Genomic DNA, 288,358 nt, shown 5'->3' with positions numbered 1-288,358 from the left:
AGGTACAGAAGCCTCTACAGTTTTCAATCTGGCAGCCTTAGTTTGTACAGAATTAACAATTCCAGCCAGTACCTATTTAAGTGTAATACTTAGAGAAGTAACAATCATGAATATGAAATATTTACCTAGATTTACCGTATATACTCGACTATAAGTCAAGAAATTTATGCCCCAAAATGGACTCCAAAATCAAGGATCGACTTATGGAAGGGTCAATAGGTTACTACTGCTGATAAGGTTAATAATAAAAAGTGCCCACCTTTCTCTGTGGCCAAGTAAACAGCTCCCCATTTGAGTCCCGGCGCTGGCAGCCTCTTCTCTCTCCAAGAGAGAGAGAGAGAGAGCTCCTTCAGCCTTCCCTCGCAGCTGGAGCTAAAAGGAGCTACTGAGGGAAGGGAGAGGGATGCAGAGAGAGGGAGCATGCCCAGGCTTGGACCCCATTTTTGCAAGCCATGGGTCTGGTAATGCTGGGCTTAAAAGCAGGGAGAAAGCAAGACTGGTTGCTGTCCTCCTTTTTTATTTTGCTAGCCAAGGTCTGGAAATGCTGGCGTTAAAAGCAAGGCTGGTTGATGTCCTCCTTTTTTATTATTTTGCTAGCCAAGGTCTGGAAATGCTGGGGTTAAAGGCAGAGAGAAAGCAAGGCTGGTGCCCCCCTTTTTTTTGCAAGCCATGAGCCTGGAAATGCTGATGCAAAGAGGTGTGTGTGTATGTATGCACCCAGACTTGTTTCCCCATGCTGATACTGTGACCCTTGAGAGAGGTTCAGAGAGGGAGATGTAGAGCGCGACGTGGACCGTGGTGCTTTGTTTCCCCCTTTAGATCTTTTGTAACATGCTCTCGACTTATCCACGGGTCATATCAAAATCCATGATTTTGGCCTCAAAAACTGCCCTCGACTTATACATGAGGTTGACTTATACATGAGTATATACAGTACTCATTTCTAACTGTTCTATATTCATAATTGCACATTAGTCACGATTGTGACACTATTACCACAATCATCATTCCTCCTTGACCACACTTTTCCTACCATCAACTGCATGAAGAGAAATATGTCCAATTTGCTAGTAACTGGAATACAAGGGATCCTCTTCTGGAAAAGAGAACCTCTCACTGGGGGCATTTAGGGGGAAATTGAAGCAATAAGAAATTGTTGACCACAGATAGCTCTGTTCACCTTATTTGCATTATCACCCACCTTCCTTCCTTCCTTCCTTCCTTCCTTCCTTCCTTCTATCCATCTTTAGAACAAGTGAGAACTTTAATCATGTCTGAATCACATTTGTATTAGTGCCCCTTATATAGCTATTGGGTTCATATCAGACATATATAACACTATTACTGAGAAATAGTTTGGGGAACAGAGCTAGTCTGCAAATCAAATTTGGAAAAGATCTTTTCGGGGGGAAAACAGAGTATGCTATGGATCACCCCCTGCTTCACAGTTTTTTTCTGTGACAGCAAAGGAAAAGATATTTAAAAACAGCCCATAAGTCTATTCTTATTTTAAAGTAAAAACAAACAGTATATAATATCATTAACTGCTATCTAAAAGCATAAATAAAGGAATGCTTACTCTTAAAGGTTTAGCAATGAACAATATGTTGAACTAAATTTTGTGAGATACATGCTCTTTTGAGTTATATAGCTAATTTATTATTATTATTATTATTATTATTATTGGATAGAAACAACTATAAGAGAATAGCTGATGTATTAAAATGTAGCTATAACGGAAAACATTTGAAAAATTATTATTTCACACTGGTCTGTCTCTGTAATATTTCACTGCCAACAGCACAATTAAAGAATAAGCACTTAGTTTTCAAGAATTTTTCAAAATAGTTGTACTTTCTTTCTTTTCAACAAATGTTCTTGCCTCCTTTGTGAGATTCTGGCGAAACAGTGAGTGGATCTTTGAGCCTGCGACTGGGGATGGTTATTTCTAGTACTTCCTTCGAATGGGAGGCAGGGCACAGCTGTACACAAGCCTTAACTGTACAAAAGCCACCAGAGAAACCTGGGCTTCCAGGCTCACTGTTGAATTCTGGAACACACTCAGATGTGAACCTGTGTCTCCAAGGAGAATGCAACTCCATCCGGCACAGGCTGAATTCCTATTCCCTTTCAACAGACCAGAAGCACCTCCGTCATCTTTAGATTAAATTTCAAATTATTTGCCCTCTTCCAGTGCATTACTGATGATAGGGATTGCTTTAGGATCAAAACAGCTTCTTGGCTTGTGGTGCACAGGAGTGATAGAGTTGGGAGTCATCCTCATACTGATGGCACCAAACCTCCAAACTGCAGAAACCTCTCCCAGTGGTTTCATAGATATGGTAAATAGCACGGGGGCAGAACAGGCCAATCGCCAAGGGGTTGAGCAGGAGTCTCCCAGCACCACCGTCTCGGTTTGCCCCTCCAGGAAGGAATGAAACCTCTGTAAAACGGTGCCCCCAAGCCCCATCTCAGCAAGGTGACCCAGAAGGATATCATAGTCAATGGTATGATGAGCTCCAGGAGTGTCTGTATGAACAGATTATCTACATCCATTTCAATCTAGTTTTATACCTGTCTAGAGCCATTATCATACGTAAGATATGTGCCCCCATCCCAAAGGAAATGCCAAGTAGGGCCAATTCAAAAATAAGCCAAGTTACATGATTAATTATCACATGTGAAGACCAAAATTGTGGTCATTCCCAAGGCAAAGCAGAGTGAGTGCAAAATAAATTATCGCAACAGCACATATCATGCAGATTTTCCGATTCGAATTGGGATCCTTGCACATGCCCAGTGGGGCTCTGAATGCATCTTGAACTTTAATGCTTCCGGGGTGAAGAAGGGAGCCACTTCCTGTTTCCTGTGTCCTGTTTCACAGGAATGCAGGCTCCATGTGAAATATAGATGTGGATATATATATATATATATATATATATATATGTGTGTGTGTGTGTGTGTGTGCGCGTGTGTGTGTGTGTGTGTGTATATGTGTGTGTGTGTGTGTGTGTGTGTGTTTATTAATGCTTAAGCCAAAGGCCATTCGCATAAAATATATTTAAAACCAATCACAAAATTTCAGTATTGCAAAATACTACATCAGTTAATTAAATAATTAACATCCGAATCTTATGCTTTAGATTTAAAAAACAATTCCAAACAATTGACTAAAACATCATTAAAAACAGCTTGATGGATTAGATAAGATCGTCCCCATGGCAATCAACTGCAATGTCTGCTATGACTCTGGCCCGAATTTTGATTGCTGCTAAGGTAAATAATGACACCTTATAGTGAGAGGAACACAATAATAATAATGCTTTCTTGCTTCTGTACTTTGCTTTGCAAAAGAATCAATAGTTACAGAAGGCCCATAGATTGAGCCTACAGAGTAAAGTGCAAATGGGCTATGCTGGCCCCCACTCTTTCTTTCTACGTGTGGCAGTAGTATACACACTCACATAATCACCCCCTCCTTCCTCTGGAGGACTCTGAACACAATGGCCTGTGTTTAACCAGCGGCCTTGAAGAGCCTAGCTTAGCCGAGTATGTATCTTACAGTTATCTCTCTGTACATTCCAAGCAAGCAAGCAAATGTAATGCCAAGCAAATGTAATGCCAAAAAGAAAATGTAGGACACAATGCTGCTTCGCTTTTGTGATTGGCTTACGCTAGGAAAAGTAGAGTTAGAAGGGCATAAAAGAAGATGGCAAGAGGCCCTTGGGGCTGCAGTTTTGATAACGCCCACCTTGCTGTGTGTGTGCGTGCTGCTGCCCTGCGCAGAGAATAAAGCGTTTTTTTTTATCCTAGCCAATTCGGTCTCTTTGACTCTGCTTGTCCACCGGCAGGCCACGGGCCTTCGGGTTTGTGGATTTGGGGTTCACCCGCTACATTTTCTGGGGGTGATCGTCCGGGATTCCCCCCTGCCATTTTGGAGGACAGAGTCAGGGAAGAGGGTGTTAGCCCCGCCATGCTGACACCACCCCGGCGGACGACGGGACTTCTGTGCGACGAGAGGGGCCCCTACTAATAACCGTTGGCAGTCTTCGCGCCGTCCGACGTGGCTGTCCCAGTGTTAGGTGCCGAACCAGGTGGCTAGGATAACCGCTTCAGGACGACCGGTGCACCGGAGGAGGAGGAGGCAAGTATGAACACAAGGGGAATGTCTTAATCAAATGTGGGAGGCTTTTGTGTGCAGAGTGCATGACCTATGAGGCTGGTACGGTTTCTGTCGCTTGCCATGATCATCTGGGGGCACAGGCTACCAGTCTGAGTGTTCAAGTGGTTACTCCCCCATTTCCTTAAGTAACCACGAACTCCCTGTCAACCCTTGTGTGAATGGTGATTTATGTACCGCGGTTGGGAATAAAGAAAAGAAAAGGAAAGTCTAGGCTATAAAAGTCGGTCTAGGTGAGGGTGATCCGAGACCCTAGTTACCGCAATGGATATAAAGATAGGTTGTAACCTAAGGGAAACTGCAGTTAAAGTCGGTCTAGGTGAGGGTGATCCGAGACCCTAGTTACCGCAATGGGATCAGGAAAGTCAAAGGGACTGACCCCCTTGGATTGTATGTTAAAAGAAAAAGGAAAAAAAAAAAAAAAAAGTTTAAAAGGCAACAGCTGTTAAGACGGGCTAGTGAGGGTGGGTGTCCCCACCCAAGACCTAGTCTGCAATAAGACAGACTAAATCTAGTCTGCAATGGGAGGAAAAAGTTCAAAAGGCAAGGTGCCATTGGGCTAATAAAAACAGCTGTTCAAAAGACTAGGGAGGGTGCCCCAACACCTGGTCTGCAAGGGTTAATGGAAAATCAAAAACTGGAGGCAAGACGTCTTTGGATTGTATGCTAGCAAACTTTGGAAAAAAAACACATTTCGGCAGGCACCGAAAAGCAGGGAAGTTGAAACAAACAAGCAAACCTTTTGTTTGTTAGAGTGGCCACTTTTCCCTTTAGATTCCCCCTGGCCAGCTATTGTGTCCTTGGACCTAAAACTTATAAAGAAAGTGTTAGCCTTTACAGCAAAGTACCATCCAGATCAATACTACATTAATGCATGGTACAATGTTGTAAAAGAAAATCTGCCATGGTTAAGAACAATGTTGCATGGTAGTTAAAATACAAACTACATGAGAAAAATCTACAATTCTGTGATTCTTCATGTGCTAAAGACATGGAGACCAATTGTGAAGGAGACTGGCAACAGTAATGCAAGTTTGCCTAAGGCAAGAAGAAGATTCAAAAACAAAACAACAGAGAGGGTTCTCGAGTTTTGTGATCTATGGCCCAGTGAATGAGAACCTGAAGGAAAAAACAGAGACTGAGTAATAAAATGCTAAGAGTTTTAATTGTAAAATAAGACCCCTTTTGTCAACCTATTGGAAGAGATTAAAGTTTATGCAATACACTGAATAGCCCATAAGTTCTAAAATGCTCCTAGATGCCCAGTACCTTTGAAACAGACTTTGCCTGAAAACTAGAAATTTGTGATGAAATTTGAAAAAGTCTATGTCCGTTTGCTCTGAGGACTGTGTCTAAAATTTAAAAAGGAGCAAACAGAAGATAAACCCAGGAGCATGGGCAGAAGAAAGATTAAAAGCCTGGAGTGTTGAAAAATGAAAAATGAAAGATGGGTGTTAGAGTGATTTAAAAGCACCCAAATGGACTGTATATCATATAAGAAGAAAAATCACATTAATGAAATACCAGTTTGTGTGGAAAACACTCCTGTTAAAGAAAAATATAATCCCAATCTGTGTGAGTTTAAAGGAACTATTATTATTATTAACCTTTATTTATAAAGCACTGTAAATTTACACAGTGCTATACATTATAATACATACAATGTACAAACAACAAACTTCCACAGATTGAGTGAGAAAACAGATGAGTTTTGCTGTCCTAAAGTAACAGAGAACCTGGAGTAGCAAAGCAAGACAAGCTTGAAATTTGGTTGTGAGAGCAGTAGAACAACCACATTTAAAGAGTAAAGACGGGTTTGCAAAGTTATGCAGAACACATGAAAGAACCAAGCATGTTTGTAAAAGGAAAGAGACTCACAAGAAGCCTTTGGATTGTGGAAATCCAGGCTGAGGAAGGGTGTATGCATGGAGGCCTGAGAGAGGAATCCTGAGAGAGAAATCCTGAAATATAATACAGAGCACACAGCCAACCACCCAGAGAAAAGCAGGAGACAATGAGGAAATAAATGGGACAGGATTGCTAACAGCTTTTTGGGAAAACTTTCATTGAGCAATTTAAAAAGGAAAAGTTTCCTTCTAGAGAGCGAAGGCTTTCTTTTTTTTTTCCTGCCCCCTTTATTCTTGCCATGGAGGATGAAAAAAAAATACTTTCAGTTCCTCAAGGCAAGGCCAGAGATAAGACACTGTGTGCACTACAGAGAGAACAAAGAGTTTGCTTTAAGAAAGCATGAGAGAGAAAAAGAGAGAGTTCTTGCAATACTCTGAAAGTGAACACTGGAGGCACTAGAGTGTCAACAAGGGTTCCAGAGCATAACAAGAGTGCTATCTTAATGAAAAAGGAGATGAAGTTACCATTGCAGAATAAGTTTTAGCTGCACTTGATAACAGCAGCAACAACAACAACAATAAAATTACAGAGAGACATCTTGCTAAGTTGAAAGAGTCTGAGAAGGATTTCTAACAAAGAAAAGCATTTCCAGACTTTAAACAGTTTTTCAGTTTTTGCTTTTTAAACTTTTGATGTTTATGAAATTCAACCACTTTTGAGAGTGTTTGGGACTGTTTGGATTTTGATTTTTGGGAAAAGGACACTGTTTTATCAATTTAGTGTTTTTGAGTTTTTGGAGGTTGTAATCCTGAGTGAGTTTTAAATGGTTTGTAACCATACCTGGAAGAAGTTGTAGAAGGACTGAGGAATGTCCCAGCCTTGGCAGACAGAAGTTTAAGGAAATGTGAGAAGCAGATGCAGGAAAAAGCAAGTTTGCTGGCCCAGCAGCACTGAAGGAGGATGATGTGTCCCATTGGACTGGAGAGGCCAGATGAGAGTATGTGGAATGATGATGCATGAGGATGAGGAAGAAGGTGTGGATGCGGAAAGGGTGCCATGAATTCAATGCTAGAGCTCCCCTTCTATTCCGCTTCCTAGGATGTTCCTGCCATGGTAATGAGAGATGTGGAGGAAGAAGAAGACTAAAGTAGAAAACAGAATACAAGAGTCTTAGCAGACAGCTGATGGCAAGATACTGTCAAATATGGATTTTAAACCTTGCTTCTCTGGTGAAGCCACTGTATGATATGTTAAAAGAAAAACTACTAGAGTCTGCACTTTTTTTGTGGACAGGCAAACACCAAGAAGACAACTGTAGCCCACCTGTTTTAGGATTACCAGACATCAGCAGACCTAGCATCTTGGTTCCTGGAATAAGCCTGTAGCCTGTTTCAATAAAAATAGGGACCCTGTGAGCCAAAGATAGCCAGGCTGTCTCAGAAACATTGTGGCTATCTCTCTTTTGTTGGAAGAAGCTGTTAAACTTATTTATGGGCAAACTGTTAAAGTTATTAGCTCACATTAAATTCAAATCCTGTTGGAAATTTAAAGGCCTAAGTAGAAGACAAGTTTGAGATTGGAGAAATAATAATAACATTATTACAGCCATTTGGTCAGCATAGTTAAAGACTGAGCTATGCTTAACTCAGCCACACTGTTTCACATCCCAGAAGGCTAGGCCATCCCAACTTGGTCTAGAAGTTGTCATTTACATGTACAGCCTGTGTCACTTAGGAGAAGAGACACTGAGATATTTGACTGAACAAACTATATATATATATTGACTGGCTCTCAAGTATGTGCAGAGATGCCTCCAAAGGTTGTGTGACCAGAGCTAAGTCAAAACCCCTACAAGAGACCTGTGTTACAGCCCGAAGTTGTACTTGAAGAAAATGTGCTAGGAAACTAAACTAAATTGGGTTAAGGTTTTACCAATGGCGTTGTTAAAAGTCAGGTGTACACCCACCAGGTTTTTGGGATTGTCACCTTATGAATTAGTGTTTGGCAGACCACTGTTAGCAATTCCCCAATTGCATGCAGATCCAGGAATCTTGGGTCCCAACAGGTTAGCTAAAGAAGTCCAAGCATTAGGGATTATTTTGCAACAGTTGTACAAATAAGTGGGTGAAATCAGATATCTGTTCCCCTTTACTGCTTTACATTCTTTCTCTCCAGGGGACACTGTGTGGTTAGAAGATTGGAAAACGTCTACCCTGGGACCCAAGTGGAAGGGACCATTTGTGATTTTGCCGACAACTCCAACTGCAGTTAAACTGGAAGGAGTTAAACCTTGGGTCCATTACACTCGCATCAAGAAGGACCACACCCAACAGAGACCTGTGTGGACCATACAGACCAATAAAGACAACCCTTTGCAGGTAAAGATCACCAAACATCCTACAGATGGAGATGGAGGAAGGGGCAGCATCGCAACGTGAGCCCCCCTTCCGAGGTCATGATGCTAAGATCAGCCTCGAAGTAACAGGAGGAATGGCTTCCGAGAGCCATTCTGAAAGACAGAAGGGACTTATGGGAAACGGGATGTGTTGCACAATTGATGTAGAAAAACAAACACAAACACAAACATTTTCATCACCCCCACCTATATGCCCACCTTCATCCAGAGTAAGCTGCCTCACACTTAACCATATGATAATCATTTGGTTAGTTGGTTTCATAGCAATGATGTTCATATTCCCACTGAGATGTCATGGATTTTCAGAAAGTAATTCCCTTTTGGTATACTCACAGAAAATTGGGAACGCTTTAAATGTATCTGACTGCTGGGTGTGTCACCAAATGCCCCTTGACTCACACACTGGGATGCCCTTTGAGGTAGTACCATTGAACTCTGCTGAATTGGCCAAACCATATAGACCAGACAACAGCACGGGCTGGAGTTGGATAAAGTCTGAACCCTCCACCCAAGGGTACTATAGAATTGGTCAAAAGGCAGGACAATGGTGCTGGCAATGCAATGAGACCACAGGACCAAGAGTGGGCATCAGTAAGTGTGAAGTCAACCTAAAAATAAAAGGAGCATATATCAATGGTAGCTGGGTGGCAGGATACACCTTGCAAAATCAGAATGTAAGTGGTTATTATGTATCATGGACAGTGTCTGCATCATGTAGAAGGTCGTTCCCTGCTTTGAAAGGACATTATTTCATCTGTGGGATACGTGCATATGCCATTTTGCCTGAGAATTGGAGTGGGAATTGTTATGTAGCCACCATACTTCCAGCTATGACAATTAGAAATGAACTACCTGAGGGAATAATTAGAAATTACTGAGATTTGGAAGAAAGCAGGCAGCTTGTAAAAGATTATGCCCCAATGAGACACTGGAGAGGCCATAGAGGCCTATTGAATGCAGTATATAGACTGCAGGCGGTGGTAGAAATCATGGCAAATAAGACAGGTGAAGCCCTCATTGGTCTAGCCAAAGAACAGAAAGAAATCAGAAAAATGGTGTTGCAGAACAGGCTAGCACTGGACACCATGTTAGCCAGTCAGGGAGGAGTGTGTACACTAATAAAACAGGAGTGTTGTGTATACATCCCAGACAATGAAGAAGATGTAAGACAACATGCTGACAGAATAGCAAAAATAGCAGAGGTTCCTCACATGGGAAAAGGATGGAATCTATGGGACTGGCTGACATCCTGGTTGCCAAACTTTGGATGGTTAAAAGGTCTGTTTGGAACAGGAATAATTGTCCTCACAATAGGGCTATTGTTATGTATGTTAGTGCCATGCTTATTGCAATGTATAAAGAGAAGTATTACTAAGGCCACTGCAAGCTTGGTAGCAAAAGAAATGATGATAATGAGGGCATATGATGAACATTCATAGTGAAACTTGTTTTCACAACTTTCAAAGAGAAAAAGGGGGGAATGAGAGGAACACAATAATAATAATGCTTTCTTGCTTCTGTACTTTGCTTTGCAAAAGAATCAATAGTTACAGAAGGCCCATAGATTGAGCCTACAGAGTAAAGTGCAAATGGGCTATGCTGGCCCCCACCCTTTCTTTCTGTATGTGTGGCAGTAGTATACACACTCACATAATCACCCCCTCCTTCCTCTGGAGGACTCTGAACACAATGGCCTGTGTTTAACCAGCGGCCTTGAAGAGCCTAGCTTAGCCGAGTATGTATCTTACAGTTATCTCTCTGTACATTCCAAGCAAGCAAGCAAATGTAATGCCAAGCAAATGTAATGCCAAAAAGAAAATGTAGGACACAATGCTGCTTCGCTTTTGTGATTGGCTTACGCTAGGAAAAGTAGAGTTAGAAGGGCATAAAAGAAGATGGCAAGAGGCCCTCAGCGCTGCAGTTTTGATAACGCCCACCTTGCTGTGTGTGTGCGTGCTGCTGCCCTTGGCCAAGAAAATAAAGCGTTTTTTTTATCCTAGCCAGTTCGGTCTCTTTGACTCTGCTTGTCCTCTGGCAGGCCACGGGCCTTCGGGTTTGTGGATTTGGGGTTCACCCGCTACAATAGGTTACCTTGGTATCAATATCCGACAAAAGATAAAAAATCTTTTCAGTAATAGTATTAAACCGTAAATTAGACAAGATAGATCCCAAAAATTTAGTCCTTGGGTCAATATAAAGAGAGCAGAAAACAGATAATGGGGCAGGTCCTCGATTTCTGGTGCCCCGCAAATACATAAACGAGAGGCCTTAGGTGTGTGTGAGTATCTGCCATCAATCATGGCTGATGGCATTGTTTGGAAACGGAGAGCTGTAAAAGCCTGCCTAAACTTTGGAAATGTAAGCTTTCCTAGATAGATGGTCATCTGATGGTCCAGTTTATATAATCTAAACCATTTAGAGAATTTTGAATTATTGATAGCCTGTCTATCCAGATACACACACATATATATCAGTGGTGCAGGCACTTAGTCTATGCACATTGTTAGTGCACTTTATACATGTATATCTGCAATTATAGATGGACGCACCTATGCATATATGTGTGTGTGTGCATGTGTGTGTATATGTGTGTGCATCCATCTATATGCACAGGTGTGCCACCAGAAAAAGTGTCAGCAGGTATGCCACTATTTGCTCCAAGCACATGTAATTGTAAGATGTGTGTGCTTAAGCTCATAAAGGTGCATATATGTGTGTATATAGATAGATAGATAGATATAGATATATACACACACATATACATACAAACGGAAGTACTAGCGATAGGCTCTCCCGGTCTGGGTGGTGAAATTTGTCCACCTGTCCTGAATGGGGTCACGCTCCCCCTGAAGGACTCCGTTCGCAGTCTGGGGGTGCTTTTGGACTCGTCACTCCAGCTGACTTCTCAGGTGGATGTGACGGTCAGAAGCACCTGTTACCAGCTTCGGCTGATACGCCAGCTGCGACCCTACCTAGGCCGGAAGGACCTTGAAACAGTGGTACATGCTCTGGTAACCTCTTGGTTGGATTCCTGCAATGCGCTCTACATGGGGCAACCCTTGTACCAAACCCGGAAGCTTCAGCTAGTGCAGAATATGGCAGCTAGATTGGTCACTGGACGTCTCAGGGCCGACCATGCTGATTCTGCATGATCTCCATTGGCTGCCTGTTCACTTCCGGGCACAATACAAGGTGTTGGTTATAACCTATAAAGCCCTAAATGGCTTGGGCCCAGGGTACTTGGAGGACCTCCTCTCCCCATATAATCCCCCCCCCCCCCGCACACTCAGGTCATCTGGGAAGAATTTGTTGAGGATCCCGACAACAAGATATGTGTCAACCTCACAAAGGACTTTTTCCATCTCGGCCCCTGGGATCTGGAACACCCTTCCCGAGGAACTACGCTCCGCCACTTCCCTGGATCACTTTAAAAAGAGACTTAAGGCCTTCCTGTTTCGGCAAGCCTTCCCTGATGTTCCTTGATGTTATGTGACTCCCCCCTATATGTACAGCATTATCTAGCGCTTTTAGCTGGCTTGGATTTGATGTATGGTTTTAATTTGTAGCTTTGAAATGTTTTTATTGAAGTTTTATTTATGTATTGCAATTTTTATCCTGTATTTTGTATTTGTTATTGCAATTTTTACCTGTACACTGCTATGATCAACGCGGAATAGCGGTTTATAAACAAAACTTATTATCATTATTATTATTATTATTATTATTATTATTATATACAACAATATATATGTACACACACACACACACACACATTACTTCCCCCATCGGTGTGCCATGGGGTTGGGCATGCATATGTATATATACACATACATATATATGTATAAGCTGGCCAGAATTGGTTTTAATGTCATTTTTTAATGTAATTCTTTTATTGTATTTGTAAGTTATGTATTGTATAATGTTGTGCACCGCCCTGATTGTAAGAAGGGCGGTATAGAAATAAAACTTTTATTATTATTATTATATATGTACATGTATATATACATATTTATATCTGCATGTATATGCATGTATATGTACGAGTAGGTATATGCATATATATGTACACACGTGTGTGTGTGTGGATGTGTGAGTGCATCCATCGCGCATCTATCTATCTATCTATCTATCTATCTATCTATCTATCTATCTATCTAATCTTGGAAACATGTGTTGGTAAAATAAGACACCTCCCTCCCCATCAAATTGGCTGGGCAACGCACCTGGGGAGATCAGAATATGACTACCCAAAGGAAATCACCATTTGCAGATCTTGGGGGGTGGGAGATACAAAGCATTCACTGCTCTGTTCATGTTAAAACAAGTACATATGCATTTTCCACTAGCTCTCCGCCCATGCCATCAGAAACATCTGCTTTTCCCCCTCGCCAACTCTAGAAGTGGAAAGAGTACCAGAAACAAAATAGAAGCAAGATTACAGCGAAGCTTCATGAGAATTGTAGTAGCTTTCTAGGTTATGGGGGAATACCAGGACCAAAGCAAACATGCATTCCACACCAACACAACTTTGAACTGAATGCGAATCAGCCTCTGGGAGAAGAATTTGTGAATTCGGTAGTTCACCTAATTTAGCTATTCCAGGGTTGACTTTGGATCGGCCTTGGAATGACTCTGCAATGACAGCGACTGCATGTGATAATCTCTCGCGCATTAATGTGAATACCCATGATTGACTCCAGGATCACTTTGGAATAGACTGGAAGTTTTCATCATGTGATAACGGCCTATGAGACAGAGATGGCTTTGGTCAGCTTGGTGGATGACCTAAGCCAGGAGCTAGACAGAGGGATTGTGACCCTATTGGTTCTGATGAACCTCTCAGTGGCTTTTGATACATCGAAAAGAACAACACCATCATGTTGGCCTCAAGCCTCATTGCAGTAAGGCATAGTATTACCTCCAGGAAGGCAACTCTGTTGAGTGGAAGCTGCCAGTGGAAGGAGGGATCTGGTCTTGGTTCCTTCCCTCTGCCCAGGGAACAAAAACCAGGCTCGTGGGGTTTCTCCCCCGGCCCTGCAGAAAGGAGGGGGGGCGCATCACCACTGCAGCAGCTCCACTGGCCTGATGCCCTGCAGGCATTGTCAAGGGAGGAGAGAGTAGTGGGGAAGAGGTGGTGGAAGGAGAAGTGGCAGCAGGAAGGGAGTGTTGCTCCTCATCCCCTATCCCCCTTTTGACTGCTTTGCCATCTTCCCTGCACCAGCCAAACTGCCTGGCAACAACCAGAGGGAATCCTTCCAGGAGAAAAAGAGTCTGTATCAGTCACAACTACCATCACCACCTTTTCACCACCCTCAGCCAGCAACTGTGCCAGAGCTGGAAGGGGCTGCCTTGTGGCTGCAGACACTCACTCTCACTATTGGCTGTAATGGACTGCCTTGCTCTCCATTCCTACCCATTGCCCTGCCTTGTGCTCCCTGAGCTAGAAGGAAGGGTAGGGCAGGGTAGCAGGGTATCAAGCATCTGGGAAAGATACTGCAGATGAAGAGGATAGCTTAAAACTGAAATTTTTATTATGCTCAAGAGCAGAGAATTATAGTGCTGAAATATTGAAAGCAAGGGTAGCCTGGACGACAAACATCAGGTCAGGTCAAATCCCCTGCTCTGGAATATAAAAACCCCTGAAAAGACTCCTGATTCAAGACGTTGCCCCAAATAAGAGGATATGATGCAGAGACAGTAAAAGGAAAACATGGAGACAACAGTTTGATTGATGGGTATCCAAGAGGGATGGAGAAACATATTCTTGGCATCCAATGACTGTAAAAGGGGTGTATAAGTTTAACATGTATATCCAATGAATGTAATTTGTAGTTTTCTTTGTTCAAAGTACTATAAAAGACACTTGTAAATCAGGGTCTCCAGAATTTGTAAGTTTTCCCCTGGAGATGGCTGCAGCTAAATAAACTATGTTTTCTTTTCAATTGGGCTCCTGGATCTCCCTGTTTTTAAAAGAAACCTGCTACACTGACACCTGGCAGCCCCTTCCAGGTCTGGCAGTGCTGCTAGCTGAGCAGAGAAGGGTGGTGATGGTGGCAGTGGTTGACATCAACTCCCTTGCTTCTGGGAAAGAAGGCATCCATAGCCACCACTGCTAATACCACCAGGTGTATCTCAATTTCCTGACACATCCAGCAGCTCTGCCACAACCCACCTCTATCTGCAGATGTCCCTTGGCTAGTGGAGGAGTCAGCCAGAGGGGGTCTTCGAAAGGACTGTGAGAGACTACCCCACTGGATGTTCACCCCCTCTAAGGTGCCTCCTGGCGCAGTTTGTTTTCCCCACACACCCCTAACTGTGCCCCTGTGTCAAACCCACCTGCAATCCATTTTGTAAAAATTCTAAAATGTGTGTAATCTGAACGTTGTCCATATATAGTCTCTGTTGTTTCCCTTCTTAGAAGTGGCAATAGTTGTTATAACCTCTGTAGAGTAACCCTATTGTTTTAAACATCTTGTGTATGCCACTAGATTCAGCCAACCTGGATTTGGATGGTCCCTGACTCAGCTTTGGTCACCAGTTTGGTAATTTCCATGATGGACCTACTGCTGGATGCAGTACCATGGAAAACAATGACCATCTGGGCCAATATCGTGTTATTAATACTATATGAGCTCTCTCCTTCTCTGTATTTAGGAGTTTATCAGTCAAGGGAAATTGGAAGTATAATCCAATGGCAATCTGAACGTAATAATGGGGTTTAACGTTATTGCATGATAACCCACTACACGCTCTTCTGTTGTGTCTCCCCAGACTAGAAGGAGGCTTGGCAAATTGGATCAAGGAGGAGAAGGTAGCGGGCTTCATTATTGGGGAGAGAAGCTTTGGGGAAGAGAGAAGGCTCGATCCCCCCCCCCCCGATCCCTGGACGTCTAGGCTCTCCTTTCCCCAAAATCGCTTTGCCTCCCCCATTGCTCACTGGGCTGTCTGGGGGGCGATCAAGCAGGGATGTCCTGCAAAACCCATCTGCTGCTCAGGCACTCCGGCAGAGGCGAGAAAAGAAAAAAGAATAGTTTAAAATGGTGTTCAATGGCTCTCCTCACACATTGGTCTATGAATGAGGAGCAGAGGGGAGGTTGCAATCCACCGGGGGAAAGTCTATGCGAATTGAAGAAAATGGCACTGGCGATGCAGAAAGAGACCAAAGAGGGTGACACCCCCAGGCCAGCCCCTTGAGTGCTGCTCCTCCCATCTCCAGGTTCCCGCATCAGACACCCTTGTCATTCCCATTCGGATACAGCGAATTGTACCCCGCTTTCAAAATAACCTGCTTTATAACCTACTATTTTTTTAAGCCGGTTTATAGGCATCTAATTCGAATTATATGATATAATTCGATTTTGAATCGAATCGCAGTGGAAACGATTTCGGGGCATTGAGGAACTAATTCGGGCATCAGTGGGAACGACACCTCTTAATTCACTTCATGATCCACTTTATAGGCAAGTGGGAACACCCTCAAAAGGGAAAACTGGAGAGGGTTCCTCTGCTTTTAACTGTTAGATAAAATAGGGAATTTCAGCAGGGTTTACTTCTTACCTGGTTGTGTGACAAGCAACATCCGCTCAAATTTGCTCTTCTACATTAAATGTACAGGAACTTTGCTGACCAACCAGTGAATAAAGAGACCACACACAAGAAATGGTTTTCAAAAGGGCCACTTTATTAAGTTACCTATTGAATATTTCTTGGAAGAACTGCAACTAAAGGGAGACTAGCCTGGTGTGGGAGCAGCTGCAGCAGGTGGTCCTTTCCCTAGACCTCCTCTGCAGCTTCCCCAGGGCGATAACACCTCAGCCCCATTTCCAGCTTCATTTCAAATTTAACCTGGAACATCATTCCAATAGACAAGTGTATCTGCTTCCAGTATCTTTTACATTTCCAGCAAGTACTGTCATTTGTTTAAGTAGGTCCTATGTCAGAGTCTGTGTGCATATACAAAGAAGGGAGAGCCTGTGGGACCTGAGGGATGCTGAGATGTAGGGATGCTCCAGCTTGTCCCTCTCTTGGCTGCTTTCCTAGCTAAGGAGGAAAGGGGTTAAAGCCAGCGAGCTGGCCTTTCTAGACAAGCCCAGGCTGGATGGATGGAGGAGAGGGAAGGGGAGGGAAGAGGGGACTCCGCCTTCTCCTTTCAGGAAAACTTCTCCATCTCAGCTTCCCTTTCCCTGTTTCCCAACCGTGTCCCCTTCTCTGCCCTCCTGGCCTCCTCTGCAAACCATCCAGGGAAAGGTTCCCTGCCCAGATCCCAAGGGAACACCTCCCAAAGGGTCCCCAGGTGGATCAGGTGAGTGGGTCCAGAATGGCTGCAAAGGATACAGGAGATCCAAGGATGTACGCCACTGGAAGGTCCATTTCATTTCATTTTATTCTATTCTATGTACAACGCCGTGTAAACCTACAGCGCTTTATAAATAAAGTTTAATAATAAGGGGAGATGAAGGAAGAGGGAGCCAAGGCTGAGTGAGAAATCTAGCCCTTTGTGGTTGTTGTTGACTGCCTTGGAATAGACCTGATTTCATGGGGACTCTGTGGGTGAAACATCCCCAAGACCCCCTTGTCCTCTCTCTCTCTCTCTCTCTCTCTCTCTCTCTCTCTCTCTGTGTGTGTGTGTGTGTGTGTGTGTATTGTGTGCCTTCAAGATATTTCCATCTTACAGCAACCATAATGTGAACCTATCATGGTGTTTTCTTGGCACAATTTGTTCAGAGGAGCTTGGCCATTGTCTTCCCCTGGGCTGGCAGAGGATGACTTAGCCAAGGTCACCCAGTGGGTTTCCAGGCCACTTTACATCTTTCTCAACATCTTTATCAATGACTTGGAGGACAGAATTGGTGGTATACTTATCAAATTTGCAGATGACACCAAATTAGGAGGAATAGCTAATACCCCAGAGGACAGGATCAAAATTCAAAATGACCTGAATAGACTAGAAAACTGGGCCAAAGCTAACAAAATGAAATTCAACACGGAGGAATGTAAGGTACTGCACTTAGGGTGGAAAAATACAGATACAGGATACACCTGGCTGAATGAAACTACGTGTGAAAGGGATCTAGGAGTCCAAGTAGACCACAAGTTGAACATGAGTCAACAGTAGGACGCAGCAGCTAACAAGACCAATGCAATTTTAGGCTGCATCAATAGAAGTATAGTGTCTAGATCAAGGGAAGTAATAGTGCCACTATATTCTGCTTTGGTCAGGCCCCACCTGGAATATTGTGTCCAGTTCTGGGCACCACAATTTAAAAAGGATGTTGAGAAACTGGAGCGTGACCAAAGGAGGGCAACTAAAATGGTGAAGGGTCAGGACACCATACCCTATTAGGAACAACTTAGGGAGCTGCAGATGTTTAGCCTGGAGAAGAGAAAGCTAAGAGGTGGTATGATATACCTGTATAAATATTTGACGGGATGTCATATTGAGGAGGGAGCAAACTTCTTTTCTGCTGCTCCAGAGACAATAGGACATGGAGCAATGGATGTAAGCTACAGGAAAAGAGATTCCAGCCTAACATCCTGACAGAAAAGATGTTCAACAGTGGAAGAAACTCCCTAGGAGTGTAGTGGAGTCTCCTTCCTTAGAAGTCTTCAAACAGAGGCTGGATGGCCATCTGTCAGGGATGCTTTGATTGGGAGTTCCTGCATGGCAGAATGGGGTTGGACTGGATGGCCCTTGTGGTCTATTCCACCTCTATAATTCTATGATTCTAAGGCCAAGCTGGGGATTGAATCCTGGTCTCCTGAGTCCTAGTCCAATGCTCAAATCACAATGCCACACTGGTTCTACCAGGGTTTTTAAAATATAGTTTGAAATACTTACAGTAAATACATTAGTAAAATGTGTGTCTGTAAAACATTTTGAAAACCCATTTAAAGATAGAAGAGAAAAAATCAAGAACACAGCATGCCATTGGCAAGCCGATTGCAGTAAATTCCTAAAAAGTGATCAGAATAGAAAAAGATGTACTTGCTGATGGAAGAAGAGTAAGGAGATAAACATCCTAGCCTCACTGGGGACTGAGTTCGGGTGCCTGGGAGCAGCCACTAAGAAGCCCTTGTTCCCATCAAAATTAGCCTGAGAAGGTGATGGAATTGAAAGAAGCCCTTCCCCTAAAGATCTTAGTGGCTGGACATATAGCAAGATTTGATCCTTCAGATAAGTTCATGGCATCACTGAAAACAAAATCCACCTAAAACAGATCAGCTATAATATTAAATATCTCTGTTGTACAGTATGGTTCTTGCAGGGGTTGCTGTTGTCATCCCACAAAGTGTGGTGGAGTCTTCTTCTTTGAAGGTTTTTAAACAGGGGCTGGATGACCATCTTTCAGGAGTGCTTTGATTGAAAGTTCCTGCATGGCAGTACGTTAGACTGGATGGCCCTTGATGTCTCTTCAAACTATGAGTCTATGGCAGGTTACACACCGCCATTTAGTATGCGCTCTGCGCATCCTAGAGTTAGGAAGGGGCGTGCTAGGGTTAGGAAGGTTCTCACCTTCCTAACTGCCCCTCTCCCTAGGACACTCGGAGCGCGTACTAAATGGCAGCGCCCGTCCACATGGGTGCTGCCATATTTACGTCTTGGACGCACAGCGTCCAGATGTGGCACAGTAGAAGTGACACCATGAGTGCGCGCTTCGCAGCGTCGCTTCCAGGGGCCAAAAAGGATTGCCATTTCGGCGCTCCTTTTTAGCTGCGCCAGGAAGCCTTGCGGTCTGGCTGCTGGGGCTTCTCGGCGAAGCTAATGGAGCCGGCTCCAGACCGCCCACTTTTGGGCCGTCTGTAATGTGCCTATGATTTGCTGCACAATCTATTTTGACTGATGGCAACCACATGAATGAGAGACTTCCAAGTAACCCTGTTATCAGCTGCTTTCTTCAGTTCGTGCAAACACAGGACTGTGGCTTCTTTGATAAAGTCCATCCACCTGTATTACAGTCTCCCTCTTTCCCTACTGCCTTTTTCTTTTCTTGGTGGGAAGGGGAGTTAGATCCAGTGTTAGTCTTTACTAAAGTAGACCTAATGAGAAGAACAGAACTTATTAGTCTCCACTTCCATAGGTCTATTTGATTTCAGTGGGTGTATTTCAGGTTGGAGAGCCAGTGTGGTGTACAGGTCTGTGTGCTGGACTAGCGCTCCAGGAGATGAGGGTTCAAATTCCCAGTCTCTGGGTGATCTTGAGCAAGTCACATATGTGTAGCGTAAGAGGAAGACAGTGGCAAGCCTCCTGAATAAATCTTACCAAGAAAAAAAAAATAGAGCTGCATCCACACTGGAGAAATAACCTGGTCTGGCACCACTTTAACTTGTCTGGCTCAAGGCTATGGAATTCTGGGAGTTGGCGTTTGTTGTGAGCCCAGAGTGCACAATTCAGCACCCTGGATAGCTCCTGTAAATTTTCATCAAAGTATGCATTGCTACTGCTGTTTCAGACTAAATTGACCTGTGTGTTTGTTTACGATTGTTTGTTTGTTCTATATTTCTGGTTCGCTAGATATATGTTTAGAATATACAAGGGGTGCAGCAATTTCAGTCAGCCAAATATGTTCAGAGTTGTTTTTGGCCCATCCCCAGTCTAGTCCCAGTTAAAGGGAATGATAGGATATTCAGGATGCAAGCAAAACCAAGTACTTCTTCACATAGTTCATAGTTATACTAGGGAATTTGCTACTGCCAGACATACAGTCAGCCCTCAGTGTCCACAGAATTTGCATCCACAGTTTCCACTATCCAAGGCTTGAAAATATTCCCCCCCCCCCCCAATTTTGCCACTTTATATAATGGACACCATTTTACAATGCTATTGTAAATAATGGGACTTAAGCATCCATGGATTTTGATATCCATGGATGGTCCTGGAACCAACCCCCAGTGGATGCCAAATGCCTACTGTTGTGGTGGAAGTCACCAATTTGGACCTCCACTTAGTTGAATCCATGGAGGCGAATGCTACTATTCACACTGTTGTCTCCCAGATTAGCAGCAGTAGCTTTCAAAACTGGTTGCTGGGAAGCAGCAGTTAGAAAGAACTACCCCCCCCCCTTCTTTTTGTGCATTGGTCATTGTAGGGAATTGCATTTTTGCAAAATGAGAACCAAACTTGATTGTGCTTCCTCCTCCTTGATTGCCCGGGAGTGTCAGAAACTGAACCTGATTATCTTTCAGTCACCCAATGGGCTCATGTAGGCATGATTTAAAACAATTCAACACCCAAACTAAGCCAGTGTGGCCTAATGGTTTGAGCATTGGACTAGGACTCTGGAGACAAGGGTTTGAACACCCGTTCAGCCAAGTAAACCCACAGAGTAACTTTGGGCAAGTCACAGCCAGCCTCAAAGGATGGCAGTGGCAAACCCCTTTTGAAGAAACTTGCCAAGAAAACCCCATGATAAGTTCACCTTAGGGTCACCATAAGTCGGAAATAACTTGAAGGCACACAACACCAACTACAATAACAAGCAGTAAAACCAATACACCATGCTGACTCTCTACTCCAATAATTACGGGACATGTATACCTCTTGCTTAGGTGTGCCTTGTGGCGCAGTCTGGGAGCTTATAGCACAGAATAGGGTTTTGTTTCATTTTGGTTTTTACTTAGCAAAAATAGCAAACTACACGTTGAGTCTCTCTTGTCTGGAATTCTGAAATCCAATATACCCCCAAAATCCAAAACTGTCCACATGGGTGGCTAAGATAGTGATACCTTTGCTTTCTGCTGGTTCAGTGTACACAAACTCTGTTTCATGCCCAAAATTATTTAAGATATTGTGTATAAAATCACCTTCAGGCTATGTGTATGAGGTGTATATGCAACATAAATAAATTTCATGTTTAGACCTGGATCCCATCTCCAAGATATCTCTTTATATTCAGTATATGCAAATATTCCAAAATTCGGGGGGGGGGGGGATCCAAACCCAAAACACATGCGATCCCAAACATTTCAGATAAGGGAGACTCAACCTGTCATCAGTTCTTTAAAGTAATTATGGCGGGATACAGACGGGCAAAAAGGGGTGTATTCATGACGTCATGAAGGTAGAGCCTTCAGACGGCCCTTACCTGAATGCCGCCATGAACACGCCCCCCGCACGCCCCAAGCGGGAAGAAGTGGCATTAAAAAGGTGCTGCTTTTCTCCGCTTCTTTTCCGTTTGATGCGCAGCTGAGCAGCTCCGTCTGTAAGCTGCTGCACCGGTACGCCAGAATTGCTACGCCGCTAATTTAAGTTGCCCATTTAAAAGCTCCGTGTCTGCTGCGTCGCATAATGAGTCGGGGTCCTGGAACATGCGCAGTTTGCAGTCAGGCTTTAATTGCAGTGTCAGCTGCCATGCAGGTGTGGAAGCTGCAGCACAACTGCAGCGCATTTTAAGACTCGTAACCCTAACCCTAACCCTAACCCTAACCCTAACCCTAGAGCAACATGTACGCATGCACTGCTAGAATTGGGGAAAGTTTGGACTTTAAAGTGAACCCCTAGACACATTCCTGTGCCATTTTCACCTAACAATAAAAAACGCTAAAACTGTAAATATTTACATATATACAAGGGAGGTGATGGGGGATGGCAGGGGGACAGCGGTGGCAGCGGAGACAGCTGTAGCTGTGCATTGCAGATTCAGCAAGAGCGCGGGGACCAAAGGAGAGGAGGCATCTATGATGCTGGTGACACTGGCAAAGTGCAAGCGGACAAGGATGCCAACACCAGCTGATCACCAGCTGGCAGGAGACCACCATTGTTCTTGGGCAGAGCAGGGGAAAAAGTTTTAAAGGGGCTTGGGCACTTTAAATGTGCCCATAGGCTTTCTGCCGCCGCTGCTTAGCGCTGCAGCTGCGCAGCTGCGCACCCGCCAGCCGGCAAAAGAAAAAAAAAGCCCCGTTTTTGGCCGCCCGTGAGGAAGCTGCCTCTCTCTTTGCAGCGTCCTCCGAGGCGGCAGTTTGGAAACCACGGGTCTGAAACGGCCCCAGGTGAGGCGTCTTCACTGCCCCCCATGTGGAAGCCCCATCTCCTGAGCCATGCCCCCGGGGCGGGCGGTCTGGAGGCTCCATATTCAGCAGAATACACCTCCAAGACGTCTTCCCCTGCCCGTCTGTATCCCGCCAATCTAAGCTCTGATTTGTGTTCTCCCTCCGCTTGCAGCCCAAGGAATGAAAATGGAAGAGCACAACTCAGCAAAATCTGGGGAGAAGTTGGAAGGAGCTGAGCCTTTCTGTTTTGTTACCCCAGTAGCTACCATCCAAGACCTTCATCTGGGTCCAACTCCAAAAGTGATGTGGGCTCCAGGTAATGGACTGAAACAACACTGGGTGGGCCCATGGCAAACATTCTTGAAGACAATGCAGTATCCTCAGTTTGGACACAGGAACCCACCACTGATGGGTCCCAACCTGTGGAATCGGGCAGAAGATTTTCAGTCTTCATTCAAGAGTGAATGTTGGCCTAGAAGACACTGGATGGCCCCAAACTTACCAGGCCTCAGCAGAGAAATGCTGCTTGAGGCCAAGGAGAATGCCAACTCCTCAAGTAAGGTGAAGGAAGAGGTCCCCGAGGATGACACTGACACCGATGGTTTAGAGATGCTGTGTCAGTGCTTTCACGACTTTCATTATGCAGAAGATGAAGGCCCCCAAGAAAACGGCTGGCAACTCTGGCAACTTGGCCATCAGTGGCTGAGGCCCGAGAAGCGCACCAAAGAGCAAGTCGTGGAATTGGTAATCCTGGAGCGGTTCCTGGCCATCCTGCCTGTAGAAATGCAGAGCTGGGTGAGGGAACAGTGCCCACGGAGTATGGCCCAAGCTGTGGCCCTGGCAGAAGACTTTCCCCTCCGGTTGCAAGATCCAGAAAGATGGGAAGAAAAGGTGAGGAGAGATTTGGCCTAGCGACTGCATGATTGCAATCTTATAGCCTCAATAGGTGTCAAGCCCTTGAATCCACATTTAAATCTGGTTTTGCCAGCTATGCCTAAACCAGGGGTGGAAACACTATGGCCTACTATGTCCCTCAATGTGGTTCCCCCACAAAAAAAAAAAAAAAAAAAAAGAGTCCCAAAATTAACACCTCCAGAAGCTTCCTGTGACAAGGTTGTCTCTTTTAACAATGCAGTGGGCCCTCGGTATGCACTGGAGTTAGGTTTCAGGACACCTTATGGGTATCAAAATCTGTGTATGAGGTGGTCATAGCCCCACGACTCTCTACAATGGCCCACCCTGGCTCTAAACATTGAACAGGTCAGAAAACTTCCTTAGTCACTGTTAAGAACTATTGCATCCTGAAATGAGGGGGTTAGAATTTGGCACAACAGTCCTTTCAGTATTAACCCCTACCAGCTGATGGTTTTCATGCTAGCAGGGTGATGGATCCACTCTGGTTTTAGTCTCAAGCCATTGTGAGTCACAGACTGAGAGAAAAGTGCAGTGTAAATTAAATACAGTCTGTATTGATTCCTATCCACCAATAAGACTCAGTACCTTAGTGGTAGTTGTGGGCCTTCAAATCATTTCCAACTTATAGTGACCCTAAGGTGAACTTATTGTGGGGTTTTCTTGACAAGATTTGTTCAGAGAAGGTTTGCCATTGCCTTCCCCTGAGGCTGAGAGTGGGTTACATGGCTGAGCTATGAATCGAACACTGATCTCCAGAGTTATACTGTACTCCATTGCTCAAACCACTACGCCATGCTGGCTTTCTCAGCACCTTGGATGACTCCCTTAAAGACTTAAAGTCCAAAGTAGGTGGACCACCATAGCCTCACTGATAAGGAAGCCACAATCTGTCACTCTGCAATCATGGTTTCTCTCACTGTGTACCCAAAGGCACCAAACTCCAGCTGATCTCAGAAGGTAAGTAGAGTCAACCATGATTTGCATAAATAAATACATAAAATCCATGTATGTGGCAGGATAGTGTAATAGTCTGAGCATTTGCCAACAACTCTGGAGATCAGGGCTCAATTCTCCACTCAGCCATGAAAATCCACTGGGTGACCTTGAGTGAATCATACACTCTCAGCCCCACAAAACCCTGTGATAGGTTCACATTAGGATTGTCATAAGTCAGAAACAACTTGAAGTCACACAGCAACAATGTGTACCAGTTGGGTCTAAATACCCTAAATACTGCGGTCTAGTCTTGGAAGCTAAGTATTTCCACCCTCTGAGAGTGTGTGACTTGCCCAGGGTCACCCAGTGGGTTTGATGGTCAAGCAGGGATACATACCAACAGGCCTAAATACCATAAAGGCCCCAGATCCTGTCTGATCATGGAAACTAAGTAGGTTCACCCCTGGTTAGTCTTTGAACAGGAGACCACCAATGAATACCAGATGCTGTATGCGATATTTCAGAGGAACAAACTAGCAAAACCACCTCTGAGGTATTCCTTGCTTAATAATAATAATAATAATAATAATAATAATAAGACATAGACATTTCCCTGCCCTCAGGCTTACAATCTAAAAGGAGAAGGGAATGGCATTGAGGAAGGGGAAAAGTCCATCAGATCTTCTCTCTTGCTGAGGCCTGGACCATGGCAGATGGACTGGAGGAAGGGCCCTTCTTCTTACTCTGATTAAGCCCAATGGAGTTGGCTTGCGCTTTCCCAGCAGAGAGGGTCCTGTCCTCCTGTAATCTGGGTTTAGCTCCTCCTATTTGCTCCTGTAGGCAGGGACAATAAACAAAAGACCGGCCCCTATATAGGGAGGAGCTAGCCCCCCTGAGCCTCAGTCTTGTTCCTGCCTAAGCTCCTAGCAGGATGTTCTCTTCGAGCCAGCAAAGTTTTTCCTTTCTACGAAAGCGGTTTGAGAGTTTTCTTGGCCTTTCTTTCTTCTCCTCTCTCCGGCCTTTCCCCCCTTCCTTGGTGGTGGCTATGGCAGAGAACCCTGAGAGCATGGGTGAAGGGCCATCCTTAACCCAGGCTTCCCTAGCTCAGGGTCTGCCAGCTCAACAGAGGGAGCTGGCTTCAGAGGGAGACCCATTGGGATGTGTTTGCTGTTGCTCTGCAGCTTCTTTACTACAGCCTTGGAAGCATGAAGAAGACTTAAAATGTCAAGGGCTCCCAGGATTGGAGAAAGGTCTTGGCTTTGCCAGTGACTCTCCCTCTCCTCCAAAGCTGCCCCCTTTCATGGTGGGAGCACAGGAGATTTCTGCAAACAGCATTGCAGCACATGGGAGCCGTGGGAAGAGATGGTGAGGGGTATCCCCTCCATGTCTCTATTTCTCCACATCACCTCTGCCCAGCCTGTTTAAGGCCAGGGATCAGTGAGGAAACTGGCCAGAAGTCATGGAAACTTCCCTGCTCAGCCCATTTGGGGCCAGAGTTCAGAGGACAGGCCAGCCAAAAGCCATGGCAAAGGATTTCTCTGCATCACCTCTGCCCAGCCTGAAATGGCCAAGGTCAGAGAGGCAAGCCAGCCAGAAGTCACAGGAGAACGGTGAGTACCAGGGGCCCTCTCTCTCTAGCCACCAAAGAACCTTTGCCAGATCTAATGCCCTCGCTCAGGGCAGGCATTGCCATGAGGACTCTGCCATGGCCATTGCAGGCACTATGCCTAGCATAAGGTTTGGGACTCTGCCAGGAAGGCAGATGGGGGCATTAACCCTTGGTCTCCCCCTTCCTTCCCATCTCTGGCCCCAATGGCATCCAGGACCCTAACAGGTGTGGGGGATCCTTTTGCAGACTGGGAAACACATGGTGGTGTTGCCAGGGCTCCTGCACATTCCTTTTGAATTCTTATAATGAGATGGTGTGTAAGGAGGCAGAGGACTCCCCCTTTGTGTTGCATAGACACATGGCTCTAAAGGAAGCTGGACTTGGCCCAGCAGGAGCTGAAGCTTCCAACTCTAAAATGGTCTTTTTTGGCTGCCACAGAGCATCCCACACAAAAACACAAAATGGCTTCATGTCCACCCCAGAGAGAGCATGGCCTCTGCCACCCACTTCTAAACAGAGGCTGGAGGGCCATCTATCGGGAATGCTTTGATTGAGAGTTCCTGCATGGCAGAATGGGGTTGGACTGGATGGCCCTTGGGATCTCTTCCAACCCAAGGATTCTTTGAGAGACCACATGGATACAAATCCTCCTGTGTTCCCTCCCCAAAAATTACAACAACAAAAAGGGGTAAACCATTTGTGGATATCATGGGTGGAGAGTTCCCTTCACCCCCAGTTGTGTTTGGCTGCCCCAAACCGTGCCACTCTTGAGAGAAAAGCTTGAGCGCTTGGCCTCTCCTTTCCATCAGAGATTATCCTTTCTCAGGACACACACTTACCTCAGGTAAATGTAGAGCCATGTCCCACAGCAGTCCCTCTGCCCTTCCCAGCTACCTATGCAAGTGGGAGGGAGTTGAGGACCAAGCTAGCTTCTATCATGCAGCCAGGTTACTATAAAGCCTCCCTGAGATTAAAAGGGCTAAGCTGTAAACCCCAGCTTGAAGTTGGGGCTGTTTTAAATATAAATAAAACAAAATGCCCTGTGAGTATCAGGGCTACACTACAGGCCATATGCAGCTATCTACCCATGATTAGCAATGATCTTCAGTCACTGCTAACTTAAGAGCAGTTTTCTCAGTGCTTGGAATAAGCCACTGCCCAGGCAGCCTCCCTTGATGGGGCAAATAAAGGAGGGGAAAGCCCCCACATCTACAGGTCTGGGGGCTCAGATTTACAAGAGATACTGGTTAACCTTTCTGGTGTTCATTTTATTACTGTTAGCACATGAGGTTTGAGTTGTGCTGTTTCTGCTCACCCCCCTCTCCTTTTTCCAGGCCAGAGAAGATGCCTAGAAACTAATTCTTCAAGGGAGGGGCTAGCCATAAAAGCCACATGAAAGCCATAAAAGCCACTTTTCTTGCCCCCTCATGGGCCTCCATCACTGTCTCCATTAGGTCCAGAGCCTTTTTTGCCTTAGGTGGAACAGCCAAAGACATAGGATGAGCACATGGTTCTACCTCCTTTGTGCAAACTGTTATCAGCCATATCACTTCTCATTAAGAGCATAAGCTTTAACAATACAGATTCATTTAAATGCTAATAAACAGGGTGACTCAAGCAAGGAGAAGGTCTCTGGTCACTCAGCAGACCTCTAATGCTTACATGCATTGAGGATCTTTGGTAAAAACATCTCATATGAGGTGATAGACATATTGGATTAAGGTGACCAACCAAACTCCATTTTAGTGGCAAAAGGATTATGTTCCTGTTATAAAACACAGTTAACCTCAGTCAGCTAGCCTCAAAGATGTGGCTCCCCTTGCCTTCCCTTCTTTCTTGGAGAGATGTCTGTTAAAGGGAAGAAACAACAAAATACAGTTTCTTCCATGAGATGGTTCTCACTAATACAGGGGGTTAAGAACAATTCTTATCAAAAACAAACAGACAGACTCCTCTCCATGGGGGGAAAAACTCCCCTTCCTCCATGAGTGTTTTAAAACAATATAATCAGGTTTCTCTACTAAGGGGTTGCTTCAAATCCCATTCAGACATCCTACAGAGCCCTGAGGGGTCTGCCACAAAAATCACAATTACCTCTTACCTTGTCTAGATTGTTAAATTTTAAGTAAGAATGCCTGCTGATGGGCTTGCCATTCAACTGCTGCGTGGCTTGGAAAGCCTATTGTAACAGGATCTATCATGCATATGATGAATTGGGCTCAAGGCCATGAAGGTTCATGCTGCTAATCTCTTTTCTTTAGTGGTCTCAGGGTGCTACAAGATTCCTTTGCATATTGTTGGCCATGCTTTGATTGTGATTTCCTGCATGGCAGGGGGTTGGACTTGATGGCCCTTGTGGTCTCATCCAACTCCATATGATTTTATGGTTATAAGGTTAGCTGCTGGGTGGGTGAGTGTCTTATCCCTGATTGGGTTTTCATGGCATGGTCTGGTCCAAACAACACCATTGTTTACTACCTTTTGGGGCTGGAAAAACGGACTTCCTAGTGCCTATGCCTTGTTTTCTGCTAGCAAAAATGCTCAGATTTAATATACCATACAGCTCCATATAGAGACTTACACCAGCCACCTATATGCCCACAGCTTATATATATATATATATATATATATATATATATATATATATATTCCAAAAAACAAACAAAACAAAAATACAACACAACAAACTATGATTTTACTATTTTATATAGGAGACTCCATTTTACTATGCGATTATATTTTATGTGCCTTGAGCTTCCATGGATTTGGTATCCATGCAAAGTCCTAAAGTCCTCTAAACAAGTTCATCCTCAAAAGAAATCAGACTTAATTCTGACCACATGCCCTGTTAACACAGAGTGCATCTATGCTTCTGCATGGACTCACCAATGTCTGTGAGATAAAGGTTAATCCAGTGTCTTCTTTGCCTAACCATGGGATTAGTTTTATTTTACACAGGTTCACAGACGTTCCAGTAAAGAACTGCACATTGTTTTGAAATTTTAATTGGAGGTCAGACATTAACATTCCTCTTTCAGAGTGGGAAGTCTTAATTACTACAAATGAAATCACCTTAATATCACCTTCATTGCTATAACCAGTTGACAAGGTGATCAGTGATAGGCTGGAAGCTGCCATAGGTCCAGATTAGATCAGGTTCTATTCTGATTGATCACATAATCCACTGCTTAGGCAAGTTCTCATCAACAGCTTCAGGTTTTCAGTGGCTGACCTGCTATAGTCCATCCAAGATGACATTAAGAAGGGACTTGACCCAACATGGTTATAAGGCAGGTGTCTGCCATCACGTCGTTTCTGCTCCATATGAGAGCAGCTAGAATGGCAGCCATCCTCACATTAAGAGGCTGTTGAGGGGAGTTTTCCAACAGGGCCTGCCCACCAGACATCGTTTTCCATCTTGGGATGTGAACACGGTCTTAAAGGCTCTGACGGCTGGGCCGATCAAGTCCCTTTGGGAGGCCTTCCTCAAACACCTCTCCCTCAAGGTCATCTTCCTCACGGCCATTCCCTCCACCAGATGGGTGTCAGAGCTGGGGCCCTGTCGGTACATAAAGACTTGTATATTTTTAGGCCTGTCTCAGTGTGCCTTCGTCCAGACCCTACCTTCGTGCCTAGGGTCAACTCAGCCTTTCAGGTGTCACAGGACATTCTCCTGCCTTCATTCTGCCCCGATCCTAATAAGGACTTGGAAAAGGACCTGGCACACATTGGATGTGTGCAGAGCCTTCAAAATCTACATCAAGAGGACTTCAACCTTAAGGTCATCTGAGATGTTCTTTTCCTTTCGCCTGGGCTCTTTGGGGTTCAAGGTACCAGTCTCGACTCTGAGTAGGTGAATCAGGTCTTGTATTCAAAAGAGCTACTGAACTCTTGATCTCACTCCACCTGAGGGGTTGATGGTGCACTCAACCAGGAGTGCATCTACCTCTGCGGCCTTGACCACTAGCGCCTCCCTGTCAGATATTTGCAGGGTGGCCGCATGGAAGTCACCTTCGACCTTCATAAGACATTACAAACTGGACGTGTCTCAGTCCGCAGAGGCGTCATTTGAAAGGAGGTTCCTCCAACAGATTGTGTCGGGGGCCACAGTCTCCTAGCAGCACCTCCCTCCCAGTTCGAGAGGGCTTTTGTAAATCCCAGATTACAGGAGGACAGGAGCCTCTCTGCTGGGAAAAGGAACGTTGGGTACTTACCGTGACACGTTCATTTCCTGCAGAGAAGGGTCCTGGCATCCTGCCCACCCGGGTGCTGCCTGCAGCCTCCGACCCTGCCTGCCTGTTGGTGGACCTGCCTTGTTCTTCTTCTGGTTGCTGGACTGGTTTTTCTGAGTTCTTGTTTGTTCTTGGACTAGTTTTTTCTAAGGTGTTCTAGTTAACCCTTAGCTGATGTTACTAAAGTTCAGTCCCTTGATTACCTTACTAGTCGCTTGGCTTGTTATTGACTGAGGCTCAGGGGGGCTAGCTCCTCCCTATATAGGGGCCGGTCTTTTGTTTATTGTCCCTGCCTACAGGAGCAAATAGGAGGAGCTAAACCCAGATTACAGGATGCCAGGACCCTTCTCTGCAGGAAATGAACGTGTCACGGTAAGTACCCAACGTTCCTTTCTATCCCTATGGATGATGGTGGAGGCTTAAGAAAACCCTGTGAAATTCATGGAGTCACCATATGTCAGTATGGCATAGTGGCTTGAGTATCGGACTACAACTCTGAAGACCAGGGTTCAATACATAACTCGGCCATGAAACCCACTGAGGGACCTTGGCCAAAGTCACATATTCTTAGCCTCATGGGAAGACAATGGCAAACCTCCTCTGAACAACTCTTGCTAAGAAAACACCATGACAAGATGTTCATGTTCAACCGGTTCATCAAGCCTGCAGTCTTGGATTCATTTTTGACTCTTCTCTGTCATTTATTTCCCAGATCCAGGCCACCGCCAAGGCCTGTAGATTCTTTCTCCACAACATTGCCAAGATCCGTCCATTTCTCTCAGCCTCTACTGCCAAGACTCTAGTCCATGCCCTAGTGGTTTCACGACTAGATTATTGTAACCTCCTTCTGACAGGGCTTCCTCTTTCACACCTCCATCCTTTAATCTCTGTCCAGTATTCAGCTGCCCGTATTGTCACATCCGCTCGCCGCTTTGACCATGTTTCTCCTCTTTTATCCTCCCTTCATTGGCTCCCCTTCCCCTTCCGCATCCAATACAAGCTTTTATTATTGACTTTCAAAGCCCTCCATGGATTGGCCCCTCCTTACTTATCTGACCTTCTTTCTCCTTACATTGCTACTCGCACCCTCCGCTCTTGTAGTCAAGGCCTCCTGTCACAGTGTAGGACTACCACTGCCCCCTCCCAAATTTGTCCCTTCTCGCTTGTTGCCCCTTACTCCTGGAACCTTCTTCCCCCACATGCACACCTCATCACTTCTCTACCCAGTTTCAAAACTGAATTAAAGACTATATTGTTTAGAGAAGCATTCCCAGAGGTGAGCCCCTCTCTGACCCAGGAAGCCTCCTTTTAACCATCCATTAAGAAGCCAAGCCCTTCCTCCAGTCCATCTGCCTTGGTCCAGGCCTCGGAGGTGGAGAAGATCTGCTGGACCTGATCCCATTCCCCACCACCACTCCCTTCTCCTTTGTGTCGTGTCTTCTTAGATTGTAAGCCTGAGGGCAGGGAACCGTCTAACTAAAAGATTGTATGTACAGTGCTGTGTAAATTTACAGCGCTTTATAAATAAACGTTAATAATAATAATAATAATAATCTTAAGGTGGCCATAAATTGGAAACAACTTGAAGGCCACAACAATAACAACATCATAAGTCAACAGGCAACTTGGAAGAGTTGTGTATAAACACATATAAATGTCTAAGCTCAGGACTAACTCTGCTATTAGGGGGAACTGTGTGAGGCAGAAGGTGGCAGTAAGTAGGTGGTAGCAATGGCAATAGCAAGTACATTTTTAACACCGCTTATCAGTAAACTAGCACTTCCCAAGCAGTTTACAAGGTGTAAGCCAATGGCCTCCAGCAAGTTGGGTACTCATTTTACCAACCTACAAAAGGATGGAAAGCTGAGTGGACTTTGGAGCCCTCCTCTAGGATCAAACGTACAATGTTGTGGCTGCAATACCAGCATTTAACCACTGCCCCCCCCCCCCCCCCCAGGGCTCCTTATTGTTTCTACCAGGTCTGGCCAGATTGTCCTGCACAGTTTTTCAGACATGGTGAAGGATAATATCCCATAGTGGAGGATAATATCACAGTACTGAAGTGAGATTCAGCTATGGGACTGGGATATCATCCTCCACCATCTCTGAATGGTGGGATAGAGGAAGACATAATTGTGTTCTTCACCTCAGGCAGCAAAAATTATTTGTCACACTTCTCTTGTTCTGTGCACTTCTCTTTCAGGTGCCAGGACTCTTAGAGGAGGTAGCTGTTGTCTTTCCTTCATCAGGACAGAATCCACCCAGCCCTCAGGAGCTGCAGGCCCACCTAGAGACCAAGCAAGAGAGCAACCAAGAGGCCTGTGTGCTTGGTGAGAATTCCTGCGCAAGAACTCTTCAGATGGAAAATGGTCCCTAATTCCACAGAGGGGTTTTTTAATTTCTCTCTGTGACAGCAGTGGGAATAACGTAGCCCTCCAGATGTCATTGGACTGCAAGCCCCAGCATCTCTGTGTGGGATGCTAGTAACTGCAGCCTGTTAATACCTGGCAGTTCTCATAATTCCCACATCTGCTCTACTTCATCTTAACTCTGATCAACATCTGAACATTGTCTAGGTGTGACATTTGTCATGTAAGCTTTGCTCTTGTGGCTGGTGTGCTTATTTGTTAAAATAATAATGGGTCAGATGGATCGGGACCATGGTGTGGGGGGAAGGGGGCATTTATGTTTTGTACCAGCTACGATGAGGAGCCAGTGTGGTGTTAGTGAGTTTGAGTATTGGACTATGACTCTGGAGGCCAGGGTTCGAATCCCCGCTTAGCCATAAAACTCACTGGGTGACTTTGAGCAAGTCACACACTCTCAGCCTCAAGATGGCAATGGCAACCCTCTGAAGAAACTTACCAAGAAAATACAGTGAAAGATTTGCCTTAGGGTCACCGTAAGTCAGAAACCTGAAGGCACATAACAGCAGCAACAATAACAAAGGCCTCATGTAAATGCTTAGAGAACCCCTTCCCAATTTTTAAAAATGCATTGGGACTGGGGAAAGGTTTAGCCAAAAATGTCTCCTCACAACTCTTAGAGACAATGTGAGGACATTATGCCACATTTTCTCTCTTTCTCTAACACATGCGAGGAGAGAGAGAAAGAGAGATGTTTTAGGCCCAGAAGAGACCTTTAAAAAAAAAGATTAAATGAACCAGAAGTTCACTACTGGATGACTTCCTGTGTTAAATAAATGGACCTAAAATGGCACACAAGGGGTCAAAAATATGGCAAAACTGCCCTGTAACCAGGGTTTGACATGCAGCTTGGCCATGAAACCCACTGGGTGGCCTTGGGCGAGTCATGTACTCTCAGCCAAAGGGTAAGGCAATGCCAAACCTCCTCTGAATAAATCTTGCCAAGAAAACTCCATGATTAGTTCGCCTTAGGGTCACCATGAGTTGGCAACATCTTGAAGGAACACAACAACAACTACAATATATTAGATATTTCTTTAAGTTATGGGGCATAGAGTACAGACCTCCAACAGCCTTTACAGGGCAATTCCCCAGCACTTGGTAGTTGCTCAACCCTGACCTACAGAGACTTGTTTCAGGATAGTGTGCAGCTACAGTCCTCCCTCCATTCTCATGGTCTTTGCACTTGCGTCCCTTGCTTATATGCAAGGGACGAACGAAGGAGGAATGAAGCATGCACCCGTGCACCTCCACGTGCCCATGCCTATAATCAAGCCAATGGGGCTTGAATATAAGCAAAACTCCATTTTCATGAGGGGATCTGGAACAGATCCCCAGCGAAAAAGGAGGAGTGACTTTATTACTCAACATTTTAATATCTGAAGAAAATTATTTTTTATTTTTATTTGTAGCATTAATTTACCTCTGTGTTTTTCCTTTTTTATTCTTTCCTCTTTGGAGTCAGCCCTCCATATTTATGGATTCTTTATCCATGGATTCAAGCATCCACAGATTGAAAATATTCAAAAGAATATAAATTACAGAAAGCAAACCTTGATTTTGCCATTTTATAAAAGGGTCACCATTTTACTATATGTTATATTTAAGGGTACTTGAGCATCCATATTTTTTGGTATCCACAGGTGGCTCCTAGAACCAAACCCCAGCAAATACCAGGGGTTCACTGTAATATTTATGGATGTTATATGTAGAGAGATTTTATAGCACCTTTGAGACTAACTAAAGAAAGAAGTTGGCAGCATGAGTTTTTGTAGACTTACATCTACTTCCTCCGATGCATTTATGGATGCTGTACACCCCCCCCCTCTCTCTCTGTCTCTCTCTCTTTCTCTCTCTCTCATATTCTATCAGTGGAATATATTTTTGACTTCCTAATTTAAGTTACAACATTAAATAATGTTTCTTTTAAGATTAACCAAAATCCCAATTTTCTTTCTTCCAACAGGTGCCTGGCAAGTGACCAAAAACGAGCAAGCGCACCTTCAGCTAGATGGACGACCAGAGCAAACAGAACTCAGCGGGATGTCTCAGGATGGTGGAGCAAAAGAAATTAATTTGCAGAAAACAGTCACAGGAGAAACATTTCAAAATCAGCAGGGACAAGAAAGTCCAGTGGAGTTGCATCCTGTGCTAGCAGACTCGGCTGGTTATGACCACAGTTTTGTTGGAGCAGCCTCCTGTGCAAGAGAAACAGAAGGTTCGGACTGTGGGGGAAAGTTTGTACTTCCAAAGAGAAGACCACCTCGAAAAAGAAAGAAAACACATGTGTGCACTGTGTGTGGGAAAGCCTTTGAGCGGCTTTCAGTTCTTACTAACCACCTGACCATACATACAGGAGAGAAGCCATATCGGTGTTCAGATTGTGGAAAAGGTTTCGGTTATAAAGCGCTCCTTGTGAGGCATGAGCAAAGCCACACAGGGCAGAAGCCATATAAATGCTTAAGGTGTGGGAAAACCTTCAGCACCAGCACCATCCTTTCTGATCATGAAAGAATTCATACAGGGGAGAGACCGTTCACTTGTGGTGACTGTGGAAAGTCTTTTATCAAGCGAGGCCACCTGATGAGGCATCGCCTGACCCACACGGGAGAGAAACTCTACAAGTGCTCTGACTGTGAGAAAAGCTTTGCCGATAAATCTCTCCTTACCACCCATAAAAGAAGCCACACAGGGGAAAAACCATATAAATGTCCTGAGTGTGGGAAATGCTTCAGTCAAGGTTCACATCTTATCACTCACAAGAGAATCCATACTGGAGAGAAGCCCCACAAATGTTCCCATTGTGGCAACAGTTTTAGTCGCCGATACGATCTTCTCATCCATGAGAGGACACACACAGGAGAGAAGCCCTATCGGTGCCCAGAATGTGGGAAAAGCTTTTGTCAAAGCTCCCAGCTTTTTGTCCATGGAAGGATCCACATGGGAGGAAAACCCTACAAATGTTCGGAATGTGGGAAAAGTTTCCGTTGGGAGAGCAGTATCAAAATGCATATGAAAAACCATGCAGGAGATCGACCGTACGCTTGCTCGGAATGTGGCAAAACCTATGGCAAGTCTTCGCACCTTATTAGGCACAAAGAAACCCACTCAGGAGAAAAGCCATTCAAATGTCCTCAGTGTGGGAAAAGCTTTGCCCAGAGCTCTATGCTTTATCTACATGAAAGAACCCACACAGGAGAGAAACCATTCCAGTGCTCAGAGTGTGGCAAATGCTTCCGTTGGGAAACCAGCTATCAAACACACATTAAAAACCATGCAAGGAAGAAACCATATGGGTGCCCAGAGTGCGACAAGAGCTACGATAAGGAGTCTGAGCTCATTCGGCACCAAAGAACTCACACAGGAGAGAAACCATTTAAGTGCAGGGAGTGTGGCCTAGGCTTCGAATGCATTTCTGCAGTTACAGTACACAGAAGAACCCACAGAAATGAGAGGCCATTTAAATGCACAGACTGTGGGAGAAGCTACGGTAAGGAGCCTGAACTTCTGAAGCATAGGACAGCCCACACGGCAGAGAAACCACACAAGTGCTCAGTTTGTGAGAAAAGCTTTGATTCTAGCTCTGCATTGAAAGTGCATAACAGGATGCACACAGGAGAGAAACCTTTCAAATGCACCAGTTGTGGGAAACACTTCAGCCAAAGTTCAAACCTTAAAACACATATGAAAATCCATACAGGAGAGAATATATGAAAGAAAGCTTCAACCAGAGTTCAAACTTCAAGACACATGAAAATCAATATGAGAATGAATGTGTGAAAGAATATTTTCTAGATGGGAAAATAGATATACCACATGAATACTTTTGAAGGTTCACAGTTCCAAATGACATCATTAGCCATTTAATAGTGCAGCATATGATACTGCTGTGGTGCTCACCTTTCTAGTTCTCAGTAGTATCTCTTCTTTCATCTCTTAAAGAAAGCGAGTCTTTGATTTTGCCTTTCCAGGCTGTTGTGGGGGCTTCTGTAAAAAGGTTCCTCCACACCAAAATTTCAGATCCAGTCACATAATGTTAGCAGCATGAGAAACATGGCAGTCAAGTTTGCATCTGTAAATGTTTTTGATGGAGAGGGGAGAAGTTGTCATATAACTGCTGCAACAAAAGCAAAGATCTACGGGGTTTAATGTGGTTTATTAAAGGGGTAAAGTTAGTTAAGTATAGCAAGTATTTGTACCAGACTGGACAATGCAGGGCTAGAAGTGGTGTGCTGGAACAGAGGGGGTGGTTTTTAGAGATGCTGAACAACTTTCCTCTTTTGTGGATAAAGAAATAAATGTTTTAATTCAGAGTACACATAGCAGTCATCTTTTTTGGCTTTCTCCCCACTTAATCATTTGATGGTAAGTACTTGTTCAGATGAGGGCATGGTTTTCATGTGCTGTGTAAAAGGGGTTGGATTCAAATCCTGAAAATACTGTTGTGCTAAATCAGGAGGAGGCAGAGAATCTGGTTGGAAGTTTGGTTGTACAAGAGAGCTAAGACAATAATGTTTTTTTCCTGAGCAGTTAGAAAAACTGGAATTTTCAGAAGCAGCAAGCTTCAACTCTAGTTCTAAAGATTACATTGTTCCAGTAAAGTGACTTGAATGGAAAACCTACTATTGTCATTCCAGTCCAAAATATGTGCCTACACAATCATTCAGGGATAATACATGTGTAAACCTACAGCGCTATATAAATAAAGTATAATAGTATAATAATAATAATAATAATAATGAAAAGGCCTAGTTTTAGTGTCTGGGTCATAGCATTCCAAGAGGCAGGTGAAGCATCACTGATAGGGTTGCCATAATTCTGGACCTCCAAACTGGGACAAATGTAGGACAAAAGTAGGACAAAATTTTCAAATGTAGGACACATTTTAAAAATGGAGGACACGCAAAAAATTGATGATTTTTAAAAAAATGTTAATATAAATGCATGTTTCTTAGGCATGATCAAAATGGAGGACATTTTGGCATTGTTCCTAGACAGATGGCAGAAATGTACTTCCCTTTCTGGCTAACCTCCCCCCCCCCGCATTCCAAACAGCATATTTGGGCATTGAAGAGGAGGAAGAGTGGAAAAGGCAGAGGAGGAGGAAGAGGAGAAGAAGAAGAGGAGGAGGAAGAAGAAGGGGAGGAAGAGGAGGAGGAGAAGAAGAGATGGAGAAGAAGAGGAGGAGGAAGAAGATGAAGAAGAGGAGGAAGAAGGAAGAGGAAGAAGGGGAGGAAGAAGGGGAGGAGGAGAAGAAGAGATGGAGAAGAAGAGGAGGAGAAAGAAGATGAAGAAGAGGAGGAAAGGGAGGAAGAAGGAAGAGGAAGAAGGGGAGGAAGAGGAGGAGGAGAAGAAGAGATGGAGAAGAAGAGGAGGAGGAAGAAGATGAAGAAGAGGAGGAAAAGAAGGAAGAGGAAGAAGGGGAGGAAGAAGAGGAGGAGGAGAGGAGGAAGAAGAAGAGGAGGAAAAAGATGAAGAAGAAGGGGAGGAAGAGGAGGAGAAAGAAGAAGAAGAGGAGGAGGAAGAAGGGGAGGAAGAAAAGGAGGCAGAAGAGGAGGAGGAGAAAGAGGAAAGGCTCTTTCCCCTGCTTGGCTGCCTCGGTCGCCAACGGAGGAAGCCAGGCAAGGGAATGGGGCCTCGCTGAAGCCAAGCCCCAAACCCCTGCCTGGCTGCCTCCGTCGCCGTTTTGCCCCCACCCCCGGGATTCCCCCCCCCAGAGACGGAGGCAGCCAGGCAGAGGTTTGGGGCTTGGCTTCAGCCGTCCTCCAAGCCCCAGCCAAGCCTGGAGGACTCCGCGATCGCAGAGGAGCCCCCTGGGCATGGCTGGGGCTTGGAAGACAGACGTCCTCCAAGCCCCAGCCAAGCCTGCAGGACTCGCTGGGGGGGGGATTCCCAGGGGCGGGGCCAAACCGGGGTGGGACCGTGCGGACCCGCCCCAAATCGGGAAAGTCCCACCCCCAGGCGGGATATGGGAAGCCTAATCACTGATATGTCTCCTTACCGATAAAACAGGAATCCACGTAGAATAAGAACAGTTGGATTAAGTTTAGAGTTTAGGAAGCATGATGACAGATCTCTTAAGATGTGAGAGTTTATACAGGGAAATGTGATAAAACTTTAGCATGGCCCCCTAAGATTTAACTGTTCAGAAAACAAAAAGCAAACTACTTTAATTTGTTCCTCATCTGGAATACCATGTCCTGTAGCTGAAACTTATCATATTTATCTCCCTGCCTTGAAACTCCATTAGCATCCCAGATGGTCTCAGGATTTCCTCAATTTCAACAAATGTCTGCACCACAAGACTATTTGGGGCAATTGCTATGGGATCTCATTCTTGTTGTTGTGTGCCTTCAAGTCGTTTCTGACTTATGGCGACTCTAACAGGACCCCTACCATGAAGGTTTTCTTGGCAAGATTTGTTCAGAGGAAGTTTGCCATTGCCTTCTCCTGAGGCTGAGAGCATGTGACATGCCCTGTGGGTTTTGTTGTTTTTGTTTGTTTGTTTTGGTTGAGCCGAGAATGTAACCCTGATCTCCAAAGTAGCAGTCCAACCACTACTCTATTCTGGCTCCCATGGGATCTCATACTGCCCCTACAATATCAGTCACGGGGCAGCATGGACCCAGTGTTTTTATTTTATTTGTTTTAATAAAATAAAGAATAAATGGATGCAAGGAAGTCCAGGATTCGGACAGCTCTCTCTGACATCTCTTGCTGATATCAAAGTAGCATGCAGGACATAATCTAAGCCTAAGGAGATCCCTTATAAGAGCTCTTGGGAATATGACCTGCTTTTCAGAGTTAAAGTTCCTTCTTGAGAAACAAGAAAGAATGCAGCTGAAATGCCTTGGGCCTACAAGAACAATCCTTCTTCAGAATCAAGACTTGTGTCTGTTTCTTTTCCTATTGTCCTTTTCCTCTTTTTGGACTTTAAAATGCCCTGACCTTTCTCAGATTTATTTTGGGGTTTGTTGTTATGTGCCTTCACGTTTTTGCCTACTTACAACAACCCTAAAGAGAATCTATCATGGGGTTTTCTTGGCAAGTTTCTTCAGAGGCGGTTGCCATTGTCATCCTGAGACCTAAATATAAAGGAACCAAATCCTGTCTGATCTTGGAAGCTAAGCAGGGTTACCCCTAGTTACTACTTGGATGGGAAACTCCCAAGGAATACCAGGTGCTATAGACTTATATTTCAGAGGAAAAAACTGGCAAAACCACCTCTTAAGTATTCCTTGCCTAAGAAAACACCATAAAATTCAGGGGGTTACCATAAATTGACAGACAACTTAAAAACCTCATGAAATTCATGGGGTCACCCTAAGTCAACAGACAACTTGGAGGCACGCATACATGCACACAATATTTTTAACTTTATAAATTGTCCCTTTTTGACCTCCCTTTGAGTCTGCATCTACACTGCAGAATTAATGCAGTTTGACGCCATTTTAACTGCCATTGTCCCATGCTGTGGAATTCTGGAATTTGTAGTTCTGTGAGTGATTTACACTTCTCTGTCGGAGAGCTCTGGTGCCACGACAAGCCACAAATCCCAGGATTCCATAGGATGGAGCTTTGACAGTTTAAGTGTTGTCAAACTGCATTAATGCTGCAGTGTGGCAGCAGCCTGGGAGTCCCATTGGCATTTGTTTGGTGTCAACTTGTGGCTTCCACTTCTGTAGAGCAGAGAATCTTTCCCAGCAGAGAGGGTCCTGTCCTCCTGTAATCTGGGTTTAGCTCCTCCTATTTGCTCCTGTAGGCAGGGACAATAAACAAAAGACCGGCCCCTATATAGGGAGGAGCTAGCCCCCCTGAGCCTCAGTCTTGTTCCTGCCTAAGCTCCTAGCAGGATGTTCTCTTCGAGCCAGCAAAGTTTTTCCTTTCTACGAAAGCGGTTTGAGAGTTTTCTTGGCCTTCCCTTCTTCTCCTCTCTCCTGCCTTTCCCCCTTTCCTTGGTGGTGGCTATGGCAGAGGACCCTGAGAGCATGGGTGAAGGGCCATCCTTAACCCAGGCTTCCCTAGCTCAGGGTCTGCCAGCTCAACAGAGGGAGCTGGCTTCAGAGGGAGACCCATTGGGATGTGTTTGCTGTTGCTCTGCAGCTTCTTTACTACAGCCTTGGAAGCATGAAGAAGACTTAAAATGGCAAGGGCTCCCAGGATTGGAGAAAGGTCTTGGCTTTGCCAATGACTCTCCCTCTCCTCCAAAGCTGCCCCCTTTCATGGTGGGAGCACAGGAGATTTCTGCAAACAGCATTGCAGCACATGGGAGCCGTGGGAAGAGATGGTGAGGGGTTTCCCCTCCATGTCTCTGTTTCTCCACATCACCTCTGCCCAGTCAGTTTAAGGCCAGGGATCAGTGAGGAAACTGGCCAGAAGTCATGGAAACTTCCCTGCTCAGCCCATTTGGGGCCAGAGTTCAGAGGACAGGCCAGCCAAAAGCCATGGCAAAGGATTTCTCTGCATCACCTCTGCCCAGCCTGAAATGGCCAAGGTCAGAGAGGCAAGCCAGCCAGAAGTCACAGGAGAACGGTGAGTACCAGGGGCCCTCTCTCTCTAGCCACCAAAGAACCTTTGCCAGATCTAATGCCCTCGCTCAGGGCAGGCATTGCCATGAGGACTCTGCCATGGCCATTGCAGGCACTATGCCTAGCATAAGGTTTGGGACTCTGCCAGGAAGGCAGATGGGGGCATTAACCCTTGGTCTCCCCCTTCCTTCCCATCTCTGGCCCCAATGGCATCCAGGACCCTAACAGGTGTGGGGGATCCTTTTGCAGACTGGGAAACACATGGTGGTGTTGCCAGGGCTCCTGCACATTCCTTTTGAATTCTTATAATGAGATGGTGTGTAAGGAGGCAGAGGACTCCCCCTTTGTGTTGCACAGACACATGGCTCTAAAGGAAGCTGGACTTGGCCCAGCAGGAGCTGAAGCTTCCAACTCTAAAATGGTCTTTTTTGGCTGCCACAGAGCATCCCACAAAAAAGCACAAAATGGCTTCATGTCCACCCCAGAGAGAGCATGGCCTCTGCCACCCACTTCTAAACAGAGGCTGGAGGGCCATCTATCGGGAATGCTTTGATTGAGAGTTCCTGCATGGCAGAATGGGGTTGGACTGGATGGCCCTTGGGATCTCTTCCAACCCAAGGATTCTTTGAGAGACCACATGGATACAAATCCTCCTGTGTTCCCTCCCCAAAAATTACAACAACCAAAAGGGATAAACCATTTGTGGATATCATGGGTGGAGAGTTCCCTTCACCCCCAGTTGTGTTTGGCTGCCCCAAACCGTGCCACTCTTGAGAGAAAAGCTTGAGCGCTTGGCCTCTCCTTTCCATCAGAGATTATCCTTTCTCAGGACACAGACTTACCTCAGGTAAATGTAGAGCCATGTCCCACAGCAGTCCCTCTGCCCTTCCCAGCTACCTATGCAAGTGGGAGGGAGTTGAGGACCAAGCTAGCTTCTATCATGCAGCCAGGTTACTATAAAGCCTGCCTGAGATTAAAAGGGCTAAGCTGTAAACCCCAGCCTGAAGTTGGGGCTGTTTTAAACATAAATAAAACAAAATGCCCTGTGAGTATCAGGGCTACACTACAGGCCATATGCAGCTATCTACCCATGATTAGCAATGGTCTTCAGTCACTGCTAACTTAAGAGCAGTTTCCTCAGTGCTTCGAATAAGCCACTGCCCAGGCAGCCTCCCTTGATGGGGCAAATAAAGGAGGGGAGAGCCCCCACATCAACAGGGCTGTGGGCTCAGATTTACAAGAGATACTGGTTAATCTTTCTGGTGTTCATTTTATTAATGTTAGCACATGAGGTTTGAGTTGTGCTGTTTCTGCTCACCCCCTCTCCTTTTTCCAGGCCAGAGAAGATGCCTGGAAACTAATTCTTCAAGGGAGGGGCTAGCCATAAAAGCCACATGATGACTTTTCTTGCCTCCTCATGGGCCTCCATCACTGTCTCCATTAGGTCCAGAGCCTTTTTGCCTTAGGTGGAACAGCCAAAGACATAGGATGAGCACATGGTTCTACCTCCTTTGTGCAAACTGTTATCAGCCATAGCACTTCTCATTAAGAGCATAAGCTTTAACAATACAGATTCATTTAAATGCTAATAAACAGGGTGACTCAAGCAAGGAGAAGGTCTCTGGTCACTCAGCAGACCTCTAATGCTTACATGCATTGAGGATCTTTGGTAAAAACATCTCATATGAGGTGATAGATATATTGGATTAAGGTGACCAACCAAACTCCATTTTAGTGGCAAAAGGATTATGTTCCTGTTATAAAACACAGTTAACCTCAGTCAGCTAGCCTCAAAGATGTGGCTCCCCTTGCCTTCCCTTCTTTCTTGGAGAGATGTCTGTTAAAGGGAAGAAACAACAAAATACAGTTTCTTCCATGAGATGGTTCTCACTAATACAGGGGGTTAAGAAAAATTCTTATCAAAAACAAACAGACAGACTCCTCTACATGGGGGGAAAAACTCCCCTTCCTCCATGAGTGTTTCAAAACAATATAATCAGGTTTCTCTACTAAGGGGTTGCTTCAAATCCCATTCAGACATCCTACAGAGCCCTGAGGGGTCTGCCACAAAAATCACAATTACCTCTTACCTTGTCTAGATTGTTAAATTTTAAGTAAGAATGCCTGCTGATGGGCTTGCCATTCAACTGCTGCCTGGTTTGGAAAGCCTATTGTAACAGGATCTATCATGCATATGATGAATTGGGCTCAAGGCCATGAAGGTTCATGCTGCTAATCTTTTTTCTTTAGTGGTCTCAGGGTGCTACAAGATTCCTTTGCATATTGTTGGCCATGCTTTGATTGTGATTTCCTGCATGGCTGGGGGTTGGACTTGATGGCCCTTGTGGTCTCATCCAACTCCATGATTCTATGATTTTATGGTTATAAGGTTAGCTGCTGTGTGGGTGAGTGTCTTATCCCTGATTGGGTTTTCATGGCATGGTCTGGTCCAAACAACACCATTGTTTACTACCTTTTGGGACTGGAAAAACGGACTTCCTAGTGCCTATGCCTTGTTTTCTGCTAGCAAAAATGCTCAGATTTAATATACCATACAGCTCCATATAGAGACTTACACCAGCCACCTATATGCCCACAGCTTCTATATATATATATATATATATATATATATATATTCCAAAAAACAAACAAAACAAAAATACAACACAGCAAACTATGATTTTACTATTTTATATAGGAGACTCCATTTTACTATGCGATTATATTTTATGTGCCTTGAGCTTCCATGGATTTGGTATCCATACAAAGTCCTAAATCCAACTCCATATCGAGGGCCCACTATACTATTTTAAATTTAGGTTTGTGTTCCTTTGACAGATCCTTTTTGTGGAGAAAATTCTCTCCACGAAATTAGATACCAGAGGGCTATCCTTGCCAAGCCCCCTGTTCCCATTTCATGACTCCTTAATCAGCAGTTCATTTAGCCGGGAGAGCCCTCAGCCTTCATACAGGTTGATGATAGTCTGCTACATGGAGTTGGGGTGATTTTTGAAGTCTCTAGACAAGTTCATCCTCAAAAGAAATCAGACTTAATTCTGACCACATACCCTGTTAACACAGAGTGCATCTATGCTTCTGCATGGACTCACCAATGTCTGCGAGATAAAGGTTAATCCAGTGTCTTCTTTGCCTAACCATGGATTAGTCTTATTTTACACAGGTTCACAGATGTTCCAGTAAAGGCTGGAAGCTGCCATAGGTCCAGATTAGATCAGGTTCTATTCTGATTGATCATATAATCCACTGTTTAGGCAAATTCTCATCAACTGCTTCAGGTTTTCAGTGGCTGACCTGCTATAGTCCATCCAAGATGACATTAAAAAGGGACTTGACCCAACATGGTTATAAGGCAGGTGTCTGCCATCACATCGTTTCTGCTCCATTCGAGAGCAGCTAGAATGGCAGCCACCCTCCCATTAAGAGGCTGTTGAGGGGAGTTTCCATCAGGGCCTGCCCACCAGACATCGTTTTCCATCTTGGGATGTGAACACGGTCTTAAAGGCTCTGACGGTTGGACCGATCAAGTCCCTTTGGGAGGCCTTCCTCAAACACCTCTCCCTCAAGGTCATCTTCCTCATGGCCATTCCCTCCGCCAGATGGGTGTCAGAGCTGGGGCCCTGTCGGTACGTAAAGACTTGTGTATTTTTAGGCCTGTCTCAGTGTGCCTTCGTCCAGACCCTACCTTCGTGCCTAGGGTCAACTCAGCCTTTCAGGTGTCACAGGACATTCTCCTGCCTTCATTCTGCCCCGATCCTAAGAAGGACTTGGAAAAGACCTGGCACACATTGGATGTGTGCAGAGCCTTCAAAATCTACATCAAGAGGACTTCAACCTTAAGGTCATCTGAGATGTTCTTTTCCTTTCACCTGGGCTCTTTGGGGTGCAAGGTACCAGTCTCGACTCTGAGTAGGTGAATCAGGTCTTGTATTCAAAAGAGCTACTGAACTCTTGATCTCACTCCACCTGAGGGGTTGATGGTGCACTCAACCAGGAGTGCATCTACCTCTGCGGCCTTGACCACTAGCGCCTCCCTGTCAGATATTTGCAGGGTGGCCACATGGAAGTCGCCTTCGACCTTCATAAGACATTACAAACTGGACGTGTGTCAGTCCGCAGAGGCGTCATTTGAAAGGAGGTTCCTCCAACAGATTGTGTCGGGGGCCACAGTCTCCTAGCAGCACCTCCCTCCCATTTCGCGAGGGCTTTTGTAAATCCCAGATTACAGGAGGACAGGAGCCTCTCTGCTGGGAAAAGGAACGTTGGGTACTTACCGTGACACGTTCATTTCCTGCAGAGAAGGGTCCTGGCATCCTGCCCACCCGGGTGCTGCCTGCAGCCTCCGACCCTGCCTGCCTGTTGGTGGACCTGCCTTGTTCTTCTTCTGGTTGCTGGACTGGTTTTTCTGAGTTCTTGTTTGTTCTTGGACTAGTTTTTTCTAAGGTGTTCTAGTTAACCCTTAGCTGATGTTACTAAAGTTCAGTTCCTTGATTACCTTACTAGTCGCTTGGCTTGTTATTGACTGAGGCTCAGGGGGGCTAGCTCCTCCCTATATAGGGGCCGGTCTTTTGTTTATTGTCCCTGCCTACAGGAGCAAATAGGAGGAGCTAAACCCAGATTACAGGATGCCAGGACCCTTCTCTGCAGGAAATGAACGTGTCACGGTAAGTACCCAACGTTCCTTTCTCCAGAATCTTCTTTTTGTATGGACTTTAGAGGAACCATGCAAGGTACTGATGCCTGTCTCTAAGTAAGATGAGTGCTTTAAGCACCTTCTTTATAGTTCAGAATAAAATCCGGAACAGATTAATCACCCCAACAACTACCATTGTTGTCCTCTATGTGAATATAATACCAGGCAAGATAGGCCTTTGACCTGAGCCAATAAAGCACTTGTTACATTCTTATAACAATCCTTGCATTGCCCATCTACCCTCTTCAAAAGACAGACAACGCACAGCGTACAACACTGAGAAATGTAGAGTTCAATGAAGAAGGCAGCAGCTGTAACATCAAACCTACGCTATATACAGCAGACTAAATTTCAAGTTCAAGTTCGATTTTAAATTCACTTTCATTGTGCTGGGAGAAATGATGGAAAACCAATGATTTTTATAGAAAACTCAAGTGTATTTAAAAGATGCTAATGTTTCAACTATGCCACTCCATCCTAATGTAGCATCCACCCTTCAATATATGCACTGACCAAAAGACTAAAATATATATATATTTCTTTATTTGTTAGCAATGCTTTCTTTATTTTTTTAATTTATAGTTTTTAAGTTGCACAACTTATTATGTGTAAAAGCAGTATAAACAATTCAAATTCTTCCCATGATGATATTCTTCTGCAGGGTCACATGCCACAGATGGCCGGATGCTTCCAGAATGATCGTAAAACAGCCCCATATGTTTTAGGTGTCAAACTACAACTCCCATCATCCCCAGCTGGCATAGCTGAGGGTGAATTTTGTAGTCTAGCATAACTGTAGGGCATTTAGCTGAGGAAGGCAATTTTAAACAGTGCAAGTGAGCAAAGTGAATGCATTTCCAAGGACAGGAGAGGTGTTACCTTAAATAAGAATAACTGTGATACATCAAGTTTTCACCTCTCTTCTCTGTAACCTGCATTGGAACGTATTCCTTGTGTGGTGACATCACAAATACCAGTCCCTCAATATATAAACACAGAAATGTGTATAAATAGTACTTGTATCCTATCAATACATACAGTTTTTAAAACGTATAGCTATTTGAAGTTTAACATTTATGCCAATCAAACATGTTCTTAGTATCAATCCAAATGGGCCATTTCTCCATATCTTACTTTATAGATGAGTTGTATACAGGGTGAGTCTCCCTTATCTGGCATTCCAAAATCTGAAATATTCCAAAAACCAAAACTTTTCTCATCAGTGGCTGAGATAGTGACACCTTTGCTTTCTGATGGTTTAACGCAGGGCTAGGAATTGCATGGTCAACCACAAACTTGTTTCAAGTACAAAATTATTTAAAATATTTCATAAAATGACCTCAGGCTATGTGTATAAGGTATATATGAAACATAAATGAATTTCACATTTAGACTTGGGCCCTATTTCCAAGATACCTTGTTTCATATATATGCAAACATTGCAAAATCCAAAAAATTCCAAAATCCAAAACACTTCTGGTCCCAAACATTTCAGATAAAAGAGACTCAACCTGTACTAGATTTTTACATTACAGTCAAACTTCCCAAGCAGTTTGAATGAGAAATCTTAATTGGCACCATATTTGTAATGTGTTTAATGTAATGTCTTCCCATTTGGACCCTGATAGGTTTTCCTGCTTTTTTAAAAAAATGTATGTAAAGAATAATATGTGTTTTTTTTAAAGGAGAAGGTGACGGCTGTAACAGCTGGAATACAGCTGGAGAAGTTTCAGGTGAGTTCATTCTTCTTCTGGAACCGTTTCACACTACATAGTTGTAGCACTTTGGGCTCACTTTAATGGCAATGACATCTTCCTAGAAAATCCTGGCATTTTCAGATTAGAATGCTCAGCCAGAGAGCTCTAGTGCTTCCCTGAGGTCCAGGGTTTCATAGCATGTTGCCATGGCAGTTAAAGTGGAATCATACTGTTACGATTGTGCAGGATAAGCTCTGGTTAATACTTAGATGGGAGACTGCCAGTGAATACCAGGTGCTGTAAATTACATTTCAAAGAAAGAAACTGGCAAACCACCTCTGAGTATTCCTTGCTTAAGGAAACCCTAGGGGATCACTGTAAGTTAACAGGTAACTTGAAAGCACATATACACTATGCGGAGATCCTCATTGTGCAAGGTGGCATCACAATTATCCAAAGTTAATACCCCAAAGAACAGGATCAGAATTCAAATGACCTTAAAAGACTTGGTTTCTAGTCCCTACACCGTCCCAGTCTCTTCCTTTGAACATTTTGTCAATATTCTTCCACAGAACTCAATAGAGATGATACCTCAGTGGTTTCCTAAGCCAGGCAGGTCAGATACTGACTGCACTGTCTCTGGAAACAGACCATACAAATTTGTCTTAAATGCACTGGCTCTCAAACATATCGCTGTCATATTTAAATACTATTTCCTTATATCAACATTCAGTAATATCACCATGTTGAAAAAATGCTGGGACAGGGGAAGAGCCAATGAATCATGTCTCTTCCTACCATGCATATGGTCTGATCCAAAGAGAGGCACTGCCCAATCTGTCAGGAACGACCTGCTCCTTGTCATTGGCAGCCCTCATTGTGATCCTAGAAAAGGAGAAAACATCACGACATTGCAATGAATGCAAGTTTGCTAGAAATTACCAAGCCATTGGTGATATTAGCATAGTTTCAATTGATAATTCCAACCAGAATAGATAGTGTCATTAAATCAATGGAATTTATGTAGGATCCTCTTGTAAGGAATGGCTTACACTCATTATTGAGTTAATGGATTTGCCTGAACTGGGATTTGCAACTAGATTTCAGTCATTGTTTCTGCTTTTGGTGGCATCTATTGAGTAAGCCCCCATTTGGCCCCTGGTACTGCACTGGGACAAATTCATTAACCATAATCTACCATGGAGCTCTAAACATGTCTTTCAGTTTTCTCTAGGAGCTGAGTTTTTGTTTTCTTCTAGTACAAATCTTCTGTTGTTCACATTACAAGTAATGTCTGCATTACTTATAAAGCCCAAATTCCCCATGAGCTCACTGCATGCTGTTTACATTATGCAGACCCAAAATGCTGAATCAGGTCCAGGCTGTTTTCACAATGCTCACCAAAAACTTGCAGCAGATCAGAGAAGGACATGGGGGAAATTCAGGACCAGAATAATCCAGGAGCAGCCCAAATGTAGACAAACCCAAGGATAGTGCTGCTATGAAATATTTCCCCACAGCCGAAAGATCCTCTTGTATATATGGAGTACTCTGCTAGCTAAGCCCTGAAGTTTTATACCTGAAGTTTTGTCCCCCCTCTGAACATTCATAAGGTTTTTCTTCTGCATGGATCCTCTTGTGTTTAATAAGAGACTTTTTATCAATGAAGCTTTTGTCACAGTCACAACACCGGTATGGCTTCTCCCCTTTGTGAATTCTCATATGCGAGACAAGGTTTCCTTTTTGACGAAAGCTTTTCCCACAGACTGAGCATTTATATGGCTTCTCTCCTGTGTGGACCCTTCTGTGATTTACTAGCAGAGAGCTAGTGTTGAAGCTCTTCCTGCACTCTGAACATCCATAAGGCTTCTCCCCTGTGTGGATTCTTATGTGTTTAGTAAGGGATGATTTAACCCGGAAGCCCTTCCCACATACTGTGCACTGATATGGTTTCTCCCCTGTGTGGGTTCTTTTATGGGTAATAAGGTTTGATTTTGAATTGAAGCTTTGGCTGCAGTCAGAACACGTATATGGTTTCTCCCCAGTATGTAGACTCTTATGTTCTATGAACTGAAAGCTTGTGCTGAAGCTTTTCCCACATTCTGTGCATTCATACGGTTTCTCCCCTGTGTGGATTCTCACATGTGAGACAAGGTTTCCCTTATTAACAAAGCATTTCTCACAGAATGAGCATTTGTATGGTTTTTCCCCTGTATGCATTCTCACATGCATCATCAGGGATGTGCAATGTGAGAAGCATTTGCCACACTGGGAACACTTGTAGGGCTTCTCTCCTGTGTGAATCCTCATGTGAGAAACAAGGTTTCCTTTCTGGCTAAAGTGCTTCCCACAGTCTGAGCACTGATATGGTTTCTCTCCAGTGTGGGTCCTCTCTTGCGTAACAAGATGGGATTTCTTACCAAAGCTTTGCCCACATTCAGAGCACTCATAAGGGTTCTCCACTGTGTGGGCTCTTTTGTGTACAGTAAGATTTGATTTAAAATGGAAGCTCTGACTACAGTCTGAACAAGAGTATGGCTTCTCCCCTGTGTGTGTTCTTATATGATTGATAAACTCGTAGCTATTGCTAAAACCCTCCCCACAATCTGTGCATCCGTATGGTTTGTCTCCTGTGTGGATTCTCTCATGTGTAAGCAAGCGAGTTCTCTTGTGAAATGTTTCCCAACAACAGGAGCACTTGTACACATTTTCTCCTTTCTGTGCACTCTGAGCCTCAAAAAGCTCAAAGCTCTGGTGCAGGTTTTTCCCACTGTCTGTGCCCATGTTCTTTCCCTGACTCCTGAGGATTCCTTCTTGGATTGCACTTTCATTTATAGTGCTTTTTCCCTCTTGATGGAGAAAAGAGTCTTCTATTGGCTTCTCAGCATGTTCTCCTCGTCCCTGCTGACTTCCAGGCATTTCTTCTCCCTTTCAAATTTGGAAAACTGTGCTCCCTTAGACGCTATGCACCGAGGTTCACAAGATCATGTCTTCTGAGATGAAAAAATTCCTCCTTGGTGTTCTGCAATCAGTCGTCATTCTCTGCAGTCGGTCATCATTTTCAGGCGATGGAGAGGAAGAAAGAGAGAGAATAAAAGATAGGTCAGATCCATATTTCTTCACTAGTATCTAGTCATCACTACATTTTAGGAGTCTGGCAAGAAGAAGTATATATCTATATCAAACAGATGTGGGCTAATGCCAGGGATTTGGAGACCTCAGAGGGATACCCTCCTCCTTCGGGATTTGTTCTGAGTTTAAAATAACATTTTAATTATTTTTAAAAATATTTTAAACCCATTCCCACTCCATCTTCTAGGAAATGTGGGGATCTACTCCCTGGGCTATATCAGGCCTAGGGGCAGCCTTTAAAAAAAAATCAGGATGTAAACTAGGATACTAAACTAGAAGGAAACTAAAAGCTACCTGTTTTTCCAGGCACAATTCAAAGTGCTGGTCATGACCTATAAAGCACTACGTGGCTTAGTCCAGACTAACTGAAAGACCATATCTCCCCATACAAACCTGCAAGAACCCTAAGAGCATCAAGGGAAGACTTTCTCTTAGTCCTGCCACCATCCCAGGCTCACTTGGTGTTCTCCTTTTGACAGCAGTCAAAGACTTATTGGTTCAGGCAGTCTTTTAATTTGTGACTGTGTCAGGGAGGCTTTTTTACTGGAGTGTCTGTTTCATTTTTTTTAACTTTTGTATGTTTTTAAATAGTTTTTTTTTTCTTAATTGTGATCATTTCAATTTTTTTTAATGCACTGGTAGATTTTAACAAAAATAAAATGCACAGGTATGGGATAAGGGCATACATGGCTCAGAAGTAATACATACAAAAAACTCTTGTGGGATTAATGTTGATCATAAATTCAGCATTACCCAACAACATGATGCTAGAATAAAGAAGACAAAAAAGTTTTTTAGCCTGCATCAACAGAAGCCTAGTTTCCAAGTCAAAGCAAGTAATCCTTTGCCCTAGTATCTGGCGTATTGCATTCAGTTCTGGCATATTAATTTAGGAAGGATTGACTGGGGGTACACCCCCAGCCAATCCTTCTAGAAATAATGCAGCTTGATACCACTTTAATGTAGAAATAATGCAGCTTGATACCATTTTAGGTGCTGTAGCTCCAGCCTGTGGAATCCTGGAATTTGTAATTTTATGAAGTCTTTTGCCAGTTCCATCAAAGAGTGCTGGTGCCTCACAAAACTACAGATCCCAAAATTCTGTAAAACAGATTCCTGACACTTAAAGTGATATCAAATCGTATTATTGCTGCAGAGTAGGTGCACCTTGGAAAACCATCAGACAGTGATGCCATGCGGAATAGAGATGTTGGACATTAAGCTTTGGACTCCAATGCCTATGATGGGGTAGGCAACTAAATGAAGATGGGGCCAGTTTTCCATCTTTTGACCTCTCCAACCCCACAAGTTTCAGGCCCCCAGCATGCCAAAAGATCACTTTTCCCCTCCTTTTCTCCTCCAAAATAGTAACCAGACATGACACTGCATCATTTCCTGCCACCATTTTGGGAAGGAAAGTGAGGGGAAATGGTGGTATTGGGGGAGATTCCGGATTCATTTGCATGTATTTCAGGGGAGAAGGGGTGCTTTGGAGTGAAAATAACCTGAAAATCATGCCAAACTTTTAATAATATTTGTGAGTTGGGAGGACCTGGGGGATGTGTGAGGGCCACAAAAGCAGGGTCCAATGTCATGTGCAGCTACTTTCCCCATCCCTGACCAAAGTTTCACCCATATCTACAGAGACAGAGATTCCCCTTCTCTTTTTTAGGTATCATATGTCATGCAGATGCAACCACTGTATCCACAAATTCAGCATCTCCAGGTTAATGTATCCATGTCTGAAAAATTATGTTCTCTCTAGTCTAGGCATTTCTAGGTACTTTAGTGGAATTGTATCGGCCACTTCCAACCCAAGCAGGTAATAAAATCACAATGGATCACCTAGAAATGCCTAGTGTCCTCTCTATACATTTCTAGGTCTTCAGTGCAATTCTATGTCGGATCCAGGATGCCACAGAATCACACTAAAGGACCTACAGATCCCTAGAACAGTGTTTTCTCTAAGCATTTATAGGCCTTCCAGAATCACACTGGAGGACCTAGAAATGCCTAGAAAAGTGGGTTCCCTAGGCATTTCTAGGTCCTGTAGTGTAATTTTACAGTGTTCTTGGGCTGAAAATCATTCATTTCATTTACAGGTCCTCCAGTGGAATTCTGTGGTTTAAGTACAACCCCAGCATGATACAGAATCACACTGGAGGACCTAGAAATGCTTGGAAAAGTGTGCTCCCTGGGGATTTCTAGGTTCACTAGTGTAATGCTATGATATGCCTAGGCTGGAAGTCATTTGTCTCATTGAAAATAATAGGGTTCCATATTATCCACAAGAGCCAGCATGATGTAGTGGTTCAAGTGTTGGACTATGGCCCTGGAGACCAGGGTTCAGTTCCCAGCTTGGCCATAAAACCCACTGGGTGACCTTGGGCAAATCACATGCTCTCAGATTCAGGGGAAGGGAACGGCAAACCACCTCTGAACTAATCTGGCCAAGAAAACCCCATGATAGATTCACCCTAGGATCCCCATAAGTCAGAAACAACTTGGAGATGCACAACAACAAATTATTCACAGTTCAGGTATCCACAGGTCTTGGAACGTAACCCGAGTGGTTACAGGAGTCACACTGTACCCAAATTGCAGCACTGAAATGGAATAATTTCTAACCATGGAGGTTGGTGACTCCAGTAGCAGTAGCATGATGTTTCCACTCCAAGTCTCAATCTGAACTTTAAAAGTGCCATCCAAACTGCTGGCTCTTATTTTGGAGGCAGGTTCAGTACCTTGGACAGTTCCACAGATTTCTAACAGGACAGCTGCTGGAAACAAAGACTGCAAGAGTGTTCCTTTATTCTGGAGCAGCTAGTCTTTCAAAATTCAGGTGTAAAATTGTGTCACACAGGACTCTTTTCTCAAAGTAAATAGGTAGGTATGATTTTTTTTTAAAAAAGAAACAACAATATCTATTGTTACAGTTTAAAAGAACCTACACCTACACCTATCACACTTTTTCCTACAGTAGCTCCCATTCACATGCGACAAAGTCCCATTAAATGTACACATGATCAGGGTGAAAGATTTCACACTGTGTTGCTCATCGCAGCTCCACATTACGCATTGCAATTGTACATTGCACAACTGCACCCAGTCATTGATGTGTCTTGTGCAAAGTTGCTATTCTGCTTAAAGATTGCATAGTTCCGGAATAGCATAGCTCCACGTGTGGATATTTTACACTATGCTGAATTTGGATTGCAGCCTATTCTTGTTATCTTATGCATATTTCCTTGGGAGTATGTCTCAGTATAGAGCAGCATGATTTGGTGGATTCAAGATTGAACTAAGACTGCTGGTATGATCAATTAACTCAATACAGTGGTGCCTCGGGTTACGAAATTAATTCGTTCCGCTGTCAATTTCGTAACCCGAAAGGCTTTCGCAAGCCGAATTCCCATAGGCGCTAATGGGGAAAAGCCGCGATTTGGTGTGAAATCGCGCCGAAAAGCACCAAAAGTTTTTTCGTAACCCGAAAAAACTTTCGCAACCCGGAACAATGTTTTCCAATGGGATTTTTTCGTATCCCGAAAATTTCGTAACCTGGGTATTTCGTATCCCGAGGTACCACTGTAATTGAATCAATAATTGAATCAATAATTGATCAATAATTGAACTCAGGAGGAAGTCCCACTAAGCAGAGTTTGCCTTACTCCCAAGTAAATATGTGCATTCTTAGTGAGGACTTTTTGTATATTTATGTAGGAGTTAAAAAGTGTTAAATGGGGCTTATTCTCTGCTCAGTGTGTTTCATACAGCAGTTTTAGCCTAACATCCTTAGTTCAGTATCTGCTGGGCTTTCGTTCCAGCCAGCCCCCCCCCCCCCCCATGGATCCCAAAATAAGTGGATGCTCAAGACCTATTAAATATGATGGCATAGTAAAATAATGTCTCTTATATAAAATGGCAAAATCAAGGTTTGCTTTTGGGAATTTATATATATTTTTGAATATTTTTCAAACTGTGGATGCTTGAATCCATGGATAAAGAATCCATGGATATAGAGGACCGACTGTCATTGTTCAACCGTAGTTAACATTAATATCTCTTCAAGGTGATATAATGTAGTTCTCCTCTGGCTTCTCCCAATATATTAACAACAACCCTGAGAGGTACATCAGGCAGAGAGGGATTGAGAGAGAGAATGTGTGAGTTTTCATGACACAAATCAGGATCCTTCCCAAATTATCACCCAGTGCTCTGACCATGGCTTGCCTTATCCCTAACAAAACTGCCCTGGAATTAAGTCCTGAAGTCATTTGTCTCATATGCTGCAATAAACAAATAATAACAATATCAATATGGAGTAATAACAATCATTATTAAGTGCACACTTTTTGGAACGATAACAATTACACCTTTTTTTTCTTTTGGAAAAGACATTCAAAAATTCAATATTATTACATGACATAAAAGATATTAAGGTATCATTAAAGATATTAAGGCATATGCCAGGAAATATGCTCTGTTTTGTAGTACTCCATATTGACATTGTTATCAGTTGTTTATTACAGTATAGGGATACATCTTTTCTTATTTAGATTTCATTCCTGGGCAGTTTGGTTACTGTTTTCAGAAGATGGCAATGGCAAACCACCTCCAAAGAAACTTTCCAAGGAAACTCCTTAGGGTTACCTTAAGTCGAAAATGACTTGGAGGCACACAACAACAACATCAACGACCACTCTGAAAGCAAATGTTTAAAAGTCACCACCTTGACTGGAGGCCTGCAAAATCTTTCACACCACCATGACTGGTTGGATGCTCCCTTTTTAGGCTCTCATAAACTCTTTTGTCCGGAAGATGTTGTTGTGCAGATTAGCAAGTTTTTCTCTCCCTTCATTCTTGAATCCTTTCTTTCTCCCCCTCTTTCCCCATCCTCAGTTTAACTCACCTCTTGCACACAGTATTTTTGGTGGAACTGTATCTTCCTGGGTATCACAGCTGGAGCAAGAACTCCTCCTGAGAAATGCAAAGAAAACCATTCCTCATCATGATCCCCTTTTAATAGGAATGTAGGGGGGAAAGGATTTTAATGCGGAAACAGGAAATCCAGATGCATGCTCTGTGCATTGTTTTTTCACAGGCTCTCTAGCAGACACAGCTCGGTTGTGTTAACTCCTAGTTGGAAGCCTTGTGAAGCATTCCAAGAAGTAATGTTTTGATTGCAAGCTCCAGGATGTGGTCACACTGTAGAATTAATGCAGTTTGACACCACTTTAACTGCCATGGCTCCATGCTATGGGACCTTGTAGTTCGTTTGTGGCACCAGAGCCCTCTGACAGAGAAGGCTAAACGCCTCACAAAGCTACCAGTTCCAGAATTCCATAGGATTGAGCCACGGCAATTAAAATGGTGTTAAAATTGATTATTTCAGTGGTGTGGGTGCAGCCAAAGAAAATCCCAGCATTCCTCACTGGAGAAATAATCCGGGTTGACCCAACTTTAACTGCCATGGCTCCATACTGTGGAATTTGGGGGATTTATCAACGGCTGCATCCGCACAGCAAAAATAATGCAGTTTGGCACCATGTTAACTGCCATGGCTCCGTGCTATGAAATACAGAGATTTGATGTGAAGCTTTCTGAGAAGAAAGGTGGGTTTTTTGTTTTATTTTGTTTTTGTTTGTTTTAAAAATAATTTTTATTACTCAAACTAGCAGATATGATGAAAATGGACAGATTAATACATTGGCTTAAGGACAAGTCTACAGAGAAGACAGATAAAGAATGGAAACCAGTTTTACCATTGTGGAAGGTAAAATGGACACACACACACAAACACACACACATATGAATAGATTGTGAAAATGAGAGAAAGAACAGGAAAAAACTTAGAAAAAGAAATCAATTAAAAATAAGTAAACAAACAACAAAGAGGGTTAAAACAAAATGGAAAGTAATTTAAATAGAAAGAACAGAAGGAGGAGGTTTGCCACTGCCTTCCCCTGGAGGCTGAGAGAGTGTGACTTGCCCAACGTCACCCAGTGGGTTTCACGGCTGAGCTGGGAATCGAACCCAAGTCTCCAGAGGCGTGCTTTGATGGTGTGTTCCTGTATGGCAGAAGGCGATTGGACCAGTTGGACTTGAGGGTCTCTTTCAACACTATGATTCTACGATTCTATGACTTCTGCCATCCTGGAGCCTAAAAACACTGTGAATATGCCTGCCACAGTCCCTAAAGAGCACTAAGGAACATTTGAGAGCAAAAATTGGGGTTTTCTTATTTTTTGTTGGGAGGTTAAAGCACCCCAATGTCTTCTAGAAGGCTAATCATAGAATCCTAGAATTGGAAGAGACCACAAGGGCCATCCAGTCGAACCCCATTCTGCCATGCAGGAAATCTAAATCAAAACATCCCTGACAGATGGCCATCCAGCCTCTGTTTAAACACCTCCAAGGAAGGTGACTTTGCCACTCTCCTAGGGAGTTTGTTCCACTGTTGAACAGCCCTTACTCTCACGAAGTCCCTCCTAATGTTGAGGCAGAATCTCTTCTCCTGGAGCTTGCATCCATTGTTCCGGGTCCTATTCTCTGGAGCAACAGAAACCAAGCTTGTTCCCTCCTCAATATGACATCTCTTCAAATATTTCAACAGGGCTATTATATCACCTCTTAACCTTCTCTTCTCCAGGCTAAACATCCCCAGCTCCCTCAGTCGTTCCTCATAGGACATGGTTCCAGATCCTTACACCATTTTAGTCGCCCTCCTTTGGACACACTCCAGTTTCTCCACATCCTTTTTGGAGAATGTGGCCACCTAGCCTCAAATGGCTACCCATCCCAATCTACATCAAACTAAGATGAGTAGATAACCATATGAATAGTAGAGGAAGTTTGGGGCTGGTGTAATGATATTGACTCAGGACCAGAAAAGGGGTGTAATAAAGTCGGCACAAGAAGCTGGCTGTGGCTGGATTTTCAGCTAGTCTCATATGTTTCATGTGCAAGAAAAGCATTGTCTCTGTTCAAACCGTTGTCAAGGCACACACTGTGTTGTGTGACAGAGCTGCCAGCAGCACTCTGTGCCAACATAGTTGTGTGGCTCAGTTAGAGATTTGCCAAGCATTTAGCTTGCAGAGGTCTCTGCCTAATTGTTCTCTCTGGTGGTCTAGTGGTCAGGATCCGGCACTCTCGATTCGCAGCCAGGGAAAAGTTTTGCTTCTTCCTTACCTTCCACAAGATGGTGCTTTTGTTCAAGTATCATCTTCACATTTTGCTTGGGACTACATGTGCATAAGAAGGGCACACAACAGTCTGCTTTCCCCTGCAGCTTTCTTACCATAGGAGTCTGGGGGCAGGGCTGCTACTACACCCTGCATACCCTTCATTATTTGTAAAATAACAAATATTTTGTTATATTATAATACAGTAGCTGTTACAGAAAGGCCAAAGAGCATGAACAGGCCATGAACTTCCCATAAGTGGTCACACAGACCTGGGTAAAGGACTCATGTAACTAAATGGTTGTGAATATTGCTGTTTCCATCCCATTCCCTGCTGTGTGCATTTCCTCTTGAAAGTGGCAAAGGTTTCTTAGCCTAAAGCATTGAGCCAATTTTTCTGCTAGCACCCATGGTATATTCCCACACCTCATCCTATTCCAAACTCCCTGAGAGTTGGCCTATTCTTATCACTCCTTCATTAAATCAGTGTATCTCAGGAAGTAGACTGAAGTCTACGAAAGCTCCTGCTGCCAACTTCTTTCTTTCAGTTAGTCTCAAAGGTACTACAAGATCTCTCTATTTCAGGCAGCTATGTTGAGCCACAAGAGGAGCTGGGTCATTCACACCTGCCCAATTGCAAGTGTGTGAGAAAGGAAAGGTCTATGTATAAGGTTTAGAATTTAGGATCATAGTTCTTGGTTCCCATATGAGAGAACCCTGCTTCAAGTACACAAAAAATCTATGTAGACAGACATTGGTCCTTTGAACCCATTCCACTCAGATATATCAAATTAAGGATGGAGCGAGCTTGTTTTCTGCTGCTCCAGATACTAGAACATGGGACAACGGATGCAAGCTGCAAGAAAAGAGATTCCACCTCAACATTAGGAGGAACTTCCTGACAGTATGGGCTGTTCGACAGTGGAACACACTCCTTCCTTGGAGAGTAGTGGAGTCTTCTCTTCTGGAGGTCTTTAAGCAGAGGCTGGATGACCATCTGTCAGGGATGATTTGATTGTGATTTCCTGCATGGCAGAATGGGGTTGGACTAGATGACCTTTGTGGTCTCTTCCTACTCTATGATTCTATGACAATATTACACAGTTATAGCGGTATGATTACACTTTAACTGCCATGGCTGCAAAGCACTTTGGCACTGAATTCTTTTTTTTTAAACTCCCTAAACTATAAATCCCATCGGATAGGACCATGGCAGTTAAACTGGAATTATAGTGCTATAATGAGGTAGTGTGAAAAGGCCCAAGACCTATGAAAAGGGGTTATTGAGAATGCTCTTTCTCCATCACTTTGATAAAGGACAAGACTGGAATCATGATGGCCTGAGGTTTAAATGCCAGCCACACAACATATTTTATTTGTTCTTACTTTCTTGATATTGAAGTGCTGGGAGAGAATAAGAGGCTTAGTGCCTGTGGTCCCAGGGGGAAGATGTTCAGATCCTCCCACTTCAACTCTTGGTGTAGTCAGAGCTGGAGCTATTTCATTTTCTCACATTAGTGAGGCTGCAAAGGTTGGGATACACTTTGGGGTTCCTGGAATCCTTTTGTCAGATCATAGTAAAGGTGACTGCACTTGTAACTTCTGCTTCAGTTTTACAACCTCATATTTTCCCATTCTCATTGAGAAATCTACCAAGAATCCAGGCCACAGTCATTTCCAACTCACCCTCTTCTTTTGCTAAAAAAAAAAGAAGAAGAAGAGGAAGAGGAAGATAACAATACAGCATTAGATAGATTACAAACATTAGAATGGAGTAGACATCATGATCATGATTAACACTGATAAATCATATCCAGAGGAAGCTGTGTTGGCCATGGAGCAAAGTGCAATAATATTCAAAATCCTCAAAACAGTGATACCTTTACTGGGCCAACCAAAATGCATAAAATACATGTTGCAAGCTTTCAAAGCTCCCATGGCTTCTCCATCAGGCAAAGGTGTCAAAAAGTTATTTTGCTGGGTGCTTGTAGTCCACTCCCTCTCAATTAGGAGCTAATTAAAAATCCCCCTAATTAGAACCTTGGCTACAAGTGGCACCAATGCTTGGGATGCCACTGCTGCTACCTGAGCTACTTTAGCTGCCTGGGATGGGCCAGTACACCCCATTTGTTCCCAAAAATAAGTATCAGAAAAGGCAAGAAAGGATACCAAGTCCTCCTCCGCACAAGAAATGGGCAATGCTTCTCCCTCGTTTCAAACCAGGGACCTTTGACAAGTGAGGAGGCAGGAAGGGCTCTGTCTGACAAAAGGTACCTCCCTTTGGACATTTCCTGTCAAAGTCAAACCCTTGACCCTTCAGCTGGTCAGGAGAAGGACTCTGGGATGTGTTTTAAGGCATCCTTTAGCTCTGGAACCTCTGGCTCCCAGGAGAGCTTCCCTTTTGCCACAGCTTCAAGAAGCAAGAATCCTAGAAGGCAAAGGGTGCTTTCTTTGAGGCAGACTTAGCAAAAGGAATATAACAGACAAACTTGCCAAAGCCCAGGATAGAACCAGGGACCTTTAGATCTTCAGTCTAACGCTTTCCCATCTGAGCTACTTTGGCTGCCTGGGATGAACAAGCATGCCCACATATCCCTAAAATAAACCTGAGAAAAATATAAAGAATGAATGCCATAACCTTCACCTTAACACTGACTTTGGATGATGGCAAGCCTGAGGGATTATCTTTATCCCACCACTACCACCAATTACTACTTATGTGGAGGTTTATATCTTGTCAGCCTCCACCTTGAACATGAAAGATTTTAAAATGCAGGTAGCATTGCTGTCCCTGAAGTCAACATAAGCCAAGTGATGTTTGAAACAAAGAACAAAAGCTTATTGGATATCAAAATGGAATAAATAAAATGGTTTCAAAACAAAATTGTTATCTTGCTTGGTTACCATATATACATATAACTAGTGCTGTCAATTGTGTTTTGTGGGATTTTCGGGCTATGTGGCCATGTTCTAGAAGAGTTCCTTCTAGAACATGGCCACATAGCCTGAAAAACCCACAAAAAACTATGGATGCCGGCCATGAAAGCCTTCGACTTCACAGTGTTGTCAATTTCCCCTTTCAGTGCTCAAGCCATGCAGACTATCAACAACAATCAAGGTACACAACCCAGCACTCTCTACTCTAGAGTATGTTTGTGACCCAAGTCATTTCCTCTGGACTCCAAAACCCCAATTCTCAGTCCCCTCAGGAACTCTATTAACCCAAAGCCCTCTCACTGGCTTGGATAGAACCGCTCCTCAAGAGTCTACTGACAACTGACTCCCAACTGTCAACCAGTTCGGAATCTTTTAAACTCCCCAGCTCACACGCCATTGGCTGAGCTCCAGCTGCCTTCTCATTGGTCAGCTCCATATTCCATTCAGCACAGTCCCCTTGGCACATCTGCTGGCCAGGCTCTCTGTGGGAAGAGAACTATGGAGTGTATCAGTCAAGGGAAATTGGAAGTATAATCCAATGGCAATCTGAACGCTATCATGGGGTTTCACGTTATTGCGTGATAGACTACCACACGCAATTTCAGGCAATGGCAAGCTATTTTCGGGCAATGGGAAGTCAGTTCAAACACAATTCGAACTAGCAAATTCACGTGAATGCGTTCTGGCCCCACGTTCTGGCCCCACTTTCTTTTCATTCAAAATTAAGTTAAATTCCTCCCTTGTGATAAACTCCTATGTTGTTTTGGGAAATGGTCATCAAAGAGAACAGATACAGCAAAAAAAAAAAAAAAAAAAAAGACAAGGTCTGCCAAAGCCGGGGGTTGAACCGGGGACCTTTAGATCTCCCAGCTGAGCTACAGTACTTTGGCTGTTGTGAGTGGGTTAGTACTCCTCATCCATCCTCCAAAATGTGTCTCAAAAAAGGCAAGACAGGATGCCATGTCTTCCCACTGTATGAAAAGGACAATATTTCTTCTTGCTTTTGAACAGGGGATCTTGAATGTGTAAGGTGAATGTGATAGCCACTACACTGCAGAAACAAGACAACAGGCAAGAGTTTCCATGTCCACCCACAGCCAAGAACGCTCCCCTCACTGTGAATGAGGGCTGTAATAAACCCAACTCAAGTTCAAATTTGCATTAACATGGCTGAATCCTTACCCCAGGACCATTGAGAGGAAAGCTGAGTTGGCATCCTGACTCTTAAGCCAGTCCCTCAACTTTGCTAAACATCAGCACAGATGATCCTATAGAACAGGTTCAGAACTTACAGGCAGCTTTTAAAGCAAAATTTCCATGTGTAAATGTGCCACACCATTCACACTATGCTGGGTGGAGGGGCAAGGATGAACTCAAAATATGCTTTGGAATAGATGTGTTTAGTGCACTTACAGTAGCTTTGATGCGCAAATACACTCCTGCTTGCTGCCAAATCCTGATCACCCAAGTTCAGGTGAGATTTGGCTGAAATAAAGGTAGAGTAGAGTTGCTGTATGTCTCTTATTATAAGAAAAATCCCATATTTGAGGTTCAGAAGACTTGGTCCTTATCAGGCTGACCACTGTCCCTTAAGCTAAGGAATATCCCCTTTTAAAGGATTGGAAAGTATTTATTTTTGTAGTGGTTGAACAAGATACCAAAATACTCCATATTTGCATGCTATTTTTGTTTGCTTTTAATGGTACTTTTAAAATAATAATAATAATAATAATAATAATAATAATAATAATAATAATAATAATAATGAGTGTAGGGCCTTTCTAAAAACAGAAATGTTTGTATCATGTTCTTCATGAATGCGGGCAATATGTTCTCAAAGCCTTTTCAGTGGCTGCCCCAACCCTTTGGACTCCCTTCCATGGGAGGCTTGCTTTCATTTCTCTGTCAGGCAAAGACCTTTTTGTTTAATCAGGCTTTTTAATATGTAATCACTCCAAAAAATGGGGGGGGGGATCTAGGGGACTTTCCTTATTTTTTAGCTTTTGTATGCTTTTAAAATAATTTTATACTGTTTCAAATGCAATGATTTTAATAGTTTTTTGAACTTTTTATTGTTAAGTTTTAACCAGGAGAAAGGTGGCATATAAATAAAATGATTAAATGTTAAATTTTTACAGAGAAATACATAGCTCAGTTCACTGGAATCATGTAGTGTTTAAGGAGAACCCAGACATCTTAATAGCCACTTTCTGGTGGTCAGTCCTGAAGGTTATGAATTTCAACTGTCCCCTAGATCCAAAATACACTGCAGAAATAATCCAATTTGGGACTGCTTTAACTGGTTCAATGGTGCCACAATAAGCTACAATTCCCAGGATTCCCTAGCACTGAACTGGCGCAATTAAAGTGGTCTCAAACTGCATTATTTCTGCAGTGTGTTTTGGACCTTAGTTACAAGCTACAGGTTGAGTCTCTCGTATGCAAAACTCCAAAATCTGAAATATTCCAAAACCCAAAACTTTTTCCATGGATAGCTGAGAGAGTGACACCTTTGTTTTCGGAAGGATTTAATGTAGTCAAACTTTGTTTCATGCACAAAATTATTTAAAACAGGGCCTTTAAAAAAAATGATGTAAGCTGCCCAGAGTCCCAATCTTGGGAGATATTATATAAATAAATATAATAAAAATAAAAAAAAATAAATAAGATATTGTGTTTAAAATTACTTTCAGGTAATGTGTATAAGGTGTATAGGAAATATAAATAAATGTTTCAGAGTTATTTGCCTAATAAAGGGGTTTGTGGCCTCACAAAGGACTGAGCCATCCTGGATCTCATAGGAAGTACCCCTTTGTTTTGCTAATAGGATTTAAATTTCCTGAACTTTAAAATGTTGTGTCTCCCAGGACCACATGGCCAGAAGGAAGAGTGGCCAACTTGCATAGATATCTCTCTGAACTTAGAACAACACCAACAACATCTTGACAAATTGCAGACCTGTGACTAACATTGTCTGTTTTTTCTCTCTTATAGTGATTTGAGTGTTGGCCTATAACTCTGGAGAACAGGGTTCAAATCTATGAAACCTACCTTGGGCTAGTCACACTCTCTCAGCCTCAGAGGAAGGCAATGGCAAATCTCCTCTGAAGAAAACTTGCCAAGAAAACCCCATGATAGGTTTGCCTTAGGGTCACCATAAGTTGGAAATGACTAGAAGGCACACAACAACATTATTTTTATCCTTTGCCTGATGAAGCTAGTGGAGCATCGAAAACATGAAACATACATTTTATGCATTTTGATAGGCCCAATAAAGATATCAATATCACTGCTTTGTGGATGGTGCTGTATTTATTTTTAATTTTTATTTACTTTATTTATATGCCGCCTTTCTCTCAAGCTGGCGGCACCCAAGGCATCTTTGATAACAACATATTAAAAACATTTACAAAAAGTTTAAAGCCAGTGTAAAAACCACACATTAAAACAGTATCAAACTGATTAAATTATAAATGAATTTCGTGTTTAGATTTGAGCCCAAGGTGACCAGATGTCATAAGCACAAAAGGAGGACAAGGCACCATAAAATATAGGACATTCAGGGGAAATGGAGAACACGACAAAATAAAAGCTAGAAACACACATAGAAAAGTGAATTCATTGTTCTTAGTGATGCTCAAAATGGGGGACATTTTGGAATTTGGAAAAGGAGGACATTAGTCACCCTTCTTGGCTTTTAATGTGTGATCACAAGATGGCTTTTTATATGGGATGTTTGTTATATGGGGTATGTATCGTGTTTTTATTGTAGTTTTAATGTTTGTAATATTATATTGTCTTTGTATGAAGTTTTAATTGTGTAATTGTAGCATGTTTTTAATGTGTTTTGGTTTGTGAGCCCCTTGGGTCCCTTCTGAGAGAAAGGCAGCATAGAAATTAAACAAACAAATAAATAAATTCTTGGGTCCCATCTCCAAGATATCTCATTATATATAGGCAAATATTCCAAAATTACTTTTCTTAAAATAACAGTATTGCAAAACACCTCTGGTCCCAAGCATTTCGAATAAAACAACAAGTTTTTAGAGAACGGGCTGGCGGTTATATTGCTTTAAAGTTTATTGTTTAAGACACATCTATCTTTTTTATCTGTATTTTATTCTTTTGACGAGTGCTTTGTTTTAATATTGTAATAATGTAATTCTATTTTAACACATCACTTTTGTATGTTTTCAGTTGTACCCTTCTTTCGAATTGCAAGCCGCTCTGAGTCTCAGTTTCTTTGTGGGGAAAGCGGCATACAAATACATTTTTATTTTATTTTATTTCTATGCCTCCTTTCTCCCAGAAAGGGACCCAAGGCAGCTCACAATAAAAAAAAAACTCTTTAAAAACATATTGCAACAAAATGATTACAATAATAATAATAATAATAATGAGGAGGAGGAGGAGGGAGCTCAATCTCTACTTTGTAAAAATGGTAATGATTTCTATGAGGGAGGGGAGGGGAGCTCTCTTTGGCTGTGAGTCCTCCAAGTGATGAGTGAGTACGTTCTAGTTCCTAGAGCGGCAGGATTAGAAGCATTCGAGAGGAGGAGAAGGAGCGGCCACTTCCTCTTTCCGGAAGTGGAACCCTACTTCCGGAATGATGTTTATGATGCCTTGGTAAGGCGGGAAAGGCGGAAGCAGAGCTGGAAAGCAACCCAGGGAGAGGTGAGGCTGCAGATACTGGGGAGCCCCAGCGCTGTTACTGGGAGGGAGCCCTACTTCCAGTCCCTGGCCCTCCTTTCACATCTTCAGGTTGCTGGGGGACCTCCAGATTGGGGCCATGGGAACCCACTGGGGTGGAATAAAGTATTATTTGTATCCCTCTTCCCCCCCCCCAGAAAAACCCTTATTATTATTATTGTAATTCTTGTATTGCAATGGGCTTTTAAAGAGGTTTTGTTGTTGTTGTTGTTGTGAGCCACTCTTGAGTCCCAGTTTTGGGAAAAGAGCAGGACACAAATAAAGTGTTTCACTCTCTAATTGTAAGGTGCCGCGTACACAGATGACGCTCTATGAATAAAAGAAGAGGAGGATGGTTTCTCAAGGGCGGATGCAGCCTGAGGAAGAGAGCTGTTGTTGCCCATGAAAGCCAGTACCATAAGGAAAAGCGTCATTTCAGCTCAACGTTAGGAAGAACTTCCTGAGGGTAAGAATTGTCAGCGCAACTGCTGGGGTCCAACAACCACTGTCAGCAACTCAAAGGAGTCCTGGGGTTAAATCAGGCCCTTGTAGCAGAGCTGGCAATTTCCAGAAGCTGAAGCGTGGCTCCAAAGTCCAATTGGGATGACAGCAACTTGATGTCTTCCAGGAACTGCAGCAATGCAGGAACCTCCGGGGACACACAGCAAACCGATGCTGTGGCTTCTTCTGATAAACCATCAGAGAAACAAAGGCGGGGTACAGACCGCCGCTTTGCGGCGGTCTGCCGCCGCCTCCAGTAGGTCCGCGGGGGAGCCGGAGCCTTCAGACGGCCCGACTCCTGCGCGGACCGAAAAAGAAGCTCCAAAATGGAGCTTCTTTTACCGTCGCGTTTGCGACGTAGCGAGGCGCCAGGGGCGCGCTCGCTACGTCACAAGCGGCGCGACGCGTACGGACGCTCAGCGTCCGATACGCAAAGATGGCGGCGCCCATGTGGAAGGGGCGCCGCCATCTTGTACGTATAGGATACGTACTAGGGTTAGGGGGGTGCGGAAGCACCGCCCCTTCCTAACCCTAGTACGTATTCTATATGTACTAAATGGCGGTATGTATCCCGCCAAAGTCCCCAAAGTGCTCTTTATTAACAGTGCTATTATACAAAACTAGATCTCTCAAACTCCAGACCATACCAATCCAACTCCTACTTCAAACCCACAAGCTATCCCTTGCAACCCCTGGGTTTATATAGTCTCCAGACCATGTGGTCTCCCAAACCCAGTGAGTTCAGGTGTGTAACCATGTCATGTGTCTCCTGTACAATCCAGACACGTTTCATCATCCATGGCTACGTGCACTTGGACACTGAAGTGTCCTTGAGACAATGAGCTTCAGCTGTGCTGATCAGCCTTGCCACTCTGCTGAATGCTCATGGCCAAACACACACACATCAAGCATTTCCCTGTGCTGTGTTTTAACCCTTCAAATCCCTGACAAGAATGGTTTGAGAGGGGAAAGTGCTGCCTAGGAGAGTGTTGGAGTCTCCTTCTCGCCTTTTTTTTTATACTATAACATAAGGAAGGTTAAGAAATGATAGCCCTTTTTAAATATTTGAAGGGATGTCATACTGAGGAGGGAGCAAGCTTGTTTTCTGCTGCTCCAGAGAAAAGGACTTGGAGCAATAGATGCAAGCTCCAGGAAAAGAGATTCTGCCTCAACATTAGGAGGAACTTCGTGAGAGTAAGGGCTGTTCGACAGTGGAACACACTCCTTCCTCGGAGTGTAATGGAGTCTCCTCCTTTGGAGGTCTTTAAACAGAGGCTGGATGGCCATCTGTCAGCAGTGCTTTGATTTTGTCTTCCTGCATGGCAGAATGGGGTTGGACTGGGGACCAGGGCTCAACAATGAAACCCACTGGGTGACCTTGGGTAAGTCATGCTCTCTCCCCCTCAGGAGAAGGCAATGGAAAACTTTGACTGACCAAATCTTGCCAAGAAAATCCCACGATAGAGTCACTTCAGGGTCACCATTAGTGGGAAACTACTTGAAGACCCACAGAACAGCAGCAGTGACATCCCTTTTTCACCCTGGAGCAGTAAAAAAGGAAAATTGTCCCTGTCAAAAAAATCCCTCTTTATTCAGATGCTGAAAGAACAGCTTCGCTGTAGGAGGCTGTGCTTTTTTGAGGGGGGGGATTTCACTCACTTTGAAAACATAGGTCATAAATCTCAGAGTTGGAAGAGACCGCCAAGGGCCATCCAGTCCAACCCCATTCTGCCATGCAGGAACTCCCAATCAAAGCATCCCTATTGACAGATGGCCATCCAGCCTCTGTTTAAAGACCTCCAAGGAGGGAGGCTCCACTACACTCCGAGGGAGTTTGTTCCACTGTCGAACAGCCCTTACTGTCAGGAAGTTCCTCCTAATGTTGAGCTGGAATCTCTTTTCCTGTAATTTGATGATTTGGAAAAGGGAGTATATATAATTATCTGGCCATATTAATGAGCTGGGTTATTTTCTGGCCACATATTTCTGTGTGGATATTTTGAAGGGATTCTCAAAAAGTCAGTAACTTCAAGTACTGACAAGCCCCTTTAATCGTCAAATACCCCAGTCTAGAGAACTGTTAACTCACATTTCTCAGGTGCTTGGTAGTGAATCCTTCAGGCTACACTTATTCACAAACTTAGCAAATAATTTAATCAGTCTTGTTGATGTGGTCACATGGACTGATCCTTTATTTTGTGTTTCCTTTTTAATTACAGCTGGCCTGCCATATCCATGATATATATTTTTATCCATGGATTCAACTATCCATAGACTGAAAATATTTTTTAAAATTATAAATTCCAAAAAGCAAACTTTGATTTTGCCATTTTATATCAGGTACACCATTTTACTGCACCATTTTATATAATGGGACTTAGCCATCCATGGATTTTAGTATCCACAGGAGGTCCTGGAACCAAACTCCAGCAAATACCAAGGTGGCATTCTACTCATTTTAAAGGCATTGTGGTCACTATCCAGTTTGGTCTATATTAGTAACAAAGAATAATGAGTTACCAAAAAAGAGCACATACAAAAGTCTACTGGTGTTCCTGGACAGAGACAATTTATCAACAGTAGTTCATCTCCTGGTATCTTCCTGGTAAGGCATAGGGCTGCCCTTGAAGATAACTTGGAAACAGTAGCTAGTCCAAAATGGAACTCTGTTCAGAAACCACTGGCTGCTGATATGCTTCCAGTCTGAATTTGAGGTACTGCAGATAATATTTAAAGCCCTTAATGTCTTGGGATTTCAACCTTGAGGGAGGCCTCTCAATGTTTGCCTGTACAAGATTAAGGTCTGTTAGAGAGGCCTCCCTCTGTCTCCCAGAGGGAAAGTACATAATAATAATAATTTGTTTTGTTTATATACCGCTATTCCAAAGATCATAGCGGTGAACAGCAAGTAAGTTAATTAGCAAGTGAGCTAATTTGCCCCCAACAGTCTGGGTACTCATTTTAGCGACCTCGGAAGGATGCAAGCCTGAGTCGAACATGGTAGAGAACATGGGACAGTACCCCAATTACCAATTATGGCATGCTCTCCCCTTGTAGGCCTAGTTGGCACCAACACTAGTATTAGTTTGGCACCAAGTCAAAACTTGGCTTCTTATTAAAGCCTTTGGACAATGACTCCTCTTCATCCTGGAGATAAGTGACCAGTTGGGTGCCATAGGGTTCTGTCCTGGGCCCAGTGCTATTCAACATCTTTATCAATGACTTGGATGACAGAATTTGCAGATGACACCAAATTAGAAGGAATTGCTAAAACCCCAGAGGATTGGATCAAAATTCAAATTAACAATAGATTAGAAAGCTAGGCCAAAGCTAACAAAATAAATTTCAACGTGGAGAAATGTAAGGTACTGCACTTGGGGGGGAGGGGGGATGAAATGCACAGATACAGGATAGGTGACATCTGGCTGAATGAGACTATATGTGACTAGGAGTCCAAGTAGACCACAGGTTGATCATGAATCAACAATGTGATGAAGCAGCTAAAAACGCCAATGCAATTTTAGGCTGCATCAATAGAAGTATAGTGTCTAGATCAAAGGAAGTAATAGTGCCACTCTATTCTGCTTTGGTCAGGCCTCACTTGGAATACTGTGTGTAGTTCTGGACTCCATAATTCAAAAAGGATGTTGAGAAGCTGGAGTGTGTCCAGAGAAGGGCAAGTAAAATGGTGAAGGGTCTGGAAACCATGCCCTATGAGAAGAGACTTAGGGAGCTGGGTATGTTTAGCCTTTTGAACAGACGGTTAAGAGGTGATATGATAGCCTTGTTTAAATATTTGAAGGGATGTCATATTGAGGATGGAGTAAGGTTGTTTTCTGCTGCTCCAGAGAACAGAACTCTGAACAATGGATGCAAGCTGCAGGAAAAGAGATTCCACCTCAACCTTAGAAGGAACTTCGTGACAGTGAGAGCTGTTCAACAGTGGACCACACTCCCTTGGACTGTGACTCTGATGTCCAGTATCCAAATCTCCCTCAAACATGTAAGCCATTGCCAAGTCACACCCTTCAACCTCAGAGGAAGGCCAATGATAAAGCCCCTCTGAACAAATCTTCCCAAGAAAACCCCATGATAGGGTTACCTTAGGGTTGCAATAAGTTGGAAATATCTTGAAAGCATACAATGACAACAAACTTGGTTAAAGTGACTGAACCTTCTGACTCCCATTCATATTGATTTTATGGCAGTTTTATAATACATTTCTTTAAGTTTCTTATACAGTTTGGAAGTCATACCTTTGCACGTGCACATCCACATTGTGCATGTGCAAAGCTAGTCAAAATAAGTTAACGATGGCAGTCCTTGGGGAGGTAGTTGTAGATCTCCTGGATCTGGACCAAAGAGTTCCATAAACTCACATTAGAGTAGTATTGAAATGGGAAGAGCAATCCAACTCTCAGGAGCATCTCACCTTCTCCGCTGGGAAATTATGGTATTTCTTACACTGTAGCAATGCTAATATATAATGGATGGCCAGTCTATGTACCCTGACTGTTACTTTTACTCCACACAGAGCATGACTGAGGTAATTTGAAAAGTGTTTTTAAAAATTTATTTCCTTTAGGTGATGCCTCATGGTTCTGTATCACAGTTCTCTCAAATGGCTCCCCTCATAAGATAAATTGGGGTTTAATTTCCCACACTTTCAGACTACCATATTTAAAAATTCACAACACATAGGGTCTTAGAGGCAAGGAGGAAATGGATGCTAAGTGAAATTGCTCTCCTCCAACTAGCCTAGTTTTCATCCAGTTTTAGTCTGTTTATATTTTGTTGTTCTTGAGAAGATTCCAAAAGGTTAGGTTATGGAAAAATAGATACAGGAAAAAAATTCTCCCTAAGGCATGACTTTAGAGCATTGATCGTGCAGTACAGCTAAACAGTGTAGGATTGAGACTGGGTAGCAGGAAGAATTATCCACATACATCCTCAAAAACATTCCATTCTTTTTCTTTTCAGGTCCACCTTCAGGCTTTTTTTTCACCCCGTACTCACAAAACAGAACTTGTTTAATAATAGGATTTTCTTTTCTTTTTTTCATCCTAAACAGATGATGAGAAAAACAGCAAGAACTTTTAAGTAGCCATCTGTGAATCTGTTGGAAGCAAGCAGGGAAGAAACGAGTAAAAGGTTTGGGAAATGAAAGTGGATCAGGTGGACATGAGAAAACCAGGCAAATCGTAGGATCATGGAATCATAGAGTTGGAAGAGATCACAAGGACCATCCAGTCCAACCCCCTGCTATGCAGGAACTCACAATCAAATTAGGGTGAGAAGGCCCACCATTTCTCTGTGCTGATGTCCATGAACCTCTGATCCAACAAAGTGAGAAAACAAAAAGTGTTCACTTTTTGAGAAAACTCCCAACAATTATTCAATCAATAGTAAACAAACAGAGGAGAAGCAACAGCCATATAAATTCATGGAGTCTCAAAAGTGTTTCAGTGAAATGCATAGTCTTCCTTCACATCAAAGGACCCACACAGGCAAGAAACTATATAAATGCATGGAGTGTGGAAAGAGTTTCAAAGATAGAGGAAGTCTTACTAAACATCAAAGGATGCATACAGGAGAGAAACCATACCAATGCACAGAATGTGGAAAGACATTTGGTAATAGTGGAGGTCTTACTATCCATCAAAGAATCCACACAGGTCAGAAGCCATATAAATGCACAGAATGTGGAAGGAGTTTCAGTATAAACAGCAAACTTACTATCCATCAAAGAACCCACACTGGAGAAAAACCGTATAAGTGCCTGGAGTGTGGAAAGAGGTTCAGTGATTCTGGCAGTCTGACTAAGCATCAACAACTGCATACTGGTGAAAAACCATATAAATGTATGGAGTGTGGAAAGACCTTCCGTTTAAGCAATAGCCTTGTTTCACATCAAAGAACCCATACAGGGGAGAAACCATACCAGTGCAAGGAGTGTGGAAAGAGCTTCAACAATAGTGGAAGTTTTATAGCACATCGAAGAATTCATACAGGAGAAAAGCCACATAAGTGCATAGAGTGTGGAAGTAGCTTCCGTTTAAGTACTAGCCTTTCTTCACATCAAAGAATCCACACAGGAGAGAAACCATATAAATGTATGGAATGCGGAAAGAGCTTCAGTCAAAGTCAAGCACTTTCTACACATCAAAGAATCCACACAGGAGAGAAACCATATAAATGCACAGAGTGTGGAAGGTGCTTCCGTGAAAGAGGGAAACTTACTGTGCATCAAAGAACTCACACAGAGGAGAAACCATTTAAATGCATGAAGTGTGGAAAGGGCTTCCGACAAAGGGCACACCTTTCTACACATTTAAATATCCACACAGGGGAGAAACCATACAAATGCATGGAGTGTGGAAAGAGCTTCAGTAACAGCGGAAGTTTTAGAGCACATCAAAGAATTCATACAGGAGAAAAACCACATAAGTGTGTTGAGTGTGGAAGTAGCTTCCGTTTAAGTACTAGCCTTTCTTCACATCTAAGAATCCACACAGGTGAGAAACAATATAAATGCACTGTGTGTGGGAAAAGCTTCAGACAAAGTCAGCATCTTTCGTCACACCTAAAAAGACATACAGGAGAGAAACCATATAAATGCATGGAATGTGGAAAGAGCTTCGGTCATAGTCATAGTCTTTCCGTACATCAAAGGATCCACACAGGGGAGAAACCATATAAATGCATGGAGTGCGGAAAGAGTTTCAGTACTAAAAGAAGTCTTACTGTCCATCAAAGAATCCACACGGGAGAGAAACCATATCAATGCAAAGAATGTGGAAAGAGCTTCACTAATAGTGGAGGTCGTACTATCCATGAAAAAATCCACACAGGCGAGAAGCCTTATAACTGTACAGAGTGTGAAAGGAGCTTCAGACACAGTGCAAGCCTTACTGTGCATCAAAGAATCCACACAGGGGAGAAACCATTTAATTGCATTGAGTGTGGAAAGAACTTCAGTGCCAGTTCTAGCCTTTCTTTACATCAAAGAAGCCACACAGGAGAGAACCTATATAAATGCATTGAGTGTGGAAAGAGTTTCAGTGGTAGAGGAAATCTCAATAGACATCAAAGGGTGCATATGAGGGGAAACCATATAAATGCATAGCAGGCAAAGAGCTTCAGTGAAAAAGGGAAACTTGTTCATCAAAAAACCCACATGGGAGAAACTGTATAAACTCATAATCTGTGGAAAGAGCTTCATTCACAGTCAAAGTCTCTATCTCCACATACAAAGAAGAGAAACCACACAAATACATGGAGTGTGGGATGTGCTTCCCTTTAAATATTACCCTTTTCTTTCATCTAAGAATCTACACGGGAGAAACCATATAAATACATTGAATATGGGAAAGCCCAAAGTCTACACCTAAGAATATCACACAAGGAACCCACACAGGGGAAGACTATACAAAGGCAGTGAGATATAACAAGGAACACACAGAGAATTTTTATTAAAAAACAAATGTTCTCGGGAAAGTTCTTCCAGCATTCAGGAGAACAGATAACAGTATGACATTGCTAAATTTTCATTAATCTAAGGATCTGTGAAATTTTGAGTTCTAGGAGTGAAACCATATATGCATCTGAACTGGATCAAATCCTTAGAGCCATCAGTGCTACCTAAGTTTCTCAAGACAAAGCCTAAATCCAGGCATCCTCCCAAGGCATGCACTGCATCTTTGAGTCTCATTGCCCTACTGGAAGAGGACTCCTTAAACAAGGAGTCCGTGCCTCCGATAAGTAATGATCCTCAGGAATTGTTGGTATCCAGATTGATGTTCCAGCCTTATCTAATGAGAGGACCTATGGAACAGAAATTGAGCAACTCCTGGAAGTTATCAGTTCCTAAAGAATCAAGCCACAAGTGTCTGGGTGCAACAGATGATTCCCTTGGTGTAAAGGGATATGCAAATTAAATCAGCAATAGGCCTCTGAGATACTGTGTCTTGGGCTCTCTGAAGATGTAAACTGGCTGCAAAAGAGGGCTTAATAGGTCAGATGAGCAGAATTCAGGAGTAGGGTCAGTCCAAGATCTAGGGCAGGGGTAGGCAACCTGCGGCCCACGGGCCGGATGCAGCCCGGCAAGGCCTTGGGACCGGTCCCAGCCCGGTCCTGCCGCCAATTGCCGCCGGGGCCTTTGGCCTCTCGCGTGCAGGGGCAATTGTCTATAGAAGCCTCAGAAACATGCATTTATATTAACATATTTTTAAAAATCAGCAAATTTTTTCACGTGTCCTCCAGTTTTTTTTAAAAAAAGTGTCCACCATTTGAAAATTTTGTCCTACATTTGTCCCGGTTTATTTATTTATTTTTAAATTATTTTTTAGCTTCGGCCCCCCAGTTGTCTGAGGGACAGCAACCTGGCCCCCGGCTCAAAAAGGTTGCCTACCCCTGATCTAGGGAGAAAAAACTTTGGGGCAATAATCCTGGTGTTATTCCAGCTGTTGTTGAATTACAATTCACATCATCCCTCACCACTAGTTATGTTGCTTGGCTTGATGGAGAGTTTAAATCCAATAACAGCATACATAATCCTATAGACATAGTTCAGTATGCATATGCCACAGCTACTAAAGAAGATCAGAGATGATAGAATCAGAGAGTTGGAAGAGACCCAAGAGCCATCTAGTCCAACCCTCTGCCGTGCAGGAACTCACCATCAAAGCACCCCCAACAGATGGCCATCCAGACTCTGTTTAAAAACCTCCAAAGAAGGAGACTCCACTATCCCAGGGAATGTCTTCCACTGTCGAACAGCTCTTACTGTCAGGAAGTTCCTCCTAATGTTGAGCTGGAATTGAAAGTGTAAAGGCAGGCTTACTGCTAAACATAAAAATAATGACCACAGAAGATCGACACAAAATCCAACCTAGACAGTGAGGAAATTGAAACAGTAAAAGAGTTCCCGTACCTTGGATCAAACATTGACCAGAATGGGGACTGCAGCAAGAGATCAGAAGGAGGCTAGGAATGGAAAAGGACTCTGAAGACCACAGTTAAATTCCCAGCTCAGCCATGAAACTCGCTGAGTGACCTTGGGCAAGTCACACTCTCACAGCCTCAGACGCACAACATTTACATTGGATGGAAAGGGTGAAGGAAGAACTGGATTCAAGAGAAATTTCTAGGTGCCTGGAGCCTGCTGTTTCCACAGATGTTTCCTCAAACCATGAAAGCAGACCTATATGAGAGGCAGATAGAAAATGCATTCTTATGAGATATCCCATTAAGTGGGGGGTGTCCCACCAGGATCCTCCTAAGGTCCAGGAGCCATCAGACATATTAGTTGGCAGCAATGAAAAGGACACAGTTTCATCTGAAGGCAAGGCACACAAGATGTTTATCATATCTGGGAGGAGAATCCTGCTGCTATGTATCCAATTCTGCTATAAAATAATGCATGTTTTCCCCCTTGCTCACCTTTTTTGCAAAGGAAATATCAGCTCTTATGCTGCCAGTCTACACTAAATTTTGGCAACAGTACAGTGGGGGGGGGGCATTGGAGAGAAGAGACAAGAGTTACATCAGACACTGAAGTAACTGAAAACTGTTTCTGTAATTTTTGGTCTCCCACTAATCTAGAACTTCATTTCCATACACCAAGCAAGGCAGAGTAGAGAGTCCAGTTACTGTATATCCTCACCACCACCTTTGATGTTTCTCAGTTCTTGTGTCATTTTGAGATTTCTACTTACTGGAAGTTACGTGTGTGATTTTCTTGAGCTATTGCATCAGGAGATCCTGACCAACTCAAGCCAGATAGAGATGTTTTCAATTTGGTTCTAAAAAATTTTGATTTGCAATCTTGTGCATGTTTGCATCTGAATAAGCGTATACAGGATTGACCCAACAATAAATGAGGTGTTGAGGCTGCCAATTTCTAGAAGGGTGGCTTTGTCAATTACTCTATTCTTATCTTCAGAGACTGTTCTATCTTTTTGTGTCTTTCAATGTATAGATTTTATATTTGGTATTTCATACAGTGCTGTAGCACCTAGTCTAATACCATATATCCAGCAGTTCCTTAGCTTTCATGATGAAAAGGAATGGAAAACGGGTAAGAGGAAGGCAGAAAAAGGTGAGATTGTAGTATAACTGAGAATGTCTTAATAATTCTGTACTATAGTTTGATTGGAATTCATCTATAGATTTTTCTCTCTTTTAGATATAGCTTATGATACTTCATTTAGTGTTTTTTCATTGTTTATTTTCTATTCACATTATAACTGCTTCCATTGTCATTTCTTCTTTATTACTAGTATTTTTAATCCCATGTATTCTGTATTCACTGTTTTATCGTCTTCTGTTGCTTTTTTCACATGTTTTAATGAGCTTTCAATAAAATGTATCCTTGCTTTATTTGTGTGTGCATTGTCACTTCCCGTTGTGTCACCTGGGAGTCTCCCTTTAAAAATTCTTAGATGAAAACTGGCAATTTCCAAGACTTAGCACTAGGAGAATAAGTGAGGGAAAACTCCTGATGCTGAACAAAGTTCATAATAGGCCCATTTCGGGTGGATGCCTCCTTCATGAGAAAGTCAGCGATGAAAAGCAGGTCACGCTCACAAGAACTCATATGAAAGAGCTTTTGGGACTATATGTCACTTTGATGTCAGCAACAGAGTAACTAGAAAGGAATATCTGAACATTGGACTTCCTCAGCACCATCTAATCTTTTGCGTAGAAAGTGACCTCTTTCACATAAGGTAGGATGCAGTTGGGTAGTTGGTTGTCATAGTTGGCATTCATGGCATGTAGATACTAACACATCTCTGGTCTCAGTCAAAAGCACTGAGTTCATGGCTTCCTGTGACAGGCTTAATTTTATTTATATCCTACCTTTTGTCCCAACATGGGAGCCAAGCCAAGCCATGACATAGATGAAAATGCAATAATTATAAAAGGGAAAAGCTATTGATTCTTTTCTTTTAAAAAACAACATTAATTCGAAAGCATTTTTAAAAGATTTCAAATGAAATTGAAGGCTGAAGTCCAGCACACGCTCCCTGTTAAAAGATCCCTTGGATCTGAATCAAAAGATCGAACAGCATTAAAAGCAGGAAAAGCTAGTCTCCTGTTGGAATTCCCGTCTTAGGAGTAGCCCTGGAGTAGCCGTCATGCAATGGGGCTGTAACAGTGGTGGGACTCATCTCCTGATGGTATTAAAACTTGGGTCCACACAGGGAGATATGAGTCTTCAGACTCAAGCATTAAGGAGAATGAGAAGCAGTCAAGCTACTCAGTCTTGTGTCAGGGGCTCCCCATGATATGTGAACCCAGAGCAATTGCCCAAAGCCCTATGGTGCCCCCACTTGCTAAAGTTAAGCAAATGAAGTTATTTGTGAAGCCTATGGTATTTCAAGAGAAGAATACAAATACATATTTCAGAAGACTATATTCTGAAGTGTATATATATAAAATTACCACCTTGTTAGATGAAGGGAATGATGTGGATATAGTATATCTTGATTTCAGTAAGGCTTTTAACAAGGTTTCCATGACATTCTTGCAAACAAGCTTGTAAAATGTGGGCTAGGAAAGGCAACTGTTACATGGATTTGTAATGGGTTGACCGGCCAAAGGCAAAGGGTGCTCAACAATGGCTCTTTTTCATCCTGGAGAGAAGTGACCAGTGGAGTCCCACAGGGCTCTGTCCTGGGCCCAGTGCTTTTCAACATCTTTATCAATGACTTGAAGGACAAAATTGGGGGTATACTCATCAAATTTGCAGATGACACCAAATTAGGAGGAATAGCTAATACTCCAGAGAACAGGGTCAACATTCAAAAGGACCTTAATTAGAAAGCTGGGCCAAAGCTAACAAAATGAATTTCAATATAGAAAAATGTAAGGTACTGCATTAAGGGTGGAAAAATGAAATGCACAGATATAGGATGGGCGACACCTGGCTGAACGAGACTACGAGAGAAAGAGATCTAGGAGTCCAAGTAGACCACAAGTTGAACATGAGTCAACAGTGTGATGCGGCAGCTAAAAAGGCCAATGCGATTTTTGGCTGCATCAATAAAAGTATAGTGTCTAGATCAAGAAAAGTAATAATGCCACTATATTCTGCCCTGGTCAGGCCCCACCTGGAATATTGTGTTCAGTTCTGGGCACCACAATTCAAAAAGGACATTGAGAAACTGGAGTGTGTCCAAAGGACGGTGACTAAAATGGTGAAAGGTCTGGAAACCTTGCCCTATGAGGAACGACTTAGAGAGCTGGGGATGTTTAGCCTGGAGAAGAGAAGGTTAAGAGGTGATATGATAGCCCTGTTTACATATTTGAAGGGATGTCATATTGAGGAGGGAGCAAGCTTGTTTTCTGCTACTCCAGAGACTAAGACCCAATGGAGCAATGGATGCAAGCTGCAGGAAAAGCGATTCCACCTCTACATTAGGAGGAACTTCATGAGAGTAAGGGCTGTTCAACAGTGGAACACACTCCTTCCTCGGAGGGTAGTGGAGTCTCCTTCCTTGGAGGCCTTTAAGCAGAGGCTGGATGGCCATCTGTTGGGGATGCTTTGATTGGGAGTTCCTGCATGGCAGGGAGTTGGACTGGATGGCCCTTGTGGTCTCTTCCAACTCTATTATTCTACACACACACACACACACACATATATATGAGAATATAATATATATTAATCATATTAATATATAATAATATAGTATAGATTTTCATATATATTAATATACTGTATATTCTGAAATGTATACAATAAGAATATAATATATATTAATAAATATAATATATATTATTCTGAAATATGTATGTGTGTGTGTGTATATATATATATACACACACACACACATATATATATGCTAGAATATAATATATATATTAAGATATAATAAAATTTATTTTATATATATATTCTTCTGAAATGTGTGTGTATACATATATACACATATATAACAATATCAGATAGATAGATAGATTAATATGTGATAATATTTATTTATTATATATATTATATATCATATAAATATATATGATGTTCAGAAATAGATATATTTCTGAAGAAGGCTTTATCCCCTTGCGGTCTGCCATCCATGTCCTAACCCGGGCTGACCCTGCTTAGCTTCCAAGATGAGAGGGAGCCTTAGGAGTGCCATCTAATCGAGCACAGAGAGAGAGCGTCAGCCGCTCAGTCCTCCAGGGGATAGGAGACGGCCGCTCTGCTTCCTAGAGAGGCAGAACACGTTAAGACAATGGAGGAGTAGACCATAGAGATGGCGCCGCTCTAGGCGGGTGAGAGTGGCCAGAGGGAGCTGGAGAAAGAGGTAGAGGCTGAAGAAGGCTGGGATTTAGGGCAGGGAGGGAAGCAAAGCAATGTTCCTATCTGGGGCTGGAAGAGTGGGGCAGAGAGAGGCACCCCCAGAGGGCTCCCCCAATTCCTATGGAAGGGGTGCTCCAATATACCCCTGCAGAGTTATTTCTCCAATGTCAGCTATGAACCCCTTGAAATCAACCTCTGGCCAACCCACACTGCACAAATAATCCTGTTTGAGACCGCTTTAGCTACCCTGGGGCTCAGTGCTAGGGAATCCTGGGGACTAGTGTTTGTGAGACATCGAGCCTTCTTCTCTGATAGAGAGAGCTCTGGTGGTGCCACAATAAACTACAATTCCCAGGATCCCTTAGCATTGAGCCAGGGGAGTCAAAGTGGTCTCAAACTGGGTTATATCTGCAGTGTGGTTTGGAGCAATGGTTGCAATGCAGACAGCTTTAAGGGACCGGGGGGGGGGGGTTTAATTAAAAAAGGAAATATTTCCAAAGACAGTGTTGGAAATAATCCCAAAATATTGTGGGGGAGTTGGCTTTGTTTTGTTTTTTAAATGTTTTAATGCAAGGGGGAGAGAGATCCTGATTGCTGCACAGAACTGTGAAGCCTGATGAAGAAGCCAGTGTGACTTTGAAAGCTTGCAACATGTGTAATTGTGCATTGTAGTTAGTCCAATAAAGGTATCATTGCTTGATGTTATAGGATTTGCTATATGGCCAACACAGCTATTTTAAATACAGGTTGAGTCTCCCTTATCTGGGATTCCAAAATCCCAAATATTCCAAAAACCAAAAACTTTTTTCAGCCCCCTCAGGTGGCCATCCAGCCGTATCCAGGGGTCATCATGTTGGCCATGCAGCAAAGTACAGTAACATCCCAAATCTACAAAGCAGGGATACCTTTATTGGGTCAAACGAAATGCACAAAATCCATGCTGCAAGCTTTCGAAGCTCCACTGGATTCTTCATCAATCAAAGGTGTTAAAATGATGCTGGAAAGAGAGAAAAATATGATGACGTTAGCTTTCATTTTGAAGATGTCAAAGATATAGCCGTGTTAGGCTGTAGAATCAGTATGTAGAGAGATCTTGTAGCACCTTTGAGACTAACTGAAAGAAAGAAATTGACGGCATGAGCTTTCGTAGACTTCATTCTACTTCCTCAGATGCATTGGGTATAGAAATGGAGTGGCAAAATCAGTTTGGCCTTGGAAACTAGTCTGTAGATGTGTAGGATAAAGGAGTGTAGGATGCCCCACGAGTATGAGGTCAGATAGTGTTGAAATATGTGTAGTGTGTCAGGACCATTGTTTTTGTTCAGACCATTACCGAAGAACTGTAGTTTATGGATGAATTCCAATTCTGCTTTCTCTTTCCAATCTATCTTCGTAGTTCTTTTGTTCAAGGACCACTGTTCTGAGGTCTGAGATGTAATGCCCAGGGAGATTTAAAGGTCCTGCCACCGGTTTTTGTGTGTGCTCTTTCTTAGTGTCTGATTTATGTCCATTTATCCTCTGGTCCAGGGACTGGCCTGTTTGGCCAATGTAGAGTGCTGATGGGCATTGACACAATATGGCATAGATCACATTAGAGGATGAGCACATGAAGGTCCCTCTAATATTATGGGTGATGCCATTAGGTCTTGTGATGACATTTCCTGGATAAATGTGCGGGCAGAGTTGGTATCTTGGTTTGTGGCAAGGCTTAGTACCTCTGTCCCCATCTGTGTCATGTGCCTGTGGGTGAGAACCTATTTGAGGTTTGGAAGATGTCTGTAGGAAAGTAAAAGTCTGCCACCTTGAAAGAGTAGCATTATTGTCCAGAATGGGTTGTAGTCCATTGATGATGCGCCTGAGCAATGGGAGCTGTATGGACCACTAGTGGGGTTCTGTCGTTTTCCCTCTTCAGTTTGTTCTGTAATAGATCAGTCCTGGGTACGTCTTACCTTGTTTATTTGTGTTGTTGTTGCTTTTTACTTCCTGTGTTGGGTATTGTAGCTTGAAGAATACTTCCTTGAGTTTGGCATCCCTGTTGTGTGGGTCTGAGCAGATACAATCGTTTGTAGGGACAAAAGGATAAGCCTGTCCCTGGCTTCCACTCCACCAAAAGCATCTGAGAAAGTAGACTGCAGTCTAGGAAAGCTTCTTTCATTTAGTTTCAAAGGTGCTACAAGATCTCTCTACATACTGATTCTATAGACTAACATGGGTATATTTTTGAATTCACAAACTTTGTAGTTAGACACAGGTCCCATCTCCAAGATACTCCAACACTCAAACCATTATGCAATCCTATTTTTCACACTGTTATTCCATAGACACTGGAATAATACAGCTGTTTCCAGACTCCTTCCTGATGTCAACAGCTGTCAGAGCCCAGCCACCAGTTTAGCTCATGCCATTTTTCTCTTCCAGTGCAATGGCATTGCAGACACAATCTCGGTCCTCCCTTCTTTGCGATAGAGAAGAAAGAGCTGCCATTCAGCCTGCTCAGGTAAGGGAGGAATCATCTTGGAGGGTGGCAGCCATCTGCAGGGACTGCTTCCCTTTGGGTTGAGAGAACGGGAGGGGAGAAGGTCTGAATTGCTTTTGGGATTGCAATATGTCAAGTGACCCAAGAGATGGATCTGAGTGGAGTGTGTACATCCTAGGCTGACAGAAGGAAAGGAGTGGGTTTGAATTCATTTGGGGCTACAGGGCATATCCAGCAATAGTGTTGGCCATATAGAAAAGTACAATATCATCCAAAATCCACAAAGCAGTAATAACTTTATTGGGTCAACCAAAATGCATGTTATACATGTTGCAAGCTTTTGAAGCTCCACTGGCTTCTTCATATACCCTTCGCTCACTCTTCCAGACCATCTGAACTGAGGACTACAACATCTTGACCAAATGCAGGGCTATGGCTTTCTTTCTTTCTTTCTTTCTTTCTTTCTTTCTTTCTTTCTTTCTCCTATATAATTTTTAACATCTTTGCCTGATGAAGAAGCCAGCGGAGCTTCAAGAGCTTGCAACATGTGTGCATTTTCATTGGCCCAATAAAGGTTATCACTGTTTTGTGAATTTTGGGTGATATTGTATCAAGTAAGAAAGCTGTAACATGTAAACTTCCCTGCCCCAATTGCTCCACAGGCTGTCAATCACTTTCCAAGCATAATTGAAAGCACCAGTTATGACCTTTAAAGCCCTGTACAGCTTGGGTCTAGGCTATCTGAAGAATAATACATCCCAAAGTGTGCCTGCTTGAGCTCTAGAATCGCCATAGGGGCCATTCTCTCAGTCCCATTTCCTCCTCAGGCTCATTTGATGAGAACAAGAGAGAGGTCATTCTTGGTGGCTGCTCCCAGACCAGGGGTAGGCAACCTGCGGCCCGCGGGCCGGATGCGGCCCGGCAAGGCCTTGGGACTGGCCCCAGCCCGGTCCTGCCGCCGAATGCTGCTGGAGCCTTTGGCCTCTCACGTGAGGGCGTGGGGCCTTTGGCCTATCAGGAGGAGGCGGGCAAGGGGGGCAATTGTCTATAGAAGCCTCTGAAACATGCATTTATGTTAACATTTTTTAAAAAATCAGCCAATTTGTTAGCATGTCCTCCATTTTTTTTAAAAAAAGTATCCTCCATTTGAAATTTTTGTCCTACATTTGAACCGGTTTATTTATTTATTTGATTTTTTTAAAAAAATTATTTAATTATTCATTTTTTGGCTTCGGCCCCCCAGTTGTCTGAGGGACAGCAACCCGGCCCCCGGCTCAAAAAGGTTGCCTACCCCTGTCCCAGACTTTGGATCTCCATCCCCACAGAGGCTAGGATGACTTTTTCCGTGTTCTCTTTCTTCCACTATTTATTCCATCAGGCTTTTGGGAACTGACTTCAGTGGACTTTTAATGTTTTATTGCTTTTTATATCCTGTCTTTTAATGATTATTAAGTGGTTTAATTTTATAGACTGTTTAATTGTTTAATTTCTTTTTAAAATAAATTTTATATGTATGTAGAATTCAGAGACTTGGCTGTGTTAGGAAAATCAGTATGCAAAGCGATCTTGAACTACATTTGAGACGAACTGAGCACCATACATCTGAGAAAGTAGACCAAGTCTACGAAAGTTTATGCCAATGGTATCACTAGTGCTGGCATCACCTGATGCAGTAACTCATGCTGTCACCTCCCTCATTGACCGTCTTCTGTACCATGCAGAATCCTTAGCAATATTTTTGTATTAATGTTATTCATAAATCGTAATTCCCTTATATCACTGAATGTAATGGCAATACTTGTGACATAAACAACTAGCAAAATTAAAATTGTATCTTTAAATTACAATGTAATATGCACAGCCTAAATGTATTTAATAGTTTTATGTGGTTAAAGTGAACATTTGGTAGGATGTGATGTTTTTAAAGAAAATTTGAAATGAATATTTAAAAATTCAAAAATATTAAATTTTATTTTTTTATATATTTTAATATTTTAATTTAAAAAAAAAACTGGGGCCTGTCCTTTCTCCTCCCACTGAGGAGGTTTCTGGTTTCTGCCCAAAGGCAGATGTTTGGAGACCAGTGGTGTCACACACCCCTTTAGGATGTCACTTGGTGCAGTCCATTTTCCATGCACCCTCCTAGTGATGCCCCTGGATTATGCTACATCTTTCGCCCTGTCAGTCTCAAAGGTGCTACAAGATCCTTTTGCATGCTTTTGTATCTATGGCCCGAGACAGACGGGCAGAAAGGGGTGTGGCGGCGGCGATACTAGGGTTAGGGACCGCGCACCAACCACACGGTCCCTAACCCTAGTACGTGCGGGCGGCGGCCTGATGGCGGCCTCCCATCCACATGGGAGCTGTCCTCTTTACATAAGTGACGTGCAGCATCTCCACATCGCTGCACGTTGTGGATGTCACAAGTGTGCCAAGGGCACACTTGTGACATCCTCACAGCACAGTAAAAAGAACCTGTTTTTCCTGGGGTTTTTTTATTTCAGAGGGAAGCCACACGGTTTGGCGGCTGCAGATTTCTTCTAGAGGGAAATAGGTCGCCGGCAGGCTGCCCTCTTGGGGCGGTCTGTCCCAGGCCGATAATACTGATGATTTCTCTATGTTTTTAATTTGTTCTGGTTTTAATACTCTGCAAGCTGCCATAATTCCAGATATTGGGAAAAGGCAGAATACAGTTGGCCCTCCATATCCACGGATTCTTCATCCATGGACTCACCCATCCACAGCATGAAAATATTTTAAATAAATAAATACAAAAAGCAAACCTTGACTTTGCCATTTTATTCTAAGGGACACCATTTTACTATGCCATTGTATATAATGGGACTTGAGCATCCATGGGTTTTGGTATCCATGGAGCCAAACCTCAGCAAATCCCAAGAGCCCACTGTATTGCAAAGGGATCTTGTAGCACCTTTGAGACTAACTGAGCAAAAGAAATAGTAGCATAAGCTTTTGTAGACTTGGTGTACATCCTCAGATGCGTGAACAGTGTCGAAGTAGACTTTTAAATCTTTAAAAGCTTAAGCTACAACTTATTTTTTTCAGATAGTCTCAAAGATGCTACAAGATGCCTTAGCATACTGATTTCCAGATAACACAGCTCTGTCTCTGTATAACTTGAGAAGGAGAAGGAATCATCTTCCCCATGGTTTGCCATTTTCGCCATAAAACTGTCCAGGAATCACTTTCCATCTAAACCGGAAGAAAAAGTGTGAGTGTGTACAGATTATTCTCAAAATATAGGACATAGCTGGGCAACTGTGGCCCTCTGGACATTGTTGGCCTACAGCTCTCAAGCCAACATAACCAATAGTGCAAAAGAATGGGAACTGCAGTTCAAGAACATTTGGAGAGCCAAATTCACCTACCCCAACACAGAGGAATATATGTCAGGGATGATGGGAGTTGTTGCTCTTTACCTCTGGCTCGAACTCACCACCTTGTTGCGCACCGACGCTGACCAGTTTTGGCCAGTGGATAAAGCTTTGCTCTAAAGCAGCAGAGTTACAGAGAATAGGCTGAAGACCCTGACAAACTCTCCAAGCCTTCTCACTCTTCTTCCTCAGAAGTCTCCAGACTTCTCCAGGATCCTGCTGGCTCTTGTATCTTCACTCAAGACACCAGACAACTCAGTAGTCTTATATAAAAGATCTACTTTATTCTACTATATACAGCTCCAGACTATCCAATACAACAATACTCCTCACTACTCCAATACTACCCACAAAACACATTGGGATTCATAGTCATTATTATAGTCCTTGGATCATACCACCCACTCTTGTCAGTATCCACCCAGTGGGCGTGTACAACCATTCTCATTGGCTCTCTTGTTTCTACCCAGAATTGATGATTTCATCATCTCAGCCTTGACCACTTAACAATTCTCAGGTGTTTTCAATTATCCACTTTGCTTTTCTTGTCCTTGGCATACAGGACTTGTTAATTGTATTACCTTATACACCTGTGTGGCTCTTAATTTGCTTCTGCTGAGTCACCCTGACTCTCACATACATGTTTTATTTCAATCACTGTATGTCCCATGTTGCTTTTTCCTTAACAATATATGCAAAGGAGATTATTTCAGAGTAAAGAATCTTGATTTCTCCTTCCAGGGGCCAGTGACTTTTGAGGAAGTGGCCATATATTTCACCCGAAAAGAATGGGATCTTCTGGATCTAGATCAAAGAGCTCTCTACAAGGAGGTCATGCTGGAGAACTACAGGAATGTGGCCTCTCTAGGTAAGGACCCTTTTTCTTAGCTGATAGATGCCAAAGGAATGGAATGTAAAATGCTCTTTTGGAGTTAGGATTCTTCCAGATTAATCACTTTTCAGAGATATGAGATAATGCCTTAGTATGCTCCTCCTACTCTATTTCATGTTTCCTGAACTCTTCTTACATCATATAGTCATACTGTGTAATGTAGTTATGGCTTTCATCTAAACAGCTGTAAAAGGTATGTGGGGCTAGCAGACAAATTCCTGGAAAATTAGAGATGTAAAATTTCTGTTTTGTTTTGTTTTTTTAAAATTGAAACTTTATTATTAAATCAGAAGTTAGATACATATTAAACCAGAAAAGGGGGGATGGATCAAATTATTACCTATGCCTACAGACGTTAATGAACACATATCAACATACACACAATAAACATATTGACAGTAAACACAGCAAGACTTCCAGCTTTCTTCTGCTGCAGTTGCTAATTTAATCTTCCACCTTTCCTCTTATAAGGCTAAGCAGTTAGATAAAATCTACCTTAACTTTTCTAATCCACAAACTATGATCTTAGCTTTCAACTAACATACGGTTCTTACCTTTATCTTTTTTAACATCAACTGTTCCAACCTATTACCATTGTATCCCGCTCCCCTTTGGTACATATTCTATAAATAATTTCCATTCTTTCAGATTTATAGATTTGTCTAATCAGATGCATCAGTTTCTCCATTCTCCACAAATTGCCGAACATTTGTGGAAATTTTGAAGCTGTAGGTGGAAAATAGGGACACGGTGGCTCAGCGGTTAAGAAGTTGATTCTGACAATTGCCAGGTCGGTAGTTTGAGACTCAAACACCGCATGATGGAGTGAGCTCCCGTCACTAATCCCAGCTTCTGCCAATTTAGCAGTTTGAAAGTATGTAAAAATGCAAGTAGATAAATAGATACTACATTGGTGGGAAGGTAACAGCATTCTGTTCAGTCATGCTGGCCACATAACCATGGGGTCGTGTTTGACAGTGCTGGCTCCCTCAGCTTAGTAACAGAGATGAGCACCACCCCCTACAGTCAGACACAATTTGACACCATGTCAAAGGAGAAACCTTTACTTTGGGGGGAGGGTGATATTTTCAGTCAGCCTGTTACTTTAGGAACATAAAATATCTTGACCAAGATCTTGTATCATCAGATGTAACTATGGTGTTGGAGCTCCATTGTCATAGCTACATCTAATGATTCCATCTGTCTCCCCCCAAAGTGCAGGTAGATTTTGGGAGTCACATTTATTTGTTAACTACTATTAACAAATAGTAGTTATTAACTATTGACTATAGATAGATATTTCTTTTGACTTTTGTGTTAAACTGTTAAAATAAAATCTGATTTTTTAAAATGTTTCCTCTAATCATAAATGTGAATCCCCAGCAGTTACAAGATAATAAATCCAGTTTACAGTCACATAACAACTTAAAGGAATGCCAGTTGTTATGTCTGATTTGGTTTGCCATACAATTATCATGTTTGGAATGTTAAGTACAAGTAGGTATACCTCAGTTAGCAAAGTAGTCATGTCCCTACGCATTACTTCTTTAACAAAAAAACAAAAAAAAAAAAAAAAATGATACCAGAGGCAGAAATAACATGGGAAAAGTAGGTCTAAGTTCTTATATCAAAAAAGAAAAAGAAAACAACCGTAATTCAACATTTTTCAATAAACCTTTTATCCAAAACTAAGAGTATAGGCTGAGTATCTTATCAAAAATGCTTGGGACCAGAAGTGTTTTGGATTTTAATTTTTTAAAAAAATGATTACCTGTATTTGCATATAGGTACATAATGAGATATCTTAAGAGGTGGGATCCAAGACTGAACACAAAATTTCTTAATGTTTCATATACATCTCTTATACACATAGCCTGAATATAATTTTATACAAAAATTTTAATAATTTTATATGTGAGACAGTTTGTGTACATAGAACCATTACAAAGCAAAGAAGCCACTATCTCAGCCACCCATGAAAAAAGCTTTTGGTTTTGGAGTACAGGTTGAGTCTCAGGTTGGGACCAGAAAGGTTTGGGATTTTGGATTTTTTGGATTTTAGAATATTTCCATATAAATAATGCAATATGGAGATGGGACCCAAGTCTAAATATGAAATCATTTGTATGCTTCCTATACACCTTATAAACAACCTAAAGCTAAATTTCTACATAATATTTTAAAAAATTATGTGCATGTGTACACTGAACCATCAGAAAGCAAAGATGTCACTATTTCAGCCAACCTTGTGGACAATATTTTGGATTTTGGAATTCTGGATAAGGGAGTCTCAACCTGCATACATATGTGAAATGATAACCAGGTCAGTAATTTAGTTGCATAAGTAAAGAAACAAAAAACAAAAACAAAACTTGAACCGTATAGAGACCACTTGAAAGCTTCTTCCAAAATGAATCCTGGGACTTTTTTCTTTTTTAAATCGATTTCCCTTTTGATAACCAAACTGAGACCTATGCGTCTTTCACATGCTGGGGGTAGCTGGTGAGTCATGCTTCCTGTGTTCCCCCTTTTCTTTTTGCTTTGTTATTAATGTCTACTCTGTAAGGGATTCTGGAGCCAGCTACTGCTTACATTGCCTGTGATAGGCAGGCACGCATGGCAAAAGTAAGATTGGCTAGAGCAGAATCAACTCATAACATCGCAGGTTGCTTGCATGTAGGGTTGCCATAAGTCAGGACCTCCATACCGGGACAAATGTAGGACAAATGTAGGACAAGATTTTCAAATGTAGGACACTTTTTTTTAAATGGAGGACACGCAAAAAATTGATGCTTTTTTTAAAAAATGTTAATATAAATGCATGTTTCTTAGACATGCTCAAAATGGAGGACATTTTGGCATTATTCCTAGAAAGATGACAGAAATGTACTTCCTTTTCTGGATCCATTCCAAAACACACACACCAGCACATTTGAGCATTTCACATGGCTTTACTTAACACGGCCTCTTGCATATTTCAGAGGCTTATTCCATAACCAAACCCCTTGGGTTTAACACTTAGCATGGTTTAACATGGCTATGCATATTGAACATGTCAAGGTGGTTTCACAAGAAGTGGATTTGCCATTTCAGGTTTCTTGAGCCAACTGTACTTCTCAGAAGTGTCTACTTGGTCAAGGGAAAGCACAAAAAATACACCAAAAACACACCTTGGAAGGTGACACTGTCTCGCCTTCAGAAAGAGTGCATGCATGCCTCAGAAGCTGGTTGATATCAATATCACCATCAATATCAATATCACCACCAGAAGGCTGGGTTGTATATATTTAATAACAAAAATAAAATAAAAATAAGAAACCAAGGCTGGGTTTTATATATTCAAAAATAAAATAAAATAAAAAACTTTTCCCTCCCCCTGGCCCAGAGGCCTATCCTCCTCGGTCCTCCTCCTCCTTTGCCTCCTCCTCCTCTTCTTCCTCCCCCTCCTCCTCCTTTGCCTCCTCCTCCTCCTCCTTTGCCTCCCCCTCTTCCTCCTCCTCCTCCTCCTCCTCCTTTGCTTCCTCCTCCTCTGCCTCCTCCTCCTTTGCCTCCCCCTCCTCCTTTGCCTCCTCCTCTTCCTCCTCCTCCTTTGCCTCCTCCTCTTCCTCCTCCCCCTCTTCCTCCTCCTCCTCCTCCTTTGCCTCCCCCTCCTCCTCCTTTGCCTCCCCCTCTTCCTTCTCCTCCTCCTCCTTTGCCTCCTCCTCTTCTTCCTCCCCCTCCTCCTCCTTTGCCTCCTCCTCCTCCTCCAAAGCTCCTGACACTGGCCAATGGCAGACTGGGGCTGGAAACTAGGCCAGTCCCTGCTCGTCTGCCATTGGCCAGAAGGCTTAGGGGACGAGCGCTGCTCTTTAAGCCCCGCACGCAAGTGCGCAAGAGGGACAAGTGTGCGCTGCTGCCGGCAAGTGCCGCGGGGGGCGGCGCAGCAGCTGCGCAAGAGGAGGAGGAGCGGAAGAAGCGGAGGGCGGCGTGGCCATGGAGGAGGAGGAGGTGGGTGGCCGGCCAGCCGCGTTAGCAGCCGCGACAATGGCTGCGTGAGCGCGCCCGGCCCGGAGGCTGGGCCCGGGACCAAAGCTGGGATTTAAGGCAAACTGGGCCAAAAGCGAGATTGTCCTGGGGGCTGCCGGGTAATCACAACCCTACTTGCATGAGGTGGATGCTTCACTCTCTCTAATGGCAGGGCTATCACTGGTGGATTTGTTCTTTCCCTGTTCTTGATTTTTGGAAGGAGGCCAAAGCAATGAGTGAGATAAGAATGCCAGTATATTTTGTAGTCACTATCCTGTCTCTCTTTTTTAAAGAAATCCCCAAACCTGAGCTGGTGTCCTGGCTGGAAGAAGAAGATCCATTTGTCCACTTTTCCAAGAAAAGGGAGACATTGGCAAGAGGGCAAGAAGCAGAAAAGACCAGGCCTTGGGATCAAACAGGATCCCAAACCTTTATAGGGGACCAACGAAATGATAAGAAGAGGCAATCTTTTGCTGTTAAGTGCAATGGCATCCATGAAGACCATGTCCATCAAGGTCACAAAAGAAAGCAAGGGAAAATTTTTCCAGAATGTGGGGAAATACTCCAAGGACAACCCTCCTTGTATAGACATTACAAAAATCACACAAGAGAAAAAACTTTTGATGGTATGGAATGCAGTCAGAGCTTTACCCAGAGTGAAGTCCTTGTTGCACCTCAATTAATTCGCAAAAGTGAGAAAACATACAAATGCACAGAGTGTGGGATGAGTTTCAACTGGAGGCACTGTCTTGTTTCACATCAGAGAACCCACACAGGCGAAAAACCATATCAGTGCATGGAGTGTGGAAAGAGCTTCAGGCAGAGTGCACATCTTACTTTACATCAGAGGACCCACACAGGGGAAAAACCATATCAGTGCCCAAAGTGTGAAAAGACCTTCAGCAGCAGTGCAAATCTTAATAAACATAAAAAAACTCACATGGAAGAAAGACCATATAAATGTGTGGAGTGTGGAAAAAGCTTCAGTGCAAGCTGGAACCTTACTGTACATCAAAGGAACCATACAGGAATAAAACCATATAAATGCACAGATTGTGGAAAGTGCTTCAGTCAAAGTCATCAACTTACTTCACATCAAAGAAGCCATGGAGGTCAAGAAATGTATGAATGCATAGAGTGTGGGATGAGTTTCAATTCAAGGCAATGCCTTATTTCACATCATACTGTCCATACTGGTGAGAAACCATATCAGTGCACAGAGTGTGGGAAATTTTTCAGGAGGAGTACACACCTTACTTTACATCAAAGAATCCATACTGGTGAAAAACCGTATAAGTGCACAGAATGTGGAAAGAACTTCAGTCAGCTTGCACACTTTAAGTCACACCAAAGAACCCACACAGGGGAGAAAACATATGAATGTATAGAATGTGGGATGAATTTCAGTTGGAGACACTGTCTTATTTCACATCAGCGGACCCATACAGGAGAGAAACCATATCAGTGCATGGAGTGTGGAAAGAGCTTTAGGCAGAGCACACACCTAACTTTACATCAGAGAACACATACAGGGGAAAAACCATATAGATGCATGACATGTGGAAAGAACTTCAGCAGCAGTGCAAACCTTAACAAACACCAACGGACTCACATGAAAGAGAAACCGTACAAATGTGCGGAGTGTGGGAAAAGTTTCAGCGCAAGCTGGAACCTTACTATACATCAAAGAAACCACACAGGGATAAAACCATATAAATGCATGGATTGTGGCAAATGTTTTAGTCAAAATCAACAACTCATTTCTCATCAGGGTAGCCACAGAGAGGCAAGACAATATGAATGCATAGAGTGTGGAATGAGTTTTAGTTCAAGGCAATGCCTTATTTCACATCATGTAGTCCACACAGAGGAGAAACCATTTCAGTGCATAGAGTGTGGGAAAGGCTTTAGGAGGAGAACACACCTTACTTTACATCAGAGAATCCACACAGGAGAGAAACCCTATAAATGCATGGAATGCGAAAAGCACTTCAGTCAATATGCACACCTTGTATCGCATCAAAGAACCCACACAGGGGAGAAACCATATAAATGCATGGAGTGTGGAAAGCGCTTCAGCCAAAGTCACCACCTTACTTCGCATATGCGAACTCACTTAGGATAAACCTTTTGAATGAATGAGCGTAGAAAACATGTCAATCTCCACTGAAGATATTTCACATCTAGCAACCCACAGGGACTCCCGTTACTCAAAAAACAGATATCCTATTATAATCTTATATTTCTGTGCTTTAGTTTTGTCATGTTTGTGCCATATATAACCCATGACTTACAACAAAATTTAAAATAGACATCATGGTGATATCTTTTATTAGGTCAGTCAAAGCAAAATGGTGTTTAAGGTGGTCTTTGCAAGACAAGGAATGAGGGCAAAGATAGTAAAAGCCAAGTGATAAAATGTTTGTCTCCATTAGCATAAGCAAAATAACTTTCTAGTTCTAGGCCATCTCTGTCTTCTGTGAGACTGAAAACCGCTTTGTTGGCACATGCAATAGGTCTCTCAAGAAACATTTCCACTGTCACATCTGGAAATACGGTGTCGTTTCAGATAAAACTTGCCAGTGAAAGGCAAATTCCTATTTCTTTTAATCTTTCTTGGAAACAAAAACCTGAGGGAGGGTGGGAGTCCATCTCTAAGACTTTCATAATCAATGTAACAGTCTGAAATATATGCTTTGTTATTTGTGTTACTTTTGGGGATGTATGATGCTAGCAAGCCTATTAAAGGCCTGAAATATGGCAAAAGTTCCACCTCAAACTCTTTTTAGTTTGGCTGCTTTGGCACTTGCGGCAGCCGGGAGCGGGCTTTTTAAGACTCCTGGGGGGGAAGACAGGAAGAGAGCTCGCCAGGTGAGAGCGGCGAGCTTAAAAGCCGGACGCCCGGACCTTCCTGCCACGCCCCCTTTGCCTCTTGCCGGACTCCGCAGCCTGAGCCGCGCCTCTGCTGGGCGGCCTCCTCCCGGGGTGTCGGAGGTGCGCATCTGCACACCGCCCCGGGAGTGCCGCCCATGGACTGAAGGGCCACCGCTGTGGGACTCTTTTTAGTTTGGCTGCTTTGGCACTTGCGGCAGCCGGGAGCGGGCTTTTTAAGACTCCTGGGGGGAAGACAGGAAAAGAGCTCGCCAGGTGAGAGCGGCGAGCTTAAAAGCCGGACGCCCGGACCTTCCTGCCACGCCCCCTTTGCCTCTTGCCGGACTCCGCAGCCTGAGCCGCGCCTCTGCCAGGCGGCCTCCTCCCGGGGTGTCGGAGGTGTGCATCTGCGCACCGCCCCGGAAGTGCTGCCCACGGACTGAAGGGCCACCTCTGTGGGACTCCGCAGTTGCGCAGCTGCGCAGTTTTTACTGGGCTTGGGAGGTTGTGGGTTAGCTGAGAGCAGAGGATGCCTGTGGTGGCTAACCTCTGCTCTTTAATTTGCTGGTGCAGGGTGGGAGGGAGGTCATGGACGCGGGGGATGCTTGGGCTGGGGAGGAAGGGGATAACATCACTTTGAGCGGAGCTCCTATTGAGGTTGTGTGGTGCAGGGGGAGGTATGGCGGTGGGAGGAGGGACTTGCGTTCCAGGGGAAGGCGAGATCGATGCCTCATATCTATCTCCCCTTCCTGTCCCTCTCCCAACCCAAGGGACCTGAGGGTCACTCCAACCGTGCCACAAACCCTGTCGCTGCTCCTGTGCAATGCCAGATCGATTAACAACAAGACCCACATCCTCCACGACCTGTTGGAGGACCACAGTTGCGATCTGGCTTGCATTACCGAGACCTGGCTGGGGCCTGAAGGGGATGCTGTGTGGGCTCAGGCCCTGCCTGCCGGGTTCTCGGTGAAGGACCAGCCCAGGTTAGGTGGGCGGGGGGGGTGTGGCCTTGATACATAGGAACACCGTGTCCCTCACCAGGAACCACATCTGACAGATGTCCTATATCGAGTGTATTTACCTGACCCTAAAGGCGAGGGACAGTCTAGGGATTCTGTTGGTGTATCGCCCACCCCGTGCGCTAACGGACTCCCTTAACGAGCTGACACAGCTGGTCGCTGAACTGATGCTGGAGACGCCCAGGCTTCTTGTCCTGGGCGACTTCAACATCTCCCTCATGGCCAGCTATGTTCCACCCGGTGCAGCTCACGAATTCATGGATACCATGGCGACCATGGGCCTGTCCCAGCTGATTTTGGGTCCTACGCATTGTGCAGGTAATACTCTCGATTTGGTCTTTTGTTCGGATGCGGAAAATCCGTGGGCGGAAATAACTAATATTTCCCCCCTGCCATGGACGGATCATTTCCTGGTTGAGGCGAAAATCAAGGTCTCTACCCAGATCCCTCCCGGGGGTGGTGGACCTATTAGGATGGTCCACCCTCGAAGGCTGATGGAACCCAAAAGGTTCCAGGAAGCCCTAGAGGGATACATGGTTGGAAGTGACGGCGACTCTGTTGATGCCCTGACCGGTATTTGGAATACCGGTCTTTCAAGGGCTATACACAGTATCGCTCCCAAGCGCCCTCTCAGACCCGCTTCCAAACGCAAGCCCTGGTATACGGAAGATCTCCGGGCAAGGAAGCGGGAGCTGCGACGGCTAGAGTACCGTTGGCGGAAACACCTTCACTTAGACGACAAGACTCTCCTAGCCCAACGGTTAGAGGACTACGGAGAGGCGATACGAGCAGCAAAGAATTCGTTCTTTGGTGCTCGCATCGCGTCCGCGGAGTCGCGTCCAGCAGAGCTGTTCAGGGTAGTTAGGGAGCTAACTCAGCTCCCTCCTGCCCTGAACCAGATCCTTGAACCTTCTAAGGCCTGCTGTGACCTTTTTAATAACTTCTTCGTGGATAAAACTTCTCGGATAAGCGAAGGTCTTAACGCCGACATTCAGGCAGAACCTAGAGTAGAGGTATCCAGGGCCTCCGTGGACTTTATTAAACTGGATCAGTTTGAGTTGGTAAGTACCGATGATGTGGACAAGATCCTCGGAAGTGTTCGGAAGACAACCTGTTCTCTCGATCCCTGTCCCTCGTGGCTAGCAGCCCAGGGGGGACCGGCTGTAACTTCATTGTTACGCCGGATTATTAATACATCCTTGAGGGAAGGGCAATTTCCATCTGTTCTTAAATTGGCCATAGTAAAACCTTTATTAAAAAAGCCCTCCCTCGACCCCCTGGTGTATAATAATTATCGGCCAGTTTCACTGCTGCCATTTTTGGGGAAGGTGATCGAGAGGGCGGTTGCAATCCAGCTTCAGGGGGTCTTGGATGAAACGGATTATCTGGACCCATTTCAAACTGGCTTTTGGGCGGGTCACGGGGTTGAGACGGCAATGGTCGCCTTGGTCGATGATCTCCGTCTGGGCATCGACAGGGGAAGCGTGTCCCTGTTGGTGCTCTTGGACATCTCAGCGGCTTTCGATACCATAGACCATGGTATCCTTCTGGGGCGCCTGGCAGAGGTGGGAATCGGGGGCACTGCGCTCCAGTGGTTCCGGTCCTACCTCTCCGGGAGGTCCCAGATGGTGCAGCTGGGAGACGTATGCTCCGACGAGAGGGCCCCTAAAACTGGGGTCCCTCAAGGAGCTATTCTGTCTCCCATGCTATTTAACATTTACATGAAACCGCTGGGAGAGATCATCCAGAGACATGGGGCACGGGGTTATCAGTACGCTGATGACACCCAGATAATTTTCTCTATGTCTCCGACTGATGCAGTGACTGAGGATGGCGTCTCTCCTCTCGTGGCCTGTCTGGAGTCAGTAATGGGCTGGATGAGGGAAAACCGACTCAAGCTGAATCCAGAGAAAACGGAGGTACTCGTGATAGGTTCCCCTGGCCCAGGAATGGCGGTGATTCCACCTGTCCTGAACGGGGTCACGCTCCCTGTGAAGGACTCCATGCGCAGTCTGGGGGTGCTTCTTGACTCGTCCCTTCACCTGACCGCTCAGGTGAATGCGACGGTCAAGAGCACCTGTCATCAGCTTCGGCTTATTCGCCAGCTGCGCCCATATCTGGCCCAGAGGGACCTTGAAACTGTGGTACACGCCCTGGTAACCTCGAGACTGGATTTCTGCAATGGACTCTACATGGGGCAACCCTTATACCAAACCCAGAAGCTACAAATGGTGCAGAACATGGCAGCCAGGCTGGTCACTGGTACGTCCAGGGCCAGCCATATAACACCAGTACTAAAAGATCTCCATTGGCTGCCCATTCGCTTCCGGGCGCAATATAAGGTGTTGGTGATGACCTATAAAGCCCTAAATGGCTTGGGCCCAGGATACCTGAAGGACCGCCTCTCCCCATACATTCCGCCCCGCACCCTCAGAACATCTGGGCAGCAACTACTTAGGGTTCCCGGGGCGAGGCTTGTCTCCACTTCTCGGAGGACTTTCTCCATCGCCGCCCCGGCCCTTTGGAACACGCTGCCCATAGAGCTCCGCTCAGCTACCTCCCTGACCCAATTCAGACGGGACTTGAAGACCCACCTGTTTGTGTTAGCATTCCCTGAATAAGGTCCCATAGGGCCCCCCGCCGCACTGGCAATGGGATTGGCTAACCTGGGGGGCCTTTTTGCTCTGTTTTGTTTTTACGCTGTATGTAATTTTGTATAATTTTAATGTTTATTATTGTATTATTGTATTTTAACTGTTGTAAACCGCCCTGATCCGATGGAAGGGCGGTATATAAATAAAATTTTTATTATTTATTATTTATTATTATAACTTGAGAAGAAAATGTTCTAACAAGTAAAGAATCTGAATTAGCAAAAGGTAGAAACCATTATCACTGTTGAGACTGGTTTGGGGTTGGCAAAGTATGCTGTGTTTGCATGAGGGGCTTGTATGTATGTAACAAAGATCAGAACAATGAAGTGTTGGCCTAAACCAAAAACAAAACAGTTTGGTCTAGGAAAAAGTGTTCACTGAGTAACACATAAGAAAGTTTTAATATCTAAAATATTAAAATGATGCAGTAACAGCAATTTCCTGGCATCCAGATAAGCAGTGTGTAGACAAAGCAATACATTGGGCCAGAATGCATAAATGACAAGGAGTGTGTACACTTCCTAGATGCATACAATGTTATAAACACATCCATCCAAAGTGCATGGAAAATAAGAAGTATATGAAATATTTTGGAGATGGGACCCAAGTCTAAACCCAACACTTCTTTATGTTTTATATACACCTTATACACATAGCCTGAAGGTAATTTTATACACAATATTTTCCTAATTCTGTGCATGAAACAAAGTTTGCATACACTGAACCATCAGAAAGCAAAGGTGTCACTTTCTCAGCCACCCATGTGGACAATTGATTTTGGATTTCCAGTGTCATTCATTGCATTTTGATTTGGGCCCATTAAGATATCCCTTGTCTTGTGGATTCTGGATGTTGCTGTACTTTACTACATGGCCAACATATGTATATCCCAGATATAACTGCATATGCCTTATTGTCCCCCTCCCTTTTCCCTGACTCTTTTGAGAAAGCATCTTAATCTGCCACGCCACCTCAAAAAATAATGCCTGGCTTCCCTTATTCTCCTCCTGCCTTCTTCACAGGTATTGGCCTCACCTTCCACCAGTTCTGGAGGCCCTTCCAGGTGCAAACTCTATGGTCCTCCACCCAAGTTCTGAACATTTTCTGCCTCTCTAGCAATTAGGACCCTTGGAGGACTGAGTGGCCCAATCTCCTTATGCCTTTCCAGGCACCTGATGATGATGATGATTAATGTTTATTGTGATGTCCTGCCAGGACTGATTGAATCTCCCCCTGCATTTTCTTTCACATTGGTTCAGGCCATAGTATGTTTAGTGTAGGAAAAGTTCTTTGTATTAGTTGTGGGAGGAGCTGTAGGATCCTCTGCATTATTTCCAGGTTTGGTTTGCCCTTTCCCAGCATGCTCTGTTGTAGCTGGAAGCCTTTAGTTTGGAGCAGTCTTTTGGTGGCAAACAGGCAGAGAGCTGTCTTTTGGTGGCAAACAGGCCCAGGCAGCCGGAAAGGGCATTTCTTACACTTTAGCCAATTTAGTTACCAAGTTAGCCATTTTAGTAACCAATTTAGCCAAATTAGTTACCATCAGCAAGAAAATAGAGGAATTCAGGAGCTGAAAGACCCTGCACCAGCTCCATTGAGTGAGGAGAGCAAACCAACATCAGACCCAGAAAGATGACATCTGGAAGATTGCTGAAACTGTAAAGTATCTTTTATTTAGAGCTGGGGAGGAGAAAACTCTTTATTTTTGTCCTTTAAATTAAATTTCCCCCCTTTTGCAGCCAGAGTCCTCATGTGCATGGCACTTTACAGACATCATCAAAACAGCATATAATCTGCCAAAGTCATAAAATATAAACTGTACAAAATTAAGCAAGTTATGCAAATAAAATATAAACTGTAAAAACAACTAATACATATAATCAAATATAAAATTGTAAAACAATAAGATGCTTTTGTGGCACTTACAAGAGGACCCCCTTAAGCCCTGGATGATGGTTTATTTTTTGTTCTTGTTGGGTGTCACCAAGTCGTTTCTGATTTATGGCAAACCTATCATGGGGTTTTCTTGGCAAGTTTCTGCAAGGAGGGGGTTTGCCATTTACCTCCCCTGAGGCTGAGAGTGTGTGAGTTGCATTTGTTGGTGGTGGTGCCTGCCTTCAAGTCGTTTCCAACTTATGGCAACCCTAAGGCAAACTTATCATGGGTTTGATTCTATGATCCCTTGGCAAGTTTCTACAGAGGGGCTTTGTCATTGCCTTCCTCTGAGGCTGAGAGAGTGTGACTTCCTTTTGTTGGTGTTGTGTGTACCATGCCTTCAAGTCATTTCCAACTTATGCCAACCTTAAGGTGAACTTATAATGGGGTTCCTTGGCAAGTTTCTACAAAGAGGCTTTAATGTTACCTTCCTCTGCAGCTGAGGGAGTGTGACTTGCTGAAGGTCACCCAGTGGGTTGCAATGGCCGAGCTGGGATTCAAACCCTGGTCTCCAGAATCATAGTCCAACACTCGAACCACTACACCATGCTGGTTATCAGAGTGAAAACTGCAAAGGACGCTTATACCTTTAATAATAGGGAAATTTAGCAGGTGTTGCTTGTTACCCAATTGCATGAAAAGGTAAAGAAAAAGAGTATAAATATAAAGTGTGTGTGTGTGTGTGTAAAGTTACATAACAAATGCATGAAAACACTAAAATAATTATTCAGATTATCACTTCATAGTCCACACTATGCATAGTGCTTTGGGAGATGGCCCATAAGATATAAATCATTTGTTGAAAGGGGGGGGGGATGGCCCAAGGTCTCATTCAATTCTTTATTTAAACAGAAGCCAGACACATTTCACCTAGCAGGCTTCATTATTGGCTAATGTGAAACTTGTATTGTTCAATATTTCCTCCAAATGAAAGGCTGGGGTTTTGATTTTAAAAAACCTTACACAATCATAATATTCAAAATAAGTTGGGCCCTTGTCATCTGCTGGGATTTGGTTCCAGGATGTCTCATGGATACCAAAATCCATGGATGCTCAAGTTCTATTAAATACAATGGATAGTAAAATGGTGTCCCATATATATAACAGCAAAATCAAGGTTAGCTGATTTTTAAAAAATATTTTCAAGCTATGGATGCTTGAATGCTTGGATAAGGAGAGCCGACTGTATAGATATTTATCAGTTTCAATCTAATACTTACCTACACCGGAGGATTGATTTATACAAAATACCAATACTACTTCTCCTTCATTTGCCACAGCTTAATGCCAACACACTGAGGCTCCATTTATATAAGAATTCCAATCTAACCTCCATGCTTCTCATTTGTCATTAATTATGGTATCTTGAGTCAATCCGGTGTTGACTTACAGTTGAGGAGCCTGCAAAGATAACAGATCCTAATAGTGCCGCTCTATTCTGCTTTGGTCAGACCTTTTCTAGAATCCTGTGTCCAGCTCTGGAAGCCACAATTCAAGAAGAATATTGGCAAGTTGGAGCATGTTCAGAGAAGAACCTCAAAAATGGTGAAAGGTCTGGAAACCATGCCTTATGATGAGAGACTTAGGGAGCTGCGTATGTTTAGCCTGGAGAAGAGATGGTTAAGAGGGGACATGAGAGCCTTGTTTAAATATTTGAAGGGATGTCACATTGAGGCTGGAGCAAGCTTGTTTTCTGCTGCTCTAGAGTCTACTACATGGAGCAACGGATGCCAGCTACAGGAAAACTGTGAAATGCCTGCAACTATAACCACTCCCTCTTGGAACTATTCTTGCTAAATAATATCTAGGGGTAGCCGTGTTAGCCACATAGCAAATCCTATAACATCCAAACAATAATACCTTTATTGGACCAACTGAAATGTACAATTACATGTTGCAAGCTTTCGAAGTCACACTGGCTTCTTTATCAGGCAAACAGGAGGAAAAAAATTGAAGATGTTGGTCATAGGCCTGCATTTTCTGTTGCTGGTCTTAGTTCAGATGGTAGGGAAGGCTATCTGCAGGCTGGCACCTCCCTCTTTGGCCATGCAGTCACTGGGGCATTTTAAATGTTATTCAATAAAGTCAGTGTTCATTTGTTACAACAGAAGTCTCTGCCTGTGTGAATTCTAAACCATATAGGCACATAAAAAGACACTAACTAATGTATACTGAATTAATAAGAGGAAGACACTTAGGACCCTAGCCTTTATACATTTAGAGAGAGTGTAGTATAAAGAGTGGATACTGGGTAGGGGGTCACATTGACAAGGGCCCTTCTAATAAGTAAGAGGTAAAAGGTAACCTCAGGTTTAAAGAAGAAGTCTCTCATGACAATATGGCCATATCCTAACAGTGTCTCCCTGCCCAGGCCCTGAGATCCTCAGGAGGAGCACTTCTCAGTCCTACCACCTTCACAGGCACAACTAGTGGGAATGCAAGAGGGAATGCCTTCTCAGCAGCTGCCCCATAGCTCTGAAAATCCCTTTGCCATGGCAGAGGGAATGGCCTCTTCCTTGCTGTCCTTCCATCAGCAAGCAAGGATTTTTCTTATTGTGACAAACTTTTAGAAAGGGGCTTTTGAAGATGCTGAACTGCTTCCGTTGGACCTTTTTGGTGAATAATTTAAATTGTTTTAATACCATTAACAGTTTAATTCTGTTTTAACCTTGACTTCAGTGTGTGTGTGTGCTATGCTGTATTTGTTTTAAGATGGCCAGTGTGGCATAATGATTTGAGAGACTCTGGGGACCAGAGTTTGATTCCCAGCTTGGCCATGAAACCCACAGAGTGGCCTTGGGCAAGTCACACTCCCTCAGCTTAGCCTTAGAGGAAGGCAATAGCAAAGCTCCTCTGAACAAATCTTGCCAAGAGAACCCCAGGATAGGGTTGCCATAAGACAGGTACGACTTGAAGGCACACAACAGCAAAACTTGTTTTAAGTACTCAAATCGACGCAACCTTATGTTACAACTTGTTCACACACAAAGGGTTTTTGAAGCACCTTTGAGACTAATTGAAAGAAAGAAGCTGGTAGACTTGACATTGAGCCTGTTTCCTCAGATGCATCTAGTCTCTAGGAAGTTCAACATATTTTTCTTTACTTCTGCAAGGCCACCTTGACCTGGTTGTTTCATTTCGCCTAGGCATATTGTTACGTTTTGAATAAAAGCTTTTGCTGGAAAATGTTGAAATGCTTTGTGTGTAGTGTAGAAATCTATCCTCGTTCTTTCCACCTCTGGTACCATTTTTTTTTTTTTTTGTGAAAGAAGAAATCTTTAAAAACATCTTTGTTGACTGTATACCTGTACACATGAACCTTTTGAATGGGAGCAAGGAAACCTTATAGTACCCTTCCACATTACACACTTATAGCACTATAGCTGCCATGGCAACATCTTATGGAGCCCCAAGGTTTGTAGCCTGGGGAGGCGCTAGAGCCAGTATGTTGGTTGTGGTGTCAATGTTGGACTGAAAACCCCATTAAAGGTTTGCCTTCGGGTTGCCATAAGTCAGAAATGACTTGAGGGCACATACCAAGAAAGACTGCAGATCACAGGATTCACAGAATGGAATTATGGCAGTTAAACTGGAATCATAGTGCTATAATTCTCTTGTGTCCCCAGTAACAATTTATTTCAAAGTACCCTGACAGATTCTGATCCTAATAGGCTTCTCACTATTTGGAATAGTGTATCATGCTGAAGAGAACAGAGGTATTATAGTTCTCCCCACCGCTCCACCCCATTGCACTGTCAACACAGTTCTTAAAGGGGGGGAGATAAAAGTTAGATTCCAAAAGAAAAAAATACTGATTTCTTTGATTTAAACCTAATTTTTTTTCATATGAAAAAAACATTATCACACTGAATATCTAATTGCCCCCCCCCCCGAGACTGAGGCTGCATCTACACAGCACAATTAATGCAATTTGGTACTACCTAGAATCATAGAGTTGCAAGAGACCGCAAGGGCCATCCAGTCCAACCCCATTCTGTCCTGCAGGAACTCTCAGTCAAAGTATCCCTGACAGATGGTCATCCAGCCTCTGCTTAAAGACCTCCAAGGAAGGAGACTCCACTACACTCTGAGGAAGGAGTGTGTTCCACTGTCGAACAGCCCTTACTGTCAGGAGGTTCCTCCTAATGTTGAGGTGGAATCTGTTTTCCTGGAGCTTGCATCCATTGCTCCGGGTCCCAGTCTCTGTCTGAAACAGCAGAAAACAAGTTGCTCCCTCCTCATGGCACAATTCTATGGAAATCTGAGATTTGTAGTTTTGTGAGATGTTTACCCTTCTCTGTCAGAGAGCTCTGGTGCCACGAAAAACTACAAATCCCAGAATTCCATAGGATGGTGCCATAGTTAAAGCAGTAGCAAACTGCATTAATCCTGCAGTGTGGCAGCAGCCTAAGTCAGCTGCTGCCACATCTGAAGGTAACTAGAACTTTCCAGAAAACTGAGAGGTACTTCTAAACCAGTTTCTTTCTCCCTTCCTATCCCTTGAGGAACTCCTAAAATGGGACCGGAGTAACCTAGGCAATAATAATAATAATAATAATAATAATTATTATTATTATTATTATTATTATTATTCCCACCTCTCCCTGCGGATCGAATTATGATCTTGGCAAGTATCTGCGAAAAGAGCCTCCTACAAGCTGCCTACCCTCCATCAGAGCCATGGGGGGGGGGGGAATCCAAAAGTGCCTAGATGGCTCCAGAATACTCACTCCTCCGTCTCTGGGTTTCTCATTTTGTGTATTTCTGGTTGGACGTGTTAGATGAATTGGGACACATGCGCTCTTACGTGTGTCTCTGTAAAATGAACATGTGTGTTTTCTTATAAATCTGTGTGTGATTCTTGGGGGGAGAGAATGGATCAATTAAGGAAAGGACGGGGAAAGGAAAAGACTGACTTTTCACTAGGGGGTGCGAGGAGTGCAGACTACACCAGGTGACACCCTGTTTTTCATTTTTCAATTTTTTTCTTTTAATTGTGCTAGTTGTTTACATCACAGTTATTGCCATTATATTCACTGACATATGAGAATTATAACTGATGAGTAACATTAGTACAAAAAACATTTCTAAGGCTTCTGTGTGGTGTGGTATAGGAGGTGGTCAATGGGGGGTGACACCATGAGTTACCGCACCCATGACACCAACTCTAGAGATGCCACTGGCTCTACTCACTGCAGGCTATAGGCCCACCTGTGGGCAGTATGCAGATCTGGAGTTCCAAGGTTCATTCACACTTGTCATCCCTCCAGATATGCAGATTTGACTCTTGCAGATTTTATTATTCATAGATTGTATTAGTATGTTCTCTCTAGGAATATCTAAGTCCTCCAGTGCAACTCTATGGTCAACTTTAACCAAAGGTTGCACTGAAGGACCTGGAGATTCCTAGAGAGAACAATCCACTAGGTATTTGTAGCTCCTCCAGCACAATTTTATGGACAAATCTGGCAGATGTTGACCACAGAGTTGCACTGGAGGACCTAAGGTATTCTCTCAGATAAAAAGTGGCCCGTTCCGCACAGGCGGAAAGTACGTGCACGGCACGTACTAGGGTTAGAAAGGGGCGTCCAGAAAGGACGCCCCTAACCCTAGTACACAGTGAGCATGTACAAAATGATGGCGCCCATTCTACATGGGCGCTGCCATTTTGACATAGCGAACGCTTAGCGTCCGCACATCGCACCATGGAAATGACACGAGTGTGCCATTGGCACCTTGCGGCGTCATTTCTGCAGCACAAAAGGAAGCCCCCTTTTGGGGCTTCTTTTTCGGCCGCCGGGAAGCCTCGCCGTGTGGAGGCTGAGGCTTCCCGACGGCGGAAACGGAGGCGCCGGCAGACTGCCCTCTTTGGGCAGTCTGTAAAGCACCAGTGTTTTTGTTATTTGTGGTTTTTCCACATTCACAGGGGTCCTGTGCCCCTAACCCCAGCGAATGTGCAGGGACCACTGTACATAATGATACAGGGTGACCAAATGTCATGACTGAAAAGGAAGACAAGGCACATGCAACATGTGGGACATTCAAGAAAAATGTAGAGCATTTCAAACTAAAAGCTAAAAACACTAAGATAAATATAAATTCATATTTCTTGGTCATACTCAAAATGGCAGACATTCTGGAATTCCTCCTGGACAGACTGAAGTATAGAACATGTCCAGGAAATGTAGGATGTCTGGTCACCCTGTAATTATAGCACTATGATTCCACATTCTATGGTGTCCTGAGAGTTGTAGTTTTGTGAGACAATAGGGCTCTTGGGATGAGAATTAGAAGTACCCCTCTGGAAACTGCAAATCCCAGAATTCCATAGGTGGAATCATGGGAGTTATTGTGGAATTCTACAACTACAACTATAAAGGTATAGCATGAAAAAGCCCCTAAATCCCAGTGTGCCAGTTCTAACCAATACACTACACAGCACACTTTTTTGTCTACATTCACCCAAAGAACCCTGGTGGTGCAGTGGTTAAATGCTGGTACTGCAGACATAATATTGTAAGTTCGATCCTAGAGGACAGCTCCAAGGTCCACTCAGCCTGAAGGTCGCTAAAATGAGTACCCAACCTGTTGGGGGCAATTGGCTTGCACTTTGTAAACCACTTAGGGAGTGATAGTTCACTGATAAGCGGTATAGAAATTTACTTGCTATTGCTATATTGCTATGAAGAGTTGGCTTCTCCGCAAAGGAACAAATGGAGATTAACATATTCATATTCTTAACATATTCAGAGGCCTCTCAGGATGCTTTATTACTGACTCAGGAATGGCCAGTCTTCAATAAAGAAAATGTAAATGGGAGTCTCAAGATGCATTACGTCTCAGCAGATGCTTCAGCTCTCTCAACAGATGTTAAAATAATGTAAATTAAGGGTGTAGTGGTTTGAATCTGGGAGACCAGGGTTCAAATCCCCACTCAGACATGGAAACCCACTAAGTGAACTTGGGCAAGTCCCGCTCTCTCAGCCTCAAAGGAAGGCAGTAGCAAACCCCATCTGAACAAATTTTGCAACAAAAAAGAAAGCCCATAATGGGTTTGCCTTATGGTTGCCATAATTCAGAGACAACCTAAAATTACACAACAACAAAGACACATAATACTATTTCATTTTTATCAGTCCACTCTGTTGATGTTTATTTTCCATAGATGTGTATCTATTTTTTATGGAAACTTAGGCCTAAAACCTTCTGGTTTCATACATTAACTACAGGATGCACAAGACCTTTCTACTACATTGGCACACTAATTTTAAGAATACACACTTTAAAATGTAATCATTAAGAATTAAAGATAAATGGTTGGAGCATTGGAGCTTTGGAGACCAGGGCTCAATTCCCAGCTCAGCAATTAAACCCACTGGGTGACTTTGGGCAAGTCACATACTCTCAGCTTCAGGGGAAGGCAATAGCAAACCTTCTCTGAACCAATCTTACCAAGGAAACCCCATGATAGGGACACCTTATGGTTGCTATAAGTCAGAAACAACTTCAAGGCACACAACGACAGAACCTACTCCCAGCATGGTTACATATTATTTTGTCTAGTGAATGCTACCACAACATCGAAAACACTTACTGGTTGCTTAGCTCTAATACAACTTTGTGGTCTCCCTTCCTATTAGTGAACTGACAATATTCTGTTCTTCACTGGCAAGGTTGGAGTGGAGAACATACAACCTTTCAGATTTTGTTGATCTTCCATCAGCCGCAGGCAGCACAGCCAATGGTGAAGGATCATGGGAACTGTAGTTCCAGAACAGATGAGAGACCCCATCTCAGGGTTATTGTAACACACCACTACTCAATCCCACTGCTCCTTTCTTCAACCCTTGGATCAACCCCAATTCTAATTTTTCATTTGCTAAACATACTATGTCCAAATTTACAAATTATTCTTATCTGAAAGTGGGATAAAGGTCAGAAAACTGAACCCACAGTGATAGAATTCAAAGATATAGCTGTGTTAGTCTGTAGCATCAGTATGTAGAGAGATCTTGTAGCACCTTTGAGATTAACTAAAGAACAAAATTGGCAGCATGAGCTTTTGTAGGCAGAAGTCTACTTCCTCAGATGCATTGGTGTCTACGAAAACTCATGCTGCCAACTTCTTTAGTCAGTCTCAAAGGTGCTACAAGATCAGATCCCCACAAGATTGAGATGTTGTTCCCACACCCAAGAAATGGATAAATTACTGCTGACTGTGTGGCACTTCCCCTGTGTGGCCTCATTCCAGACAGGAAAGTTTCAGCACCTAAGTTTCAGAGTCTAGACTCCAAAGCAGCAAAACCATACCCAGTTGGCAGACAGATATGGACAGGAGTATCAAGGAACAGAGTAAACATATAGGCCCAGGGTCAGAAAAATGGAATTATCTGGCATGCCAAGCAAGTGGGAGCCAAAGACAAAGTAAAACAAAAGTCCAGGTCCTGGCCCAGGCAAATCAAAACAAGTGAGAAGTCTGATCAGCAAAGGATTGGTAGATAAAGTCCACCTAAAGATGTTGCTTCCACTGCTTTTCTAGTGTCTTATAAAGCTTCATCCAAAGGCCAGCTGCAGTATCTCCAAATGAGAACATCCCTGAAGACCAGTGTTATATAAATATTTGATGCACTTTAAGGTTTTAAATCTTGAATTACGTCTTGGGTGATCTGCAGCAACAAAAGATATTTAAAGGAGGTTGTTGGTAAAGAAAAGGTTAAGAACCACTGCTCCAGTGTATAAGATGAATGCAGTTATGCTGATATCCTTGAGGTGAAAATGGATGTGCAGACAGAATACTGGGATAAGAGAGCCATTAATTTGACCCAACACTGCTCTTCATAGCTTCACATGCTGTTCTGGTTTAGAAACCACACCATATTAACACTGGGCACTGACAGTTACTGAGGGTCAGTACTTACTTTAGCAACTGGGTCCGTGTCTGATGTAACCTCTTCCAGTGAGGGCATCAGACCAAAAGGACAGGTACAGAGCTTCAGAGGATTCCTGAATTTGTTTTTGTCTCAGGAGCTTCAAGTGGCCTTGATGGTTTGTAGGGCTTTTGGACAGCTTCAGTTATCAACAGTGGATCTGCTGTGGATTGCCACACCATGTATTATTCAATGGCAGTGTATGCATGGACATGCTGATACGTTTGTGTGCAGTCACCACCACTGAATAATATGGAGCATAAACATCCACTTTTTCCCCCCATCTGTGGATGTAGGATCAAACTGCTGCAGATGGGAATGGTCCACTATATACAGATTCACCCTTAGAACTCAGATGTTGAGTAAAGATCCTTGGAGGGGGGGGGAATCAGATAATTATAGAGTTGGAACAGACCACAAAGCTCATCCAGTCCAACCCCCTGCCATGCAGGAACTCACACTCAAAGCATCCTCAACAGATGGCCATCCAGCCTCTGTTTAAAGACCTCCAAAGAAAGAGGCTCCATCACTCTCCAAGGAAGTGTCTTCCAGTGTCAAACAGCTCTTACTGTCAAGCAACACTCTACACCATTATTTAGCTTCTCCTAAATATGGGCTTTTTGATGAGGAATATGGTTCTTCAAATCACACTAAAGTTCATTCCCTGAAGTTCATTCAATCAATGCATGAGTTATCTGATGTCTATGGAGGTTCTTATTCATCCTGAATATCCTTCCACATTTCATATACCGATATGGTTCCTCATCTATGTTTAGTTTTTTTGATCTATAGAAAGGTGTTTACTTTCACTGCTCTTTCAGTATTTCATGGATTTAGTGGGTTTCTTTCTTGTGCGGGTTCTTTGAGGTGTGTGTATTCTTTGATGTTTAGAAAGACTTCCACTATCAATAAAGCTCTTACCACACTTCATACAGTGATATGGTTTCTCTCCAGTGTGGGTTCTTTGATGGACAGTAAGACTTCCACTATAACGAAAGCTCTTTCCACACTCTGTGCATTTATATGGTTTCTCTCCTGTATGGATTCTTTCATGGGCAGTAAGAGCTCCCTTATTCCTGAAGCTCTTTCCACAGTATGTGCATTTAAATGGTTTCTCTCCTGTGTGGGTTCTTAGATGAGATGAAAGGTGTTGGTTTTGTCTGAAACTCTTTCCACATTCTACACATTTATATGGCTTATCTCCTGTGTGGATTCTTTGATGCAAAGAAAGATGTTGACTTATACTGAAACTCTTCCCACAGTCTATGCATTTATATGTTTTCTCTCCTGTATGTGTTCTCCGATGTTTAGTAAGACTTCCACTATCCCTAAAACTCTTACCACATTCTGTGCATTTAAAGGATTTCTCTCCTGTATGGATTCTTTTATGTATGGAAAGGTTAGTCGTGTATCTGAAGCTCTTTCCACACTCAGTGCACTTATATGGTCTCTCTCCTGTATGGCTTCGTAGGTGTGAGGATAGTTGTTGCCTCAGTGGGAATCTCTTTCCACATTCTTTACATATATATGGCTTCTCTCCTGTGTGGGTTTTTTGATGTATAGTATACTTTCCTCTTTCACTGAAGCTCCTTCCACACTCCATGCATTTATATGGTTTCTCTCCTGTGTGGGTTCTTTCATGGATAGTAAGACTTTCCCTGTAACCGAAGCTCTTTCCACACTCCATGCACTGATACGGTTTTTCTCCTGTGTGGACTCTTTGATGGACAGTAAGATTTGTACAATATCTAAAGCTCTTTCCACAGTTCATGCATTTATATGGTTTCTCTTCTGTGTGGGTTCTTTGATGCCTACTAAGACTTCCACTATCACCGAAGCTTTTTCCACACTCCATGCATTTATATGGTTTTTGTCCTGTGTGGATTCTTTGATGTACTGTAAGAGATGAACTTTCACTGAAACTTTTTCCACACTCCATGCATTTATATGGTTTCTCTCCTGTATGGATTCTTTGATGTAGAACAAGTTTTGAATTTTCACTAAAGCTCTTTCCACACTCTTTGCAGTTATATGGTTTTTCTCCAGTATGTGTTCTTAGGTGTTTGTGAAGATGCTGACTCCCAGTGAATCTCTTTCCACATACCTTACATATATATGGTTTCTCTCCTGTGTGTGTTCTTTGATGTAAAACGCGTTGTTGACTACCACTGAAGCACTTTCCGCATTCCATACATTTATATGGTTTCTCTCCTGTATGGGTTCTCTGATGCTTAGTCAGAGATCCCTGGTCACTGAAGCTCTTTCCACAAGTCATGCATTTATATGGTTTCTCTCCTGTGTGGATTCTTTTATGGATAGTAAGATTTTCATTTTGACTGAAGCTCTTTCCACACTCCATGCATTTATATGGTTTTTCCCCTGTATGGATTCTTTGATGTGAAATAAGATGGGAACTTTGACTAAAGCTCTTTCCACACTCCATGCATTTATATGGTTTTTCCCCTGTGTGGATTCTTTGATGTACATTACATTTTTCATTTGTAGTGAAGCTCTTTCCACACTCCATGCATTTATATGGCTTCTCTCCTGTATGGGTTCTTAGATGTGTGGTAAGGTGTGGCCGTTGACGGAAGCTCTTCCCACACTCCATGCATTTATATTGTTTATCTCCTGTGTTGTTTGTTTGAGGTGAGGAAGGCTTTTGACTTTGACTGAAACTCTTTCCACACTCCATATGTTTATGTGGTTTCTGCCTCTGAGAGCAGTAAGATGAGTAAGAATTTTTGTTACTCAAGCTCTTTGTACACTGCATGCATTTACAGGGTGTATTTTCTCTTTGTGCTCTCTGATTTGAGGCGAAATTTTGACATCAGCTGAAACTTCCAAACTTCATGCATTTACATGATTTCTTCCCTGTTCAGGTTCTATAATGTCTCTTTAGTGTTCATTAATGGTTTAATATCTTCCCACACAATGGGCTTTTCCCCCTTTTCTTTCTTTTGTTATCCTGTGGTATCAGGGGTTCATGGAGATGAATGGTTTACCACGTTCCATTTTGGTCCTCTTTGTTTCCCAAGGATCTTGACACCTTGCTTATTTCCACAGATGGCTCTGCTTATTTCTTATTGTCCTTTCCATCTCCTGTTTGGGGAAGGAAACAGAACGTGAAATATATAGCCATGAGCACTTAAAAAAATACAGTAAGTTTAATTTGGATTAGTTTAACACAGTTTCACTTATCCACAACAAGCTGTAGATTCCTCTTGGTGCGCACACTGCTTGCACTCTCTCATGTTTGCCTGATATCTCTCATGTTTGCCTGATATCTCACTGAGTAGTATTCTACCTGTCAGTTGCATTTGCATGCTGCCCTGTTTAACCTGTGGCCCAAGTGTACCACAGAATCACACTGGAGAAGCTGGAAATGCCTAGAAAGAACAGTTTTCTAGCCATTTCTGGGTCCTCCAGAGTGATTTTATAGTATGCTTCCGCTGGAAACCCAAGACGGAATTTCTTTCAGGTAAAAAAAAATAGCATTTGCCATCATCCACAATTTTCATTATGGTCCCAGAATATATCCCTTGCATTAAATGTGTTCTCAGTGTAAAAGTTCTCTAGTCACAAATAATCTACGTATATTTCCATGTATCAAGTAGTAGGCAAGTGCCAATGTCCAAATGTTGTTTACTTGAACCCATTGTTCACACTATACCTCTGTCTCTGAGGAAGAGAAAGGACATATAAACTAGGCCATCTCTGGACTCTGACAGCTGTTGATACAATGGGTCTTTGGTATTCGCTGGGATTTGGTTTCGCCCCCCCCCCATGAATACCAAAATTAGTGGATGATGATGATAACAACAACAACAACAACAATTCCCACCTCCCAAGGTTTGAGGTGGGGCACAACATGTTAAAATACAAAACACATAAAACCAACAGTTAAAATACATTACTTTACAAATGAGCAAGTCCCATTACGTACAATGGCATAGGGCACAAACAGAGAGGCCAAAATAAAGCTGCTACGGGTCACTTTGGAGGTATGCTGTTTAAATGACACATGCATCTTAAGATGTCAGCAGCTGTGACGAAGCTATGCTCTAGTCCTTAGGAGTGGAGCGTGGTTTCGACACTGTTTCCAGCCTCTTAGGAAGCATGCATCCTTTAAACAGCATACCTCCCAAAGTTACCCAAATCAGCTTTTTTTTTTTTTGCCTGTCTGTTCGGGCCCATAGTAAAATGATGTCCTTTATATAAAATGGCAAATTCAAGGTTTGCTTTTGGAATTTATATTGTTTTGAATATTTTCAAACTATAGATGGTTAAATCTGTGGACACAGAGGGCTGCCTGTATAATGAACAAGAAAAGGAAAAGAACTAAGGTTTGATCTTTGCTTCTGTGACCATTAAAATACATTAACTTTGTGTATGTTTTCAATATTGGAATAAGCAACACAATATTAAATCCAGGAGTTACTTATCAAAATATTCTGAATGCAGTGCAACATATGATTTTTAAAATTCCCAATTACTTAGCAAAGCGATGGCAAGGCAAACGAAAAGTTTGAGCTACACTGTTTCCATAGGAATGATGCTGTCCTGGTCAGTGTTGCACCAATGGAAGAGAAGGGGAGGTATTCCATCCTGGGTGCAAAAAATAAGGGGATACAATGTTGGCAGTCCCCACTCCCCCACTAAGGCACCAGAAAATGGAAGCAGATACTGGTTGTCAGGAATGCGAGCTGTGCAGGAGACATTCCCAATCCACACCAAGTCAAGCTGGTCTCCTCTCCCCTCTGCTTGGGATTTCCTTGAGTAAGGCAGAAAAGGAGGGAGGAGATGGGCACGGGGCATCTCTGGGTGTGTGTGTGTGTGTGCTGAGATGTCATGAGGTACCAAACTGATAAGGCAAAAGCCACACACTCTCAACCTCAGAGGATGGCCATGGCAAACCCCTCTGAAAAAACTTGCCAAGAAAACCGCACATTAGGCTTGCCTTAGTGTCGCCAGAAGTCAGAAGATGACTTGAAGGCACAGAACAACAACCATGGGACACCAGTATGGAAAACTGAAAAGAACGTCTGGTATTAATAGAAAAGTGTCAGTATGCCCACCCTCATCCTCTAGTCCTAGAAAGAATTTTCTATTGTTCCTGGATACTTGAGCTTTGAAAGCTTGCAACAGGGGTCGGCAACCTCCGGCCCGCGGGCCGGATGTGGCCCGCGGAGGCCTTCTAGCCGGCCCCTGGCTGCTGTTGCCGCCGCCGCCTATTGCGGCTTTTGCTGCTCTGGGCGCCGCCATTTTTTCGCCTAAAATGGCGGCGAAGTCTCGCGCGACCTTCCCTGAGGTCGCGCGAGACTTTGCCGCCATTTTCGGCGAAAAAAATGGCGGCGCCCAGAGGTGAAGTCTCGCGCGACCTCAGAAAAGGTCGCGCAAAACACAGGCCTCCAGGAGGCCCGCTGTGGCCGTCGGAGGCCTCAAACAGGGCTCCGACGGCGGCAGCGGGCCCCTCAGAAGCCTGGAAGGAGCAGGCGGAGCCGCCCGCGCGGGTGTCCTCCTCCTCCTTCCCGGCCTCGGAGGGCCTCCAGGCCCCTCAGAAGCCTGGAAGGAGCAGGCGGAGCCGCCCGCGCGGGTGTCCTCCTCCTCCTTCCCAGCCTCTGAGGGCCCCCAGGCCCCTCAGAAGCCTGGAAGGAGCAGGCTAGGACGCCCGCGCGGGCGTCCCTCTCCTCCTTCCCGGCCTCTCAGGGCCCCGAGGGCCCTCAGAAGCCTGGCTAGAGCAGGCTAGGACGGCCGCGGAGGCGTCCCTCTCCTCCTTCCCGGCCTCTCAGGGCCCCCAGGGCCCCCAGAAGCCCGGAAGGAGCAGGCTAGGACGCCCGCACGGGCTTCCCTCTCCTCCTTCCCGGCCTCTCAGGGCCCTCAGAAGCCTGGAGGGAGCAGGCTAGGACACCCGCACGGGGGTCCTCCTCCTCCTTCCCGGCCTCTGAGGGCCCTCAGACCCCTCAGAATCCTGGAAGGAGCAGGCAGAGCCGCCCGCGCGGGCGTCCTCCTCCTCCTTCCCGGCATCTCAGGGCCCCCAGAAGCCTGGAGGGAGCAGGCTAGGACGCCCGCGGGGGCATCCCTCTCCTCCTTCCCGGCCTCTCAGGGCCCCCAGAAGCCTGGAAGGAGCAGGCTAGGACGCCCGCGGGGGCGTCCCTCTCCTCCTTCCCGGCCCCTCAGGGCCCCCAGGCCCCTCAGAAGCCTGGAGGGAGCAGGCTAGGACGCCCCCACGAGCGTCCCTCTCCTCCTTCCCGGCCTCTCAGGGCCCTCAGAAGCCTGGAGGGAGCAGGCTAGGACGCCCGCGGGGGCGTCCCTCTCCTCTTTCCCGGCCTCTCAGGGCCCCCAGGGCCCCCAGAAGCCTGGAAGGAGCAGGCTAGGACACCCTTGCGGGTGTCCCTCTCCTCCTTCTCAGCCTCTCAGGGCCTCCAGAAGCCTGGAAGGAGCAGGCTAGGACGCCCTCTGCTCCTTCCCGGCCTCTCAGGGCCCCCAGGGCCCTGAGAAGCCTGGAGGGAGCAGGCTAGGACGCCCGCACAGGCATCCCTCTCCTCCTTCCCGGCCTCTCAGGGCCCCCAGAAGCCTGGAAGGAGCAGGCTAGGACGCCCGCACAGGCATCCCTCTCCTCCTTCCCGGCCTCTCAGGGCCCCCAGGGCCCTCAGAAGCCTGGAAGGAGCAGGCTAGGACGCCCTTGCGGGTGTCCCTCTCCTCCTTCTCAGCCTCTCAGGGCCCCCAGAAGCCTGGAAGGAGCAGGCTAGGACGCCCTCTCCTCCTTCCCGGACTCTCAGGGCCCCCAGAAGCCTGGAAGGAGCAGGCCAGGATGCCCGCACGGGCATCCCTCTCCTCCTTCCCAGCCTCTCAGGGCCCCCAGAAGCCTGGAAGGAGCAGGCTAGGACGCCCTTGCGGGTGTCCCTCTCCTCCTTCTCGGCCTCTCAGGGCCCCCAGAAGCCTGGAAGGAGCAGGCTAGGACGCCCTTGCGGGTGTCCCTCTTCTCCTTCTCGGCCTCTCAGGGCCCCCAGAAGCCTGGAAGGAGCAGGCTAGGACGCCCTTGCGGGTGTCCCTCTCCTCCTTCTCAGCCTCTCAGGGCCCCCAGAAGCCTGGAAGGAGCAGGCTAGGACGCCCTCTCCTCCTTCCCGGACTCTCAGGGCCCCCAGGGCCCTCAGAAGCCTGGAACGAGCAGGCTAGGATGCCCGCACGGGCATCCCTCTCCTCCTTCCCGGCCTCTCAGGGCCCCCAGAAGCCTGGAAGGAGCTGGCTAGGACGCCCCCACGGGCGTCCCTCTCCTCCTTCCCGGCCTCTCAGGGCCCCCAGGGCCCTCAGAAGCCTGGAGGGAGCAGGCTAGGACGCCCCCACGGGCGTCCCTCTCCTCCTTCCCGGCCTCTCAGGGCCCCCAGGGCCCTCAGAAGCCTGGAGGGAGCAGGCTAGGATGCCCGCACGGGCGTCCCTCTCCTCCTTCCCGGCCTCTCAGGGCCCCCAGGGCCCTCAGAAGCCTGGAGAGAGCAGGCTAGGACGCCCCCACGGGCGTCCCTCTCCTCCTTCCCGGCCTCTCAGGGCCCTCAGAAGCCTGGAGGGAGCAGGCTAGGACGCCCGCGGGGGCGTCCCTCTCCTCTTTCCCGGCCTCTCAGGGCCCCCAGGGCCCCCAGAAGCCTGGAAGGAGCAGGCTAGGACACCCTTGCGGGTGTCCCTCTCCTCCTTCTCAGCCTCTCAGGGCCTCCAGAAGCCTGGAAGGAGCAGGCTAGGATGCCCTCTGCTCCTTCCCGGCCTCTCAGGGCCCCCAGGGCCCTGAGAAGCCTGGAGGGAGCAGGCTAGGACGCCCGCACAGGCATCCCTCTCCTCCTTCCCGGCCTCTCAGGGCCCCCAGAAGCCTGGAAGGAGCAGGCTAGGACGCCCGCACAGGCATCCCTCTCCTCCTTCCCGGCCTCTCAGGGCCCCCAGGGCCCTCAGAAGCCTGGAAGGAGCAGGCTAGGACGCCCTTGCGGGTGTCCCTCTCCTCCTTCTCAGCCTCTCAGGGCCCCCAGAAGCCTGGAAGGAGCAGGCTAGGACGCCCTCTCCTCCTTCCCGGACTCTCAGGGCCCCCAGGGCCCTCAGAAGCCTGGAAGGAGCAGGCCAGGATGCCCGCACGGGCATCCCTCTCCTCCTTCCCAGCCTCTCAGGGCCCCCAGAAGCCTGGAAGGAGCAGGCTAGGACGCCCTTGCGGGTGTCCCTCTCCTCCTTCTCGGCCTCTCAGGGCCCCCAGAAGCCTGGAAGGAGCAGGCTAGGACGCCCTTGCGGGTGTCCCTCTCCTCCTTCTCGGCCTCTCAGGGCCCCCAGAAGCCTGGAAGGAGCAGGCTAGGACGCCCTTGCGGGTGTCCCTCTCCTCCTTCTCAGCCTCTCAGGGCCCCCAGAAGCCTGGAAGGAGCAGGCTAGGACGCCCTCTCCTCCTTCCCGGACTCTCAGGGCCCCCAGGGCCCTCAGAAGCCTGGAACGAGCAGGCTAGGATGCCCGCACGGGCATCCCTCTCCTCCTTCCCGGCCTCTCAGGGCCCCCAGAAGCCTGGAAGGAGCAGGCTAGGACGCCCTTGCGGGTGTCCCTCTCCCCCTTCTCGGCCTCTCAGGGCCCCCAGAAGCCTGGAAGGAGCAGGCTAGGACGCCCTTGCGGGTGTCCCTCTCCTCCTTCTCGGCCTCTCAGGGCCCCCAGAAGCCTGGAAGGAGCAGGCTAGGACGCCCTCTCCTCCTTCCCGGCCTCTCAGGGCCCCCAGGGCCCTCAGAAGCCTGGAAGGAGCAGGCTAGGAGCAGGCTATCATCATCATCATCATCATCACCACTCTGGGGGCGGAGCATGCGGCCCCGCCCCTGGATAGTGGAAGCTCCACCCCCAGCACACACCCCCGCCCCCAGAGGGTGGAAGCTCCACCCCCCAGCTTCGGCCCCCCAGTTGTCTGAGGGACAGCAACCCGGCCCCCGGCTCAAAAAGGTTGCCTACCCCTGGCTTGCAACATGTATATTGTGCATTTTGGTTGACCCAATAAAAATATCACTGTTTGGTGAATTTTTGATGTTACTGGACCCTGGATAGTGTCAACCTGACAGAGAAGCAAGGAATGGAATGTGGCAAATGGCTGATGCAACCATCCAGTCAATGTTTTGTTATGCCAAAGTTAAAGCTGTCAGTCAGTGACCAGCACCATATTTCTACCCACTGGTTGAGACCTTTATACAAGTTTACTTTCCCAACCACTTCTGTTTATACCTGATCAAGTAAGTCTAACATGGTTCATCCTCAACTTCATATCTTAAATTATGCACTTTGGACTTTGACAACAGTACACGTGAAAAGGATCTAGGAGTCCTAGCAAACCACAAGTTGAACTTGAGTCAACAGTGTGATGCAGCACCTAAAAAGACCAATGTGATTCTAGGCTGCATCAACAGAGGTATAGTGTCTATCAAGAGAAGTAATAATGCTTCTCTATTCTGCTTTGGTCAAGCCTTACCTGGAATCCTGTGTCCAGTTTTGGGCGCCTCAGTTCAAAAAGGATGTTGACAAGCTGGAGCATATCCAAAGGAGAGCAACTAAAATGGTGAAGGGTCTGAAAACCATGCCCTAGTCTGGAGAAGAAAAGATTATGTGACATGATAGCCCTGTTTAAACATTTGAAGGGGTGTCATATTGAGGATTGAGCATGCTTGTTTTCTGCTGCTCCAGAGACTAGGACCAGAAGCAATGGATGCAAACTACAGGAAAAGAGATTCCAGCTCAATATCAGGAAGAACCTCCTGACAGCAAGATGATCAGAGGGAGCCACTAGCAAAGAAAGAAAAAACCTCTGAGCAAATCTTGCCAAGAAAACTCTGTAATAGGGTTGCCTTAGGATCACCATAAACTGGAAATGACTTGAAGGCACACAGCAACAACAGCAATAAAACTGTAAAACCATGTAAATTGATGGCACTATATCAATAAACAACAACACTGGGTTTCTTTTCCTCTTCATAAACCAACAGGATGGTATCCCTCTAGCTTCACTCTCTCAGCAAGTGTGTGTGTACATAAAGAGATCTTGCAGCATCTTTGAGACTAACTGAAAGAAATAAGCTGGCACATATGTGTGTATGTATGTATGCATTTGTGTCTGTGTGTATATACATGTATGTTAACATGTGCATGTGTGTATGTTGTTTCAAGTTGTGTCCGACTTATGGCAACTGTAGGTTTTCTTGGCAAGTTGGTTTAGAAGGGGTTGCCATTGCTGTGTGTCTGTGTATGTATGGGAGCCAGCATGGTATAGTGGATTGAGTGTTGGACTATGATTCTGGAGTGCAGGGTTTGAATCCACCCAGGGCCATGAAAACCTACTGGGTATCCTTAGGCAAGTCACACTCTGTCAGCCTCAGAGGATGGCAATGGCAAAACCGCTCTGAAGAAACTTGCCAAGAAAATCCTGTCATAGGGTCACTGTAAGTTGGACACAACTTGAAGGCAACAACACACACACACTTGCATATGTATGTGTTTATATATGTGTGTGTACGCAGTCATCCCTCCTAGTTCGTGGACTTCCCATTCAGTCTTGAATTTCTGCAGAGGGGAAGTCAATATCCAATGAGGCCTGGATATCTGCGGTTTTTCTGATTCACAGGGACCCCCCACGAATCAGGAGGGACAACTGTATGTATACATATATAGGGTTTGTGTGTGTGTATATGTGTGCATGTATATGTGTGTGTGTGTATATACATATAGGGGATGTGTGCATATGTGTGTGTGCACATGTGTATATGTTATCTTGTGTGTGTGTAAATATGTATATATGTGTATAGTGTGTGTGCACATATATGTATGGGTATATATGTGTGTGTGTGTATATTTGTGTGTGTATGCATATTTGTATTTGTGTATGCATGTATGTATATATATGTGTGTGTGTAGGGGATGCGTGCATGTGTGTGTACATGCATCTATGTATATATTTGTGTGTGTGTGTGTGTGCGCACATATATGTATGTGTATATTTGTGTGTGTGTGCATATCTATGTATGTATCTGTGTATGTGTGTGTGTGTTATGCGTGTGTGTGTATATATATAGTGTGCACGTATAGGTGTGTGTGTATATTTGTGTGTGTATGCATATTTGTGTGTATTTATTTGTGTATGCATGTGTGTATATGTGTGTGTATAGATATATATATATATTTGTGTGTGTGTGTATTGTGTGTGCAGTTCCTTCCCTCCCTCCCAGCTCACTCCCACTCCCCTGGAGTTTGGGGAACAAGAAGGCTCCTTATGGGGAGCAGATCCAAGAACAGGAGGGGGGCATTTAAACCTTCCCTCTTTTTCATTCCCAATGCTCTTTATAAGCCCCCAGCAAAGCTGCTTCCTCAAAACAAAGCCACCCTTGGGGTCCATTGCCCAAAAGGGGAGGCTCAAAGCCTGTGTTGGGGGGAACCATGCAGATCTCGGGGTCAGCCCCACAAAATGGACTCTTCTCCTTCCCCGCAAAGCCCCAAAATGGCTCCCTTACCTTGTTGGTTCCCTCTCTCAACCTCTCTCTCTATGCTCCTCAGGGAAGCCTAGAGAGGCGCCATCTCTATCGTCCCCGCCATGTTCTTTTACCCCAGACTTCCATGCCTCTCTAGGATTCTGAGGTTCCCTTGAAGCCCTGCCTTCCCCCCCCATCTGCACTGAAGGAATAATGCAGATTGAGACCACTTTTAACTGCTATGGCCCCACCCTAAGGAACCCTGGGATTTGTAGTTTTTATAAAGCACCAGCTCTCTTTTGGGCAAAGGAGGCTGAAGACCTTGTGAAACTACACATCCCATTATGGCTGCCTCCACACTGCAGAAATAACCCAGTTTGACACCATTTTAACTGCCATGGCTCCATGCTGTGCAATTTTGGGAACTGTCGTTTTGTGAGACATTGTAGCCTGACAACATGATGGATACTTTATGGCAGATAAAAAAAACATCATCATCATCATTATTAGTTGCCAATAGTTTTTATTATTACTATTATTATTATTAGCTGCCATAAAGAAGTATGCAGGGCAGGAGTTGTTGCAGCCAAAACAGGATTGACATGGCAGCAATAATAATAATAATAGCTGCCACCACCCAGTGAATCTCCAATGAACCCCCCTTAGTGCACACTGGGGCTTGCTAAGGACGTAAGTTTCCTTCCCTTGCTAACCTAAGCAAGCACACCTGAGCCAAGGCACATGTATAGGAGTACAGAGACAGCAGATACATTTAAAGAAAGGTATTTATTCTACTAGACCAAATAGAGTAATAAGGTATCATTCATGCCCAGCCTCCTTGCCTTGCAGCTACAGAATGCATAGTTACAAGATGCTCATTTCAGGCAAGCCAAACGATAAAGAAAACAAAAGCCTAGACGCACTAGCTAACACATTTCCTAAGCTACTCACACAGAGATGGGATCTGCAGTCCTTGATGGGATTTTGGATGCAAGGAGCTGGCCCTCATTGCCTAGCTCCAACCCATCCCTTAAGCCTGCCTTTTGGCACAGGACCATCAGCTGGGCTCCCAAAACAAGAAAGATGGAGACAAAGGACCACATGGTCCCCAAGGCCTTTTAAAGACCTCTGATGGAAGGTTCTTGAAACTCCCGGTCCTGCTCTACTGATTGGCCAGTTGGGCCTTAGGTCAGCTATGATGTAACTTCTCATTAACATCTACCTCCCCCCAGCTTAACCCTTTGTGGTTTGAGAGGAGTCCTCAAATGACTGGAGTAAAATATGCAGGGCAGGAGATGTTGCAGTCGAAACACAATGGCCTTATCCTGCAGTTTTTCCTAGTCTCAAGGCCTTTTTCATTCAGGGGAGGCAGAAAACACATTTCTAGTTGCTTTTTCTGGGGTAGATTTCCCATAGGATTTGCTTGCAGTGCAGAGCAGAGTCACAGCCATGACTTGGGTGGAAGCTGCCTCATTTAAAATAAACAAACAGCTATATTTGTGTATAAATGTCAGCTCCGCCACCCAGCATCCATCAGCAGGGAGCAGTTTTCTGTATCCAGGAAGAAGAAAGAAAAAAAAGAAAGACTTGGTTGTTTCTGCCCGGTTTCGAACCGGGGACCTTTCGCGTGTGAGGCGAACGTGATAACCACTACACTACAGAAACACCAGCCTGGCTGCTGCCTGCCTACAAGCCTGCCCATTTCTATGCCCACAGCAAAACCCCAAGTCCTTGGGATTGCAGCCCTTGGACAAATCACACTCTCTCAGCCTCAGGGGAAAGCTATGGCAAACCTCCTCTGGACAAATCTGGCCAAGAAAACCCCAGCAAAAGGTCGCCTTAGGATCACAAGTCAGAAAAAACAACTTGAAAACACATAACAATTGTGGTAGCACCTATACACACACACACACTCACACACAGTACATACATACATATATACTGTGTGCACCTTTGGGGTTGGTCTCTCTCTCTCTCTCTCTCTCTCTCTCTCTCTATATATATATATATATATATATATATATATATATAAAAAATAGTGCACCTTTGGGGTTGGCCTATGTATATAGGACAACCCCAAAGGTGCACAATTAGGTATTGCAAGGCTGCAAGCTTTTGAAAGACACAGGGTTCTTCAATCAGGTGAAGAGGGCAGCAAAAACATACAGGAGAAATTGTGTGATTTTAGAATCACATTACCAGCATAAAAAGGAAAGCAAGGTAGGGCAGAGGAATCTGGCTGCGCCTTCCTGATGAAGGGTGCATCGACACTGCAGAACTCATGCAGTTTGATACTGCTTTAACTTGTAACCTTGGCTCCAATCCTACAGAATCCTGGGATTTGTAGTTTGGTAAGGCACCAACACTCTTGGCAGAGAAGACTCAAGACCTTGTAGAACTATAAATTCCAGGATCCAATAAGGTGGAGCTATCACGCTTAAAGTGGTGTCAAACTGCATAGTTTTGACAGTGTAGAATATGAACCCTAACTGATCAACTTGAATAATAATAATAATAATAATAAACATCATCATCATCATCTGCACTGTAGAAATAATGCAGTTTGACCCCACATTTAAGTGCTCTACCTCCACCCTATGAAATCGGAGATTTGTTGTTTTACAAGGCTTTTCGCCTTCTCTGCCGAAGAGTGCTGGTGCCTGCCCAAACTACACATCCCAGGATTCTGGAGGATGGTGCCATGGCAGTTAAAGGGGTCATTTCCACTTACAGTATAGTCCGAATCCCAGTCTGGCTCTGCTCCGTGTTGATAATCAAATTCAAAAGTCCCCTGTTCACACTATAAAGCAGGTCTTTTTCTTACTGGGAGCAAAATCGCTTTATTTTGCCCCTAAAGTCATCCCCATTTGCGCCGCTCATCTGTCAATCATCGCGGCAGCCAGCAGTGCAGGGAGCCAGGTGGCAGTCAGAGACGTAGCCAGGATTTTGGGAAGGGGGGAGGGTCCAGACTAAGTGCCACCCTTATAATGGGGCTTAGGTGCGGCAGCGCAGCAGCACACACCAGTCATTTTATCTAACAGAAGGGGGGTCCGGACCCCAAGAACTCACCCCCTTGGCTACGTCCCCACGGCAGTGGGGCAAGCGGCGGCCTGCTTTGGAGGAATCAGGGCTGGGGTCTCTCCTTGCAAGTAGTTGCTTTACCAATCTATTGATTTTGCAATTAGTTCTATATTTAAAAAAAAAAAATCAACCCAAAAAGGCAGCACTGGGGTGTGTGTGTGACATCTCTGGGCAGGGATAGGCACATGCACACACCCCTCTGCCATTTGTCCCTCCCCTCAGAAAGAATAGATTATAATCTGGTGTTCCCACGGTTAGGGATCGCTTCAGAATCGATTTCCCCCAAAAGAACCTCTAAAAAAGTGTTGTCAAAATAACCCGGGCTTTTTTTGTTTGCTCCGCTTTGTTCCCGCTGGAATCGATCCAATGAGGATCATAATCGATTTCCAGTGAGAACTAGGGGCATATAATGACGATTCCGAGCTTATCGTAGTGGGAATGAGCCTAAAGTGCCATCAAACTGCATTATTTCCACAGCATAGGTGCACACACACAAGTAAACGCACCCAAATCCTTTTCATATTAAGCAATTCTTCATGATTGTATGCAAAGGGATCTTGTAGCACTTTTGAGATTCACACAAATTCTACGTGATCCCACTTTAACTACCATGGCAGCATCCCATGCAATCCTGGGATGTGCAGTTCAGGGAGGTGTACTTAGTGCCTCCCCAAACTACAAATCCCAGGATTCTGTCACATGTGTTGGGTTCTAGCGTGTGTTCTGTGGTTTGATCATCCTGGATGTGTGTAGCTTGTGTGAGAGGAAAGATACTGTTGTGTTTTTAAACTGGCAGCTTCACAGGCTACACTGGAAACCGCAACTGCGCTGGCGCTCAGTGTCTTTTGAAACACACCCAGCAAAGTTTTATTTGTGTTCTATTAAATGTGTCTCTTGTTATTATTGTAGAGCTTATGGGGATATTTTGCATTTCTCCCCTATTTGTACTTTTTTTTGCATTTTTGATGGCTGCAGCAACCGTCATGTAAAACTATTGAAATTATATTACTGAAATAATATAGTTGGGGCTAACCAAAAGGGCACAGGGCCATAAAGTGAAAATCAGGACTCAAAGATCCTGGCAGAAGGCTGCTATGGCATGCAAAACTGAACCAGATTTAAGTGAATTTAACATCATGAGGATTTTGCTATATACGTACTGCAGATTCCAAGGATGCATTTACACTGCAGAAATAATGCAGTTTAACATCACTTGAAGTACTGTAGCTCCAGCTGACAGCATCCTGGATCTGTAGTTTTACAAGGTTTTACAAGCCTTCTCTGCCAAAGAGGACTGGTGCCTTCCAAAATTATAAATTCAAGGACTCTGTAGGATGGACTAATGGCATTAAAGGGGTTTCAAACTGCATTATTTCCACAGTGCATGCATTATCTTTTAATAGTGTGATAGTTTAATCCCATTTTAATTGACACTTTTGTAAGTTTTTAATTATATTAAAATATTATTATTATTATTATTAATGTTTATTTATATAGTGCCATAAATTTGCATGGCACTTTACATCAAAACAGCATATAACCTGCCAATGGCGTGCAACCTAAAAGTCGTAAAATATAAACTGTACAAAATTAAGCAAGTTACGCAGTTAAAATACAAACTGTAAAAACAACTAATGCATATAATCAAATATAAAATTATAAAACAATATTAAGATACAGTTCCAAATGCTTTAGAGAACAAGGAAGTCTTTAATTTGGATTTAAAGCAAGCAAGAGAAGAGATAATTGTATTATGTTTTTAGACTGTAAGCTGCTTTGAGTCCCAGTTTTGGAGAAAAAGTGGTATACTAATAAATACTATTATGGTTGCTGTTGTTGTTGTTATCCCACACCCCTGGTCTTTAAAACAGGTGAGCGGCTACTAAAGTGAGATTTCCCCCCTACGTCTTTAAAAAAAGATCACTAAAAAAAAACAGGAATGGCCATTTTAAACCATTCAGAATGGTAGATGGAAAAAGTATAGGTCTTTACAAATGTAAAAATATTTGAATTCCTTATAATCAAGAGGGGTATATATAAAAGGTATTAAGATGAATAATATAGCAGAAAGAAAATGTCTGTTTTATTATCATGGGGAATGACATCTGTAATAAACTATGCAATAGCTTCAGTTTAGAAAAAAGTAGTCAGCCCTTTGTTTTTGCAAGGGATCCCTGTCTACAGTCCTTAACCAGAATGCCAGCCACCCTACAAACAGGACATGCATGTGCGACATTGGCTCTCCTTTCTTGTTCCACCAAAAATCTGGGCAATCTCTCTTCCAATGCTTTCTATATTTAAAAAAAATAGTGTGAGGAGGGGCAGGGGAAGATGCTGACGCAGATCGCTCTCATATCTCATCTATTGGGTCTTAAATATTGCCATATTCAGGCCTTGTGGATGTGGTTATTCAGAACACAGAAGGAAGGGGGAATGCCCTAACCGTGTCCCCTTGGTCCCCGCTTTGTCAGCCTGTACAATGTGACGTTTCAAAAGGAAAGCTGTTACTGCCCGCGGAGGTTCTCTATGGGTTCCAGACATTCAAAATTCTAGATCATATGGAGAGCTTCCACAGACAAAAGAGGCTCTCTACAATGTCCCCCTCACTTGTGCTGGGCAACAGCAGCAGCAGTGTGGGGTGAGGTTAGTACTGGTACAGTGCATTGAACTCTATGGAATTCTGGTTTGTGCATAATTGGTGAAAAACCTAGGGCTTGTCTACATTACTTATATACCCCAAATTCCCTCCGGGCTGGCTGGATACTGTTTATATCATGCAGGCAGCCTCCAAACCCCAAATCGGGCACAGCTGTTTACACAATGCCCAGACCCAATTCAGGGTTTCCATCCCCATATCCTCAGATATGGGGTTTATGTTATGAAAAGGTTTATGTTATGCTCTGGGTTTTCCAGAAAATCTAGAGCAAAACATGGCAATGACAAGCGGCTGACTTTCTGTGCAGTCCCTGAAAGCGTCCTTATCCAATCACCTTGTTCTGATGCCAGAGCTATTTGTGCCTGCAGTAGCGGTGTCACCTGGGACTGTGTGGGTAAGCAGCCACCCGTCGTTGCCATGTTTTGTTGCAGCAGGTAAGAGGGTGGATTCGTATGGAACTGGGGACCAGAATACTCCGGGGACAGTCCAGAGTATTCCAGCAAATGTAGACAATTACTTAGAATCATCTGCTGGAGAGTTCTGGTGCAATTCACCTGAACTACCAGACCAAAAGCCAGAATAACGTAGTGGTTTGAACACTAGATTACAACTCTGGAAACTAGGGTTCGATTCCTGGTACAGCCATGAAACCCACGGGGTGGCCTTGGGCATGTCACATGCTCTCAGCCTCAGGGGAGGCAATGTCAAACTTCCTCTGAACAAATCTTGTCAAGAAAACCTCAAGATAGGTATGCCTTGGGTAGCTGTAAGTTGGAAACAACTTGAAGATACACAACAACAACAACAACAACAACAACAACAACAACAACAAACCACACCAGAGCTCTCTGGCACAGAACTTTAAGCCCCTCACCAAACTATACATCCCAGGATTTCACAGGATGATGCCACGACAGTAATAAATTTTCAGTGCAGATAAACTCTACTCCAGGCTTCCTGGTCAGTGGAAGCCTGGAGTAGCCTGGAAGCTCAGAATGTTAAGAAAAAACAACGTAGTGGAGCATGACACATCTGGCTTGTCTGTTTCTGTTTTGAAAGTTTGTTTTCCTTATGAATTGTTAACCTGCAGCTTTTCCCACTCTTTGAACATTTTGACAGTTCCATCTTCGTGTCGATCTCTCAGAACGACGCAAAGTGGGAGTGCTGGGAGAAAGTTTCCCAACAGTCTGAGCATCCAAGTGGCACCCATGGCTCCTTTCATGCTTCATACGTGCCCCGTTCAGTTTAAATCTTTTCCCACAGTAGGAGCATTGAAAGGGTTTCTCTCCTGTGTGCGTTCTCTCATGTGAAGTAAGATGCACTTTCTGGGTAAAGCTGTTACTACAGAAAGAACATTTGTATGGTCTGTCCCGCAAGTGGGTCCTCTTGTGGACAATAAGATGAGATCGCTGGCTGAAGCTTTTCATGCAGTCTGAGCATTTATATGGTTTTTCCCCGGTATGAATTCTTTCATGTTTGATAAGGCTAGAGCTCAGGCCGAAGCTTTTCCCGCAATCCATGCATTTATGCAATTTCTCTCCTGTGTGGATTATCTGGTGCCTTCGAAAGTCAGGACCCCGACGAAAGCTTTTCCCACAAGCTGAACATTTGTATGGTTTGATCCCTGTGTGGATTCCTCGGTGCGAGGAGAGGTGGGAACTCCGATGGAAAACTTTCCCACAGTCTGAGCATCCAAAACGTTTTTCTTTCCTGTGGGTTCTTTGGTGTTTACTAAGATGTGTGCTGTTACTGAAGATCTTCCCACACTCTGAACATTGATAAGGCTTCATTCTTGTGTGGGTCTTTTTATGCTTAAGAAGAAGGATGCTCTGGCTAAATATTTTCCCACATTTGGGGCATGGCTTTTGCTTTCTGCCTTTGCAGATTTTATTTTGTGCAGGGTTTTTCCCTATGGACTGACCATCATTCTTAGTAGGAACTGGTCCCTGTTGTCTGTTGTTTGGTTCAGCCTTCCTCTGCCTTTCCGATCTACGCCGAGCCTGACATACATCTCCCCCATCAGGACCCTGGAATTTTCTCTCCTTTCTCAAAGGGATGTCTTGTGGTACATCTTCTGGAGAAATTCCTGGCTGTAGATTCTTCTCTTTCTCATTTATATTCTCCTTCACTTTATCCACTGCAACAAGGGCTGGGGGAAAAGAAGACAGCTGTATTCAAAAACTCTTATACTAGTGAATAAGCACTACTGAAAGCAGTAGAACTTATTAAGCATTTCTAAGTAAACACAGATTGGATCATGCAGCATGTATGTTGCCAATTTAATATACTTCTTAGCTGTTCTTTGAGACTGTGGACTTCCCAAAAATGCTTACAGTATAAAAAAAGAAAAGAAGAAGAGCAAAAATAAAAGCATGTTAAACTTCCATATGCCTTATTTTAAAGGAAAAGCGAAAATATATTTTAAAAACTGTTTTGCTACCATTTAAGAAAATTCAGCATGGGAGCAGAAGAGCATCCAGTGTTTTCAACAGCACAATATTCTCTCCTGATGCCCAAACGCTGCACCTCACTGACACAGCTGGAGAGGAATTATGTTTCTTAATCATAATATTAGATCTCCTTATAGATGGGTAGCTGTAGCTGAGAATGGAAACTGTAGTTTGCCAGTAAAAGGAACCTGTCACACCCCATAATTATAGCATTATATCCCACTTTAATTGCCAAATCTCCATCCTACAGAATCCTGGGATTTGCAGTTTAGGGAGGGGTAATCAGAATTTTCAGCCAGAGAGGTCTAGTGTGACACCAAACTATAAATCCCAGGATTCCACAGAATGAAGCCACAGGAATTAAAGAGGACTCATGGTTGCTATAATTGTGGACTGTGAAAAGGCCCAGATTGTATTCCTCGCTCAGCTGTGGAAACCCACTGGGTGACCTTGTGTGAGTCACATACTCTCAATCTCTGAAAACCCCATGATAGGTTTGCCTTAATGTCATCATAAGTTGGAAACAACTTGAAGGGACACAGCAACAATTTGACAGTCTGGCAGGGGCAAAAATTAAGTGACAAAGCAGCTAGGAAGGATTTTTTAAAAAAGAGAGAAACAGGGCTGCTTGGAAATGGCAGATTTGGGATCCATTCACACTACAGTAAATATGTTTTAGTGTGAATGTGTCCCACTGTTTTCCATGTCAACTGTCATGGCATCATGCTAATGAATCCTAGGGTTTGTAGCTCTCTGGCTGAAAATTCTCCATATCCCCTCCCTAAACTCCTAATCCCAGCTAGGGTTGCCATAAGTGAGGACCTCCAAACCGGGACAAATGTAGGACAAATGCAGGACAACATTTTCAAATGTAGGACACATTTTTTAAAAATGGAGGAAACGCCAAAAAATTGAGGCTTTTTTAGAAATGTTAATATAAATGCATGTTTCTTAGGCATGATAAAAATGGAGGACATTTTGACATTATTCGTAGACAGATCACAGAAATATACTTCCCTTTCTGGCCAACCCCCTCTCCCCATTCCAAACAGCACATTTGAGCATTGAACATGGCTTTATTTTAACACTGCCTCTTGCATATTTCAGAGGCTTATTCCACAACCAAACCCTTTGGTCAAGGGACTTTGATTTTTCTTCATTTTGACTTGTTTTGTCTGTATTCCTCCCCACTAAATAAAGGAGACATGAAATGGAGTTAATGGGTACAAGTTGTTCAACAAAAAAGTCTTGTGAGACTCTGTAGGCAAGAGGTGCACCATGTTAAGAACTGCATTAAGCACACTTAGGCTGCTGCCACACTGCTTTCACTCTCATCACTCCATCCTATGGAATCCTGGGATTTGTAGTTTGTTGTGGTGCCAAGGCTGGGCTTTGAAATCTCAGGCATAAGAGAGGCAAAAGGCTTGGGCTGCATCTACACTGGAGAAATAATCTGGTTTGAGACCACTTTAACTGTCTTGGCTGAATGCTATGGAATTCTGGGAATGGTGGTTTGTTCCAGCACCACAGCAGAATGGCAGTTAACCCCTGGAAAGCTCTCTGACCAAGGTGACCAATGCCCTCACCCCAAAATGTAGGGCACCCAAGCAAAAAAAATGTAGGACATGGCCAAAAATAAAAGCTAAAAACACCCATGTACTTATAAATCCATGCTTCTTAGCCATGATCCAAATGGAGGACCTTTTGAAATGTGACAGAAGAGGACATGTCCTGGAAAAGGAGGAGGATGCCTGGTCACCTTGTCTCTGGTCCAAAATACACTGCAGAAATAAAACAATGCTGGACTGAAATGCCCAGAGTTCCTCACCAAAGCTGCATCCACACTGAGGAAATAATCCAGTTTGAGAGTGACTTAACTGTCCTGGGTTAGTGCTGGGGAATGCTGGGAATTGTAGTACATTGTGGCCCCAGAGCTATCTCTGACAGGGAGTCCCATAACCCTCCAAACGTAGTTGAACTGCAGTGCCCAGAATTCCTCCCCAGGTGCATCCACACTGAGGAAATGGTCCAGTTTGAGACTGCTCAGTGCTGGGGAATCCTGGGAATTGTAGTCTATTGTGGCCTCAGAGGCATCACTGACAGAGAAGTCTCAATGTCTCCCAAACACTAGCATTCCCAGGATTCCCTAGCACTGAGTTAAAGCAGTCTCAAAGTGGGTTATTATTCCTGCAGTGTGTGAGAGAGATATAAAAGCTAGGGACTGGATTCATTTGGAGGATCTCTGTGTCCAAAACACACTGCTTGGACTGCCAGGGCTCAGTGCTATGGAATCCTGGGAATTGTAGTTTATTGTGGCACCAGAGCTCTCTGACAGAGAAGGCCAAATGCCTCACAGACACCAGAATTCCAGAGCATTGAGCTTTGGCAGTTAAAGGGGTCTCAAAGTGCAGGGGGGGGGAGAGAGAAAAGCCAGGGAGTGTGAATGAGCTCTGAGAGGAGGAGGAGGGAGGGAGGGAGCCAAGGGAAGTGGCCAGGACCACCAGAGGAGCCCCTGCTTTTCCTCATCATCGCAGCCTTCTCACTGCTGGCAAGAGGCTCTGCCCCCAGCCAGGCAACGCCTCCATTCAGTCTCCTTTTGTCAAAAGAGCTCTGGTGCCACAAGAAACTACAATTCCCAGAATCCCATAGCACTGAGCCATGGATGTTTAAAGGGGGGGGTCAAACTATTTCTGCAGCCTTTGCTACCCCAAAGCCTTCTATTATTTACCAGCAACTTGCAAGGCAAAATCTCTTCCTTCCAAGCCCTTGAAAACCAACTCAAGTGGAGGGGGGCTGATTGCTTCTTTCCCATTGGTCAGCTTCGGGAGAAATTTGCATATTACAAGGAAAGGTGTTTAGGGCCTCAAAAACGACCCTGTGATAAAGAATTACAAGAATACTGAGTGCTATACATTTAAAAGATGAGGCATTTAGACTCCCAGGGAAACAGGAACGATTGATGGCCTTTTTTTCTTTGCTCACTGTAACCTGAAAGTAATGCCTTTTGCAGGGTATATATACCAAGTGGGCTGGCAATAGCTCTGAGTGGCAGATGTCTTTAAGACCTGCTCTCTAGGCTAAGTCAGGCAGGGAGGCGGGGAGGGTGGCACACAGCCATGGGGAGGGCTGGAGCTGCCTCCAGGGCCTTGCTGGGGGGGGGGGGAGGTCCCGGGGGAGGGGCCAAACCAGGGTGGGACTGTGTGGCCCTGCCCCAAACTGGGAAAGTCCAGCCCCCAGGCGGGATATGGCAAGCCTAATCCCAGCCGACTACTCTGGAAGCATAGTGTTATAATTGTGTTGTGTGAACCAGCCCTTGATCTGCCTTCCTTTGCCACCATCACATGACTTTGGAGAAAATGTGCTAACTAGTTCATAGTTGGCCCTTGATATCTACAGTTTCTGCATCCATGGATTCAGCAAACTGCAATTCGAAAATATTCACATACGCACACAATTTCCAAAATGCAAACCTTGGTTTTGGCCATTTTATAAGGGACACCATTTTACTGTTGCTACTGCATATAATGGGATTTGAGAATCCACAGATTTTGGTATCTATGGTGGGTCCTGGAACCAAACCCCAGCAGATACCATGATATGGCCATGTTAGTCTGGAATATCAGTATGCAAAGGGATTTTGTAGCACCTTTTCTCAGATCTTAGAAAGCAGACCACGTCTATGAAAGATTATGCTACAACTTCTTCTGCACAGTCTCATAGATACTACAAGATCCCTTTGCATACTAGTCTCAGTTAATCCATTTTAGCTTCTAGGGAGAGTTTAAGACTTGAGTGGCTGTAGGGCCCATTCATTTGTGTTTTTGGTAAATGAGGGCTTTGGGACACAAATTGTGGCACAGCTTTGCCTGCCTTAAGAACAACTTCCTACATTCACAAATGCTATCTTCCTTTAAACAAGTTTATACTTTCAAGCAGCAACTATAGCGATGTGTCTGAAAATCTTAAATGTGCTTGCATGGGATAATTGGCTTTTTAAACCCCTATTTTCCCCATGTGATACAATTCTAAAATTCTAGTCCATGAACAAAGTCATAGCCAGAGCTGAATTTATCTCCAGTCATAGCGGATCATGGTAGTTCGCCTTGCCTTGTCTTTTATTCTACCTTGATTAGTGTCTTTGTGATTATTCTTCTCCACAGAGCCCTGAGAGTTTAGGATCAAGCAGGTCTCCTCTTCTCTTTCCTCCAACCTGGAGTTCCGATCTGAATCTGCGAGGGGAAAAACTGGTGCAAAAAAATGAAAACAGACAGTAAAAATGTTGTGTTGTTCATTTGTGAGGTTTTGGTAGGGTTGCCATAACCCGGCTGCAACCGGGTTTTTCCCGGTTTTGGCGGCACCTGCCCGCTCCCGGCATGGGTGCCATCCAAAAACCGGGTAAAGCCCGGTTGCAGAGGGGTTGCGGAGCAACCCGGGGGGGCTCGCTACCCTCCTCCTCCTCCACCGCGCATGGCCGCACTGAGGAAGAGGAGGGCAGCGAGGCCTGGTGCAGAGGAGGCTGCAGGGAGGTGGCGCCTCCTGCGCGCAGCCGCGCCAACCTCCCCGCCTCCCTGCAGCCTCCTCCCTCCTTCCTGGCCTCCGTGGAGGCCAGGAAGGAGGCGAGGCCCCGGCGATCACCGGCAGCCTCGCGCCTTCCTCCTCGGCCTCTGTGGAGGCCGGGGAAGGAAGGGAGGCCTCGGCGATCGCCCGAGGCCTGGCCCTTCTTCCGCGGCCTCTGCAGAGGCCGGGGAAGGAAGGGAGGCCCCGGCGATCGCCCGCGGCCTGGCCCTTCCTCCGCGGCCTCCAATCGCGGCGAGGCCCGGGGCCCAGGCGGGGAGGGAAAGCCTCCTTAAGTGGAGCCTTTCCCTCGCCGCTTGGCCTCCGCGGGAAAATGTAGGACAACATTTTCAAATGTAGGACACATTTTTCTGTGTCCTACATTTGAAAATTTTGTCCTACATTTTTCCCGTTTTGGAGGTCCGGAGTTATTTTTTTTAAAAATATTCTTTATTTCATTTTCATTAAAATAACACGCAGAACAAACATACAACCACAGTTATCTACATGAATACAACAAACACATATAGACTAATACATCCAACTCATCTACATAACGACTACAATCTATTACATACATTAATACATAATACATATATAACATCTTCAACTGCACACTTTACTACACAGACAAGACTTCCTAGAGGGCAGCGGGACATGCCATTGCCATGCTATAGTCCTTAATATAGCTATTCCCTACAATGGGGAAAAATATCATTATACATCTCCATCCAGCCTATTTAAATGTCCGAAAAAAGAAAGGAAAAAGGAGGAATAAAGGGAGAAATATTTAGCTCCCTTACCTCCTGTTTTCAACTTCTGATTTTGCTATGAGTTTACATATTTCTTCAACTTAAAAGAACAATATTTTCATACTTAATACGTTTACCAACAAAAGTTTGAAGATATATTTTCATTTTCTACAAAATCAACCAAAGGGCGCCATATCATTTTTGTCTTCTCCCAGTCAAGACTCCTAACATAACAGGTAAGTCTTTCATTCACATGTGGTGGTCCTGTGAATATGCAAAGAAATATTGGGCCCAGATACATCAGAAAATGCAATTAATATTAGAGTGCAATTTCCCATGTGACCCTAAAATGTTCTTGTTAAATATGGTAATGGATAATTTACTAGAAAAAAAACATGGGAAATTATTATTTTATATGATTTCAGCTGGGAGAACGACCTATGCTGTACATTGGAAAAGCGCGACCCAGCCAACTTGGAAAGATTGGCTGATGAAATTGCTCGATTTTATGGAAATGGAGGTCCGGAGTTATGGCAACCCTAGGTTTTGGGAAACTGTCTTTCTTAAATGTCCTGACCAAAAACCAGAAGCCAAGAAGGCCATGAAAGCTTTCATCCATTTACCTCAGGAGGGGAATTCCCTTTGTCCTGCACATTCTGCCTGTAAAGTCACCAAAGGGTGCATCTATACTGTAGAAATAATGCAGTTTGACACTTCTTTAACTGCCATGGTTCCACCCCACAAAATCCTGGGATTTGTAGTTTTGTGATACACCAGCTAAAGGCCTTGTAAAAAAGAGGATGAGTGAAACAGTGCTATCTCTGGTCAGTGAATGCCAATGACACAAAGGATGGATGGATGGATGGATGGATGGATGGATGGATGGATGGATGGAGATGATGATGATGATGATATTTACTTCTATCCCAGCTTTTTTCCCACTTTAAGGCTTGCACCAAATTTCAAAACATATCATTAAAATCCACAAGATACAAAAGTTAAAGAGAGATTAAACAACGTTCCTATGGCTTTAAGCTAGCAAATGGGAGATATTACACTAGAGTGGTGGCACAAAACTGCAGGGGGACAGGAATAAATTTTATCATATAATCTTTGCGCCTCCCGGGCTGCACTCATGTATTGAAGCGCACTAGAAGTGACATTACATCAATTCTGAGCACCATTTTTTGTTTTGTTGGTTTTGAGGAGATGCACAAATAAAACTGATCCATTTGCAAGCAGTCTGGGGATTTTCTGGGCTATTTGAGGGTGAAAATTATACCCAAACCACTTGAAATGTCCCATAACCACCCCACAAATTTTAGCCAGGGCTTCAAAATTTCCAAAAAAATTACCTCTCTAGTTTTCACTGAGTCCAATAATGACACTCACATATGAAGAAAGCATATATTCTTACCCAAAGAGGTCACAGTCTCATAGTTCTCTTGCATAACATCCCTGTACAAGGCTCTCTGATAGGGGTCCAGGAGTGCCCATTCCCCTTCAGTGAAACGTACAGCAACGTCCTCAAAAGATACAGGTTCCTGGAAGAGGAAGAATAGCTTTGAACACAGAAGGGAGAAATCAGTTTCTAATTTGTTTTAGAGTTCTTCAACCTTATGAATGATACAAGGGGAGAGTGAAATTAAAAAGGAAGAGGATTAAGCGAAAATAATTTAGAGGAGAAATTAAAATAAATTAGTAATCCCATCAAATAATAGAAAGTAGAATGTCATATTAAGGGGGGGACATACAATTAGATGATATTGAGAGGGGATTTAGAGGGTTGATGGGACAACAATAAAGGATGGGAAAATGTTTCATGGATAATGTAACATGGCATGTAATACAACTCTGTTGTAACTGAGTACTTTTAATTTTACTTTTGGAAAAAAGAATTGGCTGAGAATTCAGGGATGCGATTAAAGAGCAAGCCAACTGAATAGCTGAGCTCACGCTTCCTGTAAAACATGCACCTTTTTTTCACACATGTCAAATGCAAAACATATGTGAGATTAAATGTTTTATTATTATTTTCTTTTCTTATATCCTGCCTTTCTCCCAATAAAGGGACTACAGGGATTAACAGGGAGTGAGTTAAGCAAGAGTCGGTATCCACAGTAACCTAACAGAAGCCATTAAACAAAAGGAAAGAAAGTATTAATTTATGTATTTATGCCATGGAAAATGTAATAAAGGCAGAGAGACCAAAGTGGGGAATGATAGCAAAAAGTACAGAACAAGTGTAATTCTCCAAAAGAAAATGCTGTTTTAGATTGAGAGGTTTGAGGAAAATATCAGTCCTGGTTGGGTTTGTGTATCTTGCAACACATTCGCCCCAATGGTTAAAAATACAACATGTAAAAGATGACAAATGATTTTATCAATAAAAATATATTCCTAAAAAAAAAAAAAGAGTTCTTTAACCTTGGATCTATTATGAAGACTGGAATTTGTGAGACACGGTCACCACAGTTCAAGAAGGATACTGATAAAACACTTGAGTGTTGGACTGTGACTCTGGAAACCAGGGTTCGAATCCCCGCTTGACCATGAAACTCACTGGGTGATCTTGGGTAAGTCACACTCTCTCAGCCTCAGGGGAAGGCAATGCCTCTAAACAAATCTTACCAAAAAACCACTTGATAGATTCGTGTTAGGATTGCCATAAGTCAGAAACGACTTGAAGGCACACAGCACATACAGACGCACACACAGACAAACCACAATGAATTTAGAGGTGGTAACCAAGGTGGTAAAAGGTCTGGAAGCCAGCCTTATGAGGAATGGCTTAGGGATCTGGGTATGTTTAGCATGGAGAAGAAAAGACTGAGAGGTGACATGATAGCCATAGGTAAAACACACCATGTAGAAGATAGAGCAATCTCGTTTTCCACTGTTCCAGACACTAGAACATGAATTTAACAAAACAAAACAAAAAATGACTCGGTGGATTCAAATTATAAGAAAAGATGTTCCTCTTAAATTTATTAGGAAGAACTTCTTTACTGGAAGAGCTGTTTGGCAATGGAATAGACTGCCTTGGAGGATGGCAGACTCTCCCTCTTTGCAGGCCTTTTTACAGAGTTTGGATAGGCCCACAACACACACACACACACACACACAGAGCCAGGTAGACTACTTTGAGCTCACTGCAGAAAAGGTGGAACATAAATGTAACTAATAAACACATACATAAGAAAATATATGGCAGCAGTAGGGCTCGCTGTTCTTTCTATTTTGAATGAATTGGCATTGTTCTACTTGATGTTATTTGTCATCAAACAAAAACTTTTAATGTCCAATAGTATAGAAGTAAATTTCCTTCTGAACCAAGGTCTAGATACCTTTCCAAAACCGATCACAAGATGGCACTGGTGTTCTATCAGATGCCTCTTTTGAGAGACTTCAGAGACTTTTGATAGCCATTAATCAGAATTGTTGTTGCAAACGGGATTGCGAAGGAAGTATCTTTTTGTGTTGCAAATGGATGTTATATTTCCTGGACTTTGAGAATCTCCCAGTTGCCACATGGCCAGAAGGAAGAGGTGACAGCCTGCAAAATATGCCCCTCCATACCATTTTAATTAAGAAACAACAAAATGCAGGCCTATGACTAACATCTTCAGTTCCTTTTTTTCCTGTATGGTTTTTAACACCTTGCCTGATGAAGAAGCAAGTGGAGCTTCGAAAGCTTGCATCATGAATATTGTGCATTTTGTTTTAGCCCAATAAAGATATCACTGTTTGGTAGATTTGTGAGGTTATTGGATTTGCTATATGGCCAAATGTTGTTGTTGTGTGCCTCCAGGTGGAGGGCAAACCTATCACGGGGTTTTCTTGGAAACTTTCTACAGAGAGGAATTGCCGTTGTTATCCTCTGAGGCCGAGAGAATATAACTTGTCCAAGGTCACCCAGTGGGTTTCCATGGCTGAGCCAGGTTTTGAGCCTTGTCTCCAAATTCATAGTCCAACACTCGAACCACTACATCACATATGGAATATGGAATATCAGTGTGCAAAGTGATCTTGTAGCACCTTTGAGACGAGGAAGAAAGAAGTTGGTGCCATAAGGTTTCATAGACTTAAGTCTGCACCATCCTTTCCAGTCTGCATTAATTCATCCAGAAAAACAGCTGGTCCAAAAGTTTCCATTACCCACAAGAGCAAGAGCATTTACACAATCCTTTCCTTCTCCCCAGCCGCTGTCTTCAAATCCCTTCACTCACCTGGGACAACTCTAACAAAGCCATTTTCCCACTGGGCCTCCTGCAGGAGTGGAGAAACACTGAGTAGAAAGACGATCTCCACCGAAAGCCTGAGAAAGAGAGAATTATTTTCCATGGGTTTCTTGCACACCTGTCTGTCCGGCTTGTAGGGGCTGGTACAAGACAATTTGTTATGTGCGATGGTGCAGCAACTTGCATCCCACCTCCACTCAAGATGCCAGCCCTGAGATTTTGGGACCCGTGAGCAGAAAATCCATGCAAATCCTATCTCACAAAATGTTCACATTGGAAAATCCCAACAATAAAATGCAGCAATAACAAAGTAAACAAATCATTTTATTGCCCAGAATTTTTGGCCTAATGCAGCTTCCCCACTCTGCCTAATGATAGGGCTGCCGCTCTGATTTATTTAAAACACACCACCTTTATCACAATTCAAGTGGGCTCTCAAGGTGTTTTTATAAGAAGTGGAAAGGTATGCCCATGCAAATAGTGTTCCTGTAAGTATGGTAACTACAAGAAAAATCTTTAACGGAGTTTTCTTGACAAGGTTTATTCAGAGGGGGTTTGCTTTGCTTTCCTCTGAGGCTCAGGGAGTGGGAGTTGCCCAATTTCCATGACCAAGGGAGGATTCAAACCTTAGTGTGACCCTACACTGTAGAAATAATGCAGTTTTATGCCACTTTAACTGCCATAGTTTCATAGTACAGAGTGGTGGGATCTGTAGATTTGGGAGGGATCAGCAGTCTTTGGCAGAGACTACATGCCTTGTTAAACTACAAAACTCCAGAATTTCACAGGATGGAGCTATAGAGCTTAAAATGATCTCAAACTACATCATTGCTACAGTGTAGATGCACTTGTGAACCTAGTCCAACCCTCAAGCCACCACACCGATGTTCTAAAATATTAGATGCAGCAATATGCAATAGTAGAATGAAAATGACATGGGCCAAATGGAACCACACCATAGGCAAAGTCTGTTCATAAGACAGCAATGGGCTGTCTTTAAAAAATACAGTGGGTCCTTGATATCCGCTAGGGTTTGGTTCCAGCCCCCACCCCCCACCCCCTGTGGATAACAAAATCCGTGGATGCTCACGTCCCATGCAAACCAATGGCATAACAAAATGGTGTCTCTTATATAAAATGAAAAATCAAGGTTTGCTATTTGTAATTCATGTTTTTTCTGAATATTTACAAGCAGTGGATACTTCAATCCATGGATAAAAAATCAGTGGATAAGGAGGGCCGACTGTACTATGTTCCCAGCAAGCTGGTGGCCTGAATGGTTGTGAGAATGGTGAATTTGCTCTAGGGTTTAGTCTGAAGTTTAGAGGACCTAAACACAGTGCTGAACTAAAGCGCAAGACAAATTCACCACCAGCTGACATGAAAGCCACCAGACACCACTGGATCAATATTGTCTGGAAACATGAAACTTAAAAATCACTGTGGCTTAGGCTTGAAAGAAATATCCATGTTACCTTACCAGGCAGGAAAAATGGCCCAGGATTGTGTTCCACCTCCAGTTCCAAAATTTCTGGGGAGTAAATAAAAGGAAAAAGGTAAACATCATTACCCTTGTTTGTTCTAAACAAATAAATGTGTGTGTATGTGTATCTGTCTGAGACAACAATCCAAGACTGTCATCCAGAGCACTGGTCTTGAGGAGTATCCTGGCCAGTGCAGACAGGACCCTGGAAATGATCCAGTAAAACTGGAGAGTCAAGGCCAGGTCCTGAGATCTGGCAACCTTATTCTCTGGAGAACATTACCACTGTGCAAAGTGGATGGCATTGGTCTCCACAGTGTTGGCCAGGCCCAAGATGTTTGACCCTGAGGAAGCTCCTCTCTCACCTTTAAAAGCCAGCAGCAGCTCTTGCAACACAATCCTCTTTTCCAAAAAATGGTTTAGTCTCTGCTCCAGCTCCCCAAAGCTTCTGTCAAGCTGAGGGAATGCCCCATTTGTCCTAAGGAAGACAAAGGAAGGAGGAAAAACATTACACAAACCAATCTACCAAAACCACTACATTAAAAGAGTTTAAAACATTAAAACATAATATAGAAAACAACAGCATAACAGATCCCATTCAAACACCTGCCATGAAAAGTTTAAACTGAGGTCCCATTTAGGTTTCATCTTACAAATGTTAATTTTATGGAACTAAACACATGCTTCCCAATGTCTCCCCCACCCCACCCCAGCCTTGGAAACTTTCCTTCATTGGATTATAAATCCACAAATCTAAACAGTCCAGAATTCTGAGATCTGTACTCCAAAATATAATTTTAACAATCGGTGTTCTTTTCATGTTGTTTGCAGATACTGTTCTGTCCCCTTGTTGCTGGTCTATCATTTCTTACCTCTTTCAATTCCTTTCTGAGTTATGCTAACCACAAGGGATGCCATGACATCATAACACTACGTAACTTACTGTATTTGCTGATGTATGGATACCAGACAGAGCAAACAGAAAGCATTCTGACTTTAAGAAATGCTTCCTATTCTAGTCATAAGCCATCCTTCCTCTATTAGTCACACAATACCTTTGAAACTAGTAGGCTCAAATAATAATAATAATAATAATAATAATAATAACAACGCCACCACCTCAAAACCCCCCCAAAAAAGAAAAACATGATGAGACCTTTTGATGCTGATTAATATTGGGGGAGAAGGGAACCTAATCTTTCAGTTTTGTCCCATTTTGGGGCCCCAACAACTTCCAGTCCAGGGAACTTCAAAAGCCAATCCCAATAATGTCACACATGGATACTGAAATATTGAGCAGAACTTACCTATTATTGGTCCTCTCAATACCCTACCAGTGAAAAAGAAAGAAAAAGAAAGATTATTAGGTGTGAATCAAAGACTACTCTCGTTCATTCTGGTTGACCCTTTCCAACAAAAACAATATGTTTTTGTGATATGTTTTCTGAAAAATTAAATAAAAAGGTTTGTGGTTTGTTTTTGTTTTAAAAAGGTGCTTCTTCTTTTTATTAAACACAAGACAGTGATCTATGTTCTGAACCTGTAAATAAATTAATTAATTGCATCTACTCAGTTGGGAGTGAGGCCACTGAACTGGCTACGAAACAACCATGGTTTATCTAAACCCCAAGAATGAAGGCCTCTTTCCCACACTTCGGAGCTATTATTCCCCATTATATACGCACAACTGTCATCTTCCATGTTTTTAACAAGGCTCTCAAGGTAGAGTCCATGACTTGTCTCTTCTTCACTTTTACCCTCATAACAACACTGTGAGGTAGGTCAGACAAAAAAGCTCAAAGATAACCCAAGTTCCAGTTCAATACAGGTTGAGTCTTATTCGGAATTCCAAAATCAAAATACTTCGAAATCCAAAACTGTTTCCATGGGTGGCTGAGATAGCAACGCCTTTGCTTTCTGATGGTTCAGTGTACACAAGATTGGTTTTGCACACAAAATTATTTAAAATATTATATGTGAAATTACCTTCAGGCTATGGGTATAAGGTGTATACGAAACATTATGAGTTTTGTGTTTAGACTTGGGTCCCGTCTCAAACATATTCTGTTATGCACGGATATGTAAATACAGGTATTCCAAAATAAAATTTTAAAAATCCAAAATTCAAACTACTTTTGGTCCCAAGCACTTTGGACAACCTCTACTTTCACCACTATACTATACCGGCACTCTTCTAAAAATATAAAAACCACGAAAGACCATCACAAAAACATAGACAAAAAGTGCTAAAGAATATAACAAAATAAATGACAATCATGTTTATAGTCAATATGGATGATGAATGAATAGGAATATTCTATTCCTAGGAGAATCTTCCTAGGAATATTCTCCAAAGAATCCCTTTCTTTGGAGGTTTTTAAACAGAGGTTGGATGGCTGAGTAAGGATTCGAACCCTGGTCTCCAGAGTTGTAGTCCAGCACTCAAACCAATCAATCACATTGACTCTCTACAGTTTTAAATTAGTTGATATTACTGTACGCCGACCTAAGACCTTTAGATAGAGGGCAAGATAAAAATAGTTTAACAAAATAAATACATCATACATAAAATGCACTTTTGTTTAGGGAAGTTCATTCATTTTTCACTGAGAGGCAGAGGTTTATCTTATCACCTGTATTTCTCACCTTCACAAACAAATGCTGGTTGCCTTCTGTATTTTCACGGAGCTTTGACATCTTCCCAGAATCTCTTGAAATGTTCTTGTCTCGCCTCACAATTATGTCTCTTTCCAGCTCTTCCAAATTTCTCAGCATATGTTTCTCTTGCTCTTTTAGAAACCGATGTAGTTCTTTCCATTCCCGGATGATATTTTTCTTCTCTGCTTCTGTCTTTCTCTGTATCGATGGGGCCATGATAAGGGCAGACACTTAAATGTCACTGGTTCATTTCACTTTCAGAAAATGCATGGTCTCCTTTGTTGAAAGGCAAATTCAACACACAGCTAAATCTCCTTGATTCGATGGGTTTACTCATTAGATGACAAAATTCAGGTGGAGGAACATTAAAGTTGTCCAAAGCTTATAAGTATATTGGATGTTTAATGTTGTGTGCTTTCAAGTTGTTTCCAACTTATGGCAACCCTAAGATGAACCTATAATGGGGTTTTCTTGGCAAATTTCTTTAGAGGGGGTTTGCCATTGCCATCCTCAGAGGCTGAGAGAGTGTGACTTACTCAAAGACACCCATTGGATTGACATGGCTGACCCAGGATTCGAGCCTGGTCTGCAGAGTTGTAGCCCAAAGCTCAAACCATTATGCCTCATTGGCTGTCAGGCTGGAGATAGTGTATTAAAATCAATTTAAGAAAAACAAAATTGTATTGGATTTAAAAATAATAATAATACAGGTTCAGTCTCCTTTATTCCACAGTCTGACATATTTCAAAATCCAAAATTGTCCACAACTGGGGGGGGGGAGGCTGACATAATGGCACTATTTGCTTTCTGATGGTTCAGTGTACACAGACTTTGTTTCATGCACAAAATTATTTAAAGTATTATGTACAGTGCGCCCGTGTCATACACGGGTACATTATACGCGGCTTTCAGCATATGTTGAAAGCTGCACAGGAGCGCAAGGGACAGCGCGCCCAATTTGGATTAGTGGGGCGCACGCACATGGTTCAAGTGAATAGGGCTTGAGCATGTGCGGTATTTGGCTTACGCAGGGGGGTCTGGAACAGATCCTCCACGTAAGCCAAGGGTGGACTGTACTGTATAAAATTACCTCCAGGTTATGTGTATAAGGTGTCTACAAATCATAAATGAATTTCATGTCTAGATGGGTCCCATCTCCAAGATATCTTATTATGCATATACCAATATTGCAAAATCCAGAATTCAAAATCCAAAATACTTCTGGACCCAAGCATTTTGGATAAAGAAGACGTAACTTAATGCCAATGAAGTGACAAACCTCAGAGGGTCATGCTGGCTTCCAGTGTTAGTGGAATGGTGGGTCTGCTCTGGGTTTAATTTTAAAAATTTAACATTAAAGGTGTTTAAGTAAGGTGCTGAAGCCCTTGCATTGCCTCGTCGAAATTCAGATTAAAACCAGTAGCAGCCACTATTCTTCCCTACAGTGTGTGTACATGTGCCTTCAAGTTGCCTGTCAGTTTATGGCGACCACATGGATACTTAAAGCTGGTTTACTTCTGCCTTCCTCTAGAAGATAGCCTACCTGGAACCCATTCACACTATGCAATTATAGCACTTTTATTCCACTTTACTATTATATGGAATCCTGGGATTGGTAGTTTTGGAAATCTCAGCCAGAAAGCTCCAGTGCCAATTTAAACTGCAAACTCCAGAATTCCTTAGGATGGAACCATGACAGTAAGTCTGCATCCACACTGCAGAAATAATCCTGCTTGATACTGCTCTAACAGCCATGGCTCATTGCTATGGAATTCTGGGATTTATAGTTTTGTGAGGTATTTAGCCTTCTCTGTCACAGAGCTCTGGTACCACAGAAAAGCAGAAATCCCAGAATTCCATAGGATGGAACAATGGCAGTTAACATGGATCATAGCACTGTAACTGTGTAGTGTGAATGGGCCCCTAGTACAGTGGGCCCTTTGTATCCATTGGGGTTTGGATGCTCATATCTATGGATGCTCAAGTCCCATAAAATACAGTGGTGTAGTAAATTGGTGCCCCTTATATAAAAAGGCAAAATCAAGCTTGGCTTTTTGAATTAATCTTTTAAAATATTTCCAAGCCATATATAATTGAATCTGTGGATATGGAGGGCCGACTGTATTCCTTGGTGGTCTCCTATCCAACTACTAACTAGGTCTGACCCTGTTTAGCTTCCAAGATCAGAAGGGATCTGGTGCCTTCAGGGTTGGTAGTGTTGTGTAGTCATTTCCAATTTATGGTGACTCTAGGGACTTGTGGGTTATTTCTCATTTCTGTTCGGGTTAACCCCGAACGTCATTTGAAAAACAACCTGCTGTTGTGGTTTTTTTCCACTTTAAATCAAGTTTCTGCTCAGGATCCGACTCATGTGACAAACTCCTAAGGTGCAGCTATCATGGTGGTTTCTTGGCAAGGTTTGTTCAGAGGCAGCTTGCCACTGCCTCCCCCTGAGGCTGAGAGATTGTGACTTGCTCAAGGTCATCCAGTGGGTTTTAAAGGCCAAAGTGGAATCGAACCCTGGTCTCTAGAGTCCTAGTCCAGTGCTCAAACCACTTTGCCACACTGGCCCTCACCTCCAGCTACTTACCAGCAAATCCTCACTTTTCCTCAGATGCTCCTCTTCCATTTCAGTCACACTGTCACACAGTACCTGAAAAGTCAGAGAAATGGTCTGAATATTTCCTTCAAGAATATCCTTTAATATATCCTTACAAAAACTGCATCTGAGAAAAGTGAAATGCAACATATAGATTGAAACTAAACTGATACAAAATGTAAGGACACTGAACTTCAGCTTCTTAACAATCAACACTGCTCTAATATTATGAACAAACAGTATTATTTCACATTACACGTTAAGTCTCCATTATTTGAAATGCATGGGACCAGAAGTGTTTTGGATTTTGGATTACATATTTATTTAGTTTGGATTTTGGAGTATTTGTACTCCAAATATCTTGGAGATGGGACTGAAGTCTAAACATGAAATTCATTTCCGAAGAGTTTATCACATGAAGGAGACCAGGAGTTTATTCCGTGAATATCCCAGAAAAATCACATTATGATTTCACATGATGTCACACAAAACTCATCACTAAAGTGGTCACAAAGAAGCATTAACACACATCTTTTCACTTTTGGGATTTCAGCGACAATACGTTTCCGATATCACTTTATTTGTGCAATTGTGTGTGATAATCATTCGCACAATTACTCGCCATTTCCGCTTCATTTGCTGGAAGCTTTCAATGCACTTTAATCTCTCTTTAATCCCGAAATCAGCCTCGGTGTGGTAAACTCCGTATACATAAAGTATGAAGATAATTTTATATATAATATTTTTAATAAATTTTGCACATGAAACCAAGTTTGTGTACAGTGAACTAGCAGAAAGCAAAGGTGTCACTGCAGTTTTGAATTTATCAATATTTTGCATTTTGTAATTCTGGATAAGGGAGACACAACATGTATATCACAATTGTGGTTATGTGCACCCCCTGCATCCCCCGCGTGACACCCCTAACATCACAAATGTACTACTTTCTGGGACCCAGCCCTCAGCAAACTTTCAACCAGGTGTACAATCTGCATTCATGGTTTCAGTAGCTCTCAGATTTCACCCATTGTCGAAAAAATGCTCAGGAACAGATTGCAAGGGATTCTCAAGGAGTGGCTTTGAAAAAAGAAAGAAATGCTTAGCCCCTTTCTAAACTCTCTTACTTTTTCCCAGTGGATATATATCCGTTGCTAGGGGACAAAGAGAAAAGGGAAGAAAAGGAGCCCAATGCCTTTAGCAGTCTCATTGTGGAGCTTCACAAAAAAGCATAAGAGCATAATGGCATGGAAAGAGTCATGTTGCATCATGCCAGAGACCTATTTGTTTCAAAATTCTTATTTCTTGCTTTTCTCCCATATGGGACTCAAAATGGCTTAACACTGTGGACACAGAGGCCAGTCACTTTGGGAAGCTGGCCAAGAGGACATGAGTTCCTTTATATACCCTCCATCTCACACTTGCTAGGAACTGATACAAAAATGAATACAGTGGTCCCTCCACATTTGCTGGAGTTAGGGATGAAGGATTCCTATATATGTGGGAAAACTGCAAATAAAAAAACCTATTCTTTTTACCTAAGAGAACACCGCTCTAAGAATCTCCAGGTCCTCCAGTGCAAATCTATGGTCAACCTCTGCCAGAAACTGACCATAGAATCATGTTGGAGGACCTACAAATGCCTTTGTTGTTGCTGTTGTTGTTGTTGCTATCCACCCTCGAGTCAATCTCGACCCATGACAATCCTGTAGGTGTAGATGTAGACATCTCTAAAACTCCTAATGCTCCATTGCTCTGTTTGGGTCTTGCAAATTCATACCCATGGCCTCCTTAATAGAGTCCATCCATCTAGCATGTGGCTTTCCTCTCTTTCTGCTTCCTTCAATCTTTCCTAGCATTATTATTTTTTCCAGTCAGTTGTGCCTCCTCGTGATGTGGCCAAAGTACGGCAGCCTCAGCCTAGTCAGCTTGGCTTCCAGAGAGATTACTGGTTTGATCTCCGCTAGGACCCATTTATTTGACTTCTTGGCAGTCCATAGTAACCTCAGCCCTTTTCTCCAGCAGCACATCTCAAATGAATTAATTTTCTTCCTATACGTTTTCTTAACTATCCGGCTATTACATGCATACATGATAATAGCCTAGAGAAGTGTTTTCTCTAGGAACTTCTAGGTTATCCAGAGCTACTCTATGATCAACTTCTGGCAGAATTACGCTGGAGGATCTAGAGATCCCTAGAGAGAACAGTGAGGCTTCATTATCTACAGACTTGCCATCCGTGCATTTAAGCATCTGCGGAGGACAAGGCCCTGTTGCTAATTAGCTTACTTGCTGTTCACCGCTATGATCTTTGGAATAGCGGTATATAAATAAAACAAATTATTATTATTATTAAATAGCGGTGCGCCACCATTAGGGAGAACAAGACTTGAGGTCCCACGGTTTTTTGGTATCTACAGAAGGGGGTCCGGAATGGATCCCCTGTGGATACCAAAATCCCACTGTATTAACCAAATCCACAAATAATCAAATCCACAAATGTGGAGGGCCAACTGTAGAGGAATATCTCAGTTATCAAAGCCTCTGACAAAGAACCTCCTTTTTATAAAGTATTTTTACACTCCCAGCCCCCCTTTCTTCCTTGTCCTCTGACTAGCTGCAACTTTTTAAGCATCAGCAGCATCAGCAGCATAACTATTAAATTTGACACCTGGTGCAGATCATTTTTAAAAAAATATCTCTCCCCCTCAACAGCCTTTTCCAGGTCTGGCGGAAATGTTCTCCAGGCAGAAAAGGGGGGAGACTTGTTTTCCCACCCGCCAGCAGAGCCAGCAGACATAGAAGGCAGCTCCTTTCCACCAGTGTCTGCTGGTGGGAGTGGGCTGCTGCCTTTCCGGGTCTGATGAAACTGTTGGCCAGGCAGGAATGGGAGGACTCCCTCCCCTGTGCCATCACTAGAGGGGTGCAGGGAGTACGGACCACACTAGGTGACACCCCAGAGGGCAGCATGGGGTGGTACACCAAGTGTGACTGGCAGCAGCAGCTGCAGCTGACCCAAAATAGCTGTCTGTAGCTATAGCATTATCCCCCCCCCCCCCCTCACACACACACAGCGGTGGGTACTGCTAGGGTGGCAGTGCCTTTCATTTGGGTTCCAGCATCATTGCTCCCCTGAGCAGTCATGCCAGATCTCAAATGACCATCTGGAGGATGTAGAACCACCCTCCGCAACAGCAGCCATTGCTGAAATGTGTTGAACTCTTCTTCTTTCGGTGCAGCAACCTGTCCCTATATTTCCATCTTATTTCTCCTCCGGTACCAAATTTTCTATTAAAGAAATCATGCCTAAGGTCACATCTACTTCATTAACAGATATAGGAGATTATCATATGGGGGTTATCCCATCCTTGTTCCGTTCCTATCCCATCCTTCCCGCACAATTTCAGACGATGTCATGCAGATCCTGTCATTAACCCATAGAAAAAGCACAATTGACTGTGATCGTGCAAAAGACTTCCATATGATATTGCACAGATCCTGTCATTAACCTATCATTAAAGTGACACTGGCCAACATTTTGCAATAATGTAGATTCACATTATTGCAATGCCACTTTAATGGTGGATTAATGGCAGGATCGGCGCTACGATTTGAAAGCCTTTCGCACTATCGCAGTCACAGACTGGTTAATAATGGGACAAGGATGGGGGAGTGATCCCATCCCTATCCCATCTGTGTGTGATAATCTCCATAATCTTTTTATAATTAATAAAAAAGTTATAACACAACGAAGCAAGTGATATTCAAATAATATCTAATTTTTTAACACTGTAATTTTTAAAATGATATAGGAACATTTTAAAAACATAAGGAGCCCTGATGGCGCAGTGGTTAAAAGCCATAACGTTGTGAGTTTGATCTAGAGGAGGCTTCAGGGTTGACTCAGCCTTCCATCCTTTTGTAGGTCGGTAAAATGAGTACCCAGCTTGTTGGTAAAATGAGTACCCAACAAAATACTTCCTTCAACCAATCATTAAATGCCTGCTGGAGAAAGGGGAGCAGAGAGGGGTCCAGCCTAGCCTCCTATGGAAGGAAATTCCTTAGATTGGGAGCAGCCACCAAGTAGGTTCTCTTCTGTGGTCTCACCAGATAGGTATGTGATAGTGGTGGGACAGAGGGAAAGCCACCCGTCAAGGATCTTAAGGCTGAGTGATTCAATCCTGGAGACCATATATAACTATATATAGCCACTTTGACAAGTAGCACTGACTAGTAGCTACTAGTGACCATCTAAATTGTCAGTACTGATCCACAATATCTGGCAGCAGTGTCACAATGCACTCACTCAGTCTACCATTAGAAGACACAGGATGCTCATTGACTAGATGGAATTTTGATATTGATAGCAGAGCTATCCTTGCCTTCTTTGGATGGCCATCTGTTGGGGGAGCTTTGGTTGTATCATCTTGCATGGCAAAGTTGGACTGGATGGCCCTTGGGGTCTTTTTCAACTCTATGCCACCTTGAGTCCTTGTACTGGGAGAAGGTGGGATAGAAAAATCCTCCTCCTCCGCCTCCTCCAATTCTATATTTGTGAACTACTGGTATCTACAAAGCTTAACTAGATGCCCCTGTCAAACATTCTTCTAGGGCAATGACATAAAGGGGGCGGTTGAGGTCAGCTTTGGCCAAAGAGTAGTCTAAACTTTCTGTTTTGAAAAACTCTAAAGGTATTTTCTTGAGATGCTGGAGGAACAGATTGGTTGCCTTCAAGATTTCCACATTTTATTTTGTTGAAGGGGTGGCAAAAAAAAGATCAATTAGTCACGCAAGGCTTCAGCTCCCTGAGATGTGTAAGCAATAGCAGCTTCATTAAAAATTGCATCAGCAACAGAAAGAGCAGGTGACAGAACTCCTGTCCCCAATAAACACCTCCAGTGATACTAGCTACCTGTAAACAGGGAAGATCCACAGCTAGCACAGCAATAACATAAGTGTGAAACATCTATTCCCCCTTTCCCTTTGATTTCATCATACAGTTGGCCCTCCATATCCATGGAATCCATGGATTCAAGCATCCATGCCTTGAAAATATTACAAAATACATATAAATTCTAAAAAAGCAAAGCTTGATTTTGGCATTTTATATAAGGGACACCATTTTACTATGTCATTGTATTTAATGGGACTTGAGCATCCACAAATTTTGGTATCCATGGGGGGCCCTGGACCCAAACCCCAGCAGATAACATGGGCTCACTGTACTGCGATCCTAGATCTGCCTTTTACAGATGAAACTGAACCTCAAAAAAATACTCGTTTGAACTAGAACTCTCAGAATCTGGGAGCAGCTATTGTTCCCTGGGCAAAACTGGGAGACAAGGGCATCACTAGGGTTGCCATCACCCGGTGTGGTAACTTATGGTTTCACACACACCCAATGACCTCCTCCCATACCACATCATACAGAACCCTTAGTAATATTTTTGTACTCATGTTACTCATAAATTGTGTGTATATGTGTGTGTGTGTGTGTGTGTGTGTGTGTGTATATATATATACATATATATAATCTGAATGTAATGGCACTACTAGTGACATAAAGCAACTAGCAAAACTAAAATTACATCTTTAAATTTCAATATCATACTCACAGCCTAAGTGTGTTTACATGTACAATTGGCCCTCCACATTTGCAGCTTTGACTTTTGCAGGTTTGCTTATTCACAGATTTGATTAATAGGTGCTCTCTAGGAATCTCTAGGTTCTCTGTTGTCAACATCTGTTCAATGTCACACTGGAGGACCTAGAGATTCCTAGAGAGAACACTTCTCTAGGCATTTGTAAGTCCTCCAGCGCAATTTCATGGTCAGCTTCTGGCAGATCTTGACCACAGAATTGCCCTGGAGGACCTAGAGATTCCTAGAGGGGTGTTCTCTCAGGTTAAAAAAGGGGTTTTTTTATTTGTGGTTTTTCCACTTTCATGGAGGTCTTGTGCACTTAACCCCAGCGAATGTGGAGGATCCACTATACATTGTTCCATGTAGTTAAAGTGAAAATTCAGTTAAGATGTTATTTTTTAAAATAAAATTTAAGAGGATTTTAAAAAATTAATATTTATTTATTTGTTTGTTTTAAGTGGGACAATGTGTAGCCCTTTAGATGCCTTTGGACTGCAACTCCCAGTGCTCTTAACCAGCATAGGCAGTGGTGAGGAATGCTGGGAGATGCAACCCAACAACATTTGGAGGGGCATGTAATTTCTATCCTGATAGTTATTAAGGCCAGGAGGTGAGTTATGACAGTCTTCAACCAAAACAGGGCTACTGAGAAACCAAAAGCAAAGCATCTGTAAATTGAGGGTTTGTCAGAATATGGTGGGGAAACTTGAGGAAAGTCCCCCTCCAAATAGAACAAAGGAGGACATTGATATCAGACAGTTGTCAATGGCAAAATGCTCTTTGTATTTTGCAGTGTATCTTTCGCAATTTCTATATCTAGCACAAGTCAAATCTGCCTTATCTGGAATTGCAAAATCTGAAATACACCATTCACAAAATTATTCAAATGTCATGTATAAAATTACTTGAAGGCTATGTGTATAAAGTGTATGAAATGTAAATTAATTTTCTGTTTAGATTTGGGTGCCATCTCTGAGATATCTCATTGTGTACATACAGACTATGGAAGTACTGTGCAGATACTGCAAAATTGGGGGGGGGGGGGAGCCCAAAATCTAAAAAACTTCTGGCCCCATGCGTTTTGGATAAGGGAGGCTCAGCCTGTACATTGTGACATTATTAGCATGCAAATCTTGAAAAAGTTACCTGTTAGGATTACAACATCCAGAATCCTCCAACCAAGCACTGGCCACATTGGCTGGAAGATGCTGGGAGTTGTAGTGTAGAAAAGTAACATTGCCATGCTTGGCTAGCATGGCTTTGGGAAGAGAAGTTTTTAAAAATGACAGCTCCAGCCCCATATATTTTACTATCCTAAAATGTTAAAAAACAAACAAACAAAAAACAGACTGAACACACTAAACATTAAATATATGGTGTTAACACATTACACATTACATGTTAATATCAATTATTAACCCTGGCAGGACAAGGGGTGATCAATAAATGCCTTACAGAAATAAAATAATCAATCAATCAATACTCAGGAGTTTATCACACTGGGGCTAATTTCAGCATTACAGAGAGATTAAAGCGCATTTAAAGCATCCCACAAATAAAGCGAAAATGGTGAGTAATTGCTTGAATGATTATCACACGCAATTGCGTGAATAAAGTGATATTGGAAATGCGTTGTCACTGAAACCCCAAAAGTAAAAAGATGTGCCTTAATGCTTCTTTGTGACCACTTTAATGGCGGTTTTTGTGTGGTGTCATGTGAAATAGTTTTGCATAGTTACCTGATTTTCCCGGGATATTCATTGGATAAACTCCCGATTTCCTTCATGTGGTAAACTCTTCAAAATGAAAAAAACAAGGTAAATCGCATATGAAATATTAGCTAAGCAATCCATTAAAACTGGCTGCCTGGAAAGGGGGCTGCTGCCTTTCTTGCTTAATAGCAGAGCCAGCCCTAGGTAGAAAAAAAGAAGCCCTCCGAGTGGAAATCTTCAGTTTCAATTCTCCACATCCACTTTTTAAAACAATGTTTCGTTTTTAAAAAATAACAACTGCAATGGTCCAAGATCAACCCACTCCCTAAAAACAGTGAAGAGCTGTGGTTCCCATCCACAGCAACAATAGGCACTGCTTTGGTCTCAGGTTGAGAATTAGACACTCTTTTTGTATATTTGTATCTTAATTGTTTGCCTCCAGCTCCCCCACCCCCCAACAAAATACCCCTTTTACCCAAACGTTCAGCTGGAGGAGAATCGAGATCTGTCTGTGATCTCTGCTGGGCCCTGATCCCTCTTGGAGCAGCCTCCTTATTGGGGTCCGGCACCCCACTTTCTCGCTTGCTTCTCTGATAGAAGTGGCAGTCAGCTTTTAAAAAAGTAACTTGTGCCAAGAGGGAGGGAGCGAGAGGAGGACATCCCAAGCTTCCCTATCTAAGCATCTTGTACAGCCACCTGGTGGCACATGTTATAACGTCAATTCACATCGTTCAACCCGCAGTCACCCCTGATCTTAGCTCCAATAACCTCAGTGTGATACACGCCAAAGGGCTGCCAGTTGGTGAGCAGCTCTCTGGCAGAGTGACAGGCTGAATGACCTCACCAAACTACAAAACCCAGGATCCCATATGATAGAATCATAGACTCCTAGAGTTGGAAGTGACCACAAGGGCCATCCAATCCAACCCCCTTCTATAATGCAGGAATTCAAAATGAAAGCATCCCTGACAGATCCAGCCTCTGCTTAAAGACCTTCAAGGAGGGAGACTCCACCACTCTCCAAGGCAGTGCCTTTCACTGTCGAACAGTTATTACTATCAGGAAGTTTCTTGTAAAGGCATGACAGTTATAGAGGTGTCGAACTGTTTTATTTCTGCAATGTCAAAATCAGGAGAGGCATGAGAGCCAAGGTGACGTTGTGGTTTGAGCATTGGGCTGCGATTCTGGAGGCTAGGTTTGAATTCCCACCTCAACCTTGGAAACCCCTTGGGTGACCTTGGACAGGTCACACGCTCTCAGCCTCAGAGGAAGGCAATGGCAAATCTCCTATGGACAAATCACGCCAACCTCATGATAGAGTCACCGGAAGTTGGGAACAACTCAAAGGCACACAACAACAATCAATATAGCCATGAAGGATGAAGGAAACATGGAGGTCATCTAGACCCACTCCTTGCTCTAGGCAGGGTCCCCAGTGCAGGATCCAACTACAGTATTCTTGCCAACCTTTATTTAATGGCTCCATGGAAGAGGAGGCCACTACCTCCTGGATCAGACAGGTTTACTACTGAGCAGCTCTTGAGCATTAATATAAATACAATGGGCCCTCCGCATTTACTGCGATTAGGGGGACAGGACCCCCGTTTCTCCCAAAATTGGGACTCAAAGTAGCTCCCCATTTAAAATTTAAAAACACAATACAGATCAACACATACAAACAAGTGGACATCTGCAGATTCTTCAGAAAATGTAAAACTAGACAGTAGTTGTTGTTACTCTGTACCTTCAAGTGGTTCTCGGCTTACGGCAAGCCTAAGGCCCCTTGATAGATATATCATGGGCTTTTCTTGGCAAGATTTGTTCAGAGGTGGTTTGCCATTGCCTCCCCCTGACCAAGGTCACCCAGTGGGTTTCATGGCCAAGCTGGGACCTGAACCCTAGTCTTTAGTCACAGTGCAGCACTCAAACCACTACGCCACACCAGTTACTACACTAGATAGAAGGTAATCTAAACACAGTGTTAGTCGAGTGGTGCTGAAATGAGAATTCCCTTGTCACTCATGCTATTTTGTTGTTGTTGTGTGAATTAGTTTAATTTCACTAGTGCTTCCTAAAGCATGCCATCAGAGTGTGGACAAGTTATGTTTTTCAGGGCAGGGTAATTTGTTCTTGTTACTTCTTGCAGTGTTGTAGTTGCTAATTCCAAAGGCAATAAAGTAATTTGTTGCAAAACCTGCATTGCTGCTAGTAATGTTTATTATTCCTTTCATTATTTTATTTAAAAAATGGCAGATAACTTTAAAAATCCTGCCAATGTCTTTTCAAAAGCCTCTTTACAGGCTGTTCTGGATTGCCCTGTTGATGCATAAGTTCTCACAATGCACCTACTTGGGTTTTGCCTGTTGCATTTGTCACTCTTTTGGGTTGGCATTTGCAGTGAGTGCAGCCCATTTTCCAGATGGTACAGACAACACCATAACATTAGCAGAAGATATTCAGGAACTGGAACAGTTAATAAGGAAAGTTAAAGATGAAAGTGCAAAGGCAGGTCTGATGCTAAAACATAAGACAAAAGAATGACAACAGAAGAAATACACAAATTCAATTTAGACAACGAGGAAATAGAAATAGTTAAAAAATTCCCATATCTAGGATCCACCAATGACCAGAATGGACACTGCAGTCTAGAAATAAGACGACTAGGAATGGAAAGGGCAGCTGCGAAAGAACTGGAAAAGATACTGAAGAGCAAAGGCATACAACTGAGCACTAAAGTCAGAATTGTTCAGGTCATCATGTTCCCAATTACCATGTGTGGAAGAGAAGAGCCTTTTCAGTTGTGGCACTCTGCATCACTCCCCCCCATCCCCCAATAAAATCCCATCACTGTCATTTTATAGTGCCAAGGAAGGGCACTTTATTTTCCCCCGATGTCTTCAGATCCTTGCACTGCTTGATCTTGTGCTGCCTTTCCCCCTTTTCATGGTGGTTTATTGTCATCATTTATCACCGTCTTACACATTACATTTGTAAATCACAAAAATATCAATTCCAAGAGCACCAAGCAGACAGCTATAATTGTTGGAAAGCTAAGAAACCTAAGAAATGAATACAGACTAATGTTGCCCTATAAACTGATGATCCGCCCAAGGAAAATAGGCTGGTCTTGATATTTTAAGTGATTTGTTTTTAACTCTGTAAACCAAATTACATGAAATATTTTTTTAAAAAACAGACCGTGTGCAGAGAGCAAAAACCACAAATTGATGGAGAAGGAACCTGTAATACTCGCCTTCCCTATATGCTTATTGTTCTTTCACCGAGAATGCCTGAAAAAGGCTACAGTTGCATCCAGGCAGACTTAAACGACTAGATACTCACAGATTTTGTTCCTGTCTATACCAGCTCTACAGGTTAGTTTACTTTAACTCAGCATAAAATTGCAAAGAGTAGGAACAAACTCTGAGACTTTTCAGTCAGTCTGGATGTGCCTTCTATGGTCATATTTATGCTTCTCCTAAAACACTAGACCACCATTAATAAAACAGTATTTCAGCTCACATCCCTCGTGCCAATAATATTCCTGGCTTAAAAAAAAAAAGCTTAGGCTTTAAATATATATTGTTCAGGCAATTATACCCATAGCTTTTGACAAAATAACTCAACATCTACTATTTAAAGATGGATGTGTGTGTGTAATTTTGACAAAGTAATTTAAAATCTACTATTTAAAGATGGATATGTGTGTGCATGTGTAATTTTTACAAAATAACTCAACATCTACTATTTAAAGCTGGATGTATGTGCACGTGTGTATGTAATTTTTTTACTCTTTAAATTTTACACAAAATTTATGGCCCACTATCCTTAAAGGATAAGGAAAAGCTTTCATTTGTTTTATTCAAGGACAAAAGCATCTTCAATCTATTCCAGTCTTATAGGAAACCATTAAATTTACAGGGAACAAACTCTTGACACTAGGATGGCTTTAAATTCAACCTTTTCCCTATTAGACATTAAAGAGGCCACACTGCAACTAGTTCTTAATCTACTCAGATAACCAGATACCCCTGCCTTTCACTTTCTATGCCTTCCCTTCATTCTCCAGATCTCCAAATTCACACTCAAGTATCATTCAGCATTTTAAGATGCTCTTCTTGAAATTTCCACAAAATACAATTTAGGATTGTTTTGGAAGAGGAAGATTAGTCATTTCTTCATTACCCTAAAACCATACAGTCCAATAATTAAATTTTCATTAAAAATATCTTAGCATTATTCTTGATTATTCATCTCAGATTGTTCATTTTATTGGTATCCCAATTCCCCCAACCGCAACCCCACCCCAAACGGGACTAAAAACAGCTTGATTAAAACTCATTCTGGAGTCCGAATATTTTTTATTTTATTTATATACCGCTATTCCAAAGATCATAGCGGTGAACAGCAAGTAAGCTAATTAGCAAGTAAGCTAATTTGCCCCCAACAGTCTGGGTACTCATTTTAGTGACCTCGGAAGGATGCAAGCCTGAGTCGAGCTTGGGCCCTTTTGCTGGTCTTGAACTCGCAACCTTGTGGTTTCGAGTGAATGGCTGCAGTACAGGCATTTAACCACTGCGCCACCAGGGCTCCATATCAATGTATACTTTCCCCTCTAATTTATTTTTGCCATACAAAGATTATAATGACCCCCCATTCCCACTCTGTCCCTGTTTACAACAAAGTTCAGTGATCAGTCACCATGTACAGAACAAAATCCTTCAGAGTTCATAGTCTGTTAGTCCACGGCTTTAGATGACAGTGGACCTTGGGCAGAGATGATCCACTGTGTAGCTGATGAATGGGAACCAGATTTCCATAAAGACATCCTTTTTCATTTCTCCTGTTCAGCTGAACACAAGAGATTAATTTTTCTACTAAGGCAGCCCACCAAAGTTTCTCTAATCAACTGATAAGACCCTCCTCCGATTGCTATACCCTCCGTATCTCAGCTTGAACAGCACTTGGCATCACAGAGATTAATTGTTCATATAGCAAATCTGTATTGTCCGCACCAAACATCAATAGAATTAATAAAGTATCGCAAAACTGTATATCATTTCCTGGTCCAGGAAAGAATCTCATCCCAAAATAGGAGTTTGGGACAATGAATCCGAGTATGTTTCTCCACGACTGCTCCCCCATCTATCAAACAGAGCAGTATTAATATGGTGCAACAAAACAGAATAAAGATGTCATCTCTGGGCAGATTTTATAACACTTTCCTTGGAAAGAGCACAAAATGATCTGTGTGGGAGAAGTTGACCAAATAGAATCACAGAGTTGGAAGAGACCACAAGGGCCATCCAGTCCAAGCCCCTGCCATGCAGGAAATCTCAATCAAAGCATCCCTGACAGATGGCCATCCAGCCTCTGCTTAAAGACCTCTAAGGAAGGGGACTCCACTACACTCCAAGGGAATTTGTTCCACTGTCGAACAGCCCTTACTGTCAGGGAGATCCTTCTAATGCTGAGGTGGAATCTCTTTTCCAGTAGCTTGCATCCATTGCTCCATTGGGTCCTTGTCTCTAGAGTAGCAGAAAACAAGTGTGCCAAGCTTTACCTCAGATCTCTACATTTATAACATCCAGGTATCCAAATCCAGAAAAGCAAATTTAGAATCCATAAAATTAATGAGGTGGTTCCCCCCCCCAAATCCAAGCAGTTTGGATTTATTAAAATTGATCTGCAGGCCAATGAACCTCCAAAATTTATCCAGAATTTATCCGGAATTTGCTATCAAGGTGATTTGTAAGAAAGAGGAGCATATCATCAGTAAATACGTTAATCTTACATTGAATCTTATTAATGTAAATAACTGTTAAGCCTGGATGGGAATCTGATTAGGGAAGTAAAAAAGTTCTAATGCCAAGGCAAACAGCATTGGCAAAAGAGAGCATCCTTGACCTGGATAGATTGAATCATACCTGTTGACAGATACAAGGGCTTGTTATCATTCACATGTACTACAAACAGTGGACATGGTGTCTCCCATTTTCACGTGCTCTAGCAGTACTGTATAGCCATTTCATATTATCAAAGACTTTGAGAACATCTAACGACCATGCTTATACAACTGAGCATAATGGATTAAGGACTTCATCACATGGGGCTGCCAAAGCAGAAAGCAGAATTACAGCAGGATAGTAACATCTATGGCCATACCACATCACACAAAGCTGTGTCTGATCTGTAGTTTCAGGAACAGCCTTCCACCTATTCCTGGAACTCTCCTTTTCATTTGCCAGGCAAAATTGGTCAATGCCTCCCAATTTCACTGCTTCTCTATTATTGCTTCATGTGGGATAAGTTCCTCTCTCTGCATTTCCAATATGCAGGCAGTCATGTGGTGTAAGTGGGTGTGATTATGCTTCTCTCCCTTGCTATTCCCATGCAAGCTGTTTTTCTTTCTTTTCTTCTTTTTACTTAATTGCTGTAACTGCACAATTGAAAATACATACTTTTTAAAATAAAGACTTGAAAGGCATGCTGGGAACGACATAGGGCAGAAAGGAAGGGCCATGAAGGCTGGTGTGCAAAAGACAGAGCCTGGGACTGTGGCAGCACCATGGCACTTTTGAAGAGCTGTGCAAAAATGACTGTCCCCAAACCGGTATCTTTGCTTTTCCTATATTAACATGATTGCGGCATTTTAGCCTGGTGCGGTAAAGTCCTATGTGTAGGAATTTTCTTTTGGCCAGGGCCAAATATCGACCAGGGATGAAACCACATTGATCATGATGGACATAATTCATTAAGACTTATTTAGCTGACTATCTTAGATCTTCAGTAAGGCCTCCAATCTGAGAGACATATTCTTTTCACATATCACATTCTCCTGTTGTATATTTTCTGATACGAAATATGGTAGTGCCTCCTAATAGAGCTTTTTATACACTCAGAGCCTTTAAATCACTTTCTTCTGCCCAATTTCTTTGGTGTGGAATCAGCACTAAGGTCTCAGTTAAAGACTTTCCACAGTCCAAATATTTATCTTGTATCTCCCCTAATTGCATTCTTTAGTGCGTAAAGAGTCACCTCTGACTAAGGTTCATTTGACATTATAAAGATATACTTTCTCTTTATCAGGATTCTTCAGTCAAAAAAAGAAAGGGTTTCCTGCTATAGATATTGTGTTCTTACATGTCAAACATTTAAATACAGTCGGCCCTTCTTATACACGGGTTTTTTATACACAGATTCAAGCATCCACGGCTTGAAAATTTTCCCCAAAAGTATAAATTTCAAATATCAAACCTTGATTTTCCATTTTTTATAAGTGACACCATTTTATATTTAATGGGATGCCAGCATACACAGATTTTGTTATACACAGGGGATCTTGGAACCAAACCCCAGCGTATAACAAGGGTCCACTGTAGTTTCCCCATGTGTTTTCCTGATAACAGGTGAGCTGGTTCCTACATGTGGATGTCTGTGTCAGTCATAAAATATGAGAAATGATTGGAGCACTTTCTACACTCCAGGCATTTAAATATTTTCTCTTTGACGTCACATAAGATGTCAGCTCCTACCAACCTTTCCCACCTTCCAGTCATTTCCATTATTTCTCTCTTGTGTGAGAACATGTGGAACCTCACACTATATTATGACTGATATAATTTCCTCATTCGAAGTAGCTAAAGATTTCCCCCCCGTGTGATTTGCTTGATGGCGGGTGAGATGCATCTTTCGGCTGAAACTTTTTCCACACTCTGAGCACTTGAATGGTTTCTCCCCAGTGTGCGTCACTTGATGACGGGTGAGGCCTGTTTTCTGAGTGAAACTTTTCCCACATTCCAAGCATTTAAATGGTTTTTCCCCTGTGTGTGTTGTTTGATGACGACTAAGGTCCATTTTCCAGCTGAAGCTCTTTCCACACTCCAAACACTTGAATGGTCTCTCCCCTGTGTGCATTGCTTGGTGATGAGTGAGACTTCTTTTCTGACTGAAACTTTTTCCACACTCAAGACAATTAAATGGTTTCTCCCCTGTGTGAGTTGCTAGATGATAAGTGAGACCTGTCTTCCAACTGAAACTTTTCCCACACTCCAAGCATTTAAATGGTTTCTCTCCTGTGTGTGTTGCTTGATGATAAGTGAGGCCTGTCTTCTGAGTGAAACATTTCCCACATTCTAAGCATTTAAATGGTTTCTCCCCTGTGTGAGTAGCTTGGTGACGACTGAGGTCTATCTTCCAACTGAAACTCTTTCCACACTCTGAGCATTTAAATGGCTTCTCCCCAGAGTGCATTACTTGATGATGAGTGAGATTCCTTTTCTGACTGAAACTTTTCCCACACTCCAAGCATTTAAACAGTTTCTCCCCTACGTGAATTGCTTGATGACGAATAAGGTCCATCTTCCAATTAAAGCTCTTTTCACATTCCAAGCATTTAAATGGCTTCTCTCCTGTATGCGTTGCTTGATGATACGTGAGGCCTGTCTTCCAACGAAAACTTTTTCCACACTCCAAGCATTTAAATGGTTTTTCTCCTGTGTGTGTTGCTAGATGATAAGTGAGACCTGTCTTCCAACTGAAACTTTTCCCACACTCTGAGCATTTAAATGGTTTCTCCCCTGTGTGCATTGCTTGATGACAAGAGAGGCCTGCTTTCCGACTGAAACTTTTCCCACATTCTGAGCATTTAAATGGTTTTTCCCCTGTGTGCATTGCTTGATGGTGAGTAAGGCTTATTTTCCAAAAGAAACTTTTTCCACAGTCCAAACATTCAAATGGTTTCTCCTCTGTATGTGTTGCTTGATGATGTGTGAGCTTTCTTTTCTGACTGAAACTTTTCCCACACTCCAAGCATTTAAATGGTTTATCCTCTGTGTGTGTTGCATGATGATGAATGAGATTTCTTTTCTGACTGAAACTTTTCCCACACTCCAAGCATTTAAATGGTTTTTCTCCTGTGTGAGTTGCCTGATGACAAGTGAGGCTTCTTTTCTGACTGAATCTTTTGCCACATTCTGAGCATTTAAATGGTTTCTGTCCTGTGTGGGTTCTTATATGATCCAAAAGGTGTGACCTCCGGCTTAGACTCTTTCCACACCACAAACATTTAAATGGTTTTTCCCCTGTGTGGGTTCTTTGGTGTACCATGAGGTGTGATCTCCAGACAAAGCTGTTTCCACATTCCAAGCACTTAAATGGTTTCTCTTTTGTTTGAATGCTTTCATGGGAAATCAGGCACTTCCTAAAACTGGTGGACTTTCCACAGTTACCACCTTTGTAAGATTTCTCTATTGTGTTGGTTCTCCTATGAAGATTAAGGCTGGCTTTACAGCTGGAGAGCCCCTCGCATGCAACGCAAGTACATTTATGCTGTTCTTTTCCTTTCTGTGTTATTTCTTGATGTGAGATTCCAAAGATGTCATCAATCCAGTATGATTCCTCTTCATTCTCAATCTCTTGCCCATCTCCACCTTAAAAGGAGAAAAACAAAGAGTCACAGTATCAGGGAGAACTGGATACTGAAGTCATACTGTTAACACATTTTCTTAGCTTATATCCATTTGCATCAATTTGAGGAGGCCACTGGAGAGAAAGAGATGACACTCCAGTACTTCTCTATTGGTTCTCCTGAGAGACCAGCTTTGTTGAGCCCTTCCTCTATTTACTTTCTCGAAAGCTATTTTTTCTAAGAACTTTGTAATCTTGTTTCCTGCTTCCTCTTTACTATATCACTTCCCTTCCTTTGTTTGTCATTCCTTATTATACTATAAAAATGAGTGCAGGTATGGGAACTTCCACTTGTCTCACCATTACCACCAATTGTGAAGATGTGACCTTTACAAGCCCACCTCTGCCAAAACCAAATGTGGAGACCTCTATCTATCCCATTCTCTCACTATCACAAAAGTGCTGCCTTTTTTCAAACATTTACTTCTCTTGCTGAAACCACTTGTTGAGCTTTCCAACTGTCGTTGTGGTTCCTGTGTGGGAGATTTTATTCCTTTAACCCAGGGGTGGGCAACTGCAAATGCAGCAGGGGCTGTTTTTTCATCCTGCACCTGTCTGGTGAGCTGCAGCAGCCCATTTCAGCATGCACAAAGTGAGCCCTGTTGGTGCAGTAGTAAAATGCCTGTACTGCAGCCACTCACTCACAAACCACAAGGTTGTGAGTTCAATACCTGTCTCAGGGGATCAGAGTCGACTCAGCCTGGTATTCTTCTGAATTTGCTAAAATGTGTACCCAGCTTGATGAGGGCAATTAATGTACACATTGTAAACCACTTATGGAGTGCTTAAGTGTACTGATAAGCAGTACAGAAATGTACTTGCTATTGCTATGTGAAGTGCATCACTAACCTGACATGCTGGAAGAAAATGGCTACATCTGCACTGCAGAATTGATGCAGTTCCACACCGCTTTAACTGCCATGGCTCAATGCTATGAAATTCTGGGTTCTATAGTTTTAAGATATTTAGCCTTCTCTGTCAGAGCTCTGGTGCCACAACAAACCACAAATCCCAAGATTCTATAGCAGGGAGCCATAGCAGTTGAAGCATTATTAAACCATTATTTCTGGAGTGCAGATGCAGTAAATGACTCAGAATCCTTTATGTATCAGCATTGAAAATAAGATGTGATGGATCCCCTCTCCAGGCTAGCCCTGCAGTTTCAAACCTTTGGGCTCCTGTTTACTCAAGATCCCACCCTGGATTGGGTACCTAGGCTTCACAGTGATCCCTTTGTAGTCCTGTGGTGTGTAGCTCTGTGGGTTCACTGTGATAAGTGTAACTAGATTCTCCATCAAGATCTAATAATAACAGCCGGACACAGTTGTAAAAAAAGAACAAGCTGAAATTGATTAATAGACACTTAGATCAAACATTAAGCCCTGAACTATTTAATCATTTACAGCTCCCTAAAATCCTATTTGGTTCCTCCACTAGCTGACAATCCTATCTCTATTCATCTCTATGCCATCTTTCCCCCATCTCTCTGCAACCTATCACTAGATCATTGTTCCTCTATCTGCCTTCTGTCAGAAACAAGCCTCAGTTCTGGATTCTTTTCCCTCGCTGGCCCTGCTTCACAGCATTTCCCAAGCTGTGGTTCACTGGCATCAACCAAGCTTGCCTAGCTCCTCCCTTCACAAAACAGCTCAGATGTTATTTAATTTGATAAGCCACAAGAGAAAGGTGAACTTACCCAGAGAGGACATGAGACCCAAATTCCGCTCCATCACTTCCCAGTGAAGGGCCCTTTGGCCTGGATCCAGCAGGGCCCACTCCTCCTCAGTGAAATACACAGCCACGTCTTCAAATGTTACCTGAAGAAAGACACATTATCCCTAAGAAGAAAAGGCCAAGGGACATGCAGTCCAACCTTCTGCTATGCAGGAAAACCTTATCAAATCACTCCCAAAAGATGGCTATCCAGCCTCTGTTTTAAAACCTCCAAAGAAGAAGATTCCACCACTCTCTGAGGCATTGTTTTCCATTGCTGAAGAGCTCATACCATTCAGCAGGAAGTTCTTCCTACGGTTTTGGTAGAATATCTTTTCCTGTAGTTTGAATCCATTGCTCCAGGTCCTATTCTCTGAAGTAGCAAAAAATAAGCTTCCTTCATTCTCAATTTGGCATCCCTTCAAATATTTAAACATGGCTATCATGTCACCCCTTACCCTTCTCTTCTCCAGGCTGAACATACCCAGCTCCCTAAGTCTCTCCTCATAAGGCATGGTTTCCAGATTTTCCCCCATTCTGGTTGCCCTCCTCTGGACACGCTCCAGCTTCTCAACATCCTTTTTTAATTGTGGTGTGTAGAACTGGACACAGTATTCCAGGTGAGGCCTGACCAAAGCAGAATAGAGTGGTACTATTACTTCCCTCAATCTAGACACTGTACTCCTATTAATACAGCCTCGAACTGCATTGGCTTTTTTTTTAAGCATTGCCACATCTTTAAATCTTTACACCACAGCATTTACTAGTCAGCTTTGACAGAAAGCAAAGACAAACATCGAAACACAGGGGATACAAGTACCCAACAGCTTTCCTTCTTGGCCCACTGAAGATCCTATCCCCTACCTGATCAGGTCCCACAGAAACTGTTCTGAGACCATCACTATGTAGAGAGGAGCTTTTATATTTTGGACATGTCCTTACTGCATCTCCTGTGCGGAACAGAAAACAAACAAACAAAAGGGACGGTTACTTGCCATTCACTGTTTCTGATTCAAGATTTTGCACACTCAGGCAAACATTTACTGAATGCCATAACATTTACTAAAGAGAAGAAAGTATGTTTGCCAGAGTGGAAACTAGAGAGGGGTCTTAAGGCTTGTGCAGCAAAAGTATAGTAATTCTCTCTTCTACACAACCATTAAAAGTACAGGAGCCATCTCCAGTTTTCAGTCTGGCAACCCTAGCAAAAGGTCTTCAGTGAAGCAGCATAAGCATATTATTGGAAGTAGACATGGTAGCAACAGGAATTTGACAAAACAGGTTTCATAAAATGCAATTGCATACATTCAATCCAATAAATATATTACACTGTATGTTTGCTGCAAGACATATGTAACAAAGCAGGTGCAACATTTTATGTTTAAAATAATAATAATAATAATAATAATAATAATAATAATATTTATATGCCGCCCAATCACTGGTAATCTGGGCAGCTTACAACAGAGGGGATAATAGACAATCTAAAGACACGACACAAAAGGCGAAGGGAATGGTGAGGGGGGAAAGGGATCAGGTCCAGCAGTTCTTCTCTCCCTCTGAGGCCTGGACCAAGGCAGATGGACCAGAGGGAGGGCTCTTCTTCTTCAGGCTTTTAAGTTAGATACACACACACAAACTACTGGAAGGTAACAGGCTGGCTCAAAATGTCTTAATAAGCATATGCAAAACAAACAAGTGGCTCAGAGAGAAGTGTTATGGGCTGGGTAATGTATTTTGCAAGCTTCAGGCTCTGGATTGAGATATCAAATATAAATTATTTTAAAATAAGGTTCACAGTAATTATTATTATGTGGTTTCAAGTAATTTTGGCAGCCATAAAGCAAACTTATTACAGAGGTTGGTCAGAGAGGACCTGGAGGATCTCCAGATGCCTAGAGAAACCTTCCTCTCCCCTCCCCAAGGGACACAGGTAAGTAAAATCATGGTTACCAATATGGCAGAAACAGGGCGAGGGGCAACCTAGATTCATTTGCCATTTATGAAGGAATTGTAAAGTACAAAAATAGAGGCATCAGAGTCATGGCATATTGACTCGACACCCTTGTTCTGCATATTAATAGGCTAGAGGGGAGGGAGGACTTTCTGGACCCTAGGAGATACATTCCAGGCACCAAGATTTTCCCTGCGTAGGAAGGGACCACAGGCTAAATCGGACTGTAAGACCACCTGGTCTCAAAATTACCAATCCACAGAAGCACCTCTTCCACTGATCTTTCTTCCCTTATACCCATGAGGATAACAAGAACTGTTAAGCACTTCACACAACCCAAGTATTTAACCATATTTAGGAGCAGGGAGCCAAGCATAAAAGCCCCCCTTAACCTTTACCTATTGAATGAGATTCTCCGTCCTTGTCATGCACACTCCCCTTCCTCTCAGAAGGACGATTCTCTACCGCAGCAACCTCATCCACATACCAGTCCTGCACCAGAAAAAGCAGTAAGATTAGAAAGCGGGGAGGGGGAATTAGGATTGGAAAAAATGGAAGAGGATAAGGTCTGGGTAAACCACCCCCCACTTTAGATAACTTCCAGAAAAAAGGAAGGAAGTACAGTGGGCCCTCCACATTCGCTGGGGTTAGGGGCACAGGGCCCCCATGAAAGTGAAAAAACTGCACATAAAAAACTATTCTTTTTTTTACCAGGGAGAACACCTCTTTAAGAGTTGCTAGTTCCTCCACCGCAACTCTATGGCCATGATCTGGCAGAGGTTGACCATACAATCACACTGAAGGAGCTACAAATGCCTAGAGAAGTGTTTTCTCTAAGAATCTCTAGCTGCTGCAGTGTGACTCTATGGTCAATTTGTGGCAGAGTTGCATTGGAGGACCTACAGATTTCTAGAGAGAACATATTAATAAATCTGTGAAAATTCAAAGGCACAAATGTGGAGGGCCAACTGTGGTGGAGAGGTTTATATCATCATCACTAGTATACTCATTTCTATGCCATATATTTCCCAGGACTGGGACTTCCAAGTGGCTTGCAGTAATTAAAACAAGTAGAAATAAAAACAAAAGATTTTGAAAATGCAAAAATAAGAGCTAAACAGTAATTAAGCTATTTGTAAAACTAAAACCATTAAAAACATATTGATCAAAAGACCAAGACAATACAACAGAACCACAAATTATTAAAAGTCCCTGTATGGTTTCCAGGAGGCTTCTGGAATAAAAAAAGAGTTTTCACATGGAGATGGGAGGACAGCAACGAGAAAGCCAGACCGATGTCCTAACGGATAATGGCTCCAGAGGCTGGGAGCAGCCACAAGAAAGGTCCTCTCCCACAGCTGCACAAAACATGCCCAGGAGGTAGCAGAACCTCGTATGGGAGAACACAGTCTTTCATGGACCTGAGTCATGTGAGGCTTTTTAGGTCAAAATCAGACCTTTGGATTATGCCTGGAATCAAATTGACAACCAAAAGAAAAGTTGCAAAGAAGGGCACTGTATGTTCCCTGTAACCAGTCCTAGCTAACCATCTGGATTTAGGTCTTGGGACCAATGGTAGTGTCTGAACATTCTTCAAATGCAAACCCATGTACAGCGTTTTCCAGTAATCCAAATTGTATACAGCTGGCCCTCCACATTCACGAGGGTTAAGGGTACAAGACCCCCATCAATATGGAAACCCCCCATGGAAGCCAGTTAAAGGGTGGGATGGGTGGGTAAGAGGAGCAGGCACACACACTCCTCTTTTCCCCCTGCTCCCCAATCCCTTTCCTGGGTGGGTCGGTCCCTGGGGAAGGCAGTGATCTGAGTGGGGAAGGGACAGGTTTGGTATGCGCACCCTTTCCGGCTTATCTATCCTGGGCTCCCCCCCCCCCCCCGGAATGGAAAAGTGCACATGCACCCAGCCTTGATCTAGCGAATAATCAAAATCACAAATGTCAAAGCCGCAAATGTGGCGGGCTAAGTCTATAACTAAGTTACCGTATACGTCATTGTAGCCAAATCAGTCCACTTCAGGAACATGTGCAATAGGCTTACTTGTTTAAGCTGTACAAATGCACCAACGGCCAAATCAGAAAACTGAGTGTCCAGGCTGCAAGCCTTACATTTCAAGGCCCACCCATTCCTGCCTTTTGGCTGAACAGGAGCCCATGACTTCATTGGCACTGCAGAAACAATGCAGCATGAAACTGCTTTAACTGCCATGGCTCAATGCTATGGGATTCTGGGATTTGTAGCTTTGTGAGATTCAGCCTTCCCTGTCAGAGAGATCTGGTACCACAACAAACTGCACACCCAGGATTCCACAGTATGGAGCCATGGCAGTTAAAGTGGTGTCAACCTGCATTGTTTCTGCAGTGCAGATGCAATCCCTCTTTCTTGTCTGGGTTAAGTCTAAATTTGTTTTCAAGTACTTTTGCACATAAATATCCCTGGTCTTTTGGAGTGACCCACTCTTCTTACCTGCTGCTCTTGTTTTATCTCTTTTGCTTGACTCAGGATGAAGCCCTCTGCCAAGGCCACTGCCTGGGAACTGGTCTCTGCTCCACACTCTCTCACCCAGACCTCCATCTCTGGGGGAAGGACAGCCAGGAACTGCTCAAGGATTACCAGGTCCAGCATCTGAGCCTTGGTGTGTCTCTCTGGCTTCAGCCACTGGCAGCAGAGATAGTGGAGCTGGCTGCAAATGCCTCGGGGCCCCAAAGCCTCTTGGTAGCCAAACTGTCTGAAGCGCTGGCGCTGGCCATCTGAGCTGAGCCTATCCTCTCTCAGACTTTTCTTTACCATGGTTCTGCCTCTGTACTTAGCTGGAACAGTGAGAAGGCCCTTTCCTACCTCACAGAGGGCTGAGTCTGGCTTTTCCAACTTGGAGCTGTTCTCCCAGGCAGTTTCTAATGGGGCGAAGGAACATTTTCCTCTCTTGCCAGATTCATCGCAGACAAAGAGTGGTAAAATTACTGGAAACACTAAGGCCTATGAAGAAGAAAAGTTGTTCTATGAATGAGCTGTCCTGAAGACCTTCTCAAGGCAGGGAGCTGCTTCACGATTGAATCCAAGTTGGAAAGTGGCTCATTTCTCTGTATAAAAGAAAACTACTGTGATTCAAGAGAAACAAAAGGCCGTGGGGAAGTATTTCATTCCTAGCCAAAAATGTAAACCACCATACAATGCAGCAACCTTCCACTTGCTCCGTCCCTAAAAGCTCACTGCCTTACTGTCTCTGCACCTGTGAATCCCTCCCCATCTATAAAACTGTAGCAGAAATTCATATTGCTTTTTCTACCTTTCACATGGCCAGGCCAAGACATTTTACTGCCAGAGGCAATGGACAAGATGGGCACACCCCTTATCACTACATGAATCGTATAAAAATGAGGGGAGGACTCTAGTGACCCCTGTAAGACTAACTGATCTCTTGCCCTTTTGATGGAAAGCTGAACCATGTAAACTACACAGTTTGCCCAATTTAAAAAGGAAGAGCTGTGTTGGCTTTCTGGTTAAAGTGGTGACAAACTGCATTCAATTTGCAGTGTGGATGCAGCCTAGGAGCAGCTTTTAAGACAGAAAGTCCTGCTCTACTCTGAGCTTCTGGTCAGTCAGTTTGAAAAGCTGCTCCTGGATTGCTCTTCCTTGAGGGGCTTACAGGCGGGAGACCAGCTGTCCTAACTGCAAAGGAGAAGTACTGCAAAGTGTGGGGCATTCAAGGGGAAAAAGAGTGGATATTACAAAAATAAAAGCTAAAAACATCCATACAAATATAAATATAGACCCTGCAAATGTGGAAGGATGGATGTATGGATCCGCTGGGGTCAGGGGCACAGGACCCCCGTGAATGTGGGAAAACCACACATAACAAACACTTGTTTTTACCCAAGAGAGCACTCTCTAGGAATCTCTGGGTCCTCCAGGGCAGCTCTGTGGCCAAGATCTGCCAGACACTGGCCATAGAGTTGCGCTGGAGGACCTAGATATTCCTAGAGAGAACATATTAATCAAATCTGTGAATAATCAAATCCACAAATACCAAAGCTGCAAATACGGAGGGATGAGTGTACATACTTTATATATACAGTACTTACGTTGACCTCTGGATAAGTCGACTCAGGTATCTTTCTTTTTTGGGGGGGTCAATTTTGCTTTTTAAACTTTAATTTCTAAGACTTCTACATGATGAGTATAGACAGAAATACAGACAGACAGTAATACAGACGACGCTTCTCAGTCCTGCTGGGCAGAGCTCCTCCAGTTCTCCTCTGCTGCTGCAGCTCCTTCCTCAGGTGACACAGGAAGGCCACTCTCCGCCTTGGCCTTGTCCCAGCTTCTTCCGGTTCTCTGTGTCTCAGGGTGTTTGCTTCCCCAACTTTAGTCCTCCAGATTGATTTACTTTTTTTTGGGACTTCAACTCCCAGAATTCCTGGCCATTGCTCAAGGTGGCCAGGGCTTCTGGGAGTTGAAGTCCAAAAAACCCATTGAGGAACAAAGTTTGGTGCGTCCTAGAGCGTCGGACGGAAGTTAAAGCGGGTTTCGGGCTCGACTCCGCCTCTTCCGGTCACGTGTGGGGAGATTCGGCCTATCGCGTCGCTTGAAATGTAGAGACTCGTGTTAGCCTTGGCCCCACCCACTTCTGACTGCGGAAGTCTCCGTCACTTCCGGTCCTGTATGCATGAGTTCCTAGAGCGTCGAGAGGAATTTGGCTCTGGAGGACCCTAAAAGAAGGGGGCGACGAAGGGAACGCACCCTCCTCAGCCTCCTTTTCTGTAGGGAGAAGGAGAGCGAGAGCGGAGCCTTTGTTTCTCCATCTCCCGGAAGACTGGATCAATTCCACCTCTCCCTTTACTCTCTTAGAACTACTCTTCCTAGAGCGTCCGCAGGAAGTTGACGTCACTCTTGGCCTTGGACCCGCCTTTTCCGGAGCATGTGAGTGTGTTTTCCTAGAGCGTCGGGCGGAAGTGGGTTCTGAGGACACCGAAGAAGAAAGAGGAGGCGGCGAGAGGGAAGGGCCCACTCCCTCGTCCCCTTTTTCTATGGAGAGAGAAGCCTCGGACGGTCGGCCCCCTTTTGCCTGTGTTAATTAGTCCTATGTACCTTGACAGTGCTATAGGAAGGAAGCTTAGTACTAAGACGGTGTGGGATGGGGGAGACCTGGCTGAACGAGGCTTATACGCCTGGAAGGGATCTGGCAGTCCCAGTGGGCCCCCAGTTGAACGTGAGCCAACGGGGCGAAGCGATTCTAGATTTCCTGCCTGGCGGAAGGGGGCTGGACTGGGCGGCCTTGCGGTCTCTATGGCCCTCCTTTTCCAGGACGTCTCCTACAGTTCAGCCTTCTAAAATGTCCTCCAGCTTGAGCAGGACTTAAATACTCTTTAGCTGTGGATTCAGGCGTCCGCAGCTTGAAAATCTACTCATCCCTCCTCCATATTTGTGGCTTTGATTAATACGTTCTCTCTAGGAATATCTAGGTCCTCCAGCGCAATTCTAAGGACAACTTTAACCTAAAGTTGCCCTGAAGGACCTAGAGATTCCTAGAGAGGCCTCTCCTCTAGGCCTTTGTAGCTCCTCCAGGGCAGTTCTATGGTCAATGTCTGTCGGACATTTCGCTACAACACCATTGTATTTAATGGGAGTTGAACAGCCACGGACTTTGCTATCCATGGCTGTGTGTGTGTGTCCTGGAACCAAACCTTAGCAGACAGGTGCTGTTAATGGAAGGGGGGAATGGCTTTAACACATGCAGTTGTGGCGGCACCTTAGAGGTGGAGTGGAGCCGTTGCCTCAGGGATAAAGAATCCGCGTGAAGGAAAATACTCACTAAATAAAATGCTTTTATACGTATACTGTGTCGGATGGGGGCACGATGTCTGCATGTAGATGTAAAGTGTAAATGTTTGCATGCCGCTAGTCTAGAGAACGAAAGGGCTGCGCTGGGAGAAGGGGGCCATCTTGCCCAGAGGCAGAAAATGTCTTGGCTTGGCCCCATAGGCACTTAGAAGGAGGAATTCACGCTTATCACAAAGACGTCATTTTAGGTGGTTCAGAGAAGCACTGACCAAAGCTGGGTTATTCCCAGTGTGCCAGCAAATACTGCAGGAGACACCAAGCCTTAAATGCCTTTCAGTTAATAACCATTGACTCCTGCACCGTCACCTCATTTCCCTCCCTCGAAAACCTCCTCTAACCAGGATGAGCAGATGTCCTTGTTTTCCAGGACATGTCCTACATTTCAACCTCCTGTTCAGAAGGAATTCCAAAATGTCCTCCATTTTGAGTATGATCAAGAAGCCCATTGATTTGCGCCAGGTTTGCTGTTCCGCTTTGAGAAAGGAGTCTACTTGGCAGCCTACTCTTGCTGCACATAGGCTAGAAAGGATACAACGGGATAATAAAATACGAATGATAAAAGCATACTAAAATACGGTACAGTATATGTGTGGCATAGGAGTTTGAGTGTTGGACTACGACTCTGTAGACTAAGGTTCGATTCTGCCATGAAACCCACTGGGTGACCTTGGGTAAGTCACACTCTCTCAGCCTCAGGGGAAGGCAATGGCAAACTCCCTCTGTACTAATCGTGTGATAGCTTTGCCTTAGGGTCACCACAAGTTGGAAATGACTTGAAGCCACATAACAGTAATATATAAGATAACTGTAAGTAAACCATATGGAATGAAATTATATTTATCTTAGCATTTTTAGCTTTTATTCTGTAATGCCCCACATGTTTCCTGAATGTCCTACATTTTTCTTGAATGTCCTATATCTTATAGTACCTTGTCCTCCTTTGAGGGCATTACATCTGGTCACCCTGGCCGTAACCCTATCCTGTACTATCCTATCTGCAAATTAAGTATTGAATCTTATATATTTTCTGTATAGCAAACTATTTATTTATTCATTTATATGCTTAGTTCCTAAATTTCACTCAATCCCAGGGTAGGGGTGGATTTCTTCTCCAAGCCATCCAGGAATGACACATTCATGGTAAGTAGTGTTTCCTCATTCTCTGGATGACATAGAGAAGCAGTCCACAGAGTGAGATGTACCCAAGCTGGGGCCATGTCACCCATGGCAATGAAATGTCTTGGTTTGGCCCCATAGGCACTGTTAAATCACTACAAAATGTCACCCTTTCTTCCTAGAGATGTGGAGTTTAAAATACACGTCAGTAAAGGGGGAAAGAGAGAGGGGAACATACCAGTAAAACCAAAGAAAGCAGGAACAGGGTCCTTAGGGACAAATTGATGGAGAAAATGCTGTGTTGTATGAAGGGCTTCCCCTTTGAAGAAGAAGGGAGGAAACTCACCCTGCACCCACCTGTCTCTCCTTTTGAGTTGGGCTGTAGGTGCCTTACTCAGGCATACGTTCCTTCACAAAAGTGGTTTGACATTTTTGCCCAATGCAGTGTGCCCACATTCAGTTCAAGTTTGCAGAAGAGAATTTGGAAATGGGGTCCCATTGAACATGCCCACTTGATTGTGCCTTTAGCTGTGTATATGAGTGGCCATTCCATTGGACATATTCAGCACAAGGTGTGTTGCAGAACTAATGGGTAACTACCTGTGGAAATCATGCTCTTAAACTGTGATGTAGGTCCTTCTGCATGATATTTATTTTCTGAACAGAAAAAGGATCCAGCTTCCAATTTGAATCTGATTATAAACATCTCCTTACTCCAAAATTGTTTCAAAAAAAACATTCAGAACTGTGCAGTGCCTTCTCTTTACAGAACAGCAAAGTGGTACCCATCTTATCATTTCCCTCAGGCAATGAAAGGTGTTGGGCTGGCTCTGTAATTACTAAAAGATTTTTTAAAAGTAGAGTTCCAACCTACAAATATAGGATTCAATAGACATGCTAAATGACAATGGGGGGATTGAGCAAGGGAGGACAAATGGTGGATGGAATTAGTAGGGACAAAGTCACTGGAAAGCATGCTGAAGGTTTTGGTCTCTGGCTGGGAAGGGAAAGGCCCACTCTCCCTTTTACCTTAGACATAACAGTTACGGCATTCATCTTCATTTTCAGTGATGTAACTATAAGGCATCTTCTTAGCACTGGAGAAAGTGTCTGTGATAGCTCACTCAGCAAACACTTTGCTTTCTTTGTTGGCCTCTCCATCCCCAGTAATGTTTTCAGTCTTTTGCCTTGCAGGAGAATCTGGCAAAAATTGGAAAATAAATCTTCTTTATCTCTTTGGAATCTGCCTGTGAGCAGCAGTCAAAAATGCAAAGACAAGACTTCACTGGGCAGGAATTGGGAAAAATCCCTACTACCATTAAGATGGAAAGCAATGGAGCATTCTGGGAAAGAACCAGACCAAGGACCCTTGGGGAAGATAAGTTCCTTTCAGAAGTACAGCGCCAACGCTTCAGGCAATTCTGCTATAAGGAGACGGAGGGGCCTCGAGAGGTCTGTAGCCAACTGCACAGTCTCTGCCATCAGTGGCTGAAGCCAGAGAGGCACACTAAGGCTGAAATCCTGGACCTGGTGGTGCTGGAGCAGTTCCTGAGCATCCTTCCCCAAGAGATGGAGAGCTGGGTGAGGGAATGTGGAGCAGAGACCAGTTCCCAGGCGGTGGCCCTGGCAGAGGGCTTCCTCCTGAGTCAGGCGGAAGAGGTGAAACGGGAAGAGCAGCAGGTGAGAGCATTTCCTCCTGATAGCTTCCGAGGGCTGAGATGTAGCTTTTAGTTTCAAAGAAATTTTGAAACTCCCTACTATGTATCCACATTTCTCTGATGTGGTATTGGTCAGCTGGATCTTGTCTTCTTCCTTCTTCTGATGCTCTTCTTTCTTTCGTATCATTCCTTCAAATATTACAATAATTCGTGTTTCTTGTGGTGCAGGACTTGTCTGTGGAAGAGACAGCTGAAGTGGAGATGTGTCCTTTTGAGTCCAAGTGGATTAAGCAGGACATGGAGGGTATTTCTGTTTCAGAGGGTAAGGATTAAGGAGCCAAATTTCTTCCTGCCTCCTCCATGGCTTATCCCACCATTATATATAGCCAGTACTTTAAAGCCACTTCTGTATAAGGCAGGATGACTCAATGGAAGGGCTGCTTTTGTGGCTTGGTTTTCTAGGTCCAAAACACACTGCAGAAATAATCCAGTTTGAGTCCGCTTTAACTGTTGTAGTTCAATGCTATGGAATCCTGAGAACCTGTCGTTTTGTGAGACATTTAGCCTTCTCTTGTCAGAAAGTTCTGGTGCCACAATAAACTACAATTCCCAGGATTCTCTAGCACTGAGCCCAGGGCAGTTAAAGCAGTCTCAAACCAGATTATTTCTGTAGTGTGTTTTGGACCCTTTCCCCCACACAACCCTAGAGTCCATCTCTGCCTACTTCTACCTTGTTGTATGGGGAAGAGCCTGGAACATGGACTGTATCACCAGCCCCAAGAACCAGTAATATGTCCTTCAAACCATTAATGCAGAACATCACATTACAAAATTCTGAACTGTATTCTTCTGCTATGAGCATTTCAGAGGAAAGCTGCTTCAGGACTGAATGTTGGGAATAAACATGAAAAACCAGTGGGGACCTGCAACAAATGTGGCTGTGTGAAGCAGATCTCTTTCACGTTCCAGCAGCTTCATTCCCTTTTCCTCCATCTCTCTTGTCTCACCCCCCTCCTGGAAAACTCAGGCATCATTCTCTGTCTGCTGACTGGGCTTCTTGGGGACTTTTGTTTAGGTGTTGCGTGGTTATGAACTGGGGAGGGAAGACTAAAGTCAATTCTCATTCCTGCCACAAAATTTGATTCTCCATGGGATTTGAGAAATAGACCAGCCAGAGAAGAAAATGCTTATTTTTGCATCTTTTCCTATTATCTAGTCTTCTTACTGCCATTCCATTTTTCTCACCCAGACTACAGGCTTTTTGCTGCCCAGTCATTTAACGTTATGGGCTCTAGAATCCCAGAGCCATTTCTCTTCTCTTTTTTATTTGGGGTAATAATAATAGTAATAATAATAATAATAATAAATTATTTATTTATAGCCCGCCCAATCACAAGGAATCTGGGAGGGTTACAGCAATAAAAATACATAGAGAATACAATAAAATTCAAAATTAGTCCTGTCCCAACCCCCCATCCCAATACTAAAATTGCTGATGGCGTTGGGTCTGCCTCTTCACTCCCTCCTGGCTGGATGATGACATTAAACCTATTAAAAGAGTTACTCTTGAGTCTCCTGCTTACTTCCATGTATGTATGTATGTGTTTAGTGTGATTTTTGTCTGTGCTTGAGTATGGAAATGCAGGCATACCTCAGATAACAAAGCCTTGACAAAGAAGCTGTAACTCCCTGTCTTGGAGTTACTTTGAGTCTCCTGCTACCTACTGAGAATGTGTGCATGTGTTTAGTGTAATTTTGTCTGTGTTTGAGTATGGAAGTACAAGCTCCTTTTTACCATCTTTTTACCACCCTTTCAATCCTTCCCTCTTTCTAGCCTAAGTTTCTTATCATCTAGTTAGACGAAGCAGGCCAGGAGGATTTGGGCGGATCCCAGGGTAAAATACCCCTGGTTTTGCTCGGAGTTTCCTAGAAGCTCCATGCCAAAATCTGGCTGCTTAAACCCCACTCCTTACCTTGCCACACTGTCAGTCTCACTCAGAAGCCCCGTCACCACATCTGATGCAGAACAAGCCTCCTAGCTGTACCCATATGGCCAGGCACTCTGTTTCTGTGCTAAATGTGTGAACTGGAGTGTGAGAGATGGCGTGGTAAGGTAAGGATTATACATGTTGGTCGCAGGTCCTGGTCAGTGTGGGGACTGGTGTGTGAACATCCACCCATTCCTGCTTCAACCCAGGGATGGCTCGGGTGAGCACCCATGCTATCCTGGCCCATTTGCTCAACCCCCTAATAAGATCAGGAGAATAGTGAAGGGGAACTAAGGAACACAGACTTTTGGTGTTGGATTATAGCAGCATGTCTGCAGTAAATAATGTAGTGACACTTGAGCTGGGAAAGAATGGGATTCTATGAAAGCCAATCCTACTGCAGCTGTGTGTTCCTCTATAACTGGCAAGCTAAACAGCAGCTTTCTCCAGCAGCTGTTCTTGCTAAGCATGCATGAACAGCAAAACAGAAGGAAAAGGAGAAAGCAGACAAGTGTGCCCTAGCATGTTAAAAGAACATAGATCCACAAGTTTGATCCCAAAATGAAAATCTTTTTTTTAAAAAAAGATGGAAACTAGTGAAAGAAAAAGCATCATGTCTGGATTTTAATTGAAGTTTTCATGTGTTCTATGGAATTAAATTCTTCTTTAATTATGCAAGACTTAGCTAACCTTGTTTTCATTTCACCTGTGCACACAATTCAAAGGTTTGTTGAGACATGCTAAACTATTCTTTTATGAGATGCAAGAACCTAGACTGATTCTTTCCATGTTATCTCTGCCTCTGCTGTAAAATGTTCTGTTAAAGAAGTACTACTCAGAGAAATACATCTACTTTGTTAAAAGATGGAAACCTCTGCTTCAGTAAGAAACAACAGGAATTATAAATACTGCGCGCACACACACACTTTTGTCTGCCCTTTCTTTGTTAGGAGATGGAGTAAGGAGACAGCCAACACATACTGGCTCATCCCTTGACTGTGATGCTCTTGAATCAGCCTCAGTCAGCCTGGATCAGGTAGGGGGAGGATCTCTGGGGAGGGCTAGGTGTTTTTAATCCTTCAATGTGTCCCTGGGCCTGAAAAAACATTTTCCTTTCTTCAGTGATGCCCACTGTGAACATCCTGTTTAAAAGATTTTTTTAAAAAAAATACATGAGTATACGACCTTTTATACCAATCAATCTACATATATAAATCTTATCTCAAACCTCAGCTCAATTATTAACTAATCCCTCATAAACATACATAATGTATCCTCTGAATATTTATGCCCCTACCCACCCACACCCCAGCAATGGTGTTTCCTTGTTAATTTCTCTTTTTTTCTCATGTGAGGATCATTTTAACTGTTTACATTTCCATACTGCTTCCTCTCCTCAACAAACTCAGTCATTATTTTCCAGTTACTATACCACACACCTTCTTTCAAGTGACTAAAATAGACTCTCTTTTTTTCTATTATAAAGTCAGATATCATATACTCTGATATATTTTGCCACCGTCTATTACAGTTCCATCTTTCTTTATCCTTTCACCCATAGGCAAACGCTGCTTGTGCTACTATAATTAATTGTTTATTTAAATATTTATCCTCCTTCAGTAATGCTATATTCCTGACATTACTAGTTATACTTCTTTCTTTATTTTATTAATTTCTTATTCTGTTTCCTTCCAAAATCTTTGTAATTTGCAACATTCCCATCACATACGAATTAGGTTCCTTTGCTCCCATACCCATGCCAAGAAGCAAGTGATACATTTATATTAATATATGCTAATTGTTGTGGATTTCTGTTCTGTCTTCCTATTAATTTCATCTGTTTTTCTCTAACCTTATTATTTTTAATATTTTTGATTTCTTGTTCCCATTGTTGGATTTTTTTCTTATTAATCTTAATATCCTTTTCCCATACTCGTAATAGACATTCTATGATATATTGATTATCCAATATCATTTTGTAGATCCTACTAGATAATCCTTCCTTCCAGTCTCATCTTTAATATTTCTTCTAATAGATTTTGGTAGCCTTGTATAAATATTCTTTTTCTGTTCATATTCCACTTAATTGAAGCCAATGTCATTTACCTGTAACTCCACTATTTCATTTTATCTCTATCTATTTTCCTAAATTATCTGATAAATCACCAGTTGTCCTATATGCAATATCCTTCAGTTTCCTTAATACTATTCCTTTACCAACTTCGCCATCCTAATTCAAATATTCTGTTGGATGCCAATAGTAGATACCAATCTTCAATTCCCCCTATCCCCTATTTTCTCCATATATTTTCAATGGTTTGATAAGTCAGTCCTGTAATAATTAGTGCATCAGCAGCAAATAAATTTATTTTGAATTCTTATTTAACTTCCGTAACCTTTCACTTCTTTTTCCTTTCTAATAATATTAGCTAATGGTTCACTTGCTGTTGTAACTAATAATAGAGTTAATGAGCATCCTTTGTTTTGTGCCATTCTCCAATTTAATTTCCCTCAAATAGTTCTCATTTTCATTTATCTGTGCCTCATTATCTATTTATATTTATTTTATCCCCAAATTTTGTACCTAAACAAAATTCTTTACAGACTTTATATAAATATGCACAATTTATTGAGTAGAAGGCTTTATACACATCCAGTTTGAATATCCCAACTTTTCTGGGGTTTTTGCTTTGCATGATAAATTACGTTTGTACTATTTCTAATTGGATCTCTCCCTTTAATGAAACCGTATTGATCTTCCTTATTGATACTTGTAAAATAAATTCCAATCTGTTTGCCACAATCTTTATAAAAAATTCATAATCTTGATTAGCCAATGTCATACAGCAGTAGCCTTTTGGATTTGTTTCATCCTTATTGGGTTTTAATATTGAGATTATGTCTACTGTTTTCCTAGATTTAGTTATGTCTTGATTTTACAACACCTCATTAAAGAACAGACACTTATTTCGTTCTTAAAATATTTATAAAAGTTATTTGTTAGCCCATTTGTTCAGGAGGTTTTAATCCTTTCTCCTGATCTATTACTCTCTCAGCCTCTTTACATATTGCGGCATTTAACTGATCCTTCTGCTTTTTAGTTAATTAATGATCAGTTGCTATCTCTTGATTTGCTACCTCTCTTTCTTTGCATAGATTTTCATAAAATTTTGCCATCATTTCTCTTACTTTCACTTCCTCTGTTACTATTTCCCTATTTTCTTCCCTAATTTTGTTTATTCTTTTAATCTCTTTACTCCTTCTCAAAATACTCCTTTACTCCAGCATGTATATCCCACACTTGAAATTTATTTGTAACATACAAAAATTTCCTACTAACAACTAGCTGATCCACTCCTGTTTTAAGATTTAAATTACACTGGGCATCCCCAAGCTTCCTGGTCCTCTTTTCCAACTGGGTAATGTGTTTTCTGCTCACAACTAACCTTCTCTTCAGGTAACCTTTGAAGAGATTGCTGTGTACTTTACTGAAGAAGAGTGGACTCTGCTGGAACCAGGCCAAAGGGTCCTTCATACAGAAGTAATGGCAGAGATTTTGCGGCTTGTGTGCTCTCTATGTAAGTCTCTTTCTTCCTCATGATTGACCAAAATGTAAGTGCTTTATAAAGTATGTGTCACATACTGGACTGAGTTAGGTGCTAATATAAATCCTCACTTGGATATTAATCCACAGGTGTCTCATTGCCACACATGAGGACAAGGAACCACAAGATTATGCCCCCACCCACTCACCCACCATAGAACAATTTATATGTTTATAATTTTCTATATTTTGTGCTTCTACAAGGTGGGAAGAGAAAGTGTTAATTAACCAAAATAGTCTACTTGTGCAAATCAGCAACGCTCCCTGCTATGTTGTATGAACTTTTTAGGATGGGAACCCATGGATGGGTTGTTTTGGTCCTTTTTAAAAAACATTTAGTCTGCCTCTCATATGTGTGCAGGCTTTGCTTCTCAAAGGGAAAGTAATATGGGGCTTGAGCCTTGGTGTATTTTCCTATCTATGGGGGGTGGGAGGACAGAACTGCTGTAAATGGGAAGAGTGCACTGTATTCCTAACATTGCTAATAAAGTTCAGATACAGGGACTCTTATCCCATGTGTAGTTTGATCCAGATCCTCTGAACAGTGAGTATTTAAATCTCTATCTCATCTCTCCATATAAAGTTCATAGAAGAGAATTCAGACTGATTTGCTGCACAGATCCTATTCATCACCTTTGGTCCAGTTTTTTTTCAGGGGGGAAACTCACTTTCTCTCTTACAGCCGCTTACAGATACAGCTATTTCTTCATTCATTTTGTGGTGAGGAACCTGGTGGCCCTCCAGATATTGCACTACACCTCACACCAGATCTCACTACAGGCTACGCTAAATATGGTTGGTAGAACTGTAGTCACCAAACATTTCTAGAGTTGCCTGCAATCTGACCAATATATTAAAAACAGTAGTGCTCTGTAATACTGTTGAAAATGCCCCTATAGCACATCTAAGATCAGAAAGAGTTTCAGAACAGTTCTGCCTACCAAATTGCAGTATTAAAATAATAATAATAATAATAATAATAATAATAATAATAATAATTTATTTATTTATTTATAGCCCGCCCAATCACAAGGAATCCAGGCGGGTTACAACAGTAAAAATAAAGATAATAAAATAAAATACAATAAATAAATAAAATACAATAAAAATAAAGATAATAAAATAAAATACAATAAATAAATAAAATACAATAAAATTAAAGAGAACGAAGTGAGTACATTCACAGTTAGGCCTGATGGAAGTTGGGCCTCTCTTTTTCACTCCCTCCCAGGTCTGATGGTGATGTCATGGAGGGAGGGCTCTTCTTCTTGAGGCAAGGATTTTATTTTAATTAATTTTAATTTAATTCTTCTCATTAAATTTAAGAGAAGAATTGGTGGACAGAGTGACATAAGTCACAGTAAATGGGGAGTAGAACTAGGTAGGGAAGGCCTGCCGGAAGAGATCCGTTTTAAGAGCCTTCTTAAAGGCTGTAAGAGTAGAAATGTCACGGATCTCCTTCGGCAGGTCATTCCATAGCTTCAGAGCTGCGATGGAAAAGGCCCTCTGGGTGACTGAAGTTAGCCTAGATTTTATTGGCTGAAGTAGATTCTTCCCCGAGGACCTTAGAGTGCGGGACGGACAGTATGGAAGTAGGCGATCTCTTAAGTATTCTGGACCCAAGCCATGTAGGGCTTTGAAGATAAAGAACAAAGTAATACTGTAATTAAGACAGGGGGAAAGACAGATACCATAGTTTTTCAGGTTACAAACTACTTAGAGCAACCAGTTTAAGAGCTGTAGGATGGGCTCAGTGGAGCTAGTCTTTAAAAGGAGCGAGTGAGAAAGCTGTAGTAATTACCTTTCAGTGTCTCATATTAATGGAAATGAATGTCAGCTAGGGAATGGTATCAATGCTCTGAGGTCAGTTGCAATTTCTCACTGGAGTTCTGATCAGTTCCTTGTCTCCTTTACAGATGATATTGAGCAAATAGATGAGAATGAGGAGGCACCACATAGGCTGTGGTCCAAAGCAGCCAGAAATAAACAGATGGAAGAAAATGGCAAAAGCAGTGGCCCTAAAACAAAGAGGAGGAACAGAGCATCTGGTTTTCAAGGTTTTGATTTCTGTGGAATCACAGTCCAAGAAACAATGCATAAAGTGAAGCAAAGGAAGAAATGCATTTGTCTCTTCTGTGGGAGAAGATTCAGTTGTAGACAAAGCCTTAATTGTCACACAAAAACTCACACAAGGGGAAAACCATTTAAATGCTTGACATGTGGAAAGGGTTTCAATCACAAAATAAACCTCAATTATCATAAAGCATCTCATACAGGAAAGAAACTATTTAAATGCCTGAAGTATGGGGAAAGTTTCAGTCACAAACCATGTCTCCCATATCATCAAAGAATTCGTGCAGGGAAGAAACCGTTAAAATCCTGGGATTGTGGAAAGAGCTTCTGTCAGAAGTTGTCGCACCTCATTTATCATCAAGTAACTCAAAGAGGAGAGAAACCATTTAAATACTTGGAGTGTGGAAAGAGTATTGATCAGAAAACAAGCCTCACTTCTCATCTAAGAATTCATATAGAGGAAAAACCCTTTAAGTGCTTGGAGTGTGGAAAGAGCTTCTGGTGGAAGACACATCTCAGTAATCATCAAGTAACTCATAGAGAGGAGAAACCATTTAAATGTTTAGAATGTGGAAAGAGCTTCAGTCAGAAGACACACCTCATTTGTCATCTAAGAATTCATACGGGGGAGAAACCCTTTAAATGCTTGGAATGTGGAAAGTGTTATCGTAGAAAGGATGGCTTAACTTTTCATCAAAGAAGTCATACAGGGGAGGAGAAACCATTTAAATGCTTGGAGTGTGGAAAGAGCTTCTATCGGAAGGGGGAACTAACTTGTCACCAAAGAGTTCATACAGGAGAAAAACCATTTAAATGCCTGCAATGCGGAAAGAGTTATGATCAGCTGTCACGCCTTACTTCTCATCAAAGAGTTCATACAGGAGAGAAACCATTTAAATGCTTGCAATGTGGAAAAAGTTTCACGCACAAGACAGGCCTCAATCATCATCAAGCAACACATATAGAGGAGAAACCATTTAAGTGCTTGGAGTGTGAAAAAAGCTTCCGTTCTAGGACAGACTTCACTCGTCATCAAAGAGTTCATACAGGGGAGAGGCCATTCAAATGCTTGGAGTGTGGAAAGAGATTCCTTCGCAATGTAGACCTCACCTGTCATCAAAGAATTCATACAGGAGAAAGACCATTTGAGTGCTTAATGTGTGGAAAGACCTTCAGTCAGAAGGGAGCCTTCAATTGTCATCAAAGAGTCCATACAGGAGAGAAACCATTTAAATGCTTGGAGTGTGGAAAGAGCTTTGCTCAGAAGTCAGTCCTCATTTGTCATGTAAAAATTCATACAGGGGACAAACCATATAAATGCTTGGAGTGCGGAAAGAGCTTCTATCGGAAGAGTGACTTCACTTGCCATCTAAGAATTCATACAGGGGAGAAGCCATTTAAATGCTTGGAATGTGGTAAGAGTTTTTATAAGAAGAAACTTCTCACTTATCATAAAGGAACTCATACAGGGGAAAAACCATTTAAATGCTTGGAGTGTGGAAAGAGCTACTGTCGAAAAGATAGCTTGACTCTTCATCAAAGAAGTCATACAGGAGAGGAGAAACCCTTTAAATGCTTGGAGTGTGGGAAATGCTTCACTCAGAAGGCAAACCTCATTTGCCATCAAAGGATTCATACAGGGGAGACACCATTTAAATGCTTGGAGTGTGGAAAGAGCTACACTCAGAAGTCACATCTCATTTATCATCAGAGAATCCATACGGGGGAGAAACCCTTTAAATGTGTGGAGTGTGGTAAGAGTTTCCATCAGAAGACACTTCTGACTTGCCATCAAAAAAGACATACAAAGGAGAAACCATTCAAATGTTTGGTGTGTGGAAAGAGCTACCGTCGAAAAGATGACTTGACTTATCATCAAAGAAATCATACAGGGGAAGAGAGACCATTTAAATGCTTAGAATGTGAGAAGAGCTTCAATAGGAAGACAGACCTCACTTGTCATCAACGAATTCATACAGGGGAGACACCATTTACATGCTTGGAGTGTGGAAAGAGCTTCACTCAAAAGTCACACCTCATTTATCATCATAGAATTCATATAGGGCAGAAACCATTTCTCTTAGAAGACAAGCCACACTTATCTTCAAGCGTCGCACACAGAGCAGAAACCATTTAGAGGTTTTAATCATAGAATCATAGAGTTGGAAGAGACTACAAGGGCCATCCAGTCCAACCCCCTGCCATGCAGGAACTTACAATCAAAGCATCCCCAACAGATGGCCATTCAGCTTAAGCCACTTGCTTAGGATGATAGGAGTTTCATTCATTATTTCCATCTCAGTTGTCATCAAAGAATTCATACAGGGGAGAAACACCTTAAATCCTTGGAGCATGAAAAGAACTTCAGTCCGACGTTCGTTCTTGCTTGCCATCAAAAAGGTTGTACAGGAGAGAAACCTTTTAAATGTGTTGTATATGGGGAAAGCTTCTATTGTAGGGCAGACTTCACTCAGCATAAATGAATTAATACGGGGTGTCTTCCTATCATCATAAATGCCTTCCCATCATCAAAGAATTCATATAGGAGAGAAACCATTTAAATGTTTGGAGTATGGAAAGGACTTCGGTAAGAAGATACAGCTCAATTATCATAAAGCATCTCACACAGAGAAATACCATTTAAACGTTCAGAGTACTGAAAAACCTTCAGTCAGAAGTCATACCTCACCCGTCATCAAAAAATCATGTAAGAGGGAAATCATTTAAAAGCTTGGAGAATGGAAAGAGTTTTATGCAGAACATATAGCTCACTTATCAACAAGGAACATACACTGCAGAACAGCACTTGAGTGTGGGGTAGGCACACTGCAGAACCCAGGGAGCAAGACTACCAGATATTCATCTCTTTTGGAGCTCCTGAGGGCTTCAACGTGCTGTCCTGGCTGTCATTTTGGGCTACCAGAAGTGATACTGCCTTCCTGCACTTGGGGAAAGCTCTTGCTGCTTTGGGTTGTCAAACATGCAGAAAACAACTTACAAAGTTTTTAACTTTTTAAAAGTCTTTTTTGGTTTTGGCCATAAGACGTGGTGCCAGGAGTGTCATGGAGTCAGTCAGAGTCATAAAGACCAAGGCTCACATTTGGCCTTTAGGCCACATGATTCCTACCACTTATTTAAATTCTTGGTGTCCGAAAAAAACTTCTTAAGGAAGATAGACCTCACCAAAGAGGAAGGCCATTTAATACCAGGTACTGTATGTAGAAAAAGCAGTAGTAGGGGAAGCTCACTTATTTCATGTAATGAAAGACCAGCATTTTAGTCATAGAGAAGGCTAGTGGTCAATTTAAAATACTGGTATTATTTTATTTCTATTTTATTTGAATTGTTGTAAACTATAAAATCTCTTTTAATGACAGGTGTTTACATTTTAAAACAAATCGTTTTATCTTGTGAGATGCCCTGGGGACCCTTTTTTGGGAGAAAGGGGCATAAAAATGAAATAAATAAAAATAAAATCTAAATAAAGGTTAAATGTCATTGGAATAGAATTACAGTAAAAGACACATAAGCATTTCAAGTTTTGGTATATTGGATAGTGCACAATTATTAGTAATCCACAATTATTATTATTATTATTATTATTATTATCACAATTATTTAATATTACTCAATAAATGAGAGGTAGTAGTTATTAGAAGCAGACAATAACAGACATGGAATGCCTACTGAGGATATTAAGGAACAAAGTACAAAAGCAAAGTTACAGCTGAATATTAGGAAAAGCAATGACCCTGGAAGATTTACTTTAAAGCAAGTTATGAAGACATCAAAATTGATAAAAGTTTTTCGATAACTTGGCTGAGTTATCAATCTAATGGAGACTGTAGTCAAGAAATCAGAATAAGACAAAGACTTGGAAGGACAACTATGAAGGAACTGGATGAAATTGTGCAAGGGTAAAGATGCCTCGTTGAATACCAAAATCAGGATCATCCATGTCATAGCATTCCTGATTTCTCTGTATAGATGCGAAAGTTAAATAATAAAGAAAACTGACATTTAAAAAAACCCAACCCACTTGAAATGTAGTGCAAAAGGAAGGATCTGTGAAAAACATCAACCACCCAAAAGGCAAATATGCCAGAGAACCTATTGGGGCTGATATCTGAGAAAAGCAGAATCAAGTAGGACTGTGCTATCCTTCCATCTGGGCACTGTTCTTATTGATACAGCCTTGAATTGCACTGACTTTTTTGATCCATGCATCACACTGGTGAGTCGTGATTAGTTTGTAGTCTATTAGTACCCCCAAATCCTTTTCACATGTTCTTGTCTCAAGCCAGCTGTTGTCCAAACTGTGTTTGTACATTTTTCCTGTCAAAATAGAGTACCTTGCATTTACCTCTGTTGACATTCTTTTTGTTACTTTTGGCCCAGCTCTTCAGTCTGTTAAGATCATTTTGAATTCTGATCCTGGCATCTGGGGTGTCGGCCATCGCTGATAACTTTGTGTCATCTGCAAATTTGACATATGTGCTGTCTGTTCCATCATCCAAGTCATTTAAAAGGATGTTACGTACAACACAGGGACAGGACAGAACCCTCTGGCATCCCCTTTTCATGTTTCCTAAGATGAAGGAGAACCATTGCTGAACATTCTCTGGCTTTGGTCTGATCCACACAATAGTAGTACTGTCTTACCTGCATTTTACTAACTAGTCTGCAAGAATTTTGTAGGAGACTTTGTCAAAAGCCTTACTGAAATCAAGATATGCTACATCCATAGCATTCTCCTCATCTACCAAGCTTGTAGCCCTATCACATTCAGATAGAGAGAGAGAGAGAATTGAAAAACAAGTCGTGCCAGACCAATTTTGAGAAACCCATGCTTTCTGTTAGTAATCAGAACATTCCCTTATAATAGGCTGACTGTTTAATCATCTGTTTTAGAACCTTTCCTGGGTCTGATGTCAAACTAACTTGTTCATAGTTGCTCTGGGTCAAGTCTCCTCCACGCCTTAAATGATATGGGCTGCATCCATATTGCAGAAACAATCCAGGTTGATACCACTTTAACTGTAGTTTTGTGGGACATTTATCCTCTTCCAGCTAGCTCTGGTGCTATGACAAACTACAAGTCCCAGAACTCTATGGCACTGAGCCATTGCAGCTAAAGTGGGGTCTAACTGGACTATTTCTACAGAGCAGATGCATCCTTGGACAACATTTGTACTCCTCCACTGCGCTGGGACCTGCTCTGTTCTCCAAGAATCCTCAAAAATCATCAGTAGTTGCTCTGAGATTACATTTCCAAGTTCCTTTAATATTCTTGGCTTTGATTCATCAGGCTCTGGAGATTTGACTTAATAAAGAGTAGCTAGGCAAAGTTGTTGAGTAATTTGGCCTTCTCTCTGTCTCTTGTTAGAATTTCACTATCTTATCCATGTAATGGCCCTCCTGTTCCCTTGTTCTTCCTCCAAATATAGCCACCTCTAAGCCTTTTATTATTTTATTATTATTCCTCCCTACCAAGCCAGAGCTCCTTCAGTTCCAGCAGGGCAACCATCCTACACTTAGTAGAAAGATCTTGTAGCACTTTTGAGACTAACTAAAGAATGAAGTTGGCAGCATGAGCTTTCTTAGACTTATGTCTACTTCTCCAAATGCCACCTTCTATCTTTCAGTTAGTCTCAAAGATGCTATAAGATCTTTCTACATACTGAGTCTACAGACTTAACACAGCTAGATCTTTGAATTCTTTATTTGACACTTTCTGCAGGTATAAAAGCTGCACTGACAAGAAAACAAGATACTGCAAGTCATGGCAGCACCTTCCTCACTATCCCTGTTTGGTTGTCCAATATAGATAATAGCTGGCACCCCAGGACTCCCCCTTGAATGCCCATGCAAAACTCTTGTTTTCTGTGTCATTTTAGCTGAGCTTCAGTGGCTTCAGCTGCTCTGAGTCCCAGTTTGGGGAATAGGCGGAATATAAATAAATATAATTATAATCAGCCCTCCATATCAACGGATTTTTTTTATCCATGGCTTCAAGCATCCATGGCTTGAAAATATTCTTAAAATATATAAATTCCAAAAATAAAACCCTGGTTTTGCCAATCTATATGAGGGACATCATTTTACTGTGCCATTGTATTTAATGGGACTTTAGCATCCACTGATTTTGGTATCCACCGGGGGGTGGGGGTGGTCCTGAAACCAACCCCCGTGGATACCAAGGACCCACAGTAATAATGGATAGAGCTACCAACTGCTAGTTGTGCCCCTAACCAAATCAGTGACTCCTTGGACATCCAAACAAGCTGGATGGCTATCAGGTTTGCTTTGATTGAGAGTTCATGGATGGCAGGGGTTTGGACTGGATGGCCCTTGTGGTCTCTTCTAATTGTATGATCCTACGAGGAGAGACTTAGGGAGATGGGTATGTTTAGCCTGGAGAAGAGACAGTTAAGAGGCGATATGATAGCCCTGTTTAAATATTTGAAGGAGAGTCATATTGAGGATGGAACAAGCTTGATTTCTGCTGCTCCAGAGAATAGAATGCAAGCTACAGCAATGGATGCAAAGAGATTCCACCTCATCATTAGCAGGAACTTCCTGACAGTGAGAGCTGTTTCACAGTGGGACACACTCCCTCCGAGAGTGGTGGAGTCTCCTTCCTTAGAGGTCTTTAAATAGAGGCTCGATGGACATCTGTCAGGAGGGCTTTTAACTCCTGCATGGCAAGGAGTTGGATTGGATGGCCCTTGGAGTCTCTTCCAACTCTGTGATTCTCAGGAAGACCCCATCCCCTAGACCAGTGATTCCTAGACTCTGGCCTTCCAGGTATTTTGTACCTCAGCTCTCAGAAGCTGGAGCTATCTTGGTCAATAGGGATTGTGGGAGCTGAAGTCCAAACATCTGGAAGCCAAGAGCTTGCAAATTGCTGCTTTAGACCATGTGCTTAAGGAGAGCACATTGATTGCTTATCAGTGATCTCCGCATTCTCTTAACTGGTTTACAATGTGTTAGCCAATTGCCCCCAACAAGCTGGGAACTCTTTTTACCGATCTACAAAAGGATGGAAGGCTGAGTCAACCTTGGAGTCCTGCCTGGGATGAAGCTCACAACCTTGTGTCTGCAGGACCAGCATTTAACCAGAGCACACAACTCCCCTGTTGAGAAAATCTCCACTGGTTGGTGGTTCATTTCCTAACACCTGACCTATCAAGCTTTCCTCAGGAAGGTTAGATTGGCACCTTCCTTGCTTTTCTTTGTACAGCAGGGGTGGGGAACCTACGGCCCTCCAGGCTCTGAGAACCTACCATTCCCACCATGTCTTGCCACCAGCCAGGCTGAAGGAAGTTTTAGCCAGATTCGTGAGGGCTTGGTTGTGAGGAAGATCTACAACCAAGCCCTCATGAGCCTGCCTAAAACTTCTTTTAGCTTGGCTGATGGTGAGGCATGATGGGAATGGTAGTTTGTCAAGACCTGGAGGGCTGTAGGTTCCCCACCCCTGTTCTACAGAGAGGTAAAGACCTTTGTTGTAAACTGGGAAAGGGTGGAATAATAATTATGTCGATGATGGTGATGATATATAGGTTTTTGGGGTGTCTCATAGCACTTTTCCCCACTCTTCACACAACAGTCCTCCTCTGACTCTAATAGGATCACAGGGCTTGAAGGGAACCCAAAGCTGCCATAAGAGGGGAGACCCACCTTGTGTATCTTGGATTTGTGTCCTTTCTGGCTCTTAAAAGCAACCAGAGGGGGATCAACCAGAAGGGTCAGCAGAGGAGCACCAGGGAAGACTTCACTGCCACAAGTCAGCTTTCTACCACATCTACAAGAGGATGTGCCGAGACCATTTCTACAAAAAAATATTTTAAAACCATCCTTTAATCCTGCTTTACTAAATAATTACCAGTCACCCTCCAAGATCCTTTTCTTGGGCAATATTAATCTCACATGTGGTGGATCCCCAGCTCCAGGGCTGGCCTCAATCGCCTGCTGTAAACAACCCGAACAGCAGTTTGCTGATGATATTGCTTGGGGGCCATAGCAGAGATCCATTGGGTATAACTTTGGCCTTCTGATGGAAGCTTTTCCCATTGTACAACTTAAGGACGTGGACATGGTTCCAGGATACCCTGATGAGAATTTAAGGGCTATCAGAATTGGTGAGCGACACCATAAGGGTCCTTGATTTGAGTCCTTCCTGGTTCTTAAAAGCAACCTGAGGGGGACCAACCAGGTAGGTCAGCAGAAGAGTACTAGGGAAGACCTCACTGCTGCAAGGCAGCTTTCTACTATGTCTAAACGAGACTATGCTGAGACCATTTCTACCAAAAAAACAAAACAAAACCCCTTCCTTTAATACCACTCTACTAGCGATTTGCTAGCCAGTCTCCAATATCATTTTCTTGGGCAAGGTTATTCACTCTGGAGCAGTAATGCCCAAACTCTGGTCTTCCAGTATGTAGGAGATCTTGTAACACCTTTGAGACTAACTGAGAGAAGTTGGCAGCATGAGCTTTCCTATGGGTGACCCTGGGGAAGTCACAGTTTCTTAGCCTCAAGGGAAGGCAATGGAAAACTCCCTCTGAACAAATCCTCCCAAGAAAGACCCAGGATAGGTCGGCGTAAGTCGGAAATGACTTGAAGGTATACACAGGGTGACCTGACGTTGTCCAGGACATATCCTCCATTTCAAATTTGTCCGCTTCTCTCCTTCTCTGTCCCCAACAGGCAAAGGCAAGGTGACCAGGTGTCCTAACTGCAAAGGAGGAAAAGGCACTGCAAAATATAGGGCAGACAAGAAAAATGGAGGAAATTACCAAATAACAAGTTAAAAACACTCATAGGAATGTAAATCCATGCTCCTTAGTGATGCACAGAATGGAGGACAGTCTAAGACAGAAGGCTGAAATGCCTTCAAGATCAGTGTCAGACACGACATCATAAAAGCCAAATAAGCCACTAATATAAATAAAAACTCATGCTTTTTAGTTATGGTCAAAATGGAGAACATTTTGGAATTCCTCCTGGGCAGAAGGCATTCAAGATAAATGCGCGACATGAAATAATAAAAACTAAAAACACTAATATAAATGCAAATCCATGCTTCTTAGTCCCGCTCAAAATGGAGGGCATTTTGGAATTCCTCCTGGAGAGAAGGCCTGAAGTGGAGAACGTTCAAAATAAACGTAGGGCATTACAAAAAATAAAAGCTAAAAACCCTCACAGAAACGTAAATGTCATGCTTCTTGGTCTTGCTCAAAATGGAGGATGTTTTGGGATTCCTACTGGACAGAAGATGAAAATATAGGGCATTCAAGATAATTGTAGGGCATGACATCATAAAAGCTAGAAAATATTCATAGAAGTGTAAGTCCATGCTTCTTAGCCATGGTCAAAATGGAGGGCATTGTGGAAATTCATCCTGGAGAGACAAAGCTAAAAGCACTGCTGCTATCAATGCAAAAGCATGCTTCTTAGCCACACTCAAAATGGAGGACATATCTGGTCACCCTCCTTCAAAACAGGAAACCCATGCTCTACTGGGCCCCGCCGCCCCTTCTGGTCATAGATGCGCGGGTAGAAAAGCTTCCTAGATGTTTATCACACTATACTCTTAAAGTGCTACTATTCCAGTTTGACTCCTCTAGCTGCCTCCTGCTGCATTCTGGGATTGGCAGTTTTAATGAGGGGTATTTAGAATTCTTAGGCAGAGAACTTCTCTTCCTGAGAATTCTAAATACCCCTCCTTAAAACTGCCAATCCCAGAATGCAACAGGAGGCAGCTAGAGGAGTCAAACTGGAATAGTAGCACTTTAAGAGTATAGTGTGATAAACATCCTAGATAGGGTTGCTATATCCCGCCTGGGGGCGGGACTTTCCCGGTTTGGAGCGGGTCTGCACGGTCCCACCCTGGTTTGGCCCCGCCCCCGGGATTCCCCCCCGCGACGGACGCCAGGCAGGGAAAGGAGCCTCACCTCAGCGTAGGGTTGCCATTCATCAGGACCTCCAAACCGGGACAAATGTAGGACAAAATGTTCAAATGTAGGATACTTTTTTTGTGTCCTACATTTGAATGGGAGCCTCGGAGGCTTTCCCTCTGGGCCTGGGCCCCGCCCTCGGAGGGGGCAGAGCCCAAGCGGAGAGGGACTCCTCCCCTTCAGGGAGGCTTTCCCTGCAGACCTGGGCCCAAGCGGCACCTGAGCTTGCCATATCTCTCCCGGGAGCAGGGGCAATCCCGGGGGCGGGGCCAAACTGGGGCGGGACCGTGTGGCCCCGCCCCAAACCGGGAAAGTCCCGCCCCTAGGTGGGATATGGCAAGCCTACCTCAGCGAGGCCCATTCCCTGCTTGGCCTCCTCTGCTGGCGACGGAGGCGACTTGACAGGGGAAAAGGGTCTCGCCTCAGCGAGGCCCCTTTCCGCTGCCTTGCCGCCTCCTCCGCCGGCCAGGGAGGCGGCCAGGCAGGGGAAAGAGCCTTTCCTCTTCTTTCTCCTCCTCCTCCTCTTCTGCCTCCTCTCCTCCTCCTCTTCCTCCCCTTCTTCTTCATCTTCTTCCTCCTCCTCTTCTTCTCCATCTCATCCTTCCCCTCTTCCTCCCCTTTTTCTTCCTCTCTACTTCCTCTTCTTCCTCCTCCTCCTCCTCTTCTTCCTCCTTTTCTTCTTCTCCTCTTCCTCCTCCTCTGCTTCTTCCACTCTTCCTCCTCTTCTGGTTTTTGGCCAGAAAGGGAAGCACATTTCTGCCATCTGTCTAGGAATAATGCCAAATGTCCTCCATTTTGATCATGCCTAAGAAACATGCATTTATATGAAAAAAAATTTTAAATCATCATTTTTTTGCGTGTCCTCCATTTAAAAAAATGTTCCCTACATTTGAAATCTTTGTCCCACATTTGTCCTACATTTGTCCTGGTTTGGAGGTCCTGACTTATGGCAACCCTATTCCTAGAGCTTCCCTGGGAGGTCTGAGCTGCAGGGAGAGCCTTTGCATTTCATTTCAGTTGCCCAGGGAAGGCACCCTACATTCCAGCCTTCATGGGGGATTCCACAAGGTCCTCCATTTTGAGCATGGCTAAAAAGCAGGGATTTACATTTATATTAAGTGTTTTGGGCTTTTATTTTTCTGTATGGGAGGAGTTCCAAAATGCCCTTCATTTTGAGCAGGACTAAGAAGCCCATTGAGTAAACCAAATTTGCTGTTTCCCTGTCTGGGACGGTGTAGCAGAAACGTAGGTCAAAAACACACAGCAGAAATAATCCAGTTTGAGACCACTTTTACTGGCCTGGCTCAGTATTAGAGAATCCCAGGGATTGTAATTTATTGTGGTACAAGAGCTCCCTGACACAGAAGGCCCAGTGTCTCAGAAAAGTAGAATTCCCCGAATGATCTAGCACTGAGACAGATGGTTAAAGTGGTCTCAAACTGGATTATTTCTGCAGTGTGTTTTTGGACCATAGTCAAGCTGCAATCCATGACAGGGTAGCTGGCCATCCTCCTCTCCTACATTGCAACCTTCTGTCCAGGAGGAATTTCAAAAGCTCCTCCATTCTGAGCATGACTAAAATATATTATTTTCAGTCTAGGAAGAATTCCAAAAGGCCCTCCATTTTGAGCATGACTAAGAATCATGGATTTATATTTTGCATTACACATGATAGTTGTGGTATTCATCTTTCAAAATAGCCATTTTTCATTATGTACACAACTGTAAAATTCTCCTTAGCACTGAAGAGAGTCTCCATAAAACCTGACGCTGAACATTTTTATTTCTATTTTGGCTTTTCTGTAATGTTTTCAGTTTTTTGCTTTGCGAGAGTCAGAGATGAAAAAGCAAGACCTCACAGTGCAGGAATTGGGGGAAAACCCTACTTGTGTTAAGATGGAAAGCAATGGATCATTCTGGGAAAGAACCAGACCAAGGACCCTTGGGGAAGATAAGTTCCTTTCAGAAGGACAGCGCCAATGCTTCAGGCAATTCTGCTATAAGGAGACGGAGGGGCCTCGAGAGGTCTGTAGCCAACTGCACAGTCTCTGCCATCAGTGGCTGAAGCCAGAGAGGCACACTAAGGCTGAAATCCTGGACCTGGTGGTGCTGGAGCAGTTCCTGAGCATCCTTCCCCAAGAGATGGAGAGCTGGGTGAGGGAATGTGGAGCAGAGACCAGTTCCCAGGCGGTGGCCCTGGCAGAGGGCTTCCTCCTGAGTCAGGCGGAAGAGGTGAAACGGGAAGAGCAGCAGGTGAGAGCATTTCCTCCTGATAGCTTCCGAGGGCTGAGATGTAGCTTTTAGTTTCAAAGAAATTTTGAAATTCCCTACTATATATCTACTTTTCTCTGATGTGGGAACTGGTCATTTGGAGCTTGACCTCGTCCTTCCTTCTTCTGATGTTTCTCTTTCTTTCCTTTCTATCTTTCCTGCTTCTTGCATTGCAGGACTTTTCTGTGGAAGAGACAGCTGAAAAGGAGACATGTCCTTTTGAGTCTAAGGCCCTTTTCACAATGGGATTTTTTGAGCGCAGAAGTAGGGTCAGTTCGCATTGGCCGATGCGTATTCACGTTATATCGCATTGTTGTTTCACATCTGTGAGCTCAGAATACGCATTGGCCGATGCTTATTCATGTTATATCGCATTGTTGTTTCACATCCGTGAGCTCAGAATACGCATTGGCCGATGCACCTGGGTGGCCTTCCAAATCGAGGGGTTGCGGACTCAGTTCGAATCGGGCGATGCGTATTCAGGCAAAGTGAGGCGAGTGCAGATTGGATTACCACACCAGCCCAATACAATGTGTATTGACCGATTTGCATCAGCAGCCTTGCACATGCTCTGTGGGGCTCTGAACGGGTCGCAACCTTTTTAACTTCCGGGGTGAAGAATGAGGTCACTGTTTAGCGCGTAATATCGCGAGAATTGCTGCCTTTTCATCTCCCCATCCCTTTTTTTCTTTTAAAGCAGCTATTTCCTTCCCTTTCGACGTTTCAATCTGTCTGTATAAGTGTGTGTGTATGTTTATACACACACACACACACACACACGCTTATATATACACACAGTGGCACAGCCAAAAGTGTAATGCCGTATTTATATGTGTACACACACATCTGTCTGTATAAGTGTGTGTGTATATTTTTATACACACACACACACACACACACACACACACACATATATATATATATATATACACACACACACACATAGTGATGCCCACATACAGCCCAGTCAGCGGACAGAGAATGATGCATCCCATGTATTTTGCTTATATTCAAAAGGAGAAGAATTCAGTGTGCCCATGCCATACCATGGGCCTGAAGGAATCTTTTACTTTCTTCAAAAATGCCCACTGTGAACATGTTATTTAAGGATTTAAATCCTACTGGTCAACCCCAAGCTCTTTTCCAACTAGGGCTAGTATTTTCTGCTCACCGGTAACCTTTTCTACAGGTCACCTTTAAAGAGATTGCTGTGTATTTCATTGAAAAATAAATAATAAAATAAAAGTTTTATTTATATACCGCAGCCTTCCATAGATCAGGGCGGTGTACAACAGTGAAAAATACATAAATCAACAAATCGCGCGCAAACAGTGCATCAAAGAAACAATAAAAGCAATAAAAAGATAAAACCCCAGTTAGCCCTTCCTCATGGCCACGGAAGAGGAGGGAGGCCCTAAAAGATGTTCATGGGGGGAATGCTTGATGAAATAAGAAGGTCTTTAAATCCTTCTTAAATTGGGCCAGGGAGGTAGTCGAGCGGAGCTCAGCGGGCAGCGTATTCCAGAGGGCCGGGGCGGCGATGGAAAACGTCCGCTTAGTGACGGAAGAAAGCCTAGCCCCTGGCACCTTCAGGAGTTGCTGCCCAGATGTTCTGAGGGTGCGGGACGGAATATATGGGGAGAGGCGGTCCTTCAGGTATCCTGGACCCAAGCCATTTAGGGCTTTATAGGTAATTACCAACGCCTTATATTGAGCTCGGAAGCGAATAGGCAGCCAGTGAAGATCTTTTAAAATCGGTGTTATATGGCTGGTCCTGGGAGCACCAGTGACCAGCCGGGCTGCCATATTCTGCACCAATTGTAGCTTCCGAGTTTGGTATAAGGGTTGCCCCATGTAGAGTACATTGCAAAAATCCAGTCTTGAGGTTACCAGAGCATGTACGATCGTTTCAAGGTCCCTCTGGGCCAGGTATGGGCGCAGCTGGCGAATCAGCCGAAGCTGATAACATGTGCTCCTGACCGTCGCACTCACCTGAGCAGTCAGGTGAAGCGACGAATCCAGAAGCACCCCCAGACTGCGCACGGAGTCCTTCACAGGGAGCGTGACCCCGTTCAGGACAGGTGGAACCACCGCCATTCCTGGACCAGGGGAACCTATCACTAGTACCTCCGTTTTCTCTGGATTCAGCTTGAGTCGGTTTTCCCTCATCCAGCCCATTACTGACTCAAGACAGGCCACGAGAGGAGAGACACCATCCCCAGTCACTGCATCAGTCGGAGACATAGAGAAGATAATTTGGGTGTCATCAGCGTACTGATAACCCCGCGCCCCATGTCTCCGGATGACCTCTCCCAGCGGTTTCATGTAAATGTTAAATAGCATGGGAGACAGAATGGCCCCTTGAGGGACCCCGGTTTTAAGGGGCCTCTCGTCGGAGCACACGTCTCCCAGCTGCACCATCTGGGACCTCCCAGAGAGGTAGGACCGGAACCACTGGAGCGCAGTGCCCCCGATTCCCGCCTCCGCTAGGCGCCCCAGAAGGATACCATGGTCTATGGTATCGAAAGCCGCTGAGATGTCCAAGAGCACCAGCAGGGACACGCTTCCCCTGTCGATACAGGGGCCCTGCTGGAACCAGAGCAAACAGTCCTTCATACAGAAGTGATGGCAGATAATTTGGGACTTGTGTGCTCTCTGTGTAAGTCTGTTTCCTTCTCATGATTTATCAAAATGTAAGTGCTTTATAAAAGTCCTCTTTTTCACTCTGACTCTATATGAGTAGTCTGAACTGTCCTCTTCCAGCCTGTCTGGATTCTGAGGTTTCCACAGCAAGCCTGAGCAGGCAGACCTTTATGAAGAGGATAGTAGATGGTGTCGTTGGTCCAAAATACACTGTAGAAGTAATCCAGTTTGAGACCGCTTTAACTGCTCTGGCTCAATGCTAGAGAATCCTGGAAATTGTAGTTTATTGTGGCACCAGAGTCTCTGTCAGTTTCCAGAAATCCCTGGCATTCAGTATGGTTGGTAGAACTGCAAACATCAAACATCTCTAGAGTTACTTGCAATCTGACCGGTTAATTAAAGTAATAATGTTCTGTGATACTGCTGAAAATGGCCCTGCAGCATATTATCCAAGATCAGGGACAGTTCAGTACAATCTTGACTTATTGACTTAACAGTATAAAAAGAATGACAAAATAATGCTATAGTTAAGACAGGGGAAAAGATAGCCACAACTAACTTTTTAGGTTACAGACCACTTACAGCAGCCAGATTTAAGAGCTGTGGGAGGGGCTCAGTGGAGTTCGTCTCTCAGGAGAGTCAGGGGAAAGGCTGTAGTGTTCCACTTCCATAATTTTTTCTCATTGCTGAAGAGTGAGGACTTGAGTGTAGTCCTTCATGGGTTTCTGTCTTTTCATTTAAAAAATAGTGCAAAATTTGTATTGTGTGCCTGTAAGTCATTTCTGACTTATGGAGACCCCTAAATCATGGGGATTTTATGGCACGATTTGTCCAGAGGTGGTTTGCCATTGTCTTGCCCTGAGGCTGACAGTGTGTGACTTGCCAAGGTCATCCAGTGGGTTTCATGGCCAAGTTGGGGATTGAATCCTGGTGCATAGAGTCATAATCCAGCATTCAAACCACTAGGCCATGCTACCTCAGCTGGAAAAGTCTTGTGTATATATGGCATACTCTGACTGTCCCAGTTTGACAAATTAATCTTCTGTTTTCCCAGTTTCTCAGCTGCTGTTAAAATGTCCCAGTTTCTTTCTCCTCCTCCTACTTTCCCCCTTTGTCCCCAGCTTACTTCAGCTGCTGCAAACTGAGTGGCAGCGGCAAAAGTAGTTTGCATTCAGTTAATTTAGCAGGAAGGAGAGGAGAAGAGGGGAGAAGTATTGAAATCTTGCCTTTCCCTAAAGGCTTGGGCAAAAGCAAATTGCCACAGCCTAGAATCATAGAATCGTAGAGTTGGAAGAGACCACAAGGGCCATCCAGTCCAACCCCTGCCATGCAGGAACTCTCAATCAAAGCATCCCCGACAGATGGCCGTCCAACCTCTGCTTAAAGACTTCCAAGCAGGGAGACTCCACCACTTTCTGAAGAAGTGTGTTCCATTGTCAAACAGCTCTTACTGTCAGGAAGTTCCTCCTAATGTTGAGGTGGAATCTCTTTTCCTGTAGTTTGCATCCATTGTTCCGTGCTCTAGTCTCTGGAGCAGCAGAAAACAAGCTTGCTCTCTCATTAATATGACATCCCTTCAAATATTTAAACAGGGCTATCATATCACCTCTTAACCTTCTCTTCTCCAGGCTAAACATCCCCAGCTCCCTAAGTTGTTCCTCATAGGACATGGTTTCCAGACCTTTGTCTTCTTCCTCAATAATAACTCTTGCCAACCTGATCATTGATGTTGCTTTGATCACACATGTCCCAGTTAGAGGATATGATATGGGTGTGATAGTCCAGAAGTTGTTCCTTGAGTTGGAAGCAACTGAAGGAAGGAGACATCTGTTTAGAATTATGACCCTTTTATAGGATCTGACCTATGAAGTTGGCCAGCATCCATAGTTTTTTGTGTGGTTTTCAGGCTATGTGGCCATGTTCTAGGAGAGTCAGTTCCTGACATTTCGTCAGCATCACTGTCTGGCATCTTCAGAGAATTTCTCTGAAGGCTAAATCTCTCACAAAACGACAAATCCCAGAATTCCATAGCATTGAGCCAGGGCAGTGAAAGCAGTGTCAGACATGAAAGATATTCAAGAACCGCAACAGATACGATGCCAAACACGTAAATGTGAACAGGTACACTTTCTAGAGAAATGCGTCATGAGAAGCAGCTTATAAATAGCAAGCTATCTGGTTACAATACAGTCACCCTCTGCATTTGCAGATTTGATGTTTAGGTATTTGATTATTCATGGATTTGATTAATATGTTTTTTCTAGATCCTCGATTGTGACTCTGAGGGATGTTAACCATAAAGTCATTTTGGTGGACCTAGAAATTCCTAGAGAAAACACTTCTCTAGGCATTTCTTGGTCATCCAGTGTAATTCTATGGTCAACTTCTGATGGATGTTGACCATAGACTTGCTGTGGAGGACCTATAAAGTCCTGGAAAGGTGTTTTCTCAGGTTAAAAAATAGTGTGTGAGGGGGTATTTGTTATTTTTTCTGCTTTTACGGGGGTCCACTGTAGAGGAAATCCACAGAAGCCAGAAAACTGGAAACATACCAAAAGCCTATAGTTTCTCTCTTGCTTTTCAGCATGTTACCACTCAGCAGTGAATCATTGAGGTTAAATCCAATTATTAATCCCAGCTAAACAAGACTTTCTGAAGTCAATGAGAATTTTTAAAATTGGTATGCTGAACCTAGGGTCTCCAATTCCTATTTGTTCCTTTTTTTTGGCCTAAGAATGCCATCTCCACAATGTATTTTTGGATTTGTTTCTATTTCGTTGCATGGCCAACACAGCTACCCCCGGAGAGAGAGAGAGATGATACCAATAAAAATGTAGTTGTCAGTTTTGAAGTACAAGTGTTCATTATAACAGTCCCCATAACCAAGTCCTTAAGGATGGTCTGGAGTGATAAACAATACTGTTTTGTGTATAGTTATTTTGGATAGAGTATCAGATGTATTGTGAGGCCAAATGGGGAAGAGGAAGTAAGACCCTGATGCTGGGGGATTGTTGACATCAACATTGCTTAGTGCCATGGCGATGTCAACAGTCTCAGTGTGGCTCATGCTACCGTGGCAACCCATGATGCTCCTGGGTCTTTGTGACTCTGAGCCCAGAACTCAAGGGAGGTTGCCGTTCAAACAGACCATGGTGGATGCCAGTTGGAGGAGCCAAGTGGGCAGGGGGATAAGGGCTCTCCACGAAAGTGAAGCCGGCCACCTCTGGGACCAGAGGAGAAGGCAAGTTCACTCTTTTTGTGGACTTGCTAAGAGGGAGGCACGTTTTCTGCCGGAGGCCAGTGGAGATCCAGAGCCTAAAGCTGACTTATGTTGGCTGATGGACCTTTTGGAAACCAGTGAATGTTGGGGACAGAAACCAGTGGAGTCTGCATTCGGAAGCTGGTGGATGTCATAAGGCAGAAACTGGTGGAGGTTTGCGGACATAAGCTGGTGGAAGTCCTCCTTCGGAAGCCAGCCGATGGATATTTGTGGACTGACGCTGGGGCATGTCTGTGCATGGATGGAGAGTGGATGGTCTCTGGCAAAGGATCCTCTCAGAGTATCTTGCCCTCTGTGTGAGTGAGTGTGTGAATGATTGTCAGGATCAATGAACCAAAATTTGAAAAGTCAGGAAAACATTGCAGTAAAATTGACTGGCAGTTTATTTGAATTTCAAACAGAAGGTCTCTTGCAGACAAGTTAGTGTCAAATCTGTTTGGCTCATCTTTAAGGATTCTCTTCCCAATCCCCCATTTGTCGAGCCCCCAGCCTGCACTCTTTCTATCTTTCAACTTGCTGTTCCAACTCTCGATCGCCTATCTATCCATCTCTCCCAGAAAGGAAAGTATAGCTTCGTTTGCTATCAAAGTCTTTCCTCAGGAACAAACAGGGCCATATACAGTCACCCCTTTTGTTTCAGTGGACTTGAGATCCACATCCCTTGCATATATGTGACCAGGAAACAGGGGTAAACATTGGGGGGCGCAGGAACCCATAGGAGCGCGCCCCCATCAAGCCAGGGCTACTGTAGAAACAGAGGGGCTACTGTACTCTTAATTTCTCCAGTAATTGCGCATCTGTTCCCATTCTGCATTTCAATCGGCTGACAGCCCCCTCTGCTGTTTGCCCTCCTATCTTCATGCTTCCCTCTGGGTAACCATAGCATTGTTTTACCATAACCGTTGTAAATGTACAAAAGTCCTCCTGGTCACTGCAGAGACCTGGGCCTCCAGGTTCAAAGCTGAGTCCAGGATTCTCATAACTCTATGATTTTCATCAGTCCATGACTTTCCGGAATCATACCAATTGGCTTGGAGCCCAACTTCGACCCTCGTCAGTTCCTGAATCTCCAGGGTAAAACCAATTGTCTGGCAGCCCTACATCGATCCTCGTTGGTCCCTTAATTTCCAAAGTCATATGGATTGGCTTGCAATCCAAAGTTTACCCTTGTCAGTCCTTGATTCTCCGGTGTCAAACTGACTCAGTGGCAGCCCTACATTGATCTTGATTGTGCCCGGACTTTCTGAAGTCATACCAATTGGCTTATAGTCAAACGTTGACCTTTGTTGGTCCCTGATGGAAGCCTGACATCGACCCTTGTCGGTATCTGACTCTCCAAAGTCACACCGATTGGCTGGCAACGTGACATCGATCCTCGATGGTCCCTGACTCTCTGGGGTCATACCAATTGTATGGCTGCCTGACTTCGATCTTAATTGGTCCCTCACTCTCTGGGGACAAACAGATTGGCTGGAAGACCTATGTTGATACAAATTGGTCCCTGACTTTCCAAAGCCATACTGATTGGCTTATAGCCCGACGTTAGCCTCCGTCAGTCCCTGACTCTCCAGGGTCAAACCAATTTGCTGGCATCCTGATATTGATCGTCATTGGTCCCTGACTCTCTGGGGTCATACCAATTGGATGGCAACCTGATAACGATCCTGGTCTGTCTGTGATTCTCTGGAGAAATACCAATTGGATGGCTGTCTGACTTCGCTCTTTCATTGGTCCATCATGTTCCAGAGTCATACAGATTGGCAGCGCGACTTCGACCTTTGTCGGTCCCTGACTCTCCAGGGTCAAACCGATTAGTTGGAAGACCTACGTCAATGCAAATAGGTCCCTGACTTTCCGAAGTCATACCGATTGGCTTTCAGCCCAACCTTAACCCATGTCGGTCCCTGACTCTCCAGAGTCTAACCGATTGGCTGGCAGCCTGATATTGATACTTTTTGGTCCCTGACTGTCTGGGGTCATACCAATTGGATGGCAACCTGACATCGATCCTTGTCGGTCCCTGATTCTATGGAGTCATACAGATTGGATAGCAGCCTGACATCGATCCTCGTCTGTCTCTGACCTGGAGCCATAGCAATTGGGTGGCTGCCTGATATTGATCCTCATTGGTCCCTGACTGTCTGGGGTCATATCAATTGGATAGCAGCCTGACATTGACCCTCATCGGTCACTGATTCTCCAAAGTCACACCAACTGGATAGCAGCCTCACATCAATCCTTGTCGGTCCCTGACTCTCTGGAGTCAGACCAATTGGATGGCAGCCTCACATTGATCCTCGTCAGTCCCTGACTCTCTCGAGTCATACCAATTGGATGGCTGCCCGACTTCAGTTTTCGTCGGTAAATAAGGTTCCAGCGTCATACTGATTGGTTTGCAGCCGCGACTTCGACCCTCGTCGGTCCCCGACTCTCCAGGGTCAAACTGATTGGCTGGAAGACCTACGTCAATGCAAATTGGTCCCTGATGTTCCGAAGTTATACCGATTGACTTTCAGCCCGACGTTAACCCGCATTGGTCCCAGACTCACCAAAGTCCAAAAAATTGGCTGGCAGCCTGATATTGATCCTTGTTGGTTCCTGACTCTCTGGGGTCATAACAATTGAATGGCACCCTGACCGATCCTCGTCAGTCCCTGATTCTCCGGAGTCATACCAATTGGATGGCAGCCTGACATAGATCCTCGTCGGTCCCTGACTCTCTGGAGTCATACCAATTGGATGGCTGCCCCACTTCAATCTTCATCAGTCCATAAGGTTCCAGCATCATACTGATTGGTTTGCAGCCCAACTTCAACCCTCGTCGGTCCTTGTCTCTCCATGATCAAACCAACTGGCCAGCAGCCCTACGTCAATCCTCATTGGTCAGTAACTTTCCAAAGTCATACCGATTGGTTTCCAGCCTGACTTTGATGTTAGCCCTAAGTCGATCCTCATTGGTCCCTGACTTTCCAAAGTCATACCGATTGGCTTCCAGCTGGACGACAACCTTCGTCGGTCCCTGACTCTCTAGAGTCATACCGATTGGATGGCAGCCTGACATCGATGCTCTTCTGTCCCTGACTCTCTATTTTCGTATGGCTGCCCTACTTCGATCTTAATCGGTCCCTGATTCTCTGGGGTTAAATAGATTGGCTGGAAGACCTATGCCAATGCAAATTGGTCCCTGACTTTCCGAAGCCATATCGATTGTCTTACAGCCCGATGTTAGCCTCCATCAGTCCCTGACTCTCCGAGGTCAAACCAATTTGCTGGCATCCTGATATTGATCCTCATTGGTCCCTGACTCTCCTGGGTCATACTAAGTGGATAGGTGCCTGATTTAGATATTCATCAGTCCATGATGTTCCAGAGTCATACAGATTGGCTTGCAGCCTGACATTTACCCTCATGGAGTCTTCCGGATTATAGGGCAGCTTGACCTTGAACTTCGTCGGTTTCTGACTCTCCTGGGTCATACCAGTTGGATAGGTGCCCGATTTTGAAATTCATATGTCCATGAGGTTCCAGAATAGTAACAATTGGCTTGCAGCCTGACATTCACCCTCATCGGTCCCTGACTCTCTGGAGTCAAACCGATTGGATGACAGCCTGACTTCGAACCTCGTCGGTTTCTGACTCTCCTGCGTCATACGAATTGGATAGGTTCCCAGTTTCGATATTCATCCGTCCATGACGTTACAGAGGCGTACCGATTGGCTTGCAGCCTGACATTCACGCTCATCGTTCCCTGACTCTCTGGAGTCAAACCGATTGGACGGCAGCCTGACTTCGAACATCGATGTTCACTGACTCTCCTGGGTCATACCAATTGGATAGGTGCCCGATTTCGATATTCATCCGTCCATGATATTACAGAGTCGTACCAACTGGATTGCAGCCTGACATTCACACTCATCGTTCCTTGACTCTCTGGAATCTGACTGATTGCATGGCAGCCTCACTTCGAACCTTGTCGATTACTGACAACTCCTAGGTCATAACAATTGGATAGGTGCCGAATTTCGATATTCATCCGTCCATGACGTTACAGACTCGTACCAATTGGCTTGCAGCCTGACATTCACCCTCATCATTCCTTGACTCTCTAGAATCATACTGATTCCATGGCAGACTGACTTCGAACCTTGTCGGTTTCTGACTCTCCTGGGTCATTCAAATTGGATAGGTGCCCAATTTCGATATACATCCATCCATGACGTTACAGAGTCATACCGATTTGCTAGCAGCCTGACCTTCACCCTCATCGTTCCCTGACTCTCTGGAATCTTACTGATTGCATAGCAGCCTTACTTCGAACCTTGTCGGTTTCTGACTCTACTGGGTCATACCAGTTGGATAGGTGCTCAATTTAGATATTCATCCATCCATTACGTTCCAGAGTCGTACCAATTGCCTTGCAGCCTGACATTTACTCTCATCGGTCCCTGACTCTGTGGAGTCTTACCGATTGCATGGCAGCCTGACTTTGAACCTCGTCGTTCCATGACTCTCCTGGGTCATTCATATTGGATAGGTGCCCAATTTCGATATACATCCATCCATGACGTTACAGAGTCATACCGATTTGCTAGCAGCCTGACCTTCACCCTCATCGTTCCCTGACTCTCTGGAATCTTACTGATTGCATAGCAGCCTTACTTCGAACCTTGTCGGTTTCTGACTCTACTGGGTCATACCAGTTGGATAGGTGCTCAATTTAGATATTCATCCATCCATTACGTTCCAGAGTCGTACCAATTGCCTTGCAGCCTGACATTTACTCTCATCGGTCCCTGACTCTGTGGAGTCTTACCGATTGCATGGCAGCCTGACTTTGAACCTCGTCGTTCCATGACTCTCCTGGGTCATACCAATTGGATCGGTGCCTGATTTCAATATTCATCCGTTCATTACGTTCCAGAGTCGTACCGATCGGCTTTCAGCCTGACATTCACCCTCATCTGTCCCTGACTCTCTGGAGTCTTACCGATTGCATGGCAGCCTGACTTCGAACCTCGTCGTTTCATGACTCTCCTGGGTCATAACATTTGGATAGGTGCCTGATTTCGATTTTCATATCTCCATCACGTTCCATAGTCGTACCGTTTGGCAAGCAGCCTGACATTCACCCTCATCGTTCCCTGACTCTCTGGAGTCTTACGGATTGGATTTCAGCCTGACTTGGAACATTGTTGGTTTCTGACTCTCCTGGGTCATACCAATTGGATAGGTGCCTGATTTCGATATTCATCCGTCCATGACGTTCCAGTGTTGTACCGATCAGCTTCCAGCCTGACATTCACCCTCATCGTTCCCTGACTCTCTGGAGTCTTACCGATTCCATGGCCGCCTGACTTTGAACCTCGTCGTTCCATGACTCTCCTGGGTCATACCAATTGGATAGGTGCCTGATTTCGATATTCATCCGTCCATTACGTTCCAGACTCATACCGATTGGCTTGCAGCCTGACATTCACCCTCATCGTTCCCTCACTCTCTGGAGTCTTACCGATTGCATGGCAGCCTGACTTCGAACCTCGTCGTTCCCTGACTCTCCTGAGTCATACCAATTGGATAGGTGGCCGATTTCGATATTCATCCATCCATGACGTTCCATAGTCCTACCAATTGGCTTGCAGCCCGACATTTACTCTCATTGGTCCCTGACTCTCTGGAGTCTTACCGATTGCATGGCTGCCTGACTTTGAACCTCGTCGTTCCATGACTCTCCTGGGTCATACCAATTGGATAGGTGCCCGATTTCGATTTTCATATCTCCATGACGTTCCATAGTCGTACCGTTTGGCGAGCAGCCTGACATTCACCCTCATCGGTCCCTGACTCTCTGTAGTCTTACGGATTGGATTTCAGCCTGACTTCAAACCTCGTTGGTTTCTGAGTGTCCTGGGTCATACCAATTGGATAGGTGCCTGATTTCGATATTCATCCGTCCATGACCTTCCAATGTTGTACTGATCGGCTTCCAGCCTGACATTCACCCTCATCGTTCCCTGACTCTCTGGAGTCTTACCGATTGCATGGCACCCTGACTTCGAACCTCGTCGTTCCATGACTCTCCTGGGTCATACCAATTGGATAGGTGCCTGATTTCGATATTCATCCGTTCATTACATTCCAGAGTCATACCGATTGGCTTGCAGCCTGACATTCACCCTCATCGTTCCCTGACTCTCTGGAGTCTTACCGATTGCATGGCAGCCTGACTTCGAACCTCGTTGTTCCCTGACTCTCCTGGGTCATACCAATCGGATAGGTTCCCGATTTCGATATTCATCCGTTCATTACGTTCCAGAGTCGTACTGATTGGCTTGCAGCCTGACATTCACCCTCATCGGTCCCTGACACTCTGGAGTCTTACCGATTGCATGGCAGCCTGACTTCGAACCTCGTCGTTCCATGACTCTCCTGGGTCATAACAATTGGATAGGTGCCTGATTTCAATTTTCATATCTCCATGACGTTCCATAGTCGTACCGTTTGGCGAGCAGCCTGACATTCACCCAAAACGGTGCCTGACTCTCTGTAGTCTTACGGATTGGATTTCAGCCTGACTTCAAACCTCGTTGGTTTCTGAGTGTCCTGGGTCATACCAATTGGATAGGTGCCTGATTTCGATATTCATCCGTCCATGACCTTCCAATGTTGTACTGATCGGCTTCCAGCCTGATATTCTCCCTCATCGTTCCCTGACTCTCTGGAGTCTTACCGATTGCATGGCAGCCTGACTTTGAACCTCGTCGTTCCATGACTCTCCTGGGTCATACCAATTGGATAGGTGCCTGATTTCGATATTCATCCGTTCATTACGTTCCAGAGTCATACCGATTGGCTTGCAGCCTGACATTCACCCTCATCGTTCCCTGACTCTCTGGAGTCTTACCGATTGCATGGCAACCTGACTTCGAACCTCGTCGTTCCATGACTCACCTGGGTCATACCAATTGGATAGGTGCCTGATTTCGTTATTCATCCGTCCATGACGTTCCATAGTACTACCAATTGGCTTGCAGCCCGACATTTACTCTCATCGGTCCCTGACTCTCTGGAGTCTTACCGATTGCATGGCCGCTTGATTTTGAACGTTGTCGTTCCATGACTCTCCCGGGTCATACCGATTGGATAGGTGCCTGATTTCGATATTCATCCGTTCATTTCGTTCCAGAGTCGTACCGATTGGCTTGCAGCATGACATTTACCCTCATCGGTCTCTGACTCTCTGGAGTCTTACCGATTAAATGGCAGCCTGACTTCGAACCTTGTCGTTCCATGTCTCTCCTGGGTCATACCAATTGGATAGGTGCCCGATTTCGATATTCATCCGTTCATTACGTTCCAGAGTCGTACAGATTGGCTAGAAGCCTGACATTCACCCTCATCGTTCCCTGACTCTCTGGAGTCTTACCGATTGCATGGCAGCCTGACTTTGAACCTCGTCGTTCCATGACTCTCCTGGGTCATAACAATTGGATAGGTGCCTGATTTTAATTTTCATATCTCCATGACGTTCCATAGTCGTACCATTTGGCGAGCAGCCTAACATTCACCCAAATCGGTCCCTGACTCTCTGTAGTCTTACAGATTGGGTTTCAGCCTGACTTCAAACCTCGTTGGTTTCTGACTCTCCTGGGTCATACCAATTGGATAGGTGCCTGATTTCGATATTCATCCGTCCATGACGTTCCAATGTTGTACTGATCGGCTTCCAGCCTGACATTCACACTCATTGTTCCCTGACTCTCTGGAGTCTTACCGATTGCATGGCCACCTGACTTTGAATCTCGTCGTTCCATGACTCTCCTGGGTCATACCAATCAGATAGGTGCCTGATTTCGAAATTCATCCGTTCATTACGTTCCAGAGTCATACCGACTGGCTTGCAGCCTGACATTCACCCTCATCGTTCCCTGACTCTCTGGAGTCTTACCGATTGCATGGCAACCTGACTTCAAACCTCGTCGTTCCATGACTCTCCTGGGTCATACCAATTGGATAGGTGCCTGATTTCGATATTCATCCGTTCATTATGTTCCAGAGCCATACCGATTGGCTTGCAGCCTGACATTCACCCTCATCGTTCCCTGACTCTCTGGAGTCTTACCGATTGCATGGCAGCCTGACTTCGAACCTCGTCGTTCCCTGACTCTCCTGGGTCATACCAATTGGATAGGTTCCCGATTTCGATATTCATCCGTTCATTACGTTCCAGAGTCGTACTGATTGGCTTGCAGCCTGACATTCACCCTCATCGGTCCCTGACACTCTGGAGTCTTACCGATTGTATGGCAGCCTGACTTCAAACCCCGTCGTTCCATGACTCTCCTGGGTCATAACAATTGGATAGGTGCCTGATTTCAATTTTCATATCTCCATGACGTTCCATAGTCGTACCGTTTGGCGAGCAGCCTGACATTCACCCAAATCGGTCCCTGACTCTCTGTAGTCTTATGGATTGGATTTCAGCCTGACTTCAAACCTCGTTGGTTTCTGACTCTCCTGGGTCATACCAATTGGATAGGTGCCTGATTTCGATATTCATCCGTCCATGACCTTCCAATGTTGTACTGGTCGGCTTCCAGCCTGACATTCTCCCTCATCGTTCCCTGACTCTCTGCAGTCTTACCGATTGCATGGCCGCCTGACTTTGAACCTCATCGTTCCATGACTCTCCTAGGTCATACCAATTGGATAGGTGCCTGATTTCAATATTCATCCGTTCATTACGTTCCAGAGTCATACCGATTGGCTTGCAGCCTGACATTCACCCTCATCGTTCCCTGACTCTCTGGAGTCTTACCGATTGCATGGCACCCTGACTTCGAACCTCGTCGTTCCCTGACTCTCCTGGGTTATACCAATTGGATAGGTGCCTGATTTCGATATTCATCCGTTCATTACGTTCCAGAGTCATACCGATTGGCTTGCAGCCTGACATTCACCCTCATCGTTCCCTGACTCTCTGGAGTCTTACCGATTGCATGGCAGCCTGACTTCGAACCTCGTCGTTCCGTGACTCTCCTGGGTCATACCAATCGGATAGGTTCCCGATTTCGATATTCATCCGTTCATTACGTTCCAAAGTCGTACTGATTGGCTTGCAGCCTGACATTCACCCTCATCGGTCCCTGACACTCTGGAGTCTTACCGATTGCATGGCAGCCTGACTTCGAACCTCGTCATTCCATGACTCTCCTGGGTCATAACAATTGGATAGGTGCCTGATTTCAATTTTCATATATCCATGACGTTCCATAGTCGTACCGTTTGGCGAGCAGCCTAACATTCACCCAAATCGGTCCCTGACTCTCTGTAGTCTTACGGATTGGGTTTCAGCCTGACTTCAAACCTCGTTGGTTTCTGACTCTCCTGGGTCATACCAATTGGATAGGTGCCTGATTTCGATATTCATCCGTCCATGACGTTCCAATGTTGTACTGATCGGCTTCCAGCTTGACATTCACCCTCATTGTTCCCTGACTCTCTGGAGTCTTACCGATTGCATGGCCACCTGACTTTGAATCTCGTCGTTCCATGACTCTCCTGGGTCATACCAATCAGATAGGTGCCTGATTTCGAAATTCATCGGTTTATTACGTTCCAGAGTCATACCGATTGTCTTGCAGCCTGACATTCACCCTCATTGTTCCCTGACTCTCTGGAGTCTTACCGATTGCATGGCACCCTGACTTCGAACCTCGTCGTTCCATGACTCTCCTGGGTCATACCAATAGGATAGGTGCCTGATTTCGATATTCATCCGTTCATTACGTTCCAGAGTCATACCGATTGGCTTGCAGCGTGACATTCACCCTCATCGTTCCCTGACTCTCTGGAGTCTTACCGATTGCATGGCAGCCTGACTTCGAACCTCGTCGTTCCCTGACTCTCCTGGGTCATACCAATCGGAGAGGTTCCCGATTTCGATATTCATCCGTTCATTACGTTCCAGAGTCGTACTGATTGGCTTGCAGCCTGACATTCACCCTCATCGTTCCCTGACTCTCTGGAGTCTTACCGATTGCATGGCAGCCTGACTTCGAACCTCGTCGTTCCCTGACTCTCCTGGGTCATACCAATTGGATAGGTTCCCGATTTCGATATTCATCCGTTCATTACGTTCCAGAGTCGTACTGATTGGCTTGCAGCCTGACATTCACCCTCATCGGTCCCTGACACTCTGGAGTCTTACCGATTGTATGGCAGCCTGACTTCAAACCTCGTCGTTCCATGACTCTCCTGGGTCATAACAATTGGATAGGTGCCTGATTTCAATTTTCATATCTCCATGACGTTCCATAGTCGTACCGTTTGGCGAGCAGCCTGACATTCACCCAAATCGGTCCCTGACTCTCTGTAGTCTTATGGATTGGATTTCAGCCTGACTTCAAACCTCATTGGTTTCTGACTCTCCTGGGTCATACCAATTGGATAGGTGCCTGATTTCGATATTCATCCGTCCATGACCTTCCAATGTTGTACTGGTCGGCTTCCAGCCTGACATTCTCCCTCATCGTTCCCTCACTCTCTGCAGTCTTACCGATTGCATGGCCGCCTGACTTTGAACCTCATCGTTCCATGACTCTCCTGGGTCATACCAATTGGATAGGTGCCTGATTTCGATATTCATCCGTTCATTACGTTCCAGAGTCATACCGATTGGCTTGCAGCCTGACATTCACCCTCATCGTTCCCTGACTCTCTGGAGTCTTACAGATTGCATGGCACCCTGACTTCGAACCTCGTCGTTCCATGACTCTCCTGGGTTATACCAATTGGATAGGTGCCTGATTTCGATATTCATCCGTTCATTACGTTCCAGAGTCATACCGATTGGCTTGCAGCCTGACATTCACCCTCATCGTTCCCTGACTCTCTGGAGTCTTACCGATTGCATGGCACCCTGACTTCGAACCTCGTCGTTCCATGACTCTCCTGGGTTATACCAATTGGATAGGTGCCTGATTTCGATATTCATCCGTTCATTACGTTCCAGAGTCATACCGATTGGCTTGCAGCCTGACATTCACCCTCATCGTTCCCTGACTCTCTGGAGTCTTACCGATTGCATGGCAGCCTGACTTCGAACCTCGTCGTTCCGTGACTCTCCTGGGTCATACCAATCGGATAGGTTCCCGATTTTGATATTCATCCGTTCATTACGTTCCAGAGTCGTACTGATTGGCTTGCAGCCTGACATTCACCCTCATCGGTCCCTGACACTCTGGAGTCTTACCGATTGCATGGCAGCCTGACTTCGAACCTCGTCATTCCATGACTCTCCTGGGTCATAACAATTGGATAGGTGCCTGATTTCAATTTTCATATATCCATGACGTTCCATAGTCGTACCGTTTGGCGAGCAGCCTAACATTCAGCCAAATCGGTCCCTGACTCTCTGTAGTCTTACGGATTGGGTTTCAGCCTGACTTCAAACCTCGTTGGTTTCTGACTCTCCTGGGTCATACCAATTGGATAGGTGCCTGATTTCGATATTCATCCGTCCATGACGTTCCAATGTTGTACTGATCGGCTTCCAGCTTGACATTCACCCTCATTGTTCCCTGACTCTCTGGAGTCTTACCGATTGCATGGCCACCTGACTTTGAATCTCGTCGTTCCATGACTCTCCTGGGTCATACCAATCAGATAGGTGCCTGATTTCGAAATTCATCCGTTTATTACGTTCCAGAGTCATACCGATTGTCTTGCAGCCTGACATTCACCCTCATTGTTCCCTGACTCTCTGGAGTCTTACCGATTGCATGGCACCCTGACTTCGAACCTCGTCGTTCCATGACTCTCCTGGGTCATACCAATAGGATAGGTGCCTGATTTCGATATTCATCCGTTCATTACGTTCCAGAGTCATACCGATTGGCTTGCAGCGTGACATTCACCCTCATCGTTCCCTGACTCTCTGGAGTCTTACCGATTGCATGGCAGCCTGACTTCGAACCTCGTCGTTCCCTGACTCTCCTGGGTCATACCAATCGGATAGGTTCCCGATTTCGATATTCATCCGTTCATTACGTTCCAGAGTCGTACTGATTGGCTTGCAGCCTGACATTCACCCTCATCGGTCCCTGACACTCTGGAGTCTTACCGATTGCATGGCAGCCTGACTTCGAACCTCGTCGTTCCATGACTCTCCTGGGTCATAACAATTGGATAGGTGCCTGATTTCAATTTTGATATCTCCATGACGTTCCATAGTCGTACCGTTTGGCGAGCAGCCTAACATTCACCCAAATCGGTCTCTGACTCTCTGTAGTCTTACGGATTGGATTTCAGCCTGACTTCAAACCTCGTTGGTTTCTGACTCTCCTGGGTCATACCAATTGGATAGGTGCCTGATTTCGATATTCATCCGTCCATGACCTTCCAATGTTGTACTGATCGGCTTCCAGCCTGACATTCTCCCTCATCGTTCCCTGACTCTCTGGAGTCTTACCGATTGCATGGCCGCCTGACTTTGAACCTCGTCGTTCCATGACTCTCCTGGGTCATACCAATTGGATAGATGCCTGATTTCGATATTCATTCGTCCATGACCTTCCAATGTTGTACTGATCCGCTTCCAGCCTGACATTCACCCTCATCGGTCCCTGACACTCTGGAGTCTTACCGATTGCATGGCAGCCTGACTTCGAACCTCGTCGTTCCCTGACTCTCCTGGGTCATACCAATCGGATAGGTTCCCGATTTCGATATTCATCCGTTCATTACGTTCCAAAGTCGTACTGATTGGCTTGCAGCCTGACATTCACCCTCATCGTTCCCTGACTCTCTGGAGTCTTACCGATTGCATGGCAGCCTGACTTCGAACCTCGTCGTTCCATGACTCTCCTGGGTCATAACAATTGGATAGGTGCCTGATTTTAATTTTCATATCTCCATGACGTTCCATAGTCGTACAGTTTGGCGAGCAGCCTAACATTCACCCAAATCGGTCCCTGACTCTCTGTAGTCTTACGGATTGGGTTTCAGCCTGACTTCAAACCTCGTTGGTTTCTGACTCTCCTGGGTCATACCAATTGGATAGGTGCCTGATTTCGATATTCATCCGTCCATGACGTTCCAATGTTGTACTGATCGGCTTCCAGCCTGACATTCACCCTCATTGTTCCCTGACTCTCTGGAGTCTTACCGATTGCATGGCCACCTGACTTTGAATCTCGTCGTTCCATGACTCTCCTGGGTCATACCAATCAGATAGGTGCCTGATTTCGAAATTCATCCGTTCATTACGTTCCAGAGTCATACCGACTGGCTTGCAGCCTGACATTCACCCTCATCGTTCCCTGACTCTCTGGAGTCTTACCGATTGCATGGCAGCCTGACTTCGAACCTCGTCGTTCCATGACTCTCCTGGGTCATAACAACTGGATAGGTGCCTGATTTCAATTTTCATATCTCCATGACGTTCCATAGTCGTACCGTTTGGCGAGCAGCCTGACATTCACCCAAATCGGTCCCTGACTCTCTGTAGTCTTACGGATTGGATTTCAGCCTGACTTCAAACCTCGTTGGTTTCTGACTCTCCTGGGTCATACCAATTGGATAGGTGCCTGATTTCGATATTCATCCGTCCATGACCTTCCAATGTTGTACTGATCGGCTTGCAGCCTGACATTCTCCCTCATCGTTCCCTGACTCTCTGGAGTCAAACCGATTGCATGGCTGCCTGACTTTGAACCTTGTCGTTCCATGACTCTCCTGGGTCATACCCATTGGATACATGTCCGATTTCGATATTCATCCGTTCATTACGTTCCAGAGTCATACCGATTGGCTTGCAGCCTGACATTCTCCCTCATCGTTCCCTGACTCTCTGGAGTCTTACCGATTGCATGGCAGCCTGACTTTGAACCTCGTCGTTCCATGACTCTCCTGGGTCATAACAATTGGATAGGTGCCTGATTTCAATTTTCATATCTCCATGACGTTCCATAGTCGTACCGTTTGGCGAGCAGCCTGACATTCACCCAAATCGTTCCCTCACTCTCTGTAGTCTTACGGAATGGATTTCAGCCTGACTTCAAACCTCGTTGGTTTCTGACTCTCCTGGGTCATACCAATTGGATAGGTGCCTGATTTCGATATTCATCCGTCCATGACCTTCCAATGTTGTACTGATCGGCTTCCAGCCTGATATTCTCCCTCATCGTTCCCTGACTCTCTGGAGTCTTACCAATTAAATGGCAGCCTGACTTCGAACCTCGTCGTTCCATGACTCTCCTGGGTCATACCAATTGGATAGGTGCCTGATTTCGATATTCATCCGTTCATTACGTTCCAGAGTCATACCGATTGGCTTGCAGACTGACATTCACCCTCATCGTTCCCTGACTCTCTGGAGTCTTACCGATTGCATGGCAGCCTGACTTTGAACCTCGTCGTTCCATGACTCTCCTGGGTCATAACAATTGGATAGGTGCCTGATTTCAATTTTCATATCTCCATGACGTTCCATAGTCGTACCGTTTGGCGAGCAGCCTGACATTCACCCAAATCGTTCCCTGACTCTCTGTAGTCTTACGGAATGGATTTCAGCCTGACTTCAAACCTCGTTGGTTTCTGACTCTCCTGGGTCATACCAATTGGATAGGTGCCTGATTTCGATATTCATCCGTCCATGACCTTCCAATGTTGTACTGATCGGCTTCGAGCCTGACATTCTCCCTCATCGTTCCCTGACTCTCTGGAGTCTTACCGATTGCATGGCCGCCTGACTTTGAACCTCGTCGTTCCATGACTCTCCTGGGTCATACCAATTGGATAGATGCCTGATTTCGATATTCATTCGTCCATGACCTTCCAATGTTGTACTGATCCGCTTCCAGCCTGACATTCACCCTCATCGGTCCCTGACACTCTGGAGTCTTACCGATTGCATGGCAGCCTGACTTCGAACCTCGTCGTTCCCTGACTCTCCTGGGTCATACCAATCGGATAGGTTCCCGATTTCGATATTCATCCGTTCATTACGTTCCAAAGTCGTACTGATTGGCTTGCAGCCTGACATTCACCCTCATCGTTCCCTGACTCTCTGGAGTCTTACCGATTGCATGGCAGCCTGACTTCGAACCTCGTCGTTCCATGACTCTCCTGGGTCATAACAATTGGATAGGTGCCTGATTTTAATTTTCATATCTCCATGACGTTCCATAGTCGTACCGTTTGGCGAGCAGCCTAACATTCACCCAAATCGGTCCCTGACTCTCTGTAGTCTTACGGATTGGGTTTCAGCCTGACTTCAAACCTCGTTGGTTTCTGACTCTCCTGGGTCATACCAATTGGATAGGTGCCTGATTTCGATATTCATCCGTCCATGACGTTCCAATGTTGTACTGATCGGCTTCCAGCCTGACATTCACCCTCATTGTTCCCTGACTCTCTGGAGTCTTACCGATTGCATGGCCACCTGACTTTGAATCTCGTCGTTCCATGACTCTCCTGGGTCATACCAATCAGATAGGTGCCTGATTTCGAAATTCATCCGTTCATTACGTTCCAGAGTCATACCGACTGGCTTGCAGCCTGACATTCACCCTCATCGTTCCTTGACTCTCTGGAGTCTTACCGATTGCATGGCAGCCTGACTTCGAACCTCGTCGTTCCATGACTCTCCTGGGTCATAACAACTGGATAGGTGCCTGATTTCAATTTTCATATCTCCATGACGTTCCATAGTCGTACGGTTTGGCGAGCAGCCTGACATTCACCCAAAACGGTCCCTGACTCTCTGTAGTCTTACGGATTGGATTTCAGCCTGACTTCAAACCTCGTTGGTTTCTGACTCTCCTGGGTCATACCAATTGGATAGGTGCCTGATTTCGATATTCATCCGTCCATGACCTTCCAATGTTGTACTGATCGGCTTGCAGCCTGACATTCTCCCTCATCGTTCCCTGACTCTCTGGAGTCAAACCGATTGCATGGCTGCCTGACTTTGAACCTTGTCGTTCCATGACTCTCCTGGGTCATACCAATTGGATAGATGTCTGATTTCGATATTCATCCGTTCATTACGTTCCAGAGTCATACCGATTGGCTTGCAGCCTGACATTCACCCTCATCGTTCCCTGACTCTCTGGAGTCTTACCGATTGCATGGCAACCTGATTTCAAACCTCGTCGTTCCATGACTCTCCTGGGTCATACCAATTGGATAGGTGCCTGATTTCGATATTCATCCGTTCATTATGTTCCAGAGCCATACCGATTGGCTTGCAGCCTGACATTCACCCTCATCGTTCCCTGACTCTCTGGAGTCTTACCGATTGCATGGCAGCCTGACTTCGAACCACGTCGTTCCCTGACTCTCCTGGGTCATACCAATTGGATAGGTTCCCGATTTCGATATTCATCCGTTCATTACGTTCCAGAGTCGTACTGATTGGCTTGCAGCCTGACATTCACCCTCATCGGTCCCTGACACTCTGGAGTCTTACCGATTGCATGGCAGCCTGACTTCGAACCTCGTCGTTCCATGACTCTCCTGGGTCATAACAATTGGATAGGTGCCTGATTTCAATTTTCATATCTCCATGACGTTCCATAGTCGTACCGTTTGGCGAGCAGCCTGACATTCACCCAAATCGGTCCCTGACTCTCTGTAGTCTTACGGATTGGATTTCAGCCTGACTTCAAACCTCGTTGGTTTCTGACTCTCCTGGGTCATACCAATTGGATAGGTGCCTGATTTCGATATTCATCCGTCCATGACCTTCCAATGTTGTACTGATCGGCTTCCACCCTGACATTCACCCTCATCGTTCCCTGACTCTCTGGAGTCTTACCGATTGCATGGCCACCTGACTTTGAATCTCGTCGTTCCATGACTCTCCTGGGTCATACCAATCAGATAGGTGCCTGATTTCGAAATTCATCCGTTCATTACGTTCCAGAGTCATACCGACTGGCTTGCAGCCTGACATTCACCCTCATCGTTCCCTGACTCTCTGGAGTCTTACCGATTGTATGGCAGCCTGACTTCGAACCTCGTCGTTCCATGACTCTCCTGGGTCATAACAACTGGATAGGTGCCTGATTTCAATTTTCATATCTCCATGACGTTCCATAGTCGTACCGTTTGGCGAGCAGCCTGACATTCACCCAAATCGGTCCCTGACTCTCTGTAGTCTTACGGATTGGATTTCAGCCTGACTTCAAACCTCGTTGGTTTCTGACTCTCCTGGGTCATACCAATTGGATAGGTGCCTGATTTCGATATTCATCCGTCCATGACCTTCCAATGTTGTACTGATCGGCTTGCAGCCTGACATTCTCCCTCATCGTTCCCTGACTCTCTGGAGTCAAACCGATTGCATGGCTGCCTGACTTTGAACCTTGTCGTTCATTGACTCTCCTGGGTCATACCAATTGGATAGATGTCCGATTTCGATATTCATCCGTTCATTACGTTCCAGAGTCATACCGATTGGCTTGCAGCCTGACATTCTCCCTCATCGTTCCCTGACTCTCTGGAGTCTTACCGATTGCATGGCAGCCTGACTTTGAACCTCGTCGTTCCATGACTCTCCTGGGTCATAACAATTGGATAGGTGCCTGATTTCAATTTTCATATCTCCATGACGTTCCATAGTCGTACCGTTTGGCGAGCAGCCTGACATTCACCCAAATCGTTCCCTCACTCTCTGTAGTCTTACGGAATGGATTTCAGCCTGACTTCAAACCTCGTTGGTTTCTGACTCTCCTGGGTCATACCAATTGGATAGGTGCCTGAATTCGATATTCATCCGTCCATGACCTTCCAATGTTGTACTGATCGGCTTCCAGCCTGATATTCTCCCTCATCGTTCCCTGACTCTCTGGAGTCTTACCAATTAAATGGCAGCCTGACTTCGAACCTCGTCGTTCCATGACTCTCCTGGGTCATACCAATTGGATAGGTGCCTGATTTCGATATTCATCCGTTCATTACGTTCCAGAGTCATACCGATTGGCTTGCAGACTGACATTCACCCTCATCGTTCCCTGACTCTCTGGAGTCTTACCGATTGCATGGCAGCCTGACTTTGAACCTCGTCGTTCCATGACTCTCCTGGGTCATAACAATTGGATAGGTGCCTGATTTCAATTTTCATATCTCCATGACGTTCCATAGTCGTACCGTTTGGCGAGCAGCCTGACATTCACCCAAATCGTTCCCTGACTCTCTGTAGTCTTACGGAATGGATTTCAGCCTGACTTCAAACCTCGTTGGTTTCCGACTCTCCTGGGTCATACCAATTGGATAGGTGCCTGATTTCGATATTCATCCGTCCATGACCTTCCAATGTTGTACTGATCGGCTTCCAGCCTGACATTCTCCCTCATCGTTCCCTGACTCTCTGGAGTCTTACCGATTGCATGGCCGCCTGACTTTGAACCTCGTCGTTCCATGACTCTCTTGGGTCATACCAATTGGATAGATGCCTGATTTCGATATTCATTCGTCCATGACCTTCCAATGTTGTACTGATCCGCTTCCAGCCTGACATTCACCCTCATCGGTCCCTGACACTCTGGAGTCTTACCGATTGCATGGCAGCCTGACTTCGAACCTCGTCGTTCCCTGACTCTCCTGGGTCATACCAATCGGATAGGTTCCCGATTTCGATATTCATCCGTTCATTACGTTCCAAAGTCGTACTGATTGGCTTGCAGCCTGACATTCACCCTCATCGTTCCCTGACTCTCTGGAGTCTTACCGATTGCATGGCAGCCTGACTTCGAACCTCGTCGTTCCATGACTCTCCTGGGTCATAACAATTGGATAGGTGCCTGATTTTAATTTTCATATCTCCATGACGTTCCATAGTCGTACCGTTTGGTGAGCAGCCTAACATTCACCCAAATCGGTCCCTGACTCTCTGTAGTCTTACGGATTGGGTTTCAGCCTGACTTCAAACCTCGTTGGTTTCTGACTCTCCTGGGTCATACCAATTGGATAGGTGCCTGATTTCGATATTCATCCGTCCATGACGTTCCAATGTTGTACTGATCGGCTTCCAGCCTGACATTCACCCTCATTGTTCCCTGACTCTCTGGAGTCTTACCGATTGCATGGCCACCTGACTTTGAATCTCGTCGTTCCATGACTCTCCTGGGTCATACCAATCAGATAGGTGCCTGATTTCGAAATTCATCCGTTCATTACGTTCCAGAGTCATACCGACTGGCTTGCAGCCTGACATTCACCCTCATCGTTCCTTGACTCTCTGGAGTCTTACCGATTGCATGGCAGCCTGACTTCGAACCTCGTCGTTCCATGACTCTCCTGGGTCATAACAACTGGATAGGTGCCTGATTTCAATTTTCATATCTCCATGACGTTCCATAGTCGTACGGTTTGGCGAGCAGCCTGACATTCACCCAAATCGGTCCCTGACTCTCTGTAGTCTTACGGATTGGATTTCAGCCTGACTTCAAACCTCGTTGGTTTCTGACTCTCCTGGGTCATACCAATTGGATAGGTGCCTGATTTCGATATTCATCCGTCCATGACCTTCCAATGTTGTACTGATCGGCTTGCAGCCTGACATTCTCCCTCATCGTTCCCTGACTCTCTGGAGTCAAACCGATTGCATGGCTGCCTGACTTTGAACCTTGTCGTTCCATGACTCTCCTGGGTCATACCAATTGGATAGATGTCTGATTTCGATATTCATCCGTTCATTACGTTCCAGAGTCATACCGATTGGCTTGCAGCCTGACATTCACCCTCATCGTTCCCTGACTCTCTGGAGTCTTACCGATTGCATGGCAACCTGATTTCAAACCTCGTCGTTCCATGACTCTCCTGGGTCATACCAATTGGATAGGTGCCTGATTTCGATATTCATCCGTTCATTATGTTCCAGAGCCATACCGATTGGCTTGCAGCCTGACATTCACCCTCATCGTTCCCTGACTCTCTGGAGTCTTACCGATTGCATGGCAGCCTGACTTCGAACCACGTCGTTCCCTGACTCTCCTGGGTCATACCAATTGGATAGGTTCCCGATTTCGATATTCATCCGTTCATTACGTTCCAGAGTCGTACTGATTGGCTTGCAGCCTGACATTCACCCTCATCGGTCCCTGACACTCTGGAGTCTTACCGATTGCATGGCAGCCTGACTTCGAACCTCGTCGTTCCATGACTCTCCTGGGTCATAACAATTGGATAGGTGCCTGATTTCAATTTTCATATCTCCATGACGTTCCATAGTCGTACCGTTTGGCGAGCAGCCTGACATTCACCCAAATCGGTCCCTGACTCTCTGTAGTCTTACGGATTGGATTTCAGCCTGACTTCAAACCTCGTTGGTTTCTGACTCTCCTGGGTCATACCAATTGGATAGGTGCCTGATTTCGATATTCATCCGTCCATGACGTTCCAATGTTGTACGGATCGGCTTCCAGCCTGACATTCACCCTCATTGTTCCCTGACTCTCTGGAGTCTTACCGATTGCATGGCCGCCTGACTTTGAACCTCGTCGTTCCATGACTCTCCTGGGTCATACCAATTGGATAGGTGCCTGATTTCGATATTCATCCGTTCATTACGTTCCAGAGTCATACCGATTGGCTTGCAGCCTGACATTCACCCTCATCGTTCCCTGACTCTCTGGAGTCTTACCGATTGCATGGCACCCTGAATTCGAACCTCGTCGTTCCATGACTCTCCTGGGTCATACCAATTGGATACGTGCCTGATTTCGATATTCATCCGTTCATTACGTTCCAGAGTCATACCGATTGTCTTGCAGCCTGACATTCACCCTCATCGTTCCCTGACTCTCTGGAGTCTTACCGATTGCATGGCAGCCTGACTTCGAACCTCGTCGTTCCCTGACTCTCCTGGGTCATACCAATTGGATAGGTTCCCGATTTCGATATTCATCCGTTCATTACGTTCCAGAGTCGTACCGATTGTCTTGCAGCCTGACATTCACCATCATCGGTCGCTGACACTCTGGAGTCTTACCGATTGCATGGCAGCCTGACTTTGAACCTCGTCGTTCCATGACTCTCCTGGGTCATAACAATTGGATAGGTGCCTGATTTCAATTTTCATATCTCCATGACGTTCCATAGTCGTACCATTTGGCGAGCAGCCTGACATTCACCCAAATCGGTGCCTGACTCTCTGTAGTCTTACGGATTGGATTTCAGCCTGACTTCAAACCTCGTTGGTTTCTGAATCTCCTGGGTCATACCAATTGGATAGGTGCCTGATTTCGATATTCATCCGTCCATGACCTTCCAATGTTGTACTGATCGGCTTCCAGCCTGACATTCTCCCTCATCGTTCCCTGACTCTCTGGAGTCTTACCGATTGCATGGCCGCCTGACTTTGAACCTCATCGTTCCATGACTCTCCTGGGTCATACCAATTGGATAGGTGCCTGATTTCGATATTCATCCGTTCATTACGTTCCAGAGTCATACCGATTGGCTTGCAGCCTGACATTCACCCTCATCGTTCCCTGACTCTCTGGAGTCTTACCGATTGCATGGCAGCCTGACTTCGAACCTCGTCGTTCCCTGACTCTCCTGGGTCATACCAATCGGATAGGTTCCCGATTTCGATATTCATCCGTTCATTACGTTCCAGAGTCGTACTGATTGGCTTGCAGCCTGACATTCACCCTCATCGGTCCCTGACACTCTGGAGTCTTACCGATTGCATGGTAGCCTGACTTCGAACCTCGTCGTTCCATGACTCTCCTGGGTCATAACAATTGGATAGGTGCCTGATTTCAATTTTCATATCTCCATGACGTTCCATAGTCGTACCGTTTGGCGAGCAGCCTAACATTCACCCAAATCGGTCCCTGACTCTCTGTAGTCTTACGGATTGGATTTCAGCCTGACTTCAAACCTCGTTGGTTTCTGACTCTCCTGGGTCATACCAATTGGATAGGTGCCTGATTTCGATATTCATCCGTCCATGACCTTCCAATGTTGTACTGATCGGCTTGCAGCCTGACATTCTCCCTCATCGTTCCCTGACTCTCTGGAGTCAAACCGATTGCATGGCTGCCTGACTTTGAACCTTGTCGTTCCATGACTCTCCTGGGTCATACCAATTGGATAGATGTCTGATTTCGATATTCATCCGTTCATTACGTTCCAGAGTCATACCGATTGGCTTGCAGCCTGACATTCACCCTCATCGTTCCCTGACTCTCTGGAGTCTTACCGATTGCATGGCAACCTGATTTCAAACCTCGTCGTTCCATGACTCTCCTGGGTCATACCAATTGGATAGGTGCCTGATTTCGATATTCATCCGTTCATTATGTTCCAGAGCCATACCGATTGGCTTGCAGCCTGACATTCACCCTCATCGTTCCCTGACTCTCTGGAGTCTTACCGATTGCATGGCAGCCTGACTTCGAACCACGTCGTTCCCTGACTCTCCTGGGTCATACCAATTGGATAGGTTCCCGATTTCGATATTCATCCGTTCATTACGTTCCAGAGTCGTACTGATTGGCTTGCAGCCTGACATTCACCCTCATCGGTCCCTGACACTCTGGAGTCTTACCGATTGCATGGCAGCCTGACTTTGAACCTCGTCGTTCCATGACTCTCCTGGGTCATAACAATTGGATAGGTGCCTGATTTCAATTTTCATATCTCCATGACGTTCCATAGTCGTACCGTTTGGCGAGCAGCCTGACATTCACCCAAATCGTTCCCTGACTCTCTGTAGTCTTACGGATTGGATTTCAGCCTGACTTCAAACCTCGTTGGTTTCTGACTCTCCTGGGTCATACCAATTGGATAGGTGCCTGATTTCGATATTCATCCGTCCATGACCTTCCAATGTTGTACTGATCGGCTTCCACCCTGACATTCACCCTCATCGTTCCCTGACTCTCTGGAGTCTTACCGATTGCATGGCCGCCTGACTTTGAACCTCGTCGTTCCATGACTCTCCTGGGTCATACCAATTGGATAGGTGCCTGATTTCGATATTCATCCGTTCATTACGTTCCAGAGTCATACCGATTGGCTTGCAGCCTGACATTCACCCTCATCGTTCCCTGACTCTCTGGAGTCTTACCGATTGCATGGCACCCTGAATTCGAACCTCGTCGTTCCATGACTCTCCTGGGTCATACCAATTGGATACGTGCCTGATTTCGATATTCATCCGTTCATTACGTTCCAGAGTCATACCGATTGTCTTGCAGCCTGACATTCACCCTCATCGTTCCCTGACTCTCTGGAGTCTTACCGATTGCATGGCAGCCTGACTTCGAACCTCGTCGTTCCCTGACTCTCCTGGGTCATACCAATTGGATAGGTTCCCGATTTCGATATTCATCCGTTCATTACGTTCCAGAGTCGTACCGATTGTCTTGCAGCCTGACATTCACCATCATCGGTCGCTGACACTCTGGAGTCTTACCGATTGCATGGCAGCCTGACTTTGAACCTCGTCGTTCCATGACTCTCCTGGGTCATAACAATTGGATAGGTGCCTGATTTCAATTTTCATATCTCCATGACGTTCCATAGTCGTACCATTTGGCGAGCAGCCTGACATTCACCCAAATCGGTGCCTGACTCTCTGTAGTCTTACGGATTGGATTTCAGCCTGACTTCAAACCTCGTTGGTTTCTGAATCTCCTGGGTCATACCAATTGGATAGGTGCCTGATTTCGATATTCATCCGTCCATGACCTTCCAATGTTGTACTGATCGGCTTCCAGCCTGACATTCTCCCTCATCGTTCCCTGACTCTCTGGAGTCTTACCGATTGCATGGCCGCCTGACTTTGAACCTCGTCGTTCCATGACTCTCCTGGGTCATACCAATTGGATAGGTGCCTGATTTCGATATTCATCCGTTCATTACGTTCCAGAGTCATACCGATTGGCTTGCAGCCTGACATTCACCCTCATCGTTCCCTGACTCTCTGGAGTCTTACCGATTGCATGGCAGCCTGACTTCGAACCTCGTCGTTCCCTGACTCTCCTGGGTCATACCAATCGGATAGGTTCCCGATTTCGATATTCATCCGTTCATTACGTTCCAGAGTCGTACTGATTGGCTTGCAGCCTGACATTCACCCTCATCGGTCCCTGACACTCTGGAGTCTTACCGATTGCATGGTAGCCTGACTTCGAACCTCGTCGTTCCATGACTCTCCTGGGTCATAACAATTGGATAGGTGCCTGATTTCAATTTTCATATCTCCATGACGTTCCATAGTCGTACCGTTTGGCGAGCAGCCTAACATTCACCCAAATCGGTCCCTGACTCTCTGTAGTCTTACGGATTGGGTTTCAGCCTGACTTCAAACCTCGTTGGTTTCTGACTCTCCTGGGTCATACCAATTGGATAGGTGCCTGATTTCGATATTCATCCGTCCATGACGTTCCAATGTTGTACTGATCGGCTTCCAGCCTGACATTCACCCTCATTGTTCCCTGACTCTCTGGAGTCTTACCGATTGCATGGCCACCTGACTTTGAATCTCGTCGTTCCATGACTCTCCTGGGTCATACCAATCAGATAGGTGCCTGATTTCGAAATTCATCCATTCATTACGTTCCAGAGTCATACCGATTGGCTTGCAGCCTGACATTCACCCTCATCGTTCCCTGACTCTCTGGAGTCTTACCGATTGCATGGCAGCCTGACTTCGAACCTCGTCGTTCCCTGACTCTCCTGGGTCATACCAATCGGATAGGTTCCCGATTTTGATATTCATCCGTTCATTACGTTCCAGAGTCGTACTGATTGGCTTGCAGCCTGACATTCACCCTCATCGGTCCCTGACACTCTGGAGTCTTACCGATTGCATGGCAGCCTGACTTCGAACCTCGTCGTTCCATGACTCTCCTGGGTCATACCAATTGGATAGGTGCCTGATTTCGATATTCATCCGTTCATTACGTTCCAGAGTCATACCGATTGCCTTGCAGACTGACATTCACCCTCATCGTTCCCTGACTCTCTGGAGTCTTACCGATTGCATGGCCGCCTGACTTTGAACCTCGTCGTTCCATGACTCTCCTGGGTCATACCAATTGGATAGGTGCCTGATTTCGATATTCATCCGTTCATTACGTTCCAGAGTCATACCGATTGGCTTGCAGCCTGACATTCACCCTCATCGTTCCCTGACTCTCTGGAGTCTTACCGATTGCATGGCACCCTGAATTCGAACCTCGTCGTTCCATGACTCTCCTGGGTCATACCAATTGGATACGTGCCTGATTTCGATATTCATCCGTTCATTACGTTCCAGAGTCATACCGATTGTCTTGCAGCCTGACATTCGCCCTCATCGTTCCCTGACTCTCTGGAGTCTTACCGATTGCATGGCAGCCTGACTTCGAACCTCGTCGTTCCCTGACTCTCCTGGGTCATACCAATTGGATAGGTTCCCGATTTCGATATTCATCCGTTCATTACGTTCCAGAGTCGTACCGATTGTCTTGCAGCCTGACATTCACCATCATCGGTCGCTGACACTCTGGAGTCTTACCGATTGCATGGCAGCCTGACTTTGAACCTCGTCGTTCCATGACTCTCCTGGGTCATAACAACTGGATAGGTGCCTGATTTCAATTTTCATATCTCCATGACGTTCCATAGTCGTACCGTTTGGCGAGCAGCCTGACATTCACCCAAATCGTTCCCTGACTCTCTGTAGTCTTACGGAATGGATTTCAGCCTGACTTCAAACCTCGTTGGTTTCTGACTCTCCTGGGTCATACCAATTGGATAGGTGCCTGATTTCGATATTCATCCGTCCATGACCTTCCAATGTTGTACTGATCGGCTTCCAGCCTGACATTCTCCCTCATCGTTCCCTGACTCTCTGGAGTCTTACCGATTGCATGGCCGCCTGACTTTGAACCTCGTCGTTCCATGACTCTCCTGGGTCATACCAATTGGATAGATGCCTGATTTCGATATTCATTCGTCCATGACCTTCCAATGTTGTACTGATCCGCTTCCAGCCTGACATTCACCCTCATCGGTCCCTGACACTCTGGAGTCTTACCGATTGCATGGCAGCCTGACTTCGAACCTCGTCGTTCCCTGACTCTCCTGGGTCATACCAATCGGATAGGTTCCCGATTTCGATATTCATCCGTTCATTACGTTCCAGAGTCGTACTGATTGGCTTGCAGCCTGACATTCACCCTCATCGGTCCCTGACACTCTGGAGTCTTACCGATTGCATGGTAGCCTGACTTCGAACCTCGTCGTTCCATGACTCTCCTGGGTCATAACAATTGGATAGGTGCCTGATTTCAATTTTCATATCTCCATGACGTTCCATAGTCGTACCGTTTGGCGAGCAGCCTAACATTCACCCAAATCGGTCCCTGACTCTCTGTAGTCTTACGGATTGGGTTTCAGCCTGACTTCAAACCTCGTTGGTTTCTGACTCTCCTGGGTCATACCAATTGGATAGGTGCCTGATTTCGATATTCATCCGTCCATGACGTTCCAATGTTGTACTGATCGGCTTCCAGCCTGACATTCACCCTCATTGTTCCCTGACTCTCTGGAGTCTTACCGATTGCATGGCCACCTGACTTTGAATCTCGTCGTTCCATGACTCTCCTGGGTCATACCAATCAGATAGGTGCCTGATTTCGAAATTCATCCGTTCATTACGTTCCAGAGTCATACCGATTGGCTTGCAGCCTGACATTCACCCTCATCGTTCCCTGACTCTCTGGAGTCTTACCGATTGCATGGCAGCCTGACTTCGAACCTCGTCGTTCCCTGACTCTCCTGGGTCATACCAATCGGATAGGTTCCCGATTTCGATATTCATCCGTTCATTACGTTCCAGAGTCGTACTGATTGGCTTGCAGCCTGACATTCACCCTCATCGGTCCCTGACACTCTGGAGTCTTACCGATTGCATGGCAGCCTGACTTCGAACCTCGTCGTTCCATGACTCTCCTGGGTCATACCAATTGGATAGGTGCCTGATTTCGATATTCATCCGTTCATTACGTTCCAGAGTCATACCGATTGGCTTGCAGACTGACATTCACCCTCATCGTTCCCTGACTCTCTGGAGTCTTACCGATTGCATGGCAGCCTGACTTTGAACCTCGTCGTTCCATGACTCTCCTGGGTCATAACAATTGGATAGGTGCCTGATTTCAATTTTCATATCTCCATGACGTTCCATAGTCGTACCGTTTGGCGAGCAGCCTGACATTCACCCAAATCGTTCCCTGACTCTCTGTAGTCTTACGGAATGGATTTCAGCCTGACTTCAAACCTCGTTGGTTTCTGACTCTCCTGGGTCATACCAATTGGATAGGTGCCTGATTTCGATATTCATCCGTCCATGACCTTCCAATGTTGTACTGATCGGCTTCCAGCCTGACATTCTCCCTCATCGTTCCCTGACTCTCTGGAGTCTTACCGATTGCATGGCCGCCTGACTTTGAACCTCGTCGTTCCATGACTCTCCTGGGTCATACCAATTGGATAGATGCCTGATTTCGATATTCATTCGTCCATGACCTTCCAATGTTGTACTGATCCGCTTCCAGCCTGACATTCACCCTCATCGGTCCCTGACACTCTGGAGTCTTACCGATTGCATGGCAGCCTGACTTCGAACCTCGTCGTTCCCTGACTCTCCTGGGTCATACCAATCGGATAGGTTCCCGATTTCGATATTCATCCGTTCATTACGTTCCAAAGTCGTACTGATTGGCTTGCAGCCTGACATTCACCCTCATCGTTCCCTGACTCTCTGGAGTCTTACCGATTGCATGGCAGCCTGACTTCGAACCTCGTCGTTCCATGACTCTCCTGGGTCATAACAATTGGATAGGTGCCTGATTTTAATTTTCATATCTCCATGACGTTCCATAGTCGTACCGTTTGGCGAGCAGCCTAACATTCACCCAAATCGGTCCCTGACTCTCTGTAGTCTTACGGATTGGGTTTCAGCCTGACTTCAAACCTCGTTGGTTTCTGACTCTCCTGGGTCATACCAATTGGATAGGTGCCTGATTTCGATATTCATCCGTCCATGACGTTCCAATGTTGTACTGATCGGCTTCCAGCCTGACATTCACCCTCATTGTTCCCTGACTCTCTGGAGTCTTAACGATTGCATGGCCACCTGACTTTGAATCTCATCGTTCCATGACTCTCCTGGGTCATACCAATCAGATAGGTGCCTGATTTCGAAATTCATCCGTTCATTACGTTCTAGAGTCATACCGACTGGCTTGCAGCCTGACATTCACCCTCATCGTTCCCTGACTCTCTGGAGTCTTACCGATTGCATGGCAGCCTGACTTCGAACCTCGTCGTTCCATGACTCTCCTGGGTCATAACAACTGGATAGGTGCCTGATTTCAATTTTCATATCTCCATGACGTTCCATAGTCGTACGGTTTGGCGAGCAGCCTGACATTCACCCAAATCGGTCCCTGACTCTCTGTAGTCTTACGGATTGGATTTCAGCCTGACTTCAACCTCGTTGGTTTCTGACTCTCCTGGGTCATACCAATTGGATAGGTGCCTGATTTCGATATTCATCCGTCCATGACCTTCCAATGTTGTACTGATCGGCTTGCAGCCTGACATTCTCCCTCATCGTTCCCTGACTCTCTGGAGTCAAACCGATTGCATGGCTGCCTGACTTTGAACCTTGTCGTTCCATGACTCTCCTGGGTCATACCAATTGGATAGATGTCCGATTTCGATATTCATCCGTTCATTACGTTCCAGAGTCATACCGATTGGCTTGCAGCCTGACATTCACCCTCATCGTTCCCTGACTCTCTGGAGTCTTACCGATTGCATGGCAACCTGATTTCAAACCTCGTCGTTCCATGACTCTCCTGGGTCATACCAATTGGATAGGTGCCTGATTTCGATATTCATCCGTTCATTATGTTCCAGAGCCATACCGATTGGCTTGCAGCCTGACATTCACCCTCATCGTTCCCTGACTCTCTGGAGTCTTACCGATTGGATTTCAGCCTGACTTCAAACCTCGTTGGTTTCTGACTCTCCTGGGTCATACCAATTGGATAGGTGCCTGATTTCGATATTCATCCGTCCATGACCTTCCAATGTTGTACTGATCGGCTTCCAGCCTGACATTCACCCTCATCGTTCCCTGACTCTCTGGAGTCTTACCGATTGCATGGCCGCCTGACTTTGAACCTCGTCGTTCCATGACTCTCCTGGGTCATACCAATAGGATAGGTGCCTGATTTCGATATTCATCCGTTCATTACGTTCCAGAGTCATACCGATTGGCTTGCAGACTGACATTCACCCTCATCGTTCCCTGACTCTCTGGAGTCTTACCGATTGCATGGCAGCCTGACTTTGAACCTCGTCGTTCCATGACTCTCCTGGGTCATAACAATTGGATAGGTGCCTGATTTCAATTTTCATATCTCCATGACGTTCCATAGTCGTACCGTTTGGCGAGCAGCCTGACATTCACCCAAATCGTTCCCTGACTCTCTGTAGTCTTACGGAATGGATTTCAGCCTGACTTCAAACCTCGTTGGTTTCTGACTCTCCTGGGTCATACCAATTGGATAGGTGCCTGATTTCGATATTCATCCGTCCATGACCTTCCAATGTTGTACTGATCGGCTTCCAGCCTGACATTCTCCCTCATCGTTCCCTGACTCTCTGGAGTCTTACCGATTGCATGGCCGCCTGACTTTGAACCTCGTCGTTCCATGACTCTCCTGGGTCATACCAATTGGATAGATGCCTGATTTCGATATTCATTCGTCCATGACCTTCCAATGTTGTACTGATCCGCTTCCAGCCTGACATTCACCCTCATCGGTCCCTGACACTCTGGAGTCTTACCGATTGCATGGCAGCCTGACTTCGAACCTCGTCGTTCCCTGACTCTCCTGGGTCATACCAATCGGATAGGTTCCCGATTTCGATATTCATCCGTTCATTACGTTCCAAAGTCGTACTGATTGGCTTGCAGCCTGACATTCACCCTCATCGTTCCCTGACTCTCTGGAGTCTTACCGATTGCATGGCAGCCTGACTTCGAACCTCGTCGTTCCATGACTCTCCTGGGTCATAACAATTGGATAGGTGCCTGATTTTAATTTTCATATCTCCATGACGTTCCATAGTCGTACCGTTTGGCGAGCAGCCTAACATTCACCCAAATCGGTCCCTGACTCTCTGTAGTCTTACGGATTGGGTTTCAGCCTGACTTCAAACCTCGTTGGTTTCTGACTCTCCTGGGTCATACCAATTGGATAGGTGCCTGATTTCGATATTCATCCGTCCATGACGTTCCAATGTTGTACTGATCGGCTTCCAGCCTGACATTCACCCTCATTGTTCCCTGACTCTCTGGAGTCTTACCGATTGCATGGCCACCTGACTTTGAATCTCGTCGTTCCATGACTCTCCTGGGTCATACCAATCAGATAGGTGCCTGATTTCGAAATTCATCCGTTCATTACGTTCCAGAGTCATACCGACTGGCTTGCAGCCTGACATTCACCCTCATCGTTCCCTGACTCTCTGGAGTCTTACCGATTGCATGGCAGCCTGACTTCGAACCTCGTCGTTCCATGACTCTCCTGGGTCATAACAACTGGATAGGTGCCTGATTTCAATTTTCATATCTCCATGACGTTCCATAGTCGTACGGTTTGGCGAGCAGCCTGACATTCACCCAAATCGGTCCCTGACTCTCTGTAGTCTTACGGATTGGATTTCAGCCTGACTTCAAACCTCGTTGGTTTCTGACTCTCCTGGGTCATACCAATTGGATAGGTGCCTGATTTCGATATTCATCCGTCCATGACCTTCCAATGTTGTACTGATCGGCTTGCAGCCTGACATTCTCCCTCATCGTTCCCTGACTCTCTGGAGTCAAACCGATTGCATGGCTGCCTGACTTTGAACCTTGTCGTTCCATGACTCTCCTGGGTCATACCAATTGGATAGATGTCTGATTTCGATATTCATCCGTTCATTACGTTCCAGAGTCATACCGATTGGCTTGCAGCCTGACATTCACCCTCATCGTTCCCTGACTCTCTGGAGTCTTACCGATTGCATGGCAACCTGATTTCAAACCTCGTCGTTCCATGACTCTCCTGGGTCATACCAATTGGATAGGTGCCTGATTTCGATATTCATCCGTTCATTATGTTCCAGAGCCATACCGATTGGCTTGCAGCCTGACATTCACCCTCATCGTTCCCTGACTCTCTGGAGTCTTACCGATTGCATGGCAGCCTGACTTCGAACCACGTCGTTCCCTGACTCTCCTGGGTCATACCAATTGGATAGGTTCCCGATTTCGATATTCATCCGTTCATTACGTTCCAGAGTCGTACTGATTGGCTTGCAGCCTGACATTCACCCTCATCGGTCCCTGACACTCTGGAGTCTTACCGATTGCATGGCAGCCTGACTTCGAACCTCGTCGTTCCATGACTCTCCTGGGTCATAACAATTGGATAGGTGCCTGATTTCAATTTTCATATCTCCATGACGTTCCATAGTCGTACCGTTTGGCGAGCAGCCTGACATTCACCCAAATCGGTCCCTGACTCTCTGTAGTCTTACGGATTGGATTTCAGCCTGACTTCAAACCTCGTTGGTTTCTGATTCTCCTGGGTCATACCAATTGGATAGGTGCCTGATTTCGATATTCATCCGTCCATGACCTTCCAATGTTGTACTGATCGGCTTCCACCCTGACATTCACCCTCATCGTTCCCTGACTCTCTGGAGTCTTACCGATTGCATGGCCGCCTGACTTTGAACCTCGTCGTTCCATGACTCTCCTGGGTCATACCAATTGGATAGGTGCCTGATTTCGATATTCATCCGTTCATTACGTTCCAGAGTCATACCGATTGGCTTGCAGCCTGACATTCACCCTCATCGTTCCCTGACTCTCTGGAGTCTTACCGATTGCATGGCACCCTGAATTCGAACCTCGTCGTTCCATGACTCTCCTGGGTCATACCAATTGGATACGTGCCTGATTTCGATATTCATCCGTTCATTACGTTCCAGAGTCATACCGATTGTCTTGCAGCCTGACATTCACCCTCATCGTTCCCTGACTCTCTGGAGTCTTACCGATTGCATGGCAGCCTGACTTCGAACCTCGTCGTTCCCTGACTCTCCTGGGTCATACCAATTGGATAGGTTCCCGATTTCGATATTCATCCGTTCATTACGTTCCAGAGTCGTACTGATTGGCTTGCAGCCTGACATTCACCCTCATCGGTCCCTGACACTCTGGAGTCTTACCGATTGTATGGCAGCCTGACTTCAAACCTCGTCGTTCCATGACTCTCCTGGGTCATACCAATTGGATAGGTGCCTGATTTCAATTTTCATATCTCCATGACGTTCCATAGTCGTACCGTTTGGCGAGCAGCCTGACATTCACCCAAATCGGTCCCTGACTCTCTGTAGTCTTATGGATTGGATTTCAGCCTGACTTCAAACCTCATTGGTTTCTGACTCTCCTGGGTCATACCAATTGGATAGGTGCCTGATTTCGATATTCATCCGTCCATGACCTTCCAATGTTGTACTGGTCGGCTTCCAGCCTGACATTCTCCCTCATCGTTCCCTGACTCTCTGCAGTCTTACCGATTGCATGGCCGCCTGACTTTGAACCTCATCGTTCCATGACTCTCCTGGGTCATACCAATTGGATAGGTGCCTGATTTCGATATTCATCCGTTCATTACGTTCCAGAGTCATACCGATTGGCTTGCAGCCTGACATTCACCCTCATCGTTCCCTGACTCTCTGGAGTCTTACCGATTGCATGGCACCCTGACTTCGAACCTCGTCGTTCCATGACTCTCCTGGGTTATACCAATTGGATAGGTGCCTGATTTCGATATTCATCCGTTCATTACGTTCCAGAGTCATACCGATTGGCTTGCAGCCTGACATTCACCCTCATCGTTCCCTGACTCTCTGGAGTCTTACCGATTGCATGGCACCCTGACTTCGAACCTCGTCGTTCCATGACTCTCCTGGGTTATACCAATTGGATAGGTGCCTGATTTCGATATTCATCCGTTCATTACGTTCCAGAGTCATACCGATTGGCTTGCAGCCTGACATTCACCCTCATCGTTCCCTGACTCTCTGGAGTCTTACCGATTGCATGGCAGCCTGACTTCGAACCTCGTCGTTCCGTGACTCTCCTGGGTCATACCAATCGGATAGGTTCCCGATTTTGATATTCATCCGTTCATTACGTTCCAGAGTCGTACTGATTGGCTTGCAGCCTGACATTCACCCTCATCGGTCCCTGACACTCTGGAGTCTTACCGATTGCATGGCAGCCTGACTTCGAACCTCGTCATTCCATGACTCTCCTGGGTCATAACAATTGGATAGGTGCCTGATTTCAATTTTCATATATCCATGACGTTCCATAGTCGTACCGTTTGGCGAGCAGCCTAACATTCACCCAAATCGGTCCCTGACTCTCTGTAGTCTTACGGATTGGGTTTCAGCCTGACTTCAAACCTCGTTGGTTTCTGACTCTCCTGGGTCATACCAATTGGATAGGTGCCTGATTTCGATATTCATCCGTCCATGACGTTCCAATGTTGTACTGATCGGCTTCCAGCTTGACATTCACCCTCATTGTTCCCTGACTCTCTGGAGTCTTACCGATTGCATGGCCACCTGACTTTGAATCTCGTCGTTCCATGACTCTCCTGGGTCATACCAATCAGATAGGTGCCTGATTTCGAAATTCATCCGTTTATTACGTTCCAGAGTCATACCGATTGTCTTGCAGCCTGACATTCACCCTCATTGTTCCCTGACTCTCTGGAGTCTTACCGATTGCATGGCACCCTGACTTCGAACCTCGTCGTTCCATGACTCTCCTGGGTCATACCAATAGGATAGGTGCCTGATTTCGATATTCATCCGTTCATTACGTTCCAGAGTCATACCGATTGGCTTGCAGCGTGACATTCACCCTCATCGTTCCCTGACTCTCTGGAGTCTTACCGATTGCATGGCAGCCTGACTTCGAACCTCGTCGTTCCCTGACTCTCCTGGGTCATACCAATCGGATAGGTTCCCGATTTCGATATTCATCCGTTCATTACGTTCCAGAGTCGTACTGATTGGCTTGCAGCCTGACATTCACCCTCATCGGTCCCTGACACTCTGGAGTCTTACCGATTGCATGGCAGCCTGACTTCGAACCTCGTCGTTCCATGACTCTCCTGGGTCATAACAATTGGATAGGTGCCTGATTTCAATTTTGATATCTCCATGACGTTCCATAGTCGTACCGTTTGGCGAGCAGCCTAACATTCACCCAAATCGGTCTCTGACTCTCTGTAGTCTTACGGATTGGATTTCAGCCTGACTTCAAACCTCGTTGGTTTCTGACTCTCCTGGGTCATACCAATTGGATAGGTGCCTGATTTCGATATTCATCCGTCCATGACCTTCCAATGTTGTACTGATCGGCTTCCAGCCTGACATTCTCCCTCATCGTTCCCTGACTCTCTGGAGTCTTACCGATTGCATGGCCGCCTGACTTTGAACCTCGTCGTTCCATGACTCTCCTGGGTCATACCAATTGGATAGATGCCTGATTTCGATATTCATTCGTCCATGACCTTCCAATGTTGTACTGATCCGCTTCCAGCCTGACATTCACCCTCATCGGTCCCTGACACTCTGGAGTCTTACCGATTGCATGGCAGCCTGACTTCGAACCTCGTCGTTCCCTGACTCTCCTGGGTCATACCAATCGGATAGGTTCCCGATTTCGATATTCATCCGTTCATTACGTTCCAAAGTCGTACTGATTGGCTTGCAGCCTGACATTCACCCTCATCGTTCCCTGACTCTCTGGAGTCTTACCGATTGCATGGCAGCCTGACTTCGAACCTCGTCGTTCCATGACTCTCCTGGGTCATAACAATTGGATAGGTGCCTGATTTTAATTTTCATATCTCCATGACGTTCCATAGTCGTACAGTTTGGCGAGCAGCCTAACATTCACCCAAATCGGTCCCTGACTCTCTGTAGTCTTACGGATTGGGTTTCAGCCTGACTTCAAACCTCGTTGGTTTCTGACTCTCCTGGGTCATACCAATTGGATAGGTGCCTGATTTCGATATTCATCCGTCCATGACGTTCCAATGTTGTACTGATCGGCTTCCAGCCTGACATTCACCCTCATTGTTCCCTGACTCTCTGGAGTCTTACCGATTGCATGGCCACCTGACTTTGAATCTCGTCGTTCCATGACTCTCCTGGGTCATACCAATCAGATAGGTGCCTGATTTCGAAATTCATCCGTTCATTACGTTCCAGAGTCATACCGACTGGCTTGCAGCCTGACATTCACCCTCATCGTTCCCTGACTCTCTGGAGTCTTACCGATTGCATGGCAGCCTGACTTCGAACCTCGTCGTTCCATGACTCTCCTGGGTCATAACAACTGGATAGGTGCCTGATTTCAATTTTCATATCTCCATGACGTTCCATAGTCGTACCGTTTGGCGAGCAGCCTGACATTCACCCAAATCGGTCCCTGACTCTCTGTAGTCTTACGGATTGGATTTCAGCCTGACTTCAAACCTCGTTGGTTTCTGACTCTCCTGGGTCATACCAATTGGATAGGTGCCTGATTTCGATATTCATCCGTCCATGACCTTCCAATGTTGTACTGATCGGCTTGCAGCCTGACATTCTCCCTCATCGTTCCCTGACTCTCTGGAGTCAAACCGATTGCATGGCTGCCTGACTTTGAACCTTGTCGTTCCATGACTCTCCTGGGTCATACCCATTGGATAGATGTCCGATTTCGATATTCATCCGTTCATTACGTTCCAGAGTCATACCGATTGGCTTGCAGCCTGACATTCTCCCTCATCGTTCCCTGACTCTCTGGAGTCTTACCGATTGCATGGCAGCCTGACTTTGAACCTCGTCGTTCCATGACTCTCCTGGGTCATAACAATTGGATAGGTGCCTGATTTCAATTTTCATATCTCCATGACGTTCCATAGTCGTACCGTTTGGCGAGCAGCCTGACATTCACCCAAATCGTTCCCTCACTCTCTGTAGTCTTACGGAATGGATTTCAGCCTGACTTCAAACCTCGTTGGTTTCTGACTCTCCTGGGTCATACCAATTGGATAGGTGCCTGATTTCGATATTCATCCGTCCATGACCTTCCAATGTTGTACTGATCGGCTTCCAGCCTGATATTCTCCCTCATCGTTCCCTGACTCTCTGGAGTCTTACCAATTAAATGGCAGCCTGACTTCGAACCTCGTCGTTCCATGACTCTCCTGGGTCATACCAATTGGATAGGTGCCTGATTTCGATATTCATCCGTTCATTACGTTCCAGAGTCATACCGATTGGCTTGCAGACTGACATTCACCCTCATCGTTCCCTGACTCTCTGGAGTCTTACCGATTGCATGGCAGCCTGACTTTGAACCTCGTCGTTCCATGACTCTCCTGGGTCATAACAATTGGATAGGTGCCTGATTTCAATTTTCATATCTCCATGACGTTCCATAGTCGTACCGTTTGGCGAGCAGCCTGACATTCACCCAAATCGTTCCCTGACTCTCTGTAGTCTTACGGAATGGATTTCAGCCTGACTTCAAACCTCGTTGGTTTCTGACTCTCCTGGGTCATACCAATTGGATAGGTGCCTGATTTCGATATTCATCCGTCCATGACCTTCCAATGTTGTACTGATCGGCTTCCAGCCTGACATTCTCCCTCATCGTTCCCTGACTCTCTGGAGTCTTACCGATTGCATGGCCGCCTGACTTTGAACCTCGTCGTTCCATGACTCTCCTGGGTCATACCAATTGGATAGATGCCTGATTTCGATATTCATTCGTCCATGACCTTCCAATGTTGTACTGATCCGCTTCCAGCCTGACATTCACCCTCATCGGTCCCTGACACTCTGGAGTCTTACCGATTGCATGGCAGCCTGACTTCGAACCTCGTCGTTCCCTGACTCTCCTGGGTCATACCAATCGGATAGGTTCCCGATTTCGATATTCATCCGTTCATTACGTTCCAAAGTCGTACTGATTGGCTTGCAGCCTGACATTCACCCTCATCGTTCCCTGACTCTCTGGAGTCTTACCGATTGCATGGCAGCCTGACTTCGAACCTCGTCGTTCCATGACTCTCCTGGGTCATAACAATTGGATAGGTGCCTGATTTTAATTTTCATATCTCCATGACGTTCCATAGTCGTACCGTTTGGCGAGCAGCCTAACATTCACCCAAATCGGTCCCTGACTCTCTGTAGTCTTACGGATTGGGTTTCAGCCTGACTTCAAACCTCGTTGGTTTCTGACTCTCCTGGGTCATACCAATTGGATAGGTGCCTGATTTCGATATTCATCCGTCCATGACGTTCCAATGTTGTACTGATCGGCTTCCAGCCTGACATTCACCCTCATTGTTCCCTGACTCTCTGGAGTCTTACCGATTGCATGGCCACCTGACTTTGAATCTCGTCGTTCCATGACTCTCCTGGGTCATACCAATCAGATAGGTGCCTGATTTCGAAATTCATCCGTTCATTACGTTCCAGAGTCATACCGACTGGCTTGCAGCCTGACATTCACCCTCATCGTTCCTTGACTCTCTGGAGTCTTACCGATTGCATGGCAGCCTGACTTCGAACCTCGTCGTTCCATGACTCTCCTGGGTCATAACAACTGGATAGGTGCCTGATTTCAATTTTCATATCTCCATGACGTTCCATAGTCGTACGGTTTGGCGAGCAGCCTGACATTCACCCAAAACGGTCCCTGACTCTCTGTAGTCTTACGGATTGGATTTCAGCCTGACTTCAAACCTCGTTGGTTTCTGACTCTCCTGGGTCATACCAATTGGATAGGTGCCTGATTTCGATATTCATCCGTCCATGACCTTCCAATGTTGTACTGATCGGCTTGCAGCCTGACATTCTCCCTCATCGTTCCCTGACTCTCTGGAGTCAAACCGATTGCATGGCTGCCTGACTTTGAACCTTGTCGTTCCATGACTCTCCTGGGTCATACCAATTGGATAGATGTCTGATTTCGATATTCATCCGTTCATTACGTTCCAGAGTCATACCGATTGGCTTGCAGCCTGACATTCACCCTCATCGTTCCCTGACTCTCTGGAGTCTTACCGATTGCATGGCAACCTGATTTCAAACCTCGTCGTTCCATGACTCTCCTGGGTCATACCAATTGGATAGGTGCCTGATTTCGATATTCATCCGTTCATTATGTTCCAGAGCCATACCGATTGGCTTGCAGCCTGACATTCACCCTCATCGTTCCCTGACTCTCTGGAGTCTTACCGATTGCATGGCAGCCTGACTTCGAACCACGTCGTTCCCTGACTCTCCTGGGTCATACCAATTGGATAGGTTCCCGATTTCGATATTCATCCGTTCATTACGTTCCAGAGTCGTACTGATTGGCTTGCAGCCTGACATTCACCCTCATCGGTCCCTGACACTCTGGAGTCTTACCGATTGCATGGCAGCCTGACTTCGAACCTCGTCGTTCCATGACTCTCCTGGGTCATAACAATTGGATAGGTGCCTGATTTCAATTTTCATATCTCCATGACGTTCCATAGTCGTACCGTTTGGCGAGCAGCCTGACATTCACCCAAATCGGTCCCTGACTCTCTGTAGTCTTACGGATTGGATTTCAGCCTGACTTCAAACCTCGTTGGTTTCTGACTCTCCTGGGTCATACCAATTGGATAGGTGCCTGATTTCGATATTCATCCGTCCATGACCTTCCAATGTTGTACTGATCGGCTTCCACCCTGACATTCACCCTCATCGTTCCCTGACTCTCTGGAGTCTTACCGATTGCATGGCCACCTGACTTTGAATCTCGTCGTTCCATGACTCTCCTGGGTCATACCAATCAGATAGGTGCCTGATTTCGAAATTCATCCGTTCATTACGTTCCAGAGTCATACCGACTGGCTTGCAGCCTGACATTCACCCTCATCGTTCCCTGACTCTCTGGAGTCTTACCGATTGTATGGCAGCCTGACTTCGAACCTCGTCGTTCCATGACTCTCCTGGGTCATAACAACTGGATAGGTGCCTGATTTCAATTTTCATATCTCCATGACGTTCCATAGTCGTACCGTTTGGCGAGCAGCCTGACATTCACCCAAATCGGTCCCTGACTCTCTGTAGTCTTACGGATTGGATTTCAGCCTGACTTCAAACCTCGTTGGTTTCTGACTCTCCTGGGTCATACCAATTGGATAGGTGCCTGATTTCGATATTCATCCGTCCATGACCTTCCAATGTTGTACTGATCGGCTTGCAGCCTGACATTCTCCCTCATCGTTCCCTGACTCTCTGGAGTCAAACCGATTGCATGGCTGCCTGACTTTGAACCTTGTCGTTCCATGACTCTCCTGGGTCATACCAATTGGATAGATGTCCGATTTCGATATTCATCCGTTCATTACGTTCCAGAGTCATACCGATTGGCTTGCAGCCTGACATTCTCCCTCATCGTTCCCTGACTCTCTGGAGTCTTACCGATTGCATGGCAGCCTGACTTTGAACCTCGTCGTTCCATGACTCTCCTGGGTCATAACAATTGGATAGGTGCCTGATTTCAATTTTCATATCTCCATGACGTTCCATAGTCGTACCGTTTGGCGAGCAGCCTGACATTCACCCAAATCGTTCCCTCACTCTCTGTAGTCTTACGGAATGGATTTCAGCCTGACTTCAAACCTCGTTGGTTTCTGACTCTCCTGGGTCATACCAATTGGATAGGTGCCTGATTTCGATATTCATCCGTCCATGACCTTCCAATGTTGTACTGATCGGCTTCCAGCCTGATATTCTCCCTCATCGTTCCCTGACTCTCTGGAGTCTTACCAATTAAATGGCAGCCTGACTTCGAACCTCGTCGTTCCATGACTCTCCTGGGTCATACCAATTGGATAGGTGCCTGATTTCGATATTCATCCGTTCATTACGTTCCAGAGTCATACCGATTGGCTTGCAGACTGACATTCACCCTCATCGTTCCCTGACTCTCTGGAGTCTTACCGATTGCATGGCAGCCTGACTTTGAACCTCGTCGTTCCATGACTCTCCTGGGTCATAACAATTGGATAGGTGCCTGATTTCAATTTTCATATCTCCATGACGTTCCATAGTCGTACCGTTTGGCGAGCAGCCTGACATTCACCCAAATCGTTCCCTGACTCTCTGTAGTCTTACGGAATGGATTTCAGCCTGACTTCAAACCTCGTTGGTTTCCGACTCTCCTGGGTCATACCAATTGGATAGGTGCCTGATTTCGATATTCATCCGTCCATGACCTTCCAATGTTGTACTGATCGGCTTCCAGCCTGACATTCTCCCTCATCGTTCCCTGACTCTCTGGAGTCTTACCGATTGCATGGCCGCCTGACTTTGAACCTCGTCGTTCCATGACTCTCTTGGGTCATACCAATTGGATAGATGCCTGATTTCGATATTCATTCGTCCATGACCTTCCAATGTTGTACTGATCCGCTTCCAGCCTGACATTCACCCTCATCGGTCCCTGACACTCTGGAGTCTTACCGATTGCATGGCAGCCTGACTTCGAACCTCGTCGTTCCCTGACTCTCCTGGGTCATACCAATCGGATAGGTTCCCGATTTCGATATTCATCCGTTCATTACGTTCCAAAGTCGTACTGATTGGCTTGCAGCCTGACATTCACCCTCATCGTTCCCTGACTCTCTGGAGTCTTACCGATTGCATGGCAGCCTGACTTCGAACCTCGTCGTTCCATGACTCTCCTGGGTCATAACAATTGGATAGGTGCCTGATTTTAATTTTCATATCTCCATGACGTTCCATAGTCGTACCGTTTGGCGAGCAGCCTAACATTCACCCAAATCGGTCCCTGACTCTCTGTAGTCTTACGGATTGGGTTTCAGCCTGACTTCAAACCTCGTTGGTTTCTGACTCTCCTGGGTCATACCAATTGGATAGGTGCCTGATTTCGATATTCATCCGTCCATGACGTTCCAATGTTGTACTGATCGGCTTCCAGCCTGACATTCACCCTCATTGTTCCCTGACTCTCTGGAGTCTTACCGATTGCATGGCCACCTGACTTTGAATCTCGTCGTTCCATGACTCTCCTGGGTCATACCAATCAGATAGGTGCCTGATTTCGAAATTCATCCGTTCATTACGTTCCAGAGTCATACCGACTGGCTTGCAGCCTGACATTCACCCTCATCGTTCCTTGACTCTCTGGAGTCTTACCGATTGCATGGCAGCCTGACTTCGAACCTCGTCGTTCCATGACTCTCCTGGGTCATAACAACTGGATAGGTGCCTGATTTCAATTTTCATATCTCCATGACATTCCATAGTCGTACGGTTTGGCGAGCAGCCTGACATTCACCCAAATCGGTCCCTGACTCTCTGTAGTCTTACGGATTGGATTTCAGCCTGACTTCAAACCTCGTTGGTTTCTGACTCTCCTGGGTCATACCAATTGGATAGGTGCCTGATTTCGATATTCATCCGTCCATGACCTTCCAATGTTGTACTGATCGGCTTGCAGCCTGACATTCTCCCTCATCGTTCCCTGACTCTCTGGAGTCAAACCGATTGCATGGCTGCCTGACTTTGAACCTTGTCGTTCCATGACTCTCCTGGGTCATACCAATTGGATAGATGTCTGATTTCGATATTCATCCGTTCATTACGTTCCAGAGTCATACCGATTGGCTTGCAGCCTGACATTCACCCTCATCGTTCCCTGACTCTCTGGAGTCTTACCGATTGCATGGCAACCTGATTTCAAACCTCGTCGTTCCATGGCTCTCCTGGGTCATACCAATTGGATAGGTGCCTGATTTCGATATTCATCCGTTCATTATGTTCCAGAGCCATACCGATTGGCTTGCAGCCTGACATTCACCCTCATCGTTCCCTGACTCTCTGGAGTCTTACCGATTGCATGGCAGCCTGACTTCGAACCACGTCGTTCCCTGACTCTCCTGGGTCATACCAATTGGATAGGTTCCCGATTTCGATATTCATCCGTTCATTACGTTCCAGAGTCGTACTGATTGGCTTGCAGCCTGACATTCACCCTCATCGGTCCCTGACACTCTGGAGTCTTACCGATTGCATGGCAGCCTGACTTCGAACCTCGTCGTTCCATGACTCTCCTGGGTCATAACAATTGGATAGGTGCCTGATTTCAATTTTCATATCTCCATGACGTTCCATAGTCGTACCGTTTGGCGAGCAGCCTGACATTCACCCAAATCGGTCCCTGACTCTCTGTAGTCTTACGGATTGGATTTCAGCCTGACTTCAAACCTCGTTGGTTTCTGACTCTCCTGGGTCATACCAATTGGATAGGTGCCTGATTTCGATATTCATCCGTCCATGACCTTCCAATGTTGTACTGATCGGCTTCCACCCTGACATTCACCCTCATCGTTCCCTGACTCTCTGGAGTCTTACCGATTGCATGGCCGCCTGACTTTGAACCTCGTCGTTCCATGACTCTCCTGGGTCATACCAATTGGATAGGTGCCTGATTTCGATATTCATCCGTTCATTACGTTCCAGAGTCATACCGATTGGCTTGCAGCCTGACATTCACCCTCATCGTTCCCTGACTCTCTGGAGTCTTACCGATTGCATGGCACCCTGAATTCGAACCTCGTCGTTCCATGACTCTCCTGGGTCATACCAATTGGATACGTGCCTGATTTCGATATTCATCCGTTCATTACGTTCCAGAGTCATACCGATTGTCTTGCAGCCTGACATTCACCCTCATCGTTCCCTGACTCTCTGGAGTCTTACCGATTGCATGGCAGCCTGACTTCGAACCTCGTCGTTCCCTGACTCTCCTGGGTCATACCAATTGGATAGGTTCCCGATTTCGATATTCATCCGTTCATTACGTTCCAGAGTCGTACCGATTGTCTTGCAGCCTGACATTCACCATCATCGGTCGCTGACACTCTGGAGTCTTACCGATTGCATGGCAGCCTGACTTTGAACCTCGTCGTTCCATGACTCTCCTGGGTCATAACAATTGGATAGGTGCCTGATTTCAATTTTCATATCTCCATGACGTTCCATAGTCGTACCATTTGGCGAGCAGCCTGACATTCACCCAAATCGGTGCCTGACTCTCTGTAGTCTTACGGATTGGATTTCAGCCTGACTTCAAACCTCGTTGGTTTCTGAATCTCCTGGGTCATACCAATTGGATAGGTGCCTGATTTCGATATTCATCCGTCCATGACCTTCCAATGTTGTACTGATCGGCTTCCAGCCTGACATTCTCCCTCATCGTTCCCTGACTCTCTGGAGTCTTACCGATTGCATGGCCGCCTGACTTTGAACCTCGTCGTTCCATGACTCTCCTGGGTCATACCAATTGGATAGGTGCCTGATTTCGATATTCATCCGTTCATTACGTTCCAGAGTCATACCGATTGGCTTGCAGCCTGACATTCACCCTCATCGTTCCCTGACTCTCTGGAGTCTTACCGATTGCATGGCAGCCTGACTTCGAACCTCGTCGTTCCCTGACTCTCCTGGGTCATACCAATCGGATAGGTTCCCGATTTCGATATTCATCCGTTCATTACGTTCCAGAGTCGTACTGATTGGCTTGCAGCCTGACATTCACCCTCATCGGTCCCTGACACTCTGGAGTCTTACCGATTGCATGGTAGCCTGACTTCGAACCTCGTCGTTCCATGACTCTCCTGGGTCATAACAATTGGATAGGTGCCTGATTTCAATTTTCATATCTCCATGACGTTCCATAGTCGTACCGTTTGGCGAGCAGCCTAACATTCACCCAAATCGGTCCCTGACTCTCTGTAGTCTTACGGATTGGGTTTCAGCCTGACTTCAAACCTCGTTGGTTTCTGACTCTCCTGGGTCATACCAATTGGATAGGTGCCTGATTTCGATATTCATCCGTCCATGACGTTCCAATGTTGTACTGATCGGCTTCCAGCCTGACATTCACCCTCATTGTTCCCTGACTCTCTGGAGTCTTACCGATTGCATGGCCACCTGACTTTGAATCTCGTCGTTCCATGACTCTCCTGGGTCATACCAATCAGATAGGTGCCTGATTTCGAAATTCATCCATTCATTACGTTCCAGAGTCATACCGATTGGCTTGCAGCCTGACATTCACCCTCATCGTTCCCTGACTCTCTGGAGTCTTACCGATTGCATGGCAGCCTGACTTCGAACCTCGTCGTTCCCTGACTCTCCTGGGTCATACCAATCGGATAGGTTCCCGATTTCGATATTCATCCGTTCATTACGTTCCAGAGTCGTACTGATTGGCTTGCAGCCTGACATTCACCCTCATCGGTCCCTGACACTCTGGAGTCTTACCGATTGCATGGCAGCCTGACTTCGAACCTCGTCGTTCCATGACTCTCCTGGGTCATACCAATTGGATAGGTGCCTGATTTCGATATTCATCCGTTCATTACGTTCCAGAGTCATACCGATTGGCTTGCAGACTGACATTCACCCTCATCGTTCCCTGACTCTCTGGAGTCTTACCGATTGCATGGCCGCCTGACTTTGAACCTCGTCGTTCCATGACTCTCCTGGGTCATACCAATTGGATAGGTGCCTGATTTCGATATTCATCCGTTCATTACGTTCCAGAGTCATACCGATTGGCTTGCAGCCTGACATTCACCCTCATCGTTCCCTGACTCTCTGGAGTCTTACCGATTGCATGGCACCCTGAATTCGAACCTCGTCGTTCCATGACTCTCCTGGGTCATACCAATTGGATACGTGCCTGATTTCGATATTCATCCGTTCATTACGTTCCAGAGTCTTACCGATTGTCTTGCAGCCTGACATTCACCCTCATCGTTCCCTGACTCTCTGGAGTCTTACCGATTGCATGGCAGCCTGACTTCGAACCTCGTCGTTCCCTGACTCTCCTGGGTCATACCAATTGGATAGGTTCCCGATTTCGATATTCATCCGTTCATTACGTTCCAGAGTCGTACCGATTGTCTTGCAGCCTGACATTCACCATCATCGGTCGCTGACACTCTGGAGTCTTACCGATTGCATGGCAGCCTGACTTTGAACCTCGTCGTTCCATGACTCTCCTGGGTCATAACAATTGGATAGGTGCCTGATTTCAATTTTCATATCTCCATGACGTTCCATAGTCGTACCATTTGGCGAGCAGCCTGACATTCACCCAAATCGGTGCCTGACTCTCTGTAGTCTTACGGATTGGATTTCAGCCTGACTTCAAACCTCGTTGGTTTCTGAATCTCCTGGGTCATACCAATTGGATAGGTGCCTGATTTCGATATTCATCCGTCCATGACCTTCCAATGTTGTACTGATCGGCTTGCAGCCTGACATTCTCCCTCATCGTTCCCTGACTCTCTGGAGTCTTACCGATTGCATGGCCGCCTGACTTTGAACCTCGTCGTTCCATGACTCTCCTGGGTCATACCAATTGGATAGGTGCCTGATTTCGATATTCATCCGTTCATTACGTTCCAGAGTCATACCGATTGGCTTGCAGCCTGACATTCACCCTCATCGTTCCCTGACTCTCTGGAGTCTTACCGATTGCATGGCAGCCTGACTTCGAACCTCGTCGTTCCCTGACTCTCCTGGGTCATACCAATCGGATAGGTTCCCGATTTCGATATTCATCCGTTCATTACGTTCCAGAGTCGTACTGATTGGCTTGCAGCCTGACATTCACCCTCATCGGTCCCTGACACTCTGGAGTCTTACCGATTGCATGGTAGCCTGACTTCGAACCTCGTCGTTCCATGACTCTCCTGGGTCATAACAATTGGATAGGTGCCTGATTTCAATTTTCATATCTCCATGACGTTCCATAGTCGTACCGTTTGGCGAGCAGCCTAACATTCACCCAAATCGGTCCCTGACTCTCTGTAGTCTTACGGATTGGGTTTCAGCCTGACTTCAAACCTCGTTGGTTTCTGACTCTCCTGGGTCATACCAATTGGATAGGTGCCTGATTTCGATATTCATCCGTCCATGACGTTCCAATGTTGTACTGATCGGCTTCCAGCCTGACATTCACCCTCATTGTTCCCTGACTCTCTGGAGTCTTACCGATTGCATGGCCACCTGACTTTGAATCTCGTCGTTCCATGACTCTCCTGGGTCATACCAATCAGATAGGTGCCTGATTTCGAAATTCATCCATTCATTACGTTCCAGAGTCATACCGATTGGCTTGCAGCCTGACATTCACCCTCATCGTTCCCTGACTCTCTGGAGTCTTACCGATTGCATGGCAGCCTGACTTCGAACCTCGTCGTTCCCTGACTCTCCTGGGTCATACCAATCGGATAGGTTCCCGATTTCGATATTCATCCGTTCATTACGTTCCAGAGTCGTACTGATTGGCTTGCAGCCTGACATTCACCCTCATCGGTCCCTGACACTCTGGAGTCTTACCGATTGCATGGCAGCCTGACTTCGAACCTCGTCGTTCCATGACTCTCCTGGGTCATACCAATTGGATAGGTGCCTGATTTCGATATTCATCCGTTCATTACGTTCCAGAGTCATACCGATTGGCTTGCAGACTGACATTCACCCTCATCGTTCCCTGACTCTCTGGAGTCTTACCGATTGCATGGCAGCCTGACTTTGAACCTCGTCGTTCCATGACTCTCCTGGGTCATAACAATTGGATAGGTGCCTGATTTCAATTTTCATATCTCCATGACGTTCCATAGTCGTACCGTTTGGCGAGCAGCCTGACATTCACCCAAATCGTTCCCTGACTCTCTGTAGTCTTACGGAATGGATTTCAGCCTGACTTCAACCCTCGTTGGTTTCTGACTCTCCTGGGTCATACCAATTGGATAGGTGCCTGATTTCGATATTCATCCGTCCATGACCTTCCAATGTTGTACTGATCGGCTTCCAGCCTGACATTCTCCCTCATCGTTCCCTGACTCTCTGGAGTCTTACCGATTGCATGGCCGCCTGACTTTGAACCTCGTCGTTCCATGACTCTCCTGGGTCATACCAATTGGATAGATGCCTGATTTCGATATTCATTCGTCCATGACCTTCCAATGTTGTACTGATCCGCTTCCAGCCTGACATTCACCCTCATCGGTCCCTGACACTCTGGAGTCTTACCGATTGCATGGCAGCCTGACTTCGAACCTCGTCGTTCCCTGACTCTCCTGGGTCATACCAATCGGATAGGTTCCCGATTTCGATATTCATCCGTTCATTACGTTCCAGAGTCGTACTGATTGGCTTGCAGCCTGACATTCACCCTCATCGGTCCCTGACACTCTGGAGTCTTACCGATTGCATGGTAGCCTGACTTCGAACCTCGTCGTTCCATGACTCTCCTGGGTCATAACAATTGGATAGGTGCCTGATTTCAATTTTCATATCTCCATGACGTTCCATAGTCGTACCGTTTGGCGAGCAGCCTAACATTCACCCAAATCGGTCCCTGACTCTCTGTAGTCTTACGGATTGGGTTTCAGCCTGACTTCAAACCTCGTTGGTTTCTGACTCTCCTGGGTCATACCAATTGGATAGGTGCCTGATTTCGATATTCATCCGTCCATGACGTTCCAATGTTGTACTGATCGGCTTCCAGCCTGACATTCACCCTCATTGTTCCCTGACTCTCTGGAGTCTTACCGATTGCATGGCCACCTGACTTTGAATCTCGTCGTTCCATGACTCTCCTGGGTCATACCAATCAGATAGGTGCCTGATTTCGAAATTCATCCGTTCATTACGTTCCAGAGTCATACCGATTGGCTTGCAGCCTGACATTCACCCTCATCGTTCCCTGACTCTCTGGAGTCTTACCGATTGCATGGCAGCCTGACTTCGAACCTCGTCGTTCCCTGACTCTCCTGGGTCATACCAATCGGATAGGTTCCCGATTTCGATATTCATCCGTTCATTACGTTCCAGAGTCGTACTGATTGGCTTGCAGCCTGACATTCACCCTCATCGGTCCCTGACACTCTGGAGTCTTACCGATTGCATGGCAGCCTGACTTCGAACCTCGTCGTTCCATGACTCTCCTGGGTCATACCAATTGGATAGGTGCCTGATTTCGATATTCATCCGTTCATTACGTTCCAGAGTCATACCGATTGGCTTGCAGACTGACATTCACCCTCATCGTTCCCTGACTCTCTGGAGTCTTACCGATTGCATGGCAGCCTGACTTTGAACCTCGTCGTTCCATGACTCTCCTGGGTCATAACAATTGGATAGGTGCCTGATTTCAATTTTCATATCTCCATGACGTTCCATAGTCGTACCGTTTGGCGAGCAGCCTGACATTCACCCAAATCGTTCCCTGACTCTCTGTAGTCTTACGGAATGGATTTCAGCCTGACTTCAAACCTCGTTGGTTTCTGACTCTCCTGGGTCATACCAATTGGATAGGTGCCTGATTTCGATATTCATCCGTCCATGACCTTCCAATGTTGTACTGATCGGCTTCCAGCCTGACATTCTCCCTCATCGTTCCCTGACTCTCTGGAGTCTTACCGATTGCATGGCCGCCTGACTTTGAACCTTGTCGTTCCATGACTCTCCTGGGTCATACCAATTGGATAGATGCCTGATTTCGATATTCATTCGTCCATGACCTTCCAATGTTGTACTGATCCGCTTCCAGCCTGACATTCACCCTCATCGGTCCCTGACACTCTGGAGTCTTACCGATTGCATGGCAGCCTGACTTCGAACCTCGTCGTTCCCTGACTCTCCTGGGTCATACCAATCGGATAGGTTCCCGATTTCGATATTCATCCGTTCATTACGTTCCAAAGTCGTACTGATTGGCTTGCAGCCTGACATTCACCCTCATCGTTCCCTGACTCTCTGGAGTCTTACCGATTGCATGGCAGCCTGACTTCGAACCTCGTCGTTCCATGACTCTCCTGGGTCATAACAATTGGATAGGTGCCTGATTTTAATTTTCATATCTCCATGACGTTCCATAGTCGTACCGTTTGGCGAGCAGCCTAACATTCACCCAAATCGGTCCCTGACTCTCTGTAGTCTTACGGATTGGGTTTCAGCCTGACTTCAAACCTCGTTGGTTTCTGACTCTCCTGGGTCATACCAATTGGATAGGTGCCTGATTTCGATATTCATCCGTCCATGACCTTCCAATGTTGTACTGATCGGCTTCCAGCCTGACATTCACCCTCATTGTTCCCTGACTCTCTGGAGTCTTAACGATTGCATGGCCACCTGACTTTGAATCTCATCGTTCCATGACTCTCCTGGGTCATACCAATCAGATAGGTGCCTGATTTCGAAATTCATCCGTTCATTACGTTCTAGAGTCATACCGACTGGCTTGCAGCCTGACATTCACCCTCATCGTTCCCTGACTCTCTGGAGTCTTACCGATTGCATGGCAGCCTGACTTCGAACCTCGTCGTTCCATGACTCTCCTGGGTCATAACAACTGGATAGGTGCCTGATTTCAATTTTCATATCTCCATGACGTTCCATAGTCGTACGGTTTGGCGAGCAGCCTGACATTCACCCAAATCGGTCCCTGACTCTCTGTAGTCTTACGGATTGGATTTCAGCCTGACTTCAAACCTCGTTGGTTTCTGACTCTCCTGGGTCATACCAATTGGATAGGTGCCTGATTTCGATATTCATCCGTCCATGACCTTCCAATGTTGTACTGATCGGCTTGCAGCCTGACATTCTCCCTCATCGTTCCCTGACTCTCTGGAGTCAAACCGATTGCATGGCTGCCTGACTTTGAACCTTGTCGTTCCATGACTCTCCTGGGTCATACCAATTGGATAGATGTCCGATTTCGATATTCATCCGTTCATTACGTTCCAGAGTCATACCGATTGGCTTGCAGCCTGACATTCACCCTCATCGTTCCCTGACTCTCTGGAGTCTTACCGATTGCATGGCAACCTGATTTCAAACCTCGTCGTTCCATGACTCTCCTGGGTCATACCAATTGGATAGGTGCCTGATTTCGATATTCATCCGTTCATTATGTTCCAGAGCCATACCGATTGGCTTGCAGCCTGACATTCACCCTCATCGTTCCCTGACTCTCTGGAGTCTTACCGATTGGATTTCAGCCTGACTTCAAACCTCGTTGGTTTCTGACTCTCCTGGGTCATACCAATTGGATAGGTGCCTGATTTCGATATTCATCCGTCCATGACCTTCCAATGTTGTACTGATCGGCTTCCAGCCTGACATTCACCCTCATCGTTCCCTGACTCTCTGGAGTCTTACCGATTGCATGGCCGCCTGACTTTGAACCTCGTCGTTCCATGACTCTCCTGGGTCATACCAATAGGATAGGTGCCTGATTTCGATATTCATCCGTTCATTACGTTCCAGAGTCATACCGATTGGCTTGCAGACTGACATTCACCCTCATCGTTCCCTGACTCTCTGGAGTCTTACCGATTGCATGGCAGCCTGACTTTGAACCTCGTCGTTCCATGACTCTCCTGGGTCATAACAATTGGATAGGTGCCTGATTTCAATTTTCATATCTCCATGACGTTCCATAGTCGTACCGTTTGGCGAGCAGCCTGACATTCACCCAAATCGTTCCCTGACTCTCTGTAGTCTTACGGAATGGATTTCAGCCTGACTTCAAACCTCGTTGGTTTCTGACTCTCCTGGGTCATACCAATTGGATAGGTGCCTGATTTCGATATTCATCCGTCCATGACCTTCCAATGTTGTACTGATCGGCTTCCAGCCTGACATTCTCCCTCATCGTTCCCTGACTCTCTGGAGTCTTACCGATTGCATGGCCGCCTGACTTTGAACCTCGTCGTTCCATGACTCTCCTGGGTCATACCAATTGGATAGATGCCTGATTTCGATATTCATTCGTCCATGACCTTCCAATGTTGTACTGATCCGCTTCCAGCCTGACATTCACCCTCATCGGTCCCTGACACTCTGGAGTCTTACCGATTGCATGGCAGCCTGACTTCGAACCTCGTCGTTCCCTGACTCTCCTGGGTCATACCAATCGGATAGGTTCCCGATTTCGATATTCATCCGTTCATTACGTTCCAAAGTCGTACTGATTGGCTTGCAGCCTGACATTCACCCTCATCGTTCCCTGACTCTCTGGAGTCTTACCGATTGCATGGCAGCCTGACTTCGAACCTCGTCGTTCCATGACTCTCCTGGGTCATAACAATTGGATAGGTGCCTGATTTTAATTTTCATATCTCCATGACGTTCCATAGTCGTACCGTTTGGCGAGCAGCCTAACATTCACCCAAATCGGTCCCTGACTCTCTGTAGTCTTACGGATTGGGTTTCAGCCTGACTTCAAACCTCGTTGGTTTCTGACTCTCCTGGGTCATACCAATTGGATAGGTGCCTGATTTCGATATTCATCCGTCCATGACGTTCCAATGTTGTACTGATCGGCTTCCAGCCTGACATTCACCCTCATTGTTCCCTGACTCTCTGGAGTCTTACCGATTGCATGGCCACCTGACTTTGAATCTCGTCGTTCCATGACTCTCCTGGGTCATACCAATCAGATAGGTGCCTGATTTCGAAATTCATCCGTTCATTACGTTCCAGAGTCATACCGACTGGCTTGCAGCCTGACATTCACCCTCATCGTTCCCTGACTCTCTGGAGTCTTACCGATTGCATGGCAGCCTGACTTCGAACCTCGTCGTTCCATGACTCTCCTGGGTCATAACAACTGGATAGGTGCCTGATTTCAATTTTCATATCTCCATGACGTTCCATAGTCGTACGGTTTGGCGAGCAGCCTGACATTCACCCAAATCGGTCCCTGACTCTCTGTAGTCTTACGGATTGGATTTCAGCCTGACTTCAAACCTCGTTGGTTTCTGACTCTCCTGGGTCATACCAATTGGATAGGTGCCTGATTTCGATATTCATCCGTCCATGACCTTCCAATGTTGTACTGATCGGCTTGCAGCCTGACATTCTCCCTCATCGTTCCCTGACTCTCTGGAGTCAAACCGATTGCATGGCTGCCTGACTTTGAACCTTGTCGTTCCATGACTCTCCTGGGTCATACCAATTGGATAGATGTCTGATTTCGATATTCATCCGTTCATTACGTTCCAGAGTCATACCGATTGGCTTGCAGCCTGACATTCACCCTCATCGTTCCCTGACTCTCTGGAGTCTTACCGATTGCATGGCAACCTGATTTCAAACCTCGTCGTTCCATGACTCTCCTGGGTCATACCAATTGGATAGGTGCCTGATTTCGATATTCATCCGTTCATTATGTTCCAGAGCCATACCGATTGGCTTGCAGCCTGACATTCACCCTCATCGTTCCCTGACTCTCTGGAGTCTTACCGATTGCATGGCAGCCTGACTTCGAACCACGTCGTTCCCTGACTCTCCTGGGTCATACCAATTGGATAGGTTCCCGATTTCGATATTCATCCGTTCATTACGTTCCAGAGTCGTACTGATTGGCTTGCAGCCTGACATTCACCCTCATCGGTCCCTGACACTCTGGAGTCTTACCGATTGCATGGCAGCCTGACTTCGAACCTCGTCGTTCCATGACTCTCCTGGGTCATAACAATTGGATAGGTGCCTGATTTCAATTTTCATATCTCCATGACGTTCCATAGTCGTACCGTTTGGCGAGCAGCCTGACATTCACCCAAATCGGTCCCTGACTCTCTGTAGTCTTACGGATTGGATTTCAGCCTGACTTCAAACCTCGTTGGTTTCTGACTCTCCTGGGTCATACCAATTGGATAGGTGCCTGATTTCGATATTCATCCGTCCATGACCTTCCAATGTTGTACTGATCGGCTTCCACCCTGACATTCACCCTCATCGTTCCCTGACTCTCTGGAGTCTTACCGATTGCATGGCCGCCTGACTTTGAACCTCGTCGTTCCATGACTCTCCTGGGTCATACCAATTGGATAGGTGCCTGATTTCGATATTCATCCGTTCATTACGTTCCAGAGTCATACCGATTGGCTTGCAGCCTGACATTCACCCTCATCGTTCCCTGACTCTCTGGAGTCTTACCGATTGCATGGCACCCTGAATTCGAACCTCGTCGTTCCATGACTCTCCTGGGTCATACCAATTGGATACGTGCCTGATTTCGATATTCATCCGTTCATTACGTTCCAGAGTCATACCGATTGTCTTGCAGCCTGACATTCACCCTCATCGTTCCCTGACTCTCTGGAGTCTTACCGATTGCATGGCAGCCTGACTTCGAACCTCGTCGTTCCCTGACTCTCCTGGGTCATACCAATTGGATAGGTTCCCGATTTCGATATTCATCCGTTCATTACTTTCCAGAGTCGTACCGATTGTCTTGCAGCCTGACATTCACCATCATCGGTCGCTGACACTCTGGAGTCTTACCGATTGCATGGCAGCCTGACTTTGAACCTCGTCGTTCCATGACTCTCCTGGGTCATAACAATTGGATAGGTGCCTGATTTCAATTTTCATATCTCCATGACGTTCCATAGTCGTACCATTTGGCGAGCAGCCTGACATTCACCCAAATCGGTGCCTGACTCTCTGTAGTCTTACGGATTGGATTTCAGCCTGACTTCAAACCTCGTTGGTTTCTGAATCTCCTGGGTCATACCAATTGGATAGGTGCCTGATTTCGATATTCATCCGTCCATGACCTTCCAATGTTGTACTGATCGGCTTCCAGCCTGACATTCTCCCTCATCGTTCCCTGACTCTCTGGAGTCTTACCGATTGCATGGCCGCCTGACTTTGAACCTCGTCGTTCCATGACTCTCCTGGGTCATACCAATTGGATAGGTGCCTGATTTCGATATTCATCCGTTCATTACGTTCCAGAGTCATACCGATTGGCTTGCAGCCTGACATTCACCCTCATCGTTCCCTGACTCTCTGGAGTCTTACCGATTGCATGGCAGCCTGACTTCGAACCTCGTCGTTCCCTGACTCTCCTGGGTCATACCAATCGGATAGGTTCCCGATTTCGATATTCATCCGTTCATTACGTTCCAGAGTCGTACTGATTGGCTTGCAGCCTGACATTCACCCTCATCGGTCCCTGACACTCTGGAGTCTTACCGATTGCATGGTAGCCTGACTTCGAACCTCGTCGTTCCATGACTCTCCTGGGTCATAACAATTGGATAGGTGCCTGATTTCAATTTTCATATCTCCATGACGTTCCATAGTCGTACCGTTTGGCGAGCAGCCTAACATTCACCCAAATCGGTCCCTGACTCTCTGTAGTCTTACGGATTGGGTTTCAGCCTGACTTCAAACCTCGTTGGTTTCTGACTCTCCTGGGTCATACCAATTGGATAGGTGCCTGATTTCGATATTCATCCGTCCATGACGTTCCAATGTTGTACTGATCGGCTTCCAGCCTGACATTCACCCTCATTGTTCCCTGACTCTCTGGAGTCTTACCGATTGCATGGCAACCTGATTTCAAACCTCGTCGTTCCATGACTCTCCTGGGTCATACCAATTGGATAGGTGCCTGATTTCGATATTCATCCGTTCATTATGTTCCAGAGCCATACCGATTGGCTTGCAGCCTGACATTCACCCTCATCGTTCCCTGACTCTCTGGAGTCTTACCGATTGCATGGCAGCCTGACTTCGAACCTCGTCGTTCCCTGACTCTCCTGGGTCATACCAATCGGATAGGTTCCCGATTTCGATATTCATCCGTTCATTACGTTCCAGAGTCGTACTGATTGGCTTGCAGCCTGACATTCACCCTCATCGGTCCCTGACACTCTGGAGTCTTACCGACTGCATGGCAGCCTGACTTCGAACCTCGTCGTTCCATGACTCTCCTGGGTCATACCAATTGGATAGGTGCCTGATTTCGATATTCATCCGTTCATTACGTTCCAGAGTCATACCGATTGGCTTGCAGACTGACATTCACCCTCATCGTTCCCTGACTCTCTGGAGTCTTACCGATTGCATGGCAGCCTGACTTTGAACCTCGTCGTTCCATGACTCTCCTGGGTCATAACAATTGGATAGGTGCCTGATTTCAATTTTCATATCTCCATGACGTTCCATAGTCGTACCGTTTGGCGAGCAGCCTGACATTCACCCAAATCGTTCCCTGACTCTCTGTAGTCTTACGGAATGGATTTCAGCCTGACTTCAAACCTCGTTGGTTTCTGACTCTCCTGGGTCATACCAATTGGATAGGTGCCTGATTTCGATATTCATCCGTCCATGACCTTCCAATGTTGTACTGATCGGCTTCCAGCCTGACATTCTCCCTCATCGTTCCCTGACTCTCTGGAGTCTTACCGATTGCATGGCCGCCTGACTTTGAACCTCGTCGTTCCATGACTCTCCTGGGTCATACCAATTGGATAGATGCCTGATTTCGATATTCATTCGTCCATGACCTTCCAATGTTGTACTGATCCGCTTCCAGCCTGACATTCACCCTCATCGGTCCCTGACACTCTGGAGTCTTACCGATTGCATGGCAGCCTGACTTCGAACCTCGTCGTTCCCTGACTCTCCTGGGTCATACCAATCGGATAGGTTCCCGATTTCGATATTCATCCGTTCATTACGTTCCAAAGTCGTACTGATTGGCTTGCAGCCTGACATTCACCCTCATCGTTCCCTGACTCTCTGGAGTCTTACCGATTGCATGGCAGCCTGACTTCGAACCTCGTCGTTCCATGACTCTCCTGGGTCATAACAATTGGATAGGTGCCTGATTTTAATTTTCATATCTCCATGACGTTCCATAGTCGTACCGTTTGGCGAGCAGCCTAACATTCACCCAAATCGGTCCCTGACTCTCTGTAGTCTTACGGATTGGGTTTCAGCCTGACTTCAAACCTCGTTGGTTTCTGACTCTCCTGGGTCATACCAATTGGATAGGTGCCTGATTTCGATATTCATCCGTCCATGACGTTCCAATGTTGTACTGATCGGCTTCCAGCCTGACATTCACCCTCATTGTTCCCTGACTCTCTGGAGTCTTACCGATTGCATGGCCACCTGACTTTGAATCTCATCGTTCCATGACTCTCCTGGGTCATACCAATCAGATAGGTGCCTGATTTCGAAATTCATCCGTTCATTACGTTCTAGAGTCATACCGACTGGCTTGCAGCCTGACATTCACCCTCATCGTTCCCTGACTCTCTGGAGTCTTACCGATTGCATGGCAGCCTGACTTCGAACCTCGTCGTTCCATGACTCTCCTGGGTCATAACAACTGGATAGGTACCTGATTTCAATTTTCATATCTCCATGACGTTCCATAGTCGTACCGTTTGGCGAGCAGCCTGACATTCACCCAAATCGGTCCCTGACTCTCTGTAGTCTTACGGATTGGATTTCAGCCTGACTTCAAACCTCGTTGGTTTCTGACTCTCCTGGGTCATACCAATTGGATAGGTGCCTGATTTCGATATTCATCCGTCCATGACCTTCCAATGTTGTACTGATCGGCTTGCAGCCTGACATTCTCCCTCATCGTTCCCTGACTCTCTGGAGTCAAACCGATTGCATGGCTGCCTGACTTTGAACCTTGTCGTTCCATGACTCTCCTGGGTCATACCAATTGGATAGATGTCCGATTTCGATATTCATCCGTTCATTACGTTCCAGAGTCATACCGATTGGCTTGCAGCCTGACATTCACCCTCATCGTTCCCTGACTCTCTGGAGTCTTACCGATTGCATGGCAACCTGATTTCAAACCTCGTCGTTCCATGACTCTCCTGGGTCATACCAATTGGATAGGTGCCTGATTTCGATATTCATCCGTTCATTATGTTCCAGAGCCATACCGATTGGCTTGCAGCCTGACATTCACCCTCATCGTTCCCTGACTCTCTGGAGTCTTACCGATTGGATTTCAGCCTGACTTCAAACCTCGTTGGTTTCTGACTCTCCTGGGTCATACCAATTGGATAGGTGCCTGATTTCGATATTCATCCGTCCATGACCTTCCAATGTTGTACTGATCGGCTTCCAGCCTGACATTCACCCTCATCGTTCCCTGACTCTCTGGAGTCTTACCGATTGCATGGCCGCCTGACTTTGAACCTCGTCGTTCCATGACTCTCCTGGGTCATACCAATTGGATAGGTGCCTGATTTCGATATTCATCCGTTCATTACGTTCCAGAGTCATACCGATTGGCTTGCAGCCTGACATTCACCCTCATCGTTCCCTGACTCTCTGGAGTCTTACCGATTGCATGGCACCCTGAATTCGAACCTCGTCGTTCCATGACTCTCCTGGGTCATACCAATTGGATACGTGCCTGATTTCGATATTCATCCGTTCATTACGTTCCAGAGCCATACCGATTGGCTTGCAGCCTGACATTCACCCTCATCGTTCCCTGACTCTCTGGAGTCTTACCGATTGCATGGCAACCTGATTTCAAACCTCGTCGTTCCATGACTCTCCTGGGTCATACCAATTGGATAGGTGCCTGATTTCGATATTCATCCGTTCATTATGTTCCAGAGCCATACCGATTGGCTTGCAGCCTGACATTCACCCTCATCGTTCCCTGACTCTCTGGAGTCTTACCGATTGCATGGCAGCCTGACTTCGAACCTCGTCGTTCCCTGACTCTCCTGGGTCATACCAATTGGATAGGTTCCCGATTTCGATATTCATCCGTTCATTACGTTCCAGAGTCGTACTGATTGGCTTGCAGCCTGACATTCACCCTCATCGGTCCCTGACACTCTGGAGTCTTACCGATTGCATGGCAGCCTGACTTCGAACCTCGTCGTTCCATGACTCTCCTGGGTCATAACAATTGGATAGGTGCCTGATTTCAATTTTCATATCTCCATGACGTTCCATAGTCGTACCGTTTGGCGAGCAGCCTGACATTCACCCAAATCGGTCCCTGACTCTCTGTAGTCTTACGGATTGGATTTCAGCCTGACTTCAAACCTCGTTGGTTTCTGACTCTCCTGGGTCATACCAATTGGATAGGTGCCTGATTTCGATATTCATCCGTCCATGACCTTCCAATGTTGTACTGATCGGCTTCCAGCCTGACATTCACCCTCATCGTTCCCTGACTCTTTGGAGTCTTACCGATTGCATGGCCGCCTGACTTTGAACCTCGTCGTTCCATGACTCTCCTGGGTCATACCAATTGGATAGGTGCCTGATTTCGATATTCATCCGTTCATTACGTTCCAGAGTCATACCGATTGGCTTGCAGCCTGACATTCACCCTCATCGTTCCCTGACTCTCTGGAGTCTTACCGATTGCATGGCAGCCTGACTTCGAACCTCGTCGTTCCCTGACTCTCCTGGGTCATACCAATTGGATAGGTTCCCGATTTCGATATTCATCCGTTCATTACGTTCCAGAGTCGTACTGATTGGCTTCCAGCCTGACATTCACCATCATCGATCGCTGACACTCTGGAGTCTTACCGATTGCATGGCAGCCTGACTTTGAACCTCGTCGTTCCATGACTCTCCTGGGTCATAACAATTGGATAGGTGCCTGATTTCAATTTTCATATCTCCATGACGTTCCATAGTCGTACCATTTGGCGAGCAGCCTGACATTCACCCAAATCGGTGCCTGACTCTCTGTAGTCTTACGGATTGGATTTCAGCCTGACTTCAAACCTCGTTGGTTTCTGAATCTCCTGGGTCATACCAATTGGATAGGTGCCTGATTTCGATATTCATCCGTCCATGACCTTCCAATGTTGTACTGATCGGCTTCCAGCCTGACATTCTCCCTCATCGTTCCCTGACTCTCTGGAGTCTTACCGATTGCATGGCCGCCTGACTTTGAACCTCGTCATTCCATGACTCTCCTGGGTCATACCAATTGGATAGGTGCCTGATTTCGATATTCATCCGTTCATTACGTTCCAGAGTCATACCGATTGGCTTGCAGACTGACATTCACCCTCATCGTTCCCTGACTCTCTGGAGTCTTACCGATTGCATGGCAGCCTGACTTTGAACCTCGTCGTTCCATGACTCTCCTGGGTCATAACAATTGGATAGGTGCCTGATTTCAATTTTCATATCTCCATGACGTTCCATAGTCGTACCGTTTGGCGAGCAGCCTGACATTCACCCAAATCGTTCCCTGACTCTCTGTAGTCTTACGGAATGGATTTCAGCCTGACTTCAAACCTCGTTGGTTTCTGACTCTCCTGGGTCATACCAATTGGATAGGTGCCTGATTTCGATATTCATCCGTCCATGACCTTCCAATGTTGTACTGATCGGCTTCCAGCCTGACATTCTCCCTCATCGTTCCCTGACTCTCTGGAGTCTTACCGATTGCATGGCCGCCTGACTTTGAACCTCGTCGTTCCATGACTCTCCTGGGTCATACCAATTGGATAGATGCCTGATTTCGATATTCATTCGTCCATGACCTTCCAATGTTGTACTGATCCGCTTCCAGCCTGACATTCACCCTCATCGGTCCCTGACACTCTGGAGTCTTACCGATTGCATGGCAGCCTGACTTCGAACCTCGTCGTTCCCTGACTCTCCTGGGTCATACCAATCGGATAGGTTCCCGATTTCGATATTCATCCGTTCATTACGTTCCAGAGTCGTACTGATTGGCTTGCAGCCTGACATTCACCCTCATCGGTCCCTGACACTCTGGAGTCTTACCGATTGCATGGTAGCCTGACTTCGAACCTCGTCGTTCCATGACTCTCCTGGGTCATAACAATTGGATAGGTGCCTGATTTCAATTTTCATATCTCCATGACGTTCCATAGTCGTACCGTTTGGCGAGCAGCCTAACATTCACCCAAATCGGTCCCTGACTCTCTGTAGTCTTACGGATTGGGTTTCAGCCTGACTTCAAACCTCGTTGGTTTCTGACTCTCCTGGGTCATACCAATTGGATAGGTGCCTGATTTCGATATTCATCAGTCCATGACGTTCCAATGTTGTACTGATCGGCTTCCAGCCTGACATTCACCCTCATTGTTCCCTGACTCTCTGGAGTCTTACCGATTGCATGGCCACCTGACTTTGAATCTCGTCGTTCCATGACTCTCCTGGGTCATACCAATCAGATTGGTGCCTGATTTCGAAATTCATCCGTTCATTACGTTCCAGAGTCATACCGATTGGCTTGCAGCCTGACATTCACCCTCATCGTTCCCTGACTCTCTGGAGTCTTACCGATTGCATGGCAGCCTGACTTCGAACCTCGTCGTTCCCTGACTCTCCTGGGTCATACCAATCGGATAGGTTCCCGATTTCGATATTCATCCGTTCATTACGTTCCAGAGTCGTACTGATTGGCTTGCAGCCTGACATTCACCCTCATCGGTCCCTGACACTCTGGAGTCTTAGCGATTGCATGGCAGCCTGACTTCGAACCTCGTCGTTCCATGACTCTCCTGGGTCATACCAATTGGATAGGTGCCTGATTTCGATATTCATCCGTTCATTACGTTCCAGAGTCATACCGATTGGCTTGCAGACTGACATTCACCCTCATCGTTCCCTGACTCTCTGGAGTCTTACCGATTGCATGGCAGCCTGACTTTGAACCTCGTCGTTCCATGACTCTCCTGGGTCATAACAATTGGATAGGTGCCTGATTTCAATTTTCATATCTCCATGACGTTCCATAGTCGTACCGTTTGGCGAGCAGCCTGACATTCACCCAAATCGTTCCCTGACTCTCTGTAGTCTTACGGAATGGATTTCAGCCTGACTTCAAACCTCGTTGGTTTCTGACTCTCCTGGGTCATACCAATTGGATAGGTGCCTGATTTCGATATTCATCCGTCCATGACCTTCCAATGTTGTACTGATCGGCTTCCAGCCTGACATTCTCCCTCATCGTTCCCTGACTCTCTGGAGTCTTACCGATTGCATGGCCGCCTGACTTTGAACCTCGTCGTTCCATGACTCTCCTGGGTCATACCAATTGGATAGATGCCTGATTTCGATATTCATTCGTCCATGACCTTCCAATGTTGTACTGATCCGCTTCCAGCCTGACATTCACCCTCATCGGTCCCTGACACTCTGGAGTCTTACCGATTGCATGGCAGCCTGACTTCGAACCTCGTCGTTCCCTGACTCTCCTGGGTCATACCAATCGGATAGGTTCCCGATTTCGATATTCATCCGTTCATTACGTTCCAAAGTCGTACTGATTGGCTTGCAGCCTGACATTCACCCTCATCGTTCCCTGACTCTCTGGAGTCTTACCGATTGCATGGCAGCCTGACTTCGAACCTCGTCGTTCCATGACTCTCCTGGGTCATAACAATTGGATAGGTGCCTGATTTTAATTTTCATATCTCCATGACGTTCCATAGTCGTACCGTTTGGCGAGCAGCCTAACATTCACCCAAATCGGTCCCTGACTCTCTGTAGTCTTACGGATTGGGTTTCAGCCTGACTTCAAACCTCGTTGGTTTCTGACTCTCCTGGGTCATACCAATTGGATAGGTGCCTGATTTCGATATTCATCCGTCCATGACGTTCCAATGTTGTACTGATCGGCTTCCAGCCTGACATTCACCCTCATTGTTCCCTGACTCTCTGGAGTCTTAACGATTGCATGGCCACCTGACTTTGAATCTCATCGTTCCATGACTCTCCTGGGTCATACCAATCGGATAGGTGCCTGATTTCGAAATTCATCCGTTCATTACGTTCTAGAGTCATACCGACTGGCTTGCAGCCTGACATTCACCCTCATCGTTCCCTGACTCTCTGGAGTCTTACCGATTGCATGGCAGCCTGACTTCGAACCTCGTCGTTCCATGACTCTCCTGGGTCATAACAACTGGATAGGTGCCTGATTTCAATTTTCATATCTCCATGATGTTCCATAGTCGTACCGTTTGGCGAGCAGCCTGACATTCACCCAAATCGGTCCCTGACTCTCTGTAGTCTTACGAATTGGATTTCATCCTGACTTCAAACCTCGTTGGTTTCTGACTCTCCTGGGTCATACCAATTGGATAGGTGCCTGATTTCGATATTCATCCGTCCATGACCTTCCAATGTTGTACTGATCGGCTTGCAGCCTGACATTCTCCCTCATCGTTCCCTGACTCTCTGGAGTCAAACCGATTGCATGGCTGCCTGACTTTGAACCTTGTCGTTCCATGACTCTCCTGGGTCATACCAATTGGATAGATGTCCGATTTCGATATTCATCCGTTCATTACGTTCCAGAGTCATACCGATTGGCTTGCAGCCTGACATTCACCCTCATCGTTCCCTGACTCTCTGGAGTCTTACCGATTGCATGGCAACCTGATTTCAAACCTCGTCGTTCCATGACTCTCCTGGGTCATACCAATTGGATAGGTGCCTGATTTCGATATTCATCCGTTCATTACGTTCCAGAGTCATACCGATTGTCTTGCAGCCTGACATTCACCATCATCGGTCGCTGACACTCTGGAGTCTTACCGATTGCATGGCAGCCTGACTTTGAACCTCGTCGTTCCATGACTCTCCTGGGTCATAACAATTGGATAGGTGCCTGATTTCAATTTTCATATCTCCATGACGTTCCATAGTCGTACCATTTGGCGAGCAGCCTGACATTCACCCAAATCGGTGCCTGACTCTCTGTAGTCTTACGGATTGGATTTCAGCCTGACTTCAAACCTCGTTGGTTTCTGAATCTCCTGGGTCATACCAATTGGATAGGTGCCTGATTTCGATATTCATCCGTCCATGACCTTCCAATGTTGTACTGATCGGCTTCCAGCCTGACATTCTCCCTCATCGTTCCCTGACTCTCTGGAGTCTTACCGATTGCATGGCCGCCTGACTTTGAACCTCGTCGTTCCATGACTCTCCTGGGTCATACCAATTGGATAGGTGCCTGATTTCGATATTCATCCGTTCATTACGTTCCAGAGTCATACCGATTGGCTTGCAGCCTGACATTCACCCTCATCGTTCCCTGACTCTCTGGAGTCTTACCGATTGCATGGCAGCCTGACTTCGAACCTCGTCGTTCCCTGACTCTCCTGGGTCATACCAATCGGATAGGTTCCCGATTTCGATATTCATCCGTTCATTACGTTCCAGAGTCGTACTGATTGGCTTGCAGCCTGACATTCACCCTCATCGGTCCCTGACACTCTGGAGTCTTACCGATTGCATGGTAGCCTGACTTCGAACCTCGTCGTTCCATGACTCTCCTGGGTCATAACAATTGGATAGGTGCCTGATTTCAATTTTCATATCTCCATGACGTTCCATAGTCGTACCGTTTGGCGAGCAGCCTAACATTCACCCAAATCGGTCCCTGACTCTCTGTAGTCTTACGGATTGGGTTTCAGCCTGACTTCAAACCTCGTTGGTTTCTGACTCTCCTGGGTCATACCAATTGGATAGGTGCCTGATTTCGATATTCATCCGTCCATGACGTTCCAATGTTGTACTGATCGGCTTCCAGCCTGACATTCACCCTCATTGTTCCCTGACTCTCTGGAGTCTTACCGATTGCATGGCCACCTGACTTTGAATCTCGTCGTTCCATGACTCTCCTGGGTCATACCAATCAGATAGGTGCCTGATTTCGAAATTCATCCGTTCATTACGTTCCAGAGTCATACCGACTGGCTTGCTGCCTGACATTCACCCTCATCGTTCCCTGACTCTCTGGAGTCTTACCGATTGCATGGCAGCCTGACTTTGAACCTCGTCGTTCCATGACTCTCCTGGGTCATACCAATTGGATAGGTGCCTGATTTCGATATTCATCCGTTCATTACGTTCCAGAGTCATACCGATTGGCTTGCAGCCTGACATTCACCCTCATCGTTCCCTGACTCTCTGGAGTCTTACCGATTGCATGGCACCCTGAATTCGAACCTCGTCGTTCCATGACTCTCCTGGGTCATACCAATTGGATACGTGCCTGATTTCGATATTCATCCGTTCATTACGTTCCAGAGTCATACCGATTGTCTTGCAGCCTGACATTCACCCTCATCGTTCCCTGACTCTCTGGAGTCTTACCGATTGCATGGCAGCCTGACTTCGAACCTCGTCGTTCCCTGACTCTCCTGGGTCATACCAATTGGATAGGTTCCCGATTTCGATATTCATCCGTTCATTACGTTCCAGAGTCGTACCGATTGTCTTGCAGCCTGACATTCACCATCATCGGTCGCTGACACTCTGGAGTCTTACCGATTGCATGGCAGCCTGACTTTGAACCTCGTCGTTCCATGACTCTCCTGGGTCATAACAATTGGATAGGTGCCTGATTTCAATTTTCATATCTCCATGACGTTCCATAGTCGTACCATTTGGCGAGCAGCCTGACATTCACCCAAATCGGTGCCTGACTCTCTGTAGTCTTACGGATTGGATTTCAGCCTGACTTCAAACCTCGTTGGTTTCTGAATCTCCTGGGTCATACCAATTGGATAGGTGCCTGATTTCGATATTCATCCGTCCATGACCTTCCAATGTTGTACTGATCGGCTTCCAGCCTGACATTCTCCCTCATCGTTCCCTGACTCTCTGGAGTCTTACCGATTGCATGGCCGCCTGACTTTGAACCTCGTCGTTCCATGACTCTCCTGGGTCATACCAATTGGATAGGTGCCTGATTTCGATATTCATCCGTTCATTACGTTCCAGAGTCATACCGATTGGCTTGCAGCCTGACATTCACCCTCATCGTTCCCTGACTCTCTGGAGTCTTACCGATTGCATGGCAGCCTGACTTCGAACCTCGTCGTTCCCTGACTCTCCTGGGTCATACCAATCGGATAGGTTCCCGATTTCGATATTCATCCGTTCATTACGTTCCAGAGTCGTACTGATTGGCTTGCAGCCTGACATTCACCCTCATCGGTCCCTGACACTCTGGAGTCTTACCGATTGCATGGTAGCCTGACTTCGAACCTCGTCGTTCCATGACTCTCCTGGGTCATAACAATTGGATAGGTGCCTGATTTCAATTTTCATATCTCCATGACGTTCCATAGTCGTACCGTTTGGCGAGCAGCCTAACATTCACCCAAATCGGTCCCTGACTCTCTGTAGTCTTACGGATTGGGTTTCAGCCTGACTTCAAACCTCGTTGGTTTCTGACTCTCCTGGGTCATACCAATTGGATAGGTGCCTGATTTCGATATTCATCCGTCCATGACGTTCCAATGTTGTACTGATCGGCTTCCAGCCTGACATTCACCCTCATTGTTCCCTGACTCTCTGGAGTCTTACCGATTGCATGGCCACCTGACTTTGAATCTCGTCGTTCCATGACTCTCCTGGGTCATACCAATCAGATAGGTGCCTGATTTCGAAATTCATCCGTTCATTACGTTCCAGAGTCATACCGACTGGCTTGCAGCCTGACATTCACCCTCATCGTTCCCTGACTCTCTGGAGTCTTACCGATTGCATGGCAGCCTGACTTCGAACCTCGTCGTTCCATGACTCTCCTGGGTCATAACAACTGGATAGGCGCCTGATTTCAATTTTCATATCTCCATGACGTTCCATAGTCGTACCGTTTGGCGAGCAGCCTGACATTCACCCAAATCGGTCCCTGACTCTCTGTAGTCTTACGGATTGGATTTCAGCCTGACTTCAAACCTCGTTGGTTTCTGACTCTCCTGGGTCATACCAATTGGATAGGTGCCTGATTTCGATATTCATCCGTCCATGACCTTCCAATGTTGTACTGATCGGCTTGCAGCCTGACATTCTCCCTCATCGTTCCCTGACTCTCTGGAGTCAAACCGATTGCATGGCTGCCTGACTTTGAACCTTGTCGTTCCATGACTCTCCTGGGTCATACCAATTGGATAGATGTCTGATTTCGATATTCATCCGTTCATTACGTTCCAGAGTCATACCGATTGGCTTGCAGCCTGACATTCACCCTCATCGTTCCCTGACTCTCTGGAGTCTTACCGATTGCATGGCAACCTGATTTCAAACCTCGTCGTTCCATGACTCTCCTGGGTCATACCAATTGGATAGGTGCCTGATTTCGATATTCATCCGTTCATTATGTTCCAGAGCCATACCGATTGGCTTGCAGCCTGACATTCACCCTCATCGTTCCCTGACTCTCTGGAGTCTTACCGATTGCATGGCAGCCTGACTTCGAACCACGTCGTTCCCTGACTCTCCTGGGTCATACCAATTGGATAGGTTCCCGATTTCGATATTCATCCGTTCATTACGTTCCAGAGTCGTACTGATTGGCTTGCAGCCTGACATTCACCCTCATCGGTCCCTGACACTCTGGAGTCTTACCGATTGCATGGCAGCCTGACTTCGAACCTCGTCGTTCCATGACTCTCCTGGGTCATAACAATTGGATAGGTGCCTGATTTCAATTTTCATATCTCCATGACGTTCCATAGTCGTACCGTTTGGCGAGCAGCCTGACATTCACCCAAATCGGTCCCTGACTCTCTGTAGTCTTACGGATTGGATTTCAGCCTGACTTCAAACCTCGTTGGTTTCTGACTCTCCTGGGTCATACCAATTGGATAGGTGCCTGATTTCGATATTCATCCGTCCCTGACCTTCCAATGTTGTACTGATCGGCTTCCACCCTGACATTCACCCTCATCGTTCCCTGACTCTCTGGAGTCTTACCGATTGCATGGCCGCCTGACTTTGAACCTCGTCGTTCCATGACTCTCCTGGGTCATACCAATTGGATAGGTGCCTGATTTCGATATTCATCCGTTCATTACGTTCCAGAGTCATACCGATTGGCTTGCAGCCTGACATTCACCCTCATCGTTCCCTGACTCTCTGGAGTCTTACCGATTGCATGGCACCCTGAATTCGAACCTCGTCGTTCCATGACTCTCCTGGGTCATACCAATTGGATACGTGCCTGATTTCGATATTCATCCGTTCATTACGTTCCAGAGTCATACCGATTGTCTTGCAGCCTGACATTCACCCTCATCGTTCCCTGACTCTCTGGAGTCTTACCGATTGCATGGCAGCCTGACTTCGAACCTCGTCGTTCCCTGACTCTCCTGGGTCATACCAATTGGATAGGTTCCCGATTTCGATATTCATCCGTTCATTACGTTCCAGAGTCGTACCGATTGTCTTGCAGCCTGACATTCACCATCATCGGTCGCTGACACTCTGGAGTCTTACCGATTGCATGGCAGCCTGACTTTGAACCTCGTCGTTCCATGACTCTCCTGGGTCATAACAATTGGATAGGTGCCTGATTTCAATTTTCATATCTCCATGACGTTCCATAGTCGTACCATTTGGCGAGCAGCCTGACATTCACCCAAATCGGTGCCTGACTCTCTGTAGTCTTACGGATTGGATTTCAGCCTGACTTCAAACCTCGTTGGTTTCTGAATCTCCTGGGTCATACCAATTGGATAGGTGCCTGATTTCGATATTCATCCGTCCATGACCTTCCAATGTTGTACTGATCGGCTTCCAGCCTGACATTCTCCCTCATCGTTCCCTGACTCTCTGGAGTCTTACCGATTGCATGGCCGCCTGACTTTGAACCTCGTCGTTCCATGACTCTCCTGGGTCATACCAATTGGATAGGTGCCTGATTTCGATATTCATCCGTTCATTACGTTCCAGAGTCATACCGATTGGCTTGCAGCCTGACATTCACCCTCATCGTTCCCTGACTCTCTGGAGTCTTACCGATTGCATGGCAACCTGATTTCAAACCTCGTCGTTCCATGACTCTCCTGGGTCATACCAATTGGATAGGTGCCTGATTTCGATATTCATCCGTTCATTATGTTCCAGAGCCATACCGATTGGCTTGCAGCCTGACATTCACCCTCATCGTTCCCTGACTCTCTGGAGTCTTACCGATTGCATGGCAGCCTGACTTCGAACCACGTCGTTCCCTGACTCTCCTGGGTCATACCAATTGGATAGGTTCCCGATTTCGATATTCATCCGTTCATTACGTTCCAGAGTCGTACTGATTGGCTTGCAGCCTGACATTCACCCTCATCGGTCCCTGACACTCTGGAGTCTTACCGATTGCATGGCAGCCTGACTTCGAACCTCGTCGTTCCATGACTCTCCTGGGTCATAACAATTGGATAGGTGCCTGATTTCAATTTTCATATCTCCATGACGTTCCATAGTCGTACCGTTTGGCGAGCAGCCTGACATTCACCCAAATCGGTCCCTGACTCTCTGTAGTCTTACGGATTGGATTTCAGCCTGACTTCAAACCTCGTTGGTTTCTGACTCTCCTGGGTCATACCAATTGGATAGGTGCCTGATTTCGATATTCATCCGTCCCTGACCTTCCAATGTTGTACTGATCGGCTTCCACCCTGACATTCACCCTCATCGTTCCCTGACTCTCTGGAGTCTTACCGATTGCATGGCCGCCTGACTTTGAACCTCGTCGTTCCATGACTCTCCTGGGTCATACCAATTGGATAGGTGCCTGATTTCGATATTCATCCGTTCATTACGTTCCAGAGTCATACCGATTGGTTTGCAGCCTGACATTCACCCTCATCGTTCCCTGACTCTCTGGAGTCTTACCGATTGCATGGCACCCTGAATTCGAACCTCGTCGTTCCATGACTCTCCTGGGTCATACCAATTGGATACGTGCCTGATTTCGATATTCATCCGTTCATTACGTTCCAGAGTCATACCGATTGTCTTGCAGCCTGACATTCACCCTCATCGTTCCCTGACTCTCTGGGGTCTTACCGATTGCATGGCAGCCTGACTTCGAACCTCGTCGTTCCCTGACTCTCCTGGGTCATACCAATCGGATAGGTTCCCGATTTCGATATTCATCCGTTCATTACGTTCCAGAGTCGTACTGATTGGCTTGCAGCCTGACATTCACCCTCATCGGTCCCTGACACTCTGGAGTCTTACCGATTGCATGGTAGCCTGACTTCGAACCTCGTCGTTCCATGACTCTCCTGGGTCATAACAATTGGATAGGTGCCTGATTTCAATTTTCATATCTCCATGACGTTCCATAGTCGTACCGTTTGGCGAGCAGCCTAACATTCACCCAAATCGGTCCCTGACTCTCTGTAGTCTTACGGATTGGGTTTCAGCCTGACTTCAAACCTCGTTGGTTTCTGACTCTCCTGGGTCATACCAATTGGATAGGTGCCTGATTTCGATATTCATCCGTCCATGACGTTCCAATGTTGTACTGATCGGCTTCCAGCCTGACATTCACCCTCATTGTTCCCTGACTCTCTGGAGTCTTACCGATTGCATGGCCACCTGACTTTGAATCTCGTCGTTCCATGACTCTCCTGGGTCATACCAATCAGATAGGTGCCTGATTTCGAAATTCATCCGTTCATTACGTTCCAGAGTCATACCGATTGGCTTGCAGCCTGACATTCACCCTCATCGTTCCCTGACTCTCTGGAGTCTTACCGATTGCATGGCAGCCTGACTTCGAACCTCGTCGTTCCCTGACTCTCCTGGGTCATACCAATCGGATAGGTTCCCGATTTCGATATTCATCCGTTCATTACGTTCCAGAGTCGTACTGATTGGCTTGCAGCCTGACATTCACCCTCATCGGTCCCTGACACTCTGGAGTCTTACCGATTGCATGGCAGCCTGACTTCGAACCTCGTCGTTCCATGACTCTCCTGGGTCATACCAATTGGATAGGTGCCTGATTTCGATATTCATCCGTTCATTACGTTCCAGAGTCATACCGATTGGCTTGCAGACTGACATTCACCCTCATCGTTCCCTGACTCTCTGGAGTCTTACCGATTGCATGGCAGCCTGACTTTGAACCTCGTCGTTCCATGACTCTCCTGGGTCATAACAATTGGATAGGTGCCTGATTTCAATTTTCATATCTCCATGACGTTCCATAGTCGTACCGTTTGGCGAGCAGCCTGACATTCACCCAAATCGTTCCCTGACTCTCTGTAGTCTTACGGAATGGATTTCAGCCTGACTTCAAACCTCGTTGGTTTCTGACTCTCCTGGGTCATACCAATTGGATAGGTGCCTGATTTCGATATTCATCCGTCCATGACCTTCCAATGTTGTACTGATCGGCTTCCAGCCTGACATTCTCCCTCATCGTGCCCTGACTCTCTGGAGTCTTACCGATTGCATGGCCGCCTGACTTTGAACCTCGTCGTTCCATGACTCTCCTGGGTCATACCAATTGGATAGATGCCTGATTTCGATATTCATTCGTCCATGACCTTCCAATGTTGTACTGATCCGCTTCCAGCCTGACATTCACCCTCATCGGTCCCTGACACTCTGGAGTCTTACCGATTGCATGGCAGCCTGACTTCGAACCTCGTCGTTCCCTGACTCTCCTGGGTCATACCAATCGGATAGGTTCCCGATTTCGATATTCATCCGTTCATTACGTTCCAAAGTCGTACTGATTGGCTTGCAGCCTGACATTCACCCTCATCGTTCCCTGACTCTCTGGAGTCTTACCGATTGCATGGCAGCCTGACTTCGAACCTCGTCGTTCCATGACTCTCCTGGGTCATAACAATTGGATAGGTGCCTGATTTTAATTTTCATATCTCCATGACGTTCCATAGTCGTACCGTTTGGCGAGCAGCCTAACATTCACCCAAATCGGTCCCTGACTCTCTGTAGTCTTACGGATTGGGTTTCAGCCTGACTTCAAACCTCGTTGGTTTCTGACTCTCCTGGGTCATACCAATTGGATAGGTGCCTGATTTCGATATTCATCCGTCCATGACGTTCCAATGTTGTACTGATCGGCTTCCAGCCTGACATTCACCCTCATTGTTCCCTGACTCTCTGGAGTCTTACCGATTGCATGGCCACCTGACTTTGAATCTCATCGTTCCATGACTCTCCTGGGTCATACCAATCAGATAGGTGCCTGATTTCGAAATTCATCCGTTCATTACGTTCTAGAGTCATACCGACTAGCTTGCAGCCTGACATTCACCCTCATCGTTCCCTGACTCTCTGGAGTCTTACCGATTGCATGGCAGCCTGACTTCGAACCTCGTCGTTCCATGACTCTCCTGGGTCATAACAACTGGATAGGTACCTGATTTCAATTTTCATATCTCCATGACGTTCCATAGTCGTACCGTTTGGCGAGCAGCCTGACATTCACCCAAATCGGTCCCTGACTCTCTGTAGTCTTACGGATTGGATTTCAGCCTGACTTCAAACCTCGTTGGTTTCTGACTCTCCTGGGTCATACCAATTGGATAGGTGCCTGATTTCGATATTCATCCGTCCATGACCTTCCAATGTTGTACTGATCGGCTTGCAGCCTGACATTCTCCCTCATCGTTCCCTGACTCTCTGGAGTCAAACCGATTGCATGGCTGCCTGACTTTGAACCTTGTCGTTCCATGACTCTCCTGGGTCATACCAATTGGATAGATGTCCGATTTCGATATTCATCCGTTCATTACGTTCCAGAGTCATACCGATTGGCTTGCAGCCTGACATTCACCCTCATCGTTCCCTGACTCTCTGGAGTCTTACCGATTGCATGGCAACCTGATTTCAAACCTCGTCGTTCCATGACTCTCCTGGGTCATACCAATTGGATAGGTGCCTGATTTCGATATTCATCCGTTCATTATGTTACAGAGCCATACCGATTGGCTTGCAGCCTGACATTCACCCTCATCGTTCCCTGACTCTCTGGAGTCTTACCGATTGGATTTCAGCCTGACTTCAAACCTCGTTGGTTTCTGACTCTCCTGGGTCATACCAATTGGATAGGTGCCTGATTTCGATATTCATCCGTCCATGACCTTCCAATGTTGTACTGATCGGCTTCCAGCCTGATATTCACCCTCATCGTTCCCTGACTCTCTGGAGTCTTACCGATTGCATGGCCGCCTGACTTTGAACCTCGTCGTTCCATGACTCTCCTGGGTCATACCAATTGGATAGGTGCCTGATTTCGATATTCATCCGTTCATTACGTTCCAGAGTCATACCGTTTGGCGAGCAGCCTGACATTCACCCTCATCGTTCCCTGACTCTCTGGAGTCTTACCGATTGCATGGCACCCTGAATTCGAACCTCGTCGTTCCATGACTCTCCTGGGTCATACCAATTGGATACGTGCCTGATTTCGATATTCATCCGTTCATTACGTTCCAGAGCCATACCGATTGGCTTGCAGCCTGACATTCACCCTCATCGTTCCCTGACTCTCTGGAGTCTTACCGATTGCATGGCAACCTGATTTCAAACCTCGTCGTTCCATGACTCTCCTGGGTCATACCAATTGGATAGGTGCCTGATTTCGATATTCATCCGTTCATTATGTTCCAGAGCCATACCGATTGGCTTGCAGCCTGACATTCACCCTCATCGTTCCCTGACTCTCTGGAGTCTTACCGATTGCATGGCAGCCTGACTTCGAACCTCGTCGTTCCCTGACTCTCCTGGGTCATACCAATTGGATAGGTTCCCGATTTCGATATTCATCCGTTCATTACGTTCCAGAGTCGTACTGATTGGCTTGCAGCCTGACATTCACCCTCATCGGTCCCTGACACTCTGGAGTCTTACCGATTGCATGGCAGCCTGACTTCGAACCTCGTCGTTCCATGACTCTCCTGGGTCATAACAATTGGATAGGTGCCTGATTTCGATATTCATCCGTTCATTATGTTCCAGAGCCATACCGATTGGCTTGCAGCCTGACATTCACCCTCATCGTTCCCTGACTCTCTGGAGTCTTACCGATTGGATTTCAGCCTGACTTCAAACCTCGTTGGTTTCTGACTCTCCTGGGTCATACCAATTGGATAGGTGCCTGATTTCGATATTCATCCGTCCATGACCTTCCAATGTTGTACTGATCGGCTTCCAGCCTGACATTCACCCTCATCGTTCCCTGACTCTCTGGAGTCTTACCGATTGCATGGCCGCCTGACTTTGAACCTCGTCGTTCCATGACTCTCCTGGGTCATACCAATAGGATAGGTGCCTGATTTCGATATTCATCCGTTCATTACGTTCCAGAGTCATACCGATTGGCTTGCAGACTGACATTCACCCTCATCGTTCCCTGACTCTCTGGAGTCTTACCGATTGCATGGCAGCCTGACTTTGAACCTCGTCGTTCCATGACTCTCCTGGGTCATAACAATTGGATAGGTGCCTGATTTCAATTTTCATATCTCCATGACGTTCCATAGTCGTACCGTTTGGCGAGCAGCCTGACATTCACCCAAATCGTTCCCTGACTCTCTGTAGTCTTACGGAATGGATTTCAGCCTGACTTCAAACCTCGTTGGTTTCTGACTCTCCTGGGTCATACCAATTGGATAGGTGCCTGATTTCGATATTCATCCGTCCATGACCTTCCAATGTTGTACTGATCGGCTTCCAGCCTGACATTCTCCCTCATCGTTCCCTGACTCTCTGGAGTCTTACCGATTGCATGGCCGCCTGACTTTGAACCTCGTCGTTCCATGACTCTCCTGGGTCATACCAATTGGATAGATGCCTGATTTCGATATTCATTCGTCCATGACCTTCCAATGTTGTACTGATCCGCTTCCAGCCTGACATTCACCCTCATCGGTCCCTGACACTCTGGAGTCTTACCGATTGCATGGCAGCCTGACTTCGAACCTCGTCGTTCCCTGACTCTCCTGGGTCATACCAATCGGATAGGTTCCCGATTTCGATATTCATCCGTTCATTACGTTCCAAAGTCGTACTGATTGGCTTGCAGCCTGACATTCACCCTCATCGTTCCCTGACTCTCTGGAGTCTTACCGATTGCATGGCAGCCTGACTTCGAACCTCGTCGTTCCATGACTCTCCTGGGTCATAACAATTGGATAGGTGCCTGATTTTAATTTTCATATCTCCATGACGTTCCATAGTCGTACCGTTTGGCGAGCAGCCTAACATTCACCCAAATCGGTCCCTGACTCTCTGTAGTCTTACGGATTGGGTTTCAGCCTGACTTCAAACCTCGTTGGTTTCTGACTCTCCTGGGTCATACCAATTGGATAGGTGCCTGATTTCGATATTCATCCGTCCATGACGTTCCAATGTTGTACTGATCGGCTTCCAGCCTGACATTCACCCTCATTGTTCCCTGACTCTCTGGAGTCTTACCGATTGCATGGCCACCTGACTTTGAATCTCGTCGTTCCATGACTCTCCTGGGTCATACCAATCAGATAGGTGCCTGATTTCGAAATTCATCCGTTCATTACGTTCCAGAGTCATACCGACTGGCTTGCTGCCTGACATTCACCCTCATCGTTCCCTGACTCTCTGGAGTCTTACCGATTGCATGGCAGCCTGACTTCGAACCTCGTCGTTCCATGACTCTCCTGGGTCATAACAACTGGATAGGTGCCTGATTTCAATTTTCATATCTCCATGACGTTCCATAGTCGTACCGTTTGGCGAGCAGCCTGACATTCACCCAAATCGGTCCCTGACTCTCTGTAGTCTTACGGATTGGATTTCAGCCTGACTTCAAACCTCGTTGGTTTCTGACTCTCCTGGGTCATACCAATTGGATAGGTGCCTGATTTCGATATTCATCCGTCCATGACCTTCCAATGTTGTACTGATCGGCTTGCAGCCTGACATTCTCCCTCATCGTTCCCTGACTCTCTGGAGTCAAACCGATTGCATGGCTGCCTGACTTTGAACCTTGTCGTTCCATGACTCTCCTGGGTCATACCAATTGGATAGATGTCTGATTTCGATATTCATCCGTTCATTACGTTCCAGAGTCATACCGATTGGCTTGCAGCCTGACATTCACCCTCATCGTTCCCTGACTCTCTGGAGTCTTACCGATTGCATGGCAACCTGATTTCAAACCTCGTCGTTCCATGACTCTCCTGGGTCATACCAATTGGATAGGTGCCTGATTTCGATATTCATCCGTTCATTATGTTCCAGAGCCATACCGATTGGCTTGCAGCCTGACATTCACCCTCATCGTTCCCTGACTCTCTGGAGTCTTACCGATTGCATGGCAGCCTGACTTCGAACCACGTCGTTCCCTGACTCTCCTGGGTCATACCAATTGGATAGGTTCCCGATTTCGATATTCATCCGTTCATTACGTTCCAGAGTCGTACTGATTGGCTTGCAGCCTGACATTCACCCTCATCGGTCCCTGACACTCTGGAGTCTTACCGATTGCATGGCAGCCTGACTTCGAACCTCGTCGTTCCATGACTCTCCTGGGTCATAACAATTGGATAGGTGCCTGATTTCAATTTTCATATCTCCATGACGTTCCATAGTCGTACCGTTTGGCGAGCAGCCTGACATTCACCCAAATCGGTCCCTGACTCTCTGTAGTCTTACGGATTGGATTTCAGCCTGACTTCAAACCTCGTTGGTTTCTGACTCTCCTGGGTCATACCAATTGGATAGGTGCCTGATTTCGATATTCATCCGTCCATGACCTTCCAATGTTGTACTGATCGGCTTCCACCCTGACATTCACCCTCATCGTTCCCTGACTCTCTGGAGTCTTACCGATTGCATGGCCGCCTGACTTTGAACCTCGTCGTTCCATGACTCTCCTGGGTCATACCAATTGGATAGGTGCCTGATTTCGATATTCATCCGTTCATTACGTTCCAGAGTCATACCGATTGGCTTGCAGCCTGACATTCACCCTCATCGTTCCCTGACTCTCTGGAGTCTTACCGATTGCATGGCACCCTGAATTCGAACCTCGTCGTTCCATGACTCTCCTGGGTCATACCAATTGGATACGTGCCTGATTTCGATATTCATCCGTTCATTACGTTCCAGAGTCATACCGATTGTCTTGCAGCCTGACATTCACCCTCATCGTTCCCTGACTCTCTGGAGTCTTACCGATTGCATGGCAGCCTGACTTCGAACCTCGTCGTTCCCTGACTCTCCTGGGTCATACCAATTGGATAGGTTCCCGATTTCGATATTCATCCGTTCATTACGTTCCAGAGTCGTACCGATTGTCTTGCAGCCTGACATTCACCATCATCGGTCGCTGACACTCTGGAGTCTTACCGATTGCATGGCAGCCTGACTTTGAACCTCGTCGTTCCATGACTCTCCTGGGTCATAACAATTGGATAGGTGCCTGATTTCAATTTTCATATCTCCATGACGTTCCATAGTCGTACCATTTGGCGAGCAGCCTGACATTCACCCAAATCGGTGCCTGACTCTCTGTAGTCTTACGGATTGGATTTCAGCCTGACTTCAAACCTCGTTGGTTTCTGAATCTCCTGGGTCATACCAATTGGATAGGTGCCTGATTTCGATATTCATCCGTCCATGACCTTCCAATGTTGTACTGATCGGCTTCCAGCCTGACATTCTCCCTCATCGTTCCCTGACTCTCTGGAGTCTTACCGATTGCATGGCCGCCTGACTTTGAACCTCGTCGTTCCATGACTCTCCTGGGTCATACCAATTGGATAGGTGCCTGATTTCGATATTCATCCGTTCATTACGTTCCAGAGTCATACCGATTGGCTTGCAGCCTGACATTCACCCTCATCGTTCCCTGACTCTCTGGAGTCTTACCGATTGCATGGCAGCCTGACTTCGAACCTCGTCGTTCCCTGACTCTCCTGGGTCATACCAATCGGATAGGTTCCCGATTTCGATATTCATCCGTTCATTACGTTCCAGAGTCGTACTGATTGGCTTGCAGCCTGACATTCACCCTCATCGGTCCCTGACACTCTGGAGTCTTACCGATTGCATGGTAGCCTGACTTCGAACCTCGTCGTTCCATGACTCTCCTGGGTCATAACAATTGGATAGGTGCCTGATTTCAATTTTCATATCTCCATGACGTTCCATAGTCGTACCGTTTGGCGAGCAGCCTAACATTCACCCAAATCGGTCCCTGACTCTCTGTAGTCTTACGGATTGGGTTTCAGCCTGACTTCAAACCTCGTTGGTTTCTGACTCTCCTGGGTCATACCAATTGGATAGGTGCCTGATTTCGATATTCATCCGTCCATGACGTTCCAATGTTGTACTGATCGGCTTCCAGCCTGACATTCACCCTCATTGTTCCCTGACTCTCTGGAGTCTTACCGATTGCATGGCCACCTGACTTTGAATCTCGTCGTTCCATGACTCTCCTGGGTCATACCAATCAGATAGGTGCCTGATTTCGAAATTCATCCGTTCATTACGTTCCAGAGTCATACCGACTGGCTTGCAGCCTGACATTCACCCTCATCGTTCCCTGACTCTCTGGAGTCTTACCGATTGCATGGCAGCCTGACTTCGAACCTCGTCGTTCCATGACTCTCCTGGGTCATAACAACTGGATAGGTGCCTGATTTCAATTTTCATATCTCCATGACGTTCCATAGTCGTACCGTTTGGCGAGCAGCCTGACATTCACCCAAATCGGTCCCTGACTCTCTGTAGTCTTACGGATTGGATTTCAGCCTGACTTCAAACCTCGTTGGTTTCTGACTCTCCTGGGTCATACCAATTGGATAGGTGCCTGATTTCGATATTCATCCGTCCATGACCTTCCAATGTTGTACTGATCGGCTTGCAGCCTGACATTCTCCCTCATCGTTCCCTGACTCTCTGGAGTCAAACCGATTGCATGGCTGCCTGACTTTGAACCTTGTCGTTCCATGACTCTCCTGGGTCATACCAATTGGATAGATGTCTGATTTCGATATTCATCCGTTCATTACGTTCCAGAGTCATACCGATTGGCTTGCAGCCTGACATTCACCCTCATCGTTCCCTGACTCTCTGGAGTCTTACCGATTGCATGGCGACCTGATTTCAAACCTCGTCGTTCCATGACTCTCCTGGGTCATACCAATTGGATAGGTGCCTGATTTCGATATTCATCCGTTCATTATGTTCCAGAGCCATACCGATTGGCTTGCAGCCTGACATTCACCCTCATCGTTCCCTGACTCTCTGGAGTCTTACCGATTGCATGGCAGCCTGACTTCGAACCACGTCGTTCCCTGACTCTCCTGGGTCATACCAATTGGATAGGTTCCCGATTTCGATATTCATCCGTTCATTACGTTCCAGAGTCGTACTGATTGGCTTGCAGCCTGACATTCACCCTCATCGGTCCCTGACACTCTGGAGTCTTACCGATTGCATGGCAGCCTGACTTCGAACCTCGTCGTTCCATGACTCTCCTGGGTCATAACAATTGGATAGGTGCCTGATTTCAATTTTCATATCTCCATGACGTTCCATAGTCGTACCGTTTGGCGAGCAGCCTGACATTCACCCAAATCGGTCCCTGACTCTCTGTAGTCTTACGGATTGGATTTCAGCCTGACTTCAAACCTCGTTGGTTTCTGACTCTCCTGGGTCATACCAATTGGATAGGTGCCTGATTTCGATATTCATCCGTCCCTGACCTTCCAATGTTGTACTGATCGGCTTCCACCCTGACATTCACCCTCATCGTTCCCTGACTCTCTGGAGTCTTACCGATTGCATGGCCGCCTGACTTTGAACCTCGTCGTTCCATGACTCTCCTGGGTCATACCAATTGGATAGGTGCCTGATTTCGATATTCATCCGTTCATTACGTTCCAGAGTCATACCGATTGGCTTGCAGCTTGACATTCACCCTCATCGTTCCCTGACTCTCTGGAGTCTTACCGATTGCATGGCACCCTGAATTCGAACCTCGTCGTTCCATGACTCTCCTGGGTCATACCAATTGGATACGTGCCTGATTTCGATATTCATCCGTTCATTACGTTCCAGAGTCATACCGATTGTCTTGCAGCCTGACATTCACCCTCATCGTTCCCTGACTCTCTGGAGTCTTACCGATTGCATGGCAGCCTGACTTCGAACCTCGTCGTTCCCTGACTCTCCTGGGTCATACCAATTGGATAGGTTCCCGATTTCGATATTCATCCGTTCATTACGTTCCAGAGTCGTACCGATTGTCTTGCAGCCTGACATTCACCATCATCGGTCGCTGACACTCTGGAGTCTTACCGATTGCATGGCAGCCTGACTTTGAACCTCGTCGTTCCATGACTCTCCTGGGTCATAACAATTGGATAGGTGCCTGATTTCAATTTTCATATCTCCATGACGTTCCATAGTCGTACCATTTGGCGAGCAGCCTGACATTCACCCAAATCGGTGCCTGACTCTCTGTAGTCTTACGGATTGGATTTCAGCCTGACTTCAAACCTCGTTGGTTTCTGAATCTCCTGGGTCATACCAATTGGATAGGTGCCTGATTTCGATATTCATCCGTCCATGACCTTCCAATGTTGTACTGATCGGCTTCCAGCCTGACATTCTCCCTCATCGTTCCCTGACTCTCTGGAGTCTTACCGATTGCATGGCCGCCTGACTTTGAACCTCGTCGTTCCATGACTCTCCTGGGTCATACCAATTGGATAGGTGCCTGATTTCGATATTCATCCGTTCATTACGTTCCAGAGTCATACCGATTGGCTTGCAGCCTGACATTCACCCTCATCGTTCCCTGACTCTCTGGAGTCTTACCGATTGCATGGCAGCCTGACTTCGAACCTCGTCGTTCCCTGACTCTCCTGGGTCATACCAATCGGATAGGTTCCCGATTTCGATATTCATCCGTTCATTACGTTCCAGAGTCGTACTGATTGGCTTGCAGCCTGACATTCACCCTCATCGGTCCCTGACACTCTGGAGTCTTACCGATTGCATGGTAGCCTGACTTCGAACCTCGTCGTTCCATGACTCTCCTGGGTCATAACAATTGGATAGGTGCCTGATTTCAATTTTCATATCTCCATGACGTTCCATAGTCGTACCGTTTGGCGAGCAGCCTAACATTCACCCAAATCGGTCCCTGACTCTCTGTAGTCTTACGGATTGGGTTTCAGCCTGACTTCAAACCTCGTTGGTTTCTGACTCTCCTGGGTCATACCAATTGGATAGGTGCCTGATTTCGATATTCATCCGTCCATGACGTTCCAATGTTGTACTGATCGGCTTCCAGCCTGACATTCACCCTCATTGTTCCCTGACTCTCTGGAGTCTTACCGATTGCATGGCCACCTGACTTTGAATCTCGTCGTTCCATGACTCTCCTGGGTCATACCAATCAGATAGGTGCCTGATTTCGAAATTCATCCGTTCATTACGTTCCAGAGTCATACCGATTGGCTTGCAGCCTGACATTCACCCTCATCGTTCCCTGACTCTCTGGAGTCTTACCGATTGCATGGCAGCCTGACTTCGAACCTCGTCGTTCCCTGACTCTCCTGGGTCATACCAATCGGATAGGTTCCCGATTTCGATATTCATCCGTTCATTACGTTCCAGAGTCGTACTGATTGGCTTGCAGCCTGACATTCACCCTCATCGGTCCCTGACACTCTGGAGTCTTACCAATTGCATGGCAGCCTGACTTCGAACCTCGTCGTTCCATGACTCTCCTGGGTCATACCAATTGGATAGGTGCCTGATTTCGATATTCATCCGTTCATTACGTTCCAGAGTCATACCGATTGGCTTGCAGACTGACATTCACCCTCATCGTTCCCTGACTCTCTGGAGTCTTACCAATTGCATGGCAGCCTGACTTTGAACCTCGTCGTTCCATGACTCTCCTGGGTCATAACAATTGGATAGGTGCCTGATTTCAATTTTCATATCTCCATGACGTTCCATAGTCGTACCGTTTGGCGAGCAGCCTGACATTCAGCCAAATCGTTCCCTGACTCTCTGTAGTCTTACGGAATGGATTTCAGCCTGACTTCAAACCTCGTTGGTTTCTGACTCTCCTGGGTCATACCAATTGGATAGGTGCCTGATTTCGATATTCATCCGTCCATGACCTTCCAATGTTGTACTGATCGGCTTCCAGCCTGACATTCTCCCTCATCGTGCCCTGACTCTCTGGAGTCTTACCGATTGCATGGCCGCCTGACTTTGAACCTCGTCGTTCCATGACTCTCCTGGGTCATACCAATTGGATAGATGCCTGATTTCGATATTCATTCGTCCATGACCTTCCAATGTTGTACTGATCCGCTTCCAGCCTGACATTCACCCTCATCGGTCCCTGACACTCTGGAGTCTTACCGATTGCATGGCAGCCTGACTTCGAACCTCGTCGTTCCCTGACTCTCCTGGGTCATACCAATCGGATAGGTTCCCGATTTCGATATTCATCCGTTCATTACGTTCCAAAGTCGTACTGATTGGCTTGCAGCCTGACATTCACCCTCATCGTTCCCTGACTCTCTGGAGTCTTACCGATTGCATGGCAGCCTGACTTCGAACCTCGTCGTTCCATGACTCTCCTGGGTCATAACAACTGGATAGGTACCTGATTTCAATTTTCATATCTCCATGACGTTCCATAGTCGTACCGTTTGGCGAGCAGCCTGACATTCACCCAAATCGGTCCCTGACTCTCTGTAGTCTTACGGATTGGATTTCAGCCTGACTTCAAACCTCGTTGGTTTCTGACTCTCCTGGGTCATACCAATTGGATAGGTGCCTGATTTCGATATTCATCCGTCCATGACCTTCCAATGTTGTACTGATCGGCTTGCAGCCTGACATTCTCCCTCATCGTTCCCTGACTCTCTGGAGTCAAACCGATTGCATGGCTGCCGGACTTTGAACCTTGTCGTTCCATGACTCTCCTGGGTCATACCAATTGGATAGATGTCCGATTTCGATATTCATCCGTTCATTACGTTCCAGAGTCATACCGATTGGCTTGCAGCCTGACATTCACCCTCATCGTTCCCTGACTCTCTGGAGTCTTACCGATTGCATGGCAACCTGATTTCAAACCTCGTCGTTCCATGACTCTCCTGGGTCATACCAATTGGATAGGTGCCTGATTTCGATATTCATCCGTTCATTATGTTACAGAGCCATACCGATTGGCTTGCAGCCTGACATTCACCCTCATCGTTCCCTGACTCTCTGGAGTCTTACCGATTGGATTTCAGCCTGACTTCAAACCTCGTTGGTTTCTGACTCTCCTGGGTCATACCAATTGGATAGGTGCCTGATTTCGATATTCATCCGTCCATGACCTTCCAATGTTGTACTGATCGGCTTCCAGCCTGACATTCACCCTCATCGTTCCCTGACTCTCTGGAGTCTTACCGATTGCATGGCCGCCTGACTTTGAACCTCGTCGTTCCATGACTCTCCTGGGTCATACCAATTGGATAGGTGCCTGATTTCGATATTCATCCGTTCATTACGTTCCAGAGTCATACCGATTGGCTTGCAGCCTGACATTCACCCTCATCGTTCCCTGACTCTCTGGAGTCTTACCGATTGCATGGCACCCTGAATTCGAACCTCGTCGTTCCATGACTCTCCTGGGTCATACCAATTGGATACGTGCCTGATTTCGATATTCATCCGTTCATTACGTTCCAGAGCCATACCGATTGGCTTGCAGCCTGACATTCACCCTCATCGTTCCCTGACTCTCTGGAGTCTTACCGATTGCATGGCAACCTGATTTCAAACCTCGTCGTTCCATGACTCTCCTGGGTCATACCAATTGGATAGGTGCCTGATTTCGATATTCATCCGTTCATTATGTTCCAGAGCCATACCGATTGGCTTGCAGCCTGACATTCACCCTCATCGTTCCCTGACTCTCTGGAGTCTTACCGATTGCATGGCAGCCTGACTTCGAACCTCGTCGTTCCCTGACTCTCCTGGGTCATACCAATTGGATAGGTTCCCGATTTCGATATTCATCCGTTCATTACGTTCCAGAGTCGTACTGATTGGCTTGCAGCCTGACATTCACCCTCATCGGTCCCTGACACTCTGGAGTCTTACCGATTGCATGGCAGCCTGACTTCGAACCTCGTCGTTCCATGACTCTCCTGGGTCATAACAATTGGATAGGTGCCTGATTTCAATTTTCATATCTCCATGACGTTCCATAGTCGTACCGTTTGGCGAGCAGCCTGACATTCACCCAAATCGGTCCCTGACTCTCTGTAGTCTTACGGATTGGATTTCAGCCTGACTTCAAACCTCGTTGGTTTCTGACTCTCCTGGGTCATACCAATTGGATAGGTGCCTGATTTCGATATTCATCCGTCCATGACCTTCCAATGTTGTACTGATCGGCTTCCAGCCTGACATTCACCCTCATCGTTCCCTGACTCTTTGGAGTCTTACCGATTGCATGGCCGCCTGACTTTGAACCTCGTCGTTCCATGACTCTCCTGGGTCATACCAATTGGATAGGTGCCTGATTTCGATATTCATCCGTTCATTACGTTCCAGAGTCATACCGATTGGCTTGCAGCCTGACATTCACCCTCATCGTTCCCTGACTCTCTGGAGTCTTACCGATTGCATGGCAGCCTGACTTCGAACCTCGTCGTTCCCTGACTCTCCTGGGTCATACCAATTGGATAGGTTCCCGATTTCGATATTCATCCGTTCATTACGTTCCAGAGTCGTACTGATTGGCTTCCAGCCTGACATTCACCATCATCGATCGCTGACACTCTGGAGTCTTACCGATTGCATGGCAGCCTGACTTTGAACCTCGTCGTTCCATGACTCTCCTGGGTCATAACAATTGGATAGGTGCCTGATTTCAATTTTCATATCTCCATGACGTTCCATAGTCGTACCATTTGGCGAGCAGCCTGACATTCACCCAAATCGGTGCCTGACTCTCTGTAGTCTTACGGATTGGATTTCAGCCTGACTTCAAACCTCGTTGGTTTCTGAATCTCCTGGGTCATACCAATTGGATAGGTGCCTGATTTCGATATTCATCCGTCCATGACCTTCCAATGTTGTACTGATCGGCTTCCAGCCTGACATTCTCCCTCATCGTTCCCTGATTCTCTGGAGTCTTACCGATTGCATGGCCGCCTGACTTTGAACCTCGTCGTTCCATGACTCTCCTGGGTCATACCAATTGGATAGGTGCCTGATTTCGATATTCATCCGTTCATTACGTTCCAGAGTCATACCGATTGGCTTGCAGCCTGACATTCACCCTCATCGTTCCCTGACTCTCTGTAGTCTTACGGATTGGATTTCAGCCTGACTTCAAACCTCGTTGGTTTCTGACTCTCCTGGGTCATACCAATTGGATAGGTGCCTGATTTCGATATTCATCCGTCCATGACCTTCCAATGTTGTACTGATCGGCTTCCAGCCTGACATTCTCCCTCATCGTTCCCTGACTCTCTGGTGTCTTACCGATTGCATGGCCGCCTGACTTTGAACCTCGTCGTTCCATGACTCTCCTGGGTCATACCAATTGGATAGGTGCCTGATTTCGATATTCATCCGTTCATTACGTTCCAGAGTCATACCGATTGGCTTGCAGCCTGACATTCACCCTCATCGTTCCCTGACCCTCTGGAGTCTTACCGATTGCCTGGCACCCTGACTTCGAACCTCGTCGTTCCCTGACTCTCCTGGGTCATACCAATTGGATAGGTGCCTGATTTCGATATTCATCCGTTCATTACGTTCCAGAGTCATACCGATTGGCTTGCAGCCTGACATTCACCCTCATCGTTCCCTGACTCTCTGGAGTCTTACCGATTGCATGGCAGCCTGACTTCGAACCTCGTCGTTCCCTGACTCTCCTGGGTCATACCAATTGGATAGGTTCCCGATTTCGATATTCATCCGTTCATTACGTTCCAGAGTCGTACTGATTGGCTTGCAGCCTGACATTCACCCTCATCGGTCGCTGACACTCTGGAGTCTTACCGATTGCATGGCAGCCTGACTTTGAACCTCGTCGTTCCATGACTCTCCTGGGTCATAACAATTGGATAGGTGCCTGATTTCAATTTTCATATCTCCATGACGTTCCATAGTCGTACCATTTGGCGAGCAGCCTGACATTCACCCAAATCGGTGCCTGACTCTCTGTAGTCTTACGGATTGGATTTCAGCCTGACTTCAAACCTCGTTGGTTTCTGACTCTCCTGGGTCATACCAATTGGATAGGTGCCTGATTTCGATATTCATTCGTCCATGACCTTCCAATGTTGTACTGATCGGCTTCCAGCCTGACATTCACCCTCATCGTTCCCTGACTCTCTGGAGTCTTACCGATTGCATGGCAGACTGACTTTGAACCTCGTCGTTCCATGACTCTCCTGGGTCATACCAATTGGATAGGTGCCTGATTTCGATATTCATCCGTCCATGACCTTCCAATGTTGTACTGATCGGCTTCCAGCCTGACATTCTCCCTCATCGTTCCCTAACTCTCTGGAGTCTTACCGATTGCATGGCCGCCTTACTTTGAACCTCGTCGTTCCATGACTCTCCTGGGTCATACCAATTGGATAGATGCCTGATTTCGATATTCATTCGTCCATGACCGTCCAATGTTGTACTGATCGGCTTCCAGCCTGACATTCTCCCTCATCGTTCCCTGACTCTCTGGTGTCTTACCGATTGCATGGCCGCCTGACTTTGAACCTCGTCGTTCCATGACTCTCCTGGGTCATACCAATTGGATAGGTGCCTGATTTCGATATTCATCCGTTCATTACGTTCCAGAGTCATACCGATTGATTTGCAGCCTGACATTCACCCTCATCGTTCCCTGATCCTCTGGAGTCTTACCGATTGCCTGGCACCCTGACTTCGAACCTCGTCGTTCCCTGACTCTCCTGGGTCATACCAATTGGATAGGTGCCTGATTTCGATATTCATCCGTTCATTATGTTCCAGAGTCATACCGATTGGCTTGCAGCCTGACATTCACCCTCATCGTTCCCTGACTCTCTGGAGTCTTACCGATTGCATGGCAGCCTGACTTCGAACCTCGTCGTTCCCTGACTCTCCTGGGTCATACCAATTGGATAGGTTCCCGATTTCGATATTCATCCGTTCATTACGTTCCAGAGTCGTACTGATTGGCTTGCAGCCTGACATTCACCCTCATCGGTCCCTGACACTCTGGAGTCTTACCGATTGCATGGCAGCCTGACTTCGAACCTCGTCGTTCCATGACTCTCCTGGGTCATAACAATTGGATAGGTGCCTGATTTCAATTTTCATATCTCCATGACGTTCCATAGTCGTACCGTTTGGCGAGCAGCCTGACATTCACTCAAATAGGTCCCTGACTCTCTGTAGTCTTACGGATTGGATTTCAGCCTGACTTCAAACCTCGTTGGTTTCTGACTCTCCTGGGTCATACCAATTCGATAGGTGCCTGATTTCGATATTCATCCGTCCATGACCTTCCAATGTTGTACTGATCGGCTTCCAGCCTGACATTCTCCCTCATCGTTCCCTGACTCTCTGGAGTCTTACCGATTGCATGGCCGCCTGACTTTGAACCTCGTCGTTCCATGACTCTCCTGGGTCATACCAATTGGATAGGTGCCTGATTTCGATATTCATCCGTTCATTACGTTCCAGAGTCATACCGATTGGCTTGCAGCCTGACATTCACCCTCATCGTTCCCTGACTCTCTGGAGTCTTACCGATTGCATGGCACCCTGACTTCGAACCTCGTCGTTCCATGACTCTCCTGGGTCATACCAATTGGATAGGTGCCTGATTTCGATATTCATCCGTTCATTACGTTCCAGAGTCATACCGATTGGCTTGCAGCCTGACATTCACCCTCATTGTTCCCTGACTCTCTGGAGTCTTACCGATTGCATGGCAGCCTGACTTCGAACCTCGTCGTTCCCTGACTCTCCTGGGTCATACCAATTGGATAGGTTCCCGATTTCGATATTCATCCGTTCATTACGTTCCAGAGTCGTACTGATTGGCTTGCAGCCTGACATTCACCCTCATCGGTCGCTGACACTCTGGAGTCTTACCGATTGCATGGCAGCCTGACTTTGAACCTCGTCGTTCCATGACTCTCCTGGGTCATAACAATTGGATAGGTGCCTGATTTCAATTTTCATATCTCCATGACGTTCCATAGTCGTACCATTTGGCGAGCAGCCTGACATTCACCCAAATCGGTGCCTGACTCTCTGTAGTCTTACGGATTGGATTTCAGCCTGACTTCAAACCTCGTTGGTTTCTGACTCTCCTGGGTCATACCAATTGGATAGGTGCCTGATTTCGATATTCATTCGTCCATGACCTTCCAATGTTGTACTGATCGGCTTCCAGCCTGACATTCACCCTCATCGTTCCCTGACTCTCTGGAGTCTTACCGATTGCATGGCAGACTGACTTTGAACCTCGTCGTTCCATGACTCTCCTGGGTCATACCAATTGGATAGGTGCCTGATTTCGATATTCATCCGTCCATGACCTTCCAATGTTGTACTGATCGGCTTCCAGCCTGACATTGTCCCTCATCGTTCCCTGACTCTCTGGAGTCTTACCGATTGCATGGCCGCCTTACTTTGAACCTCGTCGTTCCATGACTCTCCTGGGTCATACCAATTGGATAGATGCCTGATTTCGATATTCATTCGTCCATGACCTTCCAATGTTGTACTGATCGGCTTCCAGCCTGACATTCTCCCTCATCGTTCCCTGACTCTCTGGTGTCTTACCGATTGCATGGCCGCCTGACTTTGAACCTCGTCGTTCCATGACTCTCCAGGGTCATACCAATTGGATAGGTGCCTGATTTCGATATTCATCCGTTCATTACGTTCCAGAGTCATACCGATTGATTTGCAGCCTGACATTCACCCTCATCGTTCCCTGATCCTCTGGAGTCTTACCGATTGCCTGGCACCCTGACTTCGAACCTCGTCGTTCCCTGACTCTCCTGGGTCATACCAATTGGATAGGTGCCTGATTTCGATATTCATCCGTTCATTATGTTCCAGAGTCATACCGATTGTCTTGCAGCCTGACATTCACCCTCATCGTTCCCTGACTCTCTGGAGTCTTACCGATTGCATGGCAGCCTGACTTCGAACCTCGTCGTTCCCTGACTCTCCTGGGTCATACCAATTGGATAGGTTCCCGATTTCGATATTCATCCGTTCATTACGTTCCAGAGTCGTACTGATTGGCTTGCAGCCTGACATTCACCCTCATCGGTCCCTGACACTCTGGAGTCTTACCGATTGCATGGCAGCCTGACTTCGAACCTCGTCGTTCCATGACTCTCCTGGGTCATAACAATTGGATAGGTGCCTGATTTCAATTTTCATATCTCCATGACGTTCCATAGTCGTACCGTTTGGCGAGCAGCCTGACATTCACTCAAATAGGTCCCTGACTCTCTGTAGTCTTACGGATTGGATTTCAGCCTGACTTCAAACCTCGTTGGTTTCTGACTCTCCTGGGTCATACCAATTCGATAGGTGCCTGATTTCGATATTCATCCGTCCATGACCTTCCAATGTTGTACTGATCGGCTTCCAGCCTGACATTCTCCCTCATCGTTCCCTGACTCTCTGGAGTCTTACCGATTGCATGGCCGCCTGACTTTGAACCTCGTCGTTCCATGACTCTCCTGGGTCATACCAATTGGATAGGTGCCTGATTTCGATATTCATCCGTTCATTACGTTCCAGAGTCATACCGATTGGCTTGCAGCCTGACATTCACCCTCATCGTTCCCTGACTCTCTGGAGTCTTACCGATTGCATGGCACCCTGACTTCGAACCTCGTCGTTCCATGACTCTCCTGGGTCATACCAATTGGATAGGTGCCTGATTTCGATATTCATCCGTTCATTACGTTCCAGAGTCATACCGATTGGCTTGCAGCCTGACATTCACCCTCATTGTTCCCTGACTCTCTGGAGTCTTACCGATTGCATGGCAGCCTGACTTCGAACCTCGTCGTTCCCTGACTCTCCTGGGTCATACCAATTGGATAGGTTCCCGATTTCGATATTCATCCGTTCATTACGTTCCAGAGTCGTACTGATTGGCTTGCAGCCTGACATTCACCCTCATCGGTCGCTGACACTCTGGAGTCTTACCGATTGCATGGCAGCCTGACTTTGAACCTCGTCGTTCCATGACTCTCCTGGGTCATAACAATTGGATAGGTGCCTGATTTCAATTTTCATATCTCCATGACGTTCCATAGTCGTACCATTTGGCGAGCAGCCTGACATTCACCCAAATCGGTGCCTGACTCTCTGTAGTCTTACGGATTGGATTTCAGCCTGACTTCAAACCTCGTTGGTTTCTGACTCTCCTGGGTCATACCAATTGGATAGGTGCCTGATTTCGATATTCATTCGTCCATGACCTTCCAATGTTGTACTGATCGGCTTCCAGCCTGACATTCACCCTCATCGTTCCCTGACTCTCTGGAGTCTTACCGATTGCATGGCAGACTGACTTTGAACCTCGTCGTTCCATGACTCTCCTGGGTCATACCAATTGGATAGGTGCCTGATTTCGATATTCATCCGTCCATGACCTTCCAATGTTGTACTGATCGGCTTCCAGCCTGACATTGTCCCTCATCGTTCCCTGACTCTCTGGAGTCTTACCGATTGCATGGCCGCCTTACTTTGAACCTCGTCGTTCCATGACTCTCCTGGGTCATACCAATTGGATAGATGCCTGATTTCGATATTCATTCGTCCATGACCTTCCAATGTTGTACTGATCGGCTTCCAGCCTGACATTCTCCCTCATCGTTCCCTGACTCTCTGGTGTCTTACCGATTGCATGGCCGCCTGACTTTGAACCTCGTCGTTCCATGACTCTCCAGGGTCATACCAATTGGATAGGTGCCTGATTTCGATATTCATCCGTTCATTACGTTCCAGAGTCATACCGATTGGCTTGCAGCCTGACATTCACCCTCATCGTTCCCTGACCCTCTGGAGTCTTACCGATTGCCTGGCACCCTGACTTCGAACCTCGTCGTTCCCTGACTCTCCTGGGTCATACCAATTGGATAGGTGCCTGATTTCGATATTCATCCGTTCATTATGTTCCAGAGTCATACCGATTGGCTTGCAGCCTGACATTCACCCTCATCGTTCCCTGACTCTCTGGAGTCTTACCGATTGCATGGCAGCCTGACTTCG

The 288,358-nt window shown here is 45.2% G+C and overlaps 5 protein-coding genes, 1 long non-coding RNA gene, 1 other non-coding gene and 1 pseudogene across 10 annotated transcripts; 3 read left to right on the top strand and 5 right to left on the bottom strand.

The window, feature by feature from the left end:
* Positions 1-16,669: 16,669 nt before the first annotated feature.
* On the top strand, positions 16,670-36,851 carry LOC149320768 (uncharacterized). Its single transcript, XM_089503281.1, has 4 exons — positions 16,670-16,746; positions 22,603-23,321; positions 32,326-32,452; positions 34,515-36,851. Exons 2-4 carry the CDS (start codon positions 22,611-22,613, stop codon positions 36,260-36,262), a joined length of 2,586 nt encoding a protein of 861 aa, XP_089359407.1. The 5' UTR covers positions 16,670-16,746; positions 22,603-22,610; the 3' UTR covers positions 36,263-36,851.
* A 12,187-nt stretch (positions 36,852-49,038) lies between these two features.
* Positions 49,039-50,522, bottom strand: LOC149320767 (uncharacterized). Its single transcript, XM_089505974.1, has one exon. It carries the CDS (start codon positions 50,401-50,403, stop codon positions 49,039-49,041), a length of 1,365 nt encoding a protein of 454 aa, XP_089362100.1. The 5' UTR covers positions 50,404-50,522.
* A 5,003-nt stretch (positions 50,523-55,525) lies between these two features.
* On the bottom strand, positions 55,526-61,093 carry LOC149320766 (uncharacterized). The gene is made up of 3 exons (XR_016279492.1): positions 61,035-61,093; positions 59,184-59,495; positions 55,526-55,593 (listed from the first exon to the last, which is right to left on the bottom strand). It is a non-coding gene; the product is annotated as an uncharacterized LOC149320766 (long non-coding RNA).
* A 4,780-nt stretch (positions 61,094-65,873) lies between these two features.
* LOC149320765 (uncharacterized) lies at positions 65,874-92,764 on the top strand. The gene is made up of 6 exons (XM_089519745.1): positions 65,874-65,889; positions 70,996-73,044; positions 79,179-79,231; positions 81,646-81,724; positions 85,840-85,966; positions 90,289-92,764. The coding sequence occupies exons 2-6, from the start codon at positions 71,368-71,370 to the stop codon at positions 92,118-92,120; spliced, it is 3,768 nt and encodes a 1,255-aa protein (XP_089375871.1). The 5' UTR covers positions 65,874-65,889; positions 70,996-71,367; the 3' UTR covers positions 92,121-92,764.
* A 12,927-nt stretch (positions 92,765-105,691) lies between these two features.
* LOC149320763 (uncharacterized) lies at positions 105,692-154,355 on the bottom strand. The gene is made up of 11 exons (XM_089506559.1): positions 153,026-154,355; positions 143,317-143,379; positions 140,715-140,924; positions 139,376-139,398; positions 138,434-138,546; positions 138,066-138,116; positions 136,574-136,662; positions 133,762-133,888; positions 131,163-131,282; positions 126,023-126,737; positions 105,692-110,007 (listed from the first exon to the last, which is right to left on the bottom strand). Exons 1-11 carry the CDS (start codon positions 153,086-153,088, stop codon positions 108,216-108,218), a joined length of 3,366 nt encoding a protein of 1,121 aa, XP_089362685.1. The 5' UTR covers positions 153,089-154,355; the 3' UTR covers positions 105,692-108,215.
* On the bottom strand, positions 120,444-120,516 carry TRNAV-CAC (transfer RNA valine (anticodon CAC)). The gene has a single exon. It is a non-coding gene; the product is annotated as a tRNA-Val (tRNA).
* A 557-nt stretch (positions 154,356-154,912) lies between the features above and the next one.
* Positions 154,913-168,183, bottom strand: LOC149320762 (uncharacterized; annotated as a pseudogene). Its single transcript, XR_016279353.1, has 6 exons — positions 167,912-168,183; positions 166,668-166,909; positions 164,210-164,303; positions 162,722-162,807; positions 161,841-161,961; positions 154,913-160,107 (listed from the first exon to the last, which is right to left on the bottom strand). The product of XR_016279353.1 is annotated as an uncharacterized LOC149320762 (transcript).
* A 612-nt stretch (positions 168,184-168,795) lies between these two features.
* LOC149320761 (uncharacterized) lies at positions 168,796-184,471 on the top strand. Of its 3 annotated transcripts, none has more exons than XM_089503114.1 (6): positions 168,796-168,878; positions 171,981-172,466; positions 172,673-172,766; positions 175,383-175,468; positions 177,890-178,010; positions 179,953-184,471. In XM_089503114.1, exons 2-6 carry the CDS (start codon positions 172,053-172,055, stop codon positions 182,244-182,246), a joined length of 3,009 nt encoding a protein of 1,002 aa, XP_089359240.1. In that variant the 5' UTR covers positions 168,796-168,878; positions 171,981-172,052; the 3' UTR covers positions 182,247-184,471. The 3 variants fall into 3 exon arrangements, with proteins under 3 accessions (XP_089359240.1, XP_089359239.1, XP_089359241.1); XM_089503113.1 differs by lacking the exon at positions 168,796-168,878 and adding an exon at positions 169,530-170,477; XM_089503115.1 differs by lacking the exon at positions 168,796-168,878 and adding an exon at positions 170,792-170,810.
* The last annotated feature ends 103,887 nt before the right edge of the window (positions 184,472-288,358 follow it).

Source organism: Sceloporus occidentalis, unplaced genomic scaffold, assembly GCF_023333645.1.
Source record: "Sceloporus occidentalis isolate IW3139 unplaced genomic scaffold, rSceOcc1.0.p SCAF_1, whole genome shotgun sequence".
In the NCBI taxonomy this organism is placed as follows: domain Eukaryota; kingdom Metazoa; phylum Chordata; class Lepidosauria; order Squamata; family Phrynosomatidae; genus Sceloporus; species Sceloporus occidentalis.
Note: the sequence above shows the minus strand (reverse complement) of the source record. Positions and strands in the feature narration are given on the sequence as shown.

What these genes read in the sequence shown, in the direction of transcription:
- LOC149320768 (XM_089503281.1), top strand. Translation starts at nt 22,611, where the DNA reads ATGAAAATGGAAGAGCACAACTCAGCAAAATCTGGGGAGAAGTTGGAA. An exon ending in CAGAAAGATGGGAAGAAAAG is followed by an intron (nt 23,322 to 32,325) that starts GTGAGGAGAGAT and finishes CTTCTCTTTCAG; the next exon opens with GTGCCAGGACTCTTAGAGGA. An exon ending in CCAAGAGGCCTGTGTGCTTG is followed by an intron (nt 32,453 to 34,514) that starts GTGAGAATTCCT and finishes TTCTTCCAACAG; the next exon opens with GTGCCTGGCAAGTGACCAAA.
- LOC149320767 (XM_089505974.1), bottom strand. Translation starts at nt 50,403, where the DNA reads ATGCCTGGAAGTCAGCAGGGACGAGGAGAACATGCTGAGAAGCCAATA.
- LOC149320765 (XM_089519745.1), top strand. Translation starts at nt 71,368, where the DNA reads ATGGAGTCTCAAAAGTGTTTCAGTGAAATGCATAGTCTTCCTTCACAT. An exon ending in TGAGGGGAAACCATATAAAT is followed by an intron (nt 73,045 to 79,178) that starts GCATAGCAGGCA and finishes AGTAGACCATAG; the next exon opens with AGATGGCGCCGCTCTAGGCG. An exon ending in CTGCCATTCAGCCTGCTCAG is followed by an intron (nt 81,725 to 85,839) that starts GTAAGGGAGGAA and finishes TTCTCCTTCCAG; the next exon opens with GGGCCAGTGACTTTTGAGGA.
- LOC149320763 (XM_089506559.1), bottom strand. Translation starts at nt 153,088, where the DNA reads ATGGGCTGCACTCACTGCAAATGCCAACCCAAAAGAGTGACAAATGCA. An exon ending in ACCAGCATTTGTTTGTGAAG is followed by an intron (nt 139,399 to 140,714) that starts GTGAGAAATACA and finishes TTTCACTGGTAG; the next exon opens with GGTATTGAGAGGACCAATAA. An exon ending in TGGGCCATTTTTCCTGCCTG is followed by an intron (nt 136,663 to 138,065) that starts GTAAGGTAACAT and finishes TCTCTTTCTCAG; the next exon opens with GCTTTCGGTGGAGATCGTCT.
- LOC149320761 (XM_089503114.1), top strand. Translation starts at nt 172,053, where the DNA reads ATGCAAAGACAAGACTTCACTGGGCAGGAATTGGGAAAAATCCCTACT. An exon ending in CCTCAGTCAGCCTGGATCAG is followed by an intron (nt 175,469 to 177,889) that starts GTAGGGGGAGGA and finishes CCTTCTCTTCAG; the next exon opens with GTAACCTTTGAAGAGATTGC. An exon ending in GCGGCTTGTGTGCTCTCTAT is followed by an intron (nt 178,011 to 179,952) that starts GTAAGTCTCTTT and finishes TCTCCTTTACAG; the next exon opens with ATGATATTGAGCAAATAGAT.